This window comes from Balaenoptera borealis (genome assembly GCF_965194805.1).
Source record: "Balaenoptera borealis genome assembly, chromosome: 13".
NCBI lineage: Eukaryota > Metazoa > Chordata > Mammalia > Artiodactyla > Balaenopteridae > Balaenoptera > Balaenoptera borealis.
The window spans coordinates 73917154-74205511 of record NC_138870.1 but is presented as its reverse complement, the minus strand read 5'-3'; the positions used below and the strand labels follow the sequence as shown (position 1 = coordinate 74205511).

Sequence of the window (288358 nt, the reverse complement as noted above, 5' to 3'; positions counted from 1 at the left end):
ACAAGACAAGCTTGCCCACTCTCACCACTATTATTCAGCATAGTTTTGGAAGTTTTAACCACAGCAATCAGAGAACAAAAAGAAATAAAAGGAATCCAAATTGGAAAAGAAGAAGTAAAACTGTCACTGTTTGCAGATGACATGATACTATACATAGAAAATCCTAAATATGCTACCAGACAACTACTACAGGTAATCAAGGAATTTGGTAGAGTAGCAGGACACAAAATTAATGCACAGAAATCTCTTACATTCCTATACACTAATGATGAAGAAACTGTAAGAGAAATTAAGGAATCACTCCCATTTACCATTGCAACAGAAAGAATAAAATACCTAGGAATAAACTTACCTAAGGAGACGAAAGACCTGTATGCAGAAAACTATAAGACACTGATGAAAGAAATTAAACATGATACAAACAGATGGAGAGATATACCATGTTCTTGGATTGGAAGATTCAACATTGGGAAAATGACTCTACTACCCAAAGCAATCTACAGATTCAATGCAATCCCTATCAAAGTACCAATGGCATTTTTCACAGAAGTAGACCAAAAAATTTTACAATTTGTATGGAAACACAAAAGACCCCGAATAGCCAAAGCAATCTTGAGGAAGAAAAATGGAGCTGGAGGAATCAGGCTCCCTGACTCCAGATTATACTACAAAGGTACAATAATCAAGACAGTATGGTACTGACACAAAAACAGAAATATAGATCAATGGAACACAGTAGAAAGCCCAGAGATAAACCCAAGCACGTATGGTCACCTTATCTTTGATAAAGGAGGCAAGAATATACAATGGAGAAAAGACAGCCTCTTCAATAAGTGGTGCTGTGAAAACTGGACAGCTACATGTAAAGGAATGAAATTAGAACACTTCCTAACACCATACACAAAAATAATCTCAAAATCGATTAAAGACCTAAATGTAAGGCCAGACACTATAAAACTCTTAGAGGAAAGCATAAGCAGAACACTCTATGACATAAATCACAGTAAGTTCCTTCTTGTCCCACCTCCTAGAGAAATGGAAATAAAAGCAAAAATAAACAAATGGGACCTAATGAAACTTAAAAGCTTTTGCACAGCAAAGGAAACCATAAACAAGATGAAAAGACAACCCTCAGAATAGGAGGAAATATTTGCAAATGAAGCAACTGACAAAGGATTAATCTCCAAAATATACAAGCAGCTCATGCAGCTCAATATGAAAAAAAGCAAACAACCCAATCTAAAAATGGGCAGAAGACCTAAATAAACATTTCTCCAAAGAAGATATACAGATTGCCAAAAAACACATGAAAGGATGCTCAACATCATTAATCATTAGAGAAATGCAAATCAAAACTACAATGAGGTATCACCTCACACCGGTCAGAATGGCCATCATCAAAAAAATCTACAAACAATGAATGCTGGAGAGGTTGTGGAGAAAAGGGAACCCTCTTGTACTGTTGGTGGGAATGTAAATTGATACAGCCACTATGGAAAACAGTGTGGATGTTCCTTAAAAAACTAAAAATAGAACTACCATACGACCCAGCAATCCCACTACTGGGGATATACCCTGAGAAAACCATAATTCAAAAAGAGTCATGTACCACAATGTTCACTGCAGCACTATTTACAATAGGCAGGACATGGAAGCAATGTAAGTGTCCATCGACAGATGAATGGATAAAGAAGATGTGGTACATATATACAGTGGAATATTACTCAGCCATCAAAAGCAACAAAACTGAGTTATTTGTAGTGAGGTGGATGGACCTAGAGTCTGTCATACAGAGTGAAGTAAGTCAGAAAGAGGAAAACAAATACCATATGCTAACACATATATATGGAATCTAAAAAAAGAGAAAGAGTTCTGAAGAACCTAGGGGCAGGTCGGGAATAAAGACACAGATGTAGAGAATGGACTTGAGGACACCGATAGCGGCAAGGGTAAGCTGGGACGAAGTGAGAGAGTGGCATGGACATATATACACTACCAAATGTAAAATAAATAGCTAGTGGGAAGCAGCCGCATAGCATAGGGAGATCAGCTCCCTGCTTTGTGTCCACTGGAGGGGTCGGATAGGGATAGTGGGTGTGAGACACAACAGGGAGGGAATATGGGGATATGTGTATATGTATAGTTGATTCACTTTGTTATAAAGCAGAAACTAACACAACATTTTAAAGCAATTGTACTCCAATAAAGATGTTTAAAAAAAATTATCGTATAGGGTCGATCCTTTTTTTTTTTTTTTTTCCCTGTAGGGGGATAGTTTGAGATTCTGTGTTTCCCTTAACATTTACAACAGGGAGAGGAAAGTCAAGGGAGCTGTGGTGGCAGGTGAAAAGAATGTGACTTGAGAAGGGGCATTAAGAGCTGTGTTGACAAATCAAGTTTCTGCTTTTAAATTTGATATTAATCTGTAAGATCTACTCATTTTATTTATAAGCAATTTTTAATGACTCTGCCTTTACCTTTGTTCCCAATATCAAATGAATATCCAAAGTTCTTTGATGCAGGTTGAGTTAATTAGCTTTAGATCAGTGACATTATTGTAAGTTAATTATCACCTCCCTATACATCCAGCTTAAAACCTTAAGTATTAATAAATATTTTAGCATTTGTAGTTTCCTGACAAAAATTGTCTGAATTAAATGATGTCAAGCATATATAATTCTAATTCTTCTGAGCTTAAAATATGGTAGATCTAAGCTATTTTCCCTCACAGGGAAACTTTAAAAGCTTTGGATCAAGTAAGTGCTATGATCAATGAGATATTTAGGCAGAATAATCTTGTGTTTCAGAGATAATGGAAGGGGAAACTGCATGATAGGAAAACTAGTTAGGAAACCATGCCAGTAATAGGTAAAAGGTCATGTTATTTGCTCTCTTATTTTTGCAGAGAGGCTAGAAAAGAGGGCATCAATGTGAAAAATGTACTGGAAGTACAATTGACAAGACTGGACAAATAACTAAATGTGGTTTGGGTGGCAAGTAAGTCAAAGATAATTTTCTAAGTTTGAACTTGGGTGACAAGGATAGATGGCGGTTCTTTTCATTTTGACATGAAACACAGCTGCCTGTCTCATTCTTTATAGAATCTGAAATATAAGTATCCACATTCTCTTACAGAGTTAAAATTGGGTACCTCTGTGTGAAAAGTCCCATGATTCTCTATTACTTGGGGAAAAGGTGGCATCTTACTTTTTGTTGGCAGATCTGTGGCCAGGAGTCAGATATACTCATGGCACTCATGCAAATAGAAACAGCGTGAATTAACAGCAGGAGAACTTTATGAACAAGATTTTTAGTACATTTTTGCTTGAAAGCACTAATAAATCAGTTCTGTAGAAAACCTCTGTCCTGATGCAACACCTCCCCTGAAGGTAATGAGGATGCTTTCCTCATTTATTACTTGTCTAAGCTTTAACCTTTGTAACTTCTCCTGAGGCAACTTACAATTCACGTTTTAGTTTGATGATTTATGTATCATATTATTAAATATTCGTTATAAAATATACTTTTTACTCAGTATCCCCTAAAGTCATTTTAGCTAGAGGTTTTTACATTTTTTTTACCCAGTCTTTCTTTAAATCTCAAATTAAGGTTAATAATAAAGGAATAAAAGGGTATTTTTTTTTCTCCTTTGTCTCCTTAGGGTACTTTAATATTTTCTCTGTGGGTAGGAAAAGGAAAAAAAAAACCTTAACTTCACATTTTTTGTAGAGCTGGAAGGCCAGTTCTCAAATTCCGGCTGAAATCCATGGGTAGTTTCTTACCATGACCTGTTAACTTATCTCTGGCCTGTGAATTCAAGAGTGGAGCTGAGTAAGTGTCTTTGAAACAGTTTATTAAGTTAGCTATGACCATAAAGTGAAATATAGATGCTATGTTTAGGTAACTCAAGCAAAAACTGACTGTCTCAGGTGAACTAGCTTAAATTAGCAATATTTCAATTCATTTTGTATTCATAATCAGCTGATTTTACTCAACTGATCTAAGAATCCTGTTGTTTTGACATGATACTAGTAATGATGTTAGTTGTCATGTATTGAGAGCTTATTATTTTCCAGGTTCTGTGTTTATCAGTTTACCTACTTTATCTTATTTAATGTATATAATTACCCTAGAGTTTAGTATTATTTTTCATACTGACATTTAAAACAACTAAGGCTCAAAGAAATGAGCTTGCTCAGGGTTGTATAATTTAAAAGAACCAGAGGTATTTTATCTGATGTCAAAGGCCATGCTCTTAACCACTATACTAAGATTACTTGATAACTCCTTTATTTTTTTCTGATTCCTGTCCAAGAGTATCCAAATTTATACTTTAGGTGAGGTTTAAATGCATTGATATATATTCAATGTGTTTCTTATATATTATCCAATGTCCTATTTATGCTTCTTCTGGTTCATCAGTGACTATTTGATTCATGCATATCAAGATGTCAGTTTTAACAGTAGAAATGAAGAGGTCAATAAAACTTACTCTGTTTTGAAAATTTCAACTTCAAGAAAATAATATTATTTTAATGGGAATTTATTAACAAGAATGAAAATTATTGGTGAGTAAAACAAATATCACTTCTATAAAGACATTATAGGAGGTACTTGGCCCATGATCTGTCAAATATATTTACAAATGCTAGCCTTTCACAGGAAAGAAGAGAGAAACTTCTGCATTAACTCAAAAAACTTTCAGTTTGAAATATTAATAAGAGGTGTCAGAGTGAGTAAAGACTGGTAATTGGTATTATTTTTATGGGTCTGAGAAATAGCATTATTCATACCTAACTGTATGGTGGCCTAGAATTATAAAACTCACCAATAAAAGTGAAGGTTCTCAGTTATCTTCCCAAGGATCACTTCTCTCTGATGAAAGCTGAACTGTGTATGTGAAAGATGGAGTTGACACTTCTCAACTACCTATTATTTCCTTTACTACAGACTTCTGTAGTTTTAAAAATCATTTCAGAATAAAAGTACCATGAGCTTTGAGGGGGTACATTTTTTCCTGAAATATCTTATGGATAATTTCACTATTAAAACAATATCTGCAGTGTTAGAGACTGAGGAAAGGTAGGATCTATTTCTGGTGTGAAATCACTTGAACATATGTACTGTGTGTGTATATGTGTGAATGTATCAATATATGTGTTTATACATTCATAATAATAGTGTCCTCTTATATTAAATTACCCAGGCTTGAAATATTGGTTTAGTGTATAAGATTATGAAAAAAATCAAATAATAATTGGAGATAAATTATCTTGAAAGTAATCTTGAATTAACCTCTATTTGGTGCCTACTTGAACTTAATATAGAGAAAATTAAGCAAATATGATTATTAGCCTGGAGCACATAAAGTCTAATAAGCATGAAGACTGAATAAAAATGTAAAAGACATACACATTACTGTAAACACATCTAAGGAAGAAAATTAGAAGAGCTAAAATGATAGTAAAATAAAATGTCATTACTACTGTAATGTGCCTTTTCATGGCTGTTACACTGGAACTGTGCTATAATTTCCTCAATGGTCCTGGCTGGCAGAACATTTGGCATTTTCACATCATGACTGTTCAGTTTCTTTCACTGATAAACCTGTTTAGATAAGATACAAAGGGAGTCTGCCACCCCTTAGTTTTTCAGTTATAAAGGACTTTGGAGATTACTCTTATTCCTTCCTATTGTTCATTGAGGAATTCTTTTCTCATCTTGTCCTTTTAGATGGCCATTTGCTATTTCATTAAAAAATATTATATAAATTATCTACTCTGTTCCAGGAATTGAATTAAATATACACTTCCTGTGACTGAAGTACAGACTGTTTTGTGATTCTGTTGTTCCCAAACTTGTTCCTTAATTTGAGAGAAGACATACCTTGAAATGTCTACCACTGGTTCTGCTGATAAACTTTCTGAAACAATACAAAATACTACTATTTACACAAACCTACAAATAAGAAAATGGCTTTTACTCTTCTGCTATACAAATTTAAATGTCTATTTTCCTCATAACACATGCTTTTAATATTACTTCAGTGACCGCCTTGCCATTATCAATGTCCTTTTCTGAAGTAATCCCAGGATTTGGCAGTGTATTGCACATAGGCTCTGAACAGAACATAATTCAGGGGAAATGTTTCTTCTCAGTGATGGGCTTGAAATTCTCATCAGTTTGAATATTTGCTATTCTGCCATTATTTCTCTAAGGGAGATATAATCTTAAGCTTCTGTAATGGGATACCAATAATTTTGGGAAGCACTTTCCATTTACATACACTTCACTACTTATTCTATTTCTGTCATATTTTATTATGGTGCTTGATGTTAATAGGAATTTATATACTGGAATTTGATATTAATATTTTATATTGAATAATTAAGACATTAATCAGTATATATACATGTTTTGAAATAGTCTTTGATAGGTAAATCCATATTGGGAGGAACAAGGTCAATCCAAAGAAACTGTGTTGACCAAACCTAAAGGATATGAAGAGGTTCTTGGTTGGGTCAAAATCTGTAAGAGGAGATGATAAAGAAATCCCCAAAGTGGCAAAGTATAGTAGAGTTTGTTGAATGAACATGAAGGCTTGAAGATTAACTGTGGTGGGTTGTTTGCAAAGATGGCTGCCAACAATTACTTTTTTTTTCCTGTATATGTATAATATTCCTCCCATCTAGCAGGGAAGTCCATTTCCTCTCGAGCCCACTCCTCTTGAGTGGGCTGACCTTGACTTCACTTGACAAAAAGAATGTATTAGAAGTGACATAGTATGACTTATGGCCCTCATGTTAAGAGATCTTATAGTTTCCGTTTTTATTTTCTGGAAACCAGACTTTGTATAAAAAAGTCCAGGATTTCCTGCCTGGGAAGTTATGTGGGGAGAGAGAAACCCTGGAGAATGAGAGATCACAAAGGAGAGAGGGAGAAGAACAAAGCTGCTCCTGTCAGAAACTAGCACCAAGCCCCACCAACTCAATGAGTATTTGAAGCCATATCGAATAATCCAGCAACAGTAGAACCATCCAAGCAGCAATACATGGAGCATAGATGAGCCACAGAGCCTTTTGCATGTTCTGTGTGTGGTGGGTGGGAGGAGGAGCAGAAAACTTTTATTTTTAGTCGGCCATTTTGGACCATGAGTTGTAAGCCATGGCTTAAAGACATGTTCTAGCAATAAGCTAGAATGAGTTTGTTTTCCTGAAGTCATGGAGTTTTATTTTAGCCCTAAGCTGCAGTTAAAGAGAAATGAATCTATATTTGTTTAAGCCACTGTCAGTTTGGAGTTTCTAAGTCATACTGCTGACAAAGATTCTCTCCTGAGAAAACTAGTTGGACTCCTCTGAGCCCTCTCTTCAACCTTGGATTTCTCTGTCTGTTCTGTCCTTGCCAAGCCTGCATTGCCCAGTGTTAGTTAGCATTCTGCTAAGTCAGTTTAGTGAGAATCTTCCCACCCTTGATGACTGATTACCCTTGGTATCTGATCAAGTTCCTCATCCCCCACCTATGAAGTGTAAGTCCTTAACTTGCCTTCAGCAAGAATCCCCCCTACTACTGACGTTTCCTCTTAATAATTTCCCATCTACTGACTCCCTCACCCCATTCCTTGGTTATAAATCCTTAGCTCTCTTTGCTGTATTTAGAATTGATACATATTTCTCTACCCTATTACGATAGTTTTGACATCAATTGCAATAGCCCTGCATAAAGTCATCCTTACCATTTTAACAAGTGTCAGAATAATTTTTTCTTTAACACTAAAAAACCTAATGTCTACTGATTCAGAGACCTTCCTCAGGAAATAACTTTGTGGACTCAGTGGTGATCAGGCATCTAGACTAAGTTTAGAAGAGCTTTTTTTCTTTTTTCTTTACTGTTTTCATTATCTGCTTTAATGGAACCCATAAGCCTATGGAGCCCCATCAGTAGGAAATAGCTTATTCTTTTACTGAGAAGGTAGGGAAAGTGATGCAGGATACAGAAGTGTTTTAACATCTATTTTCCAATAAGTGGGTTTTTCTTTTAAGTACTAATTGTTCAAGAAAGTGTATTTTGATTGGCCTGGTAAATATTGTAGAGGTGACTAGAAATTGAAAAAAATGTACAGAGAAAAGTAAGTTATTTCTGTTTGTATCTCAGACAAACTTGGGATAACTATTCACTCCTCAATTTCTGGACCTAGCCATCCCATTGCTCTAGCTCCAGAAATTTCTCCTCCAACATAATAATCAACCAAAAGCCAAATTGCTTCGTTTTGGCTCTAAGCCATTTATAGAATTCACTATGCCTTTTGGGATTTCTTTAGTGTTGTCTCTCTTTCCCTTTGGTCTTCCCAGCTTTTGATATACCCAGCCTTATATTTGATCTGAGAAAAATCAAAAGCGTGGATTCTGGCCAGAATAAGCCCTGCAGCATAGATATTTAGGAGACTTACATGGAAATAATGCTATTGGGTCAATGAAATGAAAATACAAAGTCAATTTAAACAAGAAGGTTCTCTGTCAGTAAATACCAGTATCACTGAGATGTCAGAGATTCTGCTGGGAAATATTTACAATTCTTAGAAGAAATTGTGATTTTATTACCAGAAATATTCTATCAATATCCTAATTTTTAAGGAAAGAATAGAATTACACACAACATGGGAATATGAATATATACTATAATAGATTAAGGGAATGGATAATCCTTTGGACACACTAACAGATATAATTGTAGATATCACCAGTTATACCATGAATTAAAAGAATCTGGAAAAAAAGAAGTCCATTTGGAGATATACATTGGGACCAAACCACATAGAAGTGGTGATTGTTAGAAAAATAAAAATCACTGTTTTCCCAGTGACAGTAAGAAAAATTGAAACTGTTGAATAAGTGTAGGCAAAGTTTATTATGAATGAACTTTGGTTTTTCAATGATAGCTATTAACAGTTAAGAAATTCTCATAGAAGGGGACAGAGAATATTTGGAAGGTAGGAAAAAGTCTATTTCTGAGTGTTTTACGAGATGAGAAAACTGGATGAAAGGAGAAGGGGGTATAGCTATGGTAGACTGCATAGTGGTCTTAGTGAAGAATTAGGTTATTGCTGATGTTACCTTGATAATTTATTTCATACTGCTTTGCAATGTAGTTTTTTTTTTTTTTAAAGATACTGATGATGTATTTTTTTTTTTTTTTAATAAATTTTATTTATTTATTTATTTTTGGCTGCATTGGGTCTTTTGTTGCTGCGTGTGGGCTTTCTCTAATTGCAGCGAGCAGAGGCCACTCTTCATTGTGGTGCACGGGCTTCTCATTGCGGTGGCTTCTCTTGTTGCAGAGCGTGAGCTCTAGGCGTGTGGGCTTCAGTAGTTGTGGCACACAGGCTCAGTAGTTGTAGCTCACGGGCTCTAGAGCACAGGCTCAGTAGTTGTGGTGCACTGGCTTAGTTGCTCCGCGGCATGTGGGACCTTCCAGGACCAGGGCTCGAACCCGTGTCCCCTGTATTGGCAGGCAGATTCTTAACCACTGCGCCACTAGGGAAGTCCCGCAATGTAGTTTTAAAAATACGGTTTCCAATCATGTAAAAGAAGCAGAGAATTGAAGCAATTATCCAGATAAAACTGTTTTTTGCTAATGTATTGCTAGCTTGAGTTATCTGGGTAGTTCAAACCTCATTCTCTTTGCATAGGCAGATAATTATTTTCACATTATTGAAGTTAGGCATGGGAAAGACTTTTTTTTATCTTTAAGTATGCCTGATGTATGGAGAGTGGATCTTTGTAAAATAACTATTTTTTACAACTGATTTCTAGGCAAAATGCTGTAATTCCCTGCTCCATTGGTTGTGATGTGGGAACCGCCCATTCCATGTTATCCTAGAGGCTTTGTTCACTTCAGGGAGCTTGTTGATTTTAGTCCCTGAATGTATGCTTTTATAAGAATGCACTCTCTATGTTTAATTCCATCTGCCTTTGTGTAACTCACCACACACATAAGACAATTCTTTCCTAAATACAAATGCTGAAGTGAACATCTTACGGATATATTTGATGAAAACAGTCCTTGGAAGTATGTACTTTTATTTTAAAGAAACAAACAAACAAATGATAAATAGCAAAATCCCAAAGAAACAAGCAAATAGAGAATTGACAGTTTTGTGGGCTGTGTTGTTATCGCTAGTCAATTCCTTTGGGAATTATAAGCTAGCAGCAAAAATCCACTCTCTGAATATATTATGAATCATTATTTATTCCCTATAAACACAACGTGAAGAAAATATATCCAATGCATATCCAATTCTGATTGTTCATCATCTTCCATCTTGACCTGAATCTTCATGTTAACCCCCTTATGCTAACAGAGAGGAGTCAGGAGACAGACTTTGTTTCATCTGTTTCTCCTTGGACTTCATTTATTTCAATTTCATTACTGATAGGACAACATCTGTGTTCTCTTCCCTTTTACCTTATTTATATAATTTGCCTTCAGAGAGTGTATGGGGATTTGGTTGGAGAATTTCTTAGCCTCTATCAGCCTGCTCAAGGACAAAAGACCTTCCCACCTATTTCCAGACTTTATAAATTTCTTGAAATCAGGCAAATTATTTCACTACATGGTAACTCTGTTCTGATTAGTAATTATTTTTAAAGCACCTTAAGTTGCATTAATTACATTTTTCATAAAATATAAAAGTTGCATTCAAAAGAATATCTAAAAATATACTTCCCTTTCAGCTTTTACAATTTTGATTTCAAAGGTATTTTAAAATAATTTCAGAATATAAAAGAATTTAAGAATTTCTACCAAAGATCAACATTGTCTTTAAATTATAAGCCTGTGTTTGCAGAATCCAGCAGATGGTGATACTTCATGCTTTGGGCCTTTGCAAGTCCTGTGCTTAGCCAGAATCACCTTCCTTCACCTGGTACTCCTGGAAACCACTAATAAATTATAAAATTATCTTCTCTTCCCTCCTAACACTGCAAAAATAGTACTGATTATAAGAAAACTTACACAAACTTCAGCATCAAATTCACCAACTTATTGTATGTGTATCTTCACTTCCTTCTTTCCTATTAAATGCTTAAAGTGCCCCCAAATTCATTCCCTTCACCTTTTCTCTGGATCCCATTACTTGACACAGCAGAAGCATTTATTATTCCAGGATAATGCTTCTGCTGTGTCCCCAGTACTTCCAGCTTCCACTCTATTTCTGTGCTCCTCTTTATAGCAAAACTCAGAAGGGTTGTCATTTTCAGATGACTCTACATCTTCTGTTTGTGCTTTTTCTTTAATTCATTCCACTTAGACTTTTGTCAGTTCATTCTATTTAAACAGATCTATTAATTGTCATTTATAAACTCTACTAAATACAGTGGCCATGTTATCTCAAAGTAGTCAAGCTACTAGCGGTATTTGACCCAGTTGATCTGTCTTTGTTTTAAAACACTTTGCTCAGATGTCTTGCAGGACACTGCCCTACCACTTTTCTTCTTACATAACTGACTACTCCTCAGTGCCTGTTGCTAGTTCCTCTTGTCTCTCCATTTCCTAAATATTGATGTGGCTTAGGACCCAGCCCTCAGATCACTTTTTGGTCTATCTATATAAATGTTATGAAGTGATCTCATCCTGTTTCATGTCTTTAAATACTGTGTACACATTGACAGATCTCAAATTTTTGTTTACAGCACTAACCTTTTTTTTTGAACTCTAGACTCATATATCTAATTTAATATGTTTCCATTTATATGCTTAATTGATTTATTGAAATAAGTTTTCCAAAATCAAACTCATGAGTTCTGCATTCCAAACTTGTTTCTCCCATGATGCTTTACCTCAGTAGATGACAATGCAAATCTACCAGTTAATTAGGCCAAAAAGTTTGGAGTCAGCCTTGACTCCTCTCCTTCTATAATAGTCCATGCCCAATTCATCAGCTTTCCATTCTGTAATACCTTAAAAACAATACTTCAACTGCAACCACTTCTCGTCTCTACTGTCACCCTACTCCAAGGCATTGCCATCTATCACCTGAATTACTGCCATATCCTCCTAACTCATACCTCTGCTTTTATTTGTGATATTATAAAAATTAGACAGAAAAAAAATGATGAAGAAAAGTAATGTATTTATTAGGCAGGGATTAATTAGATTTAAATAGAACTAAGTTCTTTTTTTTTGGAAAAAGTAGAGTTTGGCTTATTTTTTTGCTGAACTATACGGAAAAAGAACCCTAGAAATCTGTATAGGGATCTCTCTGAATCTTTGAGTATTAAACTGCACATGTGACTGGTAAAATTCCACAGGGCCATGCAAAGAATGAAAAATGGGAACCACCATGAGGGATCATCAGACTAAATAATTACCAGAGCTAGAACAAGGTTAAGAGAACCTCGAATCTGGTCAATCAGAATGGAGACACCATGTTAAGAATTCAGAAAATTCCATACAGAACTCAGGTCATGATAAAAAAGTAGAGCTAAACTAGACAAATATAAACAAAAGGAGATCTATACACGTGCATGTTTGGTAAATATAATAGACTTTCTTGTATTTTTATTTTTTTAAACTACTTTGAAAGATCATTATTTGAAGCCAAATAATACAATGTGAATGAGGTTTATAATATAAGGAGAAGTAAAATTAATGACAATGATAGCAAAAAGGATGAGGTTGGAGATTGTGATAAGTTAAAGATGCATATTTGTCAGTCAATCACCTCATACAAGATAATTAAAAGAAAGCCAAAGAGGAGATATGGTTTAATACCAAAAATACTCAATTAATCAAAATTATGTGAGGAAAAGAGAACAAAACAAAACAACCTTTGAGATAAATACAAAATTGATTGGAAAGACAGACTTAAATTCAACTATGTCAACAGTCACATTAAATGTAAATTAAACATTCCAATTATAAGTCAGTGATTCTTAAATGGATAACACAAGCAATACCCAACTATATACTCTCAATAAGAGATACATTTTAATCCTAAAGACACAGATTATCTAAAAGTAAAGAGATGGAATATGTTATATTTATGTTCAAACTATAGTAATAAAAAAGCTGAAGTACCTATGTTAATATCAGACAAAGTTGACTTTAGTATAAGAAATATCAAAGGTAGGGCTTCCCTGGTGACGCAGTGGTTGAGAATCTGCCTGCCAATGCAGTGGACACGGGTTCGAGCCCTGGTCTGGGAAGATCCCGCGTGCCGCGGAGCAACTGGGCCCGTGAGCCACAACTACTGAGCCTGTGCGTCTGGAGCCTGTGCCCCGCAACAAGAGAGGCCACGATAGTGAGAGGCCCGCGCACCGCGATGAAGAGTGGCCCCCGCTTCCCGCAACTAGAGAAAGCCCTCTCACGGAAACGAAGACCCAACACAGCCAAAAATAAATAAATAAATAAATTAAAAAAAAAAAAAAAAAAGAAATATCAAAGGTAAAGGTAACATTTCCCAATGATAAAAGAGTAAATTAGTCAAGAACCATAACAAGCCTAAATGTGTATGCCCCAAAAATAAAAGCTTTAAAACACATGAGGCAAACACTGACAAACCTGAAAGGAGAAATAGATAAATCCACAATTAAAATTAGTAATTTGAGTACTCCTCTGTCAGTAATAGATCAAGCAGAAAGAAAGTCAGGAAGTAGGTAGAATACTTGAACAACACTATCAACCAATTAAACCTAATTAACATTTGTAGAACACTACACCAGGCAACTGCAGAATACACAGTACTTTCTGTTGCACATGGAACATTAACCATAGAACATATGCTTGGCCATAAAAGTCAATAAAAGTCAATAAATTTAAAAGAATTGAAATCACTCAAAGTATATTCTCTGAAACTATAAAACTAAGTTAGAAATAAACAAAAATATGTCTGGAAAACAACTCATGGTTCAAAGAAGAAATTACCAGGGAAATTAGAAAATAAATGAAAATAAAAACAAAACCTATTAAAATTTGTGGGTTGCAGCAAAAGCAATATGTCAAGGAAAATTTGTGCTTTAGATACTTATATTGGAAGAAAAGTTTGAGACCAGTGATCTAAGCTTCTGAGCTTGCAACTTTAAAACTCAAAAAACTAAATTTAAACCCAAAAGATGGAAGGAAGGAAGCAATAAAGATAAGAATAGGAAGAAAAGAAATAGAAAACTATAGAAGATGGAGAAAATCAATGTAATAAGGAGCAATCAACTTGAATGGCAACACTCAAGCCTCCTCAAATTGATAGTCACAAATATCTATTAATTATATGCATGTGAAATTTATACATCACTAAGCTTTTGCTGATTTTGTTTATATGTCATTTGGTTTAAAAGGTTTAGACAGTGACATACGCTAAAATGTTGTAGGATACGAGATGTTACTTTATGATTCCCAGATTACATTTTATATTTGAATTAGGAAAAGTAAGTGACATATTTGTTGTCAGGCGGTGAATGGTGTGCCTCCACAAACAGGAGATGTTAAAGAGAAAGGAGAGAGCCTAAGGGCCAAAACATCACATGCCCAGAAGGTGGTCTCTGTGGGACCCCACAGTGTTGGCCTGGAGATGATAACTTTTCCACTGTCCTCTGGGTACTGAAAAGCACCCTGCACAGTGTGAACTCTGAAGGCCACCTGTCCAAGCCCCCAGTGCCTGGACTCCCTCTGAAAGCCACCAAGCCTGCTTGCAGCTCCTCCCCTTATGGCCTGCACACTCTGAAGGCCTCCTTGCACTACTGGCACCCAGAAATCCACTGCATGCTCTTGCCATCAGTTGCTGATTTCGCATTCCAGAGAGTAGTGTTTTGTTTGCCCAGGAACTACAGAGCAGCTCTGGCCTGGCTAAACCACTGACCCTATCTGCTGTCTGGTGGCTGAACCATACCTTTTCCAAGAGGTCTGACTTGTCCTTCCTTGGGTGCTTTCCTCCATGCCTAGGTACCGTATAGAGTTTCCTTATATCTTATAGTTACTCTTGTATTATAGATAATCATTCATTATATTAAATGCCCCCTGTTTAACCTATTGTGGACTTTCTAGTTCCTGATTGGACTCCGACTGCTATGGTGGATAAATATCAAAGTTCATATGGTAATTTTAGAACAGTCACTTTAAAATTATGACAATCCTTAGTTTAAATTGGAGACCTCTTGAGTATGCCATAATTCTGACCCTTCTATCCCCACAATACAATCAGGACCTATTGCCTGCTTTTGTAAGAAGGGACACATTTAACAAATATAGAGAGAGAGCTGTGACCACTGGTGACTATGGGATTAACATTTTATGTAATACTGACTTATTTTTCTCTCTTTTTATAAAGGTCATGTTTATGATGAAGCTCATTTATCTACCATCTAAGCATATTATAAAGCTGAGACCCTTATTTAGAATCATGAACCTGGAAAATAAATAGATTTCACCTTTCCTAGTTGTCTTTAATATCTATATAAGGAAAGATAGTTTTGCTAAAAATTTATGGACTGAATCTGACTATTTGGATTTTTTTTTTAAATAGAACTTAACACAGGTATTCATTTAATGTACATGGACATAATTATTGCCAAATGGTGACAAGAGCAGTGCTACTCAGTGTCACCTACAAACTAGCAGCATCACCATCACCTAGGAGCTTTATGGAAATGCAAATTCTCATGTCCAATCCCAGACCTGGTCCCCAGAATTCTGTTATAACAAGCTCTCCTGGTGATTCTTAGGCACGCCAACATAAGAAACACTGGCTTAGAGCCTCTCAAACGTGGTAGTTACCAATGTCTACTAGATGTTTACCCAAGTGGTCTGGTATGCAGAAACCTCAAAATCTATTAGATTTCTAATAGAAAGCCAATGCAAGTTTAGTTAAATAACTCTTCTCTGTTCCTGGATTTTGCAAGAGGACAGGTAAATATCAAGATATATGTGATTTTATGTAATGCAGTTGAAATAAAATGTCCCAAGAGCAGATTTCTTTACTCTCTTAGAAACATGTTTAACTAAAGTCCTTGGTGTTTTTACTTTTCTTTCCCCTTCTTATCCCTTCCTCTTCAACATCTCCTGTTTATGGAGGAATACCATTCACCACTTGACAACAAAAATGCCACTTACTTTTCTAATCCAAATATAAAATATAATCTGAGAATCATAAAAATAGCATCTCCTTTCTCAAAATATTATAGTGTTAGTACTATGGTCTTTTAAACCAAAAGGCATATGAACAAAATTAGGGAAAGCTTAGTGATGCATTAATGTCACGTGTTATATATTAATATGCTGGGCATTTGTGACTATTGCTATGAGGGGCTTGAGTGTTGTCCTTCAAGTTGATTCCTACTTACGTTGAGATGTCATTACTTTTCGTTAGTTAATACTTTGAGCTTTTGGGTATCATGTAGAAATTACATATTCTGCGCAAAAATCTCTCTTTATAGCTTATTTGTTTTTATGTCTAAAGTCCCTTGCTTTGATGTGTGTTTTGTTTATGCTGAGGAAATTAGTTCAGTGTGCAGTAAGAGAGAGGGGAGGGAAAGAGTCCAGTGTTGCTATTTCTAATCTCTCACACTCTTGTCAGACCTAATGTTAAAAGCTACATTTCTTAACCTTGCAGAGGAAAACAGAAAACATTGTGTGTCTACCAGACACACTGAAAGTAAAGTAAATTAGCTATGCAGCAAAACTATTTTCCAACTATAATTTCACTGTATTGTATTACTTGAATTTGCATACTGGCAAAAGAGTGATTGTCAGTTTGTGTGAAATTTTGTAGTGTTAGCTTTAAAATGAGAAAAAGCAGCAAAATTATATGATCACTAAGAGCAGTATTTCAAAGCAGTATTTACTGATAGAACTTTTTTGTGTCCTGTTCAACCATAATTCATTCACCCTTTGAATAGAAAGTGGGAATGGCTGATTCCTTTGGGAAGCAGACCTTATCATGAAACATGTTTGCACTATATGGTAAATAATAACAACAGTCCCTTTATACAAAGCCCCCTTCTTCTGAATAAGGCAAAATGGTTTGTGCGCAGGATCTTCAGAATCCTCCCAGAATCTCAATGAGGAAAGGAGCAAGTTCTCTGTACTTCTATTGCAAATACCTAGAACACAGCAAAATGACAGAAAAAAACACCAAAAAAGTAGCTGATTTTCTTGAATCCAGGTCTAATATACTGTTCATGTTATTTCTAATTGTTAATGTGAAGGAAATATGTATTAAATTGGAAAGTTATAAAAATAAATTATATTTGTTGCATGGACAGAACTAAGTGTGTTTCTGTGCTGGGAAAAGAACTAAAAATTAATCCCACTCTTATTGGGTCCTTCTGATTAAAAAATTGGAGTTATCTATGGCTTAATTCTATCTTGAATTGGAAAATGTATGAAAATTTATGAAGTTGTACAATTTTAGAATTAGGAAGTAATTGATTTATTTGTGAGGTGATCACAGTGCTTGACACAGAGTAGGTATTCAGATTTGCAGAGCGGTGCTCAGGAATACTAAATGATGTGGTCTGGGTCCCACAATTAGTAGCAACAGTCCTAGAACTCCTGCTTAGTGGTCAGATGCTCCTTCCTTTTAGAAGCCATATGGTTCAAAAATTAACTCCATGAAATGAATCTTTGAAGAAGCTAACTAATAGCAAAACACCAAAACCATCTTTATAATAAAGTCATACAAAACAGTAAACGGAATTTGCAGTTAGAAGAAAGATTACAGTGAAACATAATAGACAACAAGGTAACTATATCTGACAGCCAGATAGGCAGTTGTACTTGACATTATGTAGTTTGAGATCTTGAAAACTAATTGATTTTTTTCTAATTTAATGATATTTTCCAGTGATTTCAATTCTTTTCAAATGTCTTATATTTGACTGATTAGCAATTCGCAGTGGAATTTTTTTAATTAGTTTGAAAATTTCTGCTATATACATTTTTGATTTAGAAATAAACACTTGTTTTGCTGAAATGATTCTGTGATTCACCTATGATTTATATTTTGATAATGTTTATTAACTTTGAAAGACAGGAAAATGTAACATAAAAGCAAAAGCAACTCATGATACCCCAACCAGATAACACCATTTCTTAAAAAACAGTACATTTACATGATTAAAAAATTCAAACAATATAGAAATTCTGTTTTCATTTTTGGGGGTATATACTCAGAAGTGGAATTGCTGGATCGTATCGCAGATCTATTTTTAATTATTTAAGGAATCTCCGTTTTGTTTTCCACTGTGTTTAGACCAATTTACATTCCCACCAACAGTGTATCAGTGTTCCTTTTTTACCTCATCCTTGCCAGAGCCTGTTGTCTCTTGTCTTCCTCATGATAACCATTTAACAGACATGAGGTGATACATCATTGTGGCTTTGACTTGCATTTCCCTGATAATTAAGTGATGTTGGGAACATTTTCAGGTACCTGTTTACCATTTGAAAATCTTTGGAAAAATGTCTGTTGATTACCTCTGCCCAATTTTCAATCAGATTTTTTTTTTTTTCTGATTAGTATGGGTTCTTTACATGTTTGGGATATTAACTCCTTATCAGTTAGGTGATTTGCAAATATTTTCTCCCATTCCATAGGTTGCCTTTTGATTTTGTTGTTGGTTTCCTTTGCTGTGCTGAAACTTTTTAGTTTCAGGTAGTTCCAGTTGTCTATTTTTGCTTGTATTGCCTTTGCTTTTGATGTCAGACCTAAAAAAATCATTGCCAAAACCAATGTCAGGGAGCTTACCCCCCCTATGTTTTATTCTAGGAGTTTTATGGTTCAGGGCTTACATTCAAGTCTTTATCCAATTTGAATTGATTTTTGTGTATGGTGTAAGATAGGGATCCAGTTTCATTCTTTTGCACGTGGCCTTCCAATTTTTCCTTATCACCATTTATTGATGAGACTGTCCTTTCCCCATGTAGAGATTGCATTGAATCCATAGATTGCTTTGGGTACCATGCATATTTTAACAGTATTGGTTCTTTCCAATGTATGAGCAGATAATATCTTTCCATTTATTTCTGTCTTCAGTTTTTCTCATCAGTGTCTTATAGATTTCAGTGTACAGGTCTTTCACCTCCTTGTTAAATTTATTCCTAGATTCTTTTTTAATGCTATTGTAAATGTAATTGTTTTCTTAGTTTCTCTTTCTGATAGTTTGTTGTTAGTGTACAGAAATATAACTGATTTTTTGTATATTGCTTTTGTATCCTGCAAATTTACTGAATTGACTAGTTCTAACAGATTTTTGGTGGACTCTTCAGCGTTTTCTGCATATGACATCATATCATCTGCAAATAATGACAATTTTACTTCTTCCTTTCCTATTTAGATGCATTTTATTTATTTTTCTTGCCTAATTACTCTGGTTAGACCTTTCAGTTCTATATTGAATAAAAGTGGTGAGAGTGGGCATCCATGTCTTTTTCCTGATTTTAGAGGAAAAGTTTTCAGTTTTTCACTATTGAGTATGATGTTAACTGTGGGCATAGATGCTTTTTTATAGGTGAAGACTTTCCCTTATGTTCTTTGCATGTTGGAATCTTTCATCCTGAATGTGTTTTGAATTTTTTCAAATATGATTTCTTTAACTGTTGAGATGATCACATGACTTTTCTCTTTATTCTGTTAATATTGTGATAAAACATTGATTTGTTTATAGAAAATCAACCTCAAATCCTCAAAACAGTCTTGGACATTTGTTTTTTCCTTTCTATATTTGCTGTATTCAATTTGCAAATATATTTAAAAGATTTTCTGCATTTATATTTATAGGGAATTTTGGTCTATAGTATTTCTTTTTCTTTTTTCCTTTGTAATGTTTTTGATTTTGCTATCAGTGTATTTCTGGCCTTATAAAATGAACTGGGGATTATCCTTTCTTTCTATATTTTCTGGATGAGTTGCTGTAGGCTTTGTACTATTCCTCCTTAAATATCTGATCGCTGTCTCCAGTAAAAAACATCTGGTCATGGAGGTTTTTTGTGGGGATGTTTTCAATTGCAAATTTTATTTCTTTAATTAATATAATACTTGCAGATTTTTAATTTATTCTTGTGATGGTCTTAGTAATTTAATTTTTTAGGGTATTTTTACATTTCATGTTGTTCATTGCATATTGGCATAAGATTGTTCATAATATTATTTTATATTCTTCTGAAAATGTATAGGATCTATAGAAATTCTTTGATTCTAGATATTCATGAGTTGTATTATAAGTTTATCCATTTTTATTAAAATTTTTCAGGAATAAACTCTTGACTTTGGTGTATTTTTTCTGTTGTTTATTTACTCTTTCACTGATTTCTGTGATTATTTACAAATATTTATTCTATTAATTTTCACTACCTATTTTTTTTTTTTTTAGTTTCATAAAGTGAGAGCTGAGTTTATTGAATTTGAACCTTTGTTCTTACTCGATTCATGAAACTATAAATTTTCTTCTTATCACTGCTTTTGCTGCATTCCACAAATTGTATTTTTTGCCTTTTCATTTTAATTTAGCAAAAATGTTTTCTAATTTCCTAAGAGAAGTCTTCTTTGATACATGAGATAGAACTATAATGTTTAATATAAAGTCTTAGAGACCTACCTAGTAGTTTACAGTTACTGATTTTTAATTTAATTATGTCTTAGTCTGAGAATATATTCTTGGACCATTCTTTTCTTGAAAATTTATTACGGAGTGTAAAAAATGTAAAAATATGCATTTGTGCAGTTTTTGGAGTACTATCCTATAGCTATCAAGCAGATTATATTTGTTGTTAGTGTTCTTCAAGTATTCTATAGCCTTACTTATTAGCTGTCTATCTGTTTTATTAGTTTTACAAGAGAAGTTTGGAGTAATTCACTGTAATTTTGGATATATAATTTTCTCTTCAATTTTATTTTTCTTTATTTTTAACTTATGATTTGCATACATGTTATGATTGATATTTATTTTTAACACCTTTATTGGAGTATAATTGCTTTACAATGTTGTGTTAGTTTCTACTGTATAACAAAGTGAATCAGCTATATGTATACATATATCCCCATACCCCCTCCCTCTTGCGTCTCCCACCCTCCCTGTCACAACCTTCTAGGTGGTCACAAAGCACCGAGCTAATCTCCCTGTGTTATGTGGCTGCTTCCCACTAGCTGTTTTACATTTGGTAGTGTACATATGTCCATGCCACTCTCTCACTTTGTCCCAGCTTACCCTTCCCCCTCCCTGTGTCCTCAAGTCCATTCTCCACGTCTGCGTCTTTATCGCTGTCCTGCCTCTAGGTTCTTCAGAACCATTTTCTTTTCTTTTTCTAGATTCCATATATATGTGTTAGCATACATATTTGTTTTTCTCTTTCTAACTTACTTCACTCTGTTTGACAGACTCTCAGTCCATCCACCTCACTACATATAACTCAATTTCGTTTCTTTTTATGACTGAGTAATATTCCATTGTATATATGTACCACATCTTCTTTATCCATTCATCTGTCGATGGACACTTAGGTTGTTTCCATGTCCTGGCTATTGTAAATAGTGATGCAATGAACATTGTGGTACATGACCCTTTTTGAATTATGGTTTTCTCAGAATATATGCCCAGTAGTGGGATTGCTGGGTCATATGGTAGTTCTATTTTTAGTCTTTTAAAGAACCTCCGTACTGTTCTCCATAGTGGCTGTATCAATTTACATTCCCACCAACAGTGCAAGAGGGTTCCCTTTTCCCCACACGCTCTCCAGCATTTATTGTTTGTAGATTTTTTGATAGTAGCCATTCTGACTGGTGTGAGATGATACCTCATTGTAGTTTTGATTTGCATTTCTGCAGTGATTAGTGATGTTGAGCATCCTTTCATGTGTTTATGGCAATCTGTATATCTTCTTTGCAGAAATGTCTATTTAGGTCTTCTGCCCATTTTTGGATTGGGTTGTTCGTTTTTTTGTTATTGAGCTGCATGAGCTGCTTGTAAATCTTGGAGATTAATCCTTTGTCAGTTGCTTCATTTGCAAATATTTTCTCCCATTCTAAGGGTTGTCTTTTGGTCTTGTTTATGGTTTCCTTTGCTGTGCAAAAGCTTTTAAGTTTCATTAGGTCCCATTTCTTTATTTTTGTTTTTACTTCCATTTCTCTAGGAGGTGGGTAAAAAAGGATCTTGCTGTGATTTATGTCAGAGTTTTCTGTCTAAGTTTTCCTCTAAGAGTTTTATAGTGTCTGGCCTTACATTTAGGTCTTTAATGCATTTTTGAGTTTATTTTTGTGCATCGTGTTAGGGAGTGTTCTAATTTCATTCTTTTACATGTGGCTGTCCATTTTTCCTAGCATCAATTATTGAAGAGGCTGTGTTTTCTACATTGTATATTCTTGCCTCGTTGTTCAAAGATAAGGTGACCATATGTGCGTGGGTTTATCTCAGGGCTTTCTATCCTGTTACATTGATCTGTATTTCTTTTTTTGTGCCAGTAACATTCTGTCTTGATTACTGAAGCTTTGTAGTATAGTCTGAAGTCAGGGAGCCTGACTCTTCCAGCTCTATTTTCTTTCTCAAGAATGCTTTGGCTATTCAGGGTCTTTTGTGTTTCCATACAAATTGTGAAATTTTTTGTTCTAGTTCTGTGAAGAATGCCATTGGTAGTTTGATAGGGATTGCAGTGAATCTGTAGGTTGCTTTGGGTAGTATAGTCATTTTCACAATATTGATTCTTCTAATCCAAGAACATGGTATATCTCTCCATCTGTTTGTATCATCTTTAATTTCTTTCATCAGTGTCTTACAGTTTTCTGCATACAGGTTTTTTGTCTCCTTAGGTAGGTTTATTACTAGGAATTTTATTCTTTTTGTTGCAATGATAAGTGGGAGTGTTTCCTTAATTTCTCTTTCCGAATTTTCATAATTAGTGTATAGGAATGCAAGAGATTTCTCTGCATTAATTTTGTACCCAGTTGCTTTACCAAATTCATTGCTTAGCTCTAGTACTTTTCTGGTAGCATCTTTAGGATTCTCTATGTATAGTATCATGTCATCTGCAAACAGTGACAGTTTACTTCTTCTTTTCCATTTTGGATTCCTTTTATTTCTTTTTCTTCTCTGATTGCTGTGGCTAAAACTTCCAAAACTATGTTGAATAATAGTGGTGAGAGTGGGCAACCTTGTCTTTGTGCCTGATCTTAGTGGAAATGGTTTCAGTTTTTCACCATTGAGGACGATGTTGGCCGTGGGTTTGTCATATATGGCCTTTATTATGTTGAGGAAAGTTCCCTCTATGTCTACTTCCTGCAGGGTTTTTATCATAAATGGGTGTTGAATTTTGTCGAAAGCTGTCTCTGCATCAATTGAGATGATCTATGGTTTTTCTCCTTCAATTTGTTAATATGGTGTATCACATTGATTGATTTGCATATATTGAAGAATCCTTGCATTCCTGGAATAAACCCCACTTGATCGTGATGTATGATCCTTTTAATGTGCTGTTGGATTCTGTTTGCTCGTATTTTGTTGAGGATTTTTGCATCTGTGTTCATCAGTGATATTGGCCTGTAGTTTTCTTTCTTTGTGACAGCTTTGTCTGGTTTTGGTATCAGGGTGATGGTGGCCTCGTGGAATGAGTTTGGGAGTGTTCTTCCCTCTGCTATATTTTGGAAGAGTTTGAGAAGGATAGGCGTTAGCTCTTCTCTAAATGTTTGATAGAATTCGCCTGTGAAGCCATCTGATCCTGGGCTTTTGTTTGTTGGAAGATTTTTAATCCCAGTTTCCATTTCAGTGCTTGTGATTGGTCTGTTCATATTTTCTATTTCTTCCTGGTTCAGTCTCGACAGGTTGTGCATTTCTAAGAATTTGTCTGTTTCTTCCAGGTTGTCCATTTTATTGGCATAGAGTTGCTTGTAGTAATCTCTCATGATCCTTTGTATTTCTGCAGTGTCAGTGGTTACTTCTCCTTTTTCATTTCTAATTCTATTGCTTTGAGTCTTCTCCCTTTTTTTCCTGATGAGTCTGGCTAATGGTTTTTCAATTTTGTTTATCTTCTCAAAGAACCAGCCTTTAGTTTCATTGATCTTTGCTATTGTTTCCTTCATGTGTTTTTCATTGATTTCTGGTCTGATCTTTATGATTTCTTTCCTTTGGCTAATTTTAGGGTTTTTGTTCTTCTTTCTCTAATTGCTTTAGGTGTAAGGTTAGGTTGTTTATTTGAGATAGTTCTTTCTTCTTGAAGTAGGATTGTATTGCCATAAACTTCCATCTTAGAACTGCTTTTGCTGCATCCCATAGGTTTTGAGTCCTCTTTTCATTGTCATTTGTTTCTAGGTATGTTTTGATTTCCTCTCTTATTTCTTCAGTGATCTCTTGGTTATTTTGTAGTGTATTGTTTAGCCTCCATGTGTTTGTATTTTTTACAGTGTTTTTCCTGTAATTGATATCTAGTCTCATAACGTTGTAGTCAGAAGAGATACTTGATACAGTTTCAGTTTTCTTAAAGTTAGCAACGATTTCTTTGTGACCCAAGATATTATCTGTCCTGGAGAATGTTCCATGAGCACTTGAGAAGAAAGTGTATTCTGGTTTTTTTGGATGGACTGTACTATAAAAAGCAATTAAGTCATCTTGTTTAATATATCATTTAGAGCTTGTCTTTCCTTGTTTATTTTCATTTTGGTTGATCTATCCATTGGTGAAAGTGAGGTGTTAAAGTCCCCTACTATGATTTTGTTACTGTCAATTTCCACTTTTATGGCTGTTAGCATTTGCCTTATGTATTGAGCTGCTCCTATGTTGGGTGCATAAATATTTACAATTGTTACATCTTCTTGGATTGTTCCCTTCATCATTATGTAGTATCCTTCTTTTCTTTTATAAACGTCTTTATTTTAAAGTCTGTTTTGTCTGATATGAGAATTGCTACTCCAGCTTTCTTTTGATCTCCACTTGCATGGAATATCTTTTTCTATCCCTCACTTTCGGTCTGTATGGGTCCCTACGTCTGAAGTAGGTCTCTTGTAGACAGCACATATATGGGTCTTGTTTTTGTATCCATTCAGCCAGTCTATGTTTTTTGGTTGGAGCATTTAATCCATTTACATTTAAGGTAATTATCAATGTGTATGTTCCTGTTACCATTTTCTTAATTGTTTGGGGTTTGTTATTGTAGTTCTTTTCCTTCTCTTTTGTTTCCTGCCTAGAGAAGTTCCTTTAGCATTTGTTGTAAAGCTGGTTTGGTGGTGCTGAATTCTCTTAGCTTTTTCTTGTCTGTAAAGGTTTTAATTTCTCTATCAAATCTGAATGAGATCCTTGCTGGGTAGATTAATCTTGGTTGTAGGTTTTTCCCTTTCATCACTTTAAATATGTCCTGCCACTCCCTTCTGGCTTGCAGAGTTTCTGCTCAAAGATCAGCTCTTAACCTTATGTGGATTCCCTTGTGTGTTATTTTTTGTTTTTCCCTTGCTGCTTTTACTATTTTTTCTTTGTACTTAATTTTTGATAGTTTGATTAATATGCGTTTTGGTGTGTTTCTCTTTGGATTTTTCCTGTATGGGACTCTCTGCACTTCCTGGACTTGACTGACTCTTTTCCCAAATTAGGGAAGTTTTCAACTATAATCTGTTGCAATGTTTTCTCAGTCCCTTTCTTTTTCTCTTCCTCTTCTGGGACCCCCATATTTTGAATGTTGGTGCATTTAATGTTGTCCCAGAGGTCTCTGAGTCTGTCCTCAATTCTTTTCATTCTTTTTATTCTGCTCTGCTGTAGTTATTTCCACTATTTTATCTTCCAGGTCACTTATCCGTTCTTCTACCTCAGTTATTCTGCTATTGATTCCTTCTAGAGAATTTTTATTTTCATTTATTGTGTTGTTCATCATTGTTGGTTTGCTCTTTAGTTCTTCTAGGTCCTTGTTAAATGTTTCTTGTATTTTCTTCACTCTATTTCCAAGATTTTGGATCATCTTTACTGTCACTACTCTGAATTCCTTTTCAGGTATACTGCCTATTTCCTCTTCTCTTGTTTGGTCTGGTGGGTTTTTACCTTGCTCCTTCATCTGCTGTGTGTTTCTCTGTTTTCTCATTTTGCTTAACCTACTGTATTTGGGGTCTCCTTTTTGCAGGCTGAAGGTTCTTAGTTCCCGTTGTTTCTTATGTCTGCCCCCAGTGGCTATGGTTGGTTCGGTGGGTTCTGTAGGCTTCCTGGTGGAGGGGACTAGTGCCTGTGTTCTGGTGCGTGAGGCTGTATCTTGTCTTTCTGGTTGGCATGACTGCATCCGGTGGTGTGTTTTGTGGTGTCTGTGACCTTATTATGATCTCAGCAGCCCCTCTGCTAATGGTTGGGGTTGTGTTCCTCTCTTGTTAGTTGTTTGGCATAGGCTGTCCAACACTGTAGCTTGCTGGTCGTCTAGTAGAGCTGAGTCTTAACATTGAGATGGAGATCTCTGGGAGATCTTTCACTGTTTGATATTACTTGGAGCTAGGAGGTCTCTGGTGGACCAGTGTCCTGAACTCGGCTCTCCCACCTCAGGCACAGTCCTGACACCCGGCCGGAGCACCAAGACCCTGTGAGCCACATGGCTCAGAATAAAAGGGAGAAAATAAGAAAGAAAGAAGAAATGAAAAATAAAATAAAATTTATTAAAATAAAAAATTTTTTTAATTATTAAAAATTAATTAAGAAGTAATAAAAGAAGGAAAAAAAAGAAAGAAGAGAGCAACCAAACATAAAACAAATCTACTAATGATAACAAGCACTAAAAACTATACTAAAGAAAAAATATTAATAAAACAGACAGACAGAACCCTAGGACAAATGGTAAAAGCAAAGCTATACAGACAAAATCACACAAAGGAGCATATACATACACAATCACAAAAAGAGAAAAAGAAAATATATATATATCTATATTTAAAAAAAAAAAGGAAGAGAGCAACCAAATCAACAAACAAATCTACCAAAGATTATATACTCTAAATACTAAACTAAGCTAAACATAAAACCAGAAACAAATTAGATGTAGAAAGCAAACCCCAAGTCTACAGTTGCTCCCAAAGTCCACCGCCTCAATTTTGGGATGATTCTTTGTATATTCAGGTATTCCAGATATGCAGGGTACATCAAGTTGATTGTGGAGATTTAATCCGCTGCTCCTGAGGCTGCTGGGAGAAATTTCCCTTTCTCTTCTTTGTTTGCATGGCTCCTGGGGTTCAGCTTCGGATTTGGCCCGGCCTCTGCATGTAGTTCGCCTGAGGGCATCTGTTCCCTGCCCAGAGAAGACAGGGTTAAAGGAGCAGCTGATTAGGGTCTCTGGTTCACTCAGGCCTGCGGGAGGGAGGGGTACGCAATGCAGGCGAGCCTGTGGTGGCAGAGGCCGGCATGACATTGCAACAGACTGAGGCACGCCATGTGTTCTCCTGGGGAGGTTGTCCCTGGATCACGGGACCCTGGCAGTGGTGGGCTGCACAGGTTCCTGGGAGGGGAGGTGTGGATAGTGACCTGTCCTTGCACACAGGCTTCTTGGTGGCTGTAGCAGCAACGTTAGCGTCTCATGCCCATCTCTGTTGTCTGCGCTGATAGCCACGGCTCACGCCCGTCTCTGGAGCTCATTTAAGCGGTGCTTTGTATCCCCTTCCCTCGTGCACCCCAAAACAGTGGTCTTTTGCCTCTTCGGCAGTTCCAGACTTTTTCCCGGACTCCCTCCCGGCTAGCCGTGGCGCACTAGCCCCATTCAGGCTGTGTTCACGCAGCCAACCCCAGTCCTCTCCCTGGGATCTGGCTTCTGAAGCCTGAGCCTCAGCTCCCATCCCCCACCCGCCCCAGCGGGTGAGCAGACAAGCCTCTCAGAGTGATGAGTGCTGGTCGGCACTGATCCTCTGTGTGGGAATCTCTCCGCTTTGCCCTCTGCACCCCTGTTGCTGCGCTCTCCTCCTTGGCTCTGAAGCTTCCCCCCCACCCCGCCCACCCACCGTCTCTGCCAGTGAAGGGGCTTCCTAGTGTGGGGAAACTTTTCCTCCTTCACTGCTCCCTCCCAGAGGTGCAGGTCCTGTCCCGATTCTTTTGTCTCTGTTTTTTTCTTTTTTCTTTTGCCCTACCCAGGTATATGGGAATTTTCTTGCCTTTTGGGAAGTCTGAGGTCTTCTGCCAGCATTCAGTAGGTGTTCTGTAGGAGTTGTTCCACATGTAGATGTATTTCTGATGTATTTATTGGGAGAAATGTGATCTCCACCTCTTACTCCTCCGCCACCTTGACGGTCTCCTCTGATACGTTTTCTTGATAAATTTACACTATTATTAGTATGAAGTGTTCCTTTATATTTCTGGTAATATTTTTTCTCCTGCAGCCTGTTTCATTTAAACTAATATAGTCTCTCTTAAATTAATATAGCTTTCTTGTTATTTTAGTTTGCATTGTAAACATTTTCTCATTTAACTTATATCTGACTTTTCATTAACAGCTGTCCCTTATAGGAAACTTACAATTTAGTCTTATTTATATCCAGTCTGAAAATATCTACCTCTTAATTAGTGTGTTTAGGCTTTTTTGAATGCAGTTACTACTAGGTGAGATTTCAGTATCCCTTCTTATTTGTTTTCTATTTGTCCAGTCTATTCTTAATTACTTTTTCCTTCTTTAGTGCCTGTGATGGTTGGTTTTATATATCACCTTGGTGAGACTGTAGTTCTCAGTTATTCTATCAAACACTATTCTAGGTGTTACTGTGTGGGTATTTTGTAGATGTGATTAACATCTACAATCAGTTGAATTTAGGTAAAGGTGATTATCCTTTATAATCTGGGTAGGCCTCATACAATCAATTGAAAGACCTTAAGAAGAAAACTGAGGTTTCCCTGAAGAAAAATAAACTTTTACTGTGGACTACAGTGTCTGCTCCTACTTGAGAATTTCCAGCATACCATCCTGCCCTACAGAATTTAGACTTACCTACCCATACTCTACAACTGCATAAACTAATTCCTTGAAATGAATTTCCTTCTCTCTGTATGTATGTTTATACACACATGTATAAACACGTGCACGTATACATATACACACATTCATACATACACACCATATATATATATACGTATAGTACATACATTACAATATATATATATATGTAATTATGTTTCTTTGGTAGAACAGTAACCGAAACAGATATTGTTTCCAAGAGTGTTTCTAGAGGAGTAGAATCTTAAGGCTGAGTTCTTTGAATTGGTTCTGAGTTTTCTGAATTGGTTCTAGGTTTTAAAAAATTGGTTATCTATTATGAATATATTAAAGGTACTAATAACTCTATTCCCAGTGTTAAAGAAGGCACTTGTAATCTATAGTATGATATAGTAATAGAGATAAGTAAAATATCATCATTGGATACTATTAATCAAATACTGTTGTGGACTGAATATTTGTGTCTCCCTAAAGTTCATATATTAAAACCTAATTCTTAATGTTATGGTATTTGTTGGTAGGGACTTTAGGAGGTAATTAGGTCATTTGGAGGTGGAGCCTTTGGGAGATAACTAAGAGGGTGAAACTCTCATTAATGGGATTACTGCCATTATAAGAATACAAGAGGTTAGCAGTCTGCAGTTCAGAAGAGGGTCCTTGCTAATACCCAACCATGCTGTCACCTGATCTTGGAATTCTAGCCTCCAGAACTGTGAGAAATAAATCTTTGCTGTTTATAAGTCACCCAGTCTATGGTATTTTTGTACAGCAGAAGTGAATAAGATAAATACATATAGGAGGCAAGGTGACCCCATATTCAAAATTGAAACCATGATTTCCAGTTTTAAGTTTTATATGTGCAGTTTATAGCATTTAATACTTCTAAAGTCAGTCTATGAGAATAATAGTTCAATTATGCTGACCATATTTAAAAATGGGAGTTAAAGAAAAGCTATCACTTTATGTTAGCTTTATCATTTTTGTTATTTCTACTTTGTTTACTTACCCTTTGTAGTATTTATTCTTCTGTGTTTCCTTCATAATGTTAAACAACTTATATTTATTCATGTCTGAAATTTGTAGGGAATCCCATATTCAGCCTGCTACCTCTGCAATGTGGTACTGTATTTTTAAACTTAATTCGTAATTTCTTCATACTCTTCAACTAAACAAGCACAGCAGATGTTTTATCTCAAGTTCCTCTCCAAGTTGAATAATCCCCAAATCATGAAGTCAAACCAAATGGTAAATAATGTGTTAATATTTAGTGTGTGATATTTCAGTTTGCATATAGTATGTTACCATAGGTTTTCAAAATAAGTTTGAATAAAACTTCGTGTAATGATTCAAGCTTCTTGCATGGTTCTCAAGAGTTCTGTGACATATCTTTTGGTGTAAATAATCTCTTAGGACCCTCCTTTCCAGTACATTGACTCTAAATTTTCATGTTTAAAAAAAACCTAGATTTCAAAAATAAATAAACCATGGCTGATAACTATTCTTTGACTTGCTGTGTTTATCACAATTCCAGCTTCATACATAATATGTAGTTTTTATATTGAACTTTCACTTTAAGATTAGTCCCTGAATTTTCTAAGCAGTAAAAATAGATGAAGGATTTAATATGACAGGTGTTGATTTAGTAGGCTCCAATGGAGAGTGAATTTTCTTCTTGACTGTATGCCTAATACTTTAGAAGGCATAGCATTTGCCTGAGGCCTATAAACATTGAACTTTTGGTTCAAAATGCTAGAATACATATTATGCAATTTTTTATGTGTGCTTGATTTAAAATAAAATAAAATTCTGTAGAAGTTTTCCTCATTAATCTGCCCACTTTGATTCAACCGACTCTGGTTCAGAGCTTTGAAGTGATTTGCTGACATAAGTAAGCATGATGGGCATCAATACTTGAAACTTGTGGGTAATTTATTCAGACTTTGCTTTCGAAGTTATTCTAAACTATGAGTAACCAAAGAGAACTTCCTCAAATTAAACTTGCTTGTTAGTCCCATTTATATTTTTTCTTTGTTTCTTATTCTAATATTACTATGAAGAATTTAGCATTATCTTTTTACTTTTAATAAGGAAAAAGTTATTTGAAGGTTATTGTGACATTTTAAAGATCAACAACAACCATCTGCTGTCTGTTTTCCAAATATAAACTTTTTATTTAATAATGGAGTCACCATATATTTTGCAGCAGGGTGTCATCATCTTGTGCATGTGAGCCAGATCTGTACCTCTAAATCTCTGATTCTCATCTTTCCTTCAAAATCAGATCTAATTTTCATTTGTCTTTGGGACATATTTATCTGTATTCCCTGTTTGCCACAACCCAATTTTGACTGTTTCCACCTCAAAATGACTTCGTATTCCTGAATTCTCTGTATGTAAACTCAAAATTTCCCAACCACCAAGACCTGAAAACTTAGTTATTTCTCCCTTTCTTACTACCTCTCCCTCCAATTAATTGCAGTGTTCTGTGCATTCTAACCCTGCCTCTTAAATGCCTTTTGATGCTTCTTGCTGGCTTTTTTTACTTTATACTTGGTCTATTTAAATAATTTATATATTCCTTCTGATTCAAATTTGACATTACTGCCAAATTGTGTTCAGCTCTGATCATATCATTCTCCTGCTTGAAAAATGTTAATTCCTTCCCATTGCCTCCTAAGGGGACCAAGTCAGGCACAAACCCTTAGAACTGTTTCTGCTTTCTGCAAAAATAGTCTTTTGTAGACGTTTCAGAGAGGGAATGCCTATGTACCACAAGTTACCTTGTTTTCTCGTTATTCAAAGTCATGTCTGGATAATGTTTGCATAGATCTATGCTCTGTAGGTAATAAGGCTACAATTGGCTAACACTAAATAAACAAATCAGAGTAGCAAAGATTGATTGCCTACAACTCTGAAGTGAAGCTGTCATGTAGATGGCTGGGATGCTTGGGCAGAGCATGTGATTTTACCCGGAGAGTAATCATAAAATAGATAAGGAGTAGATAAAGAATTCTTGAGTTAGCCAACAGCTAAAACAAGCATCCTCTTAGTAAAAGAGTGCTATCAAAATTTTTTTCTGTCAAATAACCTCACTCATCCCAGGTGAGCTCCTTAGAACTTTGGGTATATGACCAGATGAAGGGAAAGACAACTTGTAGTGACAACTCTCTAACCTTTTAAAAAGAAACATATCTGATAATAAAGCCAATTGCAATGCATTATTATCCCAACAATTACCTTGAGAACTGAGATATCTAATGTGATACAACCCTAAGACTCATATAAGATTTTCCATAATATAACCTAATCATTTTTTACATTTATTGTCCTTAATTTCTTTACACATGCACTGCATTCCAGCTTTGCTCAGTTATGTGCCTTGACTTCTCTCTCTGTGCCTATGCAATGTTCCCTGAGTGCTTTATAGACCATTTAAGATGGAAAGGACAATCTCGCTATCAGATACCAGTTTATAAAATGTATTTCAAGTTAACAAAAACAGTGTTTTTGGAAGACGAGATGGGACTAACCTTGTCCATTCTTAGAAGGTACTGTGGAACTTAATATTCTCATTTCACAGCCCATCAACTATAACCTGTATCCTTTTAACCCCACTCACCTAGGTCCAGTATATTCTATAAGGTAAGGTCGAAATCTAATTTCTCAATCTTCACCATGAATTTGAGATTTCTAAATGACCTTATCATCTTATGCAACATTTTATCTATAAATGCTTTCTGGGCTAGCAGCCCTATTTCATACATGACAACATAGCTCCTTAAATCAAGAACTAATTTGATTCTAATTTATATTTCTTATAGGGCATCTTGCACATAGTAGATTTTCGATAAATATTTATTGAGTTGAATGTTAATACCAGTTTATAACTATATCTAGTAAATTATATTTTATTAAGATAAAATGAAAACAAAATGGGTATTTTCTTACTAAGACTTTTATAAAGTAAAATATTATATGATAAACCTCCAGATATATATAATTTGGATTAGGATTTATGAATATGCCTCTGTAAAACAACTTTTTCACTTTTCTAAAAAAGATAAAGGACCTTCAAGATGACAGAGGAGTAAGACATAGAGATCACCTTCCTCCCCACAAACACATCAAAAATACATCTAAATGTGGAACACCTCCTACAGAACAGCTACTGAATGCTAGCAGAAGACCTCAGACTTCCCAAAATGCAAGAAAATCCACACAACACCTGCGTAGGGCAAAAGAAAAAACAGAAACAAAAGAATAGGGACAGGACCTGCACCTCTGGGAGGGAGCTGTGAGGAGGAAAAGTTTCCACACACTAAGAAGCCCCTTCACTGGTGGAGACGGGGAGGTGGGCAGGGGGGAAGCTTTGGAGCCACGGAGGAGAGCGCAGCCACAGGGGTGCAGAGGGCAAAGCGGAGAGATTCCCACACAGAGGATCAGTGCCAACCAGCACTCATCAGCCTGAGAGACTTGTCTGCTCACCCACTAGGGCGGGTGGGGGCTGGGAGCTGAGGCTCAGGCTTCGGAGGTCGGATCCCAGGGAGAGGACTGGGGTTGGCTGCATGAACACAGACTGAAGGGAACTAGTGCGCCACAGCTAGCCAGGAGGGAGTCCAGAAAAAAGTCTGGAACTGCCTAAGAGGCAAGAGACCATTGTTTCGGGGTGCGTGAGGAGAGGGGATTCCTTCCTGTCTGTACACAGAAGGCAGAGCACCACCTAAAGAAGCTCCAGAGACGGGTGTGAGCTGTGGCTATCAGCTCAGACCCCAGAAGCGTTAATGCTGTTGCTGCAGCCACCAAGAATCCTGTGTGCAAGCACAGGTCACTATCCACACCTCCCCTCCTGGGAACCTGTGCATCCTGCCACTGCCAGGGTCCCATGATCCAGGGACAAGTTCCCCGGGAGAAAACATGGTACACCTTGGACCGTTGCAGTGTCACACTGGCCTCTGCCACTGAAGGCTCGCCCCGCATTCCAATTATAACTACCATACCCCTCCCTCCCACTGGCATGAGTGAGCCAGAGCCCCCTAATCAGCAGCCCCTTTAACCTCGTCCTTTCTGGGTGGGAACAGATGCCTGAGGGCAACCTACACGAAGAGGCAGGGCGAAAACCCAAGCTGAACACCTGGAGCTGTGCAAACAAAGAAGAGAAAGGGAAATTTCTCCATGCAGCCTCAGGAGCAGCGGATTAAATCCCCACAGTCAACTTGATGTATCCTGCATCTGTGGAATACCTGAACAGACAAAGAATCATCCCAAAACTGAGGTGGTGGACTTCGGGAGCAACTGTAGACTTGGGATTTGCTGTCTGTGACTGATTTGTATCTGATTTTTATGTTTATCTTAGTATAGTTTATAGTGCTTGTTATCATTGGTGGATTTATTTATTGGTTTGGTTGCTCTCTTCTATTTTTTATTATTTTTCATTTTAATAATTTTTATTTATTTATTTATTTTTCCTTCCTTTTTTCTAATTTTTCTTCTGAGCCATGTGGTTGACAGTGTCTTGGTGCTCTGGCCTGGGGTCAGGCCTGAGCCTCTGAGGTAGGAGAGCCGAGTTCAGGACATTGGACCACCTGAACTCCTGACCCCACATAATATCAGTCATCGAGAGAGCTCCCAGAGATCTCCATCTCAATGCTAAGACCCAAATCCACCCAATGGAGAGCAAGCTCCAGTGCTGGACACACCATGCTAGTCAACTAGCAAGAAAGGAACGCAGCCCCACCCATTAGCAGAGAGGTTGCCTAATATCACACTAACTACACAGACACTTCAGAACACACCACCAGATGGGGCCCTGCCCACCAGAAAGACAAGAACCAGTCCCACCCACCAGAACATAGACACCAGTCCCTTCCACCAGGAATCCTACACAACCCACTGAACCAACCTGACCCACTGCAGGAAGACACCAAAAACAACGGGAACTATGAACCTGCGGTCTGCGAAAAGGAGACCCCAAACACAGTAAGTTAAACAAAATGAGAAGACAGAGAAATATGCAGCAGCTGAAGGAGCAAAGTAAAAACCCATCAGACCAAACAAATGAAGAGGAAATAGGCAGTCTACCTGAAAAACAATTCAGAGTAATGATAGTAAAGATGATCCAAAATCTTGGAAATAGAATGGAAAAAATACAAGAAAAGTTTAACAAGGACCTAGAAGAACTAAAGAGCAAACAAACGATGAACAAGACAATAAATGAAATTAAAACTTCTCTAGAAGGAATCAGTAGCAGAATAACTGAGGCAGACGAATGGGTAAGTGACCTGGAAGATAAAATAGTGGAAATAACTACTGCAGAGCAGAATAAAGGAAAAAGAATGAAAAGAAATGAGGACAGTCTCAGAGACCTCTGGGACAACATTAAATGCACCAACATTCGATTTATAGTGGTCCCAGAAGACGAAGAGAAAAAGAAAGGGACTGAGAAAATATTTGAAGAGATTACAGTTGAAAACTTCCCTAACATGGGAAAGGAAATAGTCAATCAAGTCCAGGAAGCTCAGACAGTCCCATACAGAATAGAGCCAAGGAGAAACATGCCAAGACACATATAAATCAAACTCTCAAAAGTTAAATAGAAAGAAAAAATATTAACAGCAGCAAGGGAAAAGCAACAAATAACATACGAGGGAATCCCCATAAGATTAACAGCTGATCTTTGAGCAGAAACTCTGCAAGCCAGAAGGGAGTGGCAGGACATATTTAAAGTGATGAAAGGGAAAAACCAACAACCAAGATTACTCTACCCAGCAAGGATCTCATTCAGATTTGACAGAGAAATTAAAACCTTTACAGAAAAGGAAAAATTAAGAGAATTCAGCACCACCAAACCAGCTTTACAAGAAATGCTAAAGGAACTTCTCTAGGCAGGAAACACAAGAGAAGGTAAAGACTTACAAAAACAAACTCAAAACAATTAAGAAAATGGTGATAGGAACATACATATTGATAATTACCTTAAATGTAAATGGATTAAATGCTCCAACCAAAAGACATAGACTGGCTGGCTGGATACAAAAACAAGACCCATATATATGCTCTCGACAAGAGACCCACTTCAGACCTAGGGACACATACAGACTGAAAGTGAGGGGATGGACAAAGCTATCCCATCCAAATGGAAATCAGAAGAAAGCAGGAGTAGCAATCCTCATATCAGACAAAATAGGCTTTAAAATAAAGACGATTACAAGAGAAAAGAAGGACTCTACCTAATGATCACGGGATCAATCCAAGAAGAAGATATAACAATTGTAAATATTTATGCACCTAACATAGGAGCACCTCGATACATAAGGCAAATGCTAACAGCCATAAAAGGGAAAATGAATAGTAACACAATAATAGTATTGGACTTTAACGCCCCACTTTCACCAATGTACAGACCAACCGAAATGAAAATAGGTAAGGAAACACAAGCTTTAAATGACACATGAAACAAGATGGACTTAATTGATATTTATAGGACATTCTATCCAAAAACAAGAGAATACTCTTTCTTCTCAAGTGCTCATGGAACAATTTCCAGGATAGATCATCACAAATCCAACCTTGGTAAATTTAAGAAGATTGAAATTGTATCAAGTATGTCTTCTTACCACAACTCTATGAGACTAGATATCAATTACAGGAAAAAAAAAAAACTGTTAAAAATACAACCACATGGAGGCTAAGCAATATGCTACTAAGTAACCAAGAGATCACTGAAGAAATCAAAGAGAAAATCAACAAATACCTAGAAACAAATGACAATGAAAACGTGATGACCCAAAACCTATGAGATGCAGCAAAAGCAGTTCTAAGAGGGAAGTTTATAGCATTACAGTCGTACCTCAAGAAATAAGAAAAATCTCAAACAACCTAATCTTAACACCTAAAGCGATTAGAGAAAGAAGAACTAAAAAAACCCAAAGTTACCAGAAGGAAAGAAATCATAAAGATCAGATCAGAAATAAATGAAAAAGAAATGAAGCAAATAATAGCAAAGATCTTTAAAATTAAAAGCTGCTTCTTTAAGAAGATAAACAAAATTGATAAACCATTAGCTAGACTCATCAAGAAAAAAAGGGAGAAGACTCAAATCAACAGAATTAGAAATGAAAAAGGAGAAGTAACAACTGACACTGCAGAAATACAAAGGATCATGAGAGATTACTACAGGCAACTATATGCCAATAAAATGGACAACCTGGGAGAAATGGGCAAATTCTGAGAAAAGCACAACCTTTCCAGACTGAACCAGGAAGAAATAGAAAATATGAACAGACCAATCACAAGCACTGAAATGGAAACTGTGATGAAAAATCTTCCAACAATCAAAAGCCCAGGACCAGATGGCTTCACAGGCAAATTCTATCAAACATTTAGAGAAGAGCTAACACCTATCCTTTACAAACTCTTCCAAAATATAGCAGAGGGAGGTACATTCCGAAACTCATTCTACGAGGCCACCATCACCCTGATACCAAAACCAGAGAAAGTTGTCACAAAGAAAAGAAAGCTACAGGCCAATATCACTGATGAACATAGATGCAAAAATCCTCAACAGAATCCTAGCAAACAGAATCCCACAGCACATTAAAAGGATCATACACCATGATCAAGTGGGGTTTATCCCAGGAAGGCAAGGATTCTTCAATATATGCAAATCAATCAATGTGATACACCATATTAACAAATTGAAAGATAAAAACCATACGATAATCTCAGTAGATTCAGCAAAAGCTTTCGACAAAATTCAACACCTATTTTTGATAAAACTCTCCAGAAAGTAGACATAGAGGGGACCGACCTCAACATAATAAAGGCCATATATGACACACCCATATTGTTCTCAAGGATGAAACATCATTTTCAAGGGTGAAACACTGAAACCATTTCCACTAAGATCAGGAACAAGACAAGGTTGCCCATTTTTACCACTGTTATTCAACGTACTTTTGGAAGTTTTAGCCACAGCAATCAGAGAAGAAAAAGAAATAAAAGGAATCCAAATCAGAAAAGAAGAAGTAAAACTGTCACTGTTTGCATATGACATGATACTCTACATAGAGAATCCTATAGTTGCTACCAGAAAACTACTAGAGCTAAGCAATGAATTTGGTAGCATAGCAGGATACAAAATTAATGCACAGAAATCTCTTGCATTCCTATACACTAATGATGAAAAATCTGAGCAGGAAATTAAGGAAACACTCCAATTTACCATTGCAACAAAAAGAATAAAATACCTAGGAATAAACCTACCTAAAGAGACAAAAGACCTGTATGCAGAAAACTATAAGACACTGATGAAAGAAATTAAAGATGATACAAACAGGTGGAGAGATATACCATGTTCTTGGATTGGAAGAATCAACATTGTGAAAATGACTCTACTACCCAAGGCAATTTACAGATTCAGTGCAATCCCTATCAAACTACCAATGGCATTCTTCACGGAAGTAGAACAAAAATTTTACAATTTGTGTGGAAACACAAAAGACCCCAAATAGCGAAAGCAATCTTGAGAAAGAAAAACAGAGCTGGAGGAATCAGGCTCCCTGACTTCAGACTATACTACAAAGCTACAGTAATTAAGACAATATGATACTGGCACAAAAACAGAAATATAGATCAATGGAACAGGATAGAAAGCCCAGAGATAAACCCACTCATATATGGTCACCTTATCTTTGATTAAGAAGGCAAGAATATACAATGGAGAAAAGGCAGACTCTTCAATAAGTGGTGCTGGGAAAACTGGACAGCTACATGTAAAAGAATGAAATTAGAACACTCCCTAACACCATACACAAAAATAAACTCAAAATGGATTAAAGACCTAAATGTAAGGCCACACACTATAAAACTCTTAGAGGAAAACAGGGAGAACACTCTATGAGTTAAATCACAGCAAGATCCTTTTTGACCCAGCTCCTAGAGAAATGGAAATAAAAACAAAAATAAAGAAATGGGACCTAATGAAACTTAAAAGCTTTTGCACAGCAATGGAGACCATAACCAAGACGAAAAGACAGCCCTCAGAATGGAAGAAAATATTTGCAAACGAAGCAACTGACAAAGGATTAATCTGCAAAATAAACAAACATCTCATGCAGCTCAATATCAAAAAAACAAACAACCCAATCCAAAAATGGGCAGAAGACCTTAAGAGACTAAAGAGACAGTTCTCCAAAGCAGATATACAGATTGCCAACAAACAGATGAAAGGATGCTCAACATCACTAATCATTGGAGAAATGCAAATCAAAACTACAATGAGGTATTACCTCGTACCAGTCAGAATGGCCATCATCAAAAAATCTACAAACAATAAATGCTGGAGAGGGTGTGGGAAAATGGAACCCTCTTGCGCTGTTGATGGGAATGTAAATTGATACAGCCACTGTTGAGAATAGTGTGGAGGTTCCTTAAAAAACTAAACATAGAACTACCATATGACCCGGCAATCCCACTCCTGGGCATATACCCTGAGAAACCGATAATTCAAAAAGTGTCAAGTACCACAATGTTCACTGCAGCACTATTTATAATAGCCAGGACATGGAAGCACACCAAGTGCCCATCGACAGATGAATGGATAAAGAAGATGTGGCACATATATACAATGGAATATTAGCCAGAAAAAGAAACAAAACTGAACTATTGGTAGTGAGGGGGGTGGACCTAGAGTCTGTTATACAGAGTGAAGTAAGTTAGAAAGAGAAAAACAAATACCGTATGCTAACACATATATATGGAATCTGAAAAAAAAAAAAAAGGTTCTCATGAATCTAGGGTCAGGACAGGAGTAAAGACACAGACATAGCAAGTGGACTTGATGCCACAGCGAGGTGGAAGGATAAGCTGGGATGAAGTGAGAGTAGCACTGACATATATGCACTACCAAATGTAAAATAGATAGCTAGTCGGAAGCAGCTGTATAGCACAGCGAGATCAGCTCAGTGCTTTGTGAGCACCTAGAGGGGTGGGATAGGGAGGGTGGGAGGGACACGCAAAAGGGGGGGAATATGTGGATATATGTGTACCTAAAGCTGATTGACGTTGTTATACAGCAAAATCTAACACAATATTGTAAAGTATTTATACTCCATTAAAGATGTTAAAAAAATTTTTTTTTTATTAAAGAAGATAGCAGCCATAATATTAAATATAGCAACTGCAAAATAATGTCTTAATGTAAAATTTAGAGTGTTTTCTGATTAAGGACAAGAAATAGAATACCTGAATATATTTATAAACACTTAATTGAGAAAACAAACTATTTATACCTATGTAAATACTATGAATCACTTACCTATTTTATCTAGAATTTATAGTTAATTGGCAAAATATTTGAAAAATTTTAGTTATAACATAATAAAGGATAAGTAAGTTTCCCTCTGGAAAATGCAGTGAATACTCGGTGAAAAGACATCTATATATAAAAAAAATTATATGTATAGAATATGAACATTGTACTTTAATAACTAAATGATGAGACAAGATAAAATAAGAATTATATTCCTTTTGAAAATGCTGAAAGCAGTCAATTGATTTTGCATAAATGAAACTTACAAAACATTGTATTTACATGTAAAGTAAAATTGAAGAACATTTCAGAAAGGTTTATATATACTTATGGAAAACATTTATTTCAGAACTCAATGCTTCTGACAAGCCAAGTTTGCAATCTACCTGTTGCTAAATCAAGATGATTTTCTTTGCTGTAACACTGAAAAGCAGTCAAAGTTGAAGGTTGGCTCTTGACACACACTTTACTGCATGAAAGAAAGAAACATTCCCGTTTGTGGAATTTAAAGGAAGTGATTTGTGCCTCCCTCAATGCACACCCAATTACTTAGAGATGCAGGATCTACAATATCTCCTGGACAGTGCCACGTACAATGGGGTGTAGCTTTCATACTTTCCTCAAATTCATCCACTAGGATTAAAATGGGGGAATTTGATAATGTGATCCAAGACAGAGGAAGAAAAGCGTCCCGTTTTACACAATAACTAACTGGAAATATAATTTTATTAAAAGCTTATTTTGGCCAGCTTTGGGTCTTCCACTCTCCTTACAACTCCTCCACCATTCCACCTCCAAACAAAAACAGGTCTTAAAGGAGCTGAATGACTGAGAACCTGTGCTAGAATCAAAGATGAAAAGGAGGCAAAAGAAGTGAAAACCAAATAAGAAAAAATAGAGACTATCCTTAAGGAATGTGTGGATTTCCTAGAGACTAGAATTGAAAATGTCCTCTAGCTGATACCAAAAGACAGGATAAAGAAAGGCATGAGGGAAGGGGAGTTACATTAGGCAAGAGGAGCCACAAAAAATTCTCAGTGTCCTGGAGAGTCCATATTATCTACTTCAAGCTCTTCAAAAATGCCACCAAATAAACTGTCAATGACCTATCATTCAGTGTAAGTCAAACTTATCACCTGTTGCAGTAAGGGAGACTTCATCTTGCTACCTTGGTATGTTTTTTGGTAGTGCTTCTGAAGTGTGTGTGTGGGGTGTGGTCATCAAGGCCATATATTCATAAGGTTTTAGGATCTGGTATTAGGCAGGTCTAAGTTCACTGATGTAGATATTTTATTAGTACTGGGTTAAGTTTATGACAGAATTGTTTAGGGTTGGTGAACACAGTGAGGCAAGGACTTGATGAATAAAGTATTCTGATAAGCAAGAAGTTTGCCCAGTTGAGTGACTTATTACCCTAAGAAGGGGGCTATTTACCTTAAGGGGAAATTGATTGTCCTGACAGAGGGCTATTTGAGCAGTATGTTGTTCTGAGAAGTGTTTTTTTTAGAAAGTTCCTGAAATAAACAGTATAGTTACAAATTTATCTGCTTGATCTGGTATTGTCTTTAGTAGTGAGGTCTTTTTAATGCCAACTGCTGAAATAGTTCTTGATTCTATTAATCTGTGTGGATGCAGGCAAGGTTTTTTCAACGTAAATTAGAAGATCCACACAAATCTAAAGGCCAGTGTTGGACATTCTTCTCTATTCTCTCTGAATGTGTGGATGTGTATGGATATAAGGTTTTTTTTTTTTAAACAATAAATAATCGAAGTTCTTCCGTCTGCTAATAATGTTTCTCATAGAAGTATATTTTAATACATAATTAAAAATTTTGTATCTTGAGTCATACCATAATGAGAATTAAAGACAAATTTCAAATTAGAAAAAAAAAATTTCATCTTTAATGGCAAGGAGAATTGCACCCCTATGTTCATCACAGCATTATTTACAATAGCCAAGTTATGGAAGCAACCTAAGTGCCCATCGACAGTTAAATGGATAAAGAAGGTGTGGTGTATATATACTATGGAACCATAAGAAAAGGAGAAATCTTGCCATTTGGACATGAATGGACCTTGAGGGTATTATACTAAGTGAAATAAGTCAGATGGAGAAAGACAAATACTGTATGATTTCACTTGTATTTAGCATATAACAAACAAACAAAATAAATGAGCAAACCAAACAACAAAAATAAAAACATATAGATACAGAGAACAGAGTAGTGGTTATCAGAAGGGAAGGAACAGAGGACAGGAGGGAGAAATGGTTAAAGGGGATTAACTGTGTGGTGATGGATGAAAACTAAATATTTGGTGGTGAGCATGCTAGTAGGGTATGCAGAGGTAGAAATATAATGTTGTATACATGAAACTTATATAAGGTTATAAACGAATGTTACCTCAATTAAAAAATTAATAAAAAAATTTAGATACACAGCTCCTTCAGTTATGATGAAAATGTGAACTAATACAGGAAAAAGTTGACAAAGAAAAAACTAAGAACAAAAAATTATAAAAGGCATAATTATGAATAAAATGTAACCTAATCAGTAAATACAAAAAATACATGTTAAAGCATCAATGAGATGCTTTTGTTTAAAAATTAGTGAAGATTCAAACACAAGAGTGTCCAGTGATATTTAGAATATTTTGAATTGGAACATTCATTCATTGTGTGACTGTATTTTGCTGCAGTTATTCTAGAGTGCAATTTGACAATGTCAATCAAATGCATTAAGCATGCATTCCATTTCTAGGAAGATTCCCACACAAAACAATCAGAGACATGTAAGAGATTCATGTTCAAAAAAGGTCATTATAGAATATTTATAGGTGAGCAGAGTTCCAGCCATCACACCACATTCTAAGCAGCAGAATGAAGGAATGAATGAAGAGGAAGGGGCAAGAAATATGCAGCTGCTCTCTGTTATGGACAGTTGCAGGAGGCTTTATCTGACATCTAACTGTGCAGCTCTTAGTCACTTTGCATAAAACACTGGAAAATGTTTTCATTTTAGGCAGCCATGTGTCCAGCTAAAAACCAGAAATTCTATTATAATGTGAGAAAGGGAGTCTCTTTTACATTGTTTCACTGAGCAAATTAACTCCAATTTGTCTCAGTCTTTCCAATCTACTCTAGCCTCTTCTTGGAATAACTAAAAGGCTCATTAAAATTTCTTCCAAACAAAAAAGTTGCTCTTTTTTTTGAAAATAAGCTGCTACTATACTGGAATTTTGGTGGCTGTAGCCAGCCTGTTAAAAATAGCCATTGTTTTCCTTTGAAAGATACATGATAAAACTCATTCACACATCCACATGTGTTTACAATTTAAAATAACAACATTCTAGAACTGTGAAAGAGTTTAGGAATTAAAGCAAAATATAAACAATTATTTGTTTTCTGGATAGTAGGATAGCAGATGATTTTAACTTGTGCCTTGTATTTAATACATTTCTTAAATGTTTTAAAAATAGATGCACCCCCAAATCACAAGAGAAATATCAATTTCTATGTATATCAATAAAAATTCCATTAATCCATAATTTATTTTATAAATTGTATTTGAATATTTTATATTCCATATACCAAATATTATAAACAAACCACAGTTCTTATCTTTAAGATACTTAAACTTCACTGGGAGAGGTAGAAACATGTACCTACAATTTACAGTAGAATGACTTGGATACAGTGGGTAGAGGTATGCATAGATTGGTGTCATAGTGCTAAGCAGTTTCACTCTCCCCAAATTGTAGGGGCCAGAAAAATATTTGAGCTGATTCTAAACATTGAAAAAGTGGGTAAGAGCACAAGAAAGTGCCTGTGTAAAGCTGTGAAGGTTATAGGTCTAAAACATTATCCTCTTGCAAGAACTGCATATATATTGATGTTACTGGTAGAGTGTGTGTGTGTGTGTGTGTGTGTGTGTGTGTGTGTGTGTGTGTGTGTGTGTAGGTGTGTGAAATAGAGTAAGATTAGAGAGGTTTGCAGAGGCCCTGAAGGGCATGATATGTCATCTCAAGAAGTCTGAATTTGTTGTGAAAGGTTTGTGTAGAGATTGAAAGATTGAATCAGGTAAATGGTGTCCTCAGATTTCCATTTTAGGAAGTGTCGCATCTGATGTCCCTTCAATAAGTGGTCTAAGTCTCCAAGTAACATTAAAAATATACAGGAAAAATCCAAACTCAAATCAATGAATATGTTTATTTGAGAACCTTACAATGTCAACGTAGTCCCATATCGTTAGCCCATGATATGACAGTAGGTGTTACCTCCATTGACTAGCCAAAATAAGAACTCAGTATTGATTTCAGTTGTTTACATTTAAATATTCCATTTAACCAAAGTTTAGCTAGTCTGCGCACAGATTTTCTACTTCTAGTTCAAACCCTTGCATGACTTATCTTTTAAACTCTGAATACTACAACATGGCACTGCTTATCTTTTAAGTAGGGTACACATGTACAGCATTTGCATCACCATACCCACAGCTTATCACTTAAGCCCAGCATCGTACATGCATTCATTTCCCTACCATGTGTTTGTTCTTTCTTCTTTAGCCCTTTTCACTCCCTAAGAAAATGGTGTCATTCTGGATGGAACCTAATGTTAGCGGTGTGAATGACAGAGTGTAGGAGGGCAAAACTGTATTCAGGCAGAGCAAACTCATGGAATCAAAACCTGGGGATATTAAATTGGGAGATCAATTGAATATAAGCAATACCAGAAGGTAGTAAAATAGTTTTAAAAATACTTAGGTGTTTTTGTTTATTTGTTTTGCCTGTATTATAATTCAGGTGAAAGACGTACCATATTTTCATGGAGCGCTAGGGAGCATCATAGAGCATTCAAGGGCATGCAATCTAAGTAGTCTGTGGAGCTTGGCTTACCTTCTTCTCTTGCTGGTGAGAAGCCAAACAAAAACAAAACAAAACAAAAACTTCTTAGATGCATTTTTAAAAGATCTCAATCTCTGCATTCCTCAGGCAATCCACAGAGCATATGTGACCACTTATACTGTTTCCACGATGAACAATGGTGTTATCTGTGTGTTATAAATGAATAATCTGAAACTCAGAGAAAAATAACTTGTCTGATTTCACACTCCTATAATATGGCAGTATCATAGCTGTAACTTTTAGACTCTAGAGCCTGTGCTATTATGCTATAGATGTCATCAATTTAAAAAATATTCATCAGCTTTATGAGACTGCCTCATCTTTACCTGATAAGGATTGAAAATCTCCATGTTCAGTTGACCTAATAGACATGAATTGGAGGCTCCTTCTCCACTATTAGGTTTGATTTTCACAATATTGATGTTTATAAAACTATTTCAGGCATTCTATGTAAAACCACCTAATAACATGACTGAACAATTTAACTTCTAAATATATGTGCTACTATGTCCTTATATCATCTGGGCAATCTAGTCAAACTTTTTTCATTGTTCACATGCTTAAAGCTCTATGAATCTAAATTCTCTGAATATTTAATTTAAAAAAAACTTTAAAAATAGTTCAGTTATGTTAGACTAGTGCTCTTCAAACTTTCCCAACTAGTAAGAAAGAGAAGAATATTAATATCCATGGATATTTGAGAGTAGATCCCCAAGAGGCTAACCATAAGTGTGAAATACCTTTAGAGTCTCATGTCTTATCCTAAAATATTTATGTGGATTTTGCATCAAATTCTGTAACATGTCCTTGTTTTAATAAAATCTGATTTAAATTATTTACTCTCTGTAAAAATTCTCCCTCTTGTTTTGATTTATGGACTTGGTTCTCTTGCATTCAAAATAAAAACATCACATTGGGAAAAAAAAGTCACAGTTTTCCATGTAGTTGCTGATTGTGCCTTAAAAAACAATTTCTGCTAAATAAACTGACTCCATGAAAAGCCATTTATCACTTAGGTAAGCAATGTACTGAATTAACTTACCTTGGTATAACTTTTGTCAGATTTTTACTTCATTCAAGCAAAAGAATAGCAACTCAGTTTCAAAATCAAAGTCCCTGAATTGTTCACCCCCTCCAGTTAGCCACTGTACACCTGTATGGGGCACAGATTTTTAGAATCCTTTTCCTGGAACATGATTATATAACTAAAGAGGTAACCATTTCTGCTTGAGAAGCTCATACCTACATCATTAATCCAGAAGAAGAGTCTGGGCCCATGCTAGAAAAAGGTGTGGTTAGGGAAACGGAAAGAGATGAAAGCAAAGGTTATTTAAAACTAAGACTTTTTAAATGTTTGTTATCACCTGAAATGTGAGATAGGCATATAGGATGACTTTACAAGATACTAAATATAAACCTAAGTAGCAAAGGAACTTAAACTATTATTAATAAGAATAGCAAAGTGTAGAGGGGAACATGTTTCTAAAAGTTGAGAGTTATAAGATGACATAAGTGAAAACACAGTGACATAAGCTAAAACACAATATATAAATGATCTTAATGGAATACTTGAGACTCTAGGTCCCTTATAAAGACAAGAGATAGTATCACTTAGACATTGCTCTGATTTAAGTGTTTTTTAGTTTTAGACCAGACTTACTGTTAGGTTGGGCTGTCATTTTGCCAAATGAAACTGTACTTAATTAAGTACGGACTAAACATATAAGCTTTATGCATTTTATTCCCTGGTTCCTTTTAAAGTATAGTAAAGGAAGAAAAAGGTATAAACAAATAGCAATAAAGCCTTCATATATGTGTGCATGTGCATGTGCAACTAATTTATCTCACTTTATTTCTGAATGACAGAAAGTAGATTGGGAGGGTTGCTGAATAATGAATTCAAAAGTGGAGAGGGATGCAACTGGCAGAGCAGAAGGTCAGAGAGATTCTGGAGATAGAAACCTCAGAGATGGCAGAGAGTAAGGGGTAAGCAGGGCGGAATCTCATGGAGTGGGGGTGGACAGGGATTCATGGCAAGATTCATGCTCCGTGCAATGCCACAATTTCCCCCTTCTCTGATACCTTTGGAATTTTTCTTGATGTCAAGAGTGAAGTGTGAATTTATTTTTTTTCCGGCAAATTCCTACCCGGTTCATAACATAGTTGTATGCTTTCATGTATATGAAATCTGTAATCAGTTTAGTTACAAAGAAGCAAAACAAGTCAAAAATTGTCCCTATGTTTATTAGACTGTAAGTTTGTAACTTGTCTTAGAAATAATTAATAACTTTATGATGGTGAACTCTCCTGTTAAGCACATAGCCTATCGTTCCATTTGTTCAAATGTCAAGGATGACATACAGCTTGAGTCAACTTGTTGTGTCTCTCTTACTGCAATCAAAAAAGCAGAAGAAAAACAAAAATGTATTTATTATATGATCTGATAAAATCATAGATTTCAGGGTATACAAAGAAAATTTAACTTCATTCTAACACTTTATGGGTACATAACAACTATAGAATTGAGTCCTACAGCAACCTGTTCAATGCAATAGATTTTATATCAGAACTGAGACCATATTTATTTCTTGTTTAGCATTTATCTTCGTAGGCAATTAATTTGACATGAAATTCTAAGAAAATATGGGTATCAGATACTTATTCAGTTTTATATATTTTAAATTTTAATACCAAGCCAATAGATTATTTGCCGAATTTGTTTTAAACTCATGAACTACATATTAATGCTTCAAAATTGAATATAGAAAGTAATTTTCTTTAGGTGTATTCTACTCTGCAACACATAAATTAACTTAATATATTTTACATTATATTGTTCATCTATATGTTTCTACAAAACTCTGATCATCAATGCATATATATATGCTAAATTTTTCCCCATTTGGGACTCTTTATAGCAAAACATCCTGAAAGGAAGGGTTGTCTACACACAGATGCTGTCTCCACTTTCTCACTTCTAATTTACATTGAAGCACATCTTTCTGCCTTATCTGCCCCACCACATCATTAAAATTCCTGTTGAAAAAAAGTCACCAATGACACCTTGTGTTGTTCACTGAGATGGTGCATACATGCCTGCAGGATTCCTGACCACCTTTCCCAATTCACTGAATGATTTTCCTTCTCACCCACTGTTTTAGAGCCACACTGATCCTCTAAAAGTCAATAGAACATAACAAGCTGTTGCTTGCCTAATGGCCTTCTTGATTACAGTTTCCTTTACCTAAAATACTTGCCCCTTTTTCTTTTATAGCTCACTTTTTCTAATCTTCCAGGACTTAATTTAAATATCTTCTAAGTCTTCACTGATCAGTCACCATGTGGAAGGAGCTACTACCTTCTCGTGCATTATCTTGGTATCTTAACTACTTCATCTAAAATACTTATGATCTTTGCTGTCTTATTTATTATCTTATTCACCCTTGTGTTCCCATCACCAAGCAAAATAAATATTAGCGCTAGTTTCTCAGTTAATATTTTTGCAAAAAATGAATGAATATACAACTGCTCAATTCAGAGCATATGTGTCTTCATTCTGTAAGAAATAAGTGATAGTTTTGGAAATATGCCTAAATTTAGTAGATCTCAGTTAAATATACATTTCTTGACAACCTGTAGAGATCTAAACTGGTTATAAAAATGCTATGTAACTTGCTATCTGTGAGGTCTTTACATAGACTGTTTTCTCATCTTTAGAATGGAAGTAATGATATTATAGAGTATACTTGTGTTTGCTACATAAAACATTATCTACTTTAGTCAGATATGAAAGAGACTGTTTAAAAAAAGAAAATCTAAGACATTTCAATGCTACTAACTATTATTCTTAAATCATTTAAAATCATTATCTTAGCTATTTGGTTGTAATTCCCTGTATTCTGTTTAATCACAACAATTAATATTTGACCATGCCAATCACCAAACTAGAAAGGAGGAAAGTGAAATGAGAACTGTACAGTTTGTATAAAGTATTCTAAAAGATAGACTAAAAAATATCCAAAAGACTTCTCTTAAACTTTATCTGAAAAATACTATAGTTTATTTTAAGTGAACTTCCCTTCACTTTTCCTCCCTGTAGCACTTGGTAGATTTCTGGCTTTTCAAAAGCAGTTTAGTTCAGAGGTAAGATGGAGAGGCTGTACACCTGAAAAGAAGATGACCCAATACAAATGAAAGGTGGCGCACCACAGTATGAGAATAAGCAGATGGCAGAGATCAAGGCCTCAGACATGGTGAAGAAAGGGGAAAAAAATTACAGAGGGCTTAGGGACTAATGCCTCAAGATTTCAAAAGTGTTTCTTTCATCATGGTCTACAAGAGAGAAAGAAGAAAGGATTGACATTCAAAGAATCTCAAATTTTTTGTTGCTTATAAAACCCTGCCTTCCATCCTTTGATTTTACTGCTAACAGCCCTGCATTTTCAGGATCATGGAGGGCGCTAAGATCACAAACTCAGTATAGCTGCTATAATTTTCTTAGCACTTAAGAAATTGAAAAAAATTTAGAGAAAACCATGACTTCTGCATTACTTTCCAATACCTGACACTTTCCATTTGCTAAGCTCCTCTGGTGGATAAGAAAAATCCCAGGACAAAAGTGAAGGTATATAGTAGCAAAGAAGTAGGATGGTGGGATGAAAAGATTGCTCCTAGGCAAGTGTCCCTTGCATGTGCAGAGTTAATAATATGTCTCAGCCTTAGAAAGTGAAGACCAGGAAAGAGACTCCCCCAATTTATATCATCAAAATGATAATATTCAGCTAATATTGGACAGGAAAGCATAAAATTAGTGTCAGTTCTGGCTACTACTATATCCCAAGATAGCCAGTCTTTGCCATTTGAATTTTTCCACCTGTTCACATTTGTTCATCCTCCTTGCTGATAAGATAACTTTTGGCATAAATCAAGAATAACTGTTAGGCAAAATGCTACAGTTAGGCCACTACAAGGTAAATCTCTATGCAATCCCTTCCTCAGGCTTGGAAGTAGAAAAAAAATTGAGCATTAAGGAATAGTGTTGATTTTAAATAGAACTGGTTAAGATAGCTCTCTTTTGCCCCTTTTTGCAAGGTTTCATGAAGAATTATGAGGACTGAGTTATCTTTTTCTCAGAGTTACTACCTTTGAGGATCATGCAGGAAACATGTGAAATAATTTAAGAAAATAAGGGAATGCTTGGCATATTTATATTATTGTAGTATGGTGGCTCAGTTCAGCAGATAGAAGACCAGATAGTTCTGCTTCCCACTACAATGTGGGTCAACTAGGGTATCTTTTATCTGAGATTGTTCAGAAAACATTACCATCGTGGGAAGTTGCAAGATGCTTGGGAGGTTTAGGATCCCAATTTAAATAGATCGGACATTCACTTCAGATCACCCCACTCTCACTTCATCTTGCTGTAGCTTATATATTCTCATAGCTGTTGTGCTAACCCTTTTGTCTGCGTGGTTTTTTTTTTTTTTTTTTTTTAATATTTTGATGACTCCAATTTTTTTTTTTTTTATAGCTACTTTATTTATTTATTTATTTTATTTTTTTGACTATGTTGGGTCTTCGGTTCGTGCGAGGGCTTTCTCTAGTTGCGGCAAGCGGGGGCCACTCTTCATCGCGGTGCGCGGGCCTTTCACTATCGCGGCCCCTCCCGTTGCGGGGCACAGGCTCCAGATGCGCAGGCTCAGCAGTTGTGGCTCACGGGCCTAGTTGCTCCGCGGCATGTGGGATCTTCCCAGACCAGGGCTCGAACCCGTGTCCCCTGCATTAGCAGGCAGATTCTCAACCACTGCGCCACCAGGGAAGCCCTTGTCTGCGTGTTTTATCTCCAAATTGGGAGATTGCTTTGTTTTTCTATGCATTCTACTGAGCATTAGGTGAATGGATAGTAAACAAAAGCACCAATTTATTAACTACTTGATCGTATACTTATTAGTATATATCCTTCTCTTGATAGTGGAAAAGATTTCATTGTTAGGGTGTTCGTTGGTTTGTTTCTTTTTTTAAAAATTTATTTTTAACATCTTTATTGGAGTATAATTGCTTTACAATGGTGTGTAAGTTTCTGCTTTATGAAAAAGTGAATCAGCTGTAAATATACATATATCCCCATATCTCTTCCCTCTTGCGTCTGCCTCCCTCCCATCCTCCCTATCCCACCCCTCTAGGTGGTCACAAAGCACGGAGCTGATCTCCCTGTGCTATGCAGCTGCTTCCCACTAGCTATCTATTTTATGTTTGGTAGTGTATATATGTCCATGCCACTCTCTCACTTTGTCACAGCTTACTCTTCCCCCTCCCCATATCCTCAAGTCCATTCTCTAGTAGGTCTGTGTCTTTATTCCCGTCTTACCCCTAGGTTCTTCATGACCTTTTTTTTTTTTCTTATATTCCATATATATGTGTTAGCATACGGGATTAGTGTTTCTCTTTCTGACTTATTTCACTCTGTATGACAGACTCTGAGTCCATCCAACTCACTACAAATAACTCAATTTCATTTCTTTTATGGCTGAGTAGTAATTCCATTGTATATATGTGCCACATCTTCTTTATCCATTCATCTGTCGATGGACACTTAGGTTGCTTCCATGTCCTGGCTATTGTAAATAGAGCTGCAATGAACATTGTGGTACATGACTCTTTTTGAATCATGGTTTTCTCAGGGTATATGCCCACTAGTGGGATTGCTGGGTCGTACAGTAGTTCTGTTTTTGGTATTTTAAGAAACCTCCATACTGTTCTCCATAGTGGCTGTATCAACTTACATTCCCACCAAAAGTGCAAGAGGGTTCCCTTTCCTCCACACCCTCTCCAGCATTTATTGTTTGTAGATTTTTTGATGATAGCCATTCTGACTAGTGTGAGGTGATACCTCATTGTACTTCTCATTTGCATTTCTCTAATGATTAGTGATGTTGAGCATCCTTTCATGTGTTTGTTGGCAATCTGCATATCTTCTTTGGAGAAATGTCTGTTTAGGTCTTCTCCCCATTTTTGAACTGGGTTGTTTGTTTTTTTGATATTGATCTGCATGAGCTGCTTGTAAATTTTGGACATGAATTCTTTGTCAGTTGCTTCATTTGCAAATATTTTCTCCCATTCTGAGAGTTGTCTTTTCATCTTGTTTATGGTTTCCTTTGCTGTGCAAAACTTTTACGTTTCATTAGGTCCCATTTGTTTATTTTTGTTTTTATTTCCATTTCTCTAGGAGGTGGGTCAAAAAGGATCTTGCTGTGATTTATGTCATAGAGTGTTCTGCCTATGTTTTCCTCTAAGAGTTTTATAGTCTCTGGCCTTACATTTAGGTCTCTAATCCATTTTGAGTTTATTTTTGTGTATGGTGTTAGGAAGTGTTCTAAATTCATTCTTTTACAAGTATCTGTCCAGTTTTCCCAGCACCACGTATTTTTTTTTTTAATTTTTGATTTTAATTTAATTTTTTTTTTTTTTACAGCAGGTCCTCATTAGTCATCCATTTTATACACATCAGTATATGCATGTCAATCCCAATCTCCCAGTTCATCACACCACCACCCCCAACCCCCGCCACTTTCCCCACTTGGTGTCCATACGTTTGTTCTCTACATCTGTGTCTCAATTTCTGCCCTGCAAACTGGTTCATTTGGACCATTTTTCTAGGTTCCCCATATATGCGTTGATATACGATATTTGTTTTTCTCTTTCTGACTTACTTCACTCTGTATAACAGTCTCTAGATCTATCGACATCTCCACAAATGACCCAATTTCTTTACTTTTTATGGCTGAGTAATATTCCATTGTATATATGTACCACAACTTCTTTATCCATACATCTGTTGATGGGCATTTAGGTTGCTTCCATGACATGGCTATTGTAAATAGTGCTGCAATGAATATTGGGGCGCATGTGTCTTTTTGAATTATGGTTTTCTCTGGGTATGTGCCCAGTAGTGGGATTGCTGGATCATATGGTAATTCTATTTTTAGTTTTTTAAGGAACCTCCATACTGTTCTCCATAGTGACTGTATCAATTTTCATTCCCACCAACAGTGCAAGAGGGTTCCCTTTTCTCCACACCCTCTCCAGCATTTGTTGTTTGTAGATTTTCTGATGATGCCCATTCTAACTGGTGTGAGGTGATATCTCATTGTAGTTTTGATTTGCATTTCTCTAATAATTGTGATGTTGAGCAGCTTTTCATGGGCTTCTTGGCCATCTGTTTGGGCAGAAGACCTAAATAGACATTTCTCCAAAGAAGACATTTTTGGATTGGGTTGTTTGTTTTTTTAATATTGAGCTGCATGCGCTGTTTATATATTTTGGAGATTAATCCTTTGTCCGTTGATTCATTTGGAAATATTTTCTCCCATTCTGAGGGTTGTCTTTTCATCTTGTTTATGGTTTCCTTTGCTGTGCAAAAGCTTTGAAGTTTCATTAGGTCCCATTTATTTACTTTTGTTTTTATTTCCATTACTCTAAGAGGTGGATCAAAAAAGATCTTGCTGTGATTTATGTCAAAGAGTCTTCTTCCTATATTTTCCTCTAAGAGTTATATAGTGTCCATTCTTAATTTAGGTTTCTAATCCATTTTGAGTTTATTTTTGTGTATGGTGTTAGGGAGTGTTCTAATTTCATTCTTTTACATGTAGCTGTCCAGTTTTCCCAGCACCACTTATTGAAGAGGCTGTCTTTTCTCCATGTATATCCTTGCCTCCTTTGTCATAGATTAGTTGACCATAGGTGCGTGGGTTTACCTCTGGGCTTTCTATCTTGTTCCATTGATCTATGTTTCTGTTTTTGTGCCAGTACCATATTGTCTTGATTACTGTAGCTTTGTAGTATAGTCTGAAGTCAGGTAGTCTGATTCCTCCAACTCCGTTTTTTTCCCTCAAGACTGCTTTGGCTAATCGGGGTCTTTTGTGTCTCCATACAAATTTTAAGATTTTTTGTTCTAGTTCTGTGAAAAATGCCATTGGTAGTTTGATAGGGATTGCATTGAATCTGTAGATTGCTTTGGGTAGTATAGTCATTGTCACAATATTGATTCTTCCAATCCAAGAACATGGTATATCTCTCCATCTGTTGGTATTATCTTTAATTTTTCATCAGTGTCTAATGGTTTTCTGCATACAGGTCTTTTGTCTCCCTTGGTGGGTTTATTCTTAGGTATTTTATTCTTTTTCTTGCAGTGGTAAGTGGGAGTATTTACCTAATTTCTCTTTCAGATTTTTCATCATTCGTGTATAGGAATGCAAGAGATTTCTGTGCATTAATTTTGTATCCTGCAACTTTACCAACTTCATTGATTAGCTCTAGTAGTTTTCTAGTGGCATCTTTAGGATTCTCTATGTATAGTATCATGTCATCTGCAAACAGTGACAGTTTTACTTCTTCTTTTCCAATTTGTATTCCTGTTATTTCTTTTTCTTCTCTGATTGCCGTGGCTAGGACTTCCAAAACCATGTTGAATAATAGTGGTGAGAGTGGACATCCTTTTCTTGTTCCTGATCTTGGAGGAAATGGTTTCAGTTTTTCACCTTTGAGAATGATGTTTGCTGTGGGTTTGTCGTATATGGCCTTTATTACGTTGAGGTAGGTTCCCTCTATCCCCACTATCTGGAGAGTTTTTATCATAAATGAGTGTTGAATTTTCTCAAAAGGTTTTTCTGTACCTATTGAGATGGTCATATGGTTTTTATTCTTCAATTTGTTAATATGGTTTATCACATTGATCGATTTACGTATATTGAAGAATCCTAGCATCCTTGGGATAAATCCCACTTGATCATGGTGTATGATCCTTTTAATGCCAGCACCACTTACTGAAGAGGCTGTCTTTTCTCCATTGTATATTCTGCCTGCTCTATCAAAAGTAAGGTGACCAGATGTGCCTGGGTTTATCTCTGTGCTTTCTATCCTGTTCCATTTATCTATATTTCTGTTTTTATGCAAGTACCATACTGCCTTGATTACTGTAGCATTGTAGTATAGTCTGAAGTCAGGGAGACTGATTCCTCCAGCTCCGTTTTTCTTTCTCAAGATTGCTTTGGCTATTTGGGGTCTTTTGTGTTTCTATACAAATTGTGAAATTTTTGGTTCAAGTTCTATGAAAAATGCCATTGGTCGTTTGATATGGATTGCATTGAATCTGTAGATTGCTTTGGGTAATATAGTCCTTCTCACAATGTTGATTCTTCCAATCCAAGAACATGGTTTATCTCTCCATCTTTTTTATCATCTTTAATTTCTTTCAGCAGTGTCTTACAGTTTTCTGCATACAGGTCTTTTGTCTCCTTAGGTAGGTTTATTCCTAGGTATTTTATTCATTTTGTTGCAATGGTAAATGGGAGTGTTTCCTTAATTTCTCTTTCAGATTTTTCATCATTAGTGTATAGGAATGCAAGAGATTTCTGTGCATTAGTTTTGTATCCTGCTACTTTAGCAAATTCATTGATTAGCTCTAGTAGTTTTCTGGTAACATCTTTAGGATTCTCTATGTAGAGTATCATGACATCTGCAAGCAGTGACAGCTTTACTTCTTCTTTTCCGATTTACATTCCTTTTATCTCTTTTTTCTTCTCTGATTGCTGTGGCTAAAACTTCCAAAACAATGTTCAGTAATAGTGGTGAGAGTGGGCAACCTTGTCTTGTTCCTGATGTAAGTGGAAATGGTTTTGGTGTTTTCACCATTGAGGATGATGTTTGCTGTGGGTTTGTCATACATGGCCTTTATTATGTTGAGATAAGTTCCCTCTATGCCTACTTTCTGGAGGGTTTTTATCATAAATAGGTGCTGAATTTTGTCGAAAGCTTTTTCTGCATCTATTGAGATGATCATATGGTTTTTATCCCTCAGTTTGTTAATATGGTGTATCACATTGATTGATTTGTGTATATTAAATAATCCTTGCATTCCTGGGATAAACCCCACTTGATCATGATGTATGATCCTTTTAATTTGCTATTGGATTCTGTTTCCTGATATTTTGTTGAGGATTTTTGCGTCTGTTCATCAGTGATATTGGCCTGTAGTTTTCTTTCTGTTTTGACATCTTTGTCTGGTTTTGGTATCAAGGTGATGGTGGTCTCGTAGAATGAGTTTGGGAGTGTTCCTGCCTCTGCTATATTATGGAAGATTTTGAGAAAGATAGGCATTAGCTCTTCTCTAAATGTTTGATAGAATTCACCTGTGAAGCCATCTGATCCTGGGCTTTTGTTTGTTGGAAGATTTTTCATTACAGTTTCCATTTCAGTGCCTTTGATTGGTCTGTTTATATTTTCTTTTTCTTCCTGGTTCAGTCTCAGAAAGTTATGCTTTTGTAAGCATCTGTCCATTTCTTCCAGGTTGTCCATTTTATTGACATATAGTTGCTTGTAGTAATCTCTCATGATCCGTCGTATTTCTGCAGTGTCAGTTGTTTCTTCTCCTTTTTTATTTCTAATTCTATTGATTTGAGTCTACTCCCTTTTTTTCATGATGAGTCTGGCTAATGGTTTATCAATTTTGTTTATCTTCTCAAAGAACCAGCTTTAAGTTTTATTGATCTTTGCTATTGTTTCCTTCCTTTCTTTTTCATTTATTTCTGATGTGATCTTTTTGATTTCTTTCCTTCTGCTAACTTTGGTTATTTGTTCGTTCTTCTTTCTCTAATTGCTTTAGGTGTAAGGTTAGATTGTTTATTTGAGATGTTTCTAGTTTCTTGAGGCAGGATTGTATTGCTATAAACTTCCCTCTTTTATTTTTTAACGTTTTTTTTTTTAACATCTTTGTTGGAGTATAATTGCTTTACAATGTTGTGTTAGTTTCTGCTTTATAACAAAGTGAATCAGTTATACATATACATATGTTCCTGTATATCTTCCCTCTTGCGTCTGCCTCCCTCCCACCCTCCTTATCCCACCCCTCTAGGTGGTCACAAAGCACTGAGGTGATCTCCCTTTGCTATGTGGCTGCTTCCCACTAGCTGTTTTACATTTGTTAGTGTATATATGTCCATGCCACTCTCTCACTTTGTCCCAGCTTACCCTTCCCCCTCCCCGTATCCTCAAGTCCATTCTCTAGTAGGTCTGTGTCTTTTTTCCCATCTTGCCCCTAGGTGCTTCATGCCCTTTTTTTTTTAGATTCCATATATATGTGTTAGCATACAGTATTTGTTTTTCTCTTTCTTACTTACTTCAGTCTGTATGACAGACTCTGGGTCCATCCACCTCACTACAAATAACTCAATTTCGTTTCTTTTTATGGCTGAGTAATATTCCATTGTATATATGTGCCACATCTTCTTTATCCATTCATCTGTTGATGGACTTAGGTTGCTTCCGTATCCTGGCTCTTGTAAATAGAGCTGCAATGAACATTGTGGTACATGACTCTTTTTGAATTATGGTTTTCTCAGGGTATATGCCCAGTAGTGCGATTGCTGGGTCATGTAGTAGTTCTATTTTTAGGTTTTCTCAGGGTATATGCCCAGTAGTGGGGTTTCTGGGTCATATGGTATTTTTATTTTTAGTTTTTGAGGGAACCTCCATACTGTTCTCCATAGTGGCTGTATCAATTTACATTCCCACCAACAGTGCAAGAGGGTTCCCTTTTCTCCACACCCTCTCCAGCATTTATTGTTTGTAGATATTTTGATGATGGCCATTCTGACTGGTGTGAGATGATATCTCATTGTAATTTTGATCTGCATTTCTCTAATGTTTAATGATGTTGAGCATTCTTTCATGTGTTTGTTGGCAATCTGTATATCTTCTTTGGAGAAATGTCTGTTTAGGTCTTCTGCCCATTTTTGGCTTGGGTTTGTTTTTTTGATATTGAGCTGCATGAGCTGCTTGTAAAGTTTAGAGATTAATCCTTTGTCAGTTGCTTCATTTGCAAATATTTTCTCCCATTCTGAGGGTTGTCTTTTGGTCTTGTTTATGATTTCCTTTGCTGTGCAAAAGCTTTTAAGTTTCATTAGGTCCCATTTCTTTATTTTTGTTTTTATTTCCATTTCTCTAGGAGGTGGGTCAAAAAGGATCTTGCTGTGATTTATGTCATAGAGTGTTCTGCCTATGTTTTCCTCTAAGAGTTTGATAGTGTCTGGCCTTACATTTAGGTTTTAATCCATTTTGAGTTTATTTTTGTTTATGGTGTTAAGGAGTGTTCTACACTCATTCTTTTACAAGTATCTGTCCAGTTTTCCCAGCACCACTTATTGAGGAAGCTGTCTTTTCTCCATCGTATATTCTTCACTCCTTTATCAAAGATAAGGTGACCATATGTGCGTGGGTTTATCTCTGGGCTTTCTATCCTGTTCCATTGATCTATATTTCTCTTTTTGTGCCATTACCATAGTGTCTTGATTACTGTAGCTTTGTAGGATAGTCTGAAGTCTGGGAGCCTGATTCCTCCAGCTCCATTTTTCTTTGTCAAGTTTGCTTTTGCTATTTGGTGTCTTTTGTGTTTGCAAACAAGTTGTGAAATTTTTTGTTCTATTTCTGTGAAAAATGCCATTGGTAGTTTGATAGGGATTTCATTGAATCTGTAGATTGCTGTGGGTATAAACTTCCCTCCTAGAATTGCTCTTGCTGCATCCCATAGGTTTTGGGTCGTTGTGTTTTCATTGTCATTTGTTTCTAGGTTTTTTTTAATTTCCTTTTTGATTTCTTCAATAATCTCGTGGTTATTAAGTAGTGTACTGTTTAGCCTCCATGTATTTGTATTTTTTACAGCTTTTTTCCTGTAATTGATTTCTAGTGTCATAGCATTGTGGTCAGAAAAGATACTTGATAGAATTTCAATTTTCTTAAATTTAACAGTGCTTGATTTGTTACCAAAGATATGAGCAATCCTGGAGAATGTTCCATGAGCACTTGAGAAGAAATTGTATTCTGTTGTTTTTGGATGGAATGTCCTATAAATATCAATTAAATCGTCTTGTTTAATGTATCATTTAGAGCTCGTGGTTCCTTATTTGTTTTCATTTTGGATGATCTGCCCATTGGTGAAAGTGGGGTGTTAAAGTCCCGTACTATTATTCTGTTTCTGTTGATTTACCTTTTATGGCTGTTAGCATTTGCCTATGTACTGAGGTGCTCCTATGTTGGGTGCGTAAATATTTACAATTGTTATATTTTCTTCTTGGATTGATCCCTTTATCATTATGTAGTCTCCTTCTTTGTCTCTTCTAATAGTCTTTATTTTAAAGTCTGTTTTTTCTCATATGAGAATTGCTACTCCAACTATCTTTTGATTTCCATTTGCATGGAATATCTTTTTCTATCCCCTCACTTTCAGTCTGTATGTGTCCCTAGGTCTGAAGTGGGTCTCTTGTAGACAGCATATGTACGGGTCTTGTTTTTGTATCCATTCAGCCAGTCTATGTCTTTTCGTTGGAGCATTTAATCCATTTACATTTAAGGTAATTATCAATATGTATGTTCCTATTACCATTTTCTTAACTGTTTTCGGTTTGTTATTGTAGGTCTTTTCCTTCTCTTGTGTTTCCTGCCTAGAGAAGTTCCTTTAGCATTTGTTGTAAAGCTGGTTAGTGGTACTGAATTCCCTTAGCTTTTGCTTGTCTGTAAAGGTTTTAATTTTTCTGTCGAATCTGAAAGAGATCCTTGTTGGGTAGAGTAATCTTGGTTGTAGGTTTTTCCCTTTCATCACTTTAAATATGTCCTGCCACTCCATTCTGGCTTGCAGAGTTTCTGCTGAAAGATCAGCTGTTAACCTTATGGGAATTCCCTTGTATGTAATTTGTTGTTTTTCCCTTGCTGCTTTTACTATTTTTTCTTTCTATTTAATTTCTGATAGTTTGATTAATATGTGTCTTGGCGTGTTTCTCCTTGGATTTATCCTGTATGGGACTCTCTGTGCTTCCTGTACTTGATTAACTATTTCCTTTCCCATACTAGGGAAGTTTTGAAGTATAGTATCTTCAAATATTTTCTCAGTTCCTTTCTTTTTCTCTTCTTTTCTAGGACCCCTATAATTCGAATGTTGGTGCACTTAATGTTGTCCCATAGGTCTCTGAGCCTGTCCTCAATTCTTTTCATTCTTTTTTCCTTATTCTGCTCTGCAGTAGTTATTTCCACTATTTTATCTTCCAGGTTACTTATCCGTTGTTCTACCTCAGTTATTCTGCTATTGATTCCTTCTAGAGAATTTTTCATTTCATTTATTGTGTTATTCAGCATTTTTTGTTTGCTCTTTAGTTCTTCTAGGTCCTTGTTAATCATTTCTTGTATTTTCTCCATTCTATTTAGATTTTGCATCATGTTTACTCTTATTACTCTGAATTGTTTTTCAGGTAGATTGCCTCTTTCCTCTTGTTTTGTTTGGTCTCATGGGTTTTTACCTGTTCCTTCATCTGGTGTGTGTTTCTCTGTCTTCTCATTTTTCTTAACTTACTGTGTTTGGGGTCTCCTTTTCACAGGCTGCAGGTTTGTAGTTCCTGTTCTTTTTGGTGTCTGCTCCCAGTGGCTAAGGTTGGTTCAGTGGGTTGTGTATGCTTCCTGGTGGAGGGGACTAGTGCCTGTGTTCTGGTGGATGAGGCTGGATCTTGTCTTTCTGCTGGGCAGGTCTGCATCTGGTGGTGTGTTTTGGGGTGTTTGTGACCTTTTTAGGATTTTAGGTAGCCTTTCTGCTAGTGGGTGGGGCTTTGTTCCTGTCTTGCTAGTTGTTTGGCATAGGGTGTACAGCACTGTAGCTTGGTGGTCATTGAGTGGAGCTGGGTCTTGGTGTTGAGATGGAGGTCTCTTGTGGACCAATGTCCTGAACTCGGCTCTCCCACCTCAGAGGCACATGCCTGGCTCCTGGCCAGAGCTCGAAGATCCTGTCATCCACACGGCTCAGAATAAAAGGGAGAAAAAAAGAAAGAAAAAAAGGAAAATTAAAAATAATAAAATAAAATAAAGTTATTAAAATGAAAAATAAAATATAATTATTAAAAATAAAAAAATTAAAAAGTAATTCGAGAAAAGTAAAGAAGAGAGCAATCAATCCAATAGATAAATTCACCAATGATTAGAAGCGCTAAAAACTGTACTAAAGAAAAAAACAAAATGGGCAGGCAGAACTCTAGGACAAATTGTAAAAGCAAAGCTATACACACAAAATTACACACAGAAGCATACACATACACACTCACAAAAAGAGAAACAGGAAAAAAATATAGATATCGTAGCTCCCAGAGTTCACCGCCACAATTTGGGATGATTTGTTGTCTATTCAGGTATTCTAGAAATGCAGGGTACATCAAGTTTTTTGTGGAGATTTAATCCGCTGCTCCTGAGGCTGCTGGGAGAGATTTCCCTTTCTGTTCTTTGTTCGCACAAGTCCTGGGGTTCAGCTTTGGATTTGGCCCTGCCTCTGCATGTAGGTCGCCTGAGGGCGTCTGTTCTTTGCTCAGACAGGCCGAGGTTAAAGGAGCAGCTGCTTCAGGGGCTCTGGTTCACTCAGGCCTGAGGGAGGGTGGGGTACGTAATGCGGGGGGAGCCTGCGGCGGCAGAAGCCAGAGTGATGTTGCTGCAGCCTGGGGCACACTGTGTGTTCCCCCAGGGAAGTTGTCCCTGGATTACGGGACCCTGGCAGCGGCGGGCTGCACAGGCTCCTGGGAGGGGAGGTGTGGAAAGTGACCTGTGCTTGCACACAGGCTTCTTGGTGGCTGCAGCAGCAGCCTTAGCATCTCATGCCCGTCTCTGGGGTCTGCGCTGATAGCCACGGCTCGTGCCCATCTCTGGAGCTCGTTTAGGCAGTGCTCTGAATCCCCTTTCCTTGTGCACTGTGAAACAAAGAGGCAAGAAAGAGTCTCCTGCCTCTTTGGCAGCTCCAGACTTTTTCCCAGACTCCCTTCCGGCTAGCTGTGGCGCACTAGCCCCTTCAGGCTGTGTTCACGCCGCCAACCCCAGTCCTCTCCCTGGGATCCGACCTCCGAAGCCCGAGCCTCAGCTCCCAGCCCCCGCCCGCCCCGGCGGGTGAGCAGACAAGCCTCTCGGGCTGGTGAGTGCTGGTCGGCACCAATCCTCTGTGCGGGAATCTCTCCGCTTTGCCCTCCGCACCCCTGTCGCTGCGCTCTCCTCCGTGGCTCCGAAGTTTCCCCCTTCGCCACCCACAGTCTCCGCCCGCGAAGGGGCTTCCTAGTGTGTGGAAACCTTTCCTCCTTCACAGCTCCCTCCCACTGGTGCAGGTCCCGTCCCTATTCTTTTGTCTCTGTTTTTCCTTTTTTCTTTTGCCCTACCCAGATACGTGGGGAGTTTCTTGCCTTTTGGGAGGTCTGAGGTCTTCTGCCAGTGTTCAGTAGGTGTTCTGTAGTAGTTGATCCACATGTAGATGTATTTCTGATGTATTTGTGGGGAGGAAGGTGATCTCCGTGTCTTATTCTTCCGCCATCTTGAAGGTCTCCCCTCTTTTTGTTTTTATAATTTAAACCCTACTTACAATATGGTTAGTGTTCTGGAGTCTGTTTTGTGAACTTAATATTACCACTTTTGTGTATGGCTAGGAGTTATATTTCTCAGAATCCTCGTCCCTTATGTTTCTAGGTTGCAGTTAGCCAAGAATATAACTTGTGGATGATTTGAAAAGTGAAACTGAAGTGGAAACTGTTACTCTCAGCAAGTTATAATTATCAGAGATGGTGTCAGCAGGCTCTAGCTTCTAGCTTGTCTTCCCGACTATTGGCCTTGATAATGAACAGAGGTCTTAAGCTAATTAGCAAGGGCTTGATTGTACTCTGTAGAGAGAAAACTTCCAAGGATCTTTGCATGTCTTTTCTCCTCCATCTCCTTAGTGCTACCACTTTGATAGCCAGATGTGCACTGTTTCTGGGATTTTCCTGTAAGCTCTGACTTATTCACACAGACTGCTGCTGCAAGTATCATGGATAGTGACTCTCTGGTCCTTTGACATCCCCTTTTCCAGAATTCTAACTTCCTCATCTCCTCTTATATATGTGTACATTGTAATTCCTATAGCAAACTACGTGTTTGCACAGTATTTTCTGTGGCTGTGGTTTCCTGAATGAGCCCTGACAGAGATTTTATGTATCAGTTCCTTGGGGGCAGAACCTTAAGGCTGTGATTCTGGAATTTGTTCTTTGATCTGATGGTTTTAAGGACATTAATAGCCCCTTTGCCAGTGGTAAGTGAAACACTGGGAGTCCATGACAGTTAGTGACAAAATTGTTACTGAAATCATCACTTTTAATTATCTGGAGTCAAAGGTTTATAGATGTCTAGGCTTTGTATGACCACATAGCTGCTGCCATTCAAAATTATAGCGGAAATAAAGAGCATAAGGACTTTGGGGTTGGTTTCCTATAAGAGCCCTGGAGAATTTGAAGGAGGAAAAATGAACTCACAGCTTTACATTTCCATCTAAAGACCAGAGTACTAGCAAATTTCTGTTCGTCCTGAAATATACCCTATCCCCTATTAATCACAGGTTTAATATTTATGAAACCAAACCTACATTTGTTCCTTTTGTGGTTAAATTACGCTGTAAATTAAAATTACAGCCTTGCAGGGTCTCATGTTAAATTTAGAATATTGATTGGGGAATAGTAACATGCGGAATATGGGATTGCGGACATAAGATCACAGTAAAATGTGACACTCTAAATTCTGAAAATCTGCTCTGTTAGTATACCCTAGCAGGAAGAGGGTAGCCAACTCCTGCCTAAATAAAATGTAATGACCACTTATAAGTAAATAAATAAATATTTGGTAGGTATAGTAGGCTGAAAAATGTCCTCCAATTATATCAGGTCTTCATTCCTGGTACCTTTAAATGTTACTTATTTGGAAGAAAGGTCTTTGCAGATATGACTAAGTTAAGAATGTTGAGAAGAGGAGATAATCCAGGGTAATCTGGGTGGACCCTAAATGCTGTAACATGACAAATGGCCTTATAAGAGAGAGGTACAGTGAGATACCCCACCACACAGAAAGAAGAGGGGATGGTGATGTGAAGATAGAGGCAGAGATTGAAGTGGTGCAGCCACAAGCCAAGGAATGCTGTCATTCACTAGAAACTAGGAGAAGCAAAAAATGGATTCTTTTTGAGAACCTCCAGAAGGAGAAGACACCTTGATTTTGGTGATGGAAACTGATTTTGGACCTCTGGCCTCCAGAACTGTGAGAAGTACATTTCTGTTGTTTTAATCTACCAAGTTTGCAATACTTTTTTTTTTTTTTTTTTAATAGCAGCCTTAGGAAACTAATAGAATAGAAAATTCTTCAGTGCCTCAAGATATACTCCAGCACCTCTGTGGCTTCTAGACCTATAAGCAGACTCAGATTTTCCTAGGCTTCAGGATGTTGGGTACACAATGTCATTAGTAAGAGTTATCTTATGCACCAAACTAATTGCAAGACTTTTCCAGTTGAAGAGGCATATGTATGAGAACATATCCTAAAAGTAGAAGGAGGGGATAGAAGGATGTGATGTTGGAGTGGATTGAATTCATTGATATAACCACACTTAAGTAGAAATTATGGAGGTAATTAATTAACTTGAGAAACTTGGAGTGGATCTAGCAGTTTCTTATATTGGTTCACTGGACTCTGGACACAAAGGTAAATTAAGTTGACGTGTCAGAATTTCCTTGATATATGGTAGAGAAAGACACACTAAGGTTTAGAGAGATTGGATGCTAGGATGTATTTACTATGTATGGCCTGCTCTGCTCTTCAGTCCTCTTCTGTGTCCTCCAGGAGGACACAGAGTCTTTGACAAATATATTATTAAGAGGAGCATAAGCATCCTTGAAGAGCTCTGAGGTGACTCTTTCCTGAAGATCAGCAATGACAGTGGGAGAAGTTGCCACTAAAATGGGCACTCTGAATTCAGTGGGATAATGGGATCCCAGAGTGGCAGGGACCAAGTGGCAACAATTAACCTGCCGTGAAATGGTAGGCATGATTACTGCATGGATAGCAGGGTTGATACAGTTAGTCAGAATGGTTTGACCTTCAGGAATCTTTGACTTAGACTAATTGATTCAGGTGTCTCTACTACTGAAATAGATGGGTACCCTACCATATAGCCTTTTATTTGATTTGTATAAATAGACAAATTCTAAGTCTGGTAAAAAAAAATTAACTTGAATTAGCACAAAATAGAGTTAAGGATCTTTAACCAATACCCAAACTTGAACTTGTAAAGAAGTTGAGAGCCACTTGAAAATCTTTTTTCTTTCTTGTATCACCCTCTCATCTAATAAAATATTAATTGATAATGATTAACCTTAAGTCTCAATATGTAAGTACAGGATACTGAAGGAGAGGTATGAGCCAACTTAGTGAAGAACTAATACTCAAGTTGTTTATCAAAAGGAAGGAATGGAGAGATAACCAATAAGGACCTACTGTATAGCACAGAGAACTCTACTCAATATTCTGTAATAACATATATGGAAAAGAATCTGAAAAAAGAATGAATATATGTATAACTGAATCACTATGCTGTACACCTGAAAGTAACATAACACTGTAAATCAACTACACTCCAATAAAATAAAAAAATAAAGAAAAAGGAAAGAATGGGGAAAATCCAGGTAAGAAGGATGAGTCCTGCTTGGAGTGGAAAAACAGACATACAGGTGGAAAAAAAGACATACAGGATGTTTTGCATATTCCTTTAAGAAGATAGCCACTGTATTTTTGGTTTTATGAATATAGTTGTACTTTTTTAGTGGAATCATGATTTTGCTATTGTTTTACTTAGAATTAGATATGATTAAAATATGTATGTGTGGATATCAAGTTGAGAGGAGGTTGGACTGTGCTGGATTGTGTTTTGTCAACTTGTAGTTACTGCTCCAGTCTAAAGCTAGAAAACTATTTACCACAATTCCTTTTCCTTATTGGTTTCAGGTTAGCACTGACTGAGGGAGGAATTTGCATGAGATTGGAAGATGGAAGTAGAGCAGAAGCCATTGCTCTCAGAAGGTTGATGTACAGATGCCTGGCAGTCTCAGCTTCCAGATCGTCCTCCCCACTACTAGTCTAGTTAAACAACAGTGGCCTCAAGCACTAGAGTACACTTTCAATAGAAATGACAGCTTCCAAAGACCTCTCCATGAGCTCTCCTTTTGTGGGTCCACTTCAGCAGCCAGAAGAGTATGGCTGGAGGAGTTTTCCTGCAAGCTCCGAGCTGCTCAATCAAGTCAGTGTAGAGGCTGTGATGGTGAGTAACTTTCTTTATTTCTCCAACTCCTGTCTTCCACACCTCAATTTTTCCAGCAGTAATTTCTATTTTCCCCACTATAGTTTTAACTCTCTCTTTTCCTGGCTGAACATTGACTGATTGATACAATTAGTTTTTTAATAATATTTAATGATACCAGATTTCTTATTTATACTGTTATGCAATGAAGTAGTCTCTCTATGGACCATCATTATCACATATTCATGAAATGCAGTGGATAATAAAACTCTGCCCTAAAAGTGGTCACTAACTAAAAGAGGAAATATATTATTAACACATATCTACATTTGTTTGGCTTGACTATGATTTTCTCAGTGACATCTTGCAAATATTGACTACATCATTAATATTTGATTGATATTTGTAACTCCACTAATAAGCCTTTTACTACTCTTACAAATAATATGGTTTCAGATATTTTTCATAATTATGTAAAGGGTATGTCAGTTTGAAGGTGAAATGCCTGCTTCCAAAATTATGGATTATGACAGAATTCAATGATAGATTTTATTTATTTATGACTTCTGTTCCTAATTCTTTCGAATGTTTGAAATCCATCGTACCATCACCATCTGACTATTCACCGGAATAGTCACTATAACAGAAAGCATTAGCTGTGTTTGCAATAAACAAATAAGCAAACAAACAAGCAAGTTAAATCAGTACTTTAAAAATGTTACAAATAACTATGCACAGTAGTCTTTTCCAAATGGCCCAAAGTTATTTCTATGTTTTTCTTTTAAAAAGCAAGCAGTCTTAGTTCCTTTGATCTTAGACAAGAAAAATCTGCTTATCTTTGATATTTTCATAACACTGGCCATATTGTATTTAATGTTTTACTTTTCTAAAACTTGCTTGGAGAGTAATATCTCCTACAAAGGTCATGACTTTAGAAGACACGTGAAGTGAAGTTAGTGGCACAAAACAGTGGGTAGTAAAGCATCATACAAGTCAATGATTAACAAGGTCAATTGCTTCATATCTATTTGTGGTTCAGCACAGCTGGAGTGAAAAAAATCATAATGCTTGACTGGCACTGTGCAGCAGTGTAATGTGGGATAATAAGGGAGCTGAAATCATCAGTTTACAAAAACTGTTAGTCTGACTAGGCAAACACGAAAAGAAAAGGCAAATTGTCAAAAAGAAAGATGGGGAAAAATCTATGTGAGAAATACAATGATGGAGTACAAAAGTGCATGCCTCACACTCCTTTAAACAACAGACCTGGAATACTAAAGCTGGTATTAAGTTCTGAGTTAAACTGGTATACTGAACTTTCTTTGAAAGCGGCAAAACTCTACTTTCTTCCATCGTCAATCCTGTGAGCAAAAATAGGACTTTTATGTATTGGCAACCTGAATACAAATTTTATTTGAGAAACAGCCATAAGAGCTTTAACTAGTAAATGCTATGATTATACTAGCGTTTCTTACATCATATATCTCAGGACTAATCTCAAACAGCAAGGGTTTTTGTTGTGTTTTTTGTTTTGCTCTGTAAAACGGGTTATACCAACACATGCGAACATACATAAATCCATGTAAATTTTAGGGAAATAATTGTGAGAGATGGAGATTTTTATGTAGTGTTATGTCTTGTAAAAAATAGCTTCAACATTGAGAGAGAGATCTAGCTGTCAATTATGATGTTGCTCTGCCCTTTTCTGCAGTTTCCAAAGTCTTTGAGGATATTTATACACTATGACTTCTTAACCATTCATTTAGCTCTGATACCCAGAGAAGCAAAGTGCCCATTGACATCAGCGAGAGGTTTACTTGCACTAACAGCTGAAATGAAGTGCCCAGGGGAAGCTTTTTTCTAAACCAAAGTATTCATAAGGTGCATGCATTTTTCAAGGAGTCAAAGCTACCCTGTACTTGCAATCATTTGCTCTTTGTACTTGTCTGGGGCCGCCCAATCAATTATAGGAACATTAAAATGGAGAAGTGCTCAGCTAATGGTGCATAATGTCGGAGGTGTAGCCCTCTGTTTTTGTCTTCTTTGCACATTTGCTTTTTAATGTGAGAAATCAATTAAGATGACTAGCAAAACACACCACAGACATTCTGAAGAAGTCTTTTCCTTCTCTTTTATGTGTTTGAGAGAGCTTCCCAATCATTAACTAAGTCATATTCAGTAAGCCTCTCCTATTAATTGTCTCCTTTTCACCTTTATGGGTGAGGCAGTTGACTTTCATTTAGTAAAATGCATTTGTCATTTCCAGAGATGATCAGAGAATACCATGTGGGTGGGCATCTGTGCAGTTTAAGATCTCCTCTGGAAAGAGATTCTCACATATAAATATTCAATAAAACAGGAAAGTTGTCAAAATATATTCTTGGAGTTTATACCCACAGGTTGAGCCTGGATTTCTCATCCATGTTCATAGGAATTAGAAACATTAGGACATGTTTTCCTATCTTTAGGAAAAAACAAACAAACAAACAAAATTATGGTAACCCACTTATTTAGGAGAAAGGAGGATGACAGTTGGGCAGAAAAGAAATGATATGGTAACTGTTTCTATTTTCATGGAAGATTTTTATTGATTAGATATTGAATCTTGTTTTTATACCTATCAAGTTAGTGTCCAGTTTAAATAAAAGAATAAAATCACTCTTCTAGATAGAATAAATGACAAAACTTTAAATCAGCTGTTCACATTGTGACCAGTGTATTAGACCAATGTATTAGTAATAGCACATCTGCTAGTAGTATGTATAAAAATAAAACATGATACAATATCAAGCTCATTTTACATTTCTAGTCATAATTTTTATATACTTTCATTTTATTTGTTCCTTAGCCAAACATAATTTCTTTCCAGCTCTGCAATTTTAGACTACTTTTCATGGCTTGTATAAATAGCAGCAGTTTGTAGAATGTGAGTCCTGTTTCAAATTGATTACTCCAAATATAGGTAGGTTATGGTCTCTCTCTACCTTGCTATTTACGCCCATTATAAATAACTGATTTTACTATAGGAAGGTATTTTTCAATGGTTGTCCAGCAAATACCTGACACTTTACCTATAAATGATCCTTTCTGTTTGCCTTGCAATTGATTAATTATGTTTGCTGTGAAGGTATTTAAGGTATCAGGGTTGTGAAGAGAGGGGAGGGAAGGAATAAGAAAATGATTTATAAAACCTTGGACTTTGGATTTCTATCGGTTAAAGGCAGGCTGAACAAAAGAAAGTTCCCAGAGCTAGGGAACGTCTAGTTTACTCAGTAGAGCAAAACTGAAACCAATGAAAAATTTCCTTTAAAAACAGATTTTTCATTTTGTAGTGATTCTCTGTGCATGGTCTCTAGGAAGCATTTTAGATGTAGTACATTAGAAAAGGTTTTCTGTCCCCTGGGAAATAACAACCCCAGTAGAAAAAGTTACATCCTCCTTTAGTTGCTGAGATGGAGAATGTCAGACAAACTTTGTTGTTCTCATTCTGTCTTGCAACACAAGCTAGATTTCTGACAAGCTGTCAAGTTGCCCAAAGGTTTACATACCCTTCTTCCCTATAGGTGTTGCCTTCCCCAGTGTGAACTGAAATGGGAAATATATCTAAAAACAGGATAGAGAGAATGATATAATTAAGGTTTTTCTGATCATCTATTCTTTGCTGAGGGAAGAGCTCAGTTATTTCACAGGACTCGTTTGAAATGCTTTGCAGTGTGAATCATAGCATGTGAGAAGGAGGTTCTTATCTGGAACTCTGTTGCGCTCTTTCGTAAATTTGGTCCCTGAAATTTTGGAACAGACACATGAAAGATGCTAGCTAAATGATTTGGTGGAATGTCACCTTGAACTTTTTTTTACAGTACTATATCTCTGAATAAATATTTTTGGCCTATTGAACAAATTTCTGATATTTTGCATTTTACAGCTTTTCTTTTGTCCTTTCTTTAAAAACAGCCACAGAAGACTCTTTTTGAGTATTTTCTTATTTTCTTCTTCAAACTCATTTTAAAGAGTTAATGTTTCTTTTTATTCCATTGTTTTTAAGATTTTAGTTATCATAGCTATGACTTGACTCTAATTGGAAAAAGAATATGTGTATAAAAGTGTAGCTATCCTGTAGTGAGCATTACCACAGAGAATGAATATCTGAGCAGAAAGAAAAAAAGGTTATACGATATGCTGTTCAGAAATGGCATTGGGGTATTTCAGGACTGATCTGGGCGAGGGGTTTGAGGCACCTGAATGAGCCCTGTGTACTTTGGAGGGCTTCAAAGTGAAAGGCATGGGATAGTATTTATTGATCTCTGACACTGACCTCATTCTAACCTCATCCTTCTGTGAGCCTTGCAGTCTCTAACCTGCAAAGGGAAGTATATCTCCTTTCTTGTTTTTAAAGAGTCAAATAATGGCTCTAGGAGAAATTTTTTTTTAAAGATTTTCTTTAACTCAGTGAGTCAGTAAAAACCCAAAACATTTTCTTTTTCACGTCTTAGAGTTGTGATCTTTATTTACTTTAATCAAGGTAGCTTTTAGTTGTGTTATCTACTGTGTGAGGGAGGCTGGGTGTTTGAGATCGGTCTCTCACTTCTGCTGCTGCCATTGCAGCTCGTTTGTTCCTGTGCACACCTTAGGAACTTGGGAGGTTTGCTAATTGACTGTTGCTCAGTACATTTTGTGTGTGTGTGTGTGTGTGTGTGTGTGTGAGAACACACACATACATGCTCGCATTTGCACACAAGTTGAAAATACTGAAATCAAATCTTATTCTTTTAGAGGCTTGTCAAGTGGACAAAAAGTGAAAATTTAAGTTGTATGAATTACTAGTCTGTGTGTACTTTATAAAAATATTGTCTTAGACATGTACTTTTGTGTACTCTGTTTAAGAAAAGGTACATTTATTAGGTGGTAGCACTGTATAGGCTGAGAACATGATCTTGCACATATACATTATCATTCATTGTCCTTATGGACAAACTTATCAAATAATAGTCAATGTCTTCAACCCCCCCGCCCAGCCCCTTTTAGCTTGGCAAACCCGTCTTATGGTTTCTTATGCATGGTGAATCACTCTGCACCTGAATAGGGTATTTCTTAGAAATATGTGGAGAAACTTTTTATTTTAGGAAGGTCCTGTGATTTATAGGACTCACGGTCAGTGGAAATGCTATCACTCATTTATACTTCCAGGGGCTTTATACTTCTAATTTTATTAATGAGTCTGCTGAATTTATTTCTTAATAATTTGATGCAAATAGTTTTAAGCTTCTTATTAAGTAAAATTTTAGTAGTTAGAGGCTTGGACTTGGGTTAGCAGCTGGATTTGAATCCTTGCTTGACCTCTAACTATCTGAGAGAATAGAGTAAATCTATTAACTTCTTTTAATCCACATTGATAAAAATGTAGATAAAAATAACACTGATCTTAAGGATTTGTTGTGAGAATTAAATTAAGTACCCATTAAATTATTTTATTCATTCATTTAACACATTTATTTAAATTGCTTTCAAAATTCTCTTCTCTGTGCTATTTCTGCTATATCTAAAGCTAACATTTTATTTTCCTCCATTTTTTGTACATAACATCTTGAAAGAGTTTCTGCATTCAAAGCCATTTCCACATGGGTGCTTACTCACAAAACTCTCACTTTTCATCCCTTCTTTAGCATCTGCATCAAACACTGAAATGAAATTTTTTCAGAGATTCCCAACCTTCTAGGGTATTCTTTAAATCTTTTTGCCTCTTGACTTGTGTGCCTTATGAGTTAATTTGCTATCCACTACTTTCTGAAAGGTCTGCTGTGATTTCTGTGGCATTGTGCTCTCCTCCACCTTCTCCTACTTTTAAAAAGCAACATGACTTAGTGGTTTAAGAGAGCAGATTCTTCTTAGGCAGAGAACTTGGACTTCCAGAAGAGTTAGTTTCCAGACATCCATTCCCAGGTCCAGGCCTGGCAATCAGAGTAATATGTGCTGAGGAACCTTCTATCTGTAAGGATTTTCCTGAAACCAACAATATTTTGAAAATAGTAGCTGATTTTTCTGCAAGCGTTAAAAAGCCACATACACTATTACAGAGAGTCAAAGCCTGCACAACAGAAGAGGATCAGGAGAAGCTGATGCAAATTACAAGTCTGCATTCACTGAATGCCTTTCTGCTACCAATTAAAACTGTGGGTGTGCAGGGTGACTGCCGTTCTTATAGTTATGTGTGTGGAATCTCCAGTAAGGATGAGCCTCACTGGGAATCTCTTATTTTCCTGGCTAAACTTATACCTCGCATGTGTCACAACATTAACAGAGTTGTCTATATATTTGGCCCACCAGTTAAAGAACCTCCTACAGATGTTACTCCCACTTTCTTGACAACAGGGGTGCTCAGTACTTTACGCCAAGCTGATTTTGAGGCCCATAACATTCTCAGGGAGTCTGGGTATGCTGGGAAAATCAGCCAGATGCTGGTGATTTTGACACCTTTACATTTTGATCGGGACCCACTTCAGAAGCAGCCTTCATGCCAGAGATCCGTGGTTATTCGAACCTTTATTACTAGTGATTTCATGACTGGTATACCTGCAACCCCTGGCAATGAGATCCCTGTAGAGGTGGTGTTAAAGATGGTCACTGAGATTAAGAAGATTCCTGGTATTTCTCTAATTATGTGTGACTTAACATCAAAGCCCCCAGGAACTACTGAGTGGGAGTAATAAACTTCTTGTTCTACTAAAAAAAAAAAAAAAAAAACAGAGCAGATTCTTGAACTAAATAGCCTTCAAATCCTAGTCCATATTACTAGCTGTATGACCCTAAGGAAGTTAGTTAAAATTTCTGCTTCTTATTCTGTGCAATGAAGCTGAGCGATACATCAGGAGAATAAAATGAGTTACATGTAAATGTTCAGAATGGTGTCTGTCACATAGACATTCTCTATTATCTTTTCTTATACGATATAATCTCAATTATTTATGTATAAAAAAAGAAATCAAAATAATCTACCATAAAGTTTATTATTAATTTGTGGAATATTATAATTTTTTCCTTCTTTGCACTTTTCTACATTTTTTCTTATATTCTGCAATGAGAATCAATCACAGTAAAATAAGAAAACACCACATTTTAAACAAATTGTCAAAGTAATCAAAAGTAAACCTTAAATTGGAACTGCTACTTTCTTAGCATCATACTTCATTTCTTGTAACTTTCGTACAGAGATAAGAATATGAAAATCCATATTTAACAAGAACTGTGCTTTACTAAAAGAACATATTTGGAAACGTTGAAAAACTGTCCATTAAAACAAGACCTCCTGGTGTTCCATTATCAAAATAATAGCACAGAGTGTTGGCAGTGTCCCAGATTGCATGGCAGAGTCTGATGGAGATAATTTTAATTCTTAGCTGCACATGAATATGAGAGGGGTTGCAAATGAAACCCCCTGAAATTATATTCAAAATATTATATTATGCTGCATTCTTCTAGCTTTCATCAGATTCTCAAAGTATTGTGATCCTCAAAATTTCCAAAGTGTAAGTACTGCTGGACACCTACCTTCAAACTCATTCCTATTTAAATTTCATAAATGATAACATATAATCAAAAAATAATCAGGATACCAAACGTCTCAATTCTCTAAAGGAAGATACTAAGATTATCATGATTTTTATTTTGTACATTTCTGTATTTTCCAAATTTTCTATGAACCATGTGTTAACTTTCAGATGAGAAAAAGAAGTTATTACACCTGAATGTGATGTGTCACAATTTAGTTGTAGAACAGTTTCATCACCCCATTCGTGGCCATTTGCAGACTCCGCACTCCCATATAACCATCAATTTAGTATCTGTTTTAGATATTTTCCTTTTTTGTCATTTCATTATAAATGGAATCATACCTTGTATGGTTTATGTGTCAGACTTCTTTTACTTAGCATGATGTTTCTGAGGTTCGTTCATGTCGTAGCAATATTCTATTGTGTGAGTTTTTTGTTTACCCATTTACCAGTTGATGGTCATTTGGATTGTTCCCGCTTTTTCACTAGTATGGATAATGTTATGAACATTCACATCCAAGTCTTTGTGAACACTTTTCATTTCTCTTAGGATGGAACATTTCATGGAATTGTTGGGTCCTATGGTAAACTGCTTAACTTTTAAGAAACTGCCAGACCACTTTCCAAAGTGACTGCATCATTTTACATTCCCACCAGCAGTGTATTAGGGCTCCAGTCTCTCCACATCCTCACCGACACTATCTTTGTCTTTATTATAGTCATCCTAGTGGCTATGAAGTGGTATCTAATTTTGGTTTTAACCTGCATTCCCTAGTGACTAGTGATCTTTTCATATGCTAAGCCATTTGGATATCTTCTTTGCTGAAATATCTATTCAAATTTTTGCCCACTTAAAAATTGAGTTGTCTTACTTTTGAGTTTCAAGAATTCTTTATGTAATCTGGATATAAGTTCTTTAACAAGTATGATTTGAAAATATTTTATCCCAGCCTGTGTTTTGCCAATTCATTTTGTTAATGATTTTTGTTTGTTTGTTTATGTCATGTAAGTTTCAGGTGTACATCCAGGACCACTTTATAGCATAGCCAGCTGCTTTAAAAGAATAAAGACTAGACTTCCAGAAGGCTTCATTTAAAAAAAAAAAAGAAAAGACATTATTTTAACTAAATACACAATCCAATATTCACTAGTATATTTCAATTTTTATACACCTTCCTCTGCTCTATCCCTTCCCATCTCACATGAATGGGATTTGATGAAATTCTCAAACTTAAAAAAGATAAATGAGGTGACAACACTGGCAAATTGATGGTCTGTATCTTTCCTCACCTTCTACCTCAGGCAGTAATAACTTCTCTTTGGATGCAGCCTACAGCCTGGAGTTTAGAGGAGCATGCTGCTGCTTGACAAGCCACAGATCTCTATTTGATTTAATGGTTAAGAATGTGGGCTCTGGAGCCAAGAGCTGTACCTGGAATACAAGGCCCACCACTATTTAGCTCAATGTTTCAGTTTCTTCATCTGTAAAACGGGATAATAATGGTAACTACCTAATAATGCTGTGATTATTAACAGAATAAATGTAAGTAAAGTGCTAACAACAGTATCTGGACATTTTAAGAACTCAGTGAATATCCTCCTCATCTATCTGCTCTTTTTCCTTATATGTATCCTTTTATCCTACCTCTTAGGGTAACACATTATAACCTTTACCTTTCCTTTTTTTTTTTTTCTTTTAATCTCTTCCTCTTTCCCATGAAAATTCACTCATTTTGTGTATCACTTCAAGGATTTACTGGACTCCAGTGATTTAAAGAGAAAGCATTTATCACTCCTCTTATTACCTCTTTATTAAATCATGTAGGAAATTGATGGATTAACATGCTAGCTGTCTAAGAAGTGCTAAAATTAAAGGGTTGAAATTAAACTTAGATACTTTTGGTCCAATTGTAGGCTGGTCAGAAAGATATAGAGAGGCAATATCTTTTAAAATATGTTATCTTATACATGGTTGTTAACCATAACTTGTTTACTACTACTGCTACTGTGACTACTATTACTACTACTAATGCCACCACCACCACCCTACCATTCCATTTGTATTCTACTACTGAAAAAAATAATAAATGCTATAATTTATTATGTCCTTGTCCTACTCCTGGAATGTGCTATGCATATGTTACCTCACGTGGCAAAAGGATTTGCAGATGTGATTAAGAATCTTGAAACGGGGATATTATCCTGGATTATCCAGCTGGGTCTAATGTGATCACAGGGGGCCTCATATAAAGAGAGAGGCAGGAGATCAGAGCAACAGAAAGTGATATTGTTAGCGCAAGTTCGTGTGCCTAACGCACAGCGAGGACAAACAAACTGAAACATTGACGTTTGGAGCAGAGAGAGTTTCATTGCAGGGCCATGCAAGGAGTTGGGTGCCTCATGCCCTAAAAAGCCCTGAGCTCCCCGAAGGGTTTCAGCAAAGCATTTTTAAAAGTCAGGTAAGGATGGGGGGGTGTAGGTCACAGGGTAAGTGATCAGCTTGTACACAATTCTCTGATTGTCTGATGGTGAGGTCACAGGATGGTGTCATAGGGGTTAACATTATTAGTTCTTAGGCTCCAGGAGGCCTGGGGCTATGTGCTCATGGTCATCAAGTAGTTAACATCTTCCATTTGGTGGAGAGTTTTCACATCTGTAAAACAACTCAGGAAATGTGCATCAAATACAGTTATCTAGGTACTTCAGAGAGGAATTAAAGCAGAGGATATGGGGGAAGACCTGTGCCAGGTAGGCCCCATAGGGTCCTGCTCGGTTACAATATGACAATGTAAACAGAGAGAGATTTGAAGATGCTACATTACTGGCTTTGAAGATGGAGAAAGGCACCAGGAGTCAATGAATGGAAGGCATGTAGCTTTAGGAGCCAGAGAAGGCAAGGAAAAGGATTTTCCTCTCAGAGCTTCTAGAAGGAACCAGCCCTGCTGACACCTTGACTTTAGCCCAGTCAAACTGATTTTGGATTTCTGACCTTTAGAACTGTATGAGAATAAAACTACGTTGTTTTAAGACACCAATTTTGTGGTAATTCAATACAGTACTAGTAGGAAATGTATGAAACCATTTTCTATGTGCCAAGCTTTGGACTTGGCATGCATAATCTCAACACTCACAACAATCCTGTGATATCCTGGCTTAGAGGAAGGGCATCCGGTTTGTATACCAGGTGTACCCAGCCCTTAGTGTTTATGAAGTGCACACTCTACACAGTTGTACACAGTAGTCCTAATGATCGGATTCTAGGTCCAGCAGCAGATTTTTAGAGGCCATATTCTTCATCTAAAAATAAAGCACTTGTTTATTCAAACTGGAATTTTATTTTAGGCTAGATAGGTGATATGTTAAACCACTTTGAAGTCACCTTTATATCCTAATGTTCAGCCTAAGAAATTAAAGTTCTGAACAAATTGCATTTTTCTGTAGCACAAATAGAGAATAAAGACATCTTCTAAGGTAGCTTCTGGATAGACAGACATCATAGAAATAGAGATGATCTGAACAAAAAGGAAAGCTCAAAATAAAACACAAAGTTGCAAACTTGCGTATATGAACAACTCAACAATTGGCTCAGTCTGAGAAAAGAAATATCTCCAAAGGTTGCATAATTCCATTATGAATTTGTAGAAAGTTATTATGTCATGAAGTATATACATCTTTTACATTTTCCTTTTGACACATGCAGATAAAGAAGTTCCTGGTGTGATTGCATTTATGGAAGAGTTGATGGCTGGGTGTTAAAATGTGAAAGGTGACAGCGATTCTTCAGGGAGAAAAAAAAAAACCCTGAGAAGATAGTGTGAAAATAGACTTGGTAGGCATAGCTTTTATTTTCCTGTCTTAACTTTGACAAAAACATCACATCCTGAAAATGGTACCTACAATCGATAAGAAAAGGCCAAACTGTGTGCGTGTATGTTTTTTTTTACAGAATATTATATTCAAATAATGGGCTTTTTCTACAGTCTCTTAGTTTGCATTAGTTTTGAAAAAATATCATGCACAACTCATGAATATTCTGATTTCTAGTACATACTAACTTATGATTTTTGTAAATGGTCACAGGTGCAGATTTTTGCATGAGCAATGACACTTACTGCTGTGATTGGAAACACTATGCATATAAGAAAGGGGAAGAGGTGATATGGTTTTATGAATGTGTAGAGAGTGAATCTTTGTACAGTAAGTCTCCTACACATGAAACTTCAAGTTGCAAACTTTCAAAGATGCAAACATGTGTTCCCATGTCCAATCATGTAAGTTAGTTCACGTGTCTGGCATACATTGTCACATGCATGCATCTTCTAAAAGTGGTTGTGCTTTTGTGTACTTTATTGTACAATACTGTATAGAGTACAGTAGTACAATATCTTTATTTCCAGCCCAGGATGTCCAGAAGCAAGCGTAAAAGCAGTGGTGATGTAGCTGGTACTGTATTGTACTTTTCAAGGTACTGTACTATAAGATTAAAAATGTTTTATTTTTTGTGTTTATTTTTTATGTATTATTTGTGTGAAAAGTATTATAAACCTATTACAGTACAGTACTATATAGCTGATTGTGTTAGTTGGGTACCTAGCCTAAGTTTGGTGGATTTCTGAACAAATGGGACTTATGAACTCGCTCTCAGAATGGAACTTGTTCATATGTAGGGGACTTACTGTACTTTATTCACAATTTACATGTGAACTGAAATGACACTGTGAATTTGGTGTCTAAAATAAAGAAGGGACATGAAAATTTTAAATTGTCAGGTGCTTTTATACAAATTTTGGAGGAATGTTTACATGCATGCTAGAGAGTATATTTCAATAGTTTTACACTTGGAAATAAGGAGGAGTTTATATCAAGTAAGGAATTTGGTACTTTGAATATTGGATTTACTCTGATGGAGCGCAAACAGACTTGCATCTGGTTAGTATTTTCAGTCAAGACCCCCAAGAAAAAGATAATGAGAAAAATATGAGAATGTGGTTGAAGGACCCGTTAGAAATATGTCTACCAGGTAGGAGGTGCCTAGCAGATAGACAGGTACTCCCATAATATTTTGGCATAGAATTTCTTGTTCAATTTATTTCCAGATATGATTCTTCCTGAGGAAGGGTTTTTTGTTATTTAATGCTTATTTATTTTACCTGGGGAATTGGATTTTATGATTTTATTATAGTTACAAGGCAAACTTTTACAATTACAAATTCTGTTCTACTTGAAATGATACTCTCCCTCTAATAATACTAATATCTGTATCAGGTGCTATAAACATGTAAACAACTGTGTGATGCTTTATCTGCATTATCTCTAATCCTAATAAAAAACTCTTTAATATGGATATTATTTAACACCCATCTCAGTACTATTTTACATGACTATTTCTCATGTAATTGGTTTATGACATAATGTCAGGTGGCACATTCCTGTTTTCTTATTTGAAATAACGTACAAATACTCCTATGAAGAAAAATTGTATTTGGGAGTTGAACTTACCAAAAATAATAAACAATGCCTATAACAACTAGTAAATATATAGACTAAACAATGTGATGAGAACTCTCAGATAACTCAGACTGTAAAATCTTTTTCGTGTCAGCAGATATCATTGCCCTTTTCTCCATTTGCATGTAAGCCTATGAGTCCTTGAGAGGTACTCACTTCTGTGTTCAGGCTGCAACATTGACAGATCTTCTAGGGATTCAGTACAGTATTTCAGTACTCTTCCAAACTATGCTGGACCCATCATTAGGGAAGGGAGTATAGTTTATATTCAGAAATAGAATGGGCTTTGTGGTCTAGGGAATAAGGGGTTCTTTTTGCCTCATCAAAGTTCAAGACTAGAAAAAAAATGGTGCTTAATTTTTTGAAGGTAACCATGAATTTCCCTTCAGACTTTTATCTGAGTCAACTGCGATCTTTCCTTTTCTGCATCGCTACCATCCTTCACCCCTTTCCCATTAGCTCAGACTCCTCTGCCCTTGATCCTGCTTTCCTGGGAACTATAGGCCACAACTTTTAGTATCAATAGTTGTTACTTTAGCATGTTTCCACTTTAAGCACAAAGCCTCTCTGAATGTTCAGACACAAAACAATGAGTAGAGATTGCGGAAATTAATTCATTTTTTGGAAAGTATTTCCTTTTATTGGCACTTGTTTCTTTCCCACACAAGTTAGCTTCCCAGCTTCACTGCTAGCAAGAATCATTTCAAGCATCTTTCTTGCAACTTTTGTTCCTCCAAAAATCCAGATTCTGTTTCTTCTAGTATGTCTTATTATAAAACCCACATTATCTTTCTATTTTCAGTTTTTCTATGGCATTATAATATTATTCTCTTTATTTTACAGATAAGGTAACTGGTTCAGTGAGGTTCTCATCTGAAAAAAAATGGAGCAATAAATTATCTAACTCATGGAACTATTGAGAAAATTAGATTACTTAATACATATAAAGTGCTCTACAAGAACTCAATAAATCTTAGCTATTGTTGTATTTTTACGTTCATTATTAAGGACATAGGTTAACCAGATAGTAAATGGTAGTATTGGTGTTTGAGTGGGTTCATTTCCACCATAACTTCCTTTTGGTGGAAACTACAATTTTTTTTGAAATGTACTATCTGATGATGCAAAACTTTCAGAAGGACACAATAAGATGGACTGTGGAGCAGCCATCTTCAATATATTTTACATTATTTTAACACATTATTTGTAAAACATTAAAAATAAGTAAACAAAAAATGTGTTGGAATAAAATCAGTATGTAACATTTTAGCTGTTTAATAATCCCAGGGTAGACAACTATTGATAAAAGAAAATTTATTTGAAATCAGAAGGACTTTCATTTGCTATCTTTCTTTTGTTTCTGTGGTCAGATTCATTTACTAGAATGACCCGGTGTTTGAAGTTAAACCTGACATTACCTCTTATCAGCTGTGATCTTAGGCAAGTTTCCTTATCTCTTTAAGTTTAATTTTTTCAACTGTAAAATAATGATCATTAAAATAGATCAGAATTAATCGAGCACTTGGGAAGTGTGTTCTAAGCACTTTACATTGATTATCTAAGATAATTCTCAGGACAAACCCTACAGAGCAGGGGTCTCAATCCTAGATACACATTAGAATCATGAGGTGATTCTCATGAAATAAGAAAAACAAGATTCTCAGGATGGGGCTGGGGGGTGGTGGCATGAGATATTTTTTGTTTCCAAGATTATTCTAACGTGCAGCTCAAGTTGAGAAACATGAAAATAGAAGTAAGTACTGTTATATCCCATTTTTAGAGGCAGACCACATTCCTTGGCTTGTGGCCCCCTTCCATCTTCAAATCCAGGAGTGATTGGTCAAATTTTTCCCACATTGCATCACTTTGACACTGACTCTTATGCCTCTCACTCTCACTTTCAAGAATTCCTCAGCTAGTCCATTAGAATCTCCCTGTTTTAAAGTCAGCTGGTTAGCAACCTTAATTCCCCCTTGTATTGTGACATAGTATACTCATAGATTCTTGGCGTTAGGATGTAGACATTTTTGTGGAGACCTTATTCTGCCTGGCACTGTCTCCTTTGATGGTTTTTCTCTTCTCCAGGCATCTTAGTATTGTTGTGCTCAAGGCTTAGTTGTCTTCTCTCTCCTATCTTCTTTCATGCTTTTGATACTCTCATCTTTAAAAACCTGAAATGTCAATTATACATTAAAGAGTCTCAAATTTACATCTCTAGCCCCAGTTTTTTTTAACCTTCAAGACTAGAATATTCACGTACTTGACATCTGTATTAGATATTAGTAGATATTTCTAACTCAGTGTATTCTAAATGGAAATCTAGATGTACACCTTACCATACGTCCCCCAGATTCACTTCACCCCATAACCTTCCTCATTTCATGTGATGGCAATTCCATTTTTCCTGTTTGCTTAAGTCAGTTATCCTAGAATTATCCCTGACTCTCGTCTTTCTCTTACACACCATCTCTAGTCCATCAGGAAATCCTGTTGTTTATGTCTTCAAAATAGAGACTCGACATTTTCAGTGAAACAAGCACCTCTTGATTTTTAAGTCAAACTTGGGGGGATGTATATCTCTCTCAAAAAAACACTTTTCAGATGAATTTTACATAGGAAAAAATTATATCCACATTCCCAAAACTCAATTCAATAAAATGTTTAACATTTTAACAAGATATGTCAACAAATACTTTAACACAATATTTAAAATTAACATTTTAACAAATTGATGTGTGGGAAAAATCTTGAATACATTCCAAATACAATTTACAAAATGTCAGAATCAGGTGGAGACGTTTAAAAAGATTTTCAATATGAAAACACTAATTCAAAAAGGTACATGCATCTCAGTGTTCGTAGAAGCGCTATATACAATAGCCAAGACATGGAAGCAACCCAAGTACCCATCAATAGACAGTTGGATTAAGAAGATGTGTGTGTTATTACTCAACCATCAAAAAGATTTAAATACAGACTTTGCACCAACATGGTTGGACCTAGAGAATATCATGCTTTCTAAAATAAGTTAGATAAGGACAAATACTATATGATATCACTTATATGTGAAATCTAAGAAATAATACAAATGAATGTATATACAAAACAAAAACAGATTCATAGACAGAAAACAAACTTGTAGTTACCAAAGGGGAGAGATAAGGGAAAAGAGACAAATTAGGGGTACGGGATTAACAGATACAAACTTCTAAATATAAAATAGATAAACAACAACGATTTACTGTATAACCAAGGGATTTATATAAAATATCTTATAATAACCTATAATGGAATATAATCTGCAAAAATACTGAATCACTATGCTATACACCTGAAACTAACACAATATTATAAATCAACTATACTTCAATTTAAAAAAATGTTTCAACAAAAAAAGTGACCCCTTGGATTTTTCTAGTACTAACCAGTGAAATTACTGACAAAACAAATCATTGTCAATATTCATATTTATTGTTTGGTGATCACAAGCATTTTGCTCTCTAACATAATAATTTATTACTTGTGTATAGTCTTTTTATTATGTTTTCGTTACTGTGTTTTGATAATACATTATGGTTTAAATAATTTAAAATAAAGAGAAAGAATATTTGGGAGTAGAAAGTCTGACTTTCAGAGGTGGGTTAGTCACATTAAGAAATCATTGTTCATACATCCAGAATCTGACCACTTTTCAGCACTTCCACTGCTTCTGCCCTGGTATGAGCTGCCATTATTTCTCATTGGATTATACTGCAGTTAACTTTCCAATAGGTCTTGCTGTTTTAACCCCCTCACCTCTTTATACCAGTCTTTTCTCATGTCCCTTCTCTGCTCAAAACCCTGCAGTGAAAGCTGAAGTCCCTGCAATGGTCTACAAGGATCCGTGTTATTGATATTTACCTCTCTCCCACCCTTACCACTTGGAATTGTTCCACTCTTTTCCCTCTGGGTAACTCTGTTCTAGCCACAGAGAATTCCTTCCTGTTTCTCAAACACTCACACACTCTTAGGCCTTTTGTCTTCCTGTTCCCTGTGCTTCTTCATAGCACCCTCTGGGTTGACATTCACTCCTGTTTTTTCCTCAAATCTCACCCTTATCATGAGGCTTATCCTGACTAGTGTATTTAATATTGCAACTTACCTTCTCTACTACCCCATACTCCTCATCTTCCTTAAACCACTGTCTTTTCTTTTTCTTTTTCCTCATGTAGTATTTAACTTTTCTATCATGCTATATAATTCACTTATTATGTTTAGTGTTTTATTGTTTACTTCCCATCAGCTATAAGATCAGCTCCATGAGGGCAGAGCTCTTTGTTCATTGACTAATGTCAAGTACATAGAACAGTGCCAGACACCCTGACACATAGCTATGATCAATAATGAATTGTTAAATTAACAATTGAATTAATAAACAAATTTTCCCAATATTTCACTGTATTAGTGGAGTTGTATTTGAACACAGGCAGTCTACTGACTTCTGAGCCTGTGCACCTAAACTCTCTCTCTCTTGCTGTGTATATATGTGTGTATGTCGATGTATATATATACATATGTACATATACATACATATATATTTAAATTTATTATTTATTTAATCTTTTAAACAATTTTAATAGAAAATTAATCATTATATATGGTACAAAGTCCACTAAAACAAAAATAGATATAATATGGATATAATAGATATAATACTTTTAGGATGGAATAAGAGAAACTTTTACTGTGGGAAGCTGTTTCAACTTCAAAATAACTATTTTGCAGATTAAGTTATTTAATATATAAATGATTTAAAACATACTTGAAATAGAGTAGGTGTTCAAAAGGGAAGCTATTAATATTTATAAAACATGAACAATGATAGCTATTGATTAGGTGGCTTTAAGGATTAAACTCTATGATCTTTGTAGACATTACTGCAATGTTAGTTCCCTCCCCTTTCCCTCTAGCCCCTACATTCAAGTTCAACATACTGAAGTTTATAACCATCACAATTTTCATTTTCTGTTTAGTATGAAAACATAGATTGAAGACAAAGACAGTTTCTTGTTAAAAAGGGAATATGATGTGGTGGAAATTACATGGATTTGGCATCAATAAAAATGTCAATTTTTCACTTATTAATTCCAGTTTTCTCAACTGTAAAACAGGGATAATATTGCAAACCTTCTAGCACTGCTAACAAGATTAAGAATTAAGCAAGATTGTGTATGTCATTCTGCTAAACTCAAATCTCCTGTGCTTGAGGGTGTGGAGAGTATGTCCATATTTTTGATCATTGTTTTCACTCAGTGCTGAAGAATTTTAAGCATCATTTTTTTTTTTTTTTTGGAACTACATAGCAGCACAATTTATTCTTTGGAAAAAAAACCTTAGAAATACCTAGATAATTCATAAACCTATAATTGTACAGGAAATTTTTTTGTTATTTATGATGTTTTTATTTTATTTTATTGTTTTTTATTCAAAAAGAAAGTCACAAAAATTATAATCATCCTCATCAGTTCACTCAGTCCCATGTAATTAATTTTTTTTATCTTGATTTTTGTTAGCACTTTTATGAATTCATCAGTTTTCCATTAGAGTTCTGAAAATTCTTATTCATTCAGATCAGCAGTATAGTCAGTTACCAGAAACCTGTACTTGTCAGTGTCTTTTCCATGAATTCCTTGAAGATGAAAACCTTTTATAGGAACATTTTTGCAAAAGCATCAGAGTACACCCAGAACTGTCTGTAAATGACAAAAGACTTAAAAATGACCATGGTTAAAGATTTGATGAAAGTTCATAATAATGCAATTGACAAGGAAATTTAGTTATTTCTGAGATATACATTTTAAAGTAATAACTAGAATTATGACTTATTATACCAAAACATATAAGATTTTTAGAAATTTCATGTATTGTCTGAAACATTTATATTAACATATTTCCATACAAATAACCCAAAGAAAGTTTAGTATTAGTTGTTTTCTTTGTTTGTTTTTTTCTACTGCAGGTTCTTATTAGTCATCAATTTAATACACATCAGTGTATACATGCCAATCCCAATCACCCAATTCAGCACACCACCATCACCGCCCCACTGTGGTTTCCACCCCTTGATGTCCATACGTTTGTTCCCTACATCTGTGTCTCAACTTCTGCCCTGCAAACTGGTTCATCTGTACCATTGTTCTAGGTTCCACATACATGCGTTAATATACGATATTTGTTTTTCTCTTTCTGACTTACTTCACTCTGTATGACAGTCTCTAGATCCATCCACATCTCAACAAATGACTCAATTTCGTTCCTTTTTATGGCTGAGTAATATTCCATTGTATATATGTACCACATCTCCTTTATCCATTCGTCTGTCGATGGGCATTTAGGTTGATTCCATGACCTGGCTATTGTAAATAGTGCTGCAATGAACATTGGGGTGCATGTGTCTTTTTGAATTATGGTTTTCTCTGGGTATATGCCCAGTAGTGGGATTGCTGGATCATATGGTAATTCTATTTTTAGTTTTTTAAGGAACCTCCATACTGTTCTCCATAGTGGCTGTATCAATTTACATTCCCACCAGCAGTGCAAGAGGGTTCCCTTATCTCCACACCCTCTCCAGCCTTTGTTGTTTGTTCATTTTCCGATGATGCCCATTCTAGCTGGTGTGAGGTGATACCTCATTGTAGTTTTGATTTGCATTTCTCTAATAATTAGTGATGTTGAGCAGCTTTTCATGTGATTCTTGGCCATATGTATGTCTTCTTTGGAGAAATGTCTATTTAGGTCTTCTGCCCATTTTTGGATTGGGTTGTTTGTTTCTTTAATATTGAGCTGCATGAGCTGTTTATATATTTTGGAGATTAATCCTTTGTCCATTGATTCATTTGTAAATATTTTCTCCCATTCTGAGGGTTGTCTTTTCGTCTTGTTTATGGTTTCCTTTGCTGTGCAAAAGCTTTGAAGTTTCATTAGGTCCCATTTGTTTATTTTTGTTTTTATTTCCATTACTCTAGGAGGTGGATCAAAAAATACCTTGCTGTGATTTATGTCAAAGAGTGTTCTTCCTATGTTTTCCTCTATGAGTTTTATAGTGTCTGGTCTTACATTTAGGTCTCAAATCCATTTTGAGTTTATTTTTGTGTATGGCATTAGGGAGTGTTCTAATTTCATTCTTTTACATGTAGCTGTCAAGTTTTCCTAGCACCACTTATTGAAGAGACTGTCTTTTCTCCATTGTATATCTTTGCCTCCTTTGTCATAGATTAGTTGACCATTGGTATGTGGGTATGTCTCTGGGTTTTCTATCTTGTTCCACTGATCTATGTTTCTGTTTTTGTGCCAGTACCATATTGTCTACTGTAGCTTTGTAGTATAGTCTGAAGTCAGGGAGTCTGATTCCTCTAGCTCCATTTTTTTTCCCTCAAGGCTTCTTTGGCTCTTCGGGGTCTTTTGTGTCTCCATACAAATTTTAAGATGATTTGTTCTACTTCCGTGAAGAATGCCATTGGTAGTTTGATAGGGATTGCACTGAATCTGTAAATTGCCTTGGGTAGTATAGTCATTTTCACAATATTGATTCTTCCAATCCAAGAACATGGTATATCTCTCCATCTGTTGGTATCATCTTTAATTTCTTTCATCAATGTCTTATAGTTTTCTGCATACAGATCTTTTGTCTCCCTAGGTAGGTTTATTCCTAGGTATTTTATTCTCTTTGTTGCAGTGGTAAATGGGAGTGTTTGCATAATTTCTCTTTCAGATTTTTTATCATTAGTGTATAGGAATGCAAGAGATTTCTGTGCATTAATTTTGTATCCTGCAACTTTACCAAATTCATTGATTAGCTCTAGTAGTTTTCTGGTGGCTTTTTTAGGATTCTCTATGTATAGTATCATGTCATCAGCAAACAGTGACAGTTTTACTTCTTCTTTTCCAATTTTTATTCTTTTTATTTCTTTTTCTTCTCTGATTGCCGTGGCTAGGACTTCCAAAACTGTGTTGAATAATAGTGGTGAGAGTGGACATCCTTGTCTCGTTCCTGATGTTAGAGGAAATGGTTTCAGTTTTTCACCATTGAGAATGATGTTTGCTGTGGGTTTGTCGTATATGGCCTTTATTATGTTGAGGTAAGTTCCCTGTATGCCCACTTTCTGGAGAGTTTTTATCATACATGGGTGTTGAATTTTGTCAAAAGCTTTTTCTGCATCTATTGAGATGATCATATGGTTTTTATTCTTCAATTTGTTAATATGGTGTATCACATTGATTGATTTGTGTATTTTGAAGAATCCTTGCATCCCTGGGATAAATCCCACCTGATCATGGTGTATGATCCTTTTAATGGGTTGTTGCATTTTGTTTGCTAGTATTGTGTTGAGGATATTTGCATCTATATTCATCAGTGATATTGGTCTGTATTTTTCTTTTTTTGTAGTATCTTTGTCTGGTTTTGGTATCAGGGTGATGGTGGCCTCATAGAATGAGTTTGGGAGTCTTCCTTCCTCTACAATTTTTCGGAAGAGTTTGAGAAGGATGGGTGTTAGCTCTTCTCTAAATGTTTCATAGAATTCACCTGTGAAGCCATCTGGTCCTGGACTTTTGTTTGTTGGAAGATTTTTAATCACAGTTTCCATTTCATTACTTGTGATTGGTCTGTTCATATTTTCTGTTTCTTCCTGGTTCAGTCTTGGAAGGTTATACCTTTCTACGAATTTGTCCATTTCTACCAGGTTGTCCATTTTATTGGCATAGAGTTGCTTGTAGTAGTCTCTTAGTATGCTTTGTATTTCTGCGGTGTCTGTTGTAACTTCTCCTTTTTCATTTCTAAGTTTATTGATTTGAGTCCTCTCCCTGTTTTTCTTGATGAGTTTGGCTAATGGTTTATCAATTTTGTTTATCTTCTCAAAGAACCAGCTTTTAGTTTTATTGATCTTTGCTATTGTTTTCTTTGTTTCTATTTCAGTTATTTCTGCTCTGATATTTATGATTTCTTTACTTCTGCTAGCTTAGAGTTTTGTTTGTTCTTCTTTCTCTAGTTCCTTTAGGTGTAAGGTTAGATTGTTTACTTGAGATATTTCTTGTTTCTTGAGGTAGGCTTGTATAGCTCTAAACTTCCCTCTTAGAACTGCTTTTGCTGCCTCCCATAGGTTTTGGATCGTCATATTTTCATTGTCATTTGTCTCTAGGTATTTTTTGATTTCCTCTTTGATTTCTTCAGTGATCTCTTGGTTATTCAGTAACGTATTGTTTAGCCTCCATGTGTTTGTGATTTTTACTTTTTTTTCCTTGTAATTCATTTCTAATCTCGTAGCGTTGTGGTCAGAAAAGATGCTTGATATGGTTTCAATTTTCTTAAATTTACTGAAGCTTGATTTGTGACCCAAGATGTGATCTATCCTGGAGAATGTTCCGTGCGCACTTGAGAAGAAGTGTAATCTGCTGTTTGGGGATGGAATGTCCTTTAAATATCAATTAAATCTATCTGGTCTATTGTGTCATTTAAAGCTTCTGTTTCCTTATTTATTTTCATTTTGGATGATCTGTCCATTGGTGTAAGTGAGGTGTTAAAGTCCCCCACTATTTTGTGTTACTGTTGATTTCCTTTTATAGCTGTTAGCAGTTGCCTTATGTATTGAGGTGCTCCTATGTTGGGTGCATATATATTTATAATTGTTATATCTTCTTCTTGGGTTGATTTCTTGATCATTATGTAGTTTCCTTCCTTGTCTCTTGTAACATTCTTTATTTTAAAGTCTATTTTATCTGATATGAGTATAGCTACTCCAGCTTTCTTTTGATTTCCATTTGCATGGAATATCTTTTTCCATCCCCTCACTTTCAGTCTGTATGTGCCCCTAGGTCTGAAGTGGGTCTCTTGTAGACAGCATATATATGGGTCTTGTTTTTGTATCCATTCAGCAAGCCTGTCTTTTGGTTGGAGCATTTAATCCTCTCACGTTTAAGATAATTATCGATATGTGTGTTCCTATGACCATTTTCTTAGTTGTTTTGGGTTTGTTTTTTTAGGTCCTTTTCTTCTCTTGTGTTTCCCACTTAGAGAAGTTCGTTTAGCATTTGTTATAGAGCTGGTTTGGTGGTGCTGAATTCTCTTAGCTTTTGCTTGTCTGTAAAGCTTTTGATTTCCATCAAATCTGAATGTGATCCTTGCTGGGTAGAGTAATCTTGGTTGTAGGTTCTTCCCTTTCATCACTTTAAGTATATCATGCCAGTCCTTTCTGGCTTGTAGAGTTGCTGCTGAGAAATCAGCTGTTAACCTTATGGGAGTTCCCTTGTATGTTATTTGTTGTTTTTCCCTTGCTGCTTTCAATAATTTTTCTTTGTCTTTAATTTTTGCCAGTTTGATTACTATGTGTCTCGGCGTGTTTCTTCTTGGGTTTATCCTGTATGGGACTCTCTGCGCTTCCTCGACTTGGGTGGCTATTTCCTTTCCCATGTTAGGGACGTTTTTGACTATAATGTCTTCAAATATTTTCTCTGGCTCTTTCTCTCTCTCTTCTCCTTCTGGGACCCCTATAATGTGAATGTTGTTGCGTTTAATGTTGTCCCAGAGGTCTCTTAGGCTGTCTTCATTTCTTTTCATTCTTTTTTCTTTATTCTGTTCCACAGCAGTGACTTCCACCATTCTGTCTTCCAGATCACATATCCGTTCTGCCTCAGTTATTCTGCTATTGATTCCTTCTAGCGTAGTTTTCATTTCAGTTATTGTATTGTTCATCTCTGTTTGTTTGTTCTTTAATTCTTCTAGGTCTTTGTTAAACATTTCTTCCATCTTCTCGATCTTTGCCTCCATTCTTATTCCGAGGTCCTGGATCATCTTCACTATCATTATTCTGAATTATTTTTCTGGGAGCTTGCCTATCTCCATTTCATTTAGTTGTTTTTCTGGGGTTTTATCTTGTTCCTTCATCTGGTACATAGCCCTCTGCCTTTTCATGTTGTCTTGCTTTCTGTGAATGTGGTTTTTGTTCCACAGGCTGCAGGATTGTAGTTCTTCTTGCTTCTGCTGTCTGCCCTCTGGTGGATGAGGCTATCTAAGAGGCTTGATGGGAGGGACTGGTGGTGGATAGAGCTGATTGTTGATCTGGTGGGCAGAGCTCAGTAAAACTTTAATCTACTTGACTTTTGATGGGTGGGGCTGGGTACCCTCCCTGTTGGTTGTTTGGCCTGAGGCAACCCAACACTGGAGCCTACCTGGGCTCTTTGGTGGGACTAATTACAGACTCTGGGAGCACTCAGGACAAGGAGTACTTCCCAGAACTTCTGCTGCCAGTGTCCTTGTCCCCACAGTGAGCCACAGCCACCCCCCACCTCTGCAGGGGACCCTCCAACACTAGCAGGTAGGTCTGGTTCAGTCTTCCCTGAGGTCACTGCTCCTTCCCCTGGGTCCTGATGTGCACATTACTTTGTGTGTGCCCTCTAAGAGTGGAGTCTCTGTTTCCCCCTGTCCTATCGATGTCCTGCAATCAATTGCCACTAGGCTTCAAAGTCTGATTCTCTAGGAATTCCTCCTCCCGTTGCCAGACCCCCAGGTTGGGAAGCCTGACGTGGGGCTCAGAACCTTCACTCCAGTGGGTGGACTTCTGTGGTATAAGTGTTCTCCAGTCTGTGAGTCACCCACCCACCAGTTATGGGATTTGATTTTACTCTGATTGCGCCCCTCCTACCGTCTCATTGTGGCTTCTCCTTTGTCTTTGGATGTGGGGTATCTTTTTTGGTGAGTTCCAGTGTCTTCCTTTTGATGATTGTCCAGCAGCTAGTTGTGATTCTGGTGTTCTCACAAGAGGGAGTGAGAGCACATCCTTCTACTCTGCCATCTTGGTTCCTCTCCTAAGCATCATTTTTTATCTTAAAGTAGTCATATATATACTGTAAAATAAAAATGAAAATTGACCTTTTTTTTTTTTAAAGTACTGGAGGTTTTATACTCTAGAAAGCTATTTTAATTGTGTTTCAATTCCTCTCTTGGAACAGATTTCACCCTTTTCTCATTTTAAAACTAATTCAAAGGTAAATTTTGTGAAGGGCTAACTATAAGAAGCATTTTATGCAATTTCTGGCACTTAATATATATTCAGTAATTTCATTGCCCTAAGCTCACCCATAAAGCTTCATAAAATATTGAAATTAATCTCCATTGACTACTCTTCCTTTTCTCTTCCCTACCACATGCACAATAGTGCAGTCCTGTTCCAAAAATTTTGGGTTACTGAAATAGAGTACAGAACAATTCCATTGTTGATCTCATCTAGACCATTCTATTTCTTTCCATTTCATGGAATATCTGCTGTTTCCTTTTCCCTATCATCTCCTGGAACTTTCTGTTTATCCTTTCTGCTTTACTACTGTAGCATTATCTCGTCTTTCTTTTCTCCCGAATGGCAATGTTGATTTTTTTATTCCCTTTTATTGCCTTCCTTTTTCTGGGATGACTATTCGAAATACATGAAGACTGAGCTATGGCAAAGATGTTAGTATTCATCTGGATGATTGAATTTACTAGGTATTTATAGTCAAATATGGAAAAATAGATCATATTACACAGTACTATTCAACGAAAATTTCTCCTTAAGAAATGTTTTCAAGTGAAATATCATTTCCCTCAGGTATCTGTTTTATAAATTTAGATGATGATATATTTAGCTTCTTAAAATAAAGCATATGTATATATGCTATTTGCCACTACATATATCATAATATAATAAGTATATATATGTATAATGACAATTAGTCAATATGGAAAAAGGTGTAATATTTAGTGTCTCTAAAATCTTGGATATAGAATGTAAGTCCAAAGAGGCAGTTTTGAAAGAAATTATTTTGAAAATATTTCTGTCAACCAAAGCAGATGACGGATAGAAAGTTTTCTCAGGCAAAACCATCAACTAGAAACTGAAAAGACCTGTTTCAGTAAAGCAGAGAATGTTTTGACTTCTATTTTAAAAAACTAAGATGGCCCTAAATTCTAAAAGAAAACATAGAAATTAAAGGAACACTAACCTAGGGACTGCATTATAAATCATATTTTTATACAACTGAAAGTTGAAAGGATCATTTTCATATTCCTGATCAAATTGCTTTAGGAAAGTCCCTGCCTAAAATTAAACATGGCACAGATTCACTTTTTTCCCTTATGTTTTTTTTTTAATTTTTTTTCTTTTAATTTATTAATTAATTAATTATTCCATTTTTGGCTGCATTGGGTCCCCATCTCTGTGCGAGGGCTTTCTCGACTTGCGGCGTGCAGGGGCCACTCTTCATCGCGGTGCACGGGCCTCTCAGTGTCGCGGCCTCTCTTGTTGGGGAGCACAAGCTCCAGACGCACAGGCTCAGCAGCTGTGGCTCACAGGCCCAGTTGCTCCGCGGCATGTGGGATCTTCCCAGACCAGGGCTCGAACCCGCATCCCCTGCATCGGCAGGCAGACTCTCAACCACTGCGCCACCAGGGAAGCCCTTCCCTTATGTTTTTAAGTTTAGAGTATAATAGAATATAAAATGGACAAAGAAAGTAAATTACTTTGAGATACAAGAGATTTAAATAAAAACCATTTCAAAGGCTAAATGAGTTTCTGTGCATTCATGTTCTGAATCAGTACTTATTTAATGAGTCAATGAATAATGAAATTGTCTTCATTTATTAAGGAACAAGTTGTTCAGGGATATATTTTAAAAATTGTGAATTATTTTAAGAATCATGTATACAATAATAATAAGCTAGATTATGGTCTAAAATGTATATATATTTAGAAAGAGTTCACTGTGGATAGATTATTCAAATTGATTTTTACAGCATATAATGATGCTACGTAGAAGGATAAAAATGAAAGGTTCTTAAGAATTTCAAGTCTGAGAATATTATTGAGAGTTGTTAGAGAAAGTGTGTTTCATTTATTTATTCTACAGATATTTATGAAATGCCTACTAAGTGCCAGACACTATGTTGATAGTTGGGATACAGTGTTGGAAAGATAAGGACTCACTTTGAAAGAACCACAGGTGAAGAGAGAAGGCACACATGTAAACAGTTTGTAGTGATAAGTGCAGTAATAGAAGTATTCACATGAAGTTATATAGTTTTAGAGAAGGGGATACTGAGTCTATTTGACTGATTTTGTTATAATTGCACAGAGGAAGTAATATTGAGTTCAAGGCTTGAAAGATAAGTAGAAGTTGTCCAGTGACGAGGTAAAATCACACTCAAAGGACAAGTAAAGGCAAGTAGTTCAAAATGGCCATGTCTTGAATGAGAGACGTGAAATTGCAGAGGTGGGTGGGGGCCATGAATTACAGAAAATATTTAAATATTAAAGATTGTGATCAAATAATTTTAAGATGGTTTTCCTTATGTAGCTAGAGAATCTAATAAGTTAGACAGGGATATATATCTGTTAAAGAGCAGGTATTCACATGATCTATAACAGTTTGTTAAGTTACCTCTGTCTTCTTCAACATTCTGTCTTAAGTAGAAAAATATATATACTATCAAAATATAAGTATAGGTACTATGAATAAAAGTAAAAGTAAGTATAGGTACTATACACATCAGTTTTACAAATGAAGTATATGTAGTATGGATTATTTTAGAAACTACCCTTAAAAGCACTGTGGGTTTTTCTAAGTGTTTTTCTTACAATAGGTATTCTTTGATTAATGTATGTGTCCTTTCCTTAATTCTACTAGCATTTTTTTCTGCTACATGCCAGGCATATCAGAAGATATGAATTCACTCTGTAGTAATAAGATTGATTTTATTTTATTTTTATTTATTTATTTTTAACATCTTTATTGCAATATAATTGCTTTGCAGTGGTGTGTTAGTTTCTGCTTTATAACAAAGTTAATCAGTATACATATACATATATCCCCATATCTCCTCCCTCTTGCGTCTTCCTCCCACCCTCCCTATCCCATCCCTCTAGGTGGTCACAAAGCACTGAGCTGATCTCCCTGTGCTATCTGGCTGCTTCCCACTGGCTATCTGTTATACATTTGGTAGTGTGTATATGCCAGTGCTATTCTCTTACTTCATCCCAGCTTACCCTTCCCCCTTCCCGTGTCCTCAAGTCCATTCTCTACTTCTGTGTCTTTATTCCTGTCCTGCTCCTAGGTTCATCAGAACCTTTTTTTTTTTTTTTAATTCCATATATATGTGTTAGCATACAGTATTTGTTTTTCTCTTTCTGACTTACTTCACTCTGTATGACAGACTCTTAGGTCCATCCTCCTCACTACAAATAACTCAATTTCATTTCTCTTTATGGCTGAGTAATATTCCATTGAATACATGTGCCACATCTTCTTTATCCATTCACCTGTTGATGGACACTTAGGTTGCTTCCATGTCCTGGCTACTGTAAATAGAGCTGCAGTGAACATTGTGGTACATGACGCTTTTCAAATTATGGTTTTCTCAGGGTATATACCCAGTAAACGGATTGCTGGGTCATATGGTAGTTCTATTTTTATTTTTTTAAGGAACCTCCGTACTGTTCTCCACAGGGCGGTATCAATTTACATTCCCACCAACAGTGCAAGAGGGTTCCCTTTTCCCCAAACCCTCTCCAGCATTTATTGTTTGTAGATTTTTTGATGTTGGCCATTCTGACAGGTGTGAGGTGATACCTCATTGTAGTTTTGTTTTGCATTTCTCTAATGATTAGTGATGTTGAGCATCCTTTCATGTGTTTGTTGGCAATCTGTATATCTTCTTTGGAGAAATGTCTATTTAGGTCTTCTGCCCATTTTTAGAATGGGTTGTTTGTTTTTTGGATTTTGAGCTGCATGAGCTGCTGGTAAATTTTGGAGATTAATCCTTTGTCAGCTGCTTCGTTTCCAAATATTTTCTCCAATTCTGAGGGTTGTCTTTTCGTCTTGTTTATGGTTTCCATTGCTGTGCAAATGGAAGTTAAGTTTCACTAGGTCCCATTTGTTTATTTTTGTTTTTATTTCCATTTCTTTAGAAGTTGGGTCAAAAAGGATCTTGGTGTGATTTATATCATAGAGTCTTCTGTCTATCTTTTCTTCTAAGAGTTTTATAGTGTCTGATGTCTACATTTGACCTTACATCTTTAATCCATTTTGAGTTTATTTTTGTATATGGTGTTAGGGAGTGTTCTAATTTTATTCTTTTACATGTAGCTGTCCAGTTTTCCCAGCACCACATATTGAAGAGGCTGTCTTTTCTCCATTGTATATTCTTGCCTCCTTTATCAAAAATAAGATGACCATATGTGTGTGGGTTTATCTCTGGGCCTTCTATTCTGTTCCATTGATCTATATTTCTGTTTTTGTGCCAGTACTGTCTTGATTACTGTAGCTTTGTAGTATAGTCTGAAGTCGGGGAGCTTGATTCTTCCAGCTTTGATTTCTTTCTCAAGATTGCTTGGGCTATTCGGGGTCTTTTGTGTTTCCATACAAATTGTGAAATATTTTGTTCTAGTTCTGTGAAAAATTCCATTGGTGGTTTGATAGGGCTTGCACTGAATCTGTAGACTGCTTTGGGTAGTATAGTTATTTTCACATTGTTGATGCTTCCAATCCAAGAACATGGTATTTCTCTCCTTCTATTTGTATCATCTTTAATTTCTTTCATCAACGTCTTATGGGTTTCTGCATACAGGTCTTTTGTCTCCTTAGGTAGGTTTAACCATAGGTATTTTATTCTTTTTGTTGCAATGGTAAATGGGAGTGTTTCCTTAATTTCTCTTTCAGATTTTTTGTCATTAGTGTATAGGAATGCAAGAGATTTCTGTGCATTAATTTTGTATCCTGCTACTTTAGCAAATTCATTGATTAGCTCTAGTAATTTTCTGGTAGCATGTTTAGAATTCTCTATGTATAGTATCATCTCATTTGCAAACAGTGACAGTTTTACTTCTTTTCTGATATGGATTCCTGTTATTTCTTTTTCTTCTCTGATTGCTGTGGCTAAAACTTCCAAAACTATATTGAATAATAGTGGTGAGAGTGGGCAACCTTGTCTTGTTCCTGATCTTAGAGGGAATGATTGCATTTTTCACCATTGAGAGTGATGTTCACTGTGGGTTTGTCGTTTATGACCTTTATTATGTTGAGGTAGATTCCCTCTATGCCTACTTCTGGACAGTTTTTATCATAAATGGATGTTGAATTTTGTCAAAAGCTTTTCTGCATCTATTGAGATGATCATATAGTTTTTCTCCTTGAATTTGTTAATATGGTTTATCACATTGACTGATTTGCGTATATTGAAGAATCCTTGCATTCCTGGGATAAACCCCATTTGATCATGGTGTATGCTCCTTTTAATGTGCTGTTGGATTCTGTTTGCTAGTAGTTTGTTGAGGATTTTTGCATCTATGTTCATCAGTGATATTGGCCTGTGGTTTTCTTTCTTTGTGACATCTTTGTCTGGTTTTGGTATCAGGGTGATTGTGGCCTCATAGAATTAGTTTGGGAATGTTCCTCCCTCTGCTATATTTTGGAAGAGTGTGAGAAGGATAGGTGTTATCTCTTCTCTTAATGTTTGATAGAAGTCTCCTGTGAAGCCATCTGGTCCTGGGCTTTTGTTTGTTGGAAGATTTTTAATCACAGTTTCAATTTCAGTGCTTGTGATTGGTCTGTTATATTTTCTATTTCTTCATGGTTCAGTCTCAGCAGATTGTACTTTTCTAAGAATTTGTCCATTTCTTCCAGTTTGTCCATTTTATTGGCATACAGTTGCCTATAGTAATCCCTCATGATTTTATGTATTTCTGCAGTGTCACTTGTTACTTCTCCTTTTTCATTTCTAATTCTATTGATTTGAGTCTTCTCCCTTTTTTTCGTGATGAGTCTGGCTAATGGTTTATCAGTTTTGTTTATCTTCTCAAAGAACCAGCTTTTAGTTTCACTGATCTTTGCTATTGTTTCCTTCATGTGTTTTTCATTGATTTCTGATCTGATCCTTATGATTTCTTTCCTTCGGCTAATTTAGGGGTTTTGGTTCTTCTTTCTCTAATTGCTTTAGGTGTAATGTTAAGTTGTTTATTTGCGATAGTTCTTGTTTCTTGAGGGAGGATTGTATTGCTATAAACTTCCCTCTTAGAACTGCTTTAGCTGCATCCCATAGGTTTTGGGTTATCATGTTTTCATTGTCATTTGTTTCTAGGTATTTTTTGATTTCCTCTTTGATTTCTTCAGTGATCTCTTGGTTATTTAGTAGTGTATTGTTTAGCTTCCATGTGTTTGTATTTTTACGGATTTTTTTCCTGTAATTGATAGCTAGTCTCATAGCGTTGTGGTCGGAAAAGATACTTGATTCGATTTCAGTTTTCTTAAATTTACCAAGGCTTGATTTGTTACCCAAGGTATGATCAATCCTGGAGATGGCCCATAAGCACTTGATAAGAAAGTGTATTCTGTGGTTTTTGGATGGAATGTCCTATAATTATCAGTTAGGTCCATCTCATTTAATGTGACATTTAAAGCTTGTTTTTCCTTATTTATTTTCATTTTGGATGATCTGTCCATTGGTGAAAGTGGGGTGTTAACGTCCCTTACTATGACTGTGTTACTGTCAATTTCCCCTTTTATGGCTGTTAGCACTTGCCTTATGTATTGAGGTGCTTCTATATTGGGTGCATAAATATTTACAATTGTTATATCTTCTTCTTGGATTGATCCCTTGATCATTATGTAGTGTCCTTCTTTGTCTCTTGCAATGGTTTTTATTTTAAAGTCTGTTTTGTCTGATATGAGAATTGCAGCTCCAGCTTTCTTTTGATTTCCATTTGCATGGAATATCTTTTCCCATCCCCTCACTTTCAGTCTGTATGTGTCCCTTGGTCTGAAATGGGTCTCTTGTACACAGCATATATATGGGTCTTGTTGTTATATCCATTCAGTCAGTCTATGTCTTTTGGTTGGAGTATTTAATCCATTTACATTTAAGGTAGTTATCAATATGTATGTTCCTATTACCATTTTCTTAATTGTTTTGGGTTTGTTTTTGTAGGTGTTTTCCTTCTCTTGTGTTTCTGCCAAGAGAAGTTCCCTTAGCATATGTTGTAAAGCTGGTTTGTTGGTTGAATTCTCTTAGGTTTGGCTTATCTGTAAAGGTTTTAATTTCTCCATCGGATATGAATGGGATCCTTCCTGGGTAGAATAATCTTGGTTGTAGGTTATTCCCTTTCATCACTTTAAATATGTCCTGCCACTCCCTCTGGCTGCAGTGTTTCTGCTGAAAGATCAGCTGTTAACCTTATGGGGATTTGCTTGTATGTTATTTGTTGTCTTTCCATTGCTGCCTTTAATATTTTTTCTTTGTAGTTAATTTTTGATAGTTTGATTAACATGTGTCTTGGCTTGTTTCTCCTTGGTTTTATCCTGTATGGGACTCTCTGTGCTTCCTGGACTTGATTGATTATTTCCGTTCCCATATTAGGAAAGTTTTCAACCAAAATCTCTAAAAAAATTTTCTCAGTCCCTTTCTTTTTCTCTTCTTCTTCTGGGACCCTTATAATTCGAATGTTGTTGCATTTAATGTTGTCCCAGAGGTCTCTGAGACTGTCCTCAATTCTTTTCATTCTTTTTCCTTTATTCTGCTCTTCAGTCGTTATTTCCACTATTTTATCTTCTAGGTCACTTATCCGTTCTTCTGCTTCAGTTATTCTGCTATTGATTCCTTCTAGAGAATTTTTAATTTCATCTATTGTGTTGTTCATCATTGTTTGTTTGCTCTTTAGTTCTTCTAGGTCCTTGTTAAACGTTTCTTGCATTTTCTCCATTCTATTTCCATGATTTTGGATCATCTTTACTATCATTACTCTGAATTCTTTTTCAGGTAGACTGCCTCTTTCCTCTTCATTTGTTTGGGCTTGTGGGTTTTACCTTGTTCCTTCATGTGCTATGTGTTTCTCTGTCTCTCATTTTTCTTAACTTACTGTGTTTGGGGTCTCCTTTTCGCAGCCTGCTGGTTCTTAGTTCCCATTGTTTTTTGTGTCTGCCCCCAGTGGCTAAGGTTAGTTCAGTGAGTTGTGTAGGCTTCCTGGTGGAGGGGACTAGTGCCTGTGTTCTGTTGGATGAGTCTGTGTCTTGTCTTTCTGGTGGGCAGGACTGCGTCTCGTGGTGTGTTTTGGGGTGTCGGTGACGTTATTATGATTTTAGGCAGCCTCTCTGCTAATGGATGGGGTTGTGTTCCTGTCTTGCTAGTTGTTTGGCATAAGGTGTCCAGCACTGTAGCTTGCTGGTCATTGAGTGGAGCTGGGTCTTAGCATTGGGATGGAGATCTCTGAGAGAGCTTTTGCCATTTGATATTATGAGGAACTGGGAGGTCTCTGGTGGACCAATGTCCTGAACTCGGCTCTCCCACCTCAGAGGCACAGGCCTGACCCCTGGCCAGAGCACCAAGACTCTGTCAGCTACACGGCTCAGAAGAAAAGGAAGTAAAAAGTGAAGGAAAAAATAAAATAAAGTTATTAAAATTAAAAAATATATATTATTAAAAATAAAACTGTTAAAAAATCATAAAAAAGGAAACAAAGAAGAGAGCAACCAAACCAATAAGCAAGTCCAGCAGTGATAGCAAGTGCTAAAAACTATACTAAAGAAAAAAAAAAATGTACAGACAGAACCTTAGGACAAACGTAAAAGCAAAGCTATACAGACAAAATCACACAAAGAAGCATAGATATACACACTTACAAAAAGAGAAAAAGGAAAAAAAATTTATATATCTATATATTAAAAAAAAAAGGAAGATAGCAACCAAATCAATAAACAAATCTACCAATAATAAGAAACTCTAAATGCTAAACTAAGATAAACATAAAACCAGAAACAAATTAGATGCAGAAAGCAAACCCCAATTCTACAGTTGTTCCCGAAGTCCACTGCCTCAATTTTGGGATGATTCGTTTTCTATTCAGGTATTCCACAGATGCAGGGTATATCCAGTTGATTGTGGAGATTTAATCCGGTGCTCCTGAGGCTGTTGGGAGAGATTTCCCTTTCTCTTCTTTGTTCGCACAGCTCCTGGGGTTCAGCTTTGGATTTGGCCTCGCCTCTGTGTTTAGGTCGCCTGAGGGCGTCTTTTCTTTGCTCAGACAGGACGGGGTTAAAGTAGCAGCTGATTAGGGGGCTCTGGCTCACTCAGGCCGGGGGTAGGGAGGGGTATGGAATGCGGGGCGACCCTGTGGTGGCAGAGGCCGGAGTGACGTTGCAACAGCCTGAGGTGCACTGTGAGTTCTCCCAGGGAAGTTGTCCCTGGATCACAGGACCCTGGCAGTGGAGGGCTGCACAGGCTCCAGGGAGGGGAGGTGTGGATAGTGACCTGTGCTCGCACACAGGCTTCTTGGTGGCGGCAGCAGCAGCCTCAGTGTTTCATGCCTGTCTCTGGGGTCCGCATTGAAAGCTGTGGCTCGCGGCTGTCTCTGGAACTCATTTAGGCGGTGCTCTGAATCCCCTCTCCTCGCACATCCCGAAACAATGGTCTCTTCCCTCTTAGGCAGTTCCAGATGTTTTCCCGGATTCCCTCCCGGGTAGCTAGCCCCCTTCAGGCTGTGTTCACGTAGCCAACCCCAGTCCTCTCCCTGGGATCCGACAGAAGCTGGAGCCTCAGCTCCCAGCCCCCGCCTGCCCAGGCGGGTGAGCAGACAAACCTCTCAGGCAGTCCCAGACGTTTTCCTGGATTCTCTCCCGGGTAGCTAGCCCCCTTCAGGCTGTGTTCACGTAGCCAACCCCAGTCCTCTCCCTGGGATCCGACAGAAGCTGGAGCCTCAGCTCCCAGCCCCCGCCTGCCCAGGCGGGTGAGCAGACAAACCTCTCAGGCTGGTGAGTTCTGGTCGGCACTGATCCTCTGTGCGGGAACCTCTCCACTTTGCCCTCTGCAGAGACTGATTTTAATTATTATATTCAAACTTTCCTATCTAATGAGGTTTATCTTTGATAATCTATATACTTACTAAAAAATGTTGCCATTTCCTAAAGTATTTTGTTTTTTTTGGGGAGGGAGAATTACCATAAAAGCAGGTTATAAGCTGTGCAAACAAATTAGTTTTCATTACTTTAGATTTATCCCTGACCCAGACTCTAATATACAGCCTGATCATCAAATTTATTCCTAACGCTTGCTTCAAGATGATTCTGAGATGTTTTCGAAATTAAATTAGTTCTCAAGGGACAGATATTTTTCACCATTATGGATGTTTAAATACATGTGCTATTGGCGCAGATAGCAATTCCCAAGGAGAAATTACCTAAATATTTTGAGTAATAACATCTATGTTAGAATAAGTAAGTAGCCTCCTTAAATTAATACTTCAAAAACATTACTCATATAAATGTCCAAGTACTGACATGCTTATTAAAATAAATCACATTTCTTTGGAGTCATACTCTGTAGGTAATCAGGAGACATTTCTCTTCAGTAACATTTCTTTCAAACATTTTGCCTAAATTGAAAATAAATATCTGTTATGAGGTAAGTCATAATGTGTTAAAATTTTTTCTTGATTTTTATAATACTTACTAGTTTATAAAATATTAAATTTAAGAGTATAACAGACCTATTCATACTAGATTTTGAAGTCCTTACAGCTGACAATTAGCATATTACTGAGTGGTATTCAGTCAAACTATTTAATCTCTCTGGGACCATGATAGTAGCTTCCATATTAGTGATAATTATTTTCAGTAATTAAGTTATGCTTGGCAAGTCAGTTGTTATAATGTCAGTTTCTTCACATTGCTACAATGATAGAATTACAGTTCTGATGTAATATAAAAAGTCAAATAACTTACAGTTCTACTACGAGGTTTATTTGATTGTATCATGAAGATCATTTCCATTGATAAAAGCCAAAAGATAGTCTTCCTATGACAGGTTGACTTATGATCATTTCAGTTGTTTCTTGATAAATAAATATTAAGTTTCAGAATTCACTCACTTCTGTTATTGAAAAGAATATACATCTTGGATATCCTTCTCTCAAAGCAAGCATATCAAAAGAATCTTAGAAAAGCCATAAGTATGTCTAATCAGATGGAGAGTATGATAATAAACAAAGTGAAGAGGAAATTTTATCACAAGAATGTAAAGAAAATCTCATACATGTCATTAATATTTGCTAAAGTGTGACACATAATTGGAATATACAACAAAAGGACCTATCTTATTACTGACTGAAAAAAATGCACAACCTAAAAGTTGAGAGTTACGTTTTATTTGGCAGACATTCTTAGGACTTCAAGCCCGGGAGACAGCATCTCAAATAACCCTGATAGACTGCTCTGAGGAGGCGAGGGGGGAACTAGGATATATAGGAGCTTTGCAACAAAGGGCAGGTAGTTGGGACATCAAAAGATTATTGTTAATTAAAGAAACTAGACATCTCTAGTTAAGGAATTTAGTGCTTTTCTATGTATGCAAAGATACAATAGTCTGGGCTCACTGAAATCCTTCCTTTGATATGCACCTCAGCTATCTTGGGCCACTATCCTGTGTTTTCTCATCCTGAGTTTCCTCATGCTGCACCTACAAGAGTAGCTGCAGTCTGATGACTGCTAGATGACTGACATTCTTTTTCTTCCTTCCTGAGTTCCCTCAGGGCTCACTGGTTGGGGCATGTGGCAGCAGCAGCTGATTACTAGATGAGCTTGGCAGTGGGTAGCCCATTTGTCTCCATCCTGAGTTCCCTAAGTGCTCACCATCCGGGCTTCAGCAGTGTAATGCAACATCCTTTATTTACTGTTATGGCAAGCCATATTTTAGTTCTTACTATTAAAAATATATTTAATGGAATAAAGGGAAGTAACAATAGATGTCTGCAGAGTATACTATGCTATAGAAAATAACAAATTTAAAGGTGAAGGTTGGGCTAACATTATACAGAGGATGTAAATGAAACGACAAAGAGACATCACAAAGTTAAGGTATTAAATGATGCTAGGGCAGTGAACTTTCGACAACCCAGAAAAATCAGAAATCCCGTCCTGGTTTAAACATTACTGATAATTTCTCATTTGCCCTGCTGAATATTTCATGATAAGATGAACAAAGCACTCAGGCGAATTGCTACACTGGACCTACTTTTCATTGTCAAGAGAAAACTGATTTGTGATAGATGGATAAACATGATAGAAAGTGATACTGTGATTTCAGAGTCCATAACCAAAGAAAAGTGTACTGCACATATCAGTCATGAGCCTTAAGTCACTGACTCCCATGCAAGACTGTTTCTCTAATCACTTGGAAGATATGTTGAAAGATCGGTCCTCAGGCTCCTCTTCAGATTGACTGAAATCAGAATCTCTGCAAATGGAAAAAAGGAATCTGTATTTCCAGGGTTTCCACAGATAATCCTGCTGAGGAATCAGGTTTCCCAGGTAATTTTGCTGGGAACTGGTAGGAGTCTGTCTCCCAGATTGAAATGGTTTACCTTTAATCACCAGCGCTCCGCCTCTGCCAAACTTTCTGGGAGTTACCCTGTTCCTTTAGATGGAGAAAGGGTTCCACTGGAAGGGGAATTAAGGATCAGTCAGCCTTATGGATATCTAAAAAACAGCACGCATACTAAAAAGAGGTAGCTTCCCAATATTCTGCAGTCTTCCGTTTGTTTTGTTTTGTTTTTAATGATAATGACAAACAATGGAGAAGAAAATAAATCTCTCCTTACTTACTTTCCAGAAATCAGACTGTAGCCTAGCACAGGAAGGCTTTCTGCTATATTTCAATGCAGTTCTCTCAGGCTTTTACCTGGAGGAAATCCTTCCCATATCTGGCAATTGGCTGACTGTCAGTTATAGTTTTCTGCATTGGGAATTTTCAAAAATTTCTGCCTTTTATGTGTATATTTGTGGAAGTTGGAAGAGGATGCATAAGGGACTCCCAGCCTGATCTTATTTTAAACCTAACTTTTGCCTCATTGATTCTGTGTGACAGATACAATTGTTTCACTTCCATTGTCTCTGTCTTGAAATGCCCTACTGACCAAGGAGGAATTGAAAATGAAAGGAACAGAACTGTGACTATTCTATGTGTTTATGTAAATGTTGGTCACTCTAACAAATGTAAATAAGATCTTACAGACTCTACTTTAGAGCCTTAGTTAAATGTCAACAAATACAATTACCCTTGATAGTCACCATCTAATAAGCTTCCATTTTTTATTGTTGACTTACTCTCTACTTACATTATTTCACTTGAAGACACCGATTATGATTATTCCCTTTCCTTTCCTCACTGCAAGGCATATATGATGATATCTGTGTCCAGAGAACTTAAATAACTTGCTCAAGTCTACACAGTAAACAACTCCATTTATATTTTTATCTTCCCAGAGAAGATTCTTCCTTGGTATTTGAGAATAATTGAACCAAATACTCACTGCACAGATAAGATATAATTTGATCACAATATGCATATATATTTCTATTATTGAGTCTTAAAAACTCAGCCAATTTTTAAGAGTATAAAATTTTACAATTTATTCATTTCTTGAAACTTGGGCAAATTAATTCTGTCAAGATTTTTTGAGGTCTTAGAATGTCACTACAAAAATATATATGTTGTTTCCATCTGCTGATATCTGATGCACGTCTTTGGGAAAACGGCAGACGACTGCAGGCTATATAGATTGCAAACTTAGTGATAAGTCAATTTGAATACCGAATATTGAATATGAATAATTGTATTATTCCTTTGTCAAAGTGTTATTTATGCAGAGCTATATGCACTGTTGTTCCATACTTATAATGGAGATAGCTTAATGAATTTTTTTCCTATAAAAAGAATAATAACAATTAAATACTTCATGTATTAGTGTAGTTGCTTAAAACTCATGTCAAAGAATAGTCAATATTGATGAGTTTCACAGAGAGAAAAATTTTGTTTCTTATTGTCCATTCTGGCTAGCCAATTAAAATAAGGATCAGATTTAAGAGATCTGCATTCTTAACACATACTTTGCTCTTAACTCATTTTCCTGTCTTGGCCTTGCTTTTTCTTGCTTCCTTGTCCATAAAGTGTGGGGTGGAGGTTGGAGGTTAAAGAGAATTACTACACTGATATTCACACTCTGCTCCTATATGGAACTTTTGGCCTGTGACATGAACAAATTTTCTGTTCCTAAAATCAAATGGTAGAAATCTTTTTTCCAGTTTACAGGAAGTGAGTGGTAGATGTTAAATTGGGATATTTTTCTTATTGTAAAGCTTTCTCTGAAAAAATTTTTCTTAATCCTTTAGAACCAGAAACCTCTTCTCTACTAATGAATACTAGCAGGTGATAAAATTAATGAGAAAATAGTAAATTGATATTAATTTGAATTGTAGAAAAGTGAAACACTAGAGAGCTCATGGTAACCTTATACACATCATAATTCCTAGATTGTAGTAAACTCTGAGGAAAGATACTGTTATATTAATCACAATAACATTAGACCCAATATTAATTAACATTAATATTAATCACAATAACATTAAATACTACAGAATAAAGAATAGTAGCATAAATGGACTTATTGAATTACTAACTTTATTTTGTATAATAGTAATATTGGTAAGTCCTGGCTTCCGGTTCTGCAAATAAGGAGTTTGGAAGTCGCCACTCTGTCCTAACAACAAGTAAAAAGCTGAACAGACTGAAGAATCAATAACTCTTCTTGGATTCGTAAGAAAGGAAAGGACACAGGGCAAACTACTACCCCCAAAATCGGACATTCAAACAAGTTAATACAGGGAGGCATAGCTTACTGGAGCAGAGAATTGCAAGCAGAATGGGAAGCAATGTCTGGGTAGGAAAATCTGAACTGTAATTGGCAAATTGCTGGAGGCTCAATGTGGACAGCTCAGAGAGTTAAAAACTCCTAGGGGACCTAGTCATCAAGAGGCCCCCACAAGAAACAGCTATATGTTCTCTATTAAAAACCCACTTTAAGTATAAAGACACATATAGATTAAAAATAAATGGAAAGGGCTTCCCTGGTGGCGCAGTGGTTGAGAATCTGCCTGCTAATGCAGGGGACACGGGTTCGAGCCCTGGTCTGGGAAGATCCCACATGCCGCGGAGCAACTAGGCCCGTGAGCCACAACTACTGAGCCTGCACATCTGGAGCCTGTGCTCCGCAACAGGAGAGGCCACGATAGTGAGAGGCCCGCACACCGCGATGAAGAGTGGCCCCCACTTGCCACAATGAGAGAAAGCCCTCGCACAGAAACGAAGACCCAACACAGCCAAAAAATAAAATAAATAAATAAATAAATAAATAAAAATGAAAAAAAATAAAAAAATTTTAAAAAAAATGGAAAGAGAAAAATATACTATACTAATGCTAATCAAAAGAAGTAGAAATAACTATCTAATTTGAGACAGAGCAAACTTCAAAACAAAATTTATTAGGGATTAAGAAGGGTATTACATAATGGTAAAGGAGTCAATTCTCCAAGCAGACATGTGCCCCCAAAAAAGAGCATCAAACAATGTGAGGCAAAAAACTGATAGAATTGCAAGGGGAAATATATTAATCCATTATGATAGTTGGAGAGTTTAACACCCCTCTATCAGAAATGGACGTATCCAGCAGGCAGAGAATCTGAGTGGAATTAGTTGAATGCAAGAACATCATCAATCAACTGGATATATCTGACATCTGTAAATTACATCATCCAACAATAGCAGAATACACATTCTTCTCAAGCTCACATGGGACATTCACCAAGCTAGGCTACATTATGAACCATAAAACAAATCTTAACAAATTAAAAAAAATAGAAATCATATAATATCTGCTCTCAGACCACAATGGAATTGAATTATAAATCTATAATGTAAATACAAATAGAAAATCCCCCAATACAGGCATAACTCGGAGATATTTTGGGTTCAGTTCCAGACACCTGTAATTAAGCAAAATACCGCAATTAAGTGAGTCACACAAAATTTTTTGTTTCCCAATGCATAGAAAAGTTATGTTTACACTATGCTGTAGTCTAGTAAGTGTGCAACAGCATTGTGTCTAAAAAAATGTACCTTAATTAAAAAATACTCTATTGCTAAAAAATACTAACCATCATCTGAGTCTTCTGCGAGTTGTAATGTTTTTGCTGGCAGAGGTTCTTGCCTTGATGTTGATGGCTGCTGACTGATCAGGGTGGTGGTTGCTGAAGGTGGCTGTGGCGATTTTAAAATAAGACAACAGTGAAGTTTGCTCTATTGACTCCTCTTTTAATGAACGATTTCTCTGTAGTAGCATGCAATGCTGTTTGATAGTATTATATACACAGTAGAGCTTCTTACAGAATCAGTGTCACTCTTCTTAAACCCTTCTGCTGCTTTATCACCCAAGTTTGTGTAATATTCTAAATCCCTTGTTGTCACTTTAACAATCTTCACAGTATCTTCACCAGGAGTAGATTCTACTTCAAGACACCACTTTCTTTCTTTTTTTTTTTTAATTAATTAATTTATTTTATTTTTAGCTGTGTTGGGTCTTCGTTTCTGTGTGAGGGCTTTCTCCAGTTGCGGCAAGCGGGGACCACTCTTCATCGCAGTGCGCGGGCCTCTCACTGTCGCGGCCTCTCCCATTGCGGAACGCAGGCTCCAGACGCGCAGGCTCAGTCGTTGTGGCTCACGGGCTTAGTTGCTCTGCGGCATGTGGGATCTTCCCAGACCAGGGCTCGAACCCGTGTCCCCTGCATTGGCAGGCAGATTCTTAACCACTGCGCCACCAGAGAAGCCCCAAGACACCACTTTCTTTGCTCATCCATAAGAAGCAACTCCTGATCCATTCAACTTTTATCACCAGATTGTAGCAATTCAATCTTCAGGTTCTACTTCTAACTCTAGTTTTCTAGTATCTTCAGGTTCTGCTTCTAATTCTAGTTTTCTTGCTGTTTCCACCACCTCTGCAGTTACTTCCTCACTGAAGTCTTGAGCCCCTCAAAATCATTCATGGGGGTTGAAATCAACTTCTTCCAAACTCCTGTTAATGTTGATATTTGGACTTCTTCCCATGAATTACAACTGTTCTTAATGACAGGTAGAATAGTGAATCATTTCCAGAAGGTTTTCAATTTACTTTGCCCAGATCCATCAGATGAATCACTATCTATGACAATTATAGCCTTACAAAATGTATTTCTTAAGTGATGAGACTTGAAAGTCAAAATTATTCCTTGATCCATGGGCTGTAGAATGGATGTGGTATTAGCAGGCGTGAAAACAACATGAATCTTATTGTACATTTCCATCAGAGCTCTTGAGTGACCAGGTGCATTGTAAATGAGAACTAATATTTTGAAAGAAATCTTTTCTTCTTAGCAGTAGTTCTCAACAGAGGGCCTAAAATATACAGTAAACCATTTTTTAAACATGTATACTGTTATCCAGGCTTTGCTCTTCCATTTATAGAGCAAGGCAGAGTCAATTTAGCATAATTCTGAAAGGCCCTAGGATTTTTAGAATGGTAAATGAGCATTGGTTTCCACTTAAAGTTATCATCTATATTGGCCCTAAGAAAGAGGGTCAACCTGTCCTTTGAAGCTTTGAAGGAGGCATTTACTTTTCCTTTCTAGCTATGAAAGTCCTAGATGGCATCTTCTTCCAGTATAAGGCTGTTTCATCTACATTGAAAACCTGTTATTCAGGGTAGCCACCTTCATTACTTATCTTTGCTAGATCTTCTGGATAATTTGCTGCAGCTTCTATATCAGCACTTGCTGCTTCACCTTGAACTTTTATGTTATGAAGAGGGCTTCTTTCCTTAAACTTCATGAACCAACCTCTGCTAGTTTCAGACTTTTCTTCTGAACCTTCCTCATTGTGCTTAGCCTTCACAGAGCTGAAGAGAGCTAGAGCCTTGCTCTGGATTAGGTTTCGGCTTAAGGAAATGTTGAGGCTGGTTTTGTCTTCTATCCAGAGCACTTAAACTTTCTCTTTGTATACAATAAAATTGTTTTACTTTCTTATCATTCATGTGTTTACTGGAGTAGCACTTTTAATTTCTTTCAAGAACTTTTCCTTTGCATTCACAACTTGGCTGTTTGGCACAAGAGGCCTAGTTTTCAGCCTATCTTAGCTTCTGCCATACCTTCCTCACTAAGCTTAATAATTTCTAGCTTTTGATTTAAAGTGAGAGACATGTGATTCTTCCTTTCACTTGAACACTTCGAGGTCATTGTAGGGTTATTAGTTGGCATAATTTCAATATTTTTGTGTTTTAAGAAATAGAGAGGCTCGGGGCAAAGGAGAGAAATGGGGAAATGGCTGGTCAGTGGAACAGTGAGAACACACACATTTATAGATTGTTTGCTGTCTTATATGGGTACGGATTGTGGCACTTCAAAAAAATGACAGTAATAACATCAAAAATCACTGATCACCAAAAAAATAATAATAATAATGAAAAAAAGTTTGAAATATTGCAAGAATTACCAAAATGTGACACAGAGACAGGAAGTGAGCAGGTGCTGTTGGGAAAATGGTGCCAATAGACTTGGGGATTCAAGGTTGCCAAAAACCTTTAATTTGATAAAAGTGCAATATCTGTGAAGCACAATAAAGTGAAGTGCAATAAAATAAGGTATGCTTCTACATCGAGATTAAGCAATAAACTTCTAAATAACACATGGACCAAAGAAGAAATCTCAAGAGAAATATCAAAATATTATGAGCTAAATGAAAATGAAAGCACACTTTATCAAAATATGTGGGATGCAGTGAAATCAGTGCTTAAAACGAAATTTATAGCATTGAATGCATATATCAAAAAAGAAGGAAGATACAAAGTCAATCATCTAAGTTTTCTCCTTACAAAACTAGAATAAGAAGGATAAATTTAATATAAAATAAACAGAAGAAATAAATAATAAGAATTAGAACATAAGTCAATGAAAACGAAAACAGGAAATCAGTGTTAAAAAAATCACTGAAACCAAAAGGGGTCTCTTTGAAAAGATCAATGCTAACTAAAAAAAAAAAAAAGAGGAGACAAATTGCTAATATCAGAAATGAAAGAGGGGACATCACTATAGATCCCATGAACATTAAAAGGATAGTAAATGAATAGTATGAACAATTTTACTCCCACAAATTTGATAACCTGAATGAAATGGATCAATTCCTTGAAAGATATAGTTTGTCAAAACTCACACAAGAAGAAATAGACAATCCAAATAGGCCTATGTCTGGAAAATAAATTGAATCAATAATTAATAACCTTCCAAGACAGAAAGTACAAGGCCCAGATGGGTTCACTGGTGAATTCTATCAAACATTTAAGGAAGAAATTATATCAATTCTCTACAATCTCTTTCAGAGTATAGAAATAGAGGGAATATGTCCTAACTCATTCTTTGAGGCCAGTATTACCCTAATATGAAAACCAAAGACATTACAAGAAGAGAAATCTACAGACCAAGATCTCTAATGAATATAGATGTAAAAATCTGCAACAAAATTTTAGCAAATCAAATTCAACAGTGTATAAAAAGATTTATATACCATGAGCAAGTAGGATTTATTCCAGGTATGCAAGGCCATTTTGGCATATGGAATCAATTACTGTGATCCATCATATCAACCGGCTGAAAAAGAAAGATCACATGACTATATTAGTAGATATAGCATTTTATTTATAGTGTGCAAGAAGTAGAAACCACCCAAATATTCATCAACTAATGAATGCATAAACAAAATACAATATGCCCATAAATGGATTATTATTAAGCAATAAAAGTAATAAACTACTGATACAAGGTACAACATGGATGGACCTTGAAATATTAGCTGAAGAAAGCCAGTCACAAATATTCACATATTGCATGATTCCATTTGTATGAAATGTCCATATTAGGCTAGCCTATAGAGACCAGAATTAAATTAGTGGTTGCCTTAAAATGGGTGATTTGGGTGGGGTTGGGGAAAGTGGCTGCTAATGGATATGGAGTTTCTTTTGAGGATTGATGAAAATGTCCTACAATTAGATTGTCATGATGGTTACACAACTCTGAATATACTAAAACCAATTTTAAATGGGTGAGTTGTATGGTATGTGAATTATACCTCAATGATACTACTGAAAAAAGAGGATATAAAATCCTAGGTTGGTCCTGCTGAGTGATGAGTTAGATAATTATTTCAAATTCATAAAAAAATTGAGTTCTACAGTTAATCCAAATTGTAGAACATCAAATATTATTCCTGAAACATGCTGGGTAAAAAAACAAATTTCAAAGAAATGGCAATCAGCTAGGCAGGATACCACTCACAGATAAAAAAAGATGCCAGAAGACAAAGTACAAAAGGAAAATAATCATAAACCTAGAATTCCAAACTAGCCGAGCCATTCTTTAAAAATAAGGCCAAAATAAATATTTTTGCAGGGATACAAAGACGTAAATGTTTCCTACTCATAAAATTTTCCGTGAAGAATTACAAAAAGATCTTCTATATCCTCAGTATTAACCTAGAGAAAATAAGCTGCACTAATAAAGCAATAGTGAAACAAAATATTGGTAGATAATGGTGATACAAAGTAAGTAATGGGTCAAAAATAATAGTCCAAGAAACAGAATAATGAAAAAACATGTCTGTCACTGTGGATACGTGTATTTTAAAATGCTAAACATAGGTAATAGATAATCATAAGAAAGTTATAAGTTGAAGGAGACTGAAGAGAAATTAAAGTGTACTATTTTCCTTGTTTTATTGAGAGGGAAAATAGACATTTTTAGACTTTTCAAATTTGAATTAAATATTGCTGTTAAAAAATTTAATAAACTTTTCCAGCAATGGCAAATAACTCATTATCCTAGCAATGAGTACAACTAAAAAAAAAAAAAAAAAAAAGGTTAAAACAACAACGAAAAATTAAAAGACTGACAGCATAAGAAAATTAGCAGTATAGTAAAGAATCACTGGAAAAGGAAGACAGAAATCCAGAGTGTTGAGTCCTATATTTCTTTTGTGGAGACATTTGCTGATTCCAGGAATAAGCAGCCAAAAGCTAAGAAACTGAAGGGTACATTTAGCAACTTCTTAGGCTAGAAGGACAGAATTCAGGGTCCAGGTTCCAAAACAAAATTCAGAGATATATACTTTCTCTTTTAGATCCTCAAAGGCTATAGTCTAGCAACAGAGGAGAAAAAGGAGAAGGTAGACTCTCCTGGGAACTATAGCAACTTGAGGAAATGCAGCCAAACTGTGCTATAAAGGGGACATTTGTTAAAAGAAAGAAAAGTTAAACTATAAAGTCTTCATCTTAAGAATACAGGACTCTGTTTCAGGAAATATATTTTAGAGTGCTCTTTTTCAATTTCTTAGCCTACAACCCACAGTAAACATTACACTTTACATTAGGATCCAGTAGCAAAAACACCTAAACCTTAAATTGACTTATGATTCATGAAACATGATTTACACCTGTTATGTGTTATAGTCTTATATCCTTCATTTTATTTTCTTCTAATTTTTTAATGATGGGTGTGAACTAAATTAATTTTAGAACTTACTACTGACTCACAACTCACAGATTTAAAAACACTACAACAAAGAATCTCTCACTCATGGGCATTAGAAAAGAGATATCAACAAAGATAATTATAGAATAATGTTTATAAATTAGAAACAAGTTAAATTATATCAATGTAGGAATGTACTACATACTTTAAATGTGTGCATTTTATGGTACATGTTATACCAAAAATGATTAAAATATGGAATAAAGATGAGAACCAACTATATAGGTAAAATATAATTTTGATTGATAAAATATATTTTCTAAACTTGTAAGCCAATATATTTGAAAATTTCAATGAAGTGGATGAATTCTAGAAATATATAAACAGTCAAAACTGGAACAAGTATTAAAAAGAATATTTTAATGAGCCAAATGTTCCTGAGATTTAAATTAAAATATTAATAGTATCAATAATAATATATGTACTTGTTCCCAGTGTAGATGTTATATTCTTGAGGTTTCATCTATCAATTTATCAGTCTATCTAATCACTTGAAAACAGATTAACGAAAGACAGAGAGTGCTATTCAACACTTTATATGAATCTATAATATTACTGATACCAAAGTAGTGCAGGAAATGAATTTTATAATACAGTTAAAATGCAATAAATTGCTAATTGCTAGTGAGCAAATTGGTAATCAAATTAACTGTGTATTTAAATATACCCACACACTCACACATATTCCATGATAGGTTGGTTTTATACCAGAGATGATATGAAGATAGTTCAAAATAAGAAATTATCAATGTAGTGCACAGTATTAATGGAGTAAAGGAGAAAATTAAACTACTTTCATCTCAGTATTTTCAGATAAAGCATTTGATTAAGTTCAGGGCTCGTTTATTATTAAAAATGTTGGACAAGAATGTAACTTCTTTAAGTAGGAGTCAGCACACCAAAAGAAATACAGGAAACAGCATTCTCAAAACACACCCTCAGAATGGGAGAAAATATTTGCAAACAAAGCAACTGATAAAGGATTAAACTCCAAAATATATAAACAGCTCATACAACTCAACAACAACAAAAAACAAACAACCCAATCAAAAAATAGGCAGAAGACCTAAATAGACATTTCTCCAAAGAAGACATACAGATGGCCAAGAGGTACATGAAAAGATGCTGAACATCACTAATTATTAGAGAAATGCAGATCAAAACTACCATGAGGTATCACCTCACACCAGTCATAATGGCCATCATCAAAAAATCTACAAACAATAAATGCTGGTGAGAGTGTGGAGAAAAGGGAACCGTCCTACACTGTTGGTGGGAATGTAAATTGGTATACCCACTATTGAGAACAGTGTGGAGGTTCCTTAAAAAACTAAAAATAGAGCTACGATATGACCCAGCAATCCCACTACTGGGCATATACCCTGAGAAAACCATAATTCAAAAAGACACATGCACCCCAGTGTTCATTGCAGCACTGTTTATAATAGCCAGGACATGGAAGCAACCTAAATGTCCATCGACAGATGAATGTATAAAGAAGATGTGGTACATAAATACAATGGAATATTACTCAGCCATAAAAAAGAACAAAACTGAGTCATTTGTAGAGACGTGGATGAACCAAGAGAGTGTCATACAGAGTGAAGTAAGTCAAAAAGAGAAAAACAAACATTGTGTATTAACGCATATATGTGGAATTTAGAAAAATGGTACAGATGAACCTATTTGCAGGACAGGAATAGAGATGCAGATGTAGAGAACGGATGTGTGGACATGGGGGGGAGAGGTGGTGGGATGAATTGGGAGATTGGGATTGATGTATATGCACTGCCATGTGTAAAATAGATAGCTAGTGGGAACCTGCTGTATAGAGCAGAGAGCTCAGCTTGGTGCTCTGTGGGGACCTAGATGGGTGCGATGGGGGTGGTGGGAGGGAAGTCCAAGAGGGAGGGGATATATGTATACATACAGCTGATTCACTTCATTGTATAGCAGAAACTAACACGGCACTGTAAAACAACTATATCCCAATAAAAAAACAAAAACAAAAACACAGTTGTTAGGTAACTTCTTACAAAAATAATATCTTCTATCCCCATTATTTTTAGACGTAATCTTGGGAGAGCTACCTAATGCAGTAAGAGTTGAAAAATATGAGCTATCATTATAAGAAGGTAAGGGAAAATAATTTCAATTTTTGTAGATAATATTATTGACATGGAGAAGCACCCCAATTAATTGCAAACCTATTAGAAATAATTTTATACTTCAATAATGTTTTCAGAAAAAGATAAAAATGCAAAGTTTAAAGTCGTTTCTCAATATCAGCAATAACAAAAAAAAGATACAGGAACGATTCACAATATCTAAGAAAATAACACAAAATAGAAAATGTTCAAACAATACTTAAACTAAGTAGTGCACATAAATCTATAGAGAATTGTTAAACTCTACCAGAAAACATAAAAATATATGGAATTAATGGGAATATATACCATGTTTATTAATTGGATCACTGAATACTGTGAATATGGTCATTCTCCAAAACTGAATTTTTAAATTCAGTAAAATTCCTGTAAAGATTCCAGCAAGATTTTTTGACATTTTAATAACTATTTCCAATATAAACAGAAGAACCATGCAAATAAAAATTTGGAAAATATGAAAGATGAAGATTATTCTTATGAGATGTTGAGAGACTGAATATATAAAAATAAAAATAGATAAATAAACTAATGAAATAAAATATAGAGTTTGGAAGCAAATCCATGCACAGGTGAGAACTTGATATAAGATATACATGCCATAACATAAATTATTTTCTAACATAAATGATAGATTATTAAATAAATATTGTTTTTATAATAGAGCAGAAATTAAACTGGAGGTTTCATTAACATGGTATTCAAAAATAAACTCCAAATGGATAAAAGTCCAAAGTTAAGAATAATAAAAATTAAGGGAAAAAATACAGAATGCTTCTGTTACTTTGTAGATGCCAAAACTCCTTTAAATAATACTCCAAGACCATATCCATTAATATAAGATTTGAATAAATAATAATAAAAAGCCTAAGGATTTCTGACCAATAAAGTGATAGAGATGTTATTATTATAAGGTGGCACACTGGGTGAACATATATTAGATGATGGATCAACATCTAGATTTTTAAAGGAATGTCTGGAAATCAGTAAGAAAATAATGGACATATATTGTTGGTAGGAAAGTCACAGAATGGGAAGTGTGAATAAAAAATTATAAAGAAGTGCTCAACCTCTCTGATAAGTTAAACTAAAAAAAAAACAACAACAACAACCACCTAAAATTTGAGAAATATCTTTACTCCTATCAGACTTGGGGAAAAAAATAAAATGGAAAATGACACCAAATGCTGGTATGACTATGGGAGAATAAGAACTCTCGTATCTTTCTGGTGGAGAGTTTAATGGCCAAATCATTCTGAAAGCAGGCTGGCAGAACCTAATGCCAGTAATCAGTGACAGTATTTTAAGATCCAGAAAAGCCACTCCTGTTTAACACCTGATAGTAATTTAAGCAGGTGCATCGGAAGGCATTATTTTTTAGAAAACTCATCATTCTTGTGACTGGGAATTAGCAACAGGTGTGATAGCTATCTGTTTATTTTCCCTCCCTCCCCAACCTCAAAGTGGCCACCTGGGGGCGGAGTAGACTTCATGCACCCCTGACTTTGCTTGAGGTCAGCTGAGACGTAATTACTCTACATATCCGTGGGCAGGAAATAAATGTTGTAAACCACTGAGAATTTATTCTGCAGCATTATTGCAGAATAACCTGACTTAATACAATGAATAAACTGTGGGATATACCTAGGTTTGAATACAATATAACAAGAATTAATAATGATTTAGGTTTTTAAATTGCAAACAGATCTTAAAATAAACTTTTACGTTAAAAGTAAGAAATTGTATTTATAGCAAAATATATTTTAAATATTTTTTATTTAAGTAATATAAGGGAGAGGCTTTGAACAGAGTGACGGAGATAGTGTGTAATGAATAGTACCTGAGGTCCAAATTAATCATAAATATATAACAAATATAGCAAAATATTAATCATTACTAATGCTAGGTCTTGGGAATATTGATATTTGTAATATTATTTTTATAATTTAATGTGCTTTTAAAGTCTTTGTTAAAATTTACCTTTACTTTTTGTCATTCTTGAATCACTTAGGCATTTATACTTCTTTTCTTTATCTCATACCTTCATATATTCATTGCTTAAGTTTTTAAATTAATAATATTATAGTTCATTATATTATTTTCTTGCTCTTAATATTTGTGATTCATCTAAATGTGCCTAACAGCATAGTGTCTGGCAGTATCACTTTCACAGAAAATGATTTTGAACTGAATTGAGTTAAATATATTGTTCTGGTATTCTTCTGATATATATCAAATTAGTACTAATTTTTTTAGATTTAAGGGAAAAATAATTTTCTTGTGAATGTGAATCTAGTAGGTTTCTAACTTTATCCTCTGGCCCTTTGCTTGTCCCTGAAAATCGTGTTCTGTTCTTCTTTAGGCTGTTAGAGGAGAGGAGCAGCAAAGGGTTGTAAATTGATTGGTCATGTGATTGTGGAAAGTCCTTTGAGCCTCCATGACTTGTTAGACCCAAAGAGCTAATTTCAACTTTGGAAAAAATATATATACTTAGAAATGTAATAAAGCCTAAATTGGAAAATAGCTTTTTTAAGTTCTTCAATGTAATGCGAAGTCAGTTGAGTTTTTCTTTTGTTACGGATATTAGAATTATACCATAAAGGTGAAGTTTTTCCTGTCATATGTAGAAGAAATATTAAGATTATAATGTATACATGTTAATTATTAATATTCTTAATTGCAGTTGCTATCTAAGCCATTGAGCATACCTAAAATACTTAAATATAATACTTCTGTTATATGAAATATTATAAATATATGCAATGTGATACATAAACTGATTAAGAATCAACTTAAGACAACTTCTTTCCTTTTGAAATAGAGTCCTCATTATATTGGCTTAATTCAGAGGTCTTTAATTTAAATGCTGAATATCCCTAAAGAGTCGGGCAGAATTTAGATAATCTGACAACTGGATGGAAAAAAAAATTACATCTTTATTTTCATGAACCTCTCACTGAAATTTAGCTTTTCTTCAATCATAAATTTTGATGACCCCATAGTAGTATTAGCAGTATCAATCAGATATCTTTGTATCTCATTGCAGTCATTAGAGATAATCTTGAAATATCACTACTTTAAAATTATGGTAGTTATTAGACTCACTGCAAGATATTAATATTTAATGCATTAATCAAGAAGTGCATACATTATTTTACTATATTACAATTAAAATATTTTAATAGCTATTTGAATATAATTACTTTTTATAATTTTATATATTTTATTTATTTACATGATTTTTCTGATTTGGGATAGGTCCTTAAGCTTTATAGACTATCAAAGAACTAAAACACTTCTTTGTGATATTTAATGCAGAAATATTAATATTTAACAGCATAAAAATAAATATATAGAAAAAATAAAATATGTATTTGTTAAAGTAAAACTGTGTTTTATAAATGTGAATTATATCTTTTAAAAATATTATCATGGCTAACATTAGAATCTGCATCTATGCTCACATAGATGCTTTTAGGACATTTCAAAATATGATAGGTAATGGTTGACCAGTGTTGTTTAGGAAAATTTGTGTGAGGTTTTTTTTTGTTTTGGTTTGGTTTTTGTTTTTTGTTTTTATGCCACTGGGTTTGGCATAATGTTGGAAACTCCCAATTGGTGAGGCTCTAGGGATGAAGACAGGCGTATTTCATTTGTATTCTCAGAAAAGGATAGTAATTCTAGAACTTTCCAACATTCATTGGGCAGGGACTAGAGATAGTTATTTGGTGGAAGTTGACAGGACTATTTAATGAGTTAGGGCCCAGGAGTATATCCCAAAGTCATTAAAATTTTTTCTAAGATCTCTGTGAAATGTGGTTTATTTGGTAGAAAATGATGCAAGTAAATTGAAGAGAACCAGAAATTTCAGTGTAACTAGTTCCACATAGAACTGTTTTCCTATCTTCCAAGAGATAAATTAGCCATTTTCTAAGATCTCAATAAATTTCCCCCTTCCTAAAGTCTCAAGCAGAGGATGAATAGGGCAATATATCTGAAAGCCTCTTTGGGGATTTTCCTATTGATAATTCACTCTGAGTAGGAGCACTGCATTCTTATTGTATTAATATAATGTTTCTTATCCTGGCATAGCCTTGCACCTGCACTGTGGCATAGCTCTATGTCTTCAGATAACCAACAGGAACCTAATTTCTCTTCAGGGTCCGAGTGCCTTAGTGTTTTAATGTACATGGGAAATATCTAGGGAGAAATTTACATCTGGCAACAGTGAATTCTTCTTCATACTAAAACAAGATACATATTTTCCTCTGCATTGTATTTTTGCAAATATGATCAACATTTATTCAGGGAAAAACAGCCACCGATCATTACCAATAATAAAATAATATATACACATTTGCCCACAAAAAATAAACAAGAAAAACCCATTTCAAACTTGTCATATGCCGAGCATGATGTTAATCCCTGGAGGTATAAACTGACAAGGGTATGCTACTGCTCTCTAAGGAGCTAATTTTGATTACTTTACAGTAGACACTATAATATTGTCTTGCCCCCGCCCCTTAAAAAATGTGTTATCTTTTAAGTATGTAATAGTCTACAGGCTCACCCTTCATCTTGTTCTTTGATCTACTGTTTGCATGTTGCTGATTTCATACTAACGGTGCAGTTCAAGATGTTAAAGAACCTGAACTATTTAACCTGTAGATTTCCCCGCAGTCTAAATGTTGCTGATTTTATACTCATTGTGCAGTTAAAGAAGTACTTCTGTCCATTGTTTTTTTTCTGTATATTGACAGGTGGGTTCAGAGGCTTGTTCAGACCCATTCCATTCCTTTGACAAAACTTAAGTTAGTGGTGTGTTCTTTCTTCAGGAGGGATGCAATATCTGCTTCTCTCTATTCTTGTAGTAACTGTAGCTGTAGATGGTCAATGCTTAGATCCATTCATTCATTGGGACTTCATAGTGATAGTATTGTACTTTAGTAATTAAAAAAATCATCAACTAGAAATACTTCTGTAAAGTGGTACTTTCTTTAAAGTATTATTTGGTTTTCCAGTGGTACAACTTATGTAAAAAGTTAGGACAGGGACTTTCCAGGCAGTCCAGTGGTTAAGACTCCACACTTCCAATGCCAGGGGACAGGTTCCATTCCTCATCTGGGAACTAAGATCCCACATGCTGTGTCATGTGGCCAATAAATAAATAAGTAAATAAACTAATTAATTAATTAATTTTTAAAAAGGTAGGACATTCATGCTTGTTTTTCCCTCTTTTATTTCCCATTGTCAGGATAATGAATGAGCTCCCTTATTATTCTCCAAAGTAAAAACTCATTAATTTAAAAGTTTTTGATGAGTTTCAATCCATTGCAATGATTTTCCTTATTGATGCTCAAATTTTCTCTTCTTTGACCAGCGTGTATCTTTTAATGTTACCCCTGAAATTCTTTTGATATGACTCTAACAATCTTTGGTTGCTTCCTTGCTATCAAGAGATATGACAAGATATTTCATGATAATTCTGTACATTTACTGCTCAATTCCTGGAAGCAACGATTTCTCTAAAGGACCCTGATTTCTTTCCAAAGGGAATGACATTTACAATGTGGATGTTAGAGATACTCTTTGCTATTGAGTCGCTAATTTCATCTAGGCCTTTTGAATAGACAAAGCTAGTGTGTAGTGTGTGGGTGTGTGTATGTGTATGTATGGTAATAAAATACTGCATAAGTAAACAATGACCCTACCAAATTAAATTCAGGGTTACAGGGTTTACACTTAACCTCCTCTGTATTATATCTGTATCTCTTTTGTTGCACCCAGAGAATACTCATTCACTTGTGCACAGGAGAGGATGCAATTAGAAAGTTTCATGATTATTCATTTACTTTTACCACATCACAGTCACTGTTATGGACTGAATTGTATCCCCTCAAAATTCACATGTTGAAACTCTTACCTCCCTATATTTGGAGATAGGGCATATAAGGAGGTTATAAGTGTTAAATGAGGTTATAAGCATGGGGTCTTAATTTGATAGGACTATTGTCCTAAATAAGAAGAGGGAGACACACCAGAGACTTCTCTTTCTGTTGCACCCACAGAGAAGTCATGGGGGGATACAGCAAGAAGATGCTCATTTTAAAGCCAGAAAGAGAGTCACCAAAAACCATTCCTGATGGCATCTTGATCTTGAACTTGTAGCCTCCAGACTGTGAGAAGATAAATTTCTGTCCTTTAAGCTACCAAATCTTTGGTATTTTGTTATGGCAGCCCTAGCTAAGACAATTACAAACATCTCAAATTAACAATACTAATAGTACCACTACAGGTATGACTTGGAAATCAGTTAACAATTTTTGTATAAGCTCTCCCCTTTTTCCACCCGTGGTTCACAGTTGACTATATCTTATCATAACATAAAGCCATTACTCACTATTTCTCCCTTTTAATTTTCATTTGTTCTTAGTTCAATGAGTAACTATACATATTTTAATGCTCATTGCTGGTCTTAATATCTATTCAGTTATGTTGGCTGTCTGCACCTTGTTTTCTAGTAAATTCTTCAGGAAAGGCCTTTGAAAATAAGAATCCATAAATTTTTGGTGATAAATGTTTAGCCCTACTCTTTGTACTTAAAAGTCAGTTTTTCTGGCTATATGTCTGTGGCTCATATTTTTTCCCTTAGGTATCTTAAATATGTTACTCCATTTATTTTATAGCATATTGCATTGCTTTTATGAAGTCTGATGATAATAAACTACCCTTTCCTTTATAAGTCACTTGCTCTTTTCCCTAGATCTCCAAAGGAATTTTTATTGTTAAAGTTGAATGATTTTATAAGAATATGACTTGCTTTTCGTTATTCCAAGTTGATATTCTCAGTTATGTAGGGGGCTCTCTCAATATATAATTTCTTTTTAATTTCAGGAAAGTTTCTTGAATAATATTTAGTATTCTCATATTTGGTTTTCTTCTTTGTGGACTGCATTTATAAATATGTTGGATTTCTTTGCCTAATGTAAACATTATTTTCTCCCAAATCATTCTTATCTTTTTCTTCTTTTCACTTTTAAGAAAATAAAGACTTATTTTCATCCTCTAGTTGCCTTATTGTTGTTTTTATTTGCTCTTGCATTTCTTCTGTTTTAGTCTTCATTTCTGAAAAGATTGTTTTATTTAATTTCTGTTTCTTTTCCAGAGTTTTTTTTTAAGATGAAAAATGTTGCATCAGTTACAGTTTTATCTTAACTTATTTTGTGGTTATGTCTTCTTGTTATAATGTTATTATTCAGAGCACTGCCATTTTGCTATTTTGCTCCATATTCTCTTTTTTCTTTGTCTAGGTTGTTACTACAATATTTGCTTATGCTCATTTCCAATACTAAATTAAATTCTCTAAATTTTAGAAGGAATTAGTTACACAATAATCTTTTTTAACTTCAGAGAGTCTCCTTTTCTATTGTTTACACGTGTCTTCAGAAATATGACAAGTTATATTCTGAAATTCACCAGTCTTATTATTTTTCCCACTTTTATGGGTGCCTTCTCTCTCCTCCATCTCTATTATCCCTTTTCTATTCAGTTTTGATTCCAATCCCAGGAGATTTCCCTTAGTGAGGAGGCTTTCATGAAAGGGATCCCTGTTTGGTCATTTTTGAGATTTCAGAGGCTGTAATCTGCTTTAGCATCTTCAGACATTGCTGAGGGACTTTGTGACTACCCACTATTGAATTAGGCAGGCCCTCTCCCAGCTCAAGCCACTATGAATTCACACTGGCTGTTTTCATGTTCTCCTGTTTGCAGGTCTTTCAGAGGCTCTGCTGCTTTCCTCTGCCTCCTCTTGCTCTAATACTATATACAGGTCTTATGGATAACAGTAGTTTGTTTTCACCTACATGTAATTTGGTGTTTCTGATTATATCCTGCTACTTAGTTTTGCTATAATTATTGCCCATGAGTTTTTGGCTTTGCTATTTATCTGCCTGGTTTAATGTGCGGATTTGGAGATATTCAAACATTAAGCAGCCACTACCACCAATTGCCGCCCCCCCCCCCCCCCCCCCAATTCTTGAGATCTCAGTAGCTACTCAGTAAGCTCCTAAGAAGTGCCTGCTTTGGTGCTTCAGGTTGATTTATTTATAGAGGATTCCTTGACTTTTCCTCACTCGGCCCTTGCAGGGTTTGTGCAGGCCTCTAATTACCTGTATTAAAACCTTCTGTGTATTTGAATGAACTCTGATACAATTATAATTTGAAAAAACAAGATAATACTGTGGATTTGGAAGAAAGAAGTGCTTTAAGTAGATAGCAGAAAAAATCATACCAATTGTTTGGTGCTATAATAAGACGTAGACCTGAAATTCTAGAAAGCAATAATAAGATTTTTATTGATGAGACCAGTACAGTGGAGGGTTGAAGTGCTAAGTTCTTTATTTCCCTCCTTTGGAAAAAGTTAGAGGTACTGACTACATTTAGAGTTGGTTATTTTAAAAAATGTGTATACAAATAGTCTCAGCAACTGTGGGAAGAAAATTCAAATAGGGTTTATTTTGAGGATGGAATACCTTATCTCATTTATTCATAAGTCTAAAAGAGATTTTGAAGTGTTTCAAAATACCTGCCTATGGTAGGTTATTAATTTAACATAAGTTTCTTGATGCCCTGTTTGATATTTAATAAATATAAATTAAATAAATATATAAATTAGTATGGTTAAATACTTCATAGGAAGAAATATATGGCCATTAAAACCCTCAATATTTATTTAAATGTTAGAAATAATAAAAGCTATTAAAAAGAGATCATTGCACATATTGTTTATATGTGAAATTCCAATGCTTTATAAGTTAAACTTTTAGCAAATAAAAATGCAGTTTGATCACTGAAGTTTGAAGAGAGACCAAAAAACAATGATCTTTTCCTTCCCCTCCCATGTTCTGAACCATTTGAAATATAAGATAAAGAAGCCAGATAAAATATCTCTTTTTATTACTGAAGATGCTGATACAGGGGAATGTAGGCATGTGACAGTAATGAGATACCTAATACTTAATCTCAAATTTATAAAGATTTACACATTGCACACTCCTCTATGTTTTGTTCTCTGCCCCTGGAATATTTACAACAGGGAGGAGCAAAAGACAACATACATTTCCTGTGGACTGTTTTTTGTGTCCCAAAATTAAGGAAGAGGAAGCGTTGAGCCATAGCATGCCAAGATCATAATCTCAAACACATGGAGCAGATAACTTGTTCTACCTGCAGAGGGGATTAACACATGAAGAAGGAGTGTTATGCTAGTGATAGCCTAATAGACAGAAGTCAGGTGTAACAGTTTCATTTTGACTACGTTATGATTTTGACTTTAAAATAGTACAATACTCATTCTGAGCTTTGGTAATTTAATATTGAAATTGATTTTATTTGTAGTTGAATTTAGAAGGATTGGGGAATTAACTGGATGAATGGTTTATTTTTTGCTTTGGGAAATTATTTAGTTTTTCTTTTGGAAAGGTATCAGAGGAAGTTTGAATGGATGTCTCTTTCCTCAGTATATTTTTTTCTGTTGCCAACAAAAGTAATTCAGAACTATTTCATTGACCTCAAATCAACTTGCAGTGCTTGAAGAGGCAGCTTAGAGCTTGGCACATATTTGGTTTTCTGACGGTTTTGTTATTTCTCCCACAGAAAAAGTATTTTTTTAAAAAAATAGGCTGATTTCCAAATTTTTACCTTCACCCTCTGCTAACCCCTTCAGGTTTTTCAGAGGTCTACAAGACTTCAGAACTTACAGGGCCACAAAGAAACAATAAGTGACAGATATCAGAACTCTTTATACTAAGTGGAAAATCACACATACAAAAAAAAAAAACAATTACTCTGTGGTTAAGGGGCTTTGAAAGACACCTTCATCACATCCTTATTTGAATTACAAAGATAGGTATAACGCAGCATCCTTTCTCACTGTGCACTGTTACTGCCTACCTAAATCAGATACTAAAGATCTGTATCACTGATAAGGAGCTTTCGAAAAGCAGAGAAAGCTAGTTTTTATGCCATTGCTATTTGCCCACAGAAAAATAAATGTTCCAGTTAATTTCTTTGTATGTTGGTGGCATGAGTTAATTTTTGAATCTCAAAGGTTTTTGTGCTATCTAAACACAATCACACAATCCCAGAAAGAAGCAATTGCTATAGACTAAGTCTCATTTCCACATGGACAAGAGCTTTTAATCCCATATGTAATTTGAACATGATGTTCCAGGACACTGCTGGGCAGGGTACGAAAGGCACTGATTATCATTATTGCCAAGTGCATCTGCCCCTTCTGGCTCAGAATTAAGAAAATTATAAACACACACACACATATATGGAAAATGACTTCTTTCTATAAGTTAATGTCAAAGCATTAAAACAAAATTATCTTCATGATTCTAATTCCTATTTTATGCCTTCTACCTGAATTTTCTTTAAGAGGTTCCCCTCCACTTCCAAATACTGCATACTTTATTATATCAAGAAATACTTCTCTTATTGCCATATTTAGAAATCTATGGATCATATTTTAATGTCAACCAGAATGCTGGCTTATATTAAACTTAGTCAAAAGTACAATTACATGGAGATATTTGGGTTAGTTTATATGTTTTTCTTCAACATTTGTATAGAATTAAGAACCACACATGGATGAGTTCTTTACAGTTTCATTCATTCAACTGATATTTATTGAGAACCTCATATATGTTAAGTGTTGTTTTGTCTCCAGAGATATAGTAGTGAACAAAACTGTTAAAAATCTCTATCTTCCTGGACTTCCAATTTTATGGGATGAAACATATAATATAGAAAAATTTAATAAGCAAACTATATACTATATTAAAAGATGATGAACATTTTGGAGAAAAATAAAGTTAGTGGATAGGAACAGCTGGCAACCACAAGCCTCACTAAAAACGTGATGTTTGGGCCAGGATTTAGGAAGGAAATTGGCAAGCCTCATAAATACCTTAGGAAAAAGCATTTTAGGCAGAAAGGAGAACACATACAAAGGTGGGAACCTCCCTGACAAGCTCAGAGAACAGCGAATGAAATACTGAATGCTGTGACTGTAGCAGATTACATGAGGGTGAGAGTATTACAAACTGATGCCAGAAAAGATAAAGTGCAGGAAACAGAAGATGTTGTAGGGCCTAGTGGGCACACCAACACCCTAAGCTTTTATGCTGTGTGAGATCAGAGTTGGGTAGTATGGACTGGAGGGTTTCCAGCAAAGAAGTGATGTGTTTTCACTTATGTTTTAGAAGAATCATGTTCTCTGCTGTACTGACAAGAGATAAGAGGGCTATGGAGGCAGCCAAGAGTCCAGTTCAAAGGCAATTTCAATGACAACATTTTCCCACATGTTACTTATAAATAAATTATTTGGGATTAAGAAAAACAATTATGATCCATACATAATTATCTGTAGTGGGCTACATTATCTGCGTTGTAGCCCCCAAAAGATACATCCACATCCTAATCCGTGGAACTTGTGCTTTCTTTGGAAAGAGGGTCTTTGTAGAGTTAAATAAATTGAGGATCCTGAGATGAGAAGATTATCTTGTATTATCCAGGCAGGCCTCAAGTTCAATGGCAAGTATCCTCAAGAGAGACACACAGAGAGGATTAATACATATAGTAGAAGGTGATGGGGCCACAAGCCTAGGAATACTGACCGTCACTAGTGGAAGCTGGAAGAGGCAGGAAACAGATTCTCCCCTAGAGCCTCTGTAGGATTGGTGCCTCTGCCAGTACTTTGATTTCATACTTCTGGACTTAAGGACTGTAAAAGAATAAACTTCTATTGTTTCAAGCTACCCAATTTTTGGTAATTTATTATGGCAGCCACAGAAAAGTAATAGAGCATCTGAAATTCAGTCCGTAATGAGTAATTTTTTTTTTAATTCTAAGAAATGCTATATATTTATATATGTAGTACATAATGTCTTTAACACTTCAAATGTCCCCAATTAGTAATGATTATTTCCGTTGAATGCACAGAAAATAGCCAAATTCCTATGAAATTTGCTTAGATTATGTTATGGCTCTTAACACACCAAACAAGGTCTTAAACTTCAGAGGAGTTAAGTCCTTGTAATGAATCTCTCTCTCTCATGGTAAGATATACATTACATAAAATTTTAACCATTTAACCATTTTAAGTGTACAGTTTAGTGACACTAAGTGCTTTCATATTGTTGTGTAATCATCACCATTGTCCATTTCCAGAACTTTTTCATCATCTCAAACTGAAACTCTGTATCTATTAAACAATAACTCCCTATTTTCCTTTTCCTCCAGCCCCTGGAAAGCACCATTTTACTTCCTGTCTCTATGAATTTAATGATTCTAGTACTTTATAGAAATGGAATTATACAATATTTGTCCTTTTGTGTCTGGCTTTCTTCACATAGCATAATATTTTCAAGGTTTATCTGTGTTATAGCATTTATCAGAATTTCCTTCCTCTTTAATTATTGATGAATCTTGTAACAAGATGCTGAATGAGACTTTCTCTGTTTCCTGGAAATTTGGCTAAAGGCTCATACCTGAACACAAATGGCACAAAATAGCTCATATGCTAAAAAAGAGCCCCAAAATCACACCAGCTGACACATCCCTTTAGGATTTACTAAGAGACTACAAAATTGGCCCTGATATTATTATCTCATCATTACCATGACTTTCCATCCTGATCTGTATTTGCATATTCAGAGTTCTATATGTTTAGTAATAGTGAGAGTTAGGAATCATTGCTTTATAAGGGAATTGTTGTGGCTTTTCTCTCTCTTCTGTGTGCTTGCCCTCTGCAGCCCCACTCGATGACAAGTAAGTAGGTTGCCAAGAAAATCCCTTGAGAATATCAATAATGGCTGTGAGATGGATAGAACAACGTATTCTCAAGTTGGATTTTGATAGCAAGCTTGTGATTTGCTCTGTGTATATTTGAGCAGAACAGGACTGCAGAAAGATGAAAGGGTGAGAAAGGATAAAGTATGGAGCATTGTCCCTCCCATTATATGGTGAGTCAAGGATGTATAAACTTAAGGTTTGTGTCACAAAAATCCCAAGGTTTGAAATGTCTTGCGAGACCTGACCTAAGAGGGAAGGCTTCCAGGTGAGGAAAACACAGAATCAAGAGGCTATGGGGCAGATTTTTGTTGAAGGTAGTTGAAGTGGTCCAGAAATGACAAATCAGATCACATATTCCTTCCTGGGGAATATGCAGAAGGGAGAGCTCTGCCACATACCTAAAAGCTGTCTTGTGTGCTCCATGCAGCAACTGACTATCCAGTCTATCTCACAAAAGACATCAATAACCTGTGACTGTGAGTAAAATAAAACCACAACACCTAGTTGATTCAAAAAAAAAAAAAAAAAGTTTTTCTTTTCCCTGATTCAACAGTGGCCTCAACACACATTTAAGGGGGTTGACTATATAGGAGGTGTATCTGTCCGGGTTATACGAGAGAAACAGAACCAGTAGGAGATATGCATTAAGAAATGTAATGGAAGGAATTGACCTACGTAATTGTGAGGTCTGTTTGGGCAGTTCTGAAATCTGGAGGTCAGGCTTTTGTGAAGGGTAGACTGAAACTCTTGGGCACAAGTTGAAGGTGCTATCCACAAGTTAAATTTCTTCTTAAAAGAAGCCCCAGTTCTTCTTCTAAGGCCTTTAAATTGATTGAATCAGGCCCATCCATATTATCGAGGTTAATTTTGCTTACTTAAACTGATTATGGATTTTAATCACATCTGTAAAATACCTTCACAACAACACCTAGATTAGTGTTTAATTACATAACTGATGACTATAGCGCAACCAAGTTGACACATAAAACTGGACATGATTGCATCAAAAAGAATAAAATACCTAGGAATAAAACAACAACAACAACCAAACAAACAAACAAACAAAACACGGGCCTTCACAGGAGGAGCGAAAAATAAATTATCATGCTCTCAAAGTCCCTCAGACTGAAGCATAGTAAGTGTTGGACATAAAGGAGAATATAACATTAAAATGTTAAACTGTATTAAATTGGCTTGATCTTTTCTTTTACCTAAAAGTGATTTGGATATTAAGGCATCCGCCAAACATAGCCTTAAATGACAAGCTACATCATTTAAAGATTTATTGAGTGCACACTATAGGATGAACTGTTCTCAGTGATTTAGATGGATCACAGAACAAAACAAAGGTCCTTGTGATCATGGATATTACATAGTGATGGGAGAAGGCAGATAATAAATAATAAACAGAAAAATAAGTCAGTTGCATTCTATGTTAGAAGGTGAAAAGTGCTATGGCCAAAAAAAAAAAAATATTGCAAAGTGAGGGAAATCAGGTATTTGATAAGGAGAACAGTTTCATTTTTAAATAGACTAATCAAGGTGGATCTCAATGAGAGGATGGGGTTTAAATGAAGACTTGAAGGGAGTTAGTCAAGCAACATTCCAGGAAGAGGAAACAGCTATGCAAAGTCCTATGAAAGGAGCATGACTATCATGTTTATGGGAGAACAAGGAGGTCAGGAAGACAGCAGTGGGAGAAGAGAGCAGACAAGGAACCAGGGCAAGGAGGGGAGTATTGGCATTTACTGCAGAATTAAAGGATGCTGAGGAAAAGTGGCCTATTTTTGGATTCTTGATTTGTGTAAAGCCCCTGAATGGTTTAGTGGCAAGAGGAATTTTCCCCACCCTCCCTTGGATTCATATTGCATCCCTAAACGTCACCATGGTGGTGACAAGCCTGCTGCATCCCAGCTTACCTTTGACCTCAAGGGTACTCAGCATAGAACCAAAAAGAAGTATCAAAAGATGAAAGTAGGACTTAACGCTTTCACCCCTTGGCTCTTGCTCTCGAGATGAACTGTGATTAAGATATCAAGTTCTTATTTTCGCTAAGCCATCTCCAGTGTATCAGTCAGAGCGCGGGGACACTCAATAGCTTATTTGCAGAGAGTCAAATTGAGAATGCGTGCACACACATATAAATGGAAAGGGGTATAGCATCTGCAGGGCTTGTGAGATGGATGGGTGAATTTCAAACAAATAAAAACATTTTCTAAAATCATTTCTGTCATTGTAAATCAAGAGCTTCCACATTAAACTGGTTTAGAATATGAACTAAGTTAGAGTTTTTCATGTGTCTTCAGGACTTAAGGGCTGGGGCACACCTCTGTATAGGTGTTTATTTACCTGCTTCACAAAAACTCTTCTTCCTGACAGATCTAATAGAATACTTCAATCATTTAAAGCTTTTAAAGGAGGTCAACTGCTTCCAAAAATACTAGCCAGGAAAGGACCTTGGTGGATTTTGCGTAAGGAGGGAAGGTTGCAGCTAAAATAATAAGAAAATGAAAAGCAAACTTTCACAATTGAGCCCTGGTCCCCAGTAGAGTTTCTTTTCACTGTTAAAACTCAGCACAAAATGTAATGGCAGAAATGTTTGTATGCTGAAGATGCAGCATATTTCACATGTGAGACCACTTGCTTGACTTTAAACTGGGAAACTCTTCATTTATATTATTTGGAAACTGTTGTGGTGCATGTATATGAACTTACATTAGGTTGCCCACTAACTAAGAAAACAATTTAGTTTTCAGAGAAATTAGCATTTCTCTTCTGATAAATCTGATAAATCTGATTTATCAGATTTTTAAAGTAATTTTATTTTGGATTACACAACAAATATCAATCTTTAGAAATATTGTTTTTAAACATTGATTTCCCCTTGATCTGGAAAGGAATAAGGAACAAAGAGAATCAGGAAAGAACACCAACATAGCATCCAGCAGGACTGAGGTTAGAAAGAGATTTGAAATAACTGCAACATTTTTTTTTCAATGTGACTCAAATTACTGGGGGAGAAATTGTTAATGCATTATTGCCTGAGCGATTGCCCATATATGGTGCCCTCTGCTCTAGCCCAGGCAGGCATGATTAAATGGTGTTGTTCTTTTAGCTGTATGGTACCTGAGAATGTCATGAACATTATATAGATACTACACCTTCTATCCGTTTTCACTGCCTTTTTCCCCCCCAAAATGAAATGCTGAGTTCTGTCACCTGGGGGTAGTTATAATAATCACAGCTGTTGATATTGCCAAAGGCAGGAACAGAACTGGATCAAGGAAAATGTGACCCAAAGTACATGACTTTAGCTCCAGTTGTGACAGCTAATGCAATCACTGCCAGAGGAAAATGAGTCCCTTGACTAAACTCACCCTGATTTGTTATCTGATTAAAAAATGTCTGGTAGAGGGAAAAGGCAACATTTGTGGGAATGCTTGGTTGTTGCACATAAATTTGATGATTGAGAATTGATAATGACCCTTAAGATACTATAGACAGTGGGATCTCACATATACTTTGGAATATACTACATGTTGATACCATGACTATTAGAGCTTAGATTTTTATGGTGGAAATAAAGGCCATAGGTGCAGAATGCAAAGACTCCCAACACTTTGCCATGATTAATAACTGCATTTCAGGAAGGAGATAAATATGCAGTAGCCACCACCACATCCTAGTTATGTGATTCATCAAGATTATAAGCTTTTAAAATTTATACGTGAGTACAACCTGAGGGCTTTCCCAAGCACGACCCGGTGATCACCAGGCAAGGCTTTGTGATTCTCAGGGAGAGGAGACAGCTTGTGATACTCCTCAGATAAAGGGAAATGAGTCTTGAGTTAGTAAAGCTCAGAAAGACTATTAGAAACTTAAGCTAATAATACACACTTGAAAACAGTTACATTGTTTAATCAAATGTTTAAGCTCAATTATTATGTTGGGACTTTTTCTTTCTACTGACAGCATCCATGTATTACAGAGGAGCTGATTTCCTCATTAACGTATTGGTAATTTTTTCTAAAACCTGCATTTTTACATCAAATGAACATATTTTTTATTTAAGTCTGAGCACTTCCTCAACTATTACTTTAGTATAGAAAGTCTGCTGAAACAGAAAATATTTTTTGGAATTTAGAGTTAGTGGCTGTGACTGGTCAATGACCAGATGTGTAAGGAAGCCAATCTGACTTTGTTGTGAAGCCTGAAATCTTATTCAGCAGTCAATTAGCTTTTTTCTTTTTCAGTAACATTTGAGCAAGGGTTGAATCTTTGGAGAGAGCAAATGGACTTCTGAGTTGATTGCTTTGAAGACCAATATTCATTTGGTTCAATACAGTCAGAGAAGTTTTAGTTCAATATTCAAAATGTACTTGCTACCCTACTACAGACCAACACTACTAGATTCTGAGTCAATGGTAATAAACAATATAGTCATCATAACACTACTTATTGTTAATTATCTTATTTTTTAAAAAATGAGATAAATTTAGAATCTGTAATGTTGCAAAGCCTTTCCTTATGGAAGTTACATATATATGTATTTCCTTTATTCAATGAATAGGTGTTAAGAATAACTGTTATGCAAGAAAATGTGTAATCAGTAAGCAGGTACTAAGATAAATGAAGCATGTTTCCTGCTCTCAGGAAGTTTGTGACTTTGAGAGAGATCTATTCCCATTACTATGATACAAGGTGGTATGGAAAATAAGGTTATAGACTTAAAATTTTAAGTAGTATATATTTTATAATTTATTAAAATCTGCATTTAAGAAGGAAATGAAGGGAGCACTCACACACCTATCTCTTAAATATGTTTTAATTACAAGTTTAAAAATATAAAAATAGAAAACTTGTAAAAACTTGTAAAAATACACACCTCAGGACTCTGTTTAAGAATTGTCTTGTGATATTTGGGGATGGCTGGGGGGAAGACTGGTTAGATTCAGAAAAGGCTGATATTCCAGACATAAGATAAAAATGTAAGCTTCAAAATGTTTTCCCTAAAGAGTACTATTTACATATATTTCAAAGCTGTCACAGTGTCTGTCCAGTAAAGCATTAAGTATTTATTAGTTTCTTGAAGATATAAATATATTTTTTCTACTGAAGGATTTGTGACCTTTTGTTGTTATAGTGGCTGGTTTCTTTATCAAGGGTAGTGTATAGTAAGTAGGGAAAGCTGAATTACCTGGAATCTGCCAAGCTCATTTCCACCAGAATTCCTATATTCTTGTAGTAACCTGTGCCTGGGATATTTCTTTCAAAAGTCCAGTTGCAGAATTCCTTACTTCCTTCAACTCTCTGCTTAAAGAAGAAGCTGTTCATGAAGTGCTACTGAAAACTTTCCCATCTACCTCCCATCTCAACTTTATTTTCTCTACTTTGTTTCATTTTTATCTTAGAATTTCTTAGATTCCAAAATTATATTATTTACTATTTTACTTACCTTTTAGTTATTTGTTGTCTGTACTAACTCTATAAAGGCATGAAATGTATCTTTAGTACATAGAATATCAAATGACATATATTAGGTCTTCAATAAATATTAATTAAATATATTAGTGAATTAAATAAATAGAATGAATAAAAAGAATAAAATACCTAAGAATACATCTAGTTAAGGAGGTAAAAGACTTGTACTCAGAAAGCTATAAGACACTGATGAAAGAAATTGAAGATAATACAAACAAGTGAAAAGATATACTGTGTTCATGAATTGAGAAAACTAATATTATTAAAATGACCATACTACCCAAGGCAATCTATAGATTCAACATCATCACTATCAAAGTACCCATGGCATTTTTCAAAGAACTAGAACAAATAATTCTAAAATTTGTGTGGAAACACAAAAGACCCTGGATAGACAAAACAATCTTGAAAAAGAAGACAAATCTAGAACTATCACACTCCCTGATCTCAAACTATGCTACAAAGCTACAGTAATCAAAACAGTATGGTACTGACACAAAAGCAGACTGATAGATCAATGGAGCAGAATAGAAAGCCCAGAAGTGAATCTACACTTATATGAGCAATTAATCTACAAAAAAGAGGCAAGAACACACAATGGAGAAGACATTTCTCTTTAAGAAATGGTGTTGGGAAAACTGTACAGCTATTGGGTTGGCCAAAAATTCATTTGAGTTTTTCTGTAAGATGTTATGGAAAAACCCAAACAAACTTTTTGGCCAACCGAATACATGCAAAAAAATGAAACTGGACTACTCTTTCACACCATGCACAAAAACAAATTCAGAATGGATTAAAGACTTAAATGTAAGACCTGAAACCTTAATACTTCTAGAAGAAAACATAGGCAGGATGCTCTTTGATAATCAGTCTTATTAATGTTTTTTGGCTACACCTCCTCAGGTAAGGGAAACAAAAGTAAAAACAAACAAATGGGACTATATCAAACTAAGAAAGCTTTTGCACAATGAAGGAAACTATCAACAAAATAAAAAGCTTGCCTACTGAATGGGAGAAGATATTTGCAAACGGTATATCCAATAGGGGGTTAATATCCAAAATATACAAAGAACTCAATGTCAAAAAAACAAACAAACAAAAAAACAAATAACCATATTAAAAAAAAGAGGATCTGAATAGACATTTTTCCAAAAAAGACATACAGATGGCCAACAAGCACATGAAAAGATGCTCAACGTCACTAATCATCAAGGAAATGTACATCAGGACCACAGTGAGATATCATCTCACACTTCTCAGAATGTCTGTTATCAAAAAGACAACAAATAACAAGTGTTGGTGGGGATGTGGAGAAAAGGAAACCCTCGTGCCCTGTTGGTGGGAATGTAAGTTGGTGCAGCCACTATGGAAAACAGTATGGAGATTCCTCAAAAAAAAAAAATTGCCATATGATTCAGCAATTTCACTCCTGGGTATTTATCTGAAGAACATGAAAACACTAGCTAGTAAAGACACATGCTCCCCTATGTTCGTTGCACGTAATTTACAACAGCTAACACATGAAAGCAACTTAAATGCTCATCAATAGATGAATAGATAAAGAAAATACGGTATATATACACAGTATAACATTATTCAGCCATACAAAAGAATGAAATCTTGCCCTTTGTGACAACATGGATGGACCTAGAAGGTATCATGCTAGGTGAAGTAAGTCAGACAGAGAAAGACGCATACTGTACGATTTCACTTATATGGGGAATCTAAAAAAACAAAACAAATAAACATAACAAAACAGAGTTATAGATACAGAGAACAAATAGGTGGTTGCCAGAGGGGAGAGAGGTGGTGCTAGGAGAGAAATAGGTGAGGGAGATTAAGAGGTACAACCTTCTAGTTGCAAAAGAAATGAGTCACAGGTATGAAGTGTACAGGGTAGGGAATGTAGTCAATAATTATGTAATATCTTTGTATGGTGACAGGTAGTAACTAGACTTATCATAATGACCATTTTGAATGTATAGAAATATCAAATCACTATGTTGTTTAACAGGAACTAACATAGTGTTGTAGGTCAATTATACTTCAAAAACAAACAAACAAACAAACTCATAGAAAAAGGGATCAGATTTGTGGTTACCAGAGGCAGGGACTCGGGGGAGGAGGAAGTAGATGAAGGCAGTCAAAAGGTACAAACTTCCAGCTATAAAATAAATAAGGTTATAAAGTACAACATAAAAAAGATAATTAACACTGCTGTATATTGTATGTGAAAGTTAAGAGAGTACATCGTAAGTGTTCTTATTTTGTATCTATATGAGTTGATGAATGTTTACAAGACTTAGTATGATAATTTTGTGATGTGTGTAAGTCAAATCATTATGCTGTAAACCTTAAACTTGTACAGTGCTGTATGTCAATTATATCTCACTAAAACTGGAGGAAAAAATATCTTGGTGAATTAACATATTTTTAGAAGCAGAAGAGATTAATTCTGGTTGAACAGATAAGGTATACATTATAGGTGGCATTTGAGTTCTAATTTACATATAAATATTAACAGATGAAAGTGGGGTGGGAGAGGTAAGTTTAGATAAAAGCATAAAGAAAGTAAGACCAACAGGGAAAAAAGAACAGAGTTTTGTTGACTAAAAGATTTCTTTTGTCTGGCATAGAATGCCTTCAGTGAAGCCTCAGATTAAGAAAATGACTTGAGGTATGAATTATGTGCTACTGGTTTGTACTGTTTGGTAGGCCATAATGAACCATTGATATTTTAGTCAAAGTAGTGACATAGAAGGGACGTTTTAAAAAATAATCTGGTTGCTGTAAGTATAATGGATAAAACTAGAGGACTAATGGACAGAAAAGACTGTTGGCCTTAAAGAAACTGAAAGAAGTAAACAGACAATCAAAACTGCATTATAATCTTGCTGCAAGAGAAAGGCCTCAAGCAAACCAATTCTAAGATTGCTCTCTTTGTAGAGACATGTTTTGGAAAAAGAGGTTAAATAACCATTATGAGAGTAGAGCAGATATTAAAAGGAAAGAATATCTAGTTAAAGATTAGTACTCTAAACTGAAATTCAGTTGTGGGCAAACGCCCCAGAAATTTGTAATCTCATATGCATTTATCAAAACCTTACTAACACATTTTGTTAGGAAAACAGATTTCTTCCCAGAAGGAGGTTATGAATCCTATGACGCACAACGACTCTTTCCCAGATCAGGTCAGGGGCAACTTTTCCTTGACAGAAGTAAAGGCCAGCCAGGTGCTCACTAAGACATGTTTAGACAGAGGAAGGCTGACTGGTTGCCTAGCATAAATTTAACAACTTGGTCATGATCTAGAACCTGTCCCTCATTTCTCTTAGAGACCAGATTTTGTATCCACACCAAAAAATACATCTGTCTCTTAAAGATGGACTTACACTAAATCAGGAGGCCAGATGCTTGATGTATCTGGCCAGCACATTCTGTTCCAGAAAGCATGCCACTGGGAAGTCAAATGATAATCGGAACAACTAGAATCAGAGTAAGAGAAATTGGATGATTTATATGTTTACTGATGTCAGTTATTGATAATCTGATGTATCCATTTCCATACTTTAGATATTATTGCCAAAGTTTATTTAACTCACTAGTGATAGAATTTGCAAGATTAAAAGTCTAGTTTAAAGGAAGATATAATAACTGGGACTTAATGTAGTTATTTTTTTAAAGTCCTGAATTAGAAAGTAATTAACGTAAGACAATAAAACCATAACCTTTGGGGTTATCTTCTATGGACAGATAAAAGTCATTTAATCTTATCCATTCTCCTAATCATGGCAAAGGATTGGAGGTATAACCAGTAAATCAAAGTGCTGTTATCTAGTATCAGATCATTCTGAAGCAGGCTTGTTAGGCAGTGATCCAGCATGACATTATTTTTTTTTTTATAAATTTATTTATTTATTTATTTATTTTTGGCTGTGTTGGGTCCTCGTTTCTGTGCGAGGGCTTTCTCCAGTTGTGGCAAGCGGGGGCCACTCTTCATCGCGGTGCGCGGGCCTCTCACTGTCGCGGCCTCTCCCGTTGCGGAGCACAGGCTCCAGACGCGCAGGCTCAGCAGTTGTGGCTCACGGGCCTAGCCGCTGCGTGGCACATGGGATCTTCCCGGCCCGGGGCACGAACCGTGTCCCCTGCATTGGCAGGCGGATTCCTAACCACTGCACCACCAGGGAAGCCCCCCAGCATGACATTATTAAAAATTCACACTATCAAAATGTATGAATTCAAAAATGTATGAATACTTTTTCATCCCAGCATGTTTGTTCTGTAACTTTCCTTTTCCATTGCATTCCAGTCTTGCTGTCTTCCCTTCTGATGGACTCATTCCTTTATAGGGTATGTTAATACTTTCAAGCAATGGTCATGGTTAACTCTTAATTGCCTGGGAGTTAAGCAGGCGATTTGGTCACTTTTAGTTGAATAGGTATACTTTCTTTAACATTTGACTTGTTGCTTTTAACTCTCAGAGGAAGATTTTATATGCTTTATTTTGTGTTCTTGAGAGATAGTTAATTTTAACTCCCAGGTTGGCTACAGTCCCATGTTAAAGAACATAACACATGATGTTAAAGAACATCTGTCTGTCTCAGGATAGATATAGAGAAAAATCAACAAGACTTTTGAAGATAGAAATGAACCAAACATGATTCTGACACTGAGCCTAAGGAAATGGAATCAGTGGAACATTAATGAAAAATGGAAACCTGGAAAGGAAGCTGATATAGGAAGGAACTTAAGTTTAGCTTCCTCTAATAAAGAATCTCTGAGAGTGCGTACGTAGAGTTATCTTAGAATCTAATATGTGACATTCAAAGAAGTACTATAGTGAGAAAATGTCCCAAGTTTTCAAAGAAAAACTAAAAACTGGTTAAGGACTGTTTAGCTTCAGTAACTATGTATTTGGTGGTAGTGAAATTGTGAGTTATTTCTGTTTCTTCTTTATGCTTGTCTTTGTTTTCCAAGTTTTTATAATGGGTATGCATTTTTTTCATTATAAAATAAGAAATAATAAATGTTTTAAGAAGACTTTCTTGAGCCTTTTTTTAAAAGTTTTTTGATGTGGACCATTTTTAAAGTCTTTATTGAATTTGTTACAATATTGCTTCTGTTTTTTGTTTTGGTGTTTTTATTGGCCGTGAGGTGTATGGGATCTTAGCTCCCCAGCCAGGGATCGAACCTGCACCCCCTGCATTGGAAGGAGAAATCTTAACCACTGGACCACCAGGGAGGGCCCTTCTTGAGCTTTTTTTGATGGAGCATGTGTCCTAAATATTACAAAGGGAAAGTTTGTTTATTTAATATATTAAAAAGTACTGTATATTCGTATGGAATTTGTGTACTTGAGTTTGGAAACATTGTTGAGGCCCTTTAGAAGAAGATTAACGGTGAAAGAAATACAAGTGATTTTATATATACATTCCTTCACCCACACATAAATTTTGCTTTCAAACATGTAATGTGATAAACATTTTCTTTCAAACATGCAATATGTAGTGCAGGAGAATATAGATTTCTGGGATATGGTGGTAGGTGTTTACTTCTGATTTTGATGAAAAACTTTTAAAATACCTTTCAACATGCAACTTTAGCCTTAAACAAGTAGGCCTATAGGTTATACATTCATAATAAATGCAGACTATTTCAATTTTATTTTTTCTTCATGAAATTAGAGATGAACATGCTTTCCCCATGCCATATTTCCACCTTCATTTGCAATCATCTGTATATGTTATTTTCAAGTTTTTCACTTAGCCTTTTTAAAATAATTTCTGAGACATGAATAAGATTTCCTAATACAGATTTAAAAACTTTCAGAGAGGCAAGATACAGTCATGCAGAGAGAATAAAACTAACTGTATATTTGCTCCAAATAGCACTAACAGAGGATTATCAGATCCATTCTTGAGTAGAGTTTCTGAAAAACTAGAGGAAAACCAATGCATTGATTATTGGGTATTAGGCATTTGGTATTGGGCTAAAAAGAGGCTAATGGGAAATGTTGTTTAGTCACAGTAATGGCCAAGTTCTGTAATCAGTGTTTTCAAGGCCCTGTTCCTCATGTCCCAGGATATGCTTTGTGTTAGGGACTGAATGTTTGTATTCCTCCAGAATTGATATGTTGAAGTTCTAACCTCTAATGTGGTGGTATTTAGAGGTAAGGGCTTTAGGAGATACTTAGATTTAGATAAAGTCATGAGGGTCAGGCTCTAATGATGGCATTAGTGTCCCTATAAGAAGAGGGAGACACCAGAGCCCATTTTCTTTCCTCCACAGGAGAGCACAGTGAGAAGGTGGTAGTTTGCAGGCCAGGCAGAGGTTTCTCACCCTGAACCTTATCTACTGGCACCTTTATCTTGGACTTCCAGGCTCCAGAACTGTGAGAAATAAATTTTTGTTGTTGTTTAAGCCACTCAGTGTACCATATGTATTTTGTTTTGGCAGCCTGAGCTAAGACATCTTGAAACCAAAATTAACCTCCAGCTCAACTCTCTATGACCTCCAGTTCTGTTATTGCATTTCCATGACAGTGCTATCTCCTTATTATCTTACTTAAATCTTTACAATAACCCTCCTCATTACTTGTGCTTTTTGGAGTAAGACTGATTTCTTCAAAATAAGATCAAAAAACAAAACAAAAATTTTTAAGACATAATACATTCTAGTTAAAAAAATGTTACAATCTAGGGCCCTGTAGATATGTTAGATGTTATCTAGAGACTCAATTTGTATGATTACAATCCAAACCTAAAACAAAACACAGTTTACAAAAACTTCCTTTTACGTTTGACACAATTTCCTTGTATCTAATTACTGGGCTGTTGTTTCAAATTTTTAGTACTTTATGTTCAAGTAATTTAGCGGTGCTGAAACAGTTTTACCAATTTGCACAATAAAAAAAATTATATTCTGGCTTAACCTGTTTTTTATAAAAAAGAAGGTCCAGGTGGCTATAATATTTTTACCTTTATAAACATATCAGAATTAAAATATGCAGCTTGGTGAACTGCTCACAGGTGTTTGGCAGAAATGATAGCAGTTTACTTACCAAAATGATGTACAAAGTACAAAACCAGGGACAGCACAAACTGGCACATTTCCTGGTATACCAGAGCATGTCAAAATGATGAAAATGCCCAAATAGTCATGAAGTTTTATAAAATCATGTTTTTCAGAAACTTTAAGAAGTTTTTTTAGCTCTGAATTTTTAAAAAACATCAAGCAAATAGGATTTTTAAAACAAAATACATAAATGATAAAAATAATATATATATGTATTATATAATAGCAAAGTCCGACCTTTGTTAGTACACCTTAAAACTTGCAACTACCTAAATGATTATAATTATAAGAAAGAAGTGGTAATGATTTTCATCTTTGAAACTTTAAAACCCTTCCATGTGAGACAACATTTGATAGATTAGAGTTATTCATGCTCTCCTTATCAGGTCCTGCCAGGTTGATGCTGTCTCCTATCTTCTCTGAACTGCACTGGTTCTCCCCAGCCCGCTCTCAGATTTGTCTTGAAATAGTTGGCATTACGGATCATCTCATCTCTCCATCACCAGCCAGCTCCCAAACCAGCATCCATGTCGATTCCTACCTAGAGCCTCCAGCAGCTCTTAGCACAGAGTCCAACCCACTGTGGGCACTGTGTGTAGTAGCACATTATCTGATGTATGCAATTTTCTGCCAAATTCTCTGCCCACTCTCACTGTAAGAATCTTGAATATGTTAATCAGATGGTATACAATCAACCTAGATAATCTGTCTATAAAATTGTTGCTTTATGACTCTAGGTTTAATGTGGTTGTTATATAGCCTTAACAACTGGACTAGAAGATGTTGGGGGGGGGGGGAGATAAGGAAAATCATTAAATTCCTTATTAATTAAATGCTTAATTGAACTATCTTAGTATATGTGTATTTAATGGGAATTTTCATGATATCAGAGATAGAGATTACTATAAGTCTATTTTCTCTGAACATAAATTAAAACTCAATTCTTGTTGGGAGTGATACAAAGATTCTTAAAACTAATTACATAATTATGTATATCAACAATAGCTGCAAGACCTCACAGTGATTAGAATGTCAATGAGCTGCTAACTACACTGCTGTGCCATTGATTAAAGGGAAGAAATGGGATAGACTACTACTGAAGAAGCTGGTGTATAAATTGTTTGAAGGTAGCACTTGGTGTTTTACATATACATACACATATACATATGTAGATACATGTGTGTATGTATACATATATATGCCAGCTTGCTAATGGCCTATGGTTTTATATGAATCAAGGTTACTTGGCAAAATGGGATCTCATTACAATGAGGGCATTCAAGAGATCTGGAGAAAGTCCAGGTCCCATAAAATATAATATGAAAATTCTTAAGCTTTGAACTGATATTAAATGACATAAACACCCTAGAATTTATGCATTCTCACAAAAGTAACACAATAACATAATTTATCTTGACACATTCATGAACTGGTCAAATTAAAAGTATCAAACAGGTCTTCCCTGGTGGCGCAGTGGTTGAGAATCTACCTGCTAATGCAGGGGCCACGGGTTCGAGCCCTGGTCTGGGAAGATCCCACATGCCGCGGAGCAACTAGGCCCGTGAGCCACAACTACTGAGCCTGCGCGTCTGGAGCCTGTGCCCCGCAACAAGAGAGGCCGCGATAGTGAGAGGCCCGCGCACCGCGATGAAGAGTGGCCCCCGCTTGCCGCAGCTGGAGAAAGCCCTCACACAGAAACGAAGACCCGACACAGCCAAAAATAAATAAATAAATTAAAATTAAAAAAAAAAAAAAGTACCAAACAGAAACAGTTACAAGAAAAGCAATGTACAACATAGCCCATATTGTAGTGGGCATTTATCCCGTAATTTAATATGAAGAGGATCTTTGTACTATATAAGAACCACTGTGGTGGTTTTACCTGTGAATTCTCTACTTTATTAAGTTGATTTCAAAATATTGTTCTTTTTATATGAGTTTACTGATCTGTTATAAAACCATATGAAAAGTATACCACACTTATTTCATAGATTAACTTAAGGTATAATGTGTTTTAATAAACTTCATCTGCCACAAGGCATAGCTGTTTATTTTAAAGTATTTATAAATAAAATATAGTATATCATATATTAAAACTCCATTAACACATTTTAAAGGTTGTTAGATAATGTTGGAGAAGCAATAATATTGGTGCAATTTACTATAAAAATGATGGTACAAGTAAGAATTAATATTCTTTATTACTCTTTTAAACTTCAGGTACTAGGATAAATTTTTTTCTCTTTTAAAAAGAAAAAAATCAGTCTGCTTTTAGGTTTTCCAATTATTTCTTAAGCCAAAACTTCATATTTATAATATTTAACAAAAGTTAGGGGTATTTTTCTAATTACTATTTTATAGGTAAGTATCTTTGGTACTAATATTACTAATATTTTGATATCTTTGAGAATATAACATGACAGTGTAAATTATATACAGTTCTTGACATTAATTTAATGATTTAATATAGTTGCATGAAGCTAAGTTATGTGAATCTTGAAAGTCAGCTAAAGTTGCCCTATTCTTTCACACAGACACACACACACGCACATGCACATGCACACAATTAAATTGTATCATCCTAAACCACATCCCTGTCCAATGACCTTCCCCAGGTTTTAGTGAATTCTCTGGGGCTTACAATTTCATGGCACATTTGGCTTCCAAGTTTCTGATGCTGCTGAAAATCCCTTGTGTCTCATCTCCTGAGGCTGTTTCTGCCTCTTTTCTCTGCCTTAACTTGGAACTCAGCCCTATTTCCCTTGTGTACGCAAAAGCAACATAAAACAAAAACCTTCAGAAGACATTTGTATTTCATGATGGTCTTAACCTAAGATTTCAGATTAATGAAGGGGTTTACTTCAAAGCAATGCTAACATGTTAGAATTAAAAGCAGACATTGCCATCCTTAAACAACATTTGGTTAATCCATCAACATGAATTTTGAGACACTTTTACCCATAAGCTCTAACCTGATGCAAATTGGCCTGGTCTTTCTCTTCTCTCATCCCTCCCATCTCCTCTTTTATCTGTATTCCCCACTTGCCCCCACCTCCTAAGTTCTTAGTTATTTTTCATGCCATAAAAAATATGCACTTTATGCAGATCAATTCACTTCTTCTTTAAACATAGACCTAAATGCAGAAGCCATCCATGCATTTATTGATAACCTTATTATTATGTCAGAAGCTTCCAAATTATCTTTTTTCAGGAGCACCTTAGAGAGCAGTTTGTATGAACAGAACATAGGCAATATAAGGATTTATTGCCCCTCATACAGCCAACCCTGATATAACAGGGGTCGGGAGCAGTGTATACACTTCATTTATACATTTATTCAGCAAACAATTAATGAATTGATCTTTGTTCAGTCACAAAGGTGCTAGGAATTCAAAGTAGAACTAGATATAGCTTCTGTCTCCAAGGAATTCAGGAATTATTATGAGAAAACAAAGAGTAAAGAGGTAATTACAGCTAACATGGTGAGGTGAGGGTAGAGTGAGCAGAGCGTATCTTCAGGGAGACTACCCAGAAAAAAAGTATATCTAGGTGGTACATAAAGAATGAGCTGAAATCATTACGGTGGAGGAATGGCATTTAGACGATTTCAGGCATAGAAAGCAGAATGAACAAATTTGTGGAGAAAATGCTTGAGTGTAAGATATAAGGGAAGGCTTGGCCAGAGAAGGGGGTGAAGGGCTAGATAAGGGGCTGTCATGAAAATTGTGTTTTCTATTTGCAGGAATTTTATTTATAGTAAAGTTAATAAAAAAGTATTGATAATCTTGAAGCAAGGTAATGATTCAGTAGTCATTTTTTTCTCAATAAAATATTTACCTTTATTAGCATTTAATGAATCATGTTTAAGAGAAAACTATAAATGAAATATATACTGTTCTTGATTCAACTGTGCTTCAAAACATGTTATAAATATTATTTTAAGAAGAAAAAATTTTATAGTATAAAATCTAGCTTTTATGGCCAAATATGACTGTCCCTTATATATGAATACAGTGATTCCATTTAGAAATACACTTTGAAATAACTCAGGTCTCTGAATAAGCCAGGTGTCTTTGTGAGGCTTCCTTTAGCTCTTTCTGGAGTTTTTAAATGGAGAGTGACTTTGAACTATGAAAACTCAAAACTTCAAAAAAAAAGTCTACAAATCCAGCATTTGCATGAGAGGCAGTAGAAAAATCTATGCAGTAAGTTTCTGCCTCAACACATTCTTTCAAAACTTTTCTCATTTCACAAAAAATACTTAATTCACCCAAATTACTATTTTCAACATTCTATCATAAATTCTTTTGAAACTATTTTATTTAGAACAAATAGCCCATAAATTATTTTATATGATTTTGTAAATAAAGCTTTCAGTTAGCTTTAGGATTAGAATTAGTAGAACCAATGCTGTTTTGCATAAATAACTTCAGGATAGTCTTCATGCTCCATTCCACTGTAGGAAAAATGAAACCAGGCGGCCTCTCAAGACCAACTGCTGTAGCAACCAAAGATTCGAGTGTAGATTTATCAAGCTATAGCTAAAAAGTCATAGGTGCCAAGAGGCAAGTACATTTCCAAGAAAGAAGTTAGTTTATCTCAGAAATCTTTTCTCTAGGCTCCTAATGCTTACCCTATCTTTGCAGCCTAGCACCTGTTAAAAAGATGTGCCAAAGTATAAATGTCGGAGCACACAAAAATCTGTTTCATAGCCAAAAACTTGTGTTGTATTGCAAGAGCTGGTGGTAGAATCAGTAATCTGAAAGTCATTTGGAATCTTGAAATCTGCTTTTATAGAGAAAATGTGCAAAGTAAGGGTAATGAACTGACTAAATATTCTCTCATCAGGCCAATTTCATGTTGGGACTTAATGAGATGGATTTATTGCCATTCCATTGGAATTAAGCAGATGAGATTAGAGGAAATATTTTTTATTCCATGCTTACCTGGAGGAGTTTTATTACTTTCTTTTATCTGGGTTTTATTCCAGTGGGAATAAACACATTTTCTGTATTTTATATTTCCTATTCATTCTTTTGTGTTTTGCCATCTTTATTGCAGTATAATTGCTTTACAATATTGTGTTAGTTTCTGCTGTATAACAGAGTCCATCAGCTATATGTATACATATATCCCCATGTCCCCTCCCTCTTGCATCTCCCACCACCCTCCCTGTCCCACCCATCCAGGTGGCCACAAACCAGCAAGCTGATTTCCCTGTGCTATACAGCTGCTTCCCACTAGCGATCTATTTTACATTTGGTAGTGTGTATATGTCAGTGCTACTCTCTCACTTCATCCCAGCTTATTCTTCCCCCTCCCCGTGTCATCAAGTCTATTCTCTACATCTGCATCTTTATTCCTGTCCTGCCCCTAGGTTCATCAGAATCTTTTTTTTTTTCAGATTCCATATATATGTGTTAGCATACGGTATTCGTTTTTCTCCATCTGACTTACTTCACTCTATATGATAGACTCTAGATCCATCCACTAAACTACAAAGAGCTCAATTTCGTTTCTTTTTATGGCTGAGTAATATTCCATTGTATATATGTGCCACATCTTTTTTATCCATTCATCTGTCAATGGACACTAACATTGCTTCCATGACCTGCCTGTTGTAAATAGTGCTGCATGACTCTTTTAGAATTATGGTTTTCTCAGGGTATATGCCCTAGGGGGATTGCTGGATCATATGGTAGTTCTATTTTTAGTTTTTTAAGGAACCTCCATACTGTTCTCCATAGTGGCTGTATCAATTTACATTCCCACCAACAGTGCAAGAGGGTTCCCTTTTCTCCACACCCTCTCCAACATTTATTCTTTGTAGACTTTTGGTGATGGCCATTCTGACTGGTGTGAGGTGATACCTCATTGTAGTTTTGATTTGCATTTCTCTAATGATTAGTGATGTTGAACATCCTTTCATGTGTTTGTTGGCAATCTGTATATCTTCTTTGGAGAAATGTCTATTTAGGTCTTCTGCCCATTTTTGGATTGGGTTGTTTGTTTTTTTGATACTGAGCTGCATGAGGTGCTTATATAATTTGGAGATTAATCCGTTGTCAGTTTCTTCTTTTGCAAATATTTTCTCCAATTCTGACGGTTGTATTTTTGTCTTGTTTATGGTTTCCTTTGCTGTGCAAAAGCTTTTAAGTTTCATTAGGTCCAATTTGTTTATTTTTGTTTTTACTTCCATTTCTCTAGGAGTTGGGTCAAAAAGGATCTTGCTGTGATTTATGTCATAGAGTGTTTTGCCTATGTTTTCCTCTAAGAGCTTTATAGTGTCTGGCCTTACATTTAGATCTTTAATAGATTTTGAGTTTATTGTGTGCATGGTGTTAGGAAGTCTTCTAACTTCATTCTTTTACATGTAGCTGTCCAGTTTTCCCAGCACCACTTACTGAAGAGGCTGTCTTTTCTCCACTGTATATTCTGGCCTCCTTTATCAAAGATAAGGTGACCATATGTGCGTGGGTTTATCTCAGGGATTTCTATCCTGTTACATTGATCTGTATTTCTTTTTCTATGCCAGTAACATGCTGTCTTGATTACTGAAGCTCTGTAGTATAGTCTGAAGTCAGGGAGCCTGATTCTTCCAGCTCTGTTTTCTTTCTCAAGATTGCTTTGGGTATTGGGGGTCTTTTGTGTTTCCATACAAATTGTAAAATTTTTTGTTCTAGTACTGTTTGAAAAATGCCTGTAGTTTGACAGGGATTGCAGTGAATCTGTAGCTTGCTTTGGATAGTATAGTCATTTTCACAATATTGATTCTTCCAATCCAAGGACATGGTATATCTCTCCATCTGTTTGTATCATCTTTAATTTCTTTCATCAGTGTCTTACAGTTTTCTGCATACAGGTTATTTGTCTCCTTAGGTAGGTTTATTCCTAGGTATTTTATTCTTTTTTTTGCAGTGGTAAATGGAAGTGTTTCCTTAATTTCTCTTTCTGAATTTTCATAATTAGTGTATAGGAATGCAAGAGATTTCTCTGCATTAATTTTGTACCCAGTTGCTTTACCAAATTCATTGATTAGCTCTAGTAGTTTTCTGGTAGCATCTTTAGGATTCTCTATGTACAGTATCATGTCATCTGCAAACAGTGACACTTTACTTCTTCTTTTCCATTTTGGATTCCTTTTATTTCTTTTTCTTCTCTGATTGCTGTGACTAAAACTTTCAAAACTATGTTGAATAATAGTGGTGAGAGTGGGCAACCTTGTCTTGTTCCTGATCTTAGTGGAAATGGTTTCAGCTTTTCACCATTGAGAATGATGTTGGCTGTGGGTTTGCTGTATATGGCCTTCATTATGTTGAGGTATGTTCCTTCTATGCCTACTTTCTGTAGAGTTTTTATCATGAATAGGTGTTGAATTTTGTTGAAAGTTTTTCTGCATCTGTTGAGATTATCATATGGTTTTTATCCTTCAATTTGTTAATATGGTGTATCACATTGATTGATTTGCATATATTGAAGAATCCTGCATTCCTGGGGTAAATCCCACTTTATCATGGTGTATGATTCTTTTAATGTGCTGCGGGATTCTGTTTGCGAGTATTTTGTTGAAGATTTTTGCATCTATGTTCATCAGTGATATTGGCCTGTAGTTTTCTTTTTTTGTGACAGCTTTATCTGGTTTTGGTATCAGGGTGATGGTGGCCTCGTGGAATGAGTTGGGGAGTGTTCCTCCCTCTGCTATATTTTGGAAGTTTGAGAAGGATAGGCGTTAGCTCTTCTCTAAATGTTTCATGGAATTCTCCTGTGAAGCCATCTGGTCCTGGGCTTTTGTCTGTTGGAAGATTTTTCATCAGAGTTTCCATTTCAGTGCTTGTGATTAGTCTGTTTATATTTTCTATTTCTTCCTGGTTCATTCTTGAAAGTTTGTACTTTTCTAAGAATTTGTCCATTTCTTCCAGGTTGTCCATTTTATTGGCATATAGTTACTTGTAGTAATCTCTCATGATCCTTTGATTTCTGCAGTGTCAGTTGTTACTTCCCCTTTTTCATTTCTAATTCTGTTGATTTGAGCCTAACCCTTTTTTTCTTGATGAGTCTGGCTAATGGTTTATCAATTTTGTTTGTCTTCTCAAAGAACCAGCTTTTAGTTTTATTGATCTTTGCTATTGTTTTCTTCATGTCTTTTTCATTTATTTCTGATCTGATTTTTATGAATTCTTTCCTTGTGCTAACTTTGGTTGTTTTTTTGTTCTTCTTTCTCTAATTGCTTTAGGTGTAAGGTTAGATTGTTTATTTGAGATGTTTCTTGTTTCTTGAGGTAGGATTGTATTGCTATACACTTGCCTCTTAGCACTGCTTTTGCTGCATCCCGTAGGTTTTGGGTCATCGTGTTTTCATTGTCATTTGTTTCTAGGTATTTTTTGATTTCCTCTTTGATTTCTTCAGTGAGCTCTTGGTTATTTAATAGTGTATTGTTTAGCTTCCATGTGTTTGTATTTTTTACAGATTTTTTTCCTTTAATTCATATCTAGTCTTATAGCGTTGTGGTCGGAAAAGATACTTGATACGATTTCAATTTTGTTAAATTTGCCATGCTTGATTTGTGATCTGTCCTGGAGAATGTTCCATGAGCACTTGAGAATAAAGTGTATTCTGTTGTTTTTGGATGGAATGTCCTATGAATAGCAGTTAAGTCCATGTTGTTTCATGTGTCATTTGAAGCTTTTGTTTCCTTATTTATTTTCATTTTGGGTGATCTGTCCATTGGTGAAAGTGGGGTGTTAAAGTTCCCTACTATTATTGTGTTACTGTCGATTTCCCCTTCTATGGCTGTTAGCATTTGCCTTATGCATTGAGGTGCTCCTATGTTGGGTGCATAAATATTGACAATTTTTATATCTCCTTCTTGGATTGATCCCTTGATCATTATGTAGTATCCTTCTTTGTCTCTTGTAATAGTCTTTATTTTAAAGTCTGTTTTGTCTGATATGAGAATTGCTACTCCAGCTTTCTTTTGATTTCCATTTGCATGGAATAATTTTTTCCATCCCCTCACTTTCAGTCTATATGTGTCCCTCGGTCTGAAATGGGTCTCTTGTACACAGCATATATATTGTTCTTGTTATATCCATTCAGCCAGTCTATGTCTTTTGGTTGGAGTATTTAATCCATTTACATTTAAGGTAGTTATCAATATGTATGTTCCTATTACCATTTTCTTAATTGTTTTGGGTTTGTTTTTGTAGGTGTTTTCCTTCTCTTGTGTTTCTGCCAAAAGAAGTTCCCTTAGCATATGTTGTAAAGCTGGTTTGGTGGTGCTGAATTCTCTTAACTTTTGCTTGTCTGTAAAGGTTTTAATTTCTCCATCGAATCTGAATGAGATTCTTGCTGGGTAGAGTATCTTGGTTGTTGGTTTTTCCCTTTCATCACTTTATATATGTCCTGCCACTCTGTTCTGGTTTGTGGAGTTTCTTCTGAAAGGTCAGGGTCAGGTGTTAACCTTACGGGGATTCCCTTGTATGTTATTTGTTGTTTTTCCATTGTTGCTTTTAATATTTTTTCTTTGTATTTAATTTTGATAGTTTGATTAATATGTGTCTTGGCATGTTTCTCTTTGGATTTATCCTGTATAGGAGTCTCTGCACTTCCTGGACTTGATTGACTCTTTTCCTTTTCCAAATTAGGGCAGTTTTCAACTGTAATCTCTTGAAATATTTTCTCAGTCCCTTTCTTTTTCTCTTCTTCTTTTGGGTCCCCTATAATTCGAACGTTGGTGTGTTTAATGTTGTCCCAGAGGTCTCTGAGACTGTCCTCAATTCTTTTCATTCTTTTTTCTTTATTCTGCTCTGTGGTAGTTATTTCCACTATTTTATTTTCCAGGTCACTTATCCGTTCTTCTGCCTCAGTTATTCTGCTATTGATTCATTCTAGAATACTTTTAATTTCATTTATTGTGTTGTTCATCATTGTTTGTTTGCTCTTTAGTTCTATGTCCTTGTTAAATGTTTCTTGTATTTTCTCCATTCTATTTCCAAGATTTTGGATCATCTTTACTGTCATTACTCTGAATTGTTTTTCAAGTAGACTGCCTATTTCCTCTTCATTTGTTTGGTCTGGTGGGTTTTTACCTTGCTCCTTCATCTGCTGCATATTTCTATGTCTTCTCATTTTGTTTAGCTGTGTTTGGGGTCTCCTTTTCACAGGCTGTAGGTTCCTAGTTCCTGTTGTTTTTGGGGTCTGCCCCCAGTGGGTCATGTTGGTTCAGTACATTGTGTAGGTTTCCTGTTGTAGGGGACTGGTGCCTGTGTTCTCATGGGTGGGGTGGATCTTGTCTTTCTGGTGGTCAGGTCCACGTCAGGTGGTGTGTTTTGGTGTGTCTGTGAAGTTAGTATGATTTTAGGCAGCCTCTCTGCTAATGGGTGGGGTTTTGATCCTGTCATGCTAGTTGTTTGGCATGGGGCGTTCAGCACTGTAGCTTGCTGGCTGTTGGGTGGAGCTGGGTCTTAGCACTGAGGTGGAGATATCTGGGAGAGCTCTCACAGATTAGTATTATGTGGGGCCAGGAGGTCTCTTGTCGTCCAATGTCCTGAACTCGGCTTTCCCATCTCAGATGCTCAGGCCTGACACCAGGCTGGAGCACCAAGACCCTGTCAGCCACACGGCTCAGCAGAAAAGGGAGAAAAAAAGAAATAAAAAAATAATAATAATTAGAAATATTAAAATAAAAAAATTTTAAATTATTAAAACAAAAAAATTAAAAATGTAATAATAATAAAAAAAAGAAGAGAGCAACCAAACCAATAAACAAATCCGGCAATGATAACAAGAGGTAAAAACTATACTAAGATAAACACAAAAATCAGAAACAATCAGTCGCAGACAGCAAACCCCAAGTGTACTCGTGCTCCCAGAGTCCACTCCCTCAGTTTTGGGATGATTCGTTTTCTATTCAGGTATTCCACAGATGCAGGGTACAAGTTGATTGTGGGAATTTATTCTCCTGCTGCTGAGGCTACACAGAGAAATTTCCTTTTCTCTTCTTCTTTTGCACAGCCCCTGAGGTTCAGCTTTGGTTTGGGCCCCACCTATGGGTTTAGGTTGCCCTCAGGCGTCTGTTCCCTGCCCAGATAGGAGGGGGTTAAAGCAGCGGCTGATTAGGGGGCTCTGGCTCACTCATGCTGGGAGGAGTGAGGGGTACGGTAGTTATAATTGGAATGCGGGGCAAGCCTGTGGCAGCAGAGGCTGGCGTGACATTGCAACAGCCTGAGGTGCACTGTGTGTTCTCCCGGGGAACTTGTCCCTGGATAACGGGACCCTGGCAGTGGCGTGCTGCACATGCTCCCAGGGGGGTATGGATAGTGACCTGTGTTTGCACACAGAATTCTTGGTGGCTGCAGCAGCAGCGTTAGCGTTACATGCCCGTCTCTGGGGTTCGAGCTGTTAGCCGCGGCTCACGCGCATTTCTGGAGCTTGTTTAGGCGGTGCTCTGCCTTCTGTGGACAGATGGGAAAGGAATCCCCTTTCCTCGTGCACCCCAAAACAATTGTCTCTTGCCTCTTAGAGAAGTCCAGACTGTTTTCCGGACTCCCTCCCAGCCAGCTGTGGCACACTAGCCCCCTCAGGCTGTGTTCACGCAGCCAACCCCAGTCCTCTCCCTGTGATCCGACCTCCGAAGCCTGAGCCTCAGCTCCCAGCCCCCACCTGCCCCGGCAGGTGAGCAGACAAACCTCTCGGGCTGGTGAGTGCTGGTCGGTAGCGATCCTCCGTGTGGTAATCTCTCCACTTTGCCCTCTGCACCCCTGTTGTTGCGCTCTCCTCCATGGCTCTGAAGCTTTCCCCCACCGTCCCCCCGTCTCCACCAGTGAAGGGGCTTCTTAGTGTGTGAAAACTTTTCCTCCTTCACAGCTCCCTCCCAGAGGTGCAGGTCCCATCCCTATTGTTTTGTCTCTGTTTTTTCTTTTGCCCTACCCAGATGTTATGGGGATTTTCTTGCCTTTTGGGAAGTCTGAGATCTTCTGCCAGAGTTCAGTAGGTGTTCTGTAGGAGTTGTTCCACATGTAGATGTATTTTTGATGTATTTGTGGGAAGAAAGGTGATCTCCACATCTTACTCCTCCACCATCTTGAAGGTCCCCCCTATTTATTCTTAAGTCAAAGAAAACATGAATTTCAGGATATGTTTTCCTAATAAATTTTATTTGTCTATTTTAATTCTTTGCCTTTGTGAAATTTTTCTGACAGATTAGTGAGGTTAACTGTCCTTACCAGTATGAATTATGGATTTTTGAAACTAGAACCAACTTTTAAATCATCTTCTCCAGTGATGTTCAAGTTATTCCAGGATGGCAGCCATTGTAGGGATATATGTGTGGAGGAGGGTGACCAGGAGGAGCACAGTAATTGTGGCTCTGTAACTACCACTGCCACATTGGTCAGGATAATTTGTCTGTTATCCTTATATCTGTTTCTTTTTTAAATTTGGTTTTCTAAGTGATCTGTCATAGGAATATTGTTTAAAAAGAAATTACTCTTATTAAAAAGATGTTTTAGGTTGTATATCATTCCAATTTGAAAGGTATGAAAAATGAGACTATTTGATATCAACTTCAGCAATATTCATTTCAAATCTTTGTACTTGACTTATTTTTCTTACCATTCGTAATAGTAATTGTATGTGTCAACTTGAGTGGGCCATAGGGTGTTCAGATATTTGGTCAAACATTATTCAGGGTGTGTCCATGAGGGTATTTCTGGATGGGATTAACATTTGAATCAGTAGACTGAGTAAAGCAGGTCACCCTCCCTAATAAAAGTGGTCCTCATCCAATCAGTAGAAGGCCTGACAAGGGCGAAAAGACTGAGTGAGGGGAGACTCACTCCTACCTGAATATCTCTTCCTGACTTCCAACTCTACCTGAAACATCATCTCTTCTCGGTTCTCAAGCTTGTTGATTTTTAGACTAGAACTTACACCTCTGGCTCTCCTGGTTCTCAGGCCTTCAGCCTCTGACTGGAACTGTCTCCAACTCTCCCGGGTCTCCTGCTTGCCAAATACAGGTCTTGGGACTTCTCAGCCTCCATAATCACATGAGCCAATTATAATAAATCTCTTCTTATAAATCTATATACACACATCCTATTGATTCTGTTTCTGAAGAGAACACTGCCTAATACACCATTATTTAAGAAACCTATATTCCTGACTTTCTCTTATAGTCAGGGACCTTTCCTCATTTTAACGTTACCTTTGCAGCTTCTGACTCATTATTTGTACTCTACACAATCTCAAACGGAGAAAGAAATCCTCTGTAAACTATCTCTCATATTTTATGTGGTGATATCTGCTGTGAAATGAGTACTTTTGGAACAACTTGGGTCATGTACCCGCCAGTTCCTAAACTGGGGAAGTTAGTGTTCCTCAGTCTGTCCATGAACCAGCTGAGGTCCATCAATTGTTGTTACTAGCCTACAAGCAGTTAACACGGCTTCTGCCAGGAGGAACATCACCAATATCACTGAGCATATTCTCTAGATCAGCTGTCATTTTCTTTTTCAAAGCAAGAATTTCTTTAAGCTGTTGATTTACATTCTGGAGCAAGCTCTTGTCTCTTCACGTATGTCACATGCCTACTATTAATTAAGATAGGCAGGATCTAGTGATTGACAGTCCTAATTGGGAGAGAAAAAGCAGCTCCAAAAAGCAAAGGGAGATACTGCATCAGAAGAAGAGGAAAGCTATTCAGAACAGACACCACCTCTCAAATAAACTATGCATATATCCAACAAACAAAAATGCTGTCAAATAGCCATGAAAAGAGGTGGAGGAATCTGAAATGTATATTACTAAGTAAAAGAAGCCAATCTGAAAAGGCTAAATACCATATGATTTCAATTATAGAACATTCTAGAAAAGGCAAAGCTACGGTAAAAAACTCACTGGTTGCCATGGGTTGGGTGGGGAGTGGGTGGGGTGGGGGCCGATGAATATGTAGAGCACAGAGGATTTTTAGGGTGGTGAAAATACCAGTATGATAATATGATAGTAGGTACTTGTCATTATATGTTTGTGCAAACCCATAGAATGTACAACACCAAGAGTAAAACCCAAGGTAAGCTATGAACGTTGGGTGATTATGATGTGTCCATGTAGGTTCATCAGTTGTAACAAATGTACCACTCTGGTTCTGGCTATTGATGGTGAGGAAGCTCTGCATGTGTAGGGGCAGGAGTATATGGGAAATCTCTGCACCTTCCCCTTAATTTTATTGAGAACCAAGAACAGCTTTAAAACCATAAAGTCTTAATAAAAACACAACAACTCAAAAACAAAGCAAAACATGGGTTTATGCTACAGGCACTTTATAAATATGTATTTTTAATCCAATGAATATACCCTGAGAAAAAGATATTGTCATTTCTGTGTTAAGCCTGAGAAAACCCATGTTCTGCAATGTTAAGTTCAGTGCTTGAGATCACAAAGCTGGCATGCAGTAAAATTGGTATGATCACTTACGATTCCAAAACTCATGTTCTTTTTGTTATAACACAATAAATTCAAGACAATATCATTTGTCAGGGATTGGAGAGAGAAGAATGGAAAGGATTAGGGATGGTTAAAGGAAACTTTCTGTGGAGTTGAGAGTTAAGCTAAGTCTTTAGGTATTGGCCAGCTTATCAAGGTGAGCAGTATGGCTGGAGAAGAAAACCCTCTAGGCAGAGGGAAGAGTATGAGGACCATCATGGAAGCCTCCAGTTTTAGTACTGTTAAAGCAAAAATTGCACTGGGCAAAGTTAAGCAGGCAAGAAAGTCTTTATTCAGATTACTGCAATAGGGGAGAGATTGAACTCCAACTGCCCTGAAACAAAAAGCAGAAGGATACTTAAGTGCTGAAGTGAGCTAGTGAAAAAGTACTGGAAAACATTAAGGGTAAGGTTGATAAATGAAATGTGTCTAGCACATGGAGTTATTCCTGAGTTTACAAATATTTGTCTCTGTGATACGGCCATCTGGGTTTGCTAATTGTCACCCAGTGAAGCTTCCTTCCTTCCCTCAGAGACTGGGAGGTAGGGTTGCTTTCCCTTTTGCTGTTTCCATTTCAGAGGTGGTTTCTGAATTTTTGAGAAAGGTATGTCCTGGGTTGTAATATTGGCAAGAGGCTGGAAGATTTACATACATTTCAAAGGGGCAGAGAAAGAATTTTTAATTGCAAGCTTTCTAAAGTAAATTTTCTAAGTAAAGAGAAGTCATTGACCTATAGTAAAGAATAAATCTGTCTAATGTGTAGTTAAGGGGAATATTAAGGCCATCTTGATGCATCAAAGTCACAAGGCATGTTAAAAAATGTAGTTTTAGGTCCCTCCCCCAGAGATTCTGTTCCTGTATTCACCTTTGTCCACTCTTAAATAAATAATTATTTAAAGAATGACATTTTCCGTGATTTGGGAGTAGGTGGAAAGGGGTGGATGAAACTGGAAGTGGGAAGAAACTAAGTCATGAAGTGCCTTTTATGTAACACAAGTTTGGATTTTATTGGCATATGGATTTTATTCTTTAGGCCAGGGTTCCAAAATATGGGCTGCCTGCGTCAGAATCCCTTGGGAAGCAAATGTCTAGTATTCACCACAGAACTATAGTTCAGAAATTCTGTGGTAGTTATGGAGATGCAGAGATGACCACTGTTGACCTTTTTGTGTATTTCATTCTCATTTTGTTTCCTCTGGGATTTCTTTCTGCATAGTTAGTAACATATTGTTATACATTGTCCTATAACCTAAGTGTTTTATTATTTTATTTAAAAACCAGATGCATAATAATGCATTATATTAATGTATTATAATTTACTGAATGACTCTCCCATCCTTCAATATTAAAATAGTTTTTAAGTTATCTTTTTATAAATAATGTTTCAATAAGTTAGTGTATGCCTGTTTTTTTCCTTATTTAATATTACTTTCTAGTGCAGATTCTAATAAGTAGGATTACTTAGTCAAAAACTATAAATATTTATAGAACTCTTGATTTCTAAATTGTTAACCAGCTAGGTTATATAAATTTACACCTTTATATGCAGCATATAAAGAATTGATTATACAGAATTCTTGATGACATTTAGCATTACATTTACAAAATATTTCTCTCTATCTCTCTTCCTCTCCCTTCCTTTTTAAAAAACTAATTTATTAGATGAACTATGGAATCTTCTTTTTACTTGAAGGTATTTAATTTGTTTAAACTGATGAAATTACATTATTGTTAGCTTTTAACAACCTTTATTTCTTCTTTTTTTAAGTTAAAGTATACTTGATTTACAGTATTGTGTTAGTTTCAGGTATACAGCAAAATGATTCAGTTTTATATATATATACTTTCTTCAGCTTCTTTTCCATTATAGGTTATTACAAGATATTGAATATAGTTCCCTGTGCTATACAGTAAATCCTTGTTGTTTATCTATTTTATATATAGTGCTATGTATCTGTTAATCCCATACTCCTAATTTTTCTACCCCTCCCCCTTTCCTCTTTGGTAACCATAAGTTTGTTTTCTATGTCTGTAAGTCTGTTTCTGGTTTGTCAACAAATTCATTTGTATTATTTTTTAGGTTCCACATACAAGTGATATGATATAATATTTGTCTTTCTCTGTCTGACTTACTTCACTTAGTATGATATTCTCTAGGTCTGTCAGCCACATTTATTTCTGTTGTAAATTTTAGGTTCAGGTTCTTTGTTTAACTTCTGCAATGTTCATCCTTTGTTTGTTTCCACTGTAATGACTCTGTAGGCAATGAGGACACTGACATTTGCCTTCCATTCATGTAGCATATGCTTTCCCAAGTTTGCTGTTTGTCTTCAAACTTTCTTACAGTGGTAGAATCTTGATATACTGGTGTTTTAATTTTTATTTAGTCAATTTTATCAATATTTACTTCATATTTTCTGCTTTGGGGGATACTACATCATTTTCTTTTACAGGCCTCATATTCCTCCTCTCTGTCTTCACATGAACACGTGTTTCTGGGAAGGAGGAGATGAGAGTGAAGATAGTGTGGCTTTTTACAATAAATGCATTTACTTGTTGAAACAGTACAACTAATATTGCAATGTGATACCACCAATTCCATTTGCCTTCTAATATGCTATTTTTCATGGATTAAATTCTCAGAATAAAAGAATGACTTGTACTCTTATATGCATATTTTGGCCACCTGAAAAGCTGTATCTGTACCACAGAAGGTTAGCTGCCCAGTTTTTTCTTTGGCACAGACCCTAGAACTCTATCCAGGAACAAAATATTGTAAAGGGGAAAGACATCTACTAGGAGCTCTCAGTTTCTCTTTTATGTTACAAGGAATGTGACATAACTGATATTCTGATTTCAGTTTCATGGATGTTGCAATTAGTGGAATTTACTCCTGGGATGTGACAATTGTCTGGGTGTCTCTCAGTCTTATATTTGGAGTGTGTATGTGTGTGTGTGTGTGTGTGTTTTCTTTTGAAATCTTCATCTATATTTTAGTGGGAAATTAAAAGAGGTTGATTTATAGATCATTAGTTAGACATGATTTTAAATGGAAAGTTATTTTATTCCTCTTTATATGACCAGCATATGGGGTGTCTGGAAAACATTTCCCTCTTCCCCATTCCCTTGGTGGATGTAGAGTCTTGCTCTCAATCTAAAACCGGAGAGGAGATAACTGAGAACTGGCTCCTTTTTTTTCTTATATCCAACAAGTCTTCAGCTAGTATAGCTCTGAAGGAATTAAATGGATCTTCTCCTGTGCTACATAGTTTCTCTGTAGATAATTTTATGTGTCAATAATATAGCACAGTGTGTAAAACATCTTTGACCAAAAGCCGCTCAAGAAAAAAATACACTCCTGCAAACACATTGTTCCCAGGATTCTTATGTCCTCCATCCTCTAATAAAGTGATTAAAGGAAGGTAACTGCAAATCAAAAGATAAGAAATAAATCACCTCCCATCTCCTATGACACTGCTGCCTATTGGGATCTATATTCTCTCTCAATAGATAGATAGATAAATAGATAGATAGATAGATAGATCTTCATCAACTTATGATAGGGTTATGTCCTAATAAACCCATCATAAATTGAAAATATTAATTGAAAATATTGTAAGTCGAAAATGCATTTAATACACCTAATCTACTGAACAGCAACTCACCCTAAAGATGCTCAGAACACTTAGCCTACAGTTGGACAAAGTCATCTAACAGAAAGCCTATTTTATAATAAAGTGTTAAATATCTCATTTAATTCATTGAATATCTTACTGAAAGTGAAAAACAGAATGTTTGTATGGGTACAGGATGATAATAAGTATATTGGTTATTTACCCTAATGATCACGTGGCTGACTGGGAGATGTAGCTTGCTGCTGCTGCTGCCCAGAATCAGGAGAGAGTATTGTTTTGTGTATTGGTAATGTGAGAAAAGATAAAAATTCAAAGTATTGTTCCTACTAAATGCATACTGCTTTTGCACCATCTTAAAGTCAGAAAATCTTAAATCAAACCATAATAAGTCAGGGACCTCTGTGTGTGTGTGTGTGTGTGTGTGTGTGTGTGTGAGTGTATGTATATATATATATATATATATATATATATATATATACACACACACACATATATATATTTTTATATATATGATATTATATATTATGATATATAATTACATTTATATATATATGTGTATATATATATATATAAGGTATGATACATATTAAGGGTATGATACATGATTCTGGCCCACACAGAAAACCATAGCCTAGAGTAGAATTATTATTTAGTTGCCTAACTGACATAGATGCCATGTCTTCAAAATAAGGAGAAAAAGCTGGATCATGATATAGCATCATTCTTTCTTCCTTAGGACTTAGAGTGATTCCCATGTTTGATCTCTACACATTGCAAGCATAAGTATACAAATTTACTGCTTAATAGTAGCAACTGACATAATTTGAACAGTTTTAATAAAGCAAAGATAATTACTGCACACACACACACACAAACACTCTTCAAGTAGTTAAAACATCTGCCTGATTTTCCTCACAGTCATTTTTTTTTTCACAGTAATTATCTTCTATTGTTTCAAAGTGTTTGAGCATTGAAGTGTTAGGCTTAATTGAGTATGATGGTTAAAAAGAGCATCTACAGCTGGATTGCCAATTTAAAAAAAATGAGCCTTTGTATAATTCATACAAAATACATTAAACATAAACGTAATATTTGCTGCAACCATCATGTTCATCATTAAGATTTTCCCAAGTACTTTTAATGTAGTAATTTAAGTACTAGGGAACTACACTTCGTAATTTCTATAGCAAAGAGCCATGCTCATATGTGGCCATCAATATCCATGAACTGATGCATCTGGATCATTTAATGTGTTTCTCAAAATGTGCTTGGATACCACCTGCATTGGAGTAATCTAAGACGGCTGTTAAATTATAATTTCCAGTATGTATCAGAGACTGAAATTTTTACCAGCAACCCAGGTGATTTTCACACTTAGGATTCACTGAAATTGGAATGAGTTTATTTCAGTTTTTCATGTGAATCATAATTACTTGGGTCTCTTTTTCATTTCTCATTTCAACTTTTGAATAATTGTGACATTTTCAATCAATAGGATTTTTTGTGTTATTTACATAGAGCTATGTGAAGCAAATAGCTAAATGATAGTTTTAAGAAATGCTTTGTAGCTTTCTTAGTTAGGCTAGCACTTTTATATTATACAGTAATCTCCAATTTAGGGGGTGAGTGGTATCAGATCAATTCTTAAACATACGAAAATACCTTTTATCACTGTGACCAGCTCTCTACTCCTCAGGGATGTGAGAGGCAACTTTTTGATAGACCTCATCAACACTGTGTTGCCATTTTCTAATATAGAGTTAACCAAGGAAGTCATTATCTAAGAATGTTTTTAACAAGATATACCTGGTCTGTCTTGATTGCTTATTATAAACACACGTGGAGTTATGGACCTGTGGAATGCAGTTGGTTGAAGAACAAAAGTTAGTCCTGTAGGCTGTCAATCTGAATGAATAATGAAGTATAAACAAGAAGCCCAAATCTGAGAAGCTTTCTTGTCTCTAAGTCATACTGCACACATCATTAGATCTCATCTGTTACTTTGAGATGACAGACATGTCTCAAGGCAGAAAAGGGAACTTTTGTGTTTTAAGCTGTGTTTGATGGTTTAGATCCCTTCAAGAAACCAATGCTTTGATGCTTCATCTGTGCCTGCTGTTTTTTTGTATCCTCTTCTAATCATTAATGAATTTTTGTGCTGGATAAGATCATGATTGTGTGAGTTTGCTTTAACCATTCAGTGCATTTCTGCATGCAACTTTCTGGCATAAGTCAGAGAGGAGAACAAGCCTGTCATTCAGTTCAGAGAACTTATATGATTACTTTGCTATTTGTGAGACATAAAGTTTGAAAATTATAAGCCCCCAATGATCTGGTTCATATAGGAAAAAAGCCTATAAAAGTAAATGGTTACACTTAAAACTGGTTAAAATGGTAAATTTTATGTTATGAACATTTTACCACAATTAGAAAAAAAAAGCAAATAGTTAGTGGAATAGCTGATAGTTCTGATTAGCTGAGTGTGTTGTGTGTGCACTCACATGGCCTCTTACTGAATGGATGTGTGTTCATACTACAGGACTGTTGGTGGTAAGGCTAGGCTTCCTGATGGATACTGTCTTGTTTTTTACTTAGAAGCTAAACAAACAAGAGCCTTCAATCTGTTTACCCTTCCCTGGAAGTAAGCTCACACACTCTCCTATTCTGTTTCTTAACAGGTACACAAATATCTATCAAATCTTTAAATTGCAATAAGACAAAATGAAAGCAATTTTGCATTTTGCAAATTTTTTTTTCAGTCAAGAGTTTGTCTCCTGCTTATCTGAAAGACCTTGGACATATACTTTCCAGACGGCTAAGTTATTCTTTTTCTCTGTCCCACAAAGTTTAAAGATTCGAAAACACGTGTTAGGCTACACATCTTTAAGTTGAATTCAGAAACTTGATTACCAGGTTAGGGTTTTTGTAACTGAGATCAGGGAACTTTTCCTTGGACTAATGTGTGTAGATAGGTAACAGACCTTATTTTTCTTTCACTTAGGTGAGAATGATAGTAATATTTTAGGTGGATACTGGGAACAGGAGTGATGGTGAAATGTGGAAATAAGAACTCTTCAGTGCTGAAAATAAAGGAGAGAGAGGGCCTAGACAATAGAGAGCTAGGCTTGAAACAAAAACTTATTCAATTAGCTAGACCAAATAAATAGTGTACATAGAAGAACTACATAACTACAACCCACCTACTCTCTATAGCTGGGGTCCCCAACCAGGCTGCACAGCAGGAGGTGAGTGGCGGGCGAGCAAGTGAAGCTTCATCTGCCACTCCCCATCACTCCCCATCGCTCACATTACCGCCTGAACCATCGCTCACATTACTGCCTGAAGCATCCCCCTCCCCGATCCGTGGAAAAACTGTCTTCCATGAAACCAGTCCCTGGTGCCAAAAAGGTTGGGGACTGCTGCTCTATAGAGTTTATAATTGGTGGTGCAAATAAGAAAGTGTTGAGATTCCACAGGAGAGGACACAACCAAATTTTGATAAGCAAAGGGCTTCTAGAGTGAACTAATATGCATGATATAATTTAAAATATAATATTTCAGAAGATCTTAGATTTAGTTCCCTTTTACAATGTAAATGGAAAGGAAAAGCCTAATCATATGTTTTTAAAATCAGATCATTTTCATTATTAAATTCTTGGCATAGGATAACAGCTTTCAATAGCTTTTGCATATGGAGGTTCAAAATGATATTGCATAAAACATTTACAGTATTTTCCATAGCTGGAAACACTAGGTATTTTGCCCCTCTCAATTATCACAGCTACTTTCAAACCACAACATTGGGTCCAGAAAGGTTTGTATTACCACTTGCACATTCATTTCACTGTACTTATTACTCTGTGACTTGGTTATATGCACCTATATTACCTGCTTTTGTATAACTGAACGTCTCATGATGGCTGTGGCTGGTCTGTATTGTACCATTGCTCTGATAGGGCTTCTCTTACATGTGAAGCATTTCCATTGCTATAATATGAGCACCGTTGCAACACTGAGGCTATTTTAAATCTGTATTCTAGAGTAACAATAGTTTCTGTGAACGCATTCCTAAAGATATTATCTGGTAAAAGGAATATTGTAAAGACAAAAATATCAGGGGTTATAAAGCAAGAGCATTAGTATGTAATTCAGTTACAAAGTCAATCAACCATAAGTCATAAGTCCCTAAGAAAACAGGCTTAATTAGTTTGGGTGCACACCTCGTGAAACAACTTGTCAGGGAACTAAATTAATTTTATTAAAAAGAAATAAATAAATAAAGCTTAGATCAGAGTCAAAAAAATCCCAGTGGCATTTTGCCATTAATAGTCATTTTGTTGATATGTGTGACCCAGAATATTATATTTTAGGATTATATATTGCTAACCCATAGTTAATATTGTAGGATCTCTTTGTCTTTCTTGTGTGCAGCTATCTTACTACATGCTATGCAATTTTAACACAAAGGATAGTAAAATTCTCCTTTGGAAATTGTTCTTTCAAGTACAGTTGATAATTTAAGAGCATAAACTACACTTTAACCAAGCTCTCTTGGGGGAACATAATTTTGGAGTGTATTTCTCCTACTAGGTTGAAGCTAGGTTATAATTCTTTTCTATAATTCTGTCCATATTACTTATTTTGTGCTAATGTGTCACTGTTCTTCATAATTTATTTCACAATAGATTTTAATCATGGGAAAATAAAAATTAGAGAAAAGACATATGAATACACTTTTGAATGTTTATGAAAAATTTTCTCACATGCCATTTTCTTCTGAAAGGGTCAAGTTGCATGACCATGATTTTGATATCCCCCAAGTTATTTTAGTACTTTTTACCCAATTATTTATTTATTTTCTGACTAACCATTGAAATATGAGAGAAAGGTGTATTTACCACATTTTACAAGTGCTAATGAAGGCATACATCTAAAAGTTCAGGGTAAACTAAGCAGATCCTAGAAATAGAAGTTTTCATGAAATGATTTCTGTTCATTTCATCTTTTTTTGTGGGGAGAATATTACCCCACAAAATTGGATAAAGCCTTACCCAATTGTAAATTGCATTCTACACTTAAATTCTTATATTTCTCACCAAAATTTAGTAATGTAACCATCATAGGCCCAAAGAGTAGCAAAATAAGAACAATCACTTAAATTCAGAAAAGTTATTAACAGAGTTAACTATATAACTCAACATACTTATATAGGTACAGATACCTGGGTTTGGAGGTTAACCATGGTGAAGAAGAATAATTGGCAGAATATTTGGGAAAAACATAAAATTACCAAAAAATACATACATAAAAACATCTCTTTTTTTTCAGTATTATGGAATAATTACTGGATTAAACATATGAAATTGCTTCTTTTTGCAAATCAAAAACTCTTGAATATTGGACATTTCCAGTGGTTCAACTTAAGAATTAGGTACCACAGTTTATTTTATCAGGAGATGTTCTCCTCTTTAGCAATCAAATATTTATCTAGCCACTTATCGTTTTTTGGCTGCAATTAGAAAATTCTTAATCTTTAGAATTTTTCTTAGTTGAAATGTGGGAGAAATACATTCTCAACATGACAGCCAGGATGACTCATTTGAACTATTTCAGATCATATTACTGCTCTGTTCAAACCCTCCCTTAGCTGGCTATTTGATTCAGATTTAAAGTTTAAATTTTTTAAATGGTCTAGAAGGCCCTTCATGACCTACCCCCTGCACTCTTTGGCCTTTCAGACTTCATATGCTACCACTCTCTCTTTTACTCACATTGCTCTTCCATGTTGACCTTCTTGCTATTTCTTGAACATACCAGACACCCTCTCACTTCACTTAGGGATTTTTCACTGTCTGTTCCTTCTGTCTAGAATGTTCTTTCTTCACATATAAGGATGGATTACATCCTTAGTTCTTCCAGGACTCTGCTCACCATGAGGGCGGGTATTTCTCTCAATATATGATACTGAATAGCATACTCACAACCACTGAATTTATTACTCCCCTTGCCACTTAGATTTTTTTCCCTCTACTACACTCATCACCATCTAATCAATACATATTTACTCATTTATTTGGTAATTGGCTGTCTTCACCCATAGAATGTAAGCTCTAGAAGGCAAGCACTTTGTTTTTGTCCACTTCTATGTTCTAAGATCCAAGCATGTAGTTGACACCAATAAATAATTGAAGAAATGACTAGTTTGAATGATGGAAAGTCTCCTCTCCAGAAGAGGTACTGGATATCAAGGTCTTGAACTTTGTGACTGAGATCTAAGGATCTATATTCAAAGACGTTTCCCTAAAATCTTTCAATTTTGAATTTTATTTTTCAATACCTTACCTTGCTGAGCCAGGCAAGTTACTCTCAGTAGAAAGAGAAATGAATTTGAGTAAATTGATATTAAGAATTTGTGTCTTTAAATTCTTAACTGACAATAATGTAGCCTAGATTAGTAATAACCTGGGTTTGGAAAATGAACAGTGATTGTATTTCATGGTATACTGAAAGAAAAAAGAATTAAGAATATTGTTTTGAGAAGAAAGGACTGGCTCCAATGCACGATCAAGAAGACCTAAAGACAATAAACAAGATTAATTAAAAAGTCAAAGGGGAAAGCATACTATCCTCTCTAGAGATGTTTATTCACTCAACTAATATTTCAAAGCTTGTCTCCTGTCAGGTACAACTCTAAGTGTTATGCAGTTTTGAATAAGCCAAAATTCTTGCTCAAAGTTCTAGTTGAAACAGAAAAATAAACTATTTAATAAATGAAAAAAATCATTTTAGATGGTGATATGAAGAAAATAAAAGTTATTAACTAGCCTTTGATGGGATAGATTGGATAGATTCCTGAATGCTAGAAATAAACAACCATGAAAAGATCTGGGGGAATGATTGCCAAGCAGAGGGAACAAGATACGCAAAGGCATTGAGACCAGAAAGACCTTAGTGTGTACAAGAACAAAGTGCAGTCTGACAGAGTTGGATCACGGGATGCTGGAGGAGTAAAAGTGAGAAGAGAGTAACAGAGAGGAGATTGAATAGATAAGCAAGATGCAGCCTATCTAAGGCCTGGCTTCCTTGCTGGTCATAGGAAGAAGGTCTGCTTTATGTCAAGGGCCATTTGAAGATTTTAAACAGGTGAGTGGCATGATGTGTTTTTTAAAATGGTTTCCTGAGCTACTATGTGGGGATTGTCATATTTTAGCTAGATTTATTTAAGTAATTTTTGAGTAATAAAATTATTATTTCATACATATTAATACTTTTGGATGATGCCTTTAGAATGGAAATATATTCGTAAATACTGGATGCAATTTTATATTACACTTTAATAATTTACTTCATACAGTTTTGTTTTTCATTCTAATTTTTGAATTGCTTGTTTTTATCTTTCAAAACTCTCTGCCTTCGCCTGTGTATCTCTTTATTCCCCCTGACTCAGTTATTCTGGTTATTTGAGAATTAGCTAAAGTGAAAAATGAAGTAATCATAATTGGAAAGCCTTAATTGTGTTTAGACTAGATTGTTAGAAAACTGAAATTTCTTCAGCACCACTACCAATCTCATTTAGCTATTTTAAAACATATAAAGCTATTTTTTTTTCCTGATTTACTGAATTTGTCTATTTCATCATTCTGTGTGTATCAGTGTCCTGTAGCTGCTGTAACTAATGATTACAGACTTGGTATCTTAAAACAACAGAAATTAATTCACTCAAAGTTCTGAAGGCCAGACATCCAAAATTTTTATCACTGGGCTGGGACCAATGTCAGCAGGGACACATTCTCTCCAAAGGCTGTAGGGAAGAATCCAGCCTCACCTCTTCCAAATTCTAGTGGCTGCCAGTTTTCCTTGAATTCTGGCCACATTACTCCAATCATCAAAGACAGCAGCTTCAAGTCTCTCTCTGCTTCATCTTCATATAACCTTCTTCTTTGCATGTATTAAATATTCCTCTGTGTCTCATAAGTATATATGTAATTGCATTTAGGGCCCAACCAGAAAGTCTAGAGTAATCTCCTCTTCTCAAAAATCTTTAATTTAATTACATCTGCAAGGTCCTTTTTTTTGTTTGTTTTTTTGACATATAAGGTAATATCCACAGGTTCCAGCCATTAAGGTATGGATATCTTTGGGAGGTCATTTTGTTTAGCTTACCAGACTGTGTCTAGTATGTCAGTATATATGTATCTATTTTTTGTCCCATATCTGTATTTTGTTTGTTTTTTGTTCATTTAAAATATTTTTCTATAATTTTAATATCTCAAATAAATGAAAGAAAATTTTGAAAGATGAGTGGATTTTCGAAGAGTGTGATTTCATTTACATTAGAAAATCTGGGACTGTGAATAACAATTCATATTGATAAATCTGACACTCATAAGAAATGAATTCTTTTTGTTGGAATTTGATTAAGTGTTTTTTGTTCTTTTTTTCTTGAATTTGTGCCCCTTGATATTCCTAGATGTCAGCAATTACTAGTATATCCCAACTTCACTATTCTTTTTTTTTTTTTTTTTTTTTTAATAATGAGGCATAGTTATTTGTGGAATTCTTGGTGGGGAAATATTGTTGGAGAGAAGGAATCCAGTGAAGTTGCTTCTGGCTAATAGACATTTTTTTTTAAAATAAATTTATTTATTTATTTTTGGCTGTGTTGGGTCTTCGTTTCTGTGCGAGGGCTTTCTCCAGTTGCGGCAAGCGGGGGCCACTCTTCATCGCGGTGCGCGGGCCTCTCACTATCGCGGCCTCTCTTGCGGAGCACAGGCTCCAGACACGCAGGCTCAGTACCAACTTCACTCTTCTTGCTGGAAAGTTGATTCTGCTGTTACTGCTAACTGACCTTGATTTGGAAGTTAAAACACACCAGCTACTGCAGAGCCCACTTACTCTTCCCTGCCCTTTCTCACTTCCAGTCCCCACTCCTCCCTCGTGTAGACCACTGTGGGTGCTGATCCTACTCTTCTGCAGTAGTACTCCTCTATGCATATACTGGGCTGCAATTTCAATTTATTCCTTTAAGTAGATATCACCTACTTGATACTGTTCAGTGAGTCCAAAAGTTAAATTCATTATGAGTCAAGACTGCAATTGCATTTATTTTTTAATGTGACATTTTCCTGATTTGCTATAGGAAAGGGAATATTTCCAGCCCACCATCTTTTCCAAAAATGGATCATACTCCTACCACACACCAAGCACATGGTCACATTACAGGACTTTCTTTAACATGGTTATATCACTTATAACTTCACAACATCATTAATATAATAGAAAGGGAAGGAAACTAAAATATTGGGGGTATTATAGAGGAGTTCATACTGGAGGAAACATTTGGGATGGATCTTGCAAAATGAGGAGGCAGAGAATGTGAGAAAAGGTTTTACTGTGATAAGGTTTTACTGTGATAGCTAAGAGCATGTGTCAAGCCAAAAAAAAAATAAAAATGTGTGAAATGGCTGTGTGTTCTGTGAAAGGTGAGATATTTAATGTCATTGGAACACAGAGTGAGGTAAAGTGGCAGAAGTTGAAGCTGAGGAAATGAAATAAGATGATTTTTAAGCTTAACATTTTTCCTATAATTCAGTAAAAAAAAATTTATCAAATGCATGTTATAAACCAGACAGTTCTTTCACACTGCCTTTTGCCCTCACAGATTTATACTGATAATGTCAAGGAGCTTGAAATTTATCATAAAGAAGGAAGAGAATCGAAATATATTCTTAATTACAGAAATAAAGGTATCAGATTTGGTTTTTAACAAGCTGAATTTAATTACAGACTGAAAATGGTTTAAAATAAGAGGCTGGTGGTATAAATAGGGAGAGGCAGGTGCAGTCTGACCAGAGTTGATAAGGTCTGAACTAGCACTCTGTCAGTGGGGATAAACAGTAAAGATTATTCTCCAGAGATGCTTGTGAGAAAGAATTTCATTCCAGTTATTTGCTAAAACATTCTTCTTGTATGTAAGGATAGGTGTGGTGTAGGGATTGGACAAATCTAAAGTATCCAGTGTGGATATATGGATGAATTGGAACTTCATTTACCTGGAATACATAAAAATATGTTTATTTTAGAAGCAGTTTTGGATACTGTGGGAGGCAGAATTCTAAGATGGCTTCCAAGATTGCCCACCCCTCTTGCACACACCACGCATAGTCCAAGGCACAGTGAATACGACGAAGTTTATTCCTGTAACTAGGTTATAATATATGTCACAGTTGATGTCGACATAGGGAAATTATCCAGGTGGGTTTGACTTAATTACATGAGTCCTTTAAAAGCAGAGAGCTTTTTCTGGCTGGTCACAACGGAGGAAGTCAGAGATTCAGTGCATGAGAAGGATTCAATGAGCCACTGTTGGCTTGAAGATGGAGAGGCCACGTGACAAGGGTCTAGGCAGCCTTTAGAAGCTGAGAGTGACCCCTGGGTTATAACCAGCAAGGGAAAGGGGAATTCAGTCACTATAGGTGCAAGGAACTGACATTTCCTAACAACAAGAAATGAGCTTGGAAACGAATTTTTCCCCAGAGACTTCAGAGAACTCAGCCCATCCAACATCTTGAAAACAACCTTGTGATATTCTTAGCAGAGAACCTTGTTATACCATGCTAAACTTCTGACCTACAGAAACTGAGTTAACAAATCAATATGGCTTTATGCTGCAAAATTTGTGGCATTTTGATGCATAGCAATAGAAAATAAATACAAAATGACTACAGTACATATACAAGTTAACACAAAAATGATAAAAGAAAATATATAAAACAAAACTTTCACAATATTAGAAAATGCTATGCTGTTACATAATAATAATTTGGAATTTTAGTGAAGTTGAAAGATTTTCTTCAAAAATATGTAAAACAATATCATATGGAAAACATGAACAGACTAGATCAGTAACTGTAGAAGAAATTGAACATGTTGCCAAAGTGTTATTCTTACCAAGTATAGAATGAACTGATTTTAGATTAAGTTTTAAAGCTTGTAAAAACTTTCCATCTTTGGTGTATTGACCATCTATAAAGAAAAATGGTATTCTTCTCAATCCATTTCCTGAGGCATATATGAAAGAGGCAATAAACTCTCTTAAAATCAATCACACATATTATATATTTCCATTATTAAAGCTACTATCATACATGTATATATTTTCCATATGAACTAAAAGTTTACATAATATACACTACTATTTAAAATATAGAAAAATTGCATTGAAATGTTAGAAAACATCTTAAGCACAATATTAGGAAATGTATACTAGGACAATATATCTAAAGAATGAACTAGACATGGAAGAGAGAAGAGCAACAACGAGAATATCATATGAAACTCAGATTTACTCTGGAGCAAGTTCAGGAGGTGAGGGTGGTTCGTGATGGGTTCTGAATATAAGGAGTGAGATTGCAAGCACATTGGGTTTATATGCCATGACTAGAAGTTTGGGATTTACCCTTCATCTTAGGTAAAGAGTACAAGAGTTTTTTAATCTGCAGAGTGACATGATCAGATATATCTCTCAGAAAGAGAAGTATGCTAACATTGTGGAGACCAGACTCTAGGTAGAAGAAGGTGTTGTCAAGATAATGGGTTAAGGTCAAAAAGAAAATAATAAAGTATAGGACTCAGATATGGCTATGAGGACTAAGAGTTGAAGTCATATTTATGAGAAATTTCTGATGCAGAATTGACTGGACTTGGAAGGAAAATGGACATTGTGTTAAATGAAATAGTCAAGTTTATTCAGAAAATTTTTAGTTTATGAGGATGGGCAAATGGACCCCATTTACTTATGGAACACAAAAGACCACACTCATATAAGGTTCAATATAATGTGATTAGTTTTAGACTTGTTGGACTTCAGATAACTTTGTCCAGGAACAATAAAAACATATGGGTCAACAAAAATATGATCAGCAAGTTAACATATGTTAACGTGTATCTGAAATAATGAGTGAAAAATTAAGGCCATAAAATTTTACTTATATTTTTGATGACACTAATGCAAAAACTACCATATCTGATTATAAAGCATGAGAAGACACTCATAAAAAACAATAAATATTTGTAATTTTCAGATGAGAAGATTTTAGATGTAAATTATAAAAGTTTTGAATGTCTTGTCATTTGGTAGGTACCCAGCATGAAAAAATAAGCTAACATCGTTACATAAAATATTATTGAAGAAATGTATTTTTAAAGTCAGTTTTGGGATTCACTAAGAACATACATTTCTACTTTCACATGTCTAATTAAGATGGAGATGATCTTGCTAGATGAACAAAAATTTTGGATTGACTCACTGGAGATATCAAACTCTTTAGACTAATGAGAAAAAAATGTTGGTAAATCATATGGTTTAGATATCTTGTTCTATCTTAAGTTTAAATATCTTGGTTCTTTTTCTAACATATTTAAACTAATTGGCTTATAATTAACAAGTTACTGAGAACTGTTATTTTTCCATGAGTATATTTTTGGTGGCTATTGTTAAATTTTGACAAATGATGAATGTATCAATAGTATATTAAATTATATTAGGAGTATACTACAGCTCTAATTATTCACTATGGTCCCAATCTAAGTGCTAATAATATTGGTAGCTCTTGAATATTATTTTTCAGTTGACAATAAAGCATAAATAGTAATATTTGCATTACAATCCCCAGGGTTTTTCACGATCTCCATAATGCTAGAAGTTGAATTAGAGTAATTAGAAATCAGAAATGTCAGGATTTAGGGAATTCTAAAAACTAATGGCTTAAATTTTCTTTAAAAAAGATACAGTATGATGCAAGGAGAAGGGCAAAATCACACTTGTGATATTCTTCCCCCAAATCCACAGCCCCAATCTAATCATGAGAAAACATCAGACAACAAAATTGAGGGACATTTTCAAAATCCTGGCCATTAATTTTCAGAAGTGTCAAGGTTGTGAAAGAAAAGGGGAGTGCAAAAATGTTACAAATGGAAAAAAAACTAAAGACATATGACCTCTAAATGCAATGTGCCATCCTGGATTGGATCCTGGAACAGAAAAAGGACATTGGTAGCAAAGCTGGTGAAATCTGAGTAAAATCTATAGTTTAGTTTAGGACTCTGATATCTACAGCCCATGGGCCAGATCAGTCGAGTTGCTTGTTTTTCAAGTTTTAGTGGAGTACAGCCATACCCATTTCTTTATGTAATGTTTCCATAAAGGCTGCTTTCACAATATAAGGGCAGAGTTGATGACTTGGGGAAAAGACCATAGGGTCCACAAGCCTAAAATAATGACTAAGTATCTATTTACAGAAAATGTTTACTTACCTCTGGTTTAGTTAATAGTACTATATCAATGTTAATTTCTTATCTTAATAATTGTATCATGATTATGTAAGATGTTAACATTAGAAGAATCTGGGTGAAGGGTGTACAGGAATACTCGGTACCCTTTGAAACTCTTGTAAGAATCTAAAATTATTTTAAAATAAATAGTTTTAAAAAAAGATGTAATGGTTTAGAGTTCTGGCTTTGGAATCAGACAGAAGTACATTTAAATCCCAGCTTTGCAACCTAACTACTGTGTGATTTTCATCTCTAATATTTGGGTAATAATGGTACCTACTCACATAGGGCACTTGATAATATTAAATGTAATGATGTACTTTTGGCCACTGCACATGATAAAGCTCAATTCATGATAATTTACATGTAATAATGATAGTTTTCACAATATTATAAAGTATAATAATGACCTAGGAAAATATTATGTTTGCTCTAAAAATATCGATCCTTGCAGGTCACGTATTTTCTATTTTTACTTTACAAAATGGGTTGTCTCAGACCTACTGGGACTGGTAGATGTTTATGGAGGAAAAGAGCTGTAATTCTCCGCTGGAATCAAGAGAGAGTGTGTCTGTTTTCATTTTGATGGAAATTTCTGAACAACTGTGCTGCGAGGAATTAATGAATCATTCACTGTGGTTTAGACTAATTTTAGGAAAATAAATAAAGGAAGGAAGCTATTCAGAAAATATACATTTATCAGTCCTCAGAAGTGAATGATTTATTGACCTTCAATACTCTTTAAGGTTCGTATAAAACAAAATTACTTAAAATAACACAATTTTAGAACCAGTAGGGATCTAACAAATCAATTAATTTAACTACCTGCCTTCTCATTTTTCAGTATAGGACTTAATAAAAATCATGCAAATAGTGTCAATCTGGAACTACAATTTGTCTCACTGTGCCAGAGCATATATGCCTATATTTTATAAATTACATCTAAATCCTATGATTATATCCCAGCATTTAAAATAAAAATATGTAAAAATCTATCCTAAAATATTGTCATTTAGAGTATATTAATATTCTCATTGTCCCATTTTATTCAGAAGAAAAGTTTAGGATAAGAATTTAACCTGTGTGTATGTTTGAGGATAAGTAGCTGTCCCTCAGAGACACTGTTATAATTTGCTCTACCAAAAACATTGAATGATTGAAAAAATAACCTCATAGGCATCATGGAGAACTCTTGTGACTTTGGTGACTGATACAGAGTTGAATTAATTATATGTCCTCTTTGAGATTTGTAAACCTCTAGTATTATTGTCTGAAACCTACAGCCTTACTATCCAAATGCAACAGTCACCTTTTGTGGCAATCAGACTAAATTATTTCATGTCTCTTTAGATCTAAGAATAATTAAATGTGAACTATTTCTTTTTCATATTTCATGGTAATAGATATTAAAAGTTACAAGCAATTATTTCCACATCTTTTTCATAGTGAATTTAAATCTACTTCGTGAGAACCTCTGCTCTTTACAGTTTTTTTTTTTTTTAACGTCTTTATTGGAGTATAATTGCTTTACAATGTTGTGTTAGTTTCTGCTAACAAAGTGAATCAGCTATATGTATATATATATCTCCATATCCCCTCCTCTTGCATCTCACTCCCACCCTCCCTATCCCACCCCTCTAGGTGGTCACAAAGCACCAAGCTGATCTCCCCGGGCAATGCAGCTGCTTACCACAAGCTATTTTACATTTAGTAGTGTATATATGTCCATGCCACTCTCTCACTTTGTCCCAGCTTACCCTTCCCCCTCCCCGTGTCCTCAAGTCCATTCTCTACGTCTGAGTCTTTATTCCTGTCCTGCCCCTAGGTTGTTTTTTTTTTTTAGACGTTTATGGAGAAACCTTTTTTTTTTAGATTCCATATACATGTGTTAGCGTATGGTATTTGTTTTTGTCTTTCTGACTTACTTCACTCTGTATGACACACTCTATGTCCAACCACTTAACTACAAATAACTCAATTTTGTTTCTTTTTATGGTTGAGTAATATTCCATTGTATATATGTGCCACATCTTCTTTATCCATTCATCTGTCAATGGGCACTTAGGTTGCTTCCATGTCCTGGCCATTGCAAATAGAACTTCAGTGAACATTGTGGTACGTGACTCTTTTTGAATTATGGTTTTCTCAGGGTATATGCCCAGTAGTGGGATTGCTGGGTCATATGGTAGTTCTATTTTTACATTTTTAAGGAACCTCCATACTGTTCTCCATAGTGGCTGTATCAGTTTACATTACCACCAAGAGTGCAAGAAGGTTCCCTTTTCTCCACACCCTCCCCAGCATTTATTGCTTGTAGACTTCTTGATAATGGCCATTCTGACCAGTGTAAGGTGATACCTCATTGTAGCTTTGATTTGCATTTCTCTAATGAGTAGTGATGTTGAGCATCCTTTCATGTGTTTATTGGCAAACTGTATATCTTCTTTGGAGAAATGTCTATTTAGGTCTTCTGCCCATTTTTTGGATTGGGTTGTTTGTTTTTTTGATATTGGGCTGCATGAGCTGCTTTTAAATTCTGGAGATTAATCCTTTGTCAGTTGCTTTGTGTGCAAATATCTTCTCTGTCTTTTCGTCTTGTTTATGGTTTCCCTTGCTGTGCAAAAGCTTTTAAGTTTCATTAGGTCCCATTTGTTTATTTTTGTTTTTATTTCCATTTCTCTAGAGGGGGGTCAAAAAGGATCTTGCTGTGATTTATGTCTTAGAGTGTTCTTCCTATGTTTTCCTCTAAGAGTTTTATAGTGTCTGGCCTTACATTTAGGTCTTTAGTCCATTTTGAGTTTATTTTTGTGTATGGTGTTAGGGAGTGTTCTAATTTCATTCTTTTACATGTATCTGTCCAGTTTTCCTAGCACCACTTATTGAAGAGGCTGTCTTTTCTCCATTGTATATTCTTGCCTCCTTTATCAAAAATAAGGTAACCATATGTGCATGGGTTTATCTCTGGACTTTCTATCCTGTTCCATTGGTCTATATTTCTGTTTTTGTGCCAGTACCATACTGTCTTGATTGCTGTAGCTTTGTAATATAGTCTGAAGTCACAGAGCCTGATTCCTCCAGCTCCGTTTTTCTTTCTCAAGATTTTTTTGGCTATTTGGGGTCTTTTGTGTTTCCATACAAATTGTGAAATTTTTTGTTCTAGTTCTGTGAAAAATGCCAGTGGTAGTTAGACAGGGATTGCATTGAATATGTAGATTGCTTTGGGTAGTGTGGTCATTTTCACAATGTTGTTTCTTCCAATCCAAGAACATGGTATATCTCTTCATCTGTTTGTGTCATCTTTAATTTCTTTCATCAGTGTCTTGTAGTTTTCTGCATACAGGTCTTTTGTCTCCTTAGGTAGGTTTATTCATAGGTATTTTATTCTTTTTGTTGCAATGATAAATGAGAGTGTTTCCTTAATTTCTCTTTCTGAATTTTCATCATTCGTATATAGGAATGCAAGAGATTTCTATGCGTTAATTTTGTATCCTGCTTCTTTACTAAATTCATTGCTTAGCTCTAGTAGTTTTCTGGTAGCATCTTTAGGATTGTCTATGTATAGTATCATGTCATCTGCAAACAGTGACAGTTTTACTTCTTCTTTTCCAATTTGGATTCCTTTTATTTCTTTTTCTTCTCTGATTGCTGTGGCTGAAACTTCCAAAACTATGTTGAATAATAGTGGTGAGAGTGGACATCCTTGTCTTGTTCCTGATTTTAGAGGAAATGATTTCAGTTTTTCACCCTTGAGAATGATGTTGGCTGTGAGTTTGTCATATACGGCCTTTATTATGTTGAGGTAAGTTCCCTCTATGCCTACTTCCTGGAGAGTTTTTATCATAAAAGGGTGTTGAATTTTGTCAAAATCTTTTTCTGCATCTATGGAGATGATCATATGGTTTTTCTCCTTCAGTTTGTAAATATGGTGTATCACATTGATTGATTTGTGTATACTGGAGTATCCTTGTGTTCCTGGAATAAACCCCACTTGATCATGGTGTATGATCCTTTTAATGTGCTGTTGGATTCTGTTTGCTAGTACTTTGTTGAGGATTTTTCCATCTGTGTTCATCAGTGATATTGGTCTGTAATTTTCTTATCGTGTGATATCTTTTTCTGGTTTTGGTATCAGGTTGATGGTGACCTTGTAGAATAAATTTGGGAGTGTTCCTCCCTCTTCAGTATTTTGGAAGAGTTTGAGAAGCAAACCGGGTAATCACTTGTGGAGAAATTCTTGCATATCTTTTGTCAAATAACACAGTATAAGACTCTTCCAAATTCTTTATGTAACATAGCAGGCCAGAGTCGACTGATTTCTCTCTAAATCAGAGACTAAGCAAAATAAAATAATGGTACTTAAGGAAAAAAGTGACAGAAAAAAGAAAAGAAGTGACATATTTATACAGGCCATTATATACACAGTCATCTTGCCTGAGAAAAGAAACTAAGGAAACTAAATTATGAAAATCTTATAATCTGGATTTTCCTTTTTTCTTCCTCACCCTCTTCCTCATGCTTCCCTTCTTCCTCCCCTTCCTCCTCTTTCTTCTTTTAACTTAGAATCTACCTTACCTATTATGCCTAGGAAAGACAAAATGGATTGGATGTACATACGTTTCAAAAGAAAATAATTTAGGAACTGTGTATATTTGCCAAAACACTCTGTCTTAATATAGATACATATGTCTCACTTCAGAGTTTCTGCTTAATTTTAAACTCAAGTAGATTAAGTAGCAGCTTATCTAAAAGATTAAACTTTTCTCTATTCAAACTGTAAAGCACTTTTACTATTTATATATTATATGCTGACTTTTTTCTCTTCAATTTTATATGCAGTAGTAACTAAGTGATTTTTGTGGCCTGTGGTTTGGAGCCACCATTACAAGCTCTCAAGTTTTGGGTGCCCTAAAGGAGTTTGATATCTTGAGTGGTAGTGAAACCTGCTTTTCCTATGGATAGTTTCTCTTCACCCCAAAACAGAGATTACAGTTTAGAATATTTCTCTGGAGCTTTGATCACTATTCCTGAATTTGACTGGTACACAAATCAGGTATAATATTCTTCCTAATCACACTGAACATTTTTGGCAAATAAATTACACTTTACCTGCTTCTATGTTTCTCCCATACCTGTGTACATAAGGAAAGTTCACAAAGATGTTTACACGTTAGGTTAAGTAATTAGACCAAGAGATGGTTTCTAGAGGTCTATGTTCAGAGAGGGAAATAGCATAAATGGAGGATGCATTATGATAGATAGCTATTTTAGTTGTTTTCTATATGTGATAGCATTGAATCAGTAAGATGCCTCTATGAATAAGCAATTATTTTCTGTTATCCCCATTATTTCTAATAGCTATTCTATTTGTGTTATATATGTGATAGCATTGGATAAATGACATCTGTATGATTAAGCAATTATTATTGTTTTTGTTATCCTAATTGTTTTAGATGAGGAAGTAAAAGTCCAATGTTAAAAGGGGTTGAAACAAATTTTGCTAGACTAAATCCTGGCATATCACAGTATCAAGTTGATTGCCATTAGAATCCCTAGATCATTGCAATCATTTGGCCCTTTGCTCATGCAGCAAATACTTTACATCTTTCATTTCCTAAGGTATTGAGGAGAATACAGAGAGGAAGACTTCAAGGACAGATTTAATGTAATCATGACAAGCATACACAATACCATAATACAAAGCAAAGGTATTTGGCACCATAAACTAGGTATAAAAATTCAGCCAAGATAAATGTACTGCTCACCACTCAGCCTTTTCCTGGACAAATTCATACTGAATATGATTCCCAAATTCTTTTTCTAAGTGTGTCATGTTCCTGCTCCAAAAAAGCTTTACTGGCTCAACATTTCTTACTATTCTATGCTTGAACTCTACTTATTTTTTCTGCTTCACTCATCTGTTTAAAAAATACTTTATAAATTATTTATTTAAATTTATTTCATTGACACATAGTTGATTTACAATATTGTGCTATTTTCCACTGTACAGCAAAGTGATTCAGTTACACATGTATATACATTCTTTTTCATACTCTTTTCCATTATGGTTTATCACAGGATGTTGAATATAGTTCCCTGTGCTATACAGTAGGACCTTGTTGTTTATCCATTCTGTGTAAGACAGTTTGCATCTATTCATCCCAAACTCCTAATCCATTCCTCCCCACCTTGGCAACCACAAGTCTCTTCTCTATGTCTGTGAGTCTGTTTCTGTTTCATAGGTAAGTTCATTTGCGTCATATTTTAGATTCCACATATAAGTGATATCATATGGTATTTGTTTTTGTCTTTATCACTTACTTCACTTAATATGATAATCTCTAGGTCCATCCATGTTGCTGCAAATAGCATTATTTTATTCTTTTTCATGGCTGAGTAATATTCCATCGTATGTATATGTGTGTGTGTGTGTGTATACACACACACACACACACACACACACCACATCTTCTTTATCCATTCATCTGTTGATGGACATTTAGGTTGTTTCAGTGTCTCGGCTATTGTAAATAATGTTGCTATGAACATTGGGGTGCACGTATGTTTTTGAATTAGAGTTTTCTCCGAATATATTCCCAGGAGTGGGATTGCAGGATCATATGTTAACTCTATTTTTAGTTTTTTGAGGAACCTCCATACTGTTTTCCATAGTGGCTGTACCAACTTACATTCCAACAAAGTAGGAGGGTTCCCTTTTTGGAGAAATGTCTACTTAGGTCTTCTGCCCTAAATAGACATTGGATTGTTTCTTAATTGGATTGTTTGTTTTCTTGTTATTGAGTTGTATGAGCTGTTTGTATATTCTGGAAATTAAGCCCTTGTTGGTCATTTTGTTTATGGTTTCCTTTGCTGTACAAAAGCTTGTAAGTTTGATCAGGTCCGATTTGTTTCTTTTTCCTTTCTTTTTTTTTTAAGTTTATTTATTTATTAATTTTTTTGTCTGCATTGGGTCTTTGTTGCTGTGTGGGCTTTCTCTAGTTGCAGCGAGTGGGGGCTGCTCTTCGTTGCAGTGCACGGGCTTCTCATTGCAGTGGCTTCTCTTGTTGCAGAGCATGGGCTCTAGGCACGCAGGCTTCAGTAGTTGTGGCTTGTGGCCTCAGTAGTTGTGGCTCACGAGCTCTAGAGTCCAGGCTCAGTAGTTGTGGTGCACGGGCTTAGTTGCTCCACGGCATGTGGGATCTTCCTGGATCAGGGCTCAAACCTGTTTCCCCTGCATTGGCAGGCGGATTCTTAACCACTGCACCTCCAGGAAAGTCCCTGTTTTTGTTTTTATTTCTATTGCCTGACCTAACAAGACATTGGTACAATTTATGTCAGAGAATGTTTGACCCATAGTTTCTTCTAAGAGTTTTATGGTGTCATGTCTTACATTTAGTCTGTAAGCCATTTTGAGTTTATTTTTGTGTGTGGTGTGAGAGTGTGTTCTAACTTCATTGATTTACATCATTTAACAAATATTTTAGACTATTAGTCTTTAAAATGCTTATTAGGCACTCTTAGCAAAAGAAAAAAATAGCCCTTCACTCTCCAATATGAGTACATTTCTATTTATTAATTGTGCATATGTACTGCTATCATTAGTTAAGAATTTTGCTCACAGTATATCCTTTGAGTGAAGTTAATGTTAAGCATAGTTGACATAATCAGTATTTCAAATAGTCATAGATAATTTTGAATATTTTGTTGTCATTTTCAAACCTTGCAGAATAGTTTTTTGATAATTTCTTTATTTCACTTTTAAGTTTGCAAAGTTTCCAAAACAGCGACTATATCTTCTTATCTTATTTAAAAGGCATAAAATATAGCAAAAGAATAATCCTATATTTACATAACAAAATTTATCTCAACTTTTCCAATTAATTCTTCCCTAAACTATAGAAAATAATTCTCTGATTGGTACTACCTTTTATGGTTTGTAAGTTTATTTTGAAAACTTCATTCTGATAATAAACTAGAAGAATTAGAACAGAATGGAGAAATCTACAAAAGAGTATAGTATAAGCCATGTTAATTTTAGAAAAAAAGTATGACAAACCAATATATAAAATGTCAAAATAGAATGAAAGGAAATGGAACAAAACAGAGCTGTAGTAAAACTAAAGAGACAAGAGGAAAAGAAAAAAAAAATGATTATTATACAATAGCATTACATTCTTCCCTTAGAAATCATTTGTGTCCATTTAAGTTTTTTAAAGCCTGAGTCATCATCTAGTCCAACCTTTCTATTTTATGGTTGAGGAAACTTGCTTTCTTTGGGGACAAATTATGCTCAGAGATTGAGATTGTCTTTGCCAATATTTTATTTAACATAGGTTCACTGCAGGAATTATAATAATTTCACAATAGCATACAGGATAATGTCTCTTAATAAGCCAATGAAGAAAAAACATACTCCAAATCATTGATAGATCAATTACACTATTGTTCCAGGAAAGGGCAGATAAATGGAATAAAGTCCAAATTTAGTTGAGGTGTACCTTTTTACCAGTTGGTTCTCGGGAGAGTCAGCTTAGCCAACTAAGAGCTGACAGTCCAGTTGCTGGAGCACAGGAGAAAGTCCCTTGTTGCTAGATCACGTTGCTAGGAAACAAATACACTGGTGTTGACCAGCAAGATAATCTTCTTGGGGCCACTGCATGGTTTTCTTCACTGAATGGCAGGAGCTATTGCCCCAAGGTCTTTGTAGAGATAATTACATCAGCAAAGAGTCACCTTGCTCAGACTGAACACTCCCAGGCAGTCCTCACAAACTTGGTATTTATAGTATAAATGTCCCCTCCCCATAGTTGCTTCTCCATGTGTTCTTATTGATAAGCCCCCAGTGGCGCCCCTCAGCCACTGAGTTACTGAATGCTTATCGGCAACCATAGATGTCAATGTCCTCGACATCCTGGCACAACAATTTCACTTATATCAAAACAACTTTACTTATAAAAACAACTTCATTTCTGTCATAAACAAGTGGATTTGAAATCATGTCAAATCACTACATAACATAATGCAAGAATAAACTGGATGCATGTGTTGTCCAAAGGCAGATTGCCTGAGTCAGGTATGGAAACCCAAATCTAGATGTCCTGAGGGCCAGTTACCTGTTCTCCCCAGTGCACCACACCCACAGCCCTGCATTGTGTGGAAAGCTGGAGAGCTGAAGTTCAGAAAACAGCACAAAGTGAAATAAGACAAAAGCCAAATAAATCAGGAAACACAAAAGAAGACAAATGAAAATTATGGTAAGTCAATTGTTCTTAACTGGGGGATGATTTTGCCCCCAGGGGATAGTTGGTGATTCCTGGAGGCCATTTCTTGATTGTCACAATTTGAGGAGTAGGGATGTTACTGGAATCTAGTGAGTAGATGTTTGGGATGTTCCTAAATACCCTAAAATGCACAAGACAACCTGCACACCAAAGAATTATCAGCAACAGAAGGCCGATAGTACATCAGCCAAGAAACACTAAATGTTTAAAATCTTAATAATTACACAGAGAGAGAGATAATGAGAATGAGGAAGAGAGAGAGAGTGGGAATAAAAACTAAGGAAAGCAGAGTGAAACAACATGGAGATGCAAATATAAATGTCAGAAATAGAAAAAGTGGAAAATGCATAACAAACAAGATGCTACACAATTTTATATATGTATATGAATAATTCCCTGGGGAAAACAAATGTCTTCACCTATTTCCAGGTAAACTCATTTTTCTGATAGAGGATGAAGAATATTTTATCTAGATAAATAGTGCTTTCTTCACTGGATAGCTATGAGCAAAAATGTTATTAAATGATTTTACTGGAGGAACAGTGAAACTCTAAAACGATACCTTTCATGTCAGACTTTGCCTCATAGAGAGGATTTTCACAGAGGTATGGTGTGTTCTTCTGAACTCTAATTTATATAGGAAATATTGTCATGCCTTAACCATCAAGGTTCTTTGCTGTTCAGAGATAAGAAGGTTCTATTTTTCATTTTTGTGTGGTGTTTGTATCTAGGTTTTGAATAATTTATTTCTTTGAAGAGAAGTAAACATGTTTTCAAGTTCAGTTTCACATCAGCTATGATTGCATGCATTTCAAAAGAGCTCTTAAATTTTCCTCAAAACTATAAAAATCAGAAGCAAACATATACATTTAAATAATAATAATAATAATTATATAGCACTTATTAAGTGATTGTGAGTTCCAGGAACCATTCTGAGAGCTTTACATGATTTATTTTGTAATTCTCATATATGAGATAGATGACATTAGTATTATACCTATTGGATATATGAGAAAACAGAGGCACATTGAAGTTAAATAACTCCACCGCAGTCTCACTGAACTATGGTAGAAGTTAGAACTTGAATTCAAATTCAGGTATCTGATCCCAGAGCTCTTATTCCTAATCACCATGATATATTTTCTGTGCCAAATTTTGTCTGACTTATGGGCAATATTTTTTTTGGCCACGCCCCACGTCTTGCAAGATCTTAGTTCCCTGACCGGAGATTGAACCTGGGCTACTGCAGCTGAGTCCTAACCACTGGACCACCAGGGAATTACCCCCTTTTTTTTTATGTGAAACTTCAGGATATCTCGGTGCTTCTTGTAAAGTATGTGGTAGGAATTCCCTATCAATGAAGACTAGAGCCTATGGACTGATGCTTGCAGAGATAGCTGCCTAACTAATATCTACCATCCCATTATTATTTAACAAAAGAATATGAATTTAATGTCAGTGGCTCTTAGAAGAGGGGCAGTCAGCTAGCATAAGCCTCTTAGTGACTGTACCCCTTGCTCCTGTCTTCTGCCTGGAATATCAGCTTTATGTCTGGACAATGAGGTAACAATTACAGTGAACATCACTTACTAAAAATGACAAAGTTCAAAAAAAAGCCTGGGCCCTGCTGATCATGGGTTAGCTATACCAGCCCTGGATTAAAACCCCTACACTTTGTTTACATGAGAGAAAAATAAACCACCTTCTTATTTAAACTATTGCTGTTGTCAGGCTCTGCTACTGGCAGATGAATCCAGGTCCTGATACAGATACTACACATAGATGACTTTTTACCCTTTGTTTTCAACATTGATTTTTTTTTTTTTTTAATAAAGGGAAAAAGGAAATATATGGCTTACTGAGCACATCTGTTTCTCTCCTCTCCCCTTAATTCTTATTGAAATTACAGAAAATTAACTTAAAATTAAGGAAAAAGCTATATATATATATATATATATATATATATATATATATATATATATATATATATATATATATATATATATATATATACTGAAAACAAGAAAGAGAGTTATGAGTGCAGCAGACGTTTGTATGGAATTTCAGGAAGAAAGCAAGTAGAATAAATATAACTGACTGCGAAATTGGACAAGTGAAATGGCAATCCCCAAACATTCATGAGAAAGCTATTGCAGAGGTGGTAGTGGCTTTCCTCAGTGAGGTCCTAAAGGAACTCCGAACTCAGAATCATCAACTACAGGAAGGGACCATTGTGCTATCTTCGGGACTATTAGAACCTTGATAATCTGGAGTCATCACTTACTACATATCTGATCTCTCAGTGGAACCTGCAGCTCTAGCTGCCAATTATGTCCAAGTTACAATCAGTTAGTACACAGACATACCTCACAGATTTTGAGGGTTTGGTTCCAGACCACCACAATAAAACCAATATTGTAATAAATCGAATCACACAATTTTTTTGATTTCCCAGTGCATATAAAAGTTATGTTTACACTATACTGTAGTCTATTAGTGTGGAAGAACATTATGTCTAAAAAATATACAAACATTAATTTAAAAATAATTCATTGCTAAAAAATGCTAACCATTATCTGAGCCTTCAGAGAGTCGTAGTAGTAACATCAAAGAGCACCGACCACAGATCACCAGAACAAAGATAATAATAGTGAAAAAGTTTGCAATGTTGTGAGAATTACCAAAAATGCGACACAGAGACACCAAGTATGCAAATGCTATTGGAAAAATGGCGCTGATAGACTTGCTCGATGCAGGGTTGCCACAAACCTTCAACTTGTAAAAAATGCAGTATCTGCAAAGTGCAATAGAATGAGATACGTCTGTACACTGTGTCCCTCGTCTGCTCGAAATCTCCCAGTCACTTTGTATCTGACTCAGAGTGAAACCAACATCCTCCCAGTGGCCGACCAGGCCGTAATGATCTTACCTTCCACCCCCCCTCTAACCATATTTCCTACTACTTTCCCCCTGAGTCACTCCACTGCATCCACACAGCCTCCTTACTGTTACCTGAAACACCCCATAACGCTCCCAGATTAAGCCTGTGCCATGAAAGTTCTTTCCCTGTCTGGGATGCTTTCCCCTCAGGAAGCCACGTGGTTTCTTCTCTCACTTCCTTCAAGTACTTCCTTAAAGGTTTCCTTCTCTGTAAGACCTTTCTTAACTACTTTATCTATAACGTCCAACACTCTCCCCCAACTCTCCCTGTCCCCTTGCCCTATTTATTTCCTTAATATTTACCACCATTAGACATACTAGGTATTTATTTTATTTGTCTTGTTTAGTTCTGTGTCTTCTCACTAGAATTTACAATTTCTGAAGGCAGAGATTGTTACACTTAATTTTTATATTTACTGCTATATCCTGATCCTCTGATATGGAACCTGACCCAAACCAATAAGTTCTTTTTATGAATGAAGAATGAATACTTTAGGAGTTTGGGGTTAGTTGAAACCTCCCATTCCTCTGCTTACATCAAGTGTCATCGAAAGTAATATTTTGTCCATAAAGTCGTAAGATCTTTTCTAAAAGGGTGACTAATCAACTTAGTAGGGATCCTGGATGGGCTTTGGGGCTCACACAAAACAAGAAAGAATTACAGTTTCTTCCATATCTCAATAATAGACATTCAGAAAAGTAGAAAATACAGTTGTACTATTAAGTGAAATAAAGTTCTTCATCCCAAGAGTGAAGTCACTTTCACTTCAAACTTATATAAAAGGGGTATTTTAAAAATAATGAAATCAGACTCCCTGCTTGATTATTATAAATAATCCACAGGGAAGGGAGAAACAGAAATCCAGTGCCAATTTCAGTGAAACTAAACAAGAACTAAACTCTTCCCCACGATTCTTCCCCACCCAAAATTTATGTAAGACCCACTCTGAGCAGTATAGAGTGAGTCATAGTACACCGGAGAGAGTGAGGGAAAAAATGCTATGGCTGCAGATATAAGAGAGAGACAGCAAAGGACATTTCAAATGTGTAAGGAGCTCATTCTGAGTTGTAAAACCTTATACCTTGTCTGTTATAACTGAAATGGCTGCCTGTAGTGGAACCAGGGGTTTTCTTAGACTTGGTTTGTTACTCAAAAGCAGAGAGAATAGAAGTGAATGAGGAATTACACAGATATACCACATATGCAGTGATGAAATGGATACTTCCGTAGTCGGTCTACTCAGAACCAATAATCTTAGAGTAGAAAAGTAAAACTGGAGAACTGCTCAAGTTCTGCAACCTTACATTTTTTCAATTTTTAATGATTTCTGTAAATTTGGAAAACACCTTGTATTAGTTTTTATTTACCTATATATTTGAATGAGTTTAAAGTATCTACATTTAGTCAATGGTTCATAAAAATCCCAATATCCCACTGATATCCAAATGACAATAACAACAGAAACAACAAAGGTAAGAGGAAGAAGACTGATTTGAACAATAGATGTGGAAATGGAGGGACTGGCCAGAGCCATCCAAGTGTGATGACAAAGGAGCTTTCTATCTCAAGGACCAAGTTGATGAATAGAAACAGATCCAGGACTATGGTGTGGATAAGTCAGAATTCTCAACAGGCAGAGGCTGTTTGGCCACTGATTGTCTGGAAAATGGACACCCTGCCAAGCCCCCGGCCCCCAACCCTGCATTCCATAGACCACAAGCCATGCACAGTACTGGGCTTTCTAATCTGCCTCTCCCACATGGGAGGCACTGGGTCTTATGTTGAAATGGTAACCTAATGGAAAGTCTCACTTCCTGCAATTCATCTTTAGAAATAATTTTGTATAATTTAATGGCATGATTTCTGTCACAGAGCTGTACTTCAAAATTATTTTTAGGTTGCTGATATCTTACTTGTAGGAGATTTGACTAGATACTAGTTTCTATCATCCAGTGATTCCCCAGAACAGTGGTATGATTCAGAGAGGCAGACCAAAAATACCCTCTCCCCTGAAATAAGCCATTCTTACTGCTTTCTTGAGAAACATATCTCAACTAATTCCCTACTTTCTCTTCATTCCTGGGGTAAATGGAATAAGAACACATTTCTGATTTTGTTCTGCCTTTCTAAATCTTCAAATATATAAGTTCTTTGGCATTAATATACAAATCTAAGTGGGAAACAAAAGCACAGAATTGACCCTCTGAATGTAAAACTTTTCTTAAAAGTTCTAAACAATGTATGGGAAGATTTTGGTCAAAAGGTAGAAAGTTGCCATTATGTTGGAGGAATAAGTCTAGAGAGCTAATGTACAGCATGATGACAGTAGTTAATATTACTATGTATTTAGTACTGGAACTTTGCTAAAGAGTAGATTTCAGGTGGTTTCATCACAAAAAAATGGTAACTATGTGAAGAGATATGGGTAATTAGCTTAAATATAGCAATCATTTCACTATGTATATGTATATCAAATCATCATGTTGTACACCTTAAATACATACAATTTTAAAAACATGTTAAAGCTCTAAACAATAGAGTTGTGAAGTGTTTGGACACAAATTTCTTGGTAAATATACTCTAACTTAAGTGGAAATATTAATTTTAAAGTTGTAACATGAGATGAAAATTTAGTGAATTTTTTATGGCTAGGGAAAGGAGTGACCAATAACATCATAGAAAACTATATATTAAAAGTGAAAATAACCACTTCCTCTCAGAACAGAGTGCAGTATATAACCTAAAGACATGAATTTATTCTGCGTCTTTTTGAAAATAGCAGTTATACATTAATATTTACATAGTTTCAAAAACATTAGATTTTATAAGCATTAGTATCATTAATAATCAGTTTTTAATACTAGACAAATATGAGAAATGAGGGCATTATTAATACACAGATACCTGAAGAGAATCTCTCAGCAGAAAGGAATCTAGGAAAGTGGAAGATACTAGTTTCTCATTTTTACCCCTTTCTGACATCCTTTTTTTTGGGCGGGGGGGGGGGGGTTTGTACATGCATTCTACTTATTTATTTATTTGTTTGTTATGATTTACTCTTAATGACCTTTCTAAGGGGAAGCTGGCAATTCCATATGTATATTCCCTATACTAAAAAATTATTTTATTTTATTGGTTTTTTTTTTTTAAAACATCTTTATTGGTGTATTATTACTTTACAATGGTGTGTTAGTTTTTGCTTTATAACAAAGTGTATCAGCTATACATACACATATATCCCCATATCTCCACCCTCTTGCATCTCCCTCCCATCCTCCCTATCCCAGCCCTCTAGTTGGTCACAAAGCACCGAGCTGATCTCCCTGTGCTATGTGGCTGCTTCCCACTAGCTATCTATTTTCTATTTGGTAGTGTATATATGTCCATGCCACTCTCTCACTTCGTCCCAGCTTACCCTTCCCCCTCCCTGTGACCTCAAGTCCATTCTCTACATCTGCGTCATTATTCTTGTCCTGCCCCTAGGTTCCTCATAACCATTTTCTAGATTCCATATATATGTGTTAGCATACGGTATTTGTTTTTCTCTTTCTGACTTACTTCACTCTGTAGACAGACTCTAGGTCCATCACCTCACTACAAATAACTCCATTTCGTTTCTTTTTATGGCAGAGTAATACTCAATTGTATATATGTGCCACATCTTCTTTATCCATTCATCCGGTGATGGACACTTAAGTTGCTTCCATGTCCTGGCTATTGTAAATAGAGCTGCAATGAACATTGTGGTACATGACTCTTTTTGAATTATGGTTTTCTCAGGGTATATACTCAGTAGTCGGGTTGCTGGGTCGTATGGTAGTTCTATTTTTACTTTTTTAAGGAACCTCCATACTGTTCTCCACAGTGGCTGTATCAGTTTACATTCCCACCAACAGTGCAAGAAGGTTCCCTTTTCTCCACACCCTCTCCAGCATTTACTGTTTGTAGACTTTTTCATGGTAGCCATTCTGAATGGTGAGAGGTGATACCTCATTGCAGTTTTGATTTGCATTTCTCTAATGATTAGTGATGTTGAGCATTCTTTCATGTGTTTGTTGCCTGTCTGTATATCTTCTTTGGAGAAATGTCTATTTAGGTCTTCTGCCCATTTTTGGAAGGGATTGTTTGTTTTTTTGATATTGAGCTGCATGAGCTGCATGAACTGCTTGTAAATTTTGGAGATAAATCCTTTGTCAGTTGTTCATTTGCAAATATTTTCTCCCATTCTAAGGGTTGTCTTTTGGTCTTGTTTATGGTTTCCTTTGCTGTGCAAAAGCTTTTAAGTTTCATTAGGTCCCATTTGTTTATTTTTGTTTTTATTTCCATTTCTCTAGGAGGTGGGTCAAAAAGGATCCTGCTGTGATTTATGTCTTAGAGTGTTCTGCCTATGTTTTCCTCTAAGAGTTTTATAGTGTCTGGCCTTACATTTAGGTCTTTAATCCATTTTGAGTTTTTTGTTGTGTATGGTGTTAGGGAGTGTTCTAATTTCATCCTTTTACATGTAGCTGTCTAGTTTTCCCAGCACCACTTATTGAAGAGGCTGTATTTTCTCCATTCTTGCCTTCTTTATCAAAAATAAGGTGACCATATGTGTGTGGGTTTGTCTCTCGGCTTTCTATCGTGTTCCATTGATCTATATTTCTGTTTTTGTGCCAGTACCATACTGTCTTGATTACTGTAATTTTGTAATACAGTCTGAAGTCAGGGAGCCTGATTCCTCCAGCTCTGTTTTTCTTTCTCAAGATTGCTTTGGTTATTCGGGGTCTTTTGTGTTTCCATATAAATTGTGAAATCTTTTGCTTTAGTTCTGTGAAAAATGCCAGTGGTAGTTTGATAGGGATTGCATTGAATCTGTAGATTGCTTTGGGTAGTATAGTCATTTTCACAATGTTGATTCTTCCAATTCAAGAACATGATATATCTCTCCATCTGTTTGTATCAATTTTAATTTCTTTCATCAGCATCTTATAGTTTTCTGCATACAGCTCTTTTGTCTCCTTAGGGAGGTTTATTCCTAGGTCTGTGTTTGTGCATGATGTTAGGAAGTGTTCTAATTTCATTCTTTTACATGCTGCTGTCCAGTTTTCAGCACCACTTATTGAAGAGGCTGTCTTTTCTCCATTGTATATTCTTGCCTCTTTTATCAAAAATAAGGTGACCATATATGTGTGGGTTTATCTCTGGACTTTCTATCCTGTTCCATTGATCTATATTTCTTTTTTTTTTGTGGCAGTACCATACTGTCTTGATTACTGTAGCTTTGTAGTATAGTCTGAAGTCAGGGAGTTGATTATTCCAGCTCCATTTTCTTTCTCAAGATTGCTTTGGCTATTTGGGGGTCTTTTGTATTTCCATACAAATTGTGAAGTATTTTCTTCTAGTTCTGTGAAAAATATGATTGGTAGTTAGATAGGGATTGCACTGAATCTGTAGATTGCTTTGGGTAGTATGGTCGTTTTCACAATGTTGATTTTCCCAATCCAGGAAAATGGTATATCTCTCCATCTGTTTGTATCATCTTTAATTTCTTTCATCAGAGTCTTATAGTTTTCTGCATACAGGGTTTTTGTCTCCTAAGGTAGGTTTATTCCTAGGTATTTATTCTTTTTGTTGCAATGGTAAGTGGGAGTGTTTCCTTAATTTCTCTTTCAGATTTTTCATCATTAGGGTATAGGAATGCAAGAGATTTCTGTGCATTAATTTTGTATCCTGCTACTTTACCAAATTCACTGATTAGTTCTAGTAATTTTCTGGTAGCATCTTTAGGATTCTCTATGTATAGTGTCATGTCATCTGCAAAAAGTGACGGCTTTACTTCTTCTTTTCAGATTGGGATTCCTTTTATTTCTTTTTCTTCTCTGATTGCTGTGGCTGAAACTTCTAAACTATGTTGAATAATAGCACTGTGAGTGGGCAACTTAGTCTTGTTCCTGATCTTAGAGGAAATGGTTTCAGTTTTTCACCCTTGAGAATGATGTTGGCTGTAGGTTTGTCATATTTCACCTTTATTATGTTGAGGTAAGTTCCCTCTATGCCTACTTTCTGCAGGGTTTGGTCATAAACTGGTGTTGAATTTTGTCAAAAGGTTTTTCTGCATCTATTGAGATTATAATATGGTTTTTATCCTTCAATTTGGTAATATGGTTTATCATATTGAATGATTTGCATATATTGAAGAATCCTTGCATTCCTGAGATAAACTCCACTTGATCATGGTGTATGATCCTTTAAATGTGCTGTTGGATTCTGTTTGCTAGTATTTTGTTGAGGATTTTTGCATCTATGTTCATTAGTGATACTGGTCTGTAGTTTTCTTTTTTTGTGACATCTTTGTCTGGTTTGGGTATCAGGGTGATGGTGGCCTCATAGAATGAGTTTGGGAGTGTTCCTCCCTCTGCTATATTTTGGAAGAGTTTGAGAAGGATAAGTGTTAGCTCTTCTCTAAATGTTTTTTAGAATTCGCCTGTGAAGCCATCTGATCCTGGGCTTTTGTTTGTTGGAAGATTTTTAATCATGGTCTCAATTTCCATGCTTGTGATTGGTCTGTTTATATTTTCTGTTTCTTCCTGGTCCAGTCTTGGAAGGTTGTGCTTTTCAAAGAATTTGTCCACTTCTTCCAGGTTGTCCATTTTATTGGCCTATAGTTGCTTAATTTAATCTCTCATGATCCTTTGTATTTCTGCAGTGTCAGTTGTTGCTTCTCCTTTTTCATTTCTAATTCTATTGATTTGAGTCTTCTCCCTTTTTTTCTTGATGAGTCTGGCTAATGGTTTATCAATTTTGTTTATCTTATCAAAGAACCAGCGTTAAGTTTTATTGATCTTTGCTATTGTCTCCTTCATGTCTTTTTCATTTATTTCTGATCTAATCTTTATGATTTATTTCCTTCTGCTAACTTTGGGAATTTTTTGTTCTTCTTTGTCTAATTGCTTTAGGTATAAGGTGAGGTTGTATTTGAGATGTTTCTTGTTTCTTGAGGTAGGATTGTATTGCTATAAACTTCCCTCTTAGAACTGCTTTTGCTGCATCCCATAGGTTTTGGGTCATCATGTTTTCATTGTCTTTTGTTTCTAGGTATTTTTTGATTTCCGCTTTGATTTCTTCAGTGATCTTAGTTATTAAGTAGTGTTTTGTTTAGCCTCCATGTATTTGTATTTTGTTCAGATTTTTTCCTGTAATTGATATCTCATCTTGTAGCATTGTAGTCGGAAAAGATACTTGATACGATTTCAGTTCTCTTAAATTTACCAAGGCTTGATTTGTGACCCAAGATATGATCTATCCTGAGAATGTTCCATGAGCTCTAGAGAAGAAAGTGTATTCTGTTGTTTTTGGATGGAATGTCCTTTAAATATCAATTAAGTTCATCTTGTTGAATGTGTCATTTAAAGCTTGTGTTTCCTTATTTATTTTCATTTTGGATGATCTGTCCATTGGTGGAAGTTGGGTGTTAAATTCCCCTACTATTATTGTGTTACTGTCGATTTCCCCTTTTATGTCTGTTAGCATTTGCCTTATGTATTGAGGTGCTCCTATGTTGGGTGTTTAAATATTTACAATTGTTATATCTTCTTCTTGGATTGATCCTTTTATCACTATGTAGTGTCCTTCTTTGTCTCTTGTAATAGTCTTTATTTTAAAGTCCATTTTGTCTGATATGAGAATTGCTACTGCAGCTTTCTTTTGATTTCCATTTACATGGAATACCTTTTTCCATCTCCTCACTTTCAGTCTGTATGTGTCCCTAGGTCTGAAGTGGGCTTATTGTAGATAGCATATATACGGGTCTTGTTTTTGTATCCATTCAGCCAGTCTATGTCTTTTGGTTGGAGCATTTAATACATTTACAGTTAAGGTAGTTATCAATATGTATGTTCCTATTACCAGTTTTTTAATTGTTTTGGGTTTGTTATTGTAGGTCATTTCCTTCTCTTGTGTTTCCTTCCTAGAGAAGTTCCTTTAGCATTTGTTGTAAAGTTGGTTTGGTGGTGCTGAATTCTCTTAGCTTTTGCTTGTCTATAAAGGTTTTAATTTCTCCGTCGAATCTGAATGAGATCCTTGCTGGGTAGAGTAATCTTGGTTGTTAGTTTTTCCCTTTCATCACTTTATATATGTCCTGCCACTCCCTTCTGGCTTGCACAGTTTATGCTGAAAGATCATCTCTTAGCCTTATGTGGATTCCTTTGTATGTTATTTGTTGTTTTTCCCTTGCTGCTTTTAATATTTTTTCTTTGTATTTAATTTTTGATAGTTTGATTAATATGTGTCTTGGCGTGTTTCTCTTTGGATTTATCCTGTATTGGACTCTCTGTGCTTCCTGGACTTGATTAACTATTTCCTTTCCCATATTAAGGATGTTTTCAACTATAATCTCTTCAAATATTTTTTAAGTCCCTTTCTTTTTTTTTTTTTTTAAACTATTTGCACAAACTCCTACACTCTTTTTTTTTAATTATTCATTTATTTATTTATTTATTTATTTATTTATGGCTGTGTTGGGTCTTCCTTTCTGTGCGAGGGCTTTCTCCAGTTGTGGCAAGCGGGGGCCACTCTTCATCGCGGTGCGCGGGCCTCTCACCGTCGTGGCCTCTCTTGTTGCGGAGCACAGGCTCCAGATGCGCAGGCTCAGCAGTTGTGGCTCACGGGCCTAGTTGCTCCGCGGCATGTGGGATCCTCCCAGACCAGGGCTCGAACCCATGTCCCCTGCACCGGCAGGCAGACTCCCAGCCACTGCGCCACCAGGGAAGCCCCCTTTCTTTTTCTCTTCTTCTGGGACCCCTATAATTCGAATGTTGGTGTGTATAATGTTGTCCCAGAGATCTCTGAGACTGTCCTCAATTCTTTTCATTCTTTTTCTTTATTCTGCTCTGCGGTAGTTATTTCCACTATTTTATCTTCCAGGTCACTTATCCGTTTTTCTGCCTCAGTTATTCTGCTGTTGATCCTTCTAGAGAATTTTTAATTTCACTTATTGTGTTGTTCATCATTGTTTGTTTGCTCTTTAGTTCTTCTAAGTCCTTGTTAATCATTTCTTCTGTTGTCTCCATTCTATTTCCATAATTTTGGATCATCTTTACTATCATTACTCTGAATTCTTCTTCAGGTAGACTGCCTATTTCCTCTTCAGTTGTTTGGTCTGGTGGGTTTTTACCTTGCTCCTTCATCTGCTGTGTGTTTCTCTGTCTTCTCATTTTGCTTAACTTACTGTGTTTGTTGTCTTCTTTTCGCAGGCTGAGGTTCATATTTCCCAGTGTTTTTGGTGTCTGCCCCCAGTCGCTAATGTTGCTTCAGTGGTTTGTGTAGGCTTCATGGTGGAGGGGACTGGTGCCTGTGTTCCAGAGGATGAGGCTGGACCTTGTCTTTCTGGTGGGCAGGACTGCATTTGGTGGTGTGTTTTGGGGTGTCTGTGACCTTATAATGATTTTAGGCAGGCTCTCTGCTAATGGGTGGGGTTGTGTTCATGTCTTGCCAGTTGTTTGGCATGGGGTGTCTAGGAGTGTAGCTTGCTGGTTGTTGAGTGGAGCTGGGTCTTAGCGTTGAGATGGAGATCTCTGGGAAAGCTTTTGCCATTTAATATTACATGGAGCTGGGAGGTCTCTGGTTGACCAATGTCCTGAACGGCTCTCCCACCTCAGAGGCACAGGCCTGACACCCGGCCCAAGCACCAAGATCCTGTCAGCCACATGGCTCAGAAGAAAAGTGAGAAAGAAGGAAAGAAAGAAAGAGAAAAATAAAATAAAATAAAGTTATTAAATAAAAAATAACTATTAAAAATAAAAAATAAAAAAAAAAGAAAGAAGAGAGCAACCAAACCAAAAAACAAATCCATCAATGATAACAAGCTCTAAAAACTATACTAAAAAAAAGAAAAAAATGGACAGACAGAACCCTAGGACAAATGGTAAAAGCAAAGCTAAACAGATAAAATCACACAAAGAAGCATACCCATACACACTTACAAAAAGAGAAAAAGGAAAAAAAAAAATATAAATCATTGCTCCCAAAGTCCACCGCCTCAATTTTTGGATGATTCATTGTCTATTTAGGTATTCCACAGATGCAGCGTACATCAAGTTGATTGTGGAGATTTAATCCACTGCTCCTGAGGCTGCTGGGAGAAATTTCCCTTTCTCTTCTTTGTTTGCACAACTCCCGGGGTTCAGCTTTGTATTTGGTCCCGCCCCTGCGTGTAGGTTGCCTGAGGTCATCTGTTCTTCCCTGAGACAGGACAGGGTTAAAGGAGTAGCTGATCGGGGGCTCTGGCTCACTCAGGCCAGGGGGAGGGAGGGGTATGGAGTGCGGGGCAAGACTGTGGCAGCGGAGCCCAGCATGATGTTGCAACAGCCTGAGGCATGTGATGTGTTCTCCCGGGGAAGTTGTCCCTGGATCACGGGACCCTGGCAGTGGGGGGCTGCACAGGCTCCCAGGAGTGAAGGTGTGGATAGTGACCTGTGCTTGCACACAGGCTTCTTGGTGGCTGCAGCAGCAGTCTCAGCATATCATGCCCGTCTCTGGGGTCCATGCTGATAGCCGCGGCTTGCGCCTGTCTCTGGAGGTCCTTTAAGCGGCGCTGTTAATCCCCTCTCCTCGAGCACCCGGAAACAAATAGGCAAGAAAAAGTCTCTTGACTCTTTGGCAGCTCCAGACTTTTTCCCGGACTCCCTCCCAGCTAGCCATGGTGCACTAGCCCCCTTCAGGCTGTGTTCACGCAACCAACCCCAGTCCACTCCCTGGGATCCGACCTCCGAAGCCGGAGCCTCAGCTCCCAGCCCTCACCCGCCCCGGCGGGTGAGCAGACAAGCCTCTTGGGCTGGTGAGTGCTGGTCGGCACCGCTCCTCTGTGTGGGAATCTCTCTGCTTTGCCCTCCGCACCCCTGTGGCTGCGCTCTCCTCCGTGGCTCTGAAGCTTCCCCCCCGCCAGCCCCCGTCTCTGCCAGTGAAGGGGCTTCCTAGTGTGTGGAAACTTTTCCTCCTTCACAGCTCCCTCCCAGAGGTGCAGGTTCCGTCCCTATTCTTTTGTCTCTCTTTTTTCTTTTTTCTTTTGCCCTACCCAGGTACGTGGGGAGTTTCTTGCCTTTTGGGAGGTCTGAGGTCTTCTGCCAGTGTTCAGTAGGTGTTCTGTAGTTGTTCCACATGTAGATGTATTTCTGATGTATTTGTGGGGGGGAAGGCCATCTCCATGTCTCACTCCTCTGCCATCTTGAAGGTCTCCCCTGACTTCTTGAATATACACTTTGTATATAGTTGTATATGGACATATAAATATAAATGTATTCATGTGTATGAGAATTTATTTTTTTCCTTTAGCCTTTGATATGAAACAGACCTCTGAAAATAGACCTGCCTCAAGCTTCTGTGCACCTTTGACCTTTTGTTTTCAAACTTTTCTTTCCTACGGAGATAACTTTCAAGCTTGTCGGTGTATTTTTGCCCCTCTGTGATACCTCTTGCTATTTCTTGAGATTTTGTTTTTGTATCCTCTTTCAGAGTAAGGTGTTTACTTTTAGGATGCTCGGTTTCTTTCTTAGATTTTGCCTTTACCTCAAGATTACTTATTCACAGCTATTTTCCCCATGACTGACCTCTATGCCTTATATGAAGTCAACAACACTCTTCCAAAAAAGCAGGGTCAGGGACTTCCCTGGTGGTCCAGTGGTTAAGACTTACTCTTCCAATGCAGGGAATGAAGGTTCAATCCCTGGTCAGGGAACTAAGATCCCACATGTCTGGGGCCTAAAAACCAAAACATAGAAACAGAAGCATTATTGTAACTAATTCATCAAGACTTTAAAAAAAAAACAAAAATAAAAACAAAAAACAGGGTCAGAGCCAGAAGTCAAGAAGAAACAACAGTTTTTTCATAGAGGTGCCCTGTTATACTTAATAAATCTTAAGGAGCAAGGTAAAAAATGCAGTTGAGCCAGCACCATGAAAAACCAGAAATTATTAGCCATTTATATATTTAAATTATCTCCAGTAATGAAAGCTCACTACCTTTGTCCACAAATGACTTACAGTGGGGATTTGCTTTTAAATTTAAAAAGTGAGTAGTTAATTTAAGAAAGGGACCTTAGTAGTAGGCTGTCAGGCAAGTTGGGAGGGCGGGGTCACGGAGTGAGAAAGGCACACAGAAGTAATCGAACCAGTAAGCAGTGCTCTATGCAGAGAGAGATGATTTGTAAATACAGAGAGTTATAACATTTAATATTTGGTTTTTAGCTCTGCTAGATATGGCATAATACCCTCTATTATTTCCACATTTTCAGTAATGATCTTTTACACAAAATTGCCTTGTGATTGTATTGTTTGGGAAATAATGAAAGGGAGTGAAAGGAAGCTGTTTTCCTTAACTGGGTAATGAGAGACACAGAAACAAGATCAGCAACAGAAAGGAAAGGAGGTTTGAATGAGACTGAGAATTGCCAGCAGTAGAATGTTAGATGAAAAACTGAATAGTAAGAATATCAATAGTTTGGGAATGAAAAATTGTATTTCCAGCTTTCTGTGCATGAGTTACTGTGTTAAGTTATTAAAGAGTGAAACTTGAAGGTCCTGGGAACAGTTTGTTACACAATTTGTAGTCTAATTTTTCTTTCAACACAAATTTGTGCATCTGGAATTTAGCCACAAGAAAAATTTTTTTTGTTTTTGTTTAATAACAAAAGAAAGTGTTGGAAAGTTTGACTCAAATTGGCAAACTATGCACATGAACGGATTTCTCTTAATTTCCTAAATAACTAGAAATGATAGAAAAGGCAATAAAAATAAAGAAGGAGAAAGAAGGAAGAAAACAGGAGAAAATAATACACTGAAACTTTGCCTCCAAAAAGTGACATCAGGGGCAAAATATCTGGGGGAACCCTTCCATGAAAGAAAGATTAACATAAGGAAGAGAAGATCATAGAAGAGGAATTGCCACCAAAGACTGGAGTGATTTTGTGGTGACCCAGAATCAGAGGAATGGAAACTAGAAGCAGGTAGGAGCCAGCATGTGGGTGATTGGTTGAGAAATTACACTGGAAGTGGTGAGACTAGGTCTTATCCTAATTCCCATCCTCGTTCTTGCACTACAGTAGGTAGGAGGGTCATTTGTCCGAATAAGAAGGCAGTAAGGGTGATGTGAGATGTGGCAGTGTCCTGAGAGTGACGCTGATATCCTCTCTTCCCAGCCAGAAGATGAACTAATGACACACAGAGAAGAGCCATCAAATTCCCGGCGAGTTAGTTTGTAGATATCGACAAGCTGATTCTAAAGTTTATATAAAGAAGCAAAAGACCCAGAATAGCCAACAAAATGTTGAAGGAGACAAAGTTGCAAGGCTGACACTACCCAACTTCAAGACTTACTATAAACTACCATATATCAAGACAGTGTGGTATTGGTAAAATAAGAGACAAACAGATCAATGGAACAGAATAGAGATGGCAGAAATAGATCCCCATAAATATAGTCAACTGATCTTTGACAAAGGAGCAAAGACAATACAGTGGTGCAAAGGTAGTCTTCTTAATAAATAGTGCTAGAACAAATACACATCTACAAAAAAAAAAAAAATCTAGATACGCACCTTAAACACCGTGCACAAAAAATAATTCAAAATGGATCACAGATCTAAATGTAAAATGCAAAACTATAAAACTCCTACAAGATAACATAGTTTAGGGGCAGAGAATACATGGGGAATCTTTATCTTCCCCTCAATTTTGCTATGAGCCTAAAACTGCTCTATAAAATTAAGTTTTAATTAAAGAAAAATAGAAAGGGTTTGCTCCCCTGTCAGATGAACATATAAAGGGATGAGATGAAAATAAATATCAAATTCCTGGCTTGTATTTCTGAACAAATTGGCATATGAAATAGAGGGAATAGGAGAGTCAGAGAAATAGTGGGTTTTGTTTAGATGTAATGAGTTCAGCAGTCTATGTGCCATCCAGGTGCTATTGCTACAACTAAGAAGTGAGATATTTGAGTAGCTTTGGTTTAAGATTGTCTCAAATATACAGATTTTGATTTTAGAGTTTTGGATATTTTAATATAGCAGAATTGGCCATTGGAAGAGACCAAAGTGCGTGAGGAAAAGGGAATTCTTAAAGTTTTGGTTTAAATGGTTTAACTCTTAACTGTAATATTGATATATCATTACAACTAAAAATGCTAGTTTATGTAGTAAGTTACTTAAAATTTATTTTATCTTATTATTAAAATTGCAGTGGGAGTTATTATTTTGAATAGCTGTAAATAAAGACTGCATTCCTATGAGGAACAATTCTTTTCCAACAGTGGAGTTTTTCTACTTAACGAAAGTTTGTATGGTTTTAATATTTTAGTTGATCCCCTTTCAGTCTGAGGAATAAAAGTGCACAGGAGGAGATCTGGAAAACTTAGGTCCAGTCTATTTCCTGGAGTTTCTCTAACTACCAAGCTGACTGAACAGAACTGTGTATTTGTATTTGAGTTGTGGATTATTCTTCACTAGAGGTTAGTGCTTAGAATGTGGACTTGAAAAGGTCAGAACTTCTATCCATTAAGCCATCAAGCTTTTTTTATATAATAAGAGTAGATGAAAGGTTTTAACTTGAATCACAAATGTAAAGTTCAGCAGAATGATCATATCTCAAATTGAAAGAACAAGGCAAAATAGCTTTGTCATTGCATGTATTGGAATCCAGTGGTCTAAATGTCAGTACAGAATGACAGAGTATCAAATCTTGGATCATATCACCAAAAGCCAGAAGATAGGGTGATTTTCAGGTTTCTAAGTTCAAATTATATTTGTAAATAGAATGCATAGTTTTAGCCCTACTTATCTACTACTGGTATGAGTTTAGACTTTATGAGAGCATGCTTATCTCTATTTATATGCTAATAACTTTGATTCTCCATTTAAAATCCAATTATTGCTACTACAAAGGTATAATATGCCACATACAAGAAACTAAGCAGGTGTTACACCTACTACTTAAGAAGAATTTAATTGCATATTTAGTATGATGAAATGAAGACAGGTTTGGTTTCATTTTCTTATGAAATATTATCATATGGGATACTTATAGTTTGACATATATATAGCTCTTTTATTAAATTGTAACATCCAAATATTTTCTAAAACATTACCAAGGTATTGTGTTTGTAATTTTCTTTCAAAGTGACAAACACTGGCTTCCTTTTATTGTATTTTTTCTTTTTTTTTTAATACTGTTGTACTTAATATATTTATACAAAAAGAGGAGGAAAAATGAAACTAGGCATTTTTTCTGAAACACTATCTCCTATATATTGGAAAATAATTCATATTTTCTCATAAAGAACAATGGGCTTTCATAGTATTCTGACTTGAGGAAGTAGAGATTTCTCACAAATCAAAGCAAAGAAAACAACAAAACTGAACAAATAAACTCTTATTACTCTTTTCTAATGAAATAATCTGGGAAACAAAACAGACACATTCCCTGCCATTACATTCAGCATACTTGTAGGTATAACCCACCATGCATATGGTTTACCTTGGGTGCTGATTTTTTTTAAAAATGTATATGAGGGTTTGGTGTTTGTTATGGGTTGGATCGTGTTCCATACAAAGATATTTTCAGGCCCTAATCTCTGTACCTGTGAGTGTGACCTTATTTGGAAATAGGGTCTTTGCAGAGGTAATCAAGTTAAGATGAGGTCAGTGGATGGGCCCTTAATCCAATATGACTGATGTTCTTACAAAAAGATGGAAATTTGAGCAGAGCCACACAGAAAAGATGGCTATGTGAAGATGGAGGCAGAGACTGGAGTTATGCTGCCAAAAGGGAAGGAATGCCTAGATCTACCAAAAGGTGGGAGAAGTAAGGAAGGATCCTCCCCTGGAGGCTTCAGAAGGAGGATGGTCTTGCAAAAACATCTTGATTTTAGATTTCTAGCCTCCAGAACTGTGGGAAAATAAATTTCTGTTGTTTTAAATGACCCAGTTTGTGGTACTTTGTTATGGCAGTCCTATGAAATGAATACAGGATGTATTGGATTGACTCTAAAATAAAATTAAAATTAAATAATTCAATTTAGAATTAACGTTTCAAAAACAAATGCTCATATGAGATTACTGTCTGCCTTTCTCTGTTACTGTCATCCTTCTAGCTCTGCTCACTATCCCTCATTCATTGCAGATTTTGACACCTGGATCAAGTTCTCTCTCTGCAACACTACTCACATCATCAGTCTTTGTTAACTTATATAGATCAATTCAGCAGCCTGGTCTCCTGGTTTCTCAGCATGCTCACTCCCATGATCATTTCTTCCGCTCCATCTTAGCTGTCCCACCAGTGTCATGTCCTAGACTTTATCACTGCCAGTAACGTACCATCTCCAAAATCTTGATTTCAAGTTAGCCCACTCTATGATCATTACTTTACTTCCTATCTTTTCATCTCACTTCTGCTACTATCACTACCCTTTTTTTTTTTTTTTAAACTATACTGGCTCCATCAGTTTTTCACTCATCTTCATTCTCCTTCGGTTTTTACTTCTACCCATAAGTAGATTAATTTTACCAAAATTGCTTTTATTAAAATTAACTTCCTTTGGTTTTGTCTTGCACTGTCCCTTCAAGATTCTTCTTAGATCTTGAATACAGATGTGGGCTGGCTCCATGAATTTTCAGTTCAGTTTAAGGAGTTAGAATGTCTATACAGAACTGTGGTTGCTTTAGTTCACAGTATCAGCTCAATTCAGGAATCACAATAAACCATCCCCAATAATAATAAATTTTCCAAGCTCAATTTAACAATATGTCACTTCTACAGTACTGATAGGTCAATTCAGAGAGGAGGATATGGGCTTGGTCCTTCTCTCATTTCCTATTATTTACTTAACGAACTGGTTAATTCATTTTTTTGTTCTCTCCTTGGTTGGGACTTAGGAAGGGAACAGGAGTAAGAGACCTGAGAATTTTCTTCATTGAATTAGCACTTTCATAAATTGTGCTTACCCTCCATGGGTCTGGCAGATGTTTAAAATTGACACTATCTCTTTAGGAGCACTTTCATTGGCTTCCCGTAAACCCTCAACATTGTCAATCAGTTTCACTTCCCTCTGCAAGAACTACCAGAGCAGAGGTAAACCTCCAGATTCCTTTTTTGCTTTTGTGATAGTTTGGTCCTATTGAGCATAGTCTAAGATGACCATCTTGCCACCTCCCATCTTGTCCATGAGAATAGTCATGCATTCCTTGCCCCAAGAATCTCTGGAAGTGAATGCTGACTCCAAAGTAACAGTAGCTTACCTTTAGTGTATTTCCAAAGTAACTGGCAATCCCATCTCTGCTGCCTTCCAGAGTGTTTAGCCAGAGCAGAGATTCCAGTCTACTGTTTTTCCTGAGTTGAAAGGAGAACAGATTAAGATCAGAATAGACCACTTGAAGCCCAATCCTACTATGCCTGAGGTGAAAAGGCAGATACTCCATATTTTTACCATGGAAGTGATGGAAGTGGTGAGACTAACAACTTTATCCAAAGGCATTCTTCTGAAAAAAAAATCTCATTTCTAAAATCTTTTTTCCTTCCCTATACTGACTCCTTTTTCTATTCTTTATTTGGATGAGAGTTCAAAGAATTTTTTAAAATTTCAAATTATTAAAAATTTCACTTGCATATCCTGCATTCTGAAAATCCTGAAATTTATATTGGTATGCGCACCGCCCCCCCAAATACTTCGCTTTAACATCTTCCCTTATCTGTATCCACTCTGTCTTAGATAAAGTAACACTAATTGTTATAACATTTCCTTGTCTTAACAAAATAGAATTTTATTTTTTCACAAAGAGTCTAATAAGATATTACATGAATAGTTGGACTTGGTTAGGAAAAGGAAAATACAAACATTCTTATCAGTGTCACAAGCCTCAATTGGGTTCTTTGTGGTTTAGCTGATCAATTCACTCTCCCACTCACAAAGAAATAGTTTACATTTTCTTTACTTGAACCTTTTATATGCCTTCTCCTAACCATCCTCATGTTCTTATTTCCCTGAGAAATAGAAACAATCAAGGGAGCTAATTCCTATTCCCATCATCAAATCTACTAATCTACCTGCATCTCTATCCATAGCCTTTGATTTTTTCCTCACTACAGATAAGCTATGTGGACTTCTAAGGGCAAGCCTTTTACTTCTGCACTGGAATCTATCATTTTGTTTTGTTGTGGTGATGGTAATTATTGTTGTTTGCCTCGTCAGCACAAGAACTTTGCTTCTAGAGTTGTTTTCCTCTCTACAGCATCATGCAATTTCCCTTCTCTTCTGTATCATTTTATTAGCATCAATCAATTCCCATCTTAAAAATAAAACCCTTTTTACCCCAATATTTCTCTCTAGCTATGACCACATTTCCTTTTACCCCTTATGGTAAAAACCCTTTTTAAAAAGTTGACTATAATCCCAATCTTCATTGGTATTCCTCAATTCTCATTCTCCCCAAACTTGTATCTTTTGTACTTTCATCCTCATCACACCACTGAATCTTTTCATGTCAGGTGGAACACTGATATTTACATTGCTAAATGTAATAATCAATTATCAGTCCACATCTTAATTTTTTAGCTGCATTGCATATAATGAACTATTTGTTAGAACTATTTTTTTAATTTCCTTCCAGACACCGGACTCTCCTTGTTTTCCTTTTTTTTCCATTGGCTATTATCTTTTAGTCTTATTTATTGGTCCCTCCTTTCAGTCCAACTTCTAAACATTTGATTAACTCAGGGCTCAGCCCTCAGTCTTTTGTTCACTATCAACACGCACTCTCTAGATGATCTCACCCAGTCTGTTTATATCCATAGGATTACTGATGCTGCATCTCTACCCACAATCTCTCCCTGAGCTCCAAATACATATACTTTATTCAACTGCTTATTTTACACTTAGATATCTAATATGTATATGAAATTCAATGAAACCTAAAAAGAACTCAAACTTATTCTGATAAAAATGCTTTGCCCAAAGTTATCTACTGTAGTAGGCAGAATTCTAAGATGACTGTCAAGATTCTCACCTCCTAGTGTGTGTCTGTGTGTATGTGTGTATCTCCTTGAAAACTCTGTTCCACTTGAGGATCTGTGAATATTATGGGATACCACTCTTGTGATTATGTTTCAATTTGTCACAAACAAGATTCTACAGATGTAATGAAAGTCTCTTAATCAGTTGACTTTGAGCTAATCAGAAGGAATATTATCCTAAGCAAGCCTCATCCAATCAGGTCAACTATTAAAAGAGACAAGAAACAGCATCCAGGATCTTCCTGCTGGCCTTGAAGGGACAAAATACTATGTTGCAGAGAGGGCCACATGGCAAAGACCCAAAGGTGGCCTATAAGCTGAAAGCAGTACCTGGCCAGCCACCAGCAAAAAACTGGAATCTTAACTCTGACAGCCACAAGAAACTGAATTCAGCCAAGAACTAATGAGCTTAGAATGGGACTCCAAACCTCAGATGGTACTGCTGCCCTGGATGACATCTTAATATCAGCCTTGTGAGGCTCTGAGCAAAGGATCAGGCTAACCAGTACTCAGACTCCTTATCCACAAAATCTGTAAGATAATAGATGGGTGTTGTTTTAAGCTGCTAATAACAATTACTTAGTAGAAAAATCAAACATCCACTTCTCCAAAACCTAGGCAGACAGCTTGGAGTCAAACTTGCTTCTTTTATCTCTCACAGTCTACATATGATTTTATCAACTAGTCTTATGAGTTCTCAAAATACAATCAAAATTAGGCCACTCTTTATAACCTCCCTTGCCTATGATCTCCCTATGACCTAGTCCAAGTCTTATAATATGTTGCCTGAACACCTGTAATATTCTTCTAACCAACCTCTTTGCTTCTACTTCGGTCCTCTTATTGTTATCCTCAGAGTAGTCTGAGTGGTTTTTAATAACATAAATTATATTATGTCTCATTCCTATGCTAAATTTTATATGTGCTTTTTATCACATAGAGAATAAAATCCCAAATTCTTACATGACTGTGACACTCAAAATGATCTGACTCTTGGCTATTTCTTCTATATTAGCTCCTACCATTCTCCTACTTACTCCATCTACTAGAGGCCCACTGACATTATTCCTTTCCTTGAATATGACAAGCTTCTTCCCAGCCCAGAGCCTTTGAAAATCCTATTTCCTCTGCCTGGTATACTCATACTCCAGATTTTATTTGATTTTTCTCATTCATCTCATTCAGATCTTTCTTTTCAGGAAGAACTTCTTTGATCACCTTATCTACAATGCACTTTGCATCCCTCATTTTTCTCTCTCCGGTTAGCCTGCATTATTTTTGCATTATAGTAAATATTTATGTAATTACTTGTTTAATATCTGTTTTATTTTACTAAAAAAAGGAAGAAAATATATATATATATATATCCCCCAAACCTGAAGATGATAATGCATTGAACTTGCATATTAAATCTTTCTTAGATTTATTAATATTCTTTATTTCTGCTTTTTATTTATTCTTATTCTGTAATGCTTATTTTCTATTTTTTAATTCTTATTTTTATTTCTTAGATTAATAATTTATTAATCTTTCTTAGATTTGCTCCAGAATGAATAACTAACTGAAGTCTGCCAAATAAATGAATCTGGGTCTTCCTCCCTTAGAATTTCATAGGATATTTGAGACGTGGCAATGCTTTATGTACATAATTGTGTCACATATGATTTATGATTTGTTTGGATAAGTGAAGCAATCTTGCTTGTTGGTTTTTAGGATATTACTAAGTTCTATCACATATAACATATAGTCATATATTTCAAATATTAACATACATAAAGATTATATTAAAAACAATTATATATGCAGGTTTTTAGGCTCCAACTCCAGATATTCTGAAAAAAAAAATTCTCAGGTGTTAGCCAAGAATTCAGTATTTATGGGAATTCCCTGGTGGTCCAGTGGTTAGGGCTCCATGCTTCCACTGCAGGGGGCACAGATTCAATCCCTAGTCAGGGAACTAAGATCCCACAAACTGCATAATGTGACCAAAAAATAAATAAAAAAAAAAGAATTCAGCATTTATAAGGAAATATCCGAGTGATTCTGATGCAGGTGATCCTCAAATACAACTTGATTAGCACATATAGAATATGTCTAAAATATACTTTTTTATTCAGCCAACTAATTGTGTTCCTACAATTTACCATTTACTTTGAAAACACCTAAATCAGTGAGCATATGCCTGATGGCTTGCAAAATGCATTTGAACTAGATCTGTTTGCTAGAGAATGGTAATTTCTTGATTTTTCATCTTTAGTTGTATCTTCATTTGAGATCTTGAGTTTCTCTCATGTTACATAATGTTCTACAACTGTGCTGTCCATTACTGTAGGTATTAGCCACGTATAGCTATTGGGCACTTGAAATGTGATTGTTCTAAATCAAGATGTGCTGTACGGGTAAATATATATGTATATTGTATTTTAATGACAGTTTTTTAAAAAGTAAAATATATTATAAATACTTTTAATATGGGTTAAGTGGTCAAATACTATTTCGGATATCTTGGATAAAATAAAATGTGTTACTACATTTAATTTTATCTATTTCTTTTACTTTTCTGATGTGGCACTAGAAAACTTAAAATTAAATACGGGTTCACATCATATTTCTGTAGGACAGCAATGTTCCAGGCAATGACCAGTTTTTATTGGTTTAATATTCAATTCAGGGAGTCAGCAATTTTTTCTTCAACAAATTTAAAGTGCTTTTTTTTTTTTTAATATATATATATTTTTTAAATGTGACGTATATATATATTTTTAATTTTATTTATTTATTTATTTATTTATTTATGGCTGTGTTGGGTCTTCGTTTCTGTGCGAGGGCTTTTCTCTCTAGTTGCGGCAAGTGGGGGCCACTCTTCATCGCGGTACGCGGGCCTCTCACTATTGCGGCCTCTCTTGTTGCGGAGCACAGGCTCCAGACGCGCAGGCTCAGTAGGTGTAGCTCACGGGCCTAGTTGCTCCATGGCATGTGGGATCTTACCAGACCAGGGCTCGAACCCGTGTCCCCTGCATTGGCAGGCAGATTCTCAACCACTGCGCCACCAGGGAAGCCGTAAAGTGCTTTTGTGATGCTAATAATCTTAGATCTTTGGACAACCTTGAAATTTTAAATTATGATTATCTGTAATTATTTTCACTGTAGATCTACTCTGGTCATTGCTCTTTGAGTATCTGTGGAGTGCCAAATTTTAAAGAAAAAATGCATTCTTATAAAATTTTAGCATTATCTTTCTCATTCCAAATTTAATTTGTTTATATATTTTTCATAAATGTTTTTTCTTAAATCGGAAAAAATAATTTATATAAACAAACAAGCTTTCATAATAGCTCTAATGATAACACACAGGAAAGTAAACATAATGTTGAAGAAGAGAAGAGCTACATATATTTGAGGTATGCAAAGGCCCTTTGGTCCTTCAATTATGAGAAACAAATTAGAACCATATATCAGAGCTGGTCCAGAGACAATAAAAAAGAGGAAAATGAAAATACAGATAGAACCAATCACCAGCTTCACTGGCATATCTTATGAGAGCAATTAACTTTGACTAGATAATAATAAGAGTGAGAGGAAAAGCTATAAAATTATTTTATAAAATAAATACATACTCTTAAATTATTTAAAAATAATCCTTTGCATAGAAAAGTAAAGCTGTATTTCTTGTACCCTTTGAAAATTTAGATTCTTTTGTATGCAACTAATTTTCTTTTCAATTTTGTTTGTTGTATTGCCTTATACAGTGTAGAAATTTTCTACTTCTTTAAATATATGTAAATTATTCAGTTTCATTTTCTTAAATCATTCACAATGTGATTTCAATTGAATACCAATAATGAGTCACTATGCAGTTATCTAACACTGAATTCTAATTTAGAGAATAAAGGAAGAACAGAATAACTGATGATAAGAAATCTACATTGGGTGCCCATTTTAAGCTAGATAAAACTCCAAATAATTTTAAAAATTGCCTTCTACCATTATAATGAACTAAAGAAGAAACAGAAATATCACAAAGACATCCTCAAAATGTTAATAAAATACATTTTCCAGAATGTTCATAGAGTAAATCAAGCAAACGTATTGGTTTGTGCTCAGTTTACTCTGTGTCTTAGTATGACTAGACATTAAAGTATGGTCAGAAAAAAATCAGTATTGACATAACATAATCATGTATCATTAAAATGAATTAGTCATTACTTTGTCATGCAATTAATTTAGGCTAATTGTTTAATAGGACATTCCATAAAAGTCAATGGTACTTATGATTTCCTGGTCATCATTATTTATTTGTCTCCCTCTCCCCCACCCCCCACCCCAACTAGGCTAGCACTTAGGCACAGTGTATGATACATAATACTGTCTCAATAAATTGTTGCTAAATAAATGAACAAATGAAAGCATGAATGGATAAAACAATGTCCTTGATAGCTTAGAGAGATTCATGTTTTGGAGACAAAGAAGAGCTGGTTTAAGTGATTTCTTGTTTGGGTATTTCTTTGCTTATCCAAGTGCTTCCAATAATTTACTCTTCTAGATGACCAATAATTTACTCTTCTAGTTGATTTTCACTAAGTGGATATCTGATGTTTTGGACTGCTTAGCAACTGCTTCCTTCTTTTTTTTAGAGACACTTTTTCTCCTGTGAGAAACCCATTACATACATTTTAAATGAGGTTTAGCCTACCCCAACCCTGGGTGGCTATAGAAATAGGTAAGTAATCCAGAATAGGTTAATCAGAGGAAGACTAAGCTGATTATTGGAGTTCTGACCAGGATTTTTCATCCAGAGCTTTAAGAAAGTAATTTCTCATTTACTTGCTGTGCTTTAAGTAAATTCTGCTTTGTCCTTGAACATCCCAGTTATATGAACCAATATATTTCTTTCTTCTTAGGCTAACGTGAGATAGGTTTCTGTCACTTTTAGCTATGACCCTTTCTCATTCTTGGACCACACATACTTTATGGGCTTATGTAGTGCTTCATTCATTCAACATTTTTGAGCTCCAGCTGAGAATTAAATGTCTGGTCCTTTATGAGGTGCTAAATATACTAAGAAAAATTATATTGAATCCCTGACTTTGAAGACTGGAGTTTGGAGGCATGCAGGGAGAAGGTTGGGACTAGAATGGAGGAAAGTACTATGCAAAATGGCATGCAAACACAGAAAGAAAACAGAGACTAACTTGGCTTGAGAGAAAGTCTCCAAGAGAAATTAACATCTGAACTCTTTAAAAAAGTGTGGCATTCATGAAAGAGTAAAGCAGTTTTCCTCTGCTGTATTTTTATTAAAGTTGAATATATTTTAATAAGCATTCAGCGATGCTAGCTCATGTCAACCATGTTTATTGAACAATTATCCTTCTATTTTCACTTCTCTGTATCTCTATTATAGGATAATTAGTTTATACTTACAAAAAATTTCCCAAAAGCATAATGGCCAACATTAGACACAGTATATGACCTCAATATATCACAGTCATCCATAAAGCTATTCACAAGGCCACTATACATCCTGCAGACAATATTTTTCCTCTTTAACCTCAGAAATAACTTAGAACCAATTTAATTTCAAAACTCATACAGAAAGCAGGTTAATGTTCTTTTTTTTTATTCTTTTTTTTTAACATCTTTATTGGAGTACAATTGCTTTACAATATTGTGTTAGTTTCTGCTGTATAATAAAGTGAATCAGCTATACATATACATATCTCCCCATAACCCCTCCCTCTTGCGTGTCCCTCCCACCCTACCTATTCCACCCCTCTAGGTGGTTACAAGCACTGAGCTGATCTTCTGTGCTATGCGGCTGCTTCCCACTAGCTATCTATTTTACATTTGGTAGTGTATATATGTCAATGCCACTCTCTCACCTCATCCCAGCCAACCCTTCCCCATCCCCGTGTCCTTAAGTCCATTCTCTACATCTGCATCTTTATTCCTGTCCTGCCCCTAGGTTCTTCAGAACCTTTCTTTTTTTTTTGGATTCCATATATATGTGTTAGCATGCGGTATTTGTCTTTCTGTATCTAACTTACTTCACTCTGTATGACAGAGTCTAGGTCCATCCAACTCACTATAAATAACTCAGTTTCATTTCTTTTTATGGCTGAGTAATATTCCATTGTATATATATGCCACATATTCTTTATCCATTCACCTGTCGATGGACACTTAGGTTGCTTCCATGTCCTGCCTATTGTAAATAGTGCTGCAATGAACATTGTGGTACATGACTCTTTTTGAATTATGGTTTGCTCAGGGTATATCCCCAGTAGTGGGATTGCTGGTCATATGGTAATTCTATTTTTAGTTTTTTAAGGAACCTCCATACTGTTCTCCATAGTGGCTGCATCAATTTACATCCCCACCAACAGTGCAAGAGGGTTCCCTTTTCTCCACACCCTCTCCAGCATTTATTGTTTGTAGATTTTTTGATGATGGCCATTCTGACCAGTGTGAAGTGATACCTCATTGTAGTTTTGATTTGCATTTCTCTAATAATTACTGATATTGAGCATCCTTTCATGTGTTTGTTGGCAATCTGTATACCTTCCTTGGAGAAATGTCTATTTAGGTCTTCTGCCCATTTTTGGATTGGGTTATTTGTTTTTTTGATATTGAGCTGCATGAGCTGATTGCATAATTTGCAGACTAATCCTTTGTCAGTTGCTTTGTTTGCAAATATTTTCTCCCATTCTGTTGTCTTTTTGTCTTGTTTATGGTTTCCTTTGCTGTGCAAAAGCTTTTAAGTTTCTTTAGGCCCTATTTGTTTACTTATGTTTTTATTTCCATTTGTCTAGGAAGTGGGTCAAAAAGGATCTTGCTGTGATTCATGTCATAGAGTGTTCTGCCTATGTTTTCCTCTAAGAGTTTGATAGTGTGTGGCCTTACATTTAGGTCTTTAATCCATTTTGAGTTTATTTTTGTGTATGGTGTTAGGGAGTGTTCTAAATTCATTCTTTTACATGTAGCTGTCCAGTTTTCCCAGCACCACTTATTGAAGAGGCTGTCTTTTCTCCACTGTATATGCTTGCTTGCTTTATCAAAGATAAGGTGACCATATGTGCATGGGTTTATCTCTGGGCTGTCTATCCTGTTCCATTGATCTATATTTCTGTTTTTGTGCCGGTACCATGCTGTCTTGATTAGTGTTGTTTTGTGGTATAGTTTGAAGTCAGGGAGCCTGATTCCTCCAGCTCTGTTTTTCTTTCTCAAGGTTGCTTTGGCTATTCGGGATCTTTTGTGTTTCCATACAAATTGTGAAATTTATTGTTTTATTTCTGTGAAAAATGCCATTGGTAGTTTGATAGGGATTGCACTGAATCTGTAGATAGCTTTGGGTAGTATATTCATTTTCCCAATATTGAGTCTTCCAATCCAAGAACATGGTATATCTCTCCATCTGTTTGTATCATCTTTAATTTCTTTCTTCAGTGTCTTATAGTTTTCTGCATACAGGTCTTTTGTCTCCTTAGGTAGGTTTATTACAAGGTATTTTATTCTTTTTGTTGCAATGGCAAATGGGAGTGTTTCCTTAATTTCTCTTTCAGAATTTTCATCATTAGTGTATAGGAATGCAAGAGATTTCTGTGCATTAACTTTGTATACTGCAACTTTACCAAATTCACTGGTTAGCTCTTGTAGTTTTCTGGTAGCATCTTTAGGATTCTCTATGTATAGTATCATGTCATCTGCAAACAGTGACAGTTTTACTTCTTTTCTGATTTGGATTCCTTTTATTTCTTTTTCTTCTCTGATTGCTGTGGCTAAAACTTCCAAAACTATGTTGAATAATAGTGGTGAGAATGAGCAACCTTGTCTTGTTCCTGATCTTAGTGGAAATAGTTTCAGCTTTTCACCATTGAGAGGGAAGTTTATAGCAATACAATCCTACCTCAAGAAACAAGAAAAATCTCAAATAAACAACCTAACCTTACACCTAAAGCAATTAGAGAAAGAAGAACAAAAACCCAAAGTTAGCAGAAGGAAAGAAATCATAAATATCAGATCAGAAATAAATGAAAAATAAATGAAGGAAACAATAGCAAAGATCAATAAAACTTAAAGCTGGTTCTTTGAAAAGATAAACAAAATTGATAAACCATTTGCCAGACTGATCAAGAAAAAAAGGGAGAAGACTCAAACCAACAGAATTAGAAATGAAAAAGGAGAAGTAACAACTGACACTGCAGAAATGCAAAGGATCATGAAAGATTACTGCAAGCAACTATATGCCAATAAATTGGACAACCTGAAAGAAATGGACAAATTCTTAGAAAAGCACAACCTTCCAAGACTGAACCAGGAAGAAATAGAAAATATAAACAGACCAATCACAAGCACTGAAATTGAGAGTGTGATGAAAAATCTTCCAACAAGCAAAAGCCCGGGACCAGACGTCTTCACAGGCGAATTCTACCAAACATTGAGAGAAGAGTTGACACTTATCCTTCTCAAACTCTTCCAAAATATAGCAGAGGGAGGAACACTCCCAAACTCATTCTATCAGGGTGATCTACCATCACCCTGATACCAAAACCAGAAAAAGATGTCACAAAAAAAGAAAACTACAAGCCAATATCACTGGTGAATATAGATGCAAAAATCCTCAACAGGGGCTTCCCTGGTGGTACAGTGGTTAAGAATCTGTCTGCCAATGCAGGGGACACAGTTTCGAGCCCTGGTCAGGGAAGATCCCACATGCTGCGGAGCAACTAAGCCCGTGTGCCACAACTACTGAGCCTGCGCTCTAGAGCCTGCGAGCCACAACTACTGAAGCCCGCTTGCCTAGAGCCCGTGCTCTGCAACAAGAGAAGCCATTGCAGTGAGAAGCCCGTGAAGCCCGCTTGCCTAGAGCCCGTGCTCTGCAACAAGAGAAGCCATCGCAGTGAGAAGCCCGTGCACAGCAACGAAGAGTAGCCCCTGCTCTCCTCCACTAGAGAAAGCCCGCATGCAGCAATGGAGACAAAACACAGCCAAAAATAAATATAAATAAAATAAATAAAATAAAAAAAGACAGAGGAGAGTAAAATAAAAAAATCCTCAACAAAATACTAGCAAACAGAATCCAACAGCACATTAAAAGGGTCATACACCATGATCAAGTGTGGTTTATCCCAGGAATGCAAGGATTCTTCAATATACGGAAATCAATCAATGTGATATACCATATTAACAAATTGAAGGATAAAAACCATATGATCATCTCAATAGATGCAGAAAAAGCTTTTGACAAAATACAACACCCATTTATGATAAAAACCCTCCTGAAAGTAGGCATAGATGGAACTTACCTCAACATGATAAAGGCCATATATAACAAACCCACCGCCAACGTCGTTCTCACTGGTGAAAAACAGGTTAACTTTCTGCACAACCAATAATTTTAATTGCCTTCCATTGCATCTCAGTTAGTCAAATGCAAAGAGAAGCCATGCAGGCCTTTGTTTTATGTATTGTCTCCCTATATCTTAGAATGTCCAGAAGAAGGGCCTTCTCTGTGGAAGAGGGACAGGAAAATGTACCAGAGTGGTCCTCTGCTACCATGGGATAAGACCAGTGGTTTAGCTGAAGTAAATTAAAGAATAAAAAATAAAAGAAAAACATCATCCATTAGGAAAACATCATTCAGGTGACAGTAAATTTAAGCAACACTAAAATATTTTTCCCAACTAGAGGAATGTTATTATTTTTGATGCTAAGTATATTTTCTCACTCTGGATTTTGGTACACATATTCACATGCATGCATATTCATATACACCCACATTCACACAAGCATGGTCCTACATATCCCATATATATATAATGGTACACAATATTTGTGTACTAAAATTACATATTTAATTTTATGTAATTTATCCACCTATGTTATTTTAGTGCACAATGGTGGCTCTTTAAACAATCAACATTTAGCATTATTTTGGAGGGGATGGAGTTTACATGTTAAATAATGGCATTTTGTTTAATCAGATACAAAATTTCTCTTGATAGGACATATCGGAAAATCTCTGAACCTCAAAAAATGTAAGCAACATGACCTCAGGGTACACTGCTTTTACATGATGCAGGCAGGAGTCATCCAGATTTGTCTGATGCTGTAGTCAACACTCTCTCTATTATGCTACAAGAAAGGTAAGCTAATTCAATCTAATCCGAAGAATGATGAATGCATGTGATTCTTATTCAGAAGACTAATTTTAATGTAAGGATAGAAATAATTTATAATTGTCAAGTTAATTAGTTGTAGTTAGTGAATGATAACTATCACAGGTACTTAAATTATTGTCCTAAGTATTTTATATTATACCTGTCAAATCTTACTAGTGCAATTATTTTACACTTTGAGTTCTTTCAATTGAGGTTTAACTTTAGCTTTATATCATAGTGAATTTTGTGGTATTTTACATGTGTGGCTAAAAAGACTTGCATTGTTTGAGAAGCCCAAAGTGGTCATCGTCTTCTAGGCAGTGTATAAATCCCTGCGTAGTGATTAAAAAAATAATAATAATAATTCTTGCTAAATTTTATTCTCCAGGGATTTTGTATAGTCAACATGTTAAAAAATCTTAATATATCCAACTTTATTTTAGTAAATTTTATCTTTATTTTTTTTCTTTATATATTTAACTTAAACAGGAAAATTTTGATGAAAAATTAATGTATTTATCATGAGAAACATTTGGGACTTCTTAAACAGTATAAAAAGTAGCTGTGTATTTAAGAATGCAAAGAATACATTGACTTCTAGGTAGCTGAAAATAACAGAGAGAGAGAGATGCTAGAGTCTAAAGTTAATGAAAAGGGACTTCCCTGGCAGCCCAGTGTGTAGGACTCTGTGCTTCCAGTGAGTGGTTGTGGGCTCGATCCCTGGGTGGGGAATGAAGATCCCACTTGCTGTGTGGTGTGGCCAAAAAAATAAAATAAAATAAAGTTGATGAGAATTCATTTTTGAGTACTATATGATATCTCTCTGGATAATTTATTGTTTAAAATTATGCTACATCCTTATCTGTAAATACAACCCTAAGATCTTATATAGGCTGGTAAATGCACATCAGATTTACTTAAAATATTTCATACAACTCCACGATCTTGAATCACTTTGTCATAGACCTCTAGTTCTTCATTTTTAATATTGTATTATCTATTATTAATCTCAGTAGATCTATTTTCATTTTTAATGAATTAAATAAGTTAATTTGTTAATTAATTATTATACCAGCATCCATTTAAACAGCTGCTTCAGGCCAGGGCCTGAGGAGGTGGGAGTTATACAAAGATAAGTAAGACATCACCTAAGTAGGGGAGACAATCTTTTGACAAAATAATTAAAATATGGCAAGGATATGATAGATGCATGCAAAAGACATATTAATGAGGTGATGTCAGGCAAGCTTCACAGAGAAAATGATGTTTAAACTTTGACTTTTGGATAATAAATATGTGTTCATTGGGTAGAGAAAGTGAAAGTGGGCAATCCAGATAAGGGGAATAGAATTGAAAAGGTTCTGAGACTTCCCTGGATTGTGGAGTATTTACAGCATATAAGAGATGAGCTTCTGGATTCACACTATAGCTGATAGGGAGGAAGGATGAAATGTATTCATCAAGAGAATAAAATAATCATACTTTTATTTTGGATGAATAACTGGAAGCACTGTAATGAATGAATTGGAGGAATAAAAACTAGAGCCAAGAACATTGTACAAATAGTGTGGAAGCAAGATGAATGGTCTCTGAATTAAAACTATGGACAAGCAGATGGAGAAGGCAGATTGGAATTTACTGATACATAGAAAGTAAAAGCAGCAAACCTTAGTTACTGATTAGTTGTTTGAGTTTTGGAAGATGAAGAAAGGGTAGCCTTGGATTTTGGTGATTGACTGTCTTAATGCTTACATTCATTCATTCAACAAATATTTGTTAAGTAATATCTTGGGAAAGAGCTACGTAAGACTTAATTTCCTCATGCCTTGTAGGGAAGGATTGACACACGAGCATTCTAAGGAAGAAGGATGCTTAAAGTTATAGCAGAATTCATACGTAACTATTCAGCATATTTAAATTTAGAGACGATTTTAATCCCCGAAATAATGTCTCATTTTACCCCTTCATAACTCTGCTTTTTCTTGGGAGGATGTTATTATTGCTCAGATTTTGTGTTTCTTCTTGGAACTTAGAGTGACAATACACCACCACCACCATCCCAGAGGTGTCTTCATTTGCAGAGCATTATTTACTCTATTAAATTACTAGGGCTGCTGTAACAAGTTACCACAAAATAGGTGGCTTAAAACAACAGAAATATATTGGCTTGCAGTTTGGGAGGCTAGAAGTCTAAAAACAAGGTGTGGAAGGGAAGTTGTTTCTGGAAGCTGACCTGCCTTTAGGCCCATAACTTTCTTTTTCTTAGAGCATTCCCTTTTGGGAACTTGTAACTGTAATTTCTTTCTCTGCTTCTTTGATATGCAAATCTTTTTAAAAGCTTCTTGTCAGTTTTACAACCCAGGAGTATCTTTCTCAAGGACCACCCCTGTACTGATAAAGGAAGACCATGCCCTCTATCTCCCAGTTCCTATGAGAGGGTAGGAACCTAGTTCTCATAAGGACACCCATCGGTCATTGTATTAGAAGCCCACTCTAATTCAGTATGACCTCATTTTAACTTGATCACATATACAAGGCCCTATTTCCAAATAAGGTTATATTCACAGGTACCAGGGGTTAGGACTTCAACATATTTTTTTGGAGGGACACAATTTAATCCACAACATGTACAAAGAGTTTAAATGTGTTCATGGGAAAAGTATCCATACTTGAACCTTCTCTTTAGTATCTGGTTTAATAATTATAAATACCTCCTTAAAATCCTTGGTGTGAGGGTCTGGTGGCAGCACATGTTCAAAACTATTTATGTGCAAATATATCAGCTAATCTTTTATCCCAGATTTTCAAAGCCAGTTTTTCCCTCTGATCCAGCAGATGCTCTCTGGGGTAAATTGTTCTCCTATCCTCTCCCTCCTTGGCTCATTAACAGGGCAAGATTCTGGTAGATGTTGTGTCATGCAGCTGTGGAATTTTTCAGGTTCTCGGGCTGGCCCATGTCCCAGCTGATGCAGGAAGGGTCAGAAAAACAGCAGACTGGGCCCCCGTAGGCCCTAAATTTGACACTGAATTTGCCCAGTTCAGAAAATTATGGGCTGCCGTTTCTGCTAAGCTCATTCAATACACTGTATTCCTTTCCTTCCCTGAAATCTTTCCTCGACTCCTGACACATTTTCAGGGATTCACATTTGCTTTTATTGAAACCATGCACCTCAGATTGGGACTTGAACCCACAATCTTTTAATTGAGATCACACACCTGGTCTCAGGACTTAACGAAGCTCAGGTTCTTGATGTCTCGTCACAGGAAGAATTCAGTGAGAGAAACAGTGATAGGTAAGAAGTGGATTTATTTAGAGAGAAACACTCCACAGAGTGTGGACCATCTTGGAAGGCGAGGGAGGTGCCAGGGTATGGGGTTGTCATCTTTTATAGGGGTGGTTAATTTCATAGGCTAATGAGTGGGAGGATTATTCCAACTATTTTGGGGAAGGGGTGGGGATTTCCAGGAATTGGGCCACCACCCACTTTTTGACCTTTTATGGTTGGCCTTGGAACTGTCATGGTGCCTGTGGGTGTGTCATTTACCATGCTGATGTGTTACAATGAGCATATACTGAGGCTCAAGGTCTAGTGGAAGTCGACTGGTCTGCCATCTTGGACCTAGTTGGTTCTAATCAGTTTATGTCATGTCCTTGGGCTATGTCATTCTTTTAAAGGCTGTGCCCTTCCCCCTTCCTGTCTCATTATAGTACCTGATGGCTCCAGGCAACTTCCAGTATTCATTGCCCACCCCCAAGAGAAGAATGCATCAAGTAGTTCATATGTATTCCCAAACTCTAGGGGGTAGGCGTATTTCTACTTCTCCTCAAAATTATTTCTCACTCACTTGAGATGCTCTCAGCTTCTACTTTATAGAGAAAAGGGTGAAGAAATCAAAGAGGAACAATCACCAATCCTGCCTACTTGCTTTATCTATACAAGATCTGTCTTCTTCTTTTTTTTCTCCTTATATTTTTATTTCTAAAGCTCATCCCTCAATTAGTGTTCCTCTACATTTGCAAGGACTATGGACTATCCATTATCTCCTCTTTTTAACATCAATCTCTTCCTTTTTTATTTGCTCCTTTTCAAAACCTTTTAACATGCTTGAATTATTTACCTTTTTAAAATGAAGCAAAATAAATCAATCTCCCTGGAATAACTCCACCACACCTCCAGATACTCTTCTATCCACCCACTTTGAGAAATAGAACTCTTAACAGAATATGTTACTCTTACTTTCTCCATTTTTGACCTCACGTTCACTGCAGTCTGTCACTTAACTCAGAGTGCTAAAATCACTCTATGTAATTGTAACTGGATGTTAAATTTGAAGTATCTCAAAACACAAAGATATAATCCATATGATAACCTGAAGTGAGGTTCTAACCAAGTAGTAACATTTGAAAATCAAGTGTTAGTGAAGAGCTTAGGTGACTCTTAAAAGCCCTCAAACACATAGATATTATGAAAGGGTCTGGAGTTGAAGATTAGAGAGGATTTGAAGAGGAAGATTTATTTAAAGAGAGTTGCCACATTGCTGTGATTTCTACTCCCTGCCCCCACCCAAAAGAGAAAGGTAAATTCCTTGCTTCCTTATCTCAAAGCAATATATAAGAACAAAAAAAGGCTACTAAAGAGTTTAATATGTGTCCCTGTGCCCAATGCATAGTGAGGCCAAACAAACTAAAATGTTGGAGTTTGGAGCAGAGAAAGTTTTATTTCAGGGCCAAGAAAGGAGAATGGGTGGCTCATGCTCAAAACCCCCAAACTCTCCAGTGGTTTTCAGGGAGAAGTTTTTAATAGGCAAAATTTGCCGTGAAGGCTGCAGGGTGGGTGACTTTCTTCTGATTGATTGGTGGTGAGGTAGCAGGGCCCTGTTCCAGGAATCTTGTGCTCAGCCTGAAGTTACTGTCTCCCACCTGGTAGGGCCTTAGTTCCTCCTTAGTTCCTGCAGAAGAACTCAAAGATTTTGTTTTATATATATATATATATATCCCTTGAGGAGGAACCAGGATCCTGCTTTAATAGATGCACTATTGTTTCTTGATTTCTCCTCCTTTGTTTCTGCATTCCCTTACTTCCCTGATTAGCAACTGTTAGAATCTGCCCTTTGGTACTCAGGGAAGGTCTAGGAGGCTGAAGCCTTTTTTCTAAAAACAAGAAATGGGAACACAAGAAGGGTTTGTACCTGGGATGGCCCCAAAGGCTCCTGCTTGGTTTCACATAGTGGTTGGAATGGGTCTGATTTCCACCTAGTAAATCTAAAGGGGCAGAGGATGGCTTTTAGCTGATAGATCAGCCCAACAATTTCTGTACTCTTAAAGATTGTGATTTATTGTTTTTAATAAATCAATGACAGAATAAATAAGAGCAATGTAGGGGAGCAGAATTTGCCACCCATGTCTCTTTGGCATACTTCTTTTTTAAGGCTGATTTTTTTTTTAAGAAACAGCAGACATGGGAAAAAAACTCTGAAAACCAAGTAGGAATTACCCTTTTGTAAAAAACATTTACATTTATAAGGGAAATTTCCATTTGTATGTGTGTCTTCCTTCTGTACCAGGAAGAGGAGAATTATCAGACCTCAAGAAATTGTTTCAATGGAGAAGGTAATGACTTAAATCTGTATAATGACTTTGTTTGCTATATTTTCCTGGTGATCTCCATAACTGTCACTCCCCACCCTCAACAACCTCTTCTGTTTTTAGCTGAGGATGGAATTTAAGGTGAGGGCTTCAGCCATTTTGGCAAGTTACTTAGTTTTTCTGGGTCTCTCTCGTGTATATATGTTGTTAATCTTTTGTTCGATTTTCTCCTGTTAATCTGTCTCATGTCAATTTAATTCTTAGACCATCCAGAAAAAGCTAGATGGGTAGAGGAAAATTTCTTCCTCCCAAACAGTGATAAGAGAAAAGAGAGGAAAGGAGAGAGAAAGACTTAGACTCTATCCAGTACAACCAACAGAGGAGAAAACAGGTATCAGTAAAGAGAGCTAAGGTATTAAAGATATCACTGAATTTTTAGGTAAACTGGAATATTATAAGATTGTATGAGCAAGAATTAACTGACTAGGGAGGCATTTATTTGGGATGTAAGCTTTAATATCCTGGCAAGTACCCCACAGGATAGAGAAAATTTGGGGCTAGGGTAGCTTGTAGAAGAATAGAGAAAGTGGAGACTAACACTGAGTAAACGTAAGATGCCTGGGTTTCAAGGTAAGACAGTAGCGTAAAGCATAAAATGGTTTAAGAATATGGGCAAGTTGAAATAGTTATATTACATAAGGCTGCTAGAGACACCATGGGATTATGTTCTACAGGAAGACCCAGAGAACACAGCCTTTACCTCAAGGTCACCAAAAATATGTTGGTGAGAGGGTTACTAGCAGCACTAAGTTCAGTGGTTGTTCTCATATGCAGGCTAAGTATGTCAGTAGGAGAACCAGTCTCAAAACTAGAACTTGACTTATTAAATGGCAGAACAGGGATAATGAAACCTGAAAGCAGTAGATGTCAAGTGGCAGTGCTTAACCACCAAGAGGTAGGGATACACCGTTTTTGCAGTGACTTGCCAAGAGATCTTGACCCACAGGTGATTATGGAAAGGTCAATGTAACATGGCATCTCTAGGGACAAATAAAAGGGCAGTCACCCAGGATTCTGTTTAACATCTACAATCAGAAAAAGTCAAGAATGTGTAAGCAATAGGTTGAGGACAATTGCCCCAACCTAAAGTCACAATTCCCTCATCAGTCTCCATACTTGATCCAATTTTAAAGTCCATATACCACTGACAAAAGAGATGCCTTGGTTTATAAGAAGCACCCCATAGCACCACAGCAAGGACATACTACAGAGATTCCCTCATTAGAACCTATGGCAATTTACTTAATTGAACACTGAGAAAGAGGAATATTCCAACATTTAGAAACAATTAGATCCAGGGTCTTAGCTGACGTTGATACATAGAGATATAGAGCATCATCATAGCCTCCTGCTAGACTTGACAACGTATGGTGGCCAGGAAATAAATGGATTTCTAGCTAAAATTCAGCTTAGACTGGATCCACCAGTTGGTCAATTTGCCAGTACCTGAGTATTTAATTGGAAAGACTTACTTGATTATAGAATAACCCCCATGTGGGGTAGAAATGATCAAAACCTGGAAGGCCAATGCAAACCTCTGAAACTGCATTCAGATCTCTTTTCAAAAGAGAACCTGCTGTGATGATTGGCATTAGCTGACTGCATTCATCTGCCAGAATTTGCCCCAGGGATCCCACCAAGGTGACTTTCTCCCCAAGCTACTGCTGACTAATGACTAAGCATAATGAGGGTACTAGAGTTGGACCATTCTTACCCAATACAGGACTTCTCTAATGGGCAATCCTTGCCCTGGGGCTCCTTCAGCCTAGATAAGACTTTATTAGAGCTGCACTGCAATCTTTCACTCTTCCTACAAAATACTCCTTTTCCCCAACATTCAGTTCTGCATTAGAGTCTGAAGGCTCTTCCTGACTATAAATTTTTACAGGCATTTTCTGTAGTACATCTCTTGCACCTCCAATTCTGTTTTGGCATCTTCTTCCTAGAAGACTTGAACTGAAACAAAATCTGTAACTTGACCTAAAAGGCACTTAATAAATTGGACTTTTCCTTCATTACACTGGCCTTGCCAAGTACAATTTTACCTTTTGATCTCTAAGAATACAAGGTTATTTTAATTTTTTTTATGAAGCCACATGATATAGCACTTTATGATCTTTGCATATTTTCTTTTTTGCCTGGAATTCCATTCCTCTTTACCTTCTCAGCTTTATTTTGTTATTGTGACTCTCAGGATGGGCTAGATAATTTTCAGATATAAAAATATCTTCCTGTGCAAAAAAATATCAAGAATTTCAAGAGAGCTACAGCAGAGAATTAAACCAGGTGTGCAGGTGTGAGCCCTGCTGAATTCAGTGTAATGTGCACAGGTCACATACCCATGAAGCTGGACCTGCCTACTCATCTTTTGTGACTGAGCTGTAATGTTTCATCAAAGAAGTCTTGGATGATCCTCTGTAAAAAAGAAATCTGCAGGCTTGTGTTGATGACCTTTATTGTGGATTGATAACCAAGATTTATACATTATTTATCTTGGTGAACTCTTTTAAAGATACCAGAGTAACCAAATCAAAGAACAACTCATATTAAGTTTTCTAATGACCTTGTTCTTTGCGTTGTAAAGACCACATTTAAAAAACTCATGCAAAATTTGATTTTTTAAAATAGACCTAATACTATTTTCTACTCAGACTTTCATCATCAACTATTGCCTACTAGCTGATTGCCCATTCACTATTCATTCCTTCCATGTGTACTACCGCTGACTTGCTTTAAGAACACCTACCCTTGTATTCTCAATGTGTCCTTTCATTCCAAGGAGATGAACTATACTGATTTAAACAGTACTCTTAACTGCTTGCAATGTACTCTTTATGAATGTCTACTGAGATTGACTCTGCCCTTCACCTTTGCTTTGTCATTCTACCAATCTCAAAGGCTCTTACTGTTAATAAAATGCAAAGTAATTTGTGGAATTGTTTGGATAATGTTACTTTATGTCTCCCGACAAGGTAGAAAATAGAATTGCCCTTGGGTTTCAATGTGTGTTCATACATATTTTAAGAGTATAGAATCACCAGCTTTAGTCTCCAAAATGCTAATGATAATTAGTAGCTAATTTGATATGCCTTTTTTTTTCCATTTGGAGTATATTTCTATGTTTAGGCATATTTTAAAAGCATTTTAAATTATAAAAATGGTATGATTTTATGGTGATAAATATAGAATATACAGAGGAGTACAAAAAGGTAATACAAATCAATCATAATCATATCTCATAGACTTTATTACAGCTAATCATTCTTACACATTTTTTCCTATGCCTATATATGTGTAATCTAGTTCAAAGATAGATTTCCCTGACTTTAAAATGTAGAAAAAATTGGATAAGATTGTTTCAAATCCCGTCTTTCTTTACTTTCTGAAAATCCAAAATCCTCCTCATGATTTCTAGGAATTCCCAATCACCTATGGTTCTAAGCCTCTCTTTCCACTGAATTTGTTATATTTAACGATGTTTTGGATAATCTAACCATATTATTTCACACAGCGATGTAAGATTAATAATGACTATGAATGATGTAAAGTATATTTTCATATGCTAATTTGCCATCCATCTATCTTCTTTGATGAAGTGTCTTATCAAATCTTTTGTCCAGGGACTTCCCTGGTGGTCCAGTGGTAGAGAATCCACCTTCCAATGCAGGGGATGCAGGTTTGATCCCTGGTCAGGGAACTAAGATCCCACATGCCGCCAGGCAACTAAGCCCGCGTGCCACAACTGTTGAGCTCACGCACCTCAATGAGAGAGCCCACATGCCGCAAACTACAGAGCCTGTGCACTCTGGAGCCCATGCACCACAACTACAGAGCCCAGGTACCCTGGAGCCTGTGCACCACAGTTAGAAAGAGAAAACCCACACACCACAACTAGAGAGAAGCCCCAGCGCCACAACAAAGAGACTGTGCACCATAACTAAAGATCACACATACCTCAACAAAGATCCCATGTGCTGCAACTAAGACCCGATGCAGCCAAAAAAATAAGGAAAATAAATTTTTAAAAAATTATAAAAGAAATCTTCTGTCCATTTTTGTTAGGTTTCTTGTCTTTCCTTTTTTAATTTTTGAGACTTCTTTATATATGGGTCCAAGTGCTTTGTCAGGTACATTTTACAAATATTTTTCACCCAGCTTGTGGCTAGTCTCTATTCTTTTAAGCAGACATTTTTAATTTTGACAGACTACAACATATCAATATTTTTCTTTTGTATTGTCTTATCTAAGAAATTTTTGCCAAACCCAAGTTACAAAGACTTTTCTCTTTTGTTTTCTTTTAACAGTTTCATAGTTATAGTTTTTACTTTTAAGTATAAGTTCCATTTTATGTTAGCCTTTTTAAAATTTGCATTTTGGGGGAGGAATATATATATCCAATTTTTCTTTTATCATTTGTTGGCAAAAAAAACCACTGAATCCCTGTATGTCTATAAAAAATCAGTTGCTCATGTATATGTGGGTCTGCTTCTGGATTCTGTAATTTGATCCATTGTTCTATTTCTCTATCTTTATGCTAATCCTGTACCATCTTAATAACAGTAGCATTATAATAAGTTGAAGTCAGGTAGTGTTAAATCACCAACTTAGTTCTTTTTCAAAGTTGGCTTGCCTATTCTAGATCCTTTGCATTGTATATACATTTTAAAGTCATCTTATCAATTTCTACTAAAATTCTGCTAGGATTTTAATCAAGAATGTGTTGAATAAAAAAAAAGAAGAATGTGTTGAATTTACAAATCAATTTGGAGAGGATTGACATCTTAGCAATATTGAGTCTTTCTACACATGAACATGGAACATCTCACTTATTTAGCTCATCTTTAATTTCTATTACCATTTTTTCTAATTTTAGCATATAGATCTTTAAATCTTCTGTCCGATATGTGCTTAAGCATTTCATATTTATTGATACTATTTAAATAATAATTTTTAATTTTGATTTTTTATTGTTTTCAGTTTATGTAATTTATTGAATACAATTGATTTTGTATATTTAACTTGTGTCCTGTGACCTTACTAAACTCACTGATTGGTTCTGGTAGCTCTATTGTAGACTGCCTCTGAATTTCTACATAGATGACCTGATCATCTGCAAAACAAACAAACAAATAGTTTTACTTTCTCCTTTTCAATCTGGATGCTTTTAATTTCTTTTTCTTGCCTTATTTAATTATGTAGAACTGCAAGTACACTGTTAAGCAGAAGTGGTAAAGGCAGGTATCCTGTCTTGTCCCTGATATTACAGGAAAAAAATTCAGTGTTTCACCATTAACTGTGATGCTAGCTGTAGATTTTTTGTTGACACCTTTTTATAAAGTTGAGAAAATTTCCTTCTATTCTTAATTTCCAGATAGTTTTTTTTTTTTTTTTTTCAGGAAAGGATGTTGGATTTTGCCAAATGCTTCTGCATTAGTATGATAATATAGTTTTCCTTTCTTGACTTATTAATATGGTGAATTAGATTAATTTTCAAATGTGAAAACAATCTTACATTCATGGGACATGCCCCAATTAATCATGATGTTTTATCCTTTTTATATACTGTTGAGTTCTATTTGCTAAAATTTTATTTAGAATTTTATATCCATGTTCCTGAGGGACAGTTTTCTGTATTTTCCCCCCTTTCATTGTCTTTGGTTTTGGAATCAGAGGAATGGTGGTCTCATAGAATTAACTGGGGAGTATTCATTCCTCTTCAGTTTTCTGGAAGACTTTATGAAAATCAGTATTATTTCTTCCTTAAAATTATGGTGGAATTTATTAGTGAAGCCATCTGAGCCTGGAAACTTACTCAAGGCAGTAAGCTAGGCCAATCATAGCACTCACTTTATTGTTTCCCATTTCTCAGATTTTATTGTCCTTTTATTGCCTGATGTCCAACAATGTGAAAATCACATCTTCATATATATTTTTCTATTATTTTAGTTTTGTCTAGTGGGAAGATAATTCTAATACACATTATTTTGTCTTGGCTAGAAACAAAAATCCTTATTGATTTAATATCTATTAAATTTTTATTTATAGATTTTTTATATTTTGCAAAATTATGCTATTACTGAATCTTAAGAACTAAACTAGCCCTAATTTTATGTCTCATGCTTTTGTTGTGATGGTAGTTATTGTCACCGTTATTGCTTTGTTTTGGATTTTGGCTAGCAAGTTTAATACATTTCATTCAGCCTTGAATGAAGAGAGTTTCTCTGTGACCTCTTTTAGCAAACAAACAAGAAAGGCGGACTTTCTATGGTTTCATTTATTGTTCAAATTATTTCCTTCACTATCTTCTTCTCAGATTTTAATTAAATGGCAAGCTAGTGTAAAAAATCACTTTATTATTTAAGTACTAAAAAACTTTGGGAAAAAAGTGATTGGAACTAGATCCATGAAGTTGCGTTATACCTTACCAAGTAACTTAATTTCTTTTTTTTTTTAAGTCTTTATTGAATTTGTTAAAATATTGCTTCTGTTTTATGTTTTGGTTTGTTTTTTTGGCCGTGAGGCCTGTGGGATCTTAGCTCCCCAACAAGGGATCGAACTCGCACCCCCTGCATTGGAAGGCAAAGTCTTAACCACTGGCCCGCCCAGGAAGTTCCTCAAGTAACTTAATTTCTGCATCATGTTTTCTATGTTTGATAAAGCCTTTTAATTAAGGGCCAGCTTTCTGGTTACCATTTCCTTTTTGCTCAGTCTTACTATGAGATGTAAGCTGACACTGCCCTACACTCTTCCTGAATTAAGCCCCTTCTACACTATGGATGTTCTGGATATAATCACAAAATCATCCCTAAACCCTCTTTACCACTGTTTCAAATTCTACTAATCCTTAGCCATAAAACTGGTCAATTAGTTGTTCCCTCTCTGCCCAACACCTTCACTTTGCAGTCTTTTTTTTTTCCTCCAAAGTTATAGGAATTAGTGGGTTGTACTATCATAGGTTCTGTACTTTCTCAGGTTGTATGGTTGCAGATAACCCCTCAGGGCCTTCCCATCTGCAGTAGACCCAGCAAAAATTTCTCAACAGTTCTGACACTGGAATTATAGCCTTTTACACCAGGAATTTCATTGAGATCTGGGAAAAAAATGGGCAGAAAGTCAAATGTCATCTTATGCCTAAATATTTGCATATAAATTTATATGCAATATATATGCAAATATATAAAAATAATATTAGTACACTTTATTAGAAAACTTCTTAATATACACTTTCTAATTTGATACATGTAATACCTCTGTGGAAAACTTGGAAGGCATATATAAATTATAATTTACATGTAAGAAAAACTTTCAAGCAAATAATTTATAAAACAAATAAGATGGACAATGTATAAGCAACAAAGTCACGCCTATAAGTAAAGTCCACTCTACATTTCCATCTCATGGAAAATGATTGAAGTTTGACTATAGAGAGTAACAGAAAATTATTATTATTTTTTTTTATTAGACTATTTTTAGGACCACAGATAGTTAAAATCTGTAAAACATTTAGAAAAGTAGAATTATTTTTGGACTTATAGAATTGTTCCTCATCTTAGAGGAAATGCTTTCAGCTTTTCATCACTGAGTATGATGTTAGCTGTGGGCTTGTCATATATGGCCATTATGATGTGAAAATATGTTTCCTCTATACCTACTTTTTTGAGAGTTTTTATCATAAATAGATGTTGAATTTTATCAAAAGATTTTCTGCATCTATTGAGATGATCATGTGATTTTTATTCTTCAAGTTGTTGTATCACATTTAGTGATTTGAGAATATTGAAACATTCTTGCATCCCTGGGATAAATATCACTTGATCATGGTGTATGATCCTTTTAATGTATTGTTGAATTCAGTTTGCTAATATTTTATTGGAGATTTTTGCATCTATATTCATCAGTGATATTGGCCTGCAATTTTCTTTTTTTTGTGATACTTTTGTCTGGTTGTAGTATCAGGGTGATTCTGGCCTTGTAGAATAAGTTTGGAAACATTTCCTCCTCTGTAATTTTTTGGAATAGTTTGAGAAGGATAAGTGTTAACTCTTCTCTAAATGTTGGTAGGATTCACTTGTAAAGCCATCTGGCCATGGACTTGTGTTAGTTGGGAGGTTTTTTGTTTTGTTGTTTTTTTATTACTGATACAATTTCATTACTGGTAGTTGGTCTGTTTTATTTTCTATTTCTTCCTGTTTCAATCTTAGGAGAGATTGTACATTTCTAGGAATTTGTCCATTTCTTCTAAGTTATCTGTTTTATTGGCATATAATTATTTGTAGTAATATTTTATGATCCTTTTTATTTCTGTGGTATCATTTGTAACGTCTCCTTTTTCATTTCTGATTTTATTGATTTGGGCCCTCTCCTGTTTTACTTGTTGGATCTGGCTAAATGCTTATTAACTTTGTTTATCTTCTCAAAGAACCCGATCTTAGTTTCATTGATATTGTCTATTTTTTTTTAGTCTCTATTTCATTTATTTCTTCTTTGATCTTTAGTTTTTACTTCCTTCTAGTAAATCTTGGATTTATTTGCTCTTTTTCTAGTTCATTTTGGTGCAAGAATAGGTTGTTTATTTGAGATTTTTGTTATTTCCTGAGGTAGGCTTGTATTGCTATAAACTTCCCTCTTAGAAGTGCTTTTGCTGCGTCCCATAAATTTTAGATCATTGTGTCTTTCTTTTTAATGTCTCCAGGTATTTAAAAAAATTTTTTTTCTTTGATTTTTTCTGTGATCCATTGGTTGTTTTGTAGCACATTGTTTAACCTCCATGTTTTTGTATTTTTTGCAGTTTTTTCCTCAGAGTTGATTTCTAATCATAGTGTTGTGGTAGGAAAGGATGCTTGATATTATTTCAGTCTTCTTAAATTTACTGAGATTTGTTTTGTAGCCTAGCATGTAATCTACCCTGGGCAATGTTCCATGTGCACTTGAAAAGTGTGTATTCTGCTGCTTTGGGATGGAATATTCTCTATATACTAAGTTCATCTGATCTAAGTAATTTAAGGCCAATGTTTCCTTATTGATTTTCTGTCTGGATGACCTGTCTATTGTCAGTGAGGTGTTAAAGTCCCCTACTATTATTGTGTTACTGTCAATTTCTCCCTTTATGCCTGTTATTATTTGCTTGTATTTAGGTGCTCCTATATTAGGTGCATTATATATTTACAATTATCACATTTTCTTCTTGGTCCCTTGATTATTATTTAATGTCCTTCTTTGTCTCTTGTTATAGTCTTTGTTTTAAAGTCTATATTGGCTGATGTAAGTACTGCTACCATGGCTTTCTTTTAAATTCCATTTGCATGGAATACCTTTTTCCATCCCCTTACTTTCAGTCTGTGTGTGTCTTTAGATCTGAAATGAGACTCTTATAGGCAGCATATATATGGATCTTGTTTTTTCTAATCAATTCAGCCATTTTATGTCCTTTGATTGGAATATTTAGTCCATTTACATTTAAAGTAATTATGATATGTATGTATTTATTGTCATTTTTTAAATTTGGGGGTTGTTTTTATAGTTCTTTTTTGATCCTTTCTTCTTCTTTTGCTCTCTTTCCATGTGATTTGAGGACTATCTGTAGTATTATGTTTGGATTACTTTCTCTTTCTTGTTTGCATATCTATTATATATATTGTAGATTTTTAGTTTGTGGTTACCATGAAGTTTATATATAGCATGTGTCTTTGTATGATTCTCTTTGGGTTGATCCTGTTGAAACTCTCTGTGCTTCCTGGACCTGGATATCTGTTTCCTTTTCCAGATTAGAGAAGTTTTTAGCTATTATGTCTTCAGACAAGTTATATGCCCCTTTCTCTCTCTTCTCTTTTTGGGACCTCTGTAATGCAAGTATTAGTATGTATGATGTTGTCCCAGAGGTCCCTTCAATTGTACTCATTTATTTTTATTCTTTTTTCTGTTCACCTTGAGTGATTTCTGCTACTCTGTCTTTCAGTTCTCTGATTCCTTCCTCTGTGTCATCTAATCTACTATTGATTCCTTCTAGTGTAGTTTTTATTTCAGTTACTGTATTCTTCAGCTTCAGTTCTTCTTTATATTTTCTAACTCTTTGTTAAACTTCTCACTGTGTTTTTCCATTCTTCTCCTGAGTTCTTTGAACATCTTTCTGGTCATTACCATGAACCATCTATTGGATAGATTGCTTATATCCACTTCACTTAGTTTTTCTTCTGTTGTTTTTTTTTTTTTCTTGTTGTTCCTTCATTTGGAACATATTCCTCTGTAACCTCATTTTGTCTAATTCACTGTTTTTATCTGTATGTATTTTGTAGGTTAGTTAAGTTTCTTGATCTTGAAGAAGTTGCCTTATGTAGGAAACATCCTTTGCATCCCAGGAGTACACTCCCCTCTTGTCACCAAGGCTATATTCTCTTGGGATGCCCCCTATGTGGGCTATGTGAGCCCTTCTATTGTGGCAGCTGATTACTGTGGGTGGTTTGTAGGCAGTCTGGTAGGCTCATCCCCAGTCTGATTTGTTGCCAGGCCCTGCCTTGTGCAGAGGCTGCTGGCTACTGTAGGTGCAGCTGGGTCCCAGAGTGGCTTGTTGTGGGGCTGGGGTTCCTGGATCTAGTGTTAGCCTGTTGGTGGGCAGGGCTGGTTCCTAACATGACTAGCTGTGGGATTTTGGGTTTCCCAGATCTGGAAATGGTCCTCTAGTGAATGAAGCCAGAGCCCAGGGGGTTCTGGGGCTAGTGCTGACTAACTGGTGGGTAGAGCTGGGTCCTGGGTTCTCTGGCTGCTTGGCCCTGGGAGTCCTGGAGTTGGTGTCAGCCTGCTGGTGGGTGGGGCCAGTATCCAGGGGTTCCAGGGGCTTGTTCCCCCCCATTGGTGAATGAGGCTCGTCCTGGGACTAGTGCTTTCCCACTGATTAGTGGAGCCAGGTCTGAGGGTCTCTGGCTCTAGGGCCCTGGGGATTCTGGAGTTGGTGTTGGCCTGCTAGTTAGTGGGGACAGGTCTTGAGCCCTCTGGTGATTGATACTGTGTCCCTGGGCAGCTGGGGACTCAAGGGGTCCTAAGGCAGCTGGCCTACTGGTGGGTAGGGCTGTTTCCCCCCAGCTAGCTAGGTGGGTTGGCCTGAGGCATCCCAGTACTGGTGCCTAGAGACTGGTGATCAGGGCCAGTCCCAGTGCTAATAAGGTGCAGGGAGGATTCCAAAATGGTGCTTGTCAGCATTGATGTCCTGTGGTAGAACAAGCTCCTAAAAATGGCTGCCACCAGCATCTGTATCCCCAGGGTTAGTTCCAGTTACCTCTTCTGGAGGCTCTCCAAAGTCAGCAGGTGGCTCTAACCCAGGCTCCTTGCAAATTACTCCTTCTGTCCTGGGTCTCAAAGCATGTGAGATTTTGTGTGCACCCTTTAAGAGTGTAATCTGTATTTCCTACAGCCTTTTGGTTCTCCCGAATGTAAGCCCCACTGACCTTCAAAGCCAAATATTCTGGGAGCTCCTTTGCCCAGTGCAGGACCCCTGGGCTGGGGAGACTTATGTGGGCTTGGACCCTTCACTCCTTGGGGAGAACCTCTGCAATTGTAATTATCTTCCCATTTGTGGGTCCCACTCACATACTCCCACCTGGGGTTATAAGTCTTAACTATATTGCGTCTCCACCCTTCCTAAACATCTCATTGTGATTTATTCTCTGTATCTTTAGTTTGTAGATCTTTTCTGCTAGTCTTCAGGTCTTTCTCATTAATAGTTGCTCTGTAAATAGTTGTGATTTTGTTGTCCCTGTGGGAGGAGGTGACCTCAGAGTCTTCCTATTCTGCCTTGGCCACCTCCTAATGGTCACTAGTTTTTTAAAGAGAGTTCATGTATCTTTTTTTTAAGATAAGGTATTTTACTTCTTTCCCCATTTCTTTCCAAGTTTCATGTAGGCTGGGTGCAGTATGAAGACTAAGGATCATCAACTAATTCTAATCTGTGATTCATAGTATAAGTGAAGTGTGCTTTTCTTATACCTATAACTATGGCAACATATTTCTTTTCTAAATAAGACAATTCCTTTCTATTTTCCTGACATAGCAAGAGCATCATGTGTCAGATCTCTGACACTCCCAGTTGGAAATAGACTTTGCTAGAGTAAAAGCAGATGTAGGGATTGGGAACACTGCCAAAGTAGAAATGCTGTAAGAATACAAAATATTTTTCTATGAGTTTGACAGTGCCTAAAGAATTTTAGGTTGTCATCAGTACTTTGGATCCCAGGAAGCAGCTTGATAAGGAGAGCCTGTATAATGCTAAGTAGAATTACAGTAATATTCAGCTACCTATTAGTCTCAGGTATATAATAGGTTTGCCACAAAATCAATACTTCTGACATCAAGTTGAGATAAAGAAAAGTCCCACTATCTACAGGGGTCAAGTCTATGGGGCTGGGACAAGTACCCCATCAAATTATTACCCCTATCCTCAACCCCACAACTATATCTTGTTCAAGAATGCTGATTAAATTTTAGGCTGAAAAAAAATTGCTGTCTTACTATATAATTTCTCAGGTTCTGTCCAGTCAATTTGATTAAACTTTGACTCCCTTGATAGCTTTCATTCTTCACATTCATCACCCCCTTCTTGTACTTAAGTCCTTTGCTTTGCAGCTTAGAGCCCAATGTTTAATTGCACTCTTGCTGATACCTTACATTTTCTTGCCCCCATTTCTTTGCCTTGTTTTCTACTTGTGGTGAAGGTGCTTAACAACTATCAGCTATTTTCTCTGCTCCTACATCTACATGTTGTCTTGAAGGAATTTATGTATTCACCCAGACTGATGCTCTGTCTCTATGTGTTTCTACCTGTCTCTACCCTCGGTGGTTTTCTTAAGTGTCTACTGTGAGATAATTTTAATTTTTTAATGAGTTCTTTTTCACCAGAAACTGTTTTAAACTTTTTCTCTCCAGTCCGGTAACAACTTATCTTTCCCCTCATACTCAGCAGAAGATTTCACCTACTTAGTGGAATGAGCGCCCTCAGTAAACATTTCCTCAAGTTACAGCCCCTCCATTCTTTCTTCCTAACATTTTGTCAGGATGAGTAGATTTCTTTTCTCAAGTGCAAGGCCAACAGCTCCACCTGTGCCTTGGATGTTACCCCTGTTCCTATGTGGATGTTACCCCTGTTCCTATGTCTATTAAATATATCCTTACTTTCATGTATTAGCTATATTTTCTTGTCTATTGTTTTCTTTCAGTCTTTAACAGTCATGAACATATCCCATCACAAAATATCCTCCTTCCACCTGACATCACTTCCTGTCTTTCTCTTCCTCTTTATGACTAAGTTACCTAAATATGTGGTTTTCACCTTTTTCCCCTCACATTGCTATACTTCATGAAATCTGTGTTCTGCTCCTATTCACTCACCACAGTGGCCTCTTTGTGACTAAAAAGAACGAAAACATTTTCATACCTATCTACCTTTCACTTTCTGCATCTTTTGACACTGCTGATTTGCTGACCACTCTTTCTTTCTTTAAATTCTCTCTTATTTGATTTCCAGTCTTTTTTCCTCAGTCTCTTTTGTGGACTTCTTATTCATTCCCCATCCCCTGGGTGCCTGTGTTCTCATGAATATTGTCTTCTGATCTCTTTTCTCTTTATCCGTTTTCTTTGGCAGAGAATACCAATTCCAGTGGCTTCAGTTACCAGTTCTATATTAATGATATTCAAATATATATTTCTACTCTGATTTTCTCTCCCAAGATCCTGTCTTATTTATGCAACTGCTTATTGTTATTTCTTGAAATGCACTGTGAAGCACAGAGCGTGAAATGCAGTATGACGCAAACACCCATACTTCTCCTAATCTACTAATGCTTCCTCTCTTCTGGATCTTAGTAAATGTCTCCACCACCAGTGCAGCTACCTAAGCTAAATCCTAAGTAAACTAATGGCCTCCTTCCTCTGGTTTAATATCAATCCTACTTCCAACTAGTCGATCACTAAGTCATAGTTGAAATATCTCCAGGGTCTGATCACTTCTTTTAAAATCATTCTTATTTTCTTATATCCCTACTGAAATTTTACTTCACTCTAAACATAAAACTTCCCTTGAAATCAGCAAGAGAAAGTATTCCATCTTCCATTCTAAAAGAAGAGGATTAGAATTTATCTTATTTCCTATTGCCATTTGTCTATCATTTTTCTGCCACCATCATTTAAAAACCTTGCCTTTCAAAAATTTGCTTACAGTGTCAATCCACTTTTCCATTATTTGTGAAGATGCAGAAACATTTATCCAGGCTTCAGTGAAATGAATAACTGCTTCCCAGTCTTTCATCTTCTACCTCTACACTGATGACATTTAGGTTTCTTAGTTCCTTTACTTCATATACTTGAATTGTCTCTTCTTTCACTGTATTTTACATACCTATAGACTTTTAAATAACATCTCCTTACAAAAAACTCATCTACTGCTAAGAGCTAAGATGTTCAGATCTCTGAACATCTCTTTTTTAATCACAGTCTTCCATTCTTAAATCTACTATTCTTTTCTTTCTTCATCTATTTTGTGACATATGGTTCCTCAACTCACCTCTAATCTCTCAGTCTACATATTTTACCTGCCTCTTTATCAAGTCTGAATGTAATGATCAACGATAAATTATATAAAAATGTTCTCTGAAGATTTTTCTACTTTCATTTTATTTTCAGTATAGGAGGGACTATGTCCATTTAGTCAACAAGCATATAATGAATACCCACTCCTTCTTAGGTACTATTCTAGGTACAGACAATATAGCAATGAACCAAACAATGACTGCTGTCCTGTAGCTTTAAGTCTAATCAGGGAAGATAGATAATAGGAAAATAATTAACATGTATATGGTGGTAGATGTACTGCAGAGAGGAACAAAGTAGGATAAGGTGATAAAGAGAAAATGTGCCTATTTTACTTTATTTACATTTTATTTATAATTTAATAAATAATAATAAATTGTTATGTCATTTCTTTGAGACATAGGCCTTTAGATACTTTTTAAGGTAAAAGTTTAGGGTACAACAAAATGAAAGCAGACATTGACTTATGGAGAAATATCTTGGTGTTGTAGAAGAGGCTTTCTCTGAGTGACAATAAATTTTTAAAAGGGAGATAGATTTGTTAGTTTGTTTGTTTTTCAGACATGAATTCCCAAGACTATGACACCCTGAATTTTGAGTTATAGAACTAATAGTGCTTATTTAATAGTCTGTTAAAATTTAGAGGCACCTTTTTGATTGCTTTTCCTCCAAACTATTTTACAAATCAGTTATTTCATTACTTACTATATTGATCCAATAAAATAAGTGTTTTTTGCTTCAGTTGCTTGCAAAGCATAATGCTGTTTGCAATTCTCATGAACTCATGGTTGGCACAGACTTACTCAAAAGTAATAAAAATATTATTCAAACAAACATTGTATTCAAAATATCCCCAAGCTACAAACCGATTGTGCAGTAATTTCAAGCAATATGTGAGAGAATATTTCCAGGACAAGATACATACAAGCTGTTCCTTGGTGTTGTGATAAATTTGATTTATACCACTTTATTGGAACATTCAAAAATCAGTATGCTTTCTGATATCATTGTCCAAAAGTTCACTGCAAAGTCCTAGTGCTTTAATTCGCTCAGACAGAATTTGCCTTAATAATGATGATAATAACTTTAATAAAAATTATATTAATAATAATGTAGCATTGTTTTCCAACCATTATCATCAAATAAAGAATAAAAAATTCAGTCAGATGATGACAATTTTCCAGGGCCCTGACAAACATTAAGAAAATTTTTCTTTTTCTGGTAAGAATATTATCATTGAGTAAAAATAACTTTGTGGTGAAACTGTTCTGTATGATCCTATAACGGTAGGGTGGATTCATGACTTTATGCATTTTTTCAAACGTTTTTACAATGCAAACCTTTTTACAACACAGAGAGTGAACGTTAATGTACATAAATTAAAAAGAAATTCTTCAGGAGGTTGGAGGATCCCAGGAAAGAATGCAGACTGTGACGAACTAATCTCACTGATTGTAAATGTATTAAAAAACCTCCTGACGGGGAAGGGGGGAAAATGCTGACCTGTGTAACTCTGGAACTGACTAAAGGAACAAGAAATTGTATGTAAGCACTGTATTTTCTTTGATTAAGTTGTTTTTGATGAGGGTATGGGTTAACTATTCTGATACTGCTATACATGTATGTTTGAACTGAAAAACTTCATAAATGGATGGCAGATTCATCCCACCTGTCTCCCATCTGGGATCCAGGTTTCTTACTGTTATAGTGGAAATTTATAGATAATCAGGGAAGGAGGCTAGAGTGGTCAGTGCGATAATGGATTAGAGTTGGAGATATCAATAAGAACTTACATTTCATTTAATATAAATATGGTTACATATAGAAATATCTATAGATATGTGTATATATGTCGGTAAGTACACCTATATTCTTTAGTCTGTCAGCTGAGATGGCCTAAAAGAAATGACACCCCAGTATCAATGAGTGCACCTAGTGCCCAGAACTTGGTTTCTAGTACCATTCTCCATTAAAATAAATAAGGTATTTTTATAGAAATGGCTAATCATAGGACTAGGGCAGGGAATATAACATATAAGCATGAAGCATCTTGTAGTGCCAGAAAGTACGAAAGTGTTTAAAAAACCCAACCATATAAGCAAACAAAACAAAAAACCCATTGATGGGATATGTTAAAGGAGAACTGGAGCCAAATGAAAGAACTCCCAGTGGTCAAAGATGAAGCAATTTGAGCAACAAAACAAATAAATAATATTGTATTAAAACTGAAGATAAAATAAATATCCATGTGTTCATACTGATATAAATTACTAAATAAATAAATACTTGTAGAAAAAGAGAAAAATCTTTTGTACAGAAGAATTTTAAATAAATGCTGTAGATACCCCATCCTAAAAAGAGAAGGTATAAATCCTACTCCTTAAGTGCAGGCTATGCATAGTGATTTCCTTGCAAAGAATAGAGTGTGACAAAGGAGGAAAATACATAACTTTACAGTGGAGAAACCTGACAAACTCCACTTTAGTCAGGTGATCAAGGCCAACCTTAAAAGTCATAAATAATGTTGATAGCATGCACCTTTGATATGATGTGATGAAAATGGCATTTTATCTCTGTTATCTTCCTCTCAAAACCTTCCTCTAATCATGAAAAAATCAATCAAATTCCAATAGAGAGGCATCTCATACAGTCAGTGTACCTGACTAGTGCCTCCTTGAAACCATCAAGTCACAAAAATAAGGAAAGTCTCAGCAAATGTCACAGCCAAGAGGAGCCTAAGAAGACATGGCAATCAAATGTATCACAATAGCTTCCATGGGATCCTGGAACAGAAAAAAGACTTTAGTTAAAAAATAAGGAAATTTGAATAAACTATAGACTTTAGTTAATAAAGTAGTATCAATATTAGTTCATTAATTCTAACAAGTATATCCTCCTACTAGGGGAAACTTTATGTAGTTGTGGGTGTAGTTTGGGGGCTCTCTGTAATATATAGTCAATTTTTCTGAAAGTCTAAAAGTTTTCTAAAAAACAAAGTATATTAATAAAGATAGGTTGGATAATATTAAGAATTTCCATTTTAATATCCTTAATTTGTATTTCAGTGTACTGATAGAGTTTATACAAATACTTAAGGTTTCTAACTTACTTATAAAAGTTTTCCTATGATGGATAATGTCTTACTTCATCTATGTAAAAGATACAAATGACACTACTGTGTTTAACATCTAAGCAGGCTGCAGCTCCAGAAATTTGGGAACTTTGCTAATGGAAATCACTTTAGGAAGACATTTAACTATTTTAGTTGTTATTGAAATAATTTCATTATAAGCGCTAGTTCAGACAAATTTGTGTAGTAATAATGAAAAACCCTTTTCAATCTGGGATAAGAATTGTATGTGATATATAATGGTGCTTTTACCATTATACTGAATGGTAAGCTTCCCACATTAATATTATTAATACCACTCCAAACACTGGTAATGCTGTAAGTGGATCTAAATAAAATAATATCAAAGTAATCCGGCTACCATTATAAACACTTTTGGGGGAACATATTGTCTCTATTTTAGGAAATTGCATTGTAGTCATTCATACTATTAGCATATATAATCATTAAGATGTTGAATAAACACTTCTGGAAATTGCAGGGTAATTTGCCTTCCTTATTTGGAAGAATTCAATAAAGTAGAAGCCTATTTTTTAATATTTAGCCTTGGAGCTTCTTGATATATTTATGTGAATAAAATTTTAGAAATTGAAAGTACATATTGAAAACACTTGATATTTCTTTCAGAGACCCCTTGCTCTTATTCTCTTTCATAGTAAAGACACTTTCAACACACAGGCTAACTATGTACAATGGGAGTCTGCATGGATTTTGAACTCTAAGAGAGCAGAATTTAAATCCTGGCTCTTATTATTTAACTCTGTGACTTTAGGTAGATAACCTACCCTCTCTGTTCCTCAGTTTGCAAATTGATAAATTGGTACCGATAGTGCTATCTACCTGGTCATATGATGAGTATGCCTCCATAAAGTATTACATAAAGTTTAGGACAATATTTGAAACTTATAGTGTTAACAGGAGAATTTTTTTTTTTCTTGAGAAACTGAGTAGATGCAATTGAGTTTAAGCATGGAGATTATAGTTTGGAAAGCTCAAGGAAGGAGTGAAAGCATCTCAAGATCTTAACAAACTTTGTGATGTCTGGCCTCTACTTATTCTTCTCTACAGTGCTCCACTCCAGCAAGCCATATTGCTGTACTCCAGGACCCCATAATTGCTGAATTCCCTCTTAAAATAAGGCCTTCCCACTTACAATCTCCTCTTCCTGGAATGCTATGTGAAAACACGTATGTGTGAACACACAACAGCACATACACACATGCACATACTTTTGCTTAATTAACTTCTAATCAGTCTGTGTGTCACATCCTCAAAAATGATTTTTCTGAAGTCTCTAAGTCATTTTTCTATTATATACTTTCATAGTACTCTATATCTTGCCTTTGTGGATCATTTAACAATTTTACATTTCAGTTGCTTTGTGTGATTGATTAAATGTCCATCTCCCACACTACTATGAAAACATCTTTGAGGTAGTAACTCTATCTTGTTTTGTGCATCACATACCCCTAGTGTCTCATCACTGCAAGGCACATAATAAATCCAAGATAAGCAATTGTTGTGATATGAATGAAAAGTCAACTTGCCTCATCAAACTGAAACAACCATGAAACAGGTGAAAAAAGGAAGAGTATTTTTTTAGACTTTGCTGTCCATTCTTTTCCAGAATGAACTGACATTAATTGCTTCTTGAGAAAGAAAAGTAAAATGCACCCCCTTGCCCCCACAGATAGAGTTAATGTCATCAATTCTTAGAGCAAGTATTAGAAGATTGACTTTTCTGTTGACTTTTATTATTAACACATAGATTAATACAGATTTCATTCCAGAGCAAAATGATGCAAAAAGTGATTTTAAGGCAGCCACTCAGTATTTCTGGGCACTGTAAATTTTAAATGGAAGTCATATACTGTACTGCACATGAACGATATTCCAAACATAAAGCAGGAGCATTAACCCCCAAAAAAGAAGAGGAAGAATCAATTGAATGCATCCTAGCAGTTTGCATTATATTACTTTTTTGCATTTATTCTTTAATATAATCGATTTTTAAAGATCATCCGATATGCATATCAATAAACATCTTAGAAATCTTTTAATAATAAACTCTGTCTGGAATAGCATTAGGAGGTTTATTCTTATGAAATGCTATTGTAATTAAGGTTGCTTTGAGTCAAATGAAGTTCACAGGAGATTAATTTTAAGCTTCGAAAATCCCATGATACCTAGTATGGTGAAATGCATCCTAAAGCTAATCTAATTATTTGATGACAGTTCCAGTATTGAAGATTATTTCACTTAATTGTTTTCACTTTGCCTCTTTGGGGACTCTACTATCTGAAACAAAGTTAAAAATGTCTTTATTTTTCCCCTCAAGGCAACTGGACCTCCTCCTTGAAGTGAATCAGCTGACCAGCTATGTCTCCTTTAGTTATAATTAATTTGAATATTTTTAATTGTTAGAGTTATTATTTTAGAATTCCCTTAATAAACATAATACAAACATCCTATATCAGTAGCATACTGACACAGTTTATATTATAGGAACAACAACAACAACAAAACAAAAACATAAAACAAATCTCAGAGGTTGATTCTTACTTCTCTGATATTCAGTGTAAGCCTAACCATCTCTCCAGAAGAGTGGTTATCCATGTGATGGCTCATTGTATACATCTACATCTACACATGGAGTCAGGGAAGAGGAAATGGAAATTGAACAAATTATTCCACACAAATGTGTCAAACATAAATTCTACTCATATTTAATTGCTCAGAGCAAGTCATGTAGCCATGTCTTTCTTCACAGGTGGGAAGGTACAATTCTCTCATTTGCCTGAAAGTAGAGAGAAATGTGATACCAGTGAGTTTTGGCAATATATGTTACATAGTCCCAGCAATAATAAATACAAATTTGATTCCTTTCTTTCTCTTTCCCAGTTTAGGTGGATTCCACAGAGTGGCTATTGAAGTTATTTTCTTGATCTTTTTTCTAGGCATAAGTTTGAGTAAAAGTATCTGGCAAGACCATATTCTCTACTCTTATGACCATCACATTTAGCAACTGGACAATTAGTGATTGCATCTTGCATAGTTAGTCATCATTTTTGGCCAGTGGCTGTCTTTGTGTTCATTAGCATCCTCTTGAGTAATATTCCTAGTAATTCTTAATGTGGAGATCTAGGTTGTGGTTTGGGGATTTGTATTTTAAATCACCCTTGGGGGGTCTAATCAAAGTTGTTCATAAGTGGTACTTTGAGGAACACTGATATAGTGGCATGAAATTCTCATGTGCTTACCCAGTTGAAAATTAAATTCAGCTGTACTCTTTTATCCAACATGACAGGTAAGGATTTTAGTTAATAATAGGAATGGAGGCACCCATAACGGTGCCAGCTGCTTTTCCTTTAATAGATACCAAAATAAAAGTAGAAAAAACAGTAGAAAAATGGAGACTGATAGATCTGAATTTGAATCATGATTATTATACTAACTGGACATGTGACATTGAGAAAGTTGTTAACCTTTCTATCTTGAGTATCCCTCATGTTTAAGAGGAAATTACAGTGTCTACCAAAAAGACTTGGGAGAGAATCTAATGAGTGATAATTGTAAAGCAATTAGCACATATTAGTCATCCCATTCAACATTTGTGTGCTGCCAAAGTACTAGATACTGCATTAAATATATATGAAAATATGTGTTAGAATTCAAGAATTTAAAGCCCAATTAAAGATAGAGTTACATAGAAAAGTGAGAGTTACATTACTAGATTATTACATATTAGATAGGTAAAATAGCTCATCTGAGACCACAGAGTTAAGAAGTGGATTTGAGTATGAATTTAAGTGCTGGCAGTTTGACTCCACAATGCTAAACAGAGAAGAAAACCTGCATATAGATGCTAGGGAACATTTTCTTTTCTTGAAGACTACAGTGAACCACTGAAAGAATTTTAGAAGAGGAGTACTGTTTCCAGATTTCACTTTTATGAAGAGTATTCTAGAAGCAGTAAAGATGGCTTATGTTTTATTTAGTTTTGTTTTGAGGGAAGAAATTCTGAAGTCAAGAAGAACCATTAAAAGGCTATTGCAGCAATCCACGTGAGAAAAAGAAGATATTACACTAAGACAATGATGACTGAGGGAAGAAATATTTTAAAGCTAATATACAATGAAGATACATAGAACTAAATAAGTAATTACAGGTAGATATTTAAGAAGAATGAATATTCAAACTTGGTCCCAATTTTTTTCTTGGTGGTTGGATCATTGTTTTTCACATTCATCGTGGTTGGGGAAACCACTGGAGAACACCAGGATGAAGAGGAGGTGATGATGCATTCATATTTAGATATGCTGAGGCTGGAATTCGGTGTAACATGCATACCATACCAGTACAATGTGTGGTACATGTTCTGGATCCCAAAGAGGACAATTTGGACTAAAGATAGACAAGGGTGTCATTAGCATGTGATAATGAAATTATATATTTGAATAAACTTGTCCATGGTTAGTGAATAGAGATGAAAAGGCAAAATGTTAATAAAAATTAAACATCCAACTTGTATGATATATTAGAATAACTGAAGTGATAAAACATGGGTAAAGACAAATACTAATACCAGGTGAAATATACTATGTGTTTACAGTGTTAAAGGCATATGCTGAGTCCTTAATTTGTAAAGCCTCTTTAATATTTATTTCAGCTTTATGCAGTAATGTTTTATAACTATCTATCAGAAAGGAAGTAGAGTCTTAATAATATTAAGACTCTTCCCCAAATTTCACATATCTAAAAAGTAAAGAAATTGGAGTTTAAATTCAGGAATTCTTGACCTATGTGCTATCTTGTTAACCACTAGGTATCCTGCTTCCAAAGAATAACCACAGATGAGAGTGAGGAAGAGCAGGACCTGCAAAGATTTAGAGCAAACAGAAATAAGTATCTGCAAATCTTGAAGAGATTAAAGAACAGTGATGAGGCTTTGAAGTTAGGTGAAGGATAGGCAGTTCTAGCTTGAAAGCATAATACCGTATGTTTAAGACCTAAAAGAGATAGAGCTGTTAAGGAAATGAGAAAATTCAGGGTGTGGTATTGGGGGTGAGTGGCTGAAGTGGAACAGACGTGAAGATCCATAGACTAGAGAATGAAAAAGAACTGTGAGTCTATGTTACAAAGACCACATGCACAGAACTGAGAGCAGGGCAGATGCTGAGTTTCTTGGAGAGAGATACTGATATCAGTGTTAACATCTTCAAAGAATTGGAGGGAAGGATGTATCCATGAAGTGTAGATATAACAGAGATGAGGAAAATAATTATGTGATGTGTTTATTTAATTTTCAGACTTTTCCCTTATAACTCTCATTTAACTGCTCAAGCCCAGTATTACTAATTTTTTAATTCTGACAGTGCAAGAAAAAATAAATGGAGCACTGCCAAAGAAGTCACATTGATCCTCCTTCTGTGCATTTGATTATATAGTTTTCTTCTCCAACATTCTCAGCCTTTGTTGACCTTCTGCTTTTGAGAAACTTATGAGGCTCTAGAGTTATCTGTCTAAACTGACCTTGAGGTGTTTAACCCACAGGCTTTATTTAATATGCTCTGACTCAAGCCTAATCTTTACCCTGTCGTTGTAGACTAGCAGCTGCCTTACTGACCCGATTCACTGCATTCTGGCAACTTCCTGCTTCTTTAGTCTCCTACGTCCTGACCTTGCATATCTTCCTGACATTTCCCATAGGGCCCTTTGTTGCCTAAGCATGATGTGAATGAACATTCCATGTTTTTCTGGCTAAAAGAAATTCATCTACTTGCTTTGGGTTAGAAGAAAATTCTACAAACGCAGCCCCTACAATACTGTAAGACTAAAACATTTTAATAATAAAGTACCAACTAAGTCATATGTGATTTAAGTCTTGTCCCCTAAATTTTTCTTTTTTTTCTTAAATAGATTTACTGATATACTGGTGGGGGGAATAAACAGCTTTGATTTACCATGAGAGAATTTTGGATTTGCAGCTCAGTGGGGCTTTGGCTTTTATAAACTTCTTTCATTGTGAAATTAATTATTTAAATAATTACAATAATGTAAATGAACAGTCATCTCAAAACAGAACCCAGTTTACTTCCTGCTAGTCCCCTGAGGGGCCTTTTTCTATAGTTTAGTGTAACCATGTCATAGATTCAATTCACCAGTTTGTGTTTCCTGCTTTATGGATTAAGCACTGCAGGGGCTGTAATGTTCTAACTGCCTTTGTTTCTCCTTCTTCTCTAGTGCCATGTTAGTATTTTACCAACAACTGACAAGGTTTGGTGGGAGACAGGAGGTAGAACAGCATGTCTGTGGAGTAATTCAGGTTAAATATATGTACGTTTAATTATTTACACTTAGATTTACGTATCGTAATTTGGAGTCTGAAAAGGCATTAGAATCTCAGTTTATTGCTAACAGCATGGCACTTCGGTTTTCAGAGATGAGTTGATATGGGGCTAATGAGATTTACTATCAGATATTTGACTTTGCCTGAAATTGCCTTCTTCACTCTCTCAATAAGTAGTAAGATTTCACTAAGTCCCTTATCTCAGGAATATTGCTTTAAACTGAGACCCTTAATGCTACTAAGTGATTAAAGAACTAAGTTTTGAAATGTATGACAAGATTCTTTACTTATTAAAACCTTGGAAGAAGCAGAGCAAGGTAAGTACTTGATTTTATCTGTGTGTGTGTGTATATATAATTTAAAAGAAAAAAGCAGTATGCTAGATAAAGAAGGAACCATACTTTCAAAAGACTTACTTATATGGCATGTAGACAAACAAAAATGTAGCCACTTAGGAGCCAATAAAAATATGTGATAAGGCTTCCCTGGTGGCGCAGTGGTTGAGGGTCTGCCTGCCAATGCAGGGAACACGGGTTCCAGCCCTGGTCCGGGAAGATGCCACATGCCACGGAGCGACTAGGCCTGTGCGCCGCAACTACTGAGCCTGCGCGTCTGGAGCCTGTGCTCTGCAACGGGAGAGGCCACAATAGTGAGAGGCCTGCGCGCTGTGATGAAGAGTAGCCCCCGCTCACTGCAACTAAAAAAAAGCCCGCGCACAGCAACGAAGACCCAACGCAGCCAAAAATAAATAAAATAAATTTATAAAAAAAAAAAAAAAAAAGTGATACCTAATAACTACAGGGAAAGGTAAAACCTTATCAACTATTCTTTGCTAACTCCTTAAAATAGTCTAGGTTGTCAAACTAATCATGATCTAATACAAATCACACTACTGAGGTTATGGAGTACGTTTCATATGGGGAAGGAATACAGCTTGGAAATGTTCACAGTTTTGCCAAGAAAATGATGGCTTTGTTGTGGTTCCATGTTGGTGGAACACAGGAGGTCCGACTAAAATTCCTAAGAATTGAGATAGTTTAGTAGTGGAAAGATAGAGTCTGAAATGGTGTGATCAAAGGCATGAAAGTAAGCTTTACTTAATTTTCAGCGATTTTGGCCACATTTGTAGTTTTTTTCAGAGATGTTTCTGTAGCACAAATAACATGAATTTGGGTGATATTTGATACTTACAGAAACACAGAAAGATGACTTTTCATCCACGTGATATCTTAGTTTCCTAGAAGCTAAGGTAACTAAGTGACAAGAAACACATACAAAAAATAGGGAGTTGGGAAAAACATATAAAAAGTAATTTTATCATAAAATATCCTCTCAACCTCCACATGCCTTAACTGCCTTTCATGTTTAGTATTGTTTTGTTGTTGTTGTTTTTGTGCCTCTCTGCAACATTTTACATGCTATCTCAATATTAACTTCCAATTCATTAATTCTCTCCCTGCCTAGGTCTACTTATGGGTGTATATCATATATTGCATCTTAAAAAAAAAATTATTCTCTATATTTAACATTTTAATTGGCTTTACCACACTCAGATTTTTGCTTGTTTTACTTCTATTTTTAGTTCATATTGTTAAATGTAAGTTATACCTTAATTTAAATTTTTGAACATAGAAAAAACATACTAATTTAAAATTAGTATTTGTTCATCTGCTTTATAAATTAACTGGATCTGGAGAGAATTTGTTTCTGATTTTGTTGTTAGCTATATGTTTTTACTATTTATTTATTTTAGTTGTGGAACACGGGATCTTCATTGCAGCATGTGGGATCTTTAGTTGTGGCATGCAGGATCTTTAGTTGCAGCATGTGGGGTCTTTAGTTGTGGCATGTGAGATCTAATTCCCTGACCAGGGATTGAACATGGGTCCCCTGCATTGGGAGGGTGGAGTCTTAGCCACTGGACCACCAGGGAAGTCCCTGTTGTTAGCTGTTTTTTGAGGTATTGTATCTCTTCATGTGCTATTGAATTTTATATTTCATACTTCTTTTAACTGATTCTTCTCTCTCTCTCTCTCATTCTCTTTCTCTCTCACTCTCTGCCTCTCTCTCTCTCTCTCTCTCTCCTCTCTATTTCTCTTTCTCCTTCTGTGCAGTTTTTCTATTAAACAGTTTTGCAGTTGACATAACTGGACTAGCTTCCTATTCAAGAACCAGGTTATAGTGACAATTGTTAGTTCAAGAGTCACAGTTTTTAAGCAAATCAAATCAGAGCATGGGAGATGGCTTGGCACATTTCTTGGTCCTGAGACTCTGTTACTTCTTACTTGTCCAAGCTCACAATTTTTTATAGGCCATAGCTTCAGGCCTCCTTCCAAAATGGTAGAATCCTAAGCCAGTCCCTGGCTTCATACAGTGATCCTAGTTTTGCAACCCACCCCCTTCTTGAGAGCACACTTTTAATTGCCTTTACATCATTAAAAATCCAACCCAAATGTTATTGCTCACCTCCAAACTTCTAGACAAAAAGCATCACTAGACCTAGGGAGGAACATTTCAGAAAGATGAAGGGATCAAACCATGAGAAAGATAAATTGATTTAATAAATTGATTCTGCATGCACCCTATAGCAGAGCTTCAAAATATATAAATCAAAATTTTGTAGAACTAAATGGATTAGTTACCAGCATTCACAGTCTGAGATTTTAATGTGCCTCTCAGTAGCTGATAGAAGAAACAGAACAACAACTAAAACAAACATCAGTAAGGATACAAAAGGACAAAGGGATGATGTAATTCAATGAACTCGTTCTGATTGGAGTATATAGAACATTGCACAAAACAATGACAGAAAATGCATTCTTTTCTGAGAATGCACTTGGAAAGTCATCAAGATTGACCATATGGTGGTTCATAAAATAAGCCTCAACCAATTTCAATGGATTGAAGTAATTCAAAGCATATTATCACATCAAAATAAGCTAGAGAGTCCCCAGAGCTACCAAGTTATGCAATATACTCCTAAACAACTAAAAATCAAAGAAAAACCAAAATATAAATTGGGAAGTAGTTAAAATATGAACTACAATTAAATGTGTACTGTTAAAACTTGTAAGATTCAGCCAAAGCCACAGGATTCTGTAGAGAATTTTGAGGCTTTAATATATATTTAAGTAAAGAAAACAGGCTGAAAATCAATAAGAAATTTCCAGTGTCATAAAGGAAAAAGGAATATCACTACACATCTTAAAGATAATAAAAAGACCATAAGAGGAAATTAAAAATAATTCATGCCAATTAATCTGCCAATTTATATAAAGCAGACAATCATCTTCAAATACACAACTTACAAAAAATGACTCAGGAAGAAAAGAAATAAATAGAAAATGGAAATAGTCATATTCATTTAAAAAATTATATTGAAATTACTTTGCTATGAAGAAAACGCTAGGGTCAATTAATTCATTCATTATTTGTTTTACACATACATTTGAGAAATAAATAGCATCAAATTACACAAAGCAAAAATTGTCAAAAATAAATGGAAAAATAGACAATTCCAAAGTTCACAGCTAAAGATTTTAACATTATTTTCTCAGAAATTGGTAGAACATAGAGTTTTTAAAAAATGCGTAGACATAATCTGAACAATATTATCAACCTTGTCCTAATTAATATTTGTAGCATGGTACTACATCCAACAACTGGAAAACACACATTTCTTGCAAGTCCAAAATATATAAGCCAGAAGATTGATTTGTGCATATATGATTTGTGATAAAGGTGACAAAGCAATGTAATGAGGAAAAGATAAACTTTTTTCCATAAATAATGCTAGATTAACTGGCTATCCATATGGAAAAAGAAAAAATGTTGAAAATTATTTTAAACCATACATACTTGGCATGTAAATATGAAAGACAAAAATATTAATGTTTCAATGAGAAAACATAAGAGAATATTTTCACAACTTTGGCCCTTGGCAAAGTTTTCTTAAATAAGATACTAACAGCATTAACCATAAAAGACTAAATTGTAAAGTGGACTGTATTAAAATTAATAATTTTTGTTTATTAAAATATATTACTAAAGCAATATAAAAAGAAGCAACAGAATGGGAACAGATATTGGTAGTACATATTTCAAACAAAGGACTTGATTCCAGAATATATAAAGAAGTTATATGAATCTGTAAGAAAAAAGCAGAGAAAAATAATTAAATAATGGGTAAAAGATTTTAAACAGGCACTTCACAAAGGAGGATATCAAAATTACATTTAACATATAAAAGCTGCTCATTTTATTTGCCATCAGAGAAAAGCAAATTTAGACCACAATATAATAATACTGCACAGTCACCAGGCATGTATGAGAAAGAAAAAAATGCAAAAAATACCAAGTAGAATCAACTAAAACTTTCAAACACTTCTCTTAGGAGTGTACTTAAAAAAACTTATCAATACTTACTTTTTAGTAGCTCTATTGAAATATAGTTCACATACACTATTATTTGACCATTTAAAGTGTACAATTAAATGGATTTTAGTATATTCAAGATATGTGCAATCATTACCACAGTCAGTTTTAGAACATTTTCACCATCTAAAAATGAAAACACATACCCCTTAGCTATCAGTTTCCACCAAGCCCTAGGAAAACACTGATTTTATTTCTGTCTATAGATTTCCCTATTCTGGACATTTCATATGAATGGAGTTTTTTTTTTTTTTTTTTTTTTAGTTTTTAATCAGATTATTTATTGGCTATTGAGTTGCATGAGTTATTATATATTTTGAATATAAACTCCTTATCAGATAGATAGATGGCAAATATTTTCTCCCATTCTGTAGGTTGCCTTTTCATTTTGTTGATTGTTTCTTTTTTTTTTTTTTTAAACATCTTTATTGAAGTATAATTGCCTTACAATAGTGTGTTAGCTTCTGCTTTATAACAAAGTGAATCAGTTATACATATACAATATGTTCCCATTTCTCTTCCCTCTTGCATCTCCCTCCCTCCCACCCTCCCCATCCCACCCCTCTAGGTGGTCACAAAGCACCGAACTGATCTCCCTGTGCTATGTGGCTGCTTCCCACTAGCTATCTATTTTACATTTGGTAGTGTATATATGTCCATGACACTCTCTTACCCTGTCACATCTCACCCCACCCCCTCCCCATATCCTCAAGTCCATTCTCTAGTAGGTCTGTGTCTTTATTCCCGTCTTGCCACTAGGTTCTTCATGGCCTTTTTTTTTTTTTTTTTCCTTAGATTCCGTATATATGTGTTAGCATACTGTATTTGTTTTTCTCTTTCTGACTTACTTCACTCTGTATGACAGACTCTAACTCCATCCACCTCATTACAAATACCTCCATTTCATTTCTTTTTATGGCTGAGTAGTATTCCATTGTATATATGTGCCACATCTTCTTTATCCATTCATCTGTCGATGGACATTTAGGTTGCTTCCAGGTTCTGGCTATTGTAAATAGAGCTGCAATGAACATTGTGGTACATGACACTTTTTGACCTATGGTTTTCTCAGGGTATATGCCCAGTAGTGGGATTGCTGGGTCGTATGGTAGTTCTATTTGTAGTTTTTTAAGGAACCTCCATACTGTTCTCCATAGTGGCTGTATCAATTTACATTCCCACCAACAGTGCAAGAGTGTTCCCTTTCCTCCACACCCTCTCCAGCATTTATTGTTTCTAGATTTTTTGATGATGGCCATTCTGACCGGTGTGAGATGATATCTCATTGTAGTTTTGATTTGCATTTCTCTAATGATTAATGATGTTGAGCATTCTTTCATGTGTCTGTAGGCCATCTGTATATCTTCTTTGGAGAAATGTCTATTTAGGTCTTCTGCCCATTTTTGGATTGGGTTGTTCGTTTTTTTGTTATTGAGCTGCATGAGCTGCTTGTAAATCTTGGAGATTAATCCTTTGTCAGTTGCTTCATTTGCAAATATTTTCTCCCATTCTAAGGGTTGTCTTTTGGTCTTGTTTATGGTTTCCTTTGCTGTGCAAAAGCTTTTAAGTTTCATTAGGTCCCATTTGTTTATTTGTGTTCTTATTTCCATTTCTCTGGGAGCTGGGTCAAAAAGAATCTTGCTGTGATGTATGTCATAGAGTGTTCTGCCTATGTTTTCCTCTAAGAGTTTGATAGTGTCTGGCCTTACACTTAGGTCTTTAATCCATTTGGAGTTTATTTTTGTGCATGGTGTCAGGGAGTGTTCTAATTTCATACTTTTACATGTACCTGTCCAATTTTCCCAGCAGCACTTATTGAAGAGGCTGTCTTTTCTCCACTGTATATGCTTGCCTCCTTTATCAAAGATAAGGTGACCATATGTGTGTGGGTTTATCTCTGGGCTTTCTATCCTGTTCCATTGATCTATATTTCTGTTTTTGTGCCAGTACCAAACTGTCTTGATTACTGAAGCTTTGTAGTATAGTCTGAAGTCAGGGAGCCTGATTCCCCCAGCTCCATTTTTCGTTCTCAAGATTGCTTTGGCTATTCGGGGTCTTTTGTGTTTCCATACAAATTGTGAAATTTTTTGTTCTAGTTCTGTGAAAAATGCCAGTGGTAGTTTGATAGGGATTGCATTGAATCTGTAGATTGCTTTGGGTAGTAGAGTCATTTTCACAATGTTGATTCTTCCAATCCAGGAACATGGTATATCTCTCCATCTATTTGTATCATCTTTAATTTCTGTCATCAGTGTCTTATAATTTTCTGCATACAGGTCTTTTGTCTCCTTAGGTAGGTTTATTCCTAGATATCTTATTCTTTTTGTTGCAATGGTAAACGGGAGTGTTTTCTTAATTTCACTTTCAGATTTTTCGTCATTAGTGTATAGAAATGCAAGCGATTTCTGTGCATTAATTTTGTATCCTGCTACTTTACCAAATTCATTGATTAGCTCTAGGAGTTTTCTGGTAGCCTCTTTAGGATTCTCTATGTATAGTATCATGTCATCTGCAAATAGTGACAGCTTTACTTCTTCTTTTCCGATTTGGATTCCTTTTATTTCTTTGTCTTCTCTGATTGCTGTGGCTAACACTTCCAAAACTATGTTGAATAATAGTGGTGAGAGTGGGCAACCTTGTCTTGTTCCTGATCTTAGTGGAAATGGTTTCAGTTTTTCACCATTGAGGACAATGTTGGCTGTGGGTTTGTCATATATGGCCTTTATTATGTTGAGGAAAGTTCCCTCTATGCCTACTTTCTGCAGGGCTTTTATCATAAATGGGTGTTGAATTTTGTCGAAAGCTTTCTCTGCATCTATTGAGATGATCATATGGTTTTTCTCCTTCAATTTGTTAATATGGTGTATCACATTGATTGATTTGCGTATATTGAAGAATCCTTGCATTCCTGGGATAAACCCCACTTGATCATGGTGTATGATCCTTTTAATGTGCTGTTGGATTCTGTTTGCGAGTATTTTGTTGAGGATTTTTGCATCTATGTTCATCAGTGATATTGGCCTGTAGTTTTCTTTCTTTGTGACATCTTTGTCTGGTTTTGGTATCAGGGTGATGGTGGCCTCGTAGAATGAGTTTGGGAGTGTTCCTCCCTCTGCAATATTTTGGAAGAGTTTGAGAAGGATAGGTGTTAGCTCTTCTCTAAATGTTTGATAGAATTCACCTGTGAAGCCATCTGGTCCTGGGCTTTTGTTTGTTGGAAGGTTTTTAATCACAGTTTCAATTTCAGTGCTTGTGATTGGTCTGTTCAAATTTTCTATTCCTTCCTGGTTCAGTCTCGGCAGTTTGTGCATTTCTAAGAATCTGTCCATTTCTTCCAGGTTGTCCATTTTATTGGCATAGAGTTGCTTGTAGTAATCTCTCATGATCTTTTGTATTTCTGCAGTGTCAGTGGTTATTTCTCCTTTTTCATTTCTAATTCTATTGATCTGAGTCTTCTCCCTTTTTCTCTTGATGAGTCTGGCTAATGGTTTATCAATTTTGTTTATCTTCTCAAAGAACCAGCTTTTAGTTTCATTGATTTTTGCTATTGTTTCCTTCATTTCTTTTTCATTTATTTCTGACCTGATCTTTATAATTTCTTTCCTTCTGCTGGCTTTGGGGTTTTTTTGTTCTTCTTTCTCTAATTGCTTTAGGTGCAAGGTTAGGTTGTTTATTCGAGATGTTTCCTGTTTCTTGAGGTAGGCTTGTATTGCTATAAACTTCCCTCTTAGCACTGCTTTTGCTGCGTCCCATAGGTTTTGGGTCGTTGTATCTCCATTGTCATTTGTTTCTAGGTATTTTTTGATTTCCCCTTTGATTTCTTCAGTAATCACTTCATTATTAAGTAGTGTATTGTGTAGCCTCCATGTGTTTGTATTTTTTACAGATCTTTTCCTGTAATTGATATCTAGTCTCATAGCGTTGTGGTCGGAAAAGATACTTGATACGATTTCAATTTTCTTAAATTTACCAAGGTTTGATTTGTGACCCAAGATATGATCTATCCTGGAGAATGTTCCATGAGCACTTGAGAAAAATGTGTATTCTGTTGTTTTTGGGTGGAATGTCCTATAAATATCAATTAAGTGCATCTTGTTTAATGTATCATTTAAAGCTTGTGTTTCCTTATTTATTTTCATTTTGGATGATCTGTCCATTGGTGAAAGTGGGGTGTTAAAGTCCCCTACTATGATTGTGTTGCTGTCGATTTCCCCTTTTATGGCTGTTAGTACTTGCCTTATGTATTGAGGTGCTCCTATGTTAGGTGCATAAATATTTACAATTGTTATACCTTCCTCTTGGATCGATCCCTTGATCATTATATAGTGTCCTTCTTTGTCTCTTGTAATAGTCTTTATTTTAAAGTCTATTTTGTCTGATATGAGAATTGCTACTCCAGCTTTCTTTTGATTTCCATTTGCATGGAATATCTTTTTCCATCCCCTCACTTTCAGTCTGTATGTGTCTCTAGGTCTGAAGTGGGTCTCTTGTAGACAGCATATATATGGGTCTTGTTTTTGTATCCATTCAGCCAGCCTGTGTCTTTTGGTGGGAGCATTTTTTAATCCATTTACATTCAAGGTAATTATCGATATGTATGTTCCTATTCCCATTTTCTTAAATGTTTTGGGTTTGTTATTGTAGGTGTTTTCCTTCTCTTGTGTTTCTTGCCTAGAGAAGTTCCTTTAGCATTTGTTGTAAAGCTGGTTTGGTAGTGCTGAACTCTCTCAGCTTTTGCTTGTCTGTAAATGTTTTAATTTCTCCATCAAATCTGAATGAGATCCTTGCTGGGTAGAGTAATCTTGGTTGTAGGTTCTTCTCCTTCATCACTTTAAGTATATCCTGCCACTCCCTTCTGGCTTGCAGAGTTTCTGCTGAAAGATCAGATGTTAACCTTATGGGGATTCCCTTGTGTGTTATTTGTTTTTTTTCCCTTGCTGCCTTTAATATGTTTTCCTTATATTTAATTTTTGACAGTTTGATTAATATGTGTCTTGGCGTGTTTCTCCTTGGGTTTATCCTGTATGGGACTCTCTGTGCTTCCAGGACTTGATTAACTATTTCCTTTCCCATATTAGGGAAGTTTTCAACTATAATCTCTTCAAATATTTTCTCAGTCCCTTTCTTTTTCTCTTCTTCTTCTGGGACCCCTATAATTCAAATGTTGGTGCGTTTAATGCTGTCCCAGAGGTCTCTGAGACTGTCCTCAGTTCTTTTCATTCTTTTTTCTTTATCCTGCTCTGCAGTAGTTATTTCCACCATTTTATCTTCCAGGTCACTTATCCTTTCTTCTGCCTCAGTTATTCTGCTATTGATCCCATCTAGAGTATTTTTAATTTCATTTATTGTGTTTTTCATCATTGCTTGATTCCTCTTTAGTTCTTCTACGTCCTTGTTAAATGCTTCTTGCATTTTGTCTATTCTATTTCCAAGATTTTGGATCATCCTTACTATCATTATTCTGAATTCTTTTTCAGGTAGACTACCTATTTCCTCTTCATTTGTTAAGTCTAATGTGTTTTGACCCTGCTCCTTCATCTGCTGTGTGTTTTTCTGCCGTCTCATTTTGCTTATCTTACTGTGTTTGGGGTCTCCTTATCACAGGTTGCAGGTTCGTAGTTCCCGTTGTTTTTGGTATCTGTCCCCAGTGGCTAAGGTTGGTTCAGTGGGTTGTGTAGGCTTCCTGGTGGAGGGAACTAGTGCCTGAGCTCTGGTGGATGAGGCTGGATCTTGTCTTTCTGGTGGGCACGTCCACGTCTGGTGGTGTGTTTTGGGGTGTCTGTGGCCTTATTATGATTTTAGGCAGCCTCTCTGCTAATGGATGAGGCTGTGTTCCAGTCTTGCTAGTTGTTTGGCATAGGGTGTTCAGCACTGTAGCTTGCTGGTCATTGAGTGATGCTGGGTCTTGATGTTGAGATGGAGATCTCTGAGAGATTTTTGCCGTTTGGTATTACGTGGAGCTGGGAGGTCTCTTGTGGACCAGTGTCCTGAAGTTGGCTCTCCCACCTCCGAGGTACGGCCCTGATGCCTGGCTGAAGCACCAAGAGCCTTTCGTCCACACGGCTCAGAGTAAAAGGGAGAAAAAATAGAAAGAAAGGAAGGAAGGAAGGAAGGAGGAAGGAAGGAAGGAAGGAAGGAAGGAAGGAAGGAAGGAAAGAAAGAAAGAAAGAAAGAAAGAAAGAAAGAAAGAAAGAAAGAAAGGAAAGAAAGAAAGAAAGAAGCTATAATATAGTGAAGTAAAATAAAGCTATTGTAAAGCAAAGCTATACAGACAAAATCTCCCCCAGAAGCATATACATATACACTCACAAAAAAAAAAGGGAAAAGGGGAAAAATTAATATATCCTGCTCCCAAAGTCCACCTCCTGAATTTGGGATGATTCGTTGTCTATTCAGGTATTCAACAGATGCAGGCACATCAAGTTGTTTGTGGAGTTTTAATCCGCTTCTTCTGAGGCTGCTGGGACAGATTTCCCCTCCTCTTCTCTGTTCGCACAGCTCCTGGGGATCAGCTTTGGATTTGGACCCGCCTCTGCGTGTAGGTCGCCTGAGGGCGTCTGTTCCCCGCCCAGACAGGACGGGGTTAAAGGAGCAGCTGCTTCGGGGACTCTGGCTCACCCAGGCCGCGGGGAGGGAGGGGTACAGAGGAGGCGGGGCGAGCCTGCGGCGTCAGAGGCCGGCGTGACGTTGCAGCAGCCTGAGGCGCGCAGTGCGTTCTCCCGGGGGATGTTGTCCCTGGATCACGGGACCCTGGCAGTGGCGGGCTGCACGGGCTCCCGGGAGGGGCGGTGTGGAGAGTGACCTGTGCTCGCACACAGGCTTCTTGGAGGCGGCAGCAGCAGCCCCAGCGTCTCATGCCCGTCTCTGGGGTCCGCGCTGATAGCCGTGGCTCGCGCCAGTTTCTGGAGTTCGTTTAGGCGGCGCTCTGAATCCCCTCTCCTTGCGCGCCGCGAAACAAAGAGGCAAGAAAAAGTCTCTTGCCTCTTCGGCAGCTGCAGACTTTTTCCCGGTCTCCCTCCCAGCCAGCTGTGGTGCGCTAACCCCTTCAGGCTGTGTTCACGCCGCCAACCCCAGTCCTCTCCCTGCGACCGAAGCCCGAGCCTCAGCTCCCAGCCCCGCCCGCCCCGGCGGCTGAGCAGACAAGCCTCTCGGGCTGGTGAGTGCTGGTCAGCGCCGAGCCTCCGTGCGGGAAGTGCGGGAATCTCTCCGCTTTGCCCTCCGCACCCCTGTGGCTGCGCTCTCCTCCGTGGCTCCGAAGCTTCCCCCCTCTGCCACCCGCAGTCTCTGCCCGCGAAGGGGCTCCTAGTGCGTGGAAATCTTTCCTCCTTCACAGCTCCCTCCCACTGGTGCAGGTGCCGTCCCTATTCTTTTGTCTCTGTTATTTCTTTTTTCTTTTGCCCTACCCAAGTACGGGGGGAGTTTCTTGCCTTTTGGGAGGTCTGACGTTTTCTGCCAGCGTTCAGTGGGTGTTCTGTAGGAGCAGTTCCACGTGTAGATGTATTTCTACTGTATCTGTGGGAAGGAAGGTGATCTCCGCGTCTTACTCTTCCGCCATCTTCTCTCCTGAATGGAGTTTTATAATATGCAATCTTTTGTGACTGGTCTTTTTTACTTAGTATAATGTTTTCATTCATGTTGTGGTATGTATCACTACTTCATTCCGTGTTTACACTCAGATTATATTCCATTGTATGGATATTCCACATTTTGTTTATCCATTCATCAGTTGATTGCCATTTGGGTTGTTTTCATTTTTAGGGTATTATAAATCATGCTGCTATATATATTTGCGCACACATTTTTGTGTAGACATATATTTTCATTTCTTTTGAGTATATACTGAGGAGTGGGATGGCTGGGTCATAAGGTATCTCTATGTTTAATTGTGTGAGAAATTGCCAGGCTATTTTCCAAGATGGCTGCATTGTTTACATTTCTACTAGCCAATGCTTGTTATTATCTGACTTTGATACCAGTCATTCTAATGTCTGTGAAGTGTATTTCATTGTGTTTTTGATTGACATTTCTTTTATAACTAATTATGTTGAACATCTTTTCATGTGCTTACTGGTTATTTGTATATTTTGGAGAAATGTCTGTTTGAATTGTTTGCCCATTTTAAATTAGTTCACTTGTCTTTTTATTATTGAGTTATATGAGTCCTATATATATTGTGAGTACATGCCCCTTATCAGATATATATATTGCAAATATTTTCTCTAATTCTATGGGTCATATTTTCACTTTTTTAAATGGTGTCCTTTACAGCAAAAAGGTTTTTGACTTTGGTGAAGTCCAATTTTTTTTTTTCCCTTTATCACTCATGCCTTTAGTGTCTTATCTAAGAATCCTTTTCCAAATCCCAGATCATGATGGTTTACCCCTATGTTTTCTTCTAACAGTTTTATAGTTTTAGTTCTTATGTTTAGGTCTTTGACCATTTTGAGTTAATTTTTGTATATGATGTGAGTTCAGAGTCCAACTTCATTGTTTTGCATGTTGTCTCAACACTTGCTACCCTTGTCAAAAATCAGTTGACCATTTATGTATGAGTTTATTTTTTGACTATCAGTTCTATTCCATTGATCTATATGTCTATCCTTGTGCCAGCACCACACTGTCTTGATTTTGTTGCTTTGTCTTAGCTTTTGAAATCAGGATATGTGAGTCCTCCTACTTTGTTCTTCTTTTTCAAGATTGTTTTGGCTACTCTCAGTCCCTTGCAATTCCCTATGAATTTTAGAATCAACATGTCAATTTCTACAAAGTCAGCTGAGCTTCTGACAGGGATTGCATTGAGTCTGTAGAACACGTTGGGGAGCATCACCATATTAAGAATGTTAAGTCTTCTGATCTGTGAACACAGAATGTTTCTCCAGTTATTTAGGTCTTTAATTTCTTTTAACAATGATTTGTATCTTGAATGGATTAAAAATAGAGCAGTATTGGGATAACTGAGAAAAGAGTATTGGGATAACTGAGAAAAAAAGAGAAGATCCACATAAGACTGGGGGAGGTGTTATGAGCAAAAAAAAAAAAAAAAAAATTTCGAAGAGTCATTTGCCTTATTTATGTACCCTACACAAAGAAGGAATTCTGTGAAATCAGAAAAGGCCATTGATCCTTGCCTTTTTCTAAAAGTTCAGGAAAACCAATTTATATTAAACGTTAGCAGCAGATAATTATCAAGTTTAAAACCCATTCAATGTTAGTATAAGAAAAAGGGGAATGAGTAGAATAAGTTTCCTACAGACAATGAATGGAATAAGATGCTCAAGGAGCAGATGCCTTAGATGCCTTAGAATAAGATGCTCATGGAGCAGGACTTCTATTTTAAAATGAACTTAAATCTATAAAGAAAATGATACAAGATGTGAAAGAACAATACACATCAGAATTAGAAAAACCAAAAATTGAGATGATAAAACTTATTAAAGAATGATATAAATGAAAAATATCATTTTCAGAAATTAAGAATAAACTAGAAAAAATACAGTAACAAATTAAGAAAACAGATACTGCTTGAAAAGAAGTACTGTAAAAGGAGGAACATTTATAAAACTACCAGAAATGAAATAATAAATATTGAATAAATAAAGAAGATCCACTTTACAGATCTAAAAACTCCCTGAAGAAGAAAACCAGAGTAAGGAAACAGAACAAATACTAAAAAATATAACTGGAGGAAACATCCCTGAAATAAACATTACGAAAAAAAAAAACAAAAAACTTTTGACGCTACATAATAAAAGGGCATACCACATGCTTAATATAAGAATATTGACCTAGAATAACCTATTTCAATACCTATTTTAATAAAATTCCTGACCTTTATAGAATAAAAGAAAAAAACTTCTTTGGTTATTTAGGCAAGAGTAGCAAGTGAATTATAAACAAAAGAAAATTAGATTATCATTAGACTTTGACAGCAGTGCTTCATTACAGATCAAAATGGAGTACCATATTTAAGATATTCAGTAAAAAAAAATGTTCACCAAAGAGTTAATATATAATAGAAATTACTTTCAAGTATAAAGGTCACAGACAAACTCTTATCTTAATTTAGGAAATATTGTTACCATGAGACCTTTCTAAGACTCCATTACTGAATGAGTTTTAAACAACCAAATGACTAGAGACAGCATAAAGGATTGTGTGAGCATAAAACATATTATTACTTGTACAACTAAGATTAAATGGGGACTAAAAGGACAGAATAAGATACATAGTGTGCAATTGCTGTATATTCAAACAATGTAGAGACAGTAAAGTATAAAGTAGAGGGAGTTTAGGAACAACAAAAGAAAAAGAAAAATTTTAACTGTTCTCAGTAAATATTTTGGTGGTAGTAGTATTATTATTGTTATTCTATGTATAATTTGAGATAAAGTAAATGGTCAATTATGATAAAATCTAATATGCTTATCCTCTGGATCCTTGATAAAGATATAATGCAGAAAACATTACACAGAAATTATATAGTCCTGGATTTTAGTTGGAAATGTGGGAGCTTCAGTGTAGAATGATTATATATTCAGTATTCTGTATAGAATTAGGATTATCACCATTTTCTGTACGTAATTAATTAATGGCTCTGGGTCTTAACATCAACAGTTACTAACATCACACACACACACACACACACACACACACACACACACAAAACAACCGGACACTTTGTGCTTCCTAATAAAAAAACACACCATCACCCGTAGGCTTGACTATTGGACAGAATGTGATTCTTATCAAAATTCTGAGTCCAGCAGCCAATTTGCAGAAAATATAGAGGACAAAGATACATGTTGAATTGTATCACAACTATGAAATCAGCAAAACCTATAATGTGGGAAAATCTACAAGATCTTTAAAGGCTAACTTATAAGTAATAAAATGGGATAAAGGGGAAATTTGTAAACTAAAAGCTACTTAAAAGACATTTTTTAAAAATGGACCAGACTAAATCACAGTGTCTAGGGATGCACGCGTGTATTGTAAAACATAAGAAGCACAAGAAAACGATTCCTACAGAAGTCAAGAGTAGTGTTTACTTTGTGGAGAGGTAGAGTTGAGATGGAAACAAGGCACATAGAAGAGTTCCTGGGGTAGCTGGCCAAGTTGTATATCTTAACTTGGGTGATGATTACAAGTGCATTTGCCTCATAATATCTCATTAAACTATACATTTGTTTTGTGTTTTTCTGTATCACTGTTTTACAAATTTTTTTTAAAAATTTATTTTCTTTCACTGTACAGTAATGAAGTAAGAATTTTTAAAAAGAATGGTCAAAAACAGAAACAGTGTGTCATTGTTACGCCAGCTCTAAAAGAAAGTTCCCTGAGATTTTAATAATACTAATAATAATTTTAAAACATTCCAAACTACAATTAAATATGAGAATACTGTGGATAGCATGTCTTAAAAAAAGAAAAAAATAAACTTGGGAGTATTGGAGTATTGGGGTAATAACAAATATACCTACAAGATTTTACTACACTAAGCAGAAAGTCTTTGTAAGGAAAGAATAGAGAAAGAGAGTATAAGATCTACCAAGAAGAGAACCTAGCATTTTTATTTTTCCTGAATGTGCTATTATGTTCCCTTCTTTTAGTACCTAAAATAGTCACCTTAATTAAGGCAAATTTATAGATTGTTAATTCTAAATGATACTTAGTTAATTTGGGGAATAAACATGAGTTAGTTGCTTAGTTTAGTCAAAATTGACCCAAGAAGGCAAAGTGTCTGTATTGGAGATATGGATAGGCAAACATTTGTCTTTTACAGTAGAAATTCATTTTGCCTTTTAATAAGGAATATAATTTTTGCATTCAACTGCATTTAGGTTGTAATAAGAAAACTTTTAATACATAAATGCCCCCAACTTTTCTCTTTTCTTTGTTTGCAAAAGAACTTTTAGAATTATTTTCTTTCTTTTAATTTCCCCTTCCTGACCTCAGAGGAGAGTCCTAGTTTGACAGACTTGTTATGGAATTTATAAGGCAGAATTTGTAGGAGTAAAAGATGAGGATAAGTTTGTAGACTGGAGCTGGGTTGGAGTTTGAGGTGAGTGGTCCCTTGTGGTACATGAGTTTGGTGGAGAGGGGGCAAAGGTAGAACTTTTAAAATGTTCTGATCTATAGATATCTTCACATTGCTATAGTTATTTTGATGTTATGGCTGCTTTTAGTTTCTGTATGTGGTTTTTAGACTTAGGCTGCTTTGGGGGTAGACCATTTGGAGAAGAAATTTACATGCAGGAAACATTCAAAAATAGACCCTTACATCAGTAAGTTATCATTGGGTTATATAAACCACTGCAAAACATAATGACTTAAAACAATTTATTACTTCTCACTACCCTATTAGTTGACTAGGCAGTTCTCCTGAGGTAGGCCAGGCTCTGCTGATCTTGGCTGGGCTCACTTCTGTATCAGCTAGTATTAGCTCTCCTTCTGGGGTTTGTATGTTGGGACTTCAGCTTTCCTCCATATATTCTCTCATCCTCCTGTGGGCTAGTACAGACTTAGTTTAATGGGTGAGACAGGGATCCAGTGGAGACACAAAGTCTTTGAAGCCTGTGCTCAGAAGTGGCACACCTTCACTTCTGCTGATTTCTGTTAGCCGAAGTAAGTAGTAAGCCCAACTCAGATTCAAGGGGTGGTAGGAAAAAAAATAACCAAAACTCCACCTCTTGAAAGGAGGAGTTTATGAAGTTACAAAGCACAGGGTATGGAGACAGGAAGGCCATTAACTGGGGCCATAAATTAAATCAATCTACTACAGTATTCTGCATCATTTAAGATTTAATTTTGTAAATGTTATTCTAAGAGAATAAGAGCTTCAGCTTTCCAAGCTCTCATGTTTCAAGTTTCCTTTATAAATATAGAGGCATTTGATATGTAGTCATAGCTTATTAGTTTTTTGAACATGTGAATGAGAATTAACAAAGTTAATTACAGAAAGCTCTTGACTGTTAGAGAATGAAAGTAGGGTTCAATGGGACACTAAAAATAGTGGTTAAAAACTAGAACACATTATATTTGCATAAATCATTTAATTACTTTTGTAATTTTCATGCTTGTTTACTATATGCGTATGCACTTGAGTTTGGCCTTGAGTAATAGAAAACCCACAGTAGCAGTCGTTTATACAAATTATAAGTTTATTTCTCTTATGTAGAATTCAATGTCAGGGGTCAGGGCTATAAGGCATTCCATGGTGTTATATCTAGGCTTCCTTTTGTTCCACCATACTTTTTAAATAAACTCAATTTTGGAATAAGTTTAGATGTTAGGTAAAAGTTACAAACATAATACAAAAAGCTAATGTATATCCCTCATCAACTTTCCCCCCGTTAACATATTACAATACAATGTAAGAAACCAACACTGGTGCATTACTATTAATTAAAACCCTGACTTCCTTTGAATTTACTTGTTTTTCTATTGATATATTTTTCTGTTCCAGGATCCAATTCAGGGTACCACATGGCATTTATGTCTCATGCCTATGAAGTCTCCTCTGGTTTGTGACACTTTATCAGTCTTTCCTACTTTTCCATGACCTTGATAGTCTTGAGGCATACTGGCCAGGTATCCTGTAGACTGTCTCCCAGTCTGTGTTTATTTGATTTTTTTCATGGTTAGACTGGGGTTGTTTCTTGGCAAGAATATTACAGAGGCAGAGTGCTTTTCTCATCACATCATATGAGTGGGCAGATGACATTATTGGTGATATTAACCATCACTTGGTTAAAGTAGTGTTTGCCAGGTTTCTCTACTCTAAATTTACTTTGCTTTCCTTTCTATACTCTATTCTTTTTTATCACATGACTAGGTCCAGTGTACCTTTAAGAGGGAAGGGATTAAACTCCACCTCCTGGGATGGGGAGACACTACATATATTAAATGGAAGTTTGTAAGGAAGCAAGGAAGATTTATCTCTTCCATTTAATCACTTATTTATATTACTATGGCTTATTGATATTTATTTTATATTTTGGGTTATAATCCAATGCTATATTATTAATTTTGTGGCTCAAATTATTCCAGTTTTGACGTCTGGGAGCTATTTAAGTTTGACTTCAGTTTTTCTATGACATGTCACCATCCTTCTGTTTTTTTGAGGACATTACCTTACATTCTGGTACTTAAAGGCACTCCAGAATCACCTTATATTTTCCCTGTCCCCAGTCTAGAGTAAGTCATTTTTCCAATAAGCCCTAGTTCCTTTAATGGAAATGATAATTAGAAACCAAAATCTGAATGCTAGGTGTGCTTGTTGCTTCTGAGGTGTTTCTATTTCTAGGCTCTCTCAATAGATAGAACTAGGTAATTTGAATATATACTAGCCCATGTATACACAGATATTTATAATTATTTCTTTATCTGTTCTCTCTGTGTGTGTACACACACACATATTTATATATTAGCTAAACATGAGTTTATTCTCATGTCTCTGACTCCAATCCAGTACCACATGGTTTATTCTAACCTTCCTTTCTTGCTTTTCTGTAACTTCCATCTATGAGAGTAAGAAATTGGCTTCCACTATCTTCTACCCATTTATTTACCTGTACACACTATGCCTTTTTGATCTTATTGTGTAAGTTAAGAGCCTGCACATTACAGGTAGTTTATTGGAGGTCGAGACAGAAAATTATAGGTAAAGAGCACATATGAAACTTCCTTTGAGAAAGGGTTTCTAGAAGCTAATCTGCAACTTCTGCTCAAATTACATTAGAAAAAAATTAGTCACAAGGCCACCCAAAGCTGAAAGGGAGTTTGGGAAATGTAATCTTTATCCTGGGAAGCAGAATGCCAAGCTTAAAAAACCAAAATCCAGAAACACCAGAAAAACAAAAAATTAAAAACAAAATAAAACAAAAAATTATTACTATGAGAGATGGGAAAATAAGGGAAGAAAAATTGGAAAATAGCTAAGAGTTTATCCTACACATTACCTGGATATTATTTTTCCTGAATATTATTATTAATTATTATTATTATTTTAATGAATGAAGCAAGGAAAAGGAAGTAGTCAATTTTGTAACTTATTTCAGAATAATTAAAGGTCATATAAATAGACTGACACAATGAACTTTTGAATCTTTTAAATCTTTTATTTCCCTTCATTTTTGCCATTATCCATAGTCCAGTTGATTTAAGGAAAATGAACAAGTGATTAATTTGTTTAAAGTCAAAAGGGGTCTAGGAATTAGGATGAAAAAGCCAGTATCTGCTGTCATTAAGGAGTCTGGAGATACTATTTCATCATGTTGTCTAAAATTTTCTTTAAATGCATGAAAGAAACAGTACTTTTATTTTTATATCACTGTTTCCCCTTTTCTCCTAACAAGGATTTTGAGCAGTGACATTAATCTGTTGACTGTTGCTGAATATATCAGACATGCTTCATAAATACACACCTGCTGTGCTGCTGAAAGAACCTGGTATTTTCTGATGCTCCATTGAATACAATGGACTGACAGCTTAAAAAGGCAGAATGAAAGAGAAGTGGGAGGAAAGTCCAAGAGTAAATGGGTTAATAATATACCATAATACATTCTTCACTGAAACCAGTTATTACTGAAAAGAATGAAAGGACAACAAAGTCTTAAATAAAGGCCATCTTATGAAATATAATAATACTAGAACTTGTGCTAAAATAGATATACTCCTCAGATTGAACTGATTAGAAACTCTTAAGTTCATGGTTCTGTGACCTTTTATTTAAAGTCTGAGTTATTTAGAAATGACGGCCTTGAGTGTGAGGTAGCCAAGTTAGGCATAATACTTATACAATATTAAAGTGCAAAGAAATTTTATCAGAAAAAAATTGGCATATTATACTCCCCTATATAACATTACATTTTAAAAGTTTCAACAAAAGGTCTATAAAACCTCTGTGTATAGCTGCATAATGACTCCCAATTGTTCTAAGAAATAGCTCAGTCCATGGAAAACATTATAAAGAAATTTCATTCAGCTGTGAATATATCTATTCCTTTGTCATAGTCATAGCAATTCAAGCATGAGAATGAATACAAAATAGGCCTTACTAAACCTGAAATGGGATTTTTTCTGTGTTTTAAAATTATATGCGCCTTCTAAGAAGTGAGAATGTTTGGGGATCATTCAATTAAAGCTACTAGACACATGAAACTTTAGGGTGAAAGTATTCCAGTAATTAGTTTTTCTTTTGTAATTATAGCTGTGGAAATGTACTTTCTTTTTTCTTTTTCCTTTGTAATTTTTTAATATCTTACTATAACTTTCATACTGAAAAGCTCATGCATTAAAAATAGTTGAAAATTCTACATTTAAACAGAATATACAGTGTCTACATCCCTCTATTATTGATTTATTTCAGGTTATTTTAGGTTTCAATTTATTATCATCTCAAATATGTATTAATTAACATGAGTGTAAATATCTATCTTGTTACAGAAAAATAACTTAGATTTTGTCAACTAGTAACAATAATGATGGTCACAATACTAAAAGAATAGAAAAATAGTTTTTCTACACACATTTTGCCAATTCTAGTTTCTTTGTTGGATTAAAAAAATTATTTTTTAACATGCAAACATTTCTGAAATTTTTAAATACCCATAGAAATTATTGCAACTGTAGGCTTTTTTTTTTTAATCCAATACCTTTTTTTTTTTTTAATTACTGCATTTTTTATTTATTTATTTATTTATTTATGGCTGTGTTGGGTCTTCGTGTCTGTGCGAGGGCTTTCTCTAGTTGCGGCAAGTGGGGGCCACTCTTCATCGCGGTGCACGGGCCTCTCACTATCGCGGCCTCTCCCTTTGCGGAGCACAGGCTCCAGGCGCACAGGCTCAGCAATTGTGGCTCACGGGCCCAGTTGCTCCGCGGCATGTGGGATCTTCCCAGACCAGAGCTCGAACCCGTGTCCCCTGCATTGGCAGGCAAATTCTTAACCACTGCGCCACCAGGGAAAACCCAACTGTAGGCTTTTAATAATTTTTTACATTGCAAAAATATTTCCCTTTTAGTAAGTTTTGGGGAATTACACTATAATTAATTACTTTAGTCCTTTTCTTACTCCTGGAACCATGCTATGATCTTCTTTTTCAATGATGTTTAACTTTTCCTTATACTTCCAGATAATTATTGTATTTCCCCTTAAGCTTCACTTGGCTAAACTTATATATATTTATTTCTTTAATATTTGTTTCCTCTCCCAAGGAAAATCTCTCTGGCTTGTTCAGAGCTCCAAGGATTGTTCTCTGAATTTCTTTTCATTTCTCTGCATCTTTTGGTACTGATGTTTGACATCTCAGGTGTGATGGTGGTAGGGGATAGCTGACTTCTAGCATTTTCCTATTTCTATGGTGTATATAGCTGTACTAAGTTTATTTCAAGCTAAGAGATACACATTTGGCTTTTGAGAGGCTATGGAAGAAGGTTCCCGTTCACCACTGAATTTATCTATACCTCTTTGTTTGTGGTCAGTTGTTTCATAATTTACTACAATGTGCTATGATTATTCAAGACAGGTTGAGCACTATTGAAATAACTTTCTAGGCCCAAGATGGAACCACTTTTGCCTGGGGTGTCACGTCAACAAACTGAGACTTGGATAACTTTCTTGTAAATGTTCCACTTGACCAGAAACTTGGTATATCCAGTCAGCTAATCCTCAAATGCCAGGCCAACTCTGGGCTTTCTTATTCCAGTCCAGGTTGACTATATGGCCCCAGCCAATCATATATTTTCTATTTTTCTCTTCCTTGTTCTTTATTCTTTATCCTGTAAAAGCCTCCTGCCCTCCTTTTACACTTCTCTGAATGGAGACTGTTTCCTTCATGAAGGGTTAAAGTTTGTTTCTATCACTTAAATTGTCTTCTTTAATCATTTTTAACACCACTATTAACTAAGTTTCCCTGAATTGCTTATGATAGTTATTTTCCTTTTATTCCCACTATATATGCATAATTTTCCACATTAGAACATGACTGGAAGTTGGACATTCTATCTCTGAATAGATATTGTATGCTTTCAACCCAATTTCCTATTCTTTCAACAGTGTTTAACTTTTTATAAATTTCAGTATATCAAAACAAGACCATTATTGTATTATTTTCTTTATTTTTAGTATCTTTGATTTCTTGATTCAACAAACGAAGTGATTCTCTTCTAAATTACTTCTAGTCTTTCTCCCAATCTTCTGACCACCTCTTTTAAGTTCCTCATCTCAGGCTCTTCCTCCTTTATCAATCCTATAACTGAGTGCTTCTCATATTTTAGTGTACGAAGAACAAATGAAGAATGTTTAAAAATGTAGTGTCCTGGACCTAACAGTTTCTGATTTAGTAGGTTGCCCCCCACACCAGGAGCAGCATTTTTACAAGCACCAAGATGATTTTAACGTGGACGTTTCACGGACCACATTTGGATAAATACCGCATAAATCGTATCATTCTCCTCTCTCATGTCCTTTCATTTGGTGATATTCTCCCTAGCTTAAACATGCAATGGATTTAAAAATCTATATCTCAAAGCTTGTTCAAAGATGCTTACCAAACATCCTTTTTTAAAGTGTTGCAGAAGTTAGTATAATATTAAGACCACTAGCTCATTGTAACAAAATCCTTTGTGTGCATCTCTCCACAAAAATGTGTTTAGGCAGACCAAAATTTTCAACAGTTTGCCCCCAAAAGAAGAGAGAGAACTCACACAAAGAGTTAAAAACAATGTGGTTAAAAAACTCCGAACAAACAGCAATGTATGATATCTAAATGTGGTATAGAATTGCTTTGAGTAGAGAATAAATGAGCATTAAAAAAATATTTTAATTAGTTCCCAGGTCTCTAGTTGTCCTGAAATGTCTTCATCATTGTTTGTATGTAGCATCTCACAAATGGGAGGAAAAAAAAGTGCTGTCAAATTACAGCACCTGGTTTAAAAACTTCAGTGGTTCTGCCATGACTAGTTATGAGAGTTTAGTAAGTGCCTTCAGCATTCTAACCTTTCACATATCTATTCTTTTTTTTTTTAACATCTTTATTGGAGTATAATTGCTTTACAATGGTGTGTTAGTTTCTGCTGTACAACAAAGTGAATCAGCTATACCTATACATATACATATCCCCTCCCTCTTGCGTCTCCCTTGCACCTACATATCTATTCTTGAAAGAGGCATGAAATTGTCTACATGTTCAGCCTGTAGGTCCCTTACTAATCTAACTCAGAGCTAATTAACTGCAGACTAACAGACTTTTGGGGAGTTCAGTAAGAAAGCAAGATGCCTCACTAAATTGTCACTCATCCAGAATCCTTATCTTTTGAGCCAAATTGGTGCATCTCTTCCATTAACACCTGCTCATACGCTGGAAGGCGTTGCATTCCTACATCATAAGTCTCATCCTCAAATGCAACCCTCCCCAATAAATTGAATGTATAAGCTAAGCCCATTAATGTTTTATGGTATATGTTGTTGTATTTTTAGAATTAGAATATACTCATTCAGATATTTTATTCATATTTTGACCTTTTATATCTAAATAATTTACTCATTTTGCAATGTATGTTGTGCTTGATATGGGATTTAGGTAAAATGAGATTTCTTTTCCAAAAACTATTGAAATATTTTAACATATTATTAAATAATTTTTACTTTCCTCACTAATTTTAATACTTTATTGTATGTTAGAATATTAACTATATACTGTTTTTATTCATGGCTGGCAATTTCTTCATTGATCTCTATCAATTTTTCCATCAATAACACACTGATTTAATTAGTAGTTTCATTTTCTGAGTCATTGTACCTCTCATTATTCTAAATTTACAATTTCACATATCTATTACAGCCTTCTAATTATCCAAGAAAGTTTTCGAATATTATTTTACAAATTGTAAAAAAAAATGTTATCTGGGAAATTATATCAGACAGTTTAAATTTAGAAATTATTTTACAAAGAATTTACAAATTCTTATCACTCAGTGATTCCTTGGTCTATATACATAAAATTAGAATTTTTGTTATGTTACTCTAATAGCACATCTTTTGTAGGTAAGTGAAGCAATCTATAATAATTGTTATAACCAAGAGGGCTAAATATATGGCACTAGAGCCATGGGGTTGGACAGGCTGAGCAGACAATTATGAGGAGTCTTGGACCTCAGACTAGAGATGAGGGATAATGACAGTTTCACAGCAGATGTCAGGATGGAATAATAATAACCAGTGTAGACAAAGATACAGAACAAGAACCAACCTCATCTTGCTTTCCACCCCAATTATTAATATTATGTCATTTAACTCCAAGACTTCTAGAAATTGAGACTTAGGAATTTGAGGATAAGAGGAAAGTATGGGACAAATCCTAATTGACTAAATTTATTCTCAGTTGAGGAGGTTATATTTTTTCCAATTCATAGAATGGGAGCTTTGGACAGAAATTATAACATCTAATTTTGGCATGCTACCAATTTCCAGATGGAGGCTCAAAAACTTTAAGGTTTCTTTTGGTAAACAAAACAAAACCAAATTTTGTATTAACGTTCAGTCTAATTCTCCACAGCATTTCAGTTTTACTAGGTTGGGACCCATCTTGGAATCAATTAATATAAAAATCTTTTTCTTTTACAGACATATAATTATTCCTGGCAAGTCACACATTCAACCTTCAACATAAAGTTTCAAAAAGACTTCTCCCACTCATTTATCAATGAAAGTTTCATGTTGGAACTAATTATTTTTAATTGACTATATAGAAGGTGACTTTTCCACATAGACAATAATTTTTGAGACTCTGAAACTCAGAGCACTAATTGTAACTTAATTAGTTTATACATTTGTTCAACTCACGGTTTCAAGGTCCCTGCCCTATTTCAGAAATTACACATCCTTATCTGTAAAAAGAGAAAGATTAACTCACACATATTAAGCAGAGTTACTCATGGTTGAAAGTGATAACATAAGATGTGCATGAGCCTAGAATTTTAATTTTTATTGTGTTTAGACTTTAGCTATTCCTTTAGGGAGAGGAGGCTTCTGGATAGCCAGAACTTTTTTTTTCTTTTTCTCTCTTTTTTTTTTAAGCTCTATGCACTCTCACCTCCCATGTAACCTACATCTAAAATATTGGAATTTATCCTTTTTTCCCCCTGAATCAGGACTCTGTATCATTTTAAAGTGGATATGTAGATGTGTCTCTTGTTAATTGATGCTTCATCACCAAGTCAACTGAGAATTATTAATTGTATATGTCTCATTACCTTCCCAATGCCAGTTCTGTTTTCTATTACAAATGCAGAAAAGCTGTCTCTTACTCTCAGACTTTTTTCATTTGCTTCTGCATGCCACCTAGATGATCCCTAAATGCTGGAAGCAAGCTCAAGAGGCTTTTCATTTCTTGTGAAGTCTGTGTAACAAAACTGAGGGGAAAGGGTACAAATTCTAAGCTACTCTTCCCACCATTGTGCTATCTCTTGCATCAAAGGAGATGTGAGGCCAAAAGAATGGAGGGATACCAAAATACCAGGGATCTTTAATTGCCCAGACAGTCATGTAAATATATCTAGGATCCCATTAGCCCTCCATGGGCAATCCCTTTGTTTCCCAAGACAAGAGGAGAATGGGTTGATAAAGGAAGTGATAGAGGAAGAAGTTCTTAGAGTCTCCTCACTTCAGTTTTTTCTCTCTTCATTCTGAATGTATTGCCATGTAGCTTTCACATATCTTAGGAACATGAGCTGAGCAACTCAAGTCCATAAAGTCTGATGAGGCCCCCAATCTATAAAACTCCTTATTCCATATCCTCCTCTGATTTTTTAGTTACATGTCAAAGTCAGAAGTGGATTCTTTTTCTAGGTCAGGTCTAATTTCAGAGGCAGAAATTTTAGGATAAAATATACCTAGAAGTAAGACAAAATATTTTATTCTTATCACTTTATTTTCTTCTAAAAACACTATTCCATGATTTTCATATTTTACAACATTGGTTTTAGTGCTCTTCTTATGCAGTGGACTCTTTCAAAAAAGTCCATTTTGCTAACTGGGCCCTCCACATTTTATGGGGTAGTAGACAGAGGGTTTTGCCTACAAGTGGATTACTTTCTCAAAGGGAAGAAATGTTTTAGATGTGTTATAACCTATCCCAGGGAGCATCCAATTATAACTCCATTACCTAATTAAAACAGGTTTAATGGTCAGGTTCTTACCTGTGCTTCAGTTTGAGCAGTAAAAGCAAGCTGATAGGATTTTTGAAGCAAGGATTCTCACTGGAAGTTTGCAAGCACTGCATGCTTCATTTACGGTAATTATGTGAAATTTATCTTTGTGAGAAAAATATACACATATCTTGGCATAGCTTTCCTGAGAAAAATAGGTAATAGGCACAATTTGTTGCATCCATCCTTTTCCCCCGCCTCATAAGAAAGATAAAAAAAAAAAAAAAAGAGAATGAGTGTTAAGAAATTACAGACCTATAAAACATAATTTACCAAGGTCTCTTGGAACTCAGACTTTGAAGGAAGTTGTACCAATCCAAAAGAGTGTTAGGAAGAGACCCAGAGAGATATGGGTCTCTCACATGTGCTTTTCAGGAAAAAAAAAATTGAGCAGTCCTCAGGTCATCAAATAAATTAGGAAACCACTTCATCGCCTCTCCACTTTATGTGCATTGCCTTTAAATCTCAGGCACTGGGCAGCTGGAAGTCTACTGCTCTATTTCTTTCTTTTGCGGGGGAAGGAGCAGATGGAATGCACTTTTCTCCTCTTTCCAGCTCCTCCTTCCCTTCCTTTACCTTCCTTTTCTCTTCACCCCTTCTTCCTCAATAATTAAAATTTTTTTAATCAGCTTAAAATTTAAGCATCAAACTCTTAAAATGTTTCTTGACCTAGGCAGAGCACAGATGGTTTTTAGGCTGGTGAAAATACTCTGTATGATGTCATAATGATGGATATATGTTATTATGCATTTGCCTAAACACATAGAATGTACAACACTAAGCGTGAACTCTAAGGTAAACTATGGATGTTAGATGATTATGATTTGCTAAAGTGGATTCATCCTTGGTGAAAAAATAAAAACCATTCTGGTGAGTGATGTTAGTAACGGGGAAGGGAATGCATGTGTGGAGGCATGAGGTTTATGGGAAATCTCTGCACATCCCTCTCATATTTGTTCTAAACCTAAAACTTCTCTAAAAATATAGTATATATAAAAAAAACCCTCTCCTGACCTTCAATACAACCGTTATCTTAAAGGGTTCATCCTGAAAGATAAACATAAACATGAACAAAACTTTTTGCTGAAGGAACAATATTTGCACATTTTAAAAATGATAGAATATTAGAAACCTTCTTCTTGCATATTAGTTTTGTGCTTTTAAATTGATTATGTAATACTCATAAGTCAAAAAGCATGTTGATAGATTGCTTTGGTAAATATTTAATGACATATATAAAGGTTCATAACACATTAAAAGACTAAAATGTACACTTACAAAACATTAAGCTAATTCCACTTTTATTGAAAAATATAGATATACATGTAAAATGCATATATTTATCTTCATATATTTATATGGGACGTGATACATCAAAATTTGGGGGGGATGGCATGATTATTTGTAATTATTATTTCGTCATGATATTTCCCTGTAGTTTTATGTATTTTACAATAATTAACTATTCTTATAACAGCTAACACAGTAACATTTTTAAATGACATGTGTTATCTATAAAAGAGAAGATACAAATATAACTGAATAAAGATTAAACATATATTTATGGCAAAAGACATCATAAGAAAGTGATAAACAGAGGGAAATATTTGCAATACATATGATCATCTAAGAATTAATGACCAAAATATACAGAGAACTTTTGTAAATTGATAGGAAAAAAACCACTCCAACATGAAAATGGTCAAAAGATACAAGAGGAAATTTATAAAAGAGCAAAATTTAAATAAGCAAACATATAACAACATCAGGAAAATAAAAATTAAAGCAACAGTGACATATCCATTTTTGTTTATCATGTTGGCCCAAACAAACACATACATGTTAAAACCCAGTACTAGCAAAGATGTGAATTACTACAGTACACCTGAAAGATAATCTGACAATACCTATGCCAAGAGAAAAAATGAACATTACCTTTAAATTATTTTGATACATATGAGAAAGATATAAAGGCATTAGTACAGAAGGATATGTGTATTATGTTTGTATTTGCATAACGTGGAGAAAATTTTCTGAATTTGGGACATGCTCAAGCATTATCTTCTTTACCATACCCCTTTTCTCCCTATTATCTCATATCGACTCAGTTTTGACATATGTAATATCATTTTGCTTTCCTTTATGTGTTCTGACTCTTTTCTGTACTTTTCCATGTCTTTGTCTTTCTGTGCTTCATTATAGATAATTTTCACACAGACATATAAGAGTTTCTAATTTTCTCTCTCCATCTGTGTCTATTCAAATCATTTCGGTTTCTAATTTAGATTGCTATGTATTTTTTAAAATTATGTAAAAATTATTTAGCTCTTTCTCAAGCTTCCTAATCAATTTTGACAAGTATGTTGCCTATGCATCATGTATTCTATACTCTTTTTTTATATTTTAAACACTTTTAGCATTATTTTTATATCATTTATACTGACATAAATATACAGATGTTACTATCTGTATTATCTTTGAGTCTGATTCCAAACTTGTTTTCTATTTACTATTTTGTTATTTTTATTTATTTGTTTGTTTGTTTATTTATTTTATACAGCAGGTTCTTATTAATTATCTTTTTTTTTTTTAGGTAACGTTCATCACTATATTTTTTTTAACATCTGTATTGGAGTAAAATTGCTTTACAATGTTGTGTTAGTTTCTGCTATATAACAAAGTGAATCACCTATATGTATACATATATCCCCATATCACCTCCCTCTTGCACCTCCCTCCCACCCTCCCTATCCCGCACCCATCCAAGTGGTCACAAAGCACCAAGCTGATCTCCCTGTGCTATGCGGCTGCTTCCCACTAGCTATCTATTTTACATTTGGAAGTGTATATATATCCATGCCACTCTCTCACTTCATCCCAGCTTACCCTTCCCCCTCCCCATGTCCTCAAGTCCATTCTCTACGTCTGTATCTTTATTTCTGTCCTGTCCCTAGGTTCTTCAGAACCTTTTTTTTTTTTTCAGATTCCATATATATGTGTTAACGTATGGTATTTTATTTTCTCTTTCTGACTTATTTCACTCTGTATGACAGACTCTAGGTCCATCCACCTCACTACAAATAACTCAGTTTCGTTTCTTTTTTAGGCTGAGTAATATTCCATTCTATATATGTGCTACATCTTCTTTATCCATTCATCTGTTGATGGACACTTAGGTTGCTTCCATGTCCTGGCTACTGTACATAGAGCTGCAATGAACATTGTGGTACATGACTCTCTTTGAATTATGGTTTTCTCAGGGTATATGCCCAGTAGTGGGATTGCTGGGTCATATGGTAGTTCTATTTTTAGTTTTTAAGGAACCTCTGTACTGTTCTCCATAGTGGCTGTATCAACTTACATTCCCATGAACAGTGCAAGAGGGTTCCCTCTTCTCCACAACCTCTCCAGCATCTATCGTTTGTAGATTTTTTGATGATGACCATTCTGACGGGTGTGAGGTGATATCTCATTGTAGTTTTGATTTGCATTTCTCTAATGATTAGAGATGTTGAGCTTCTTTTCATGTGTTTGCTGGCAATCTGTGTATCTTCTTTGGAGAAGTGTCTATTTAGGTCTTCTGCCCATTTTTGGATTGGGTTGTTTGTTGTTTTGATATTGAGCTGCATGAGCTGCTTGTATATTTTGGAGATTAATCCTTTGTCAGTTGCTTCTTTTGCAAATATTTTCTGCCATTCTGAGGGTTGTCTTTATGGTTTCCTTTGCTGTGCAGAAGCTTTTAAGTTTCATTAGGTCCCATTTGTTTATTTGTGTTTTTATTTGCATTTCTCTAGAGGGGAGTCAAAAAGGATCTTGCTGTGATTTATGTCTTAGAGTGTTCTGCCTATGTTTTCCTCTAAGAGTTTTATAGTGTCTGCCCTTATATTTAGGTCTTTAATCCATTTTGAGTTTATTTTTGTGTATAGTGTTAGGAAGTGTTCTAATTTCATTCTTTTACATGTAGCTGTTCAGTTTTCCCACCACCACATACTGAAGAGGATGCCTTTCCTCCATTGTATATTCTTGCCTCCTTTATCAAAGATAAGGTGACCATATGCTCATGAGTTTACCTTTGGGCTTTCTATCCTGTTCCATTGATCTATATTTCTGTTTATGTACTAGTACTGTACTGTCTTATTATGTTTAGGTAGGATCCATCTATGCCTACTTTCTGGGTTTTATCATAAATGGGTGTTGTATTTTGTCAAAAGCTTTTTCCGCATCTATTGAGATTATCATATGGTTTTTATCCTTCAATTTGTTAATAATGGTGTATCACATTGATCGATTTGCGTATATTGAAGAATCCTTGCATTCCTGGGATAAACCACAGTTGATCACAGTGTTTGATCCTTTTTTTTTTTTTTTTTTTTTGGCTTTGTTGGGTCTTCGTTTCTGTGCGAGGGCTTTCTCCAGTTGCGGCAAGCGGGGGCCACTCTTCATCCATCTTGTTTAATGTATCATTTAAAGCTTGTGTTTCCTTATTTATTTTCCTTTTGGATGATCTGTGCATTGGTGAAAGTGGGGTGTTAAAGTTCCCTACTATGATTGTGTTACTGTTGATTTCCCCTTTTATGGCTGTTAGTATTTGCCTTATATATTGAGGTGCTCCTATGTTGGGTGCATAAATATTTACAATTGTTATATCTTCTTCTTGGATTGATCCCTTGATCATTATGTAGTGTCATTCTTTGTCTCTTGTAGTAGTGTTTATTTTAAAGTCTGTTTTGTCTGATATAAGAATTGCTACTCCAGCTTGCTTTTGATTTCCATTTGCATGGAATATCTTTTTCCATCCCTCACTTTCAGTCTGTATGTGTCCCTAGGTCTGAAGTGGGTCTCTTGTAGGCAGCACATAGATGGGTCTTGTTTTTGTATCCATTCAGCCAGTCTCTGTCTTTTGGTGGGAGCATTTAATACATTTACATTTAAGGTAATTATCAATATGTATGTTCCTATTCCCATTTTCTTAATTGTTTTGGGTTTGTTTTTTTTTTAATTTATTTATATATATTTTTTATTTTTGGCTGTGTTGGGTCTTCGTTTCTGTGGGAGGGCTTTCTCCAGTTGCGGTGAGCGGGGGCCACTCTTCATCGCGGTGCACGGGCCTCTCATGGTCGTGGCCTTTCCCGTTGCGGAGCACAGGCTCCAGACGCCCAGACGCGCAGGCTCAGTAGTTGTGGCTCACAGGCTTAGTCGCTCCGCAGCATGTGGGATCTTCCCAGACCAGGGCTCGAACCCGTGTCCCCTGCATTGGCAGGCAGATTCCCAACCACTGCGCCACCAGGAAAGCCCTTGGGTTTGTTTTTGTAGGTCTTTTCCTTCTCTTGTGTTTCCTGCCTAGAGAAGTTCCTTTAGCATTTGTTGTAAAGCTGATTTGGTGATGCTGAATTCTCTTAATTTTTCCTTATCTGTAAAGGTTTTCATTTCTCTGTCAAATCTGAATGAGATCCTTGCTGAGTAGAGTAATCTTGGTTGTAGGTTTTTCCCTTTCATCACTTTAAATGTGTCCTGCCACTCACTTCCGGCTTGCAGTGTTTCTGCTGACAGATCACCTGTTAACCTTATGGGGATTCCATTGTATGTTATTTGTTGCTTTTCCCTTAGTGCTTTTGATATATTTTCTTTGTATTTAATTTTTGATAGTTTGATTAATATGTGTCTTGGCATGTTTCTCCTTGGATTTATCCTGTATGGGACTGTCTGTGCTTCCTGGACTTAATTGACTCTTTCCTTTCCCGTATTAGGGAGGTTTCCACTACAATCTCTTCAAATATTTTCTCAGACCCTTTCTTTTTCTCATCTTCTTCTGGGACCCCTATAATTCGAATGTTGGTGCATTTAATGTTGTCCCAGAAGTATCTGACACTGTCATCAATTGCCTTCATTCTGTTTTCTTTATTCTACTCTGCAGTAGTCATTTCCACTATTTTATCTTCCAGGTTATGTATCCATTCTTCTGCATCAGTTATTCTGCTATTGATTCCTTCTAGAGAATATTTAATTTCATTTTGTGTTGTTCATCATTGTTTGTTTGCTCTTAAGTTCTTCTTTGTCCTTGTTAAACGTTTCTTGTATTTTCTCCATTCCATTTCCAAGATTTGGCTCATGTTTACTATCATTACTCTGAATTCTTTTTCAGGTAGACTGCCTATTTCCTCTTCATTTGTTTGGTCTGGTGGGTTTTTACCTTGCTCCTTCATCTGCTGCTTATTTCTCTGTCTTCTCATTTTGTTTAACTTACTGTGTTTAGGGTCTCCTTTTCACAGAGTGCAGGTTCATAGTTCCCATTTTTTTTGGTGTCTGCCCCCAGTGGGTGAGGTTGGTTCAGTGACTCGTGTAGGCTTCCTGGTGGAGGGGACTGGTACCTGTGTTCTGGTGGGTGGAGCTAGATCTTGTCTTTCTGGTGGGCAGGGCCATGTCTGGTGGTGTGTTTCAGAATGTCTGTGAACTTCGTATGATTTTAGGTAGCCTTTCTGCTAGTGGGTAGGGTTGTGTTCCTGTCTTGGTAGTTGTTTGGGTCCTCCAGCACTGTACCTTGTTGGCTGTTGGGTGGAACTGAGTCTGAGCATTGAGATGGAGATCTCTGGAAGAGATCTCACCTATTCATATTATGTGGGGCTGGGAGGTCTCAGGTGGTCCAATGTCCTGAACTCAGCTATCCCACCTCAGAGGCTCAGGCCTGACAGCAAGCTGGAGCACCAAGACCCTGTAGGCCACAGAGCTCAGAAGAAAAGTGAGAAAAAAGAGAAAGAAAAATAAATTAATTAATTAAATAAAAATAAATTATTAAAAGAAAAAATAAATAAATAAATAAATAAAAAGAAGAAAGCAACCAAACCAATAAACAAATCCACCAGTGATAACAAGTGCTAAAAACTAAACTTAGATAAACATAAAATCAGAAACAAGTCAGACACAGACAGACAACCCCAAGTGTACAGTTGCTCCCAAAGTCCTCTGCCTCCATTTTGGGATGATTCATTGTCTATTCAGGTATTCCACAGATGCAGGGTACTCAAGTTGATTGTGGGGATTTAATCCTCTGCTCCTGAGGCTGCATAGAGATATTTCCCTTTCTATTCTTTGTTCTCACAGCTCCTGGGATTCAGCTTTGGTTTTAGCCCTACCTCTGTGTGTAGGTCACCCTCAGGCATCTGTTCCCTGCCCAGACAGGAGGGGGTTAAAGCAGAGGCTGATTAGGGGGCTCTTGCTCATTCAGGCCGGGGGGAGGGAGGGATATGGTAGTTATAATTGGAATGCGAGTTGAGCCTGCAGCGGCAGAGGCCAGCGTGACATTGCAACAGCCTGAGGCATGCCATGTGTTCTCCCAAGGAAGTTGTCTCTGGATCACAGGACCCTGGCAGTGGTAGGTTGCACAGACTCCCAGGGCAGGGGGGTGTGGATGGTGACCTGTGCTTGCACACAGGATTTTCAGTGGCTACAGCAGCAGCGTTAGCGTTTTATGCCCATCTTTGGGTTCTGAGGTGATAGCCACAGCTCACACCTATCTCTGGAGCTCGTTTAGGCGGTGCTCTGCCTTCTGTGGGCAGACAGGGAAGGAATCCCCTCTCCTCGTGCACCCCAAAACAATGGTCTCTTGCCTCTTAGGCAGGTACAGACTTTTTCACAGACTCCCTCCCAGCTATCTACTGCACACTAGCCTCCTTCAGGCTGGGTTCACACAGCCAACCCCAGTCCTCTCCCTGAGATCTCACCTCCAAAGCCTGAGCCTCAGCTCCCAGCCCCCACCTACCATGGTGGGTGAGCAGACAAGCCTCTCAGGCTGGTGAGTGCTGGTCGGCACTGAACTTCTATGTGGGAATCTCTCTGCTTTGCCCTCTGCACCCCTGTTGTTGTGTTCTCTTCTGTGGCTCCAAAGCTTCCCCCTGCCCAACCCCCTTGTCCACCAGTGAAGGGGCTTCTGAGTGTGTGGAAACTTTTCCTCCTTCACAGCTCCCTCCCAGAGGTGCAGGTCCTGTCTCTATTCTTTTGTCTCTGTTTTTTCTTTTTTCTTTTGCCCTACCCAGGTACTTGGGGATTTTCTTGCCTTTTGGGAAGTCTGGGGTCTTTTGCCAGCATTCATTAGGTGTTCTGTAGGAGCTGTTTCACACGTCGATGTATTTTTGATGTATTTGTGGGCAGGAAGGTGATCTCTATTTCTTACTCCTCCGCAATCTTGAAGGTCCTCCCAGTTATCTATTTTATACGTATTAGTGTATATATGTCGATCCCAATCTCGCAATTCACCCGCCCCCCACTTTCCCCCCTTAGTGTCCATACATTTGTTCTCTACATCTGTATCTATTTTTGCCTTGCAGACTGGTTAATCTATACCATTTTCCTTGATTACACATATATGCGTTAATATACGATATTTGTTTTTCTCTTTCTGACTTACTTCAGTCTTTATGACATTCTCTAGGTCCATCCACGTCTCTACAAATGACTGAATTTCATTCCTTTTTATGACTGAGTAATATTCCATTGTATATATGTGCCGCATCTTCTTTATCCATTCATCAGTCTTTGGGCATTTAGGTTGCTTCCATGACCTGCCTATTGTAAATAGTGCTGCAGTAAACACTGAGGTGCATGTGTCTTTTTGAATTATGGTTTTCTCTGGGTATATGCCCAGTAGTGGGATTGCGGGGTTGTATGATAGTTCTATTTTTGGTTTTTTAAGGAAACTGCATACTGTTCTCCATAGTGACTGTATCAATTTACATTCCCACCAACAGTTCAAGAGGGTTCCCTTTTCTCCACACCCTCTCCAGCATTTATTGTTGGTAGATATTTTGATGATGGCCATTTTGACTGGTGTGAGGTGATACCTCATTGTAGTTTTGATTTGCATTTCTCTAATGATTAGTGATGTTGAGCATCCTTTCATGTGTTTGTTGGCAATCTGTATATCTTCTTTGGAGAAAGGTCTATTTAGGTCTTCTGCCCATTTTTGGATTGGGTTGTTTGTTTTTTTGATATTGAGCTGCGTGAGCTGCTTCTAAATTTTGGAGATTAGTCCTTTGTCAGTTGCGTCATTTGCAAATATTTTCTCCCATTCTGAGGGTTGTCTTTTCATCTTCTTTATATTTTCCTTTGCTGTTTAAAAGCTTTTGAGTTTCATTAGGTCCCATTTGTTTATTTTTATGTTTATTTCCATTTCTCTAGGAGGTGGGTCAAAAAGGATCTTGCTGTGATTAATGACCTGGACAGTTCTGCCTATGTTTTCCTCTAAGAGTTTTATAGTGTCTGGCCTTACATTTAGATCTTTAATCCATTTTGAGTTTATTGTTGTGTATGGTGTTAGGGAGTGTTCTAATTTCATTCTTTTACATGTAGCTGTCCAGTTTTCCAAGCACCACTTATTGAAAAGGCTGTCTTTTCTCCATTTTATATTCTTGCCTACTTTATCAAAAATAATGTGACCATATGTGCATGGGTTTATCTCTGGGCTTTCTGTCCTGTTCCACTGACCTATCTTTCTGTTTTTGCGCCAGTACCATACTGTCTTGATTAGTGTAGCTTTGTAGTATAGTCTGAAGTCTGAGAGCCTGATTTCTCCAGCTCCGTTATTCTTTCTCAAGATTGCTTTGGCTCTTAGGGGTCTTTTGTGTTTCCATTCAAATTGTGAAATTTTTTGTTCTAGTTCTGTGAAAAACGCCGTTGGTAGTTTGATAGGGATTGCATTGAATCTGTAGATTGTTTGGGTACTATAGTCATTTTCACAGTGCTGATTCTTCTAATCCAATTACATGATATATCTCTCCTTCTGTTTGTGTCATATTTAATTTCTTTCATCAGTGTCTTACAGTTTTCTGCATACAGGTCTTTTGTCTCCTTAGGTAGATTTATTCCTAGGTATTTTATTCTTTTTGTTGCAGTGGTAAATGGGAGTGTTTCCTTAATTTCTCTTTCAGATTTTTCATCATTGGTGTATAAGAATGCAAGAGATTTCTGTGTATTAATTTTGTATCCTGCTACTTTACCAAATTCATTGATTAGCTCTAGTAGTTTTCTGGTAGCATCTTAAGGATTGTCTATGTATAGTATCATGTCATCTGCAAACAGTGACAGTTTTAATTATTCTTTTCCAATTTGGATTCCTTTTATTTCTTTTTCTTCTCTGTTTGCTGTGGTGAAAACTTCCAAAACTATGTTGAATAATAGTGGTGAGAGTTGGCAACCTTATCTTGTTCCTGATCTTTGTGTAAATGGTTTTAGTTTTTCACCATTGAGAACGATATTGGCTGTGGGTTTGTCATATATGGCCTTTATTATGTTGAGGTAAGTTCCCTCTATGTCTACTTTCTGGAGGATTTTTGTCATAAATCGGTGTTGAATTTTGTCAAATGCTTTTTCTGCATCTATTGAGATGATCATATTGTTTTTCTCATTGAATTTGTTAATATGGTTTATCACATTGATTGATTTGCGTATATTGAAGAATCCTTGCATTCCTGAGATAAACCCCACTTGATCATGGTGTATGATCCTTTTAGTGTGCTGTTGGATTCTGTTTGCTAGTATTTTGTTGAGGATTTTTGCATCTATGTTCATCAGTGATATTGGCCTGTAGTTTTCTTTCTTTGTGACACCTTTCTCTGGTTTTGGTATCACGGTGATGGTGGCCTCATAGAATGAGTTTGGGGGTGTTCCTCTTTCTGCTATGTTTTGTAAGAATTTGAGAAGGATAAGTGTTAGCTTTTCTCTAAATGTTTGATAGAATTCGCCTGTGAAGACATCTGGTCCTGGGCTTTTGTTTGTTGGAAGATTTTTTAATCACAGTTTCAATTTCAGTGCTTGTGATTCGTCTGTTTATATATTCTATTTCTTCCTCATTCAGTTTAGGAAGTTTGTTCTTTTCTAAGAATTTGTCCATTTCTTCCAGGTTGTCCATTTTATTGGCATATAGTTGCTTCTGGTCATCTCTCATGATCCTTTTGTATTTCTGCAGTGTCAGTTGTTACTTCTCCTTTTTCATTTCTAATTCTATTGGTTTGAGTCTTCTCCTTTTTTTCTTGATGAGTCTGGCTAAAGGTTTATCAATTTTGTTTATCTTCTCAAAGTTCCAGCTTTTAGTTTTATTGATCTTTGCTATTGTTTCCTTCATTTCTTTTTCATTTATTTCTAATCTGATCTTTATGATTTCTTTCCTTCTGCTAACTTTGGGGAATTTTTGTTCCTCTTTCTCTAACTGCTTTAGGTGTAAGGTTAGGTTGTTTATTTGAGATGTTTCTTCTTTCTTGATGTAGGATTGTATTGCTATAAACTTTCTGTTAGAACTCTTTTGCTGCATCCCATAGCTTTTGGGTCATTGTGATTTCATTGTCATTTGTGTCTAGGTGTTTTTTGATTTCCTCTGATTTCTTCAGTGCTCTCTTAGTTATTTAGTAGTGTATTTTTAAGCCTCATAGAGCAGTCTTTGATAACCAATTATGATGTCAAGTTGTTTGAAGGGGAAGTTGGTTGAATGTATTATTTCTTATATAGAGGATCAAGACTAAGACATATATTTTGGAATTTTTTGAAGATATACTTGTGAGATTCTTAATGAAAAACTGGTCTGAGTTCAGAGAGCTGAAGTGAAGGCTTCTTTTACTCCATATTAAAATTGATTCACTAACCCACAGTCCTAGGGACTGTCCTCATCATTTATTTAGACTTGTTTTATTGAAACATATAAGTAGCTAGTTCTTTTCATAGTAAAGAGGAGAAAAGTGAAGGAGCTGAAGAGTTCTCCATTTTTTCCTTTATATGAAGTGTGGTTTCCCAAGCTCAGCACCAATGACAACTGTTCTACATAATTCTTTGTTGTGAAGGCAGTGAGTCAGGAGAGGGAGAGGTTGGACAGTGGTAAGGAGAGGGGTATCCTGTACATTACAGGATGTTTAGCAGTATCCCTGGCCTCTATCCACTAAATGCCAGCAACCTCTCCATTCATGACAACCAGAAATATTTCTAGACATTGCCAAAATTTCCCCGAAGGCAAAATCACCCACAGTTAAATACCTCTGATAAAATTATAATCAGAATTTGCCTTATATAATAAGTTATGCTAACTGGCAGAACTAGGGATGGCATATAATAGTTAACCAAGTGATATGTTTTATTATAGCCTTAGCCTTGTTCACGCTCTTAGATATTGGTAACTTCATCTTGGTACCATTAGTTCCTCAACTGTTCTTACTCAAGCAAAATAAGGAGGTTTTTGGTAGGTGTGTGAGAAGAGGTTGTTGTCCAATGAGAATGAAGCAATGGTATTTGGCCCATAAATAAAGTTTACACTCATAAAGAGTCAAAGATAGACAGGAAGTTATCTCCTCTCTGAAAATTCCCTTGGAAAGCCTTCTCAACAAGCCAACCCTGGTACACTCCAGAAAAATAAGGTAACCAAATTTCCCACTTTGCCTGGAACACTGACTTGCTTATGCTTGTTGCTACTTCATGGTTATTAAGAATAAATTCCTCTCACTCTCAAAAGTGTCTTAGTTTAGGACATGAAGTTAAAAAATATAACCCTTTATCAGTGGTAGTCTGCTACTTTTGAACTAGCAATAGTTCTTGGCCTCCTAATTATCCCAGAACGACCGACTAAAACTCATTGCAGGTAACAATTGGACAGGCAGTTTTGTCTGGAATTTAAGAGCATGGACTCTGGAGTCAGAAAGTCTAAGCTCAGATTCTAACCCCATCACTTACTAGCCATGATACTTTGGCTCTTAGTTTCCTCATCTTTAAAATGGGGTTTATAATAACAGTTGCTTCCTCATAAGATCGCATACATAAAATACTTAAATTACATATATTGCATAAAATACTTAGAACATTCTGCGATACAATACTATTACATTTTTAGCTCATTATCTTGACCCTTGTCTCTTCTACTGTTCACACTGGGAAAAAAAAAAAAAAGGTGTGGGAGACTATACACATGTTTTTCCTTGTAATCTGAAATTGTGCCATCAACTTATTAAATACTTCTGATGTTTTCCATTTGCTTGTTTCAATAAAATTTGAATCACATTGCACTTGGTCATTTATAAGTGATTTTTATGCACTTAATAATTTCATTTGTGTTTATATACTTTTCAATATCACGTTTAGATTATTATTATTAATGCTATTACATTGTATACTTTTTTTCCTGGAGAATAAATTTCAATATTTATATGGTCAGGAATTGGGAAATGAATGTGGACTTCTAAAATAGTCCCCAGTGATCCTTACCTCCTGATATTCATACTTCTGTGTAATCTTTCCCCTTGATATGGGTTTACTGGCTTGCTTCTAACCGGTAAAATATGGCAAAGATGAAGAGATGTCACTTCTGTGATTAAGTTACTAAAGATTGTGACTTCCATCCTGTTAGCAGATGTTCTGTGCTAGTTCCTCAGCTTATAGGTTTCGACGGAGAAAACTTCCACGTGGAGAGGGCTACGTGGCAAAGAACTGAGGCTTTCAGTCCAACAACCCATGAAGAAATGAATACTACCAAGAACCACATGAGCTTGGAAGTGGATCCTTTCCCAGGCAGGTTTCGAGATGACTAAAGACAGAGGATTCCTTGATTACAGTCTGTGAGAGTCTCTGAAGCTGCAGGCCCACATTCCCATTCAGTACAAACTGTGAGATAATAATTATATGCTGTTTTAAGCCTAGTTTTTTGACAATGTAATGTGCAGCAAAAGCTAATTCATTTAAAAAAAAAAAAAAAAGGAGAGAATGTGGTACATATGCTCATAAACTATTCTTACCTAAAAGTACATTCAACTAAAAATAAACTTGTTGCCTGTCCTCCATATTTCCTTTATCTCATTGACATCATCATAACCTTGATATTTCATGTAAACCTCTGTTTAAAACTTTTAAAGAAATTTTGGTATGAAAGTGAACAGAAAGTGGAGCAGTGGGAAGAAGGGAGGCCTTGTTTAGCTTCTGTTTGTTTGTTTGTTTTGCTTTGAGATAGGAGATCCTAGGCTTAAGTGAATAATCCAGGAAGACGGTGAAATAGATGACAATGGAGGTGGAAGAGGGACAAGCAGAAGAGAAACTGTTAAGAAAGCAAGCTGGGATGGCATCCAGAGGAGCCTAGAAGGAGGAATCCATCTTTGACGGGAGGGGCAATACTTTATCCCTCACTTCACAGAAGATGAGAAAGAGGGGTAAATATTTAGGTATGCTGGCAATTTTGCTGATGATCATAAATGGGAATTCATGAATCAGAGTATGTAATCTGTATATTACCAGTATGAAATGACTTGTGTAATAAAATATAACTAATGAACTATATAGACATAGTTAAACCTATTTCTAATGAAACAGGAAATATTGTAAACCTGTCTGTTTTACTTGGGGAGAATACAAATACAGATGGTCCCTGACTTTTGATTTTTCGACTTTTCAATGGTGCAAAAGCAATAAGCGTTCAGTAGAAAGCATGCCTCAGATTTTGAATTTTCATCGTTTTCCAGGCTAGTGATATTCAGTAGGACACTCTCTCGTGACGCTGGGCAGTGGCAGCATCTGCAATTCCCAGTCAGCCATGCAATCACGAGGGGAAATAACTGATACACTTACAGCCATTCTGTACCCTTACAACCATTCTGTTTTTCACTTTCAATAAACTACTTTCTTCAATAAACTGCTTTATTATAAAATGTGCTTTGTGTTAGATGAGTTTGCCCAACTCTAGGCTACTGTAAGTGTTCTGAACATTTAACATAGGCTAGGCTAAGCTACGATGTTTGGTAGACTAGGTATATTATATTAACTGCATTTTCGACTTACAATATTTTCAACCTATGACGGGTGTATTGGGACATGACCCCATCTTACGTCGACAAAGATCTGTATATTACTCTTGGGTGCCATCTTCTATGTTCCACTTTGTAAACATTTTTAGCATGTGAGGAAATACAAGGAAAATGTATGCTTTTATCTGCCATCAGAAATAATTAAGTACTGAAACTGAATCAGTACTGAATCTGCAGCCACAGAGCAAGCCAAAATTGAACGTGCACCTTTGAAGAGCTCCTGATGTTTTAACTTAGCCTCCAACACTGCTGTTTATTCATGCTACTGTCAGTCTGTGTTATCCAGTTACAAAGAATCAGCTTTATCCTCACCTTTGATCCCTGAGGGCACTGAAAAATACCTTCTTGCATATGATCTCAAGAGGATTTCATCCTAGTCTAATTCTCTAAGGCAGCTGGCTTCATGCCCAGATACCCCGAAATGCAGGTCAGCTGGTGAAATGGTCATGTTCTCATTGCCACAAAGAGCAAATGATGCCCTTTTGCTGTGTATGGACTTCCAGGGCATGTTAAAATCTATCCCGGGTAGAAAGAGACAAATGGAAATAGAAAGGTTCATGGCAAAAGTGCATAATATACTGAAGAGTTTCCCCAATGTCAGTGTATTTGCCATTGCCCTCTACGATGGCATTGTAATCAAGAGGCAGTGAAATGAGGACAGCACACTGACTGGTTCATAATTGTTTTTAATGTCAATATTAAAGAATTGTCCTTTATTATGATTATTATAATTTCTATGTTATTGTGCTAAAATATATTTTATATATTTCATTGTACAAAGTTTGGGCAATAGTAATTTTGTTCATACCATTCTTGACAAAATTAAATTTGTCAACCCTATCATGAAATCCAAATATTTGGGAAACACTAATGTTGGCTAAGATGGATGTTCAGTTTTACTTTATAGCAGAATGGTGAAGAAAGTGTGCTTTGTAGTCAGATTGTGTTCATATTATAACCCCAGGAATGGCACTGGGACATTGGACAGTTTACTTAGTCTATTCCTTAATCTCCTGAGATATAAAATAGACTAATGAAAGGAACTAAGCTCACGAGTGAGCAATTCATTCATTCATAAATATATACAATATCTGGCAAGGAGGAAGCATGCTCAGTCAGGGTAGTCTATTACCATCTGAAAGCACTGAAACTCTCTTAGCACAATTATAATTAATGTTTATTAATTAATGTTAATTAATTAATTTAATGTAACAGCAATGAAGCTCTGGAAAATCGTTTTTTCTTTTTAATTAAACATACATTTGTTGAGCAATTACTATTTTCTAGAAACTATCCTATAATTTAGAAATACAAAATTAAACCAGACAGGATCCTCAGAGAGTCTGCAAACTAAGATAATTCCTTAATTTTCAATGAAAGTTGTATTTATATGTTTAAGCAGATACTTTAAACTGGTGCCCTTTGCTTGGTATTAAGCAGACCTCTGAGATAGAATCTGGGAAAGCTGAAAAGTTAAAGACAGGAAGACACCAAGAAGATTGCCAGTGGCAAAGTGGGCTGGGAAGAATTAATTCCAAGGAGGGAGAAAAAGAAATAAATTCGAAGTAACTGATAAATGGGAGTTTGTTAGTTTCTGTGTTTGCAACCATTTAGCACAGAAATGCATTCTTTAAAAAGTAATCTTTCTGCAATTTTCCTTGTAACATAAAGTAAACAGTGTCATTTTCCTTAGTACTCACATGGTGCCTCAACTTCAAGAAGAATTTTTTAGAGGGCAACTGGTGGAGTTAGTAAATTTTTTTATTAGGATTTGATAGAAATATTGATTCTTCCAATCCAAGAACATGGTATATCTCTCCATCTGTTTGTGTCATATTTGATTTCTTTCATCAGTATCTTATAGTTTTCTGAGTACAGGTCATTTACGTCCTTAGGTAAGTTTATTCCTAGGTATTTTATTCTTTTTTTGCAGTGGTGAATGGGAGGGTTTCCTTAATTTCTTTTTCAGATTTTTCATCATTAGTGTATAGGAATGCAAGAGATTTCTGTGCATTAATTTTGTATCCTGCAACTTTACCAAATACATTGATTAGCTCCAGTAGTTTTCTGGTAGCATCTGTAGGATTCTCTATGTATAGTGTCATGTCATCTGCAAACAGTGACAGTTTTACTTCTTCTTTTCCAATTTGGATTCCTTTTATTTCTTTTTCTTCTCTGATCACTGTGGCTAAGACTTCCAAAACTATGGTGAATAATAGTCATGAGAGTGGGCAGCCTTGTCTTGTTCCTGATCTTAGTGGAAATGGTTTCAGTTTTTCACCGTTAAGAGGGAAGTTTGTAGGAATATAATCCTACCTTAAGAAACAAGAGACATCTCAAATAAAGAACCTAACCTTACACCTAAAGAAATTAGAGAAAGAAGAACAAAAAAACCCAAAGTTAGCAGAAGGAAAGAAATCATAAAGATCAGATCAGAAATAAATGAAAAAGAAATGAAGGAAACAATAGCAAAGATCAATGAAATTAAAAACTTGTTCTTTGAGAAGGTAAACAAAATTGATAAACACTAGTCAGACTCATCAAGAAAAAAAAGGAGAAGACTCAAATCAGTAGAATTAGAAATGAAAAAGGAGAAGTAACAATTGACACTGCAGAAATACAGAGGATCATGAGAGATTACTACAAGCAACTATATGCCAATAAAATGGACAACCTGGAAGAAATGGACAAATTCTTAGAGAAGCACAACCTTCCTAGACTGAACGAGGAAGAAATAGAAAATATAAACAGACCAATCACAAGCACTGAAATTGGAGTATGTGATTAAAAATCTTCTAACAAACAAAAGCCCAGGACCAGATGGCTTCACAGGAGGATTCTGTCAAACATTTAGAGAAGACCTAACACTTATCCTTCTCAAACTCTTCCAAAATGTAGCAGAGGGAGAACACTCCCAAACTCATTCTATGCAGCCACCATCACCCTGATACCAAAACCAGACAAAGATGTCACAAATAATGAAAACTACAGGCCAATATTACTGATGAACACAGATGCAAAATCCTCAACAAAATACTAACAAACAGAATCCCACAGCACTTTAAAAGGATCATACACCATGATCAAGTGGGGTTTATCCCAGGAATGCAAGGATTCTTCAATATATGCAAATCAATCAATGTGATAAACCGTATTAACAAATTGAAGTAGAAAAACCAAGATGATCATCTCAATAGATACAGAAAAAGTTTTCGACAAAATTCAACACCGATTTATGATAAAAACCCTCTAGAAAGTGGGCATAGAGGGAACTTACCTCAACATAATAAAAGCTATACGTCACAAAGTTATTGAATGACTCAAATGAGTTGACAAACGTGAATGTGCCTTAACAGTAGTAAGTACTAAATATAAGGTATTATTATCATTTCCTTCTTCTTCCTATAGATATCCCAGATCGCTTTTTTGAAACAGAATTAAATAAATTTATTGTGCCATTTGTTAGACTATTCTGAGGTTTTGGTTATATTTTATTTTCAGTGTTCAAAGTTTGTGACAGAATTTTATGTAGAAATTAATGACAGTTTTTAACAGCTTCTGAAATCCCTGGAGTATGATTGCTGTAATATTTTCTAAGAGCTACTAAAATTTGGCATGACTTTCTGTTCTCCGTGTTGAAGTAACTGGATTTTGTAGTAATAAGCTTTGCCAGTATTTGCTCCCGTGCAACTCAATGATTTTCTGAAATGCACATCTTCAATTGATTAGGATATAATTTCTTGATTCATTTCTAAACAACAACAACATACAGCAAAAAGACCTGTTATTTTTCTCTCCTTAGGAACCTTTCTAATCCTAAGCAATTTTTAAAAGGTCGGTTAATGGTTTTCTGATTCCTTTGCTCTTTTCCCTTAATCTTCTTAATGCTGTGTATGCCATCTAAAAGTGATGCTTTTTCAATTTCAAGTGCATTTCAGTGTTTTAAAAAAAAATCACTCTTATTTTT

The 288358-nt window shown here is 35.9% G+C and overlaps 1 long non-coding RNA gene across 1 annotated transcript; it reads right to left on the bottom strand.

Annotated features, from left to right (window-relative positions):
- Positions 1 to 53015: 53015 nt before the first annotated feature.
- LOC309609861 lies at positions 53016 to 175000 on the bottom strand. Its single transcript, XR_014233630.1, has 2 exons — positions 174847 to 175000; positions 53016 to 55071 (listed from the first exon to the last, which is right to left on the bottom strand). It is a non-coding gene; the product is annotated as an uncharacterized lncRNA (long non-coding RNA).
- Between the last annotated feature and the right edge of the window lie 113358 nt (positions 175001 to 288358).